Raw genomic sequence first — 288,358 nt, forward strand, 5'->3', positions numbered from 1 at the left:
AGCCCTGGGGTGGTAGGGGGCTCCAAAGTGAGAGGCCAGTCCCCCTCCCAAAGGACTGTGAGATCCATGCAAGTCACAGTCAGCTGCAGAGCGGAATGCCATCGCCATCCATTCATTCAACATGTTTACTTAGCCCCTGAGACGTGTGAGCCCTGCACGAGGCTCTCAGCTGCTCTGAAAAGTGCAAACAAGCATCCTTGGTTGCACAGAGCAGTCATTTTAGTGGGGGAGACCCAATATACAAGGTAAATAAATAGCATGTTCACAGGCAGTGCTAAAGGGAAAATAAAGCAGGGAAAGGGAATGATGAAGGGCTGATTCTAAAAAGCCAAGGTGATGCCTGTGTTAAGACCAGAAGTGAGGACAGCCGTGCACTACTCACGTGCATCTGGGGCAAGGACGTTTCAGGTTGCAGGAAAGGCAGGTGCAAGAGTCTGGAGGCAGGAGCATGGCCGGGCAGCCCAGAACCAGCATGGCCAGTGTGACCGGAGTAAACCGAGAGGAGGGGGAGTTGGAGTACGTTTGGATGAGACTAGAGGGGTGTTCCGACCACGTGGGGAATCAAGAGGAACCTGGCTTATGCTCAGGTGAGACGAGAAGCCAGAGCAGTGAGGTGACTTGACAGATAGAGCCGCCTGGAGGAGGGATCTTTAGACGGACAGCCAAGTGGGCTTTCAAACACCCAACCCAGATATAACCTTGGGTCACCGGCAGCACAAAGCCAGCCCACCATGGCCACTTGGTATCAGAGAACCAAGCAGAACATAGATCCTCTGCAGGCCCAGAGGGAGCAGAGCTGTGCTCAGTGCCTTTCCCCAAACTAGCCTGTTACCAACCACAGGGATCAGGGAGGGGCAGAGAGAGATGAGGGTATTACACTGACTCCCCTCTGCACCCCTCCTCCCCATCGCAAGCAGTTTGGTTATAGAATGGAAGGAAATGAGTCTGGCCAGGTGTCCCATGGTGGAGAAGCTGACCCAGGCAGGGAAGGCCCTGATTATTCCTGTCCCCCCACCAGCCATGAGCTCCCTCTGACAGAAGGAATAACTCTCAGGTCTGCAAAGAAATGTACATTCTGTCATGGGCTTCCCACTTGAAAGAGGGGGAAACTGAGGCAAAGAGAGAGGAAGGGATTGCCTGCAGCCTCAGAGATAAGTGACAGAGCTGAGACTTGAACCCAGGTCAGCCTCACTCCACCCGCCAGTGGCCTTTCCATTCCATACACCCCTGCTGGTAGCCGGGTTACCATTTAGGGTTAGCATTTCAGCCAAGCCAGCACCACTGTCTATATTTGGAAGTTGTGTATGAAAACTTAGGACCTGGAATACTTTTAGTGTTAAAAATAGCAAGGTATGTGTATTTTACCAAATAAAAAATGTAAATAAAACAAAAACAACAAATAATAAGCGTAAAATGGTACTTTATTATCTATACTTGGCAATAAGCATGTGACCCATGGCGGTGGTGGCTAGGACCATGCCAGGCACTCTATGGGTTCCAGCTCCCAGGAGAATATCACCCTCGCATTCCAGCCTTTGAATGTGCAGTGCTCAGCTATTTCTTGGGATAATTTTGAGGACCAGTGATCTCAAAGATCTTTGCCTTCTCTGTGCCTTGCGATCGGGTCTTGAACCGGTCCTTTCCTTGCTAGGCTAACACTTGGGGAAACCCTGCCTTGGGGGTCCTCATGCCTCCCCTTCACTCACTGTGAGGCCCCGCATACGAGTTCCTGGAGCCTCAAGTTCCTTATCGAGAAGGTGAAGGAGAGGTTACTGGTGTCGGGTAGCTGTGAAGTCTAAACATGAGAACCCATATAAAGCCACTGGGTGCTGAGCTGTGCTCAGCCGCTCAGTCATGTCTGATGCTTTGTGACCCCCATCAACTGTAGCCTGCCATGCTCCTCTATCCATGGAATTTTCCAGGCAGGAATACTGGAGAGGATTGCCATTTCCTACTCTAGGGGATCTACCTGGCCCAGGGACTGAACCTGTGTCTCCTGCATCTCCTGAATTGGCAAGGGAATTTTTTACCACTGAGCCACCTGTGAAGCCCCTGGGAGGGCTTCCATAACAAAGCATACGGGAGTCCATAACAAAGGGTAGGGTGGTTACCAGTGGGTGGGAATTGGTCCCTATTCCTGCCAGACTGGGAATAACAGAATGCTGCTTACAGCAGTGGCTTTCAAAATAACATACTGCCTCTCCCTCATGAGGTTTTACTTCTCCAGTAGAGCTGGGGTGGGACCTGAGAATCTGCATTCTAACAAGCTCCCAAGTGATATTGGTGCTGCGGTTCAGGGTCCAGATTTTGAGGACCACTGCTCTGGCTCTGACTTGGGCTGCTCATTGCCACTGACCTGGGAGGACCCTCAGGCCTGGGATGCCCCACCAGAGATTCTGATGTAATTGCTCACAGGTACAGCACTGGGAGTTTTGAAGCCCCTTCTACCACCCAAATGACTCTAAAATGCCGTCAAAATTGAGAACCGCTGCCCAGGAGCAGAAGAAGGATCTGAACAGATGCTGAGTGAGCCGCCTGCCACCCCCACCCAACTGGTAAAAGGGATCAGCCTCAGGGATGCAGAAGGAAGCTAGAGCATGGCTAACAGTAATAAAAATCTAACATTTCTGTGTTGTTGTTGTTTAGTTGTTAAGTTTTATACAACATTTTTGTGACCCTCATGGACTGCAGCCTACAGGTTCCTCTGTCCATAGGATTTCCCAGGCAAGAATACTGGTGTGGGCTGCCATTTCCTTCTCCAGAAGATCTTCCCAGTTCAGGGCTCAAACTCACATCTCCTGCATTGGCAGGCAGATTCTTTACCACTGAGCCACCAGGGCAGCCCCACACATGCCAGGCACTATTCTAAATCCTTTACATCTAATAATTCATTTAATCCCCATAACAACCCCATGAGTGGGGTAATAGCATTATTTGCAATTTACATTTCTGTCTAATTGATACACAAGGAAGTTGGGTCACTTGTTGAGGGTCAAACAGCCAGAAAGTGATAGAGAGGGATTTGAAACTCTCAGGGTCTTCACTCTTAACACTGGGCCACAGAGAATTACTTGTTGTGAAATAAAGATGTCTCTAGTAGGGGAGGAAACCAATTTTGCATCTACTTTACGCCCTGAAAGACTTTCAGGGACACTGGACCAAATGTGACGTGAGGCGGACTTGTAAATATCTGGCATTGGCTTACCTTTCCCAAAGTACATTTGCAGGCTTTCTCTTATTGTGACAGCAGCTCTCACTACCACCCTTTCCCCAAGCCATACTCCAACCAAATAAATTACTTTGCAATTTAATCTAATTAAACCAACATTTATTAAGTGCCTTCCTGTGCCAGTAGCCGGACTACAGCCTGGGGACACAAGGATGCTGAGACTCTGAGGCCCTGAGAAGAAGCACTGTGTCCAAGGGCGATTTCAAGGCAAAGCCAGCAACTCCGTCCACTGCTCTGGCCTTGAGAGGAGCAGGGAGAGGAATGTGGCGATGAGGCTCTGCAATAGTGGGCTTTCCTCCCCCAGAAACCCACAGGCCAGGGGTAAACAGGGCCTCTCAGGGCTCCAGGAGAAGGAACTCTGTTTGGCAGCTCCCCTGGTTGGCAGAACCAGGGGAGAGGTGTGAACATCCAGGCTTAGGGCAAGAAGAAGCTGCTGCTCACACCTGGATTCTGACTCAGTATAGCTCCATCAGTAAAGCCGGCAATACGGGAGACCCAGGTTCAATTCCCGGGTCAGGAAGATCCCCTGGAGAAGGAAATGGCAGCCTACTCCAGTATTCCTGCCTGGAAAATCACATGGACAGAGGAGCCTGGCGGGCTACAGTCCATGGGGTCTCAAGAGCCGGACATGACTTAGTGACTAGACCACCCTACCACCACCTTCCCACCCCCAGCTAGATGTCTTTCCTACTAAAGAAGACAATTGCTCCAGGCAACATGGAAGGCCCTACCAGGGGTCTAACTTTCCAACAAGACCTTGATCTTTTATCTCCAGGTGAGGTCATATATGCAATCCCAGGGTCTTTGTCTGTTCATAATGTTAATTTGTAAATAACTATGGTAATTAACCACCATCTTTGTTACCCTATTTTGGGCACATCTTCCTCTTCTTAAAACCATGTCCAGAAACCTCAAAAAAAGAAGTAGTCCAAGTCTCTCTTCCACTCTGAGAGGCTCTGCAGACAGACTGAAGGACAGTCGCCCAGAGAGGAAGACTGACTTGCCTAAGGTCATGCAGTGAGCCAGTGTCAGAATCCAGACCAGAATTCAGGTCTCTTGACCCCTAGCCAGACCTCTCTGAGTTCTAAAAATCACCCTTACCTGACAAACCTGCTCTTACGTGTGCCAGTCCTTAAGTGGCCTCAGTAGCCACCATCACGCTGGTCACCCTCGCCCAGACCTCTCCACAGACAACCCCACCTGGACATCTCACAAGCACCTCAGGCTCCGTGGCTGCAACTCTACATTAACCACCTTTCCCTTGAAATCGTTCCCCACCTGTGACCCTCTCCTGCCATCTTCAGCCGCTCAAGACAGAAGCAGGGGTGTTGCCCTGGGCACCCCTCTCTCCATCACCCTCACAACCTCTAACGAGCCAGCAAGGCCCATTCATGCTGCCTATCTTCTCCATCTCTTGAACTGACCCAGTTTTCCCATTCCTTTCCCTGCCACACGAACTCCGGTCTCTTCCTTCCACCCCTCATCTATCAGAACAACCTCTCCCGTCCAGGTCGCGCTTTCCTTCAACAAAAGCTGGCGCTGTCATCTGTGCTGGGACTCAGGGACAGATGAGATCCCAGCTGCCAGCGAGACTGTAGGGAACCTACCTCTAACCACGCCTCTCCCTGACCCAGATCCCTTGAGTGGCTCCCCATCAGCCCTGGGGGTCAAATGCAAACTCCCCATCCAGGTTTTCACATTCCTGGACCCTCTACCCTCCACAGAACCATCCAGGCTGATCCCCTGCTCTTCGGCCCCTCCCAAGGTGATCCAAAGAAGCTAGTGTCCATTCTCCCAAATACACCAGCTCAAAAGATATCTTCTCCTGGAAGCTGCCTTGCCTGAGCCCATGAGTTTTGCCCTCCTCCGGAATCCCAGCAAAACCCAAGGTATATATATATCTGCCTCCCAGACTGAGACGTGACTCCTGGAACCCAGGGGACCGAGCCAATGCTGGCGCGGAGCCTGGCACCAAGAGGCACCCATAGGTTGTGTGGATTAGATGGACTAACATGCAAAAGGGTAGAGAAGTCCAACTAGCTTTTTAACTCATTCACTCCAGTGCCTACACACTTGTTTTCTGGAAGCTCCTCCAGTTGTTTAACCTAGTTGTTTAACCTCCAGTTGTTTAACCTAAATCCCCCTGCTGTAATTACTGAAGTTTACGCCTATTCCTTCTCTAAGTCTACCCTCTGGGCCCCTCCTTGCTCTATAGCGCAGAGCCTTCCCCTTGACTGGGTGACTAGTCAGCAAGAACAAAAATCAGTGAGGTACATCAAGGAAAGGCTGGCCTGCGGCCTTACCAACGTCTCAAGACCTGGGCCGGGGCACAGAGCTTTCCAACAGTCTCGGGAAGAATGTGCCTCTGAGACCCGCGAGGCAGGCCTTGCGGTTTGAAGCAGTGAGTCACCTTCTGGCTGCAAGTCAAGGAGCTCTCACTGAGCCCTTGTTTGGAGAAGGCACCCGCCAGCAAGACCGGAGGGAGAGACGGCTGGGGAAGCAGAGATGCTAGGAGACAGGGAGATGCGCTCAGAGTCAGGGACCCCAGGGCAGAGATAGAGGGTGAAGAAGGAGCCACCCAGCCCTAAGGGAGACAGACAGACAGACAGAAGGACCCAGACAACCTGAGACCGGAACGACGCGCAGAGAAAGAGAGCAGAAATTCAGGCGCAGGGCAGAGGGAGAGGAAGAGTGAGCAAAGGCAGAGCGAGGCAAGGAGTAGAAGGCCTAATCGGACGACTGAAGCAGACAGGTCCCAGGGCTCCCCGCGAGCTCTTTCCTCCCCATCTCCTCTCCCACCCGCAGCCCGGCCCGGACGAGGACGAAAGCGGAGCCAATGAGCTGCAAAACCTGGGCATTACGTCACCAGAACCAGCTGCCATTGGTTGGCCCAGCCACCGGGTTGGCTGTTGCTATGACAGCGCAGGCTGGCGCTGGGCAGGAATTCTAGGCTGAGGCTCCGGGTGGGAGAGCCCAATTTCTCAGCTCTTTCGAGCCTATGGTGGGGCGTGGGACTCCCTCATCTCTCCCCCACTCCCCCCTCTCAACCCGAAGGACCTAAACTTCTCCAGAGGCGCTCATTTACACACACACCCCGTTGTCGCCTGGCCTCCTGTCGGGGAATTGAGGCATTCATCCTGCAAATAGCGGTGAGCACCATCCGCCGGCCAGGGGCCGCCTGGGTTCTGCAGATACAGAGATGAGCACACCTCCATTCGTCCCTTACAGAGCCCCCAGTCTGAGCAAGCCAGTGGTTCAGCCGAAAATCACAAGACAGTGTGCTGAGGTCTAAAAGGATGGTGAGTCCTCAACCTGACAGGCTAGGAAGGCTTCCAGGAGAAAGAGATGCCGAGGTGGGACCTGAAGGAGGAAGGGCGGGGAAGGGAATTCCAAGCAGAGGGAACAGCCTGTACAAAGACTGGGAGGCAAGAGAAAGCAAGGAACACTTGGGGTCCTACAGCAGGAAATTAGATGGTTAGGAGAGGGGGATGATTGAAAAGGAAGAGGAGTCAGGGTAAACAGAAGGCTTGCAAGTCATGCTAAGGAATCTTGGACCATATTCCCAGCAGGGTTTGGAGAGGAGAGATTAGGTTAAGTTGCACTGTAGGAAGATCTTCACTCTTGCTTCCATGTGGAGGATGGGCTGGAGGGGGATATTGCAAGGACCTGGGAGATGACTAGGACTCCTGACTGGAGATTGGAAGAACCAAATTCAGGAGGGAGTGTGAAGGAGGTGGCACCACAGGTCCGGTGACTGAATGGATGTCACCACTGCACCTGGAAAGTTGGGAGGGCTTTCCTGCCTTCCAGACAAGACCATCACTCCCCCTTCCATACAACACTGATATCCTGTGTATGTAACTTTTTGAGCCATGCTGCACTGAGAAGATGTCTGTGTTTTTCCATGTCTGCCCCACCATACACACATCTCCAGATGATGGTTCACCTCTGTACTCCCAGCACTGGGCATAGAGCCTCATCTCAAGTACAAGTTCATAATACTGATCCAAAGCCCCATCATCCCCCAACCCATGACCTGACCCTGGCCCCAGCCCCCATCCATCCTCCCCACCTTCCATGTACGTCTTTCTTAACTTAGAGTCAAGCTGTAGCCACCAACTACAAGTGCCCTCCCCTATCACGTCTCTCCCTCCTCTCAGCCCCCAGCACAAAAGAAAAGTCTCCTCTCTCTTAGGTCTAGATTTTCAAAGACTGATGGGGCCTATTTTCTGGTTAGCAGGGTCATTATAGTACAATCATAGGGTTGTTATTGAGAATTAAATAAGGTTTGTTGCCTGGCACATAGTAACTATCCAATCAATCAGGTAGTATCATTACGAAACATTACAGGAGGATGGAAAGGTTAGGACTCTAATATGCCTCAGCTCTGCACTGGGATATGGGTATTTGCTTAGCTCATCATGAAGAGATGTTTTGACTCCTCGTGGGTGTCACGTACTTGCTATACACTCTCTTGGGGAAAACACGAGACAGAATATGATGATGAGACAAGAATTGTGGATTTTTGTCATGATGCCATGTTAATACCATCAGGTCTCACCTACATCCCTAAAAGCATGATTACAGATGATCTCTTCCAAGTAAAACAGGCTAGCAGCTTCTTAAGTGTCAAGAGAATCAATCCAGATCTTACAATCAATGACTTTTCCAGGATGTCAGGGCTCGTAGTGTCTTTAGTTAAAATCCTCTTGTTCAACCTTTGTGGGATTTTGTTGTTGCTGTTGTTTTGCTTTGGTTTTGGTTTTGGCAGGCCACTCTGCTTACAGGATCTTAGTTCCACAACCAGGGATTGAATCTCATGAATATGGTTCTCCCCATCTCCGCTCAGGAGTCCTAGCCAACCCACTGGTCCTTGCAATAGCCCCCTCCAGCCCATCCTCCACACAGCAGCAAGAGGTTCAATCCCTGGCAGGGAAAACATGGAGTACTAACCACTGGAAGGCCAAGGAATTCCCAACCTTTGGTTTTAGATATGAGGAAATTGAGGGCTAGAGAAGAGAAGTGGTTGCCTGGAGTTGTACAGTTGAGTTGTGTGGCAGAATCAGGAGATTTTGTCGGTGTCCCAACTTCTAATCCAGTGCATTTTTACGACTCTTTTCTGACTTGCAGTTGAATGGTGGTTAGAACTTTCTCCAGCACAGGGCACATTTGGGATCTTCACATACATTACTACTTTAGACATTAATGACAATCCTGAAAGGTGGATATGATTAGTCTCATTTGAAAGTCTCAGAGAGATAAAGTGACTCACCCAAGACTACACAACCTTACTGAATCGAACCCAGGTCTGTCAGATTCCAAAGCCCACAGTCTTGGCACTACAGTATGTTGACTCTAGGACCATTCGATAGGGTTTGTTTGGGACTTGTGGGCATCAGAAAGAGTTGCCCACATAATCACTGAAAGAAGAAGAGGCGAACCCCTCTCTGTGATAAAAATAAAAGAGGCCCTAGAAACTTTTACATGTTTGTGTCTTATATCCCCATCCTGTTTTGCAGGAGCACTCCTTAAAATAATCATATGACTCATGAAGTTACATCCCAGCCTGAGGATCTAGCAGGGGACTACCTGAGAGGCTGATCGAAGACTTGAGCACCTTTACACAGCTGAACGAGAGGAGGTTGCCGCGCAGGGCCACAGTGGTTTGCACCTGGGGAAAGGTACCAGCAAGCTGGAAGGTAGAAGGCAAGCAGGGTGGGGTTAGTAGGTTCTGGAATTCCATTAATTGAGTGTTTTGAATTGTTCTTATGGCCCAAGGGGAAAAGGGGTCATCCCTCAATGCCAGGCTTCAGAGCCCCTGTTAGTTGGAAGTGTTTTCATAATCCAGGATCATCGGAACCTGGTAACAGAAGTGACTCGGATGAAGGCTTAGCAAAGTGCTCATAAAGAATAATTGAGAGTTTTTATCCAGGATCTCAAAACTGAATCAAGACAGCACTTATGAAATGGTATATTATTGGGAGGACAGCTAGGAGCAGTGGGCAGGGCTGGGGTCTGTTTTAGAAGCACAGCTGACAGGACTTATTAGTGGATACTCTGCATGTGGACTTGAGGAAAAGAGAGGAATCTTGAATGACCATGACCTTTCAGAAGCAGAGAGCATGGTTTACAAGAACAGCTCTCCCACTGAAAACAAAGATGCTTGATAAAAATTTAAAAGGCTCTCCAAAGCAATGATGAACTTGTGAGATCATAAGAAACAAGCAGGGCAAGTTGGAAGGAAATATAAAAACTCAGAGAGGAAGGTGGTCATGGAAGCCACTTTTGCCCTGAGGACATTGACCAAGAATAAGACAGAGCAGACACAAATAAACAATGTCAAAACTAAAAGGGGGCGGGCCGTTCAGTGAGAATGCGACAGACATCAAAAGAACGGACATGGTGGAAATGTTCCTGCCCAGAAGTTTGAAGTTCTAGGTGAGATGGACAAATCCCTAGAAAAATAGAGCTTCCCCATATAGACTCGAGGAAAAAAAAAAACATGTTACAACCACTTTGGAAAAGACTTTGGCTTTTTCTGGGACAGCCAAAAATAGATACACCCTGTGACCAGCAATAATAGTTCTAGGTACACACCTTAACCAAATTCATGCATTTATGTATCATAAAAATGTATAAGAATATTTTTAGAAGCACAGAAGCACGTTCATACCAGCTAAAAATTGAAAACAACCCAAAGATCCATCAAGAGTAAAATGTGGCATATACATTTTAGTGGAATAATATGCGACAATAAAAATGCATGAACCACAGTTACACACAACGACAAGAAGAGTATTAGAAACATAAGTTTGAAAGGAAGAAAGAAGACATGAAAAACTGTACTCAGGGTGATTCCATCAATATAAAGTTCAAATAGAGGAAAAACTAAAATATAATATAAATACATATATTTTCTTTTTAGTGTTTACTAGAAACTTCTGAGTGCTGGCAGTGTTATTTCTTGGCCAAGATGATAATTTCTTGGGTGTTTATTTGTTAAGTTAGTTTTTTGCATACTTTCTGCTCAAAAGAATGTGGCTAGGCACCTGGATGAATAATGGTGCCAACTTCAGATTTGGAAAGTTTCAGGAGAGGGGATGAAGTGAGAAGATGGAAAATCCATTTTTGCCAAATAAAGGTTGACTTATCCACTAGACATTCAAGAGGTGATCTTGCGTGTGCAATTGATTATAGGATTTCAGAAGAGACCCAACTCTCCACTTTGACTGAATGGAAGAAGATATTTATAATAGGCATATCTGACAAAGAACCCACATCCAGAACTCATAAAGAACTTCAACAAATGAAGGAAAAGATAGACCACCTTCTAGAAGGCAAGAGACTTGAGCACACTAGGTATTAATGTAAGCAGTTACACAATGGGTAGTTTCATGGGAATAGAGTGAAATGCAGTGGCATGGAATCCCCCTTGTTGATCTGAGAGACTGTCACTTCCAGGAAAGGACCTAAGATGCAAGAAATTGAAACCTATAGTTTTGGTTAAGTTCCAGTCCAAAGACAAGAGTTCAGAAAGTCCTGAAGACATGGCCAACAGAACTTTCAATCAAGAAGGAGGCCAACCCATCTGATACCTGAATCGTCCACCATGCTTGGACCTCTACTTGTCTTGAGCATTTTTTACTGGTGTCCCATGGCCCAAACTTCAAGATTTAACCAAATAAAGTCACCCCCCCTCACGTCATAGATCTGGGTCTTCTAGCAAGTAACCTTAGCTTTAATGCAAAATAATAATGTAGTTAATCTTAACTGGGGTGAGAAATTAAGTTAACTCACATGTTTCTTTTAACATAGTAAGGCAATAAAGAAATGAATCATAGTATTAGTACTTTTATAAAGCTGTGTTTACAGTTGTAGTGAATTTTATAATCACTGTTTTGTTTTATGGATGTTCTACTTGGGTTTTTTATGGTGTATGAAATGAATTCTGAGCAACTAATTTTATGTCTGATTAGATTTACAGAAATTGTTTAAGTGCTTAGGAATAATTTGTTCATCATATTTGAAAGTCTCCCTTGTCAGGTGTTTGAAGTGTTTGAATCAGATAAATTGAATTTGCAATTGTAGTTTGAAATATCTAAAGGAATTTGCTAATTAAATGTGTAAATGGTGTTAAAAGTCTATGGGAATTTAGTCTATCAAATGTATGAGTTAATTGAATATGAATCAATGAACAAGTAAATGTGATCTTGCTTTTATACAAAAATTACTAAGTTCATAAGTGAAATATCAAGATCTGTAAGTTGAAAGAGAAAGTTAAAGAAAGGGCTAGGTAGGTTTTAGGATCTATAACTTTAATAAATTGAATTGTGATAGGAATGTAAATGACTGTAATTATCTCACACTAGCTGAATCTTAACATCTAAATGGCTTACCAAAAAAATAGAAAATATGTGGTAATTAATACACATGTGTTCCTCACTGCCAGAGCATTTGCACTGTACACAGGTCCAGGTGGGAAAATGTAGTGTGCCTCCACTCTTCTCCCATAGGGATCAGCATTTTGCCTGATTCTTTTCCATACATTTTCCTTGTTTCTGCCAGATACCTGGGGGCACTCCCAGCCCAAGTCCCATTCAGATGGACTCAAGCATCTTAACCTATCCCTGTATTGGTTATTTACAGAAGGAAATGGCAACCCACTCCAGTATTCTTGCCTGGAGAATCCCCATGGACAGAGGATCCTGGTGGGCTACAGTCCATAGGGTCGCAAAGAGTCAGACATGACTGAGTGACTAAGCACTGGCACATGTTCATTGTGGCACAGAAGGAAAACCACACCCTACACTGTATCTATCAAGATACACAAACCTACTCCTCATTTGTTCACACAGGGTTAAATAATTGGGTAATATTTTAACGACAAAAAGTAGGAAATAATAATTTCTTATTGATTTCAATCTTTTAATGCTTTATTTGAGGAAGACATCCTTGAAAGATTATTATCTATGTGTTTAACAGTGTTTCTGAAATATTTGGGTTAATTGATTGGGAGTTTGGATGAGCCGTGAAACTGTCTAGTCTTCAAAGTGTCACTTTCTTACACATCTTCAGGGTCAGAGTCCGTTTGTGTGATGAGAAACGCTGTACTTCCCGTCCGGGCAGAGAGTCCTTCTCAAAGAGAGGAGGCAGCCTTCACATCTCTCTCGTCACTGGAACGCTTTAGTTTCCCATTTGTTTTTCATCTTTGCACACACACATGCCTGGGGAATCTCTAGGGAGGAGGGCTGGTGTGCCAGGAGGCCTTTTCCATCCCTGGGTCCTTGGCCGAGTCACCATTTTTATACCAGGAGGACCTCACCTAGTGCTCCAACGAGATGTTGATGGATGTCATTACAGACACAGAGAAATGATTCAGCTCTCCCTACACAAAGGACAGGCTTTGGGGCAGCCTTCTGAAGGTCAAGGTTCAGTTCCTAGAATGTTAATATGTGTCCGAGCTGGTGTGAGCATGAGTTGTCATCATCTCTTCAACCCTTGGGTTTTACAGTGCTGGACCTTGAGGGCCAGAGGAGGAAATGAGCTTCCCCAGAGCACCCATTAAGGAGAGTCAGCCCTCAGACGGGCCAGTGCTTGCTTCTCACCGCCTGTGTTGTTTCGTACACCGATTAGATTCTGTCTCATAGGGGCCGTGCTGCGGAGCTTCACACACAGGCTGGGCTGTATGGTTGCCATTTGTCAAATGAGAAAACTGAATACAGACTCAGTGAACAACTTGCCCAAGGATCCCAACCTGGTTCTGGCAATGCCAAAGCCCCTCTTCGTTCCGATACCCAGATCTGAGCATACATGCTCAGTCGCTTCAGTCCTGTCTGACTCTTTGCGACCCTACAGACTGTAGCCTGCCAGGCTCCTCTATCCATGGGATGCTCCAGGCAAGAATACTGGAATGAGTTGCCATGCCCTTCTCCAGAGGATCTTCCCGACCCAGGGATCAAACCTGTGTTTCCTACATCTTCTGCATTGCAGGAGGATTCTCTATCCACTGAGCCACCCAGGAAGCCCCTATCCAGATCTACTTGTAACTATGGGCACATGAGCAGATTACCAAGAAGGGTCCAGCATAATGATGAATGGGGAAGGGCTTGACACTCCAGTTGACAAAAGAGGCTCTGAGGTCCTTTATATCCGAGGGTCAGTGCAGGGAACTTGCTTTTAGACTTTTCTCCACTGTAGTAAAATCACTCAATGAGCTTTCATGCAGACCTTGAGGGTGCAGAACTGATTCTTCCAGGGAGTGTGAACCATTTCCAAGTTGACTTATGAGGCCATGATGCTGGTGAACTTTGCCATCCTCTATCTGGGAGCTATAACCAGGGACAGTGGTGTGATGGGGTCTCCATGTGAATGTGGGGATGCTGAAATATTGAGCAGCCCGGATGCCAGCCTCCTCTGCCTCTGAGGAGACGCCATTCTCTACCCTGAACTGAGAGACAGTTGTCCATACTGAACATTTTCCTTGCCTACTGCTGGAAAAGTCTACAACTGTAAACTGGGGGAAACTGTTCCGAACTCAAGAAAACTCTGAATCCTCAGCTCTGGAAAATTCGATTCCCAGGCCTGAGAAAACTTCTGTCCATGGCTCTGGAAATCCCTCCATCCTTGGATCTGGGAAGCATTGCTTCTTAGGCACAGAAACATACCTCAGTGCAGGCTCTGAAAAACATTGGTCCTCACCCTAGGAATCACTCCATTGCTGGCTCTGGAAAACACACCATCCTAAGCTGTACGGAATACTCCCTTCATGACTGAAAACTACTCTGCCTAGGGCTCTAGAAAACACAGTATCCAAATATCCAGAAAAAATGTTCATTACAAGATCTGGAGCGCTTCCCACTCTAGTCTGGAAGTCTGAGCAGGATGCTGCTAACCTTAGCAATGGGCCCTTGGTGGTACTGTTTGCTGATTTTCATGGCAACTGGAATACTGCCATCATGGCTGATTTCGACTTAGCAGTTTGACATTGCTGAAAGTGGATTTGGGAGGGGACGCTACAGTCACTTCACACAATCACCAGTAAGAGCCAGCTGCCTTATCCTTCGTTTCTCGCCCCGGAGGGTAGAGGGCCATAACTGTAGGGTGTAGAGGACTCTGAGTCACTGGGTGTGGAAGACTTGGAGCCTCAGAGCGGAGAGTACTTGGTCTGGAGTCATCGCAGCTCAGGGGTCTGAAAGACTATCAGGCCCTGGATGAAGAGGACACTAAGCCATGTGTGTAGCTAGTTCCTTGTCACTTGATTTATGGTGTCCCTCTGTCAAGGAACCATTGATCGTTAACCGAAACCACCCGCCTTGGCCAGGCACGATGATAACCACTTGCTTGAGTTGTCTGACAGCAGGAGATCCCAATAAAGAACTCGGTGCTGATGAAAACTAACAAGGAGAATTTGGGAGAGGCCAAAAGGAGGAAAGAGGACAGGATATGTCTTGCCCTAACCTCCCAGAAGCCCTCAGAGCTGGAATCCAGCTTGGCTGCGAGATGCCCCCCCCGACCAGGAAGAACCTTGAGTCACCAGATACAGACCAAGCAAGGCGACTGGCCAGAGACCACCTGGAAACTCATCCCTTTATCATAAAACCTGAGGCAGCGAGCCACGTGGCAGAGCCGTTCTCCTGGGTTCCCTTACCCTGCTGCTGTCCATCAGGCACCCCTCCTCCCCAGCAGTTCCTTGCTTTGTCAGCACGTGTGTCTCCTCGGACAATTCACTTCCAAGTGTTAGACAAGAACCTGCTCTGAAGCTCTGGAAGGGTCCCCCCTTTCTGCCACTTCTCTCTAAACCAATAATTTCAACTCAAAGATTTAAGGGGACATAATACGCAAGAAAGTTCTGAAAAGCGGACATTCCTAATGCTCTGATATGTCCTGCCTGCCATTAATATGTACATATTGAAGATGTCTCCTCCCGTCTGTGAGGTCTGGACTTTGATCATCTGGAAGGTGAGGCCCCTTTCAGGCTGCTGTGTGGATGGAAATGGTTGTTATTACAGGCCCACAGCTCCGTCTGTGTGAGCAGAGAGGTGTGGGACGTGGCATGGTGAGTTGAGGAGGGGCTACCAGTGTGAATTTGGAGGTCCTAAGATGTTACGTTTGCTGATTGCAGCCAGAAAATTAAAAGACGCTTACTCCTTGGAAGGAAAGTTATGACCAACCTAGATAGCATATTAAAAAGCAGAGACATTACTTTGCCAACCAAGGTCCGTCTAGTCAAGATTATGGTTTTTCCAGTGGTCATGTATGGATGTGAGAGTTGGACTATGAAGAAAGCTGATTGGCAAAGAATTGATGCTTTTAAACTGTGGTGCTGGAGAAGACTCTTGAGAGTCCCTTGGACTGCAAGGAGATCCAACCAGTCCATTCTAAAGGAGATCAATCCTGGGTGTTCATTGGAAGGACTGATGCTAAAGCTGAAACTCCAATACTTTGGCCACTTCATGAGACGAGTTGACTCACTGGAAAAGACTCTGATGCTGGGAGGGATTGGGGGTGGGAGGAGAAGGGGACGACAGAGAATGAGATGGCTGGATGGCATCACCGACTCGGTGGACATGAGTTTGAGTGAACTCCGGGAGTTGGTGATGGACAGGGAGGCCTGGCGTGCTGTGATTCATGGGGTCGCAAAGAGTCGGACACGACTGAGCGACTGAACTGAACTGAACTGAACTGAAGATGTTACGTAGACCAGTAACAGGCTCTGTGTATATCGGAGTTGAAGTGTCGGGGGAATGGTTGTTGTTTAGTCGCTCAGTCGTGTCCGACTCTTCGAGACCCCATGGACTGCAACATGCCAGGCTTCCCTGTTCTCCCTGTCATCTTTACCATCAAACTCATGTCCATCGAGTCAATGATGCCATCCAACCATCTAGTACTCTCTTGTCCCCTTCGTCTCCTGCCTTCGATATTTCCCAGCATCAGGGTCTTTTCTAATCAATCGGCTATTCGCATCAGGTGGCCAAAGTATTGGCGTTTCAGTTTCAGCATCAGTCCTTCCATTGAATATTTAGGATTGACTGGTTTGATCTCCTTGCAGTCCAAGGGACTCTCAAGAGTCTTCTCCGATACTACAGTTCAAAAGTATCAATTCTTCGGTGCTCAACCTTCTTTATGGTTTAACTCTCACATCCATACATAACTACTGGAAAAACCATAGCTTTGACTAGACAGACCTTTGTCAGCAAAGTAATGTCTCTGCTTTTTAATATGCTATCTAGATTTGACATAGCTTTTCTTCCAAGGACTAAGCATTTTATAATTTCATGGCTGCAGTCACCATCTGCAGTGAATTTAGAACCCAAGAAAATAAAGTCTGTTACTATTTCCATTGTTTCCCCATCTATTTGCCATGAAGTGATGAGACCGGATGCCATGATCTTTGTTTTTTGAATGTTAAGTTTTAAGCCAGCTTTTTCACTCTCTTCCTTCATCTTTATCAAGAGGCTCTTTCGTTTCTCTTCATTTCCTGCCATAAGGGTAGTGCATATCTGAGGTTATTGATATTTCTCCCTGAAATCTTGATTCCAGCTTGTGCTTCATCCAGCCCAGCATTTCTCATGATGTACTCTGCATGTAAGTTAAGTAAGCAGGGTGACAATATACAGCCTTGACATGTTCCTTTCCCAATTTGGAACCGGTCCATTGTTCCCATTCTAACTGTTGCTTCTTGACCTGCATACAGATTTCACAGGAGGCCAGAAAGGTGGTCTGATATTCCCATCTCTTTCAGAATTTTCCACAGTTTATTGTGTCCACACAGTCAAAGGCTTTGGCATAGTCAATGAAACAGAAGATAATTTTCTGAAATTCTCTGGGTTTGTCTATGATCCAATGGATGTTGGCAATTTGATCTCTGGTTCCTCTGCCTTTTCTAAATCCAACTTGAAGTTCTGGAAGTTCTTGGTTCACATACTATTGAAGCCTAGCTTGGAGAATTTTGAGCATTACTTTGCTAACATGTGAAATAAGTGAAATTTTGTGGTAGTTTGAACATTCTTTGGCATTGCCTTTTTATGGAATTGGAATGAAAACTGACCTTTTCCAGTCCTGTGGCCACTGCTGAGTTTTCTAAATTTACTGGCATATTGCATGCAACACTTTCACAGCATCGTCTTTCAGAATTTGAAAAAGCTCAGCTGGAATTCCATCACCTCCACTAGCTTTGTTCGTAGTGATGCTTCCTAAGGCCCATTTGACTTCGCATTCCAGGATGTCTGGCTCTGGGTGAGTGATCACACCATCGTGGTTATCTGGGTCATGAAGATCTTTTTGGTATAGTTCTTCTGTGTATTCTTGCCACCTCTTCTTAATATCTTCCCATACCAGGGGGAGGAGGGGGCCTGAAAGGGCCACTAAAAGGGAGGAGCCATCTGTATCAAAGATAAATTCACATCTGCTGATCGCACAACCCCTGGAGGGCTGGCCAGAGACATTGTCCAATTCAGCAGAGCAAAGACCTGCCGTGGGGTCCAGATGCCCACTCTGTGCTGAGCACAGCATAGTTCTGTCATGCCTGGTCCAGAAGACACCCTGCCTAGGGACTGTGACACTAGTTCTGCACAATGCCCATCATGAGCTCCAGAAAATGCTCCATCTGTGGCTCTTGAAAGGCCCTGCCCTGTCTCCAGAAAACACTTCCTTTCTTCAGAAGGAACTCTTCACCAACCCTGACCCCAGCGAGCTCCCCACCCCGGCCCTGAGCAAGGCCCGAGAGACAGTCCACCCCTGCCCCCAGAGACCATTTGGTCTCTGACTTTGGAGGGCTCGTCTGACAAACATAGGAAAAAGCACTTTGTAAAACTAAAAGGCTGTGCCTGGCATGCCGCAGATGCTCCATAAATGTGTGTGGAATGAGGGAGTGGTCCTGGGAGATCTTTGCAAACTGCAATGCACAGCACGATCTTCAGATATTATTCTTACTGTGACTAAATAAAGCACTTATCGGAGGTATTATGGGAAACTCCATATTTCTCCCTAACGAGATCTTTTTCCTGTGAGTTCCCACCAGACGGGTTGCACAGGGCCTGGTTCACAGTGGGCATCAATAAACGTTTGATAGATGAATGGACGCATGGATGGATAAATGAGGGATGTAGGGATGGATGAATCGCCGTGTGGATAATGAGTGAATGGCAAGATGGATGGAGTGGCTGACACATTTGCCTGCTCAACAGCCACCTCCCTCTCCCCTTGTCTTCTTTGCTAAATGAATCCCAATTTTATTCAAGTCTCTGGCAGCTGGGGAGGAGACTGGGGCCCCAGGCAGCGCATCTTGTTTAGTTCAAGGCCATCATGATGATATGTTTTCCCTCGCCAGAGGGTTGTTTAGGAATATCCAGGTGATGCAATTCTGACCCAGGAGACACAAGGGGAAGTCTACTGAGGAGCCTCCAGGAAAGTTTTCCTCATTAAAGGAACACAGGTCTCTCTCTGGCCTTTGAACATTGATGAGCGGGGATGAGATGCTGAGAGGTGCTGCGTCCATGAGGAGATCCCACAGCCATGAGATGATAAGATGGAGGAGGGCGAAAGCCTGACATTCTGAGTGCCACAGAGCAAGACGGAGACAGAGCCTGGGGCCTCAAAGCTCCTCACTGAAGCATGAATTAACCTGTGCGTGTGTGGCGGTGGAGGCGGGCGGTGGACGCGGGCGGTGGACAGATGAACTGAGAGTGGATGAACAGGTAGATGGATGGATGGATTGGCTGCTGCACCAGAAGCCTGATGGAAAATGTTCAAGGGAATGGAGATAAGTGAGCAGATGGATAGATGGATGGATGGATGGATAGTTATGTATGCTAAAATATAGAAGACCATCAGTAGTATTACTGTCCCCCCTTGAAGAGCACTCATTCCAAGGGACTCCAGGTCAGAACTGGCTGAAAAGAACTGAGTTTTTTCACATTTTCCTCCAGACCCTCAGGACTGCTCCCTACTTGGTGTGCCTGGGCCCACCTGTCAGGGCCAACATTCACCTTCAGGATCAGTTATTTGTCTGGATGGACTTGTCCCCACCTGACCCTTTTGTGCAGGGTCTTACCCTTGCCAGAGAAATGTTAGGTCTGTTAAGAACCTCAGGTGAGTTTGGAAAGCATCTTGGCACAGTGAACTCGAACAGTCCCAGGTCCAAATGCTGTCCCCACATCTTATGAGCTGTGTGTCCACAGGTCAGCCTCCTAATCCTTCCCTCACTGGCATCAGCCTTTGCATCTCTGACATGGGGAATAACAGCGCTACCACAGGGCTGAGATGTGAAACTGAGATCGTGTATGAAAGCACCCAGCACCACCATGCATAGCCCCCAGCAAGTTCTCAAAAACTGCTGAGCCCTCCTGGTTCTTCCAGCCAACTCAGCTGCAGCTGGGTGCTCGTGGATGGTGCCAGGCAGCGGTCAACACATGAATGCAAAGGAGCCCCAGGCAGGAAGAGCGATCGCTGCCTCTCCATCCATCCTGCTGTGTGAACTGTATTGAGGAATTGCTCCTTGGAGCCAGCACAGGGATTACGGAAGAACCAGAGGAAACTGAGCAAGCCCAGATTACTTCCTCCTTTTCCATGCCACGGGATGTGGCCGGGTGTGTCAGCGCCCCAGAGCCTCAGTAACTTGCAGGTTCAGAGCTGCAGAGAGTCTGGCTGAGCAGACTGGGGCGCAGCCCGTGCAAGGTCGCAACCTCCCATCCAGTCACTTCCGGTACCCCCTCCTGGACAACAAATCACCGCAGCAGGGCCAGTAAGTGTTCCCTCACCCCTGTGCCTCTGCACAGGGTGTTCTCTCTGGTTCATGTCAAGTACTCCAGGAAACTTTTCCTGGTTCATCCCAGATCAAACCACATGTGGGACCCTGAAATTCTGCATTTACTGAATGTGTTGCATTGTCTTTTCCCATCTGTTTTCCCCCTAGCTGGATGTTCTTTAAATTTAGAGATGATGTCTCATGGATGTCTGTATCATGCCAGTGTGTAAAACGGTGCCTGACACGTCATCAGCTTGTCCATCCTTCTGTTTCTGGAGGTTCATGCTCAGGCACCCTAATGCTCCTCTTTCCTGTGGGCACGTGGCCAGGAGTGAGGCTGCCAGCGCCCCAGCTCATCCTCGGTCCTGAACATTTTTCAGGGCACTTGAACTCTCTCGTTGCATTAGTATGAAGCACTCAAACAGATTGATTCCTGATTCTGGGAATTATTAACTCTGTGTCCTCGGGCAAGTTACTGAACCCCCATGAGCTTTAGTTTCCTTATCTGTCATTCATTGACTCAACGAACATTTATGGAGACTCTTCTAGAGGCCTGTCCTAGGTGCTGGAAATGCCAACATGAGTCTAAAGTTATCCTGGCCTTTGCAGAGCTCACAGTCCAGGCAAAGAGATGAACAGTTCAACCCCCAGGACAGTAAAGATCCCACCGAAGTCTGGGAGTCGAGAGATATAGGATCAGCTGGCCTGACCTGAGGCTCCAGGAGGAGGTGACATCTTGGTCAAGTCCTGTTTGGAGGATGAAGTGATATCCCATCTGTGATACCCAGAGGGGCTCTCACAGTGTGGATGAATGACTGGCCACAGCATCAAACACAGAGAGGAATGTGCTGCGTCTCAGCTTCCCTTCCTTCCCCGTGAAATGAGCAAGGCGGAGAGTTGCCTCCACTCTGTTCCACAGGAAGAGGCTGGGATCAGGGGGAGGAAGGGACAGACTCAAAACCCCTTGCAAGCCAGCAGCAGGGCAGGGACCAGACCTCACCCTGCTCATCGCAGGGACCAGGGAGGACCTCCCCAGACACCTATGCACGTTGGTCTTCCCTCCTGTGGTCTCTGGGGTGCCAGTCAGACCCTGGACCATCCCCAACCCCCTCACAGTTCTCCTGAGACACTTCATAATCACACATCATTCTGAGTTTGATAAATAAAGGTAATTGTGGGACAGTTACACTCTCTTCTATTCCAACATCGTAATTGGAGCAAGATGCATGATTCTGTCTTGCACATGTTTTTGCCAGGCGTGTCTGAGGCTTTTTCATCTGGGCCTCTTCCTGCACCGCAGAAGAGTGATGGCCTGGAAGCCAGCAGGCAGTCCCCCCACGGCCCCTGACTAATCATCATGGATGCCTCCTGTCACATGCTGGGAGGGTTCCCAAGATCATGGCCTTGTAACCAGCGCCATCAATCACATGGTCGAGGTGCTTCCCGTGGAGCCTGTGCAAGTGAGAAGCTAAAGATCTTTAGGAAACTAAAGATCCAAGTTCAAATCCTAGTTCCATTACCAATTTGCTGCGTGACCTTGGACAAATCGCTTATCCTCTCTGAGTTTCAGTTGCCCTGAATGGGAGAAGGATCATCCTTAACACTATCAAATGAAGCAACACATGTGCCAATGCTTCCCGAAGGACTGACTAGACATCACCTCTGTGCAACCTCCCCTCGTAACTGGCAATAAAAATCAGACCAAAGACAAGGAAAAGTGAAAGTTGCTCAGTTGTGTCTGACTCTTTGTGACCCCATGGACTATAGCCTGTCAGGCTCCTTTGTCCATGGAATCCTCCAGGCCAGAATACTGGAGTGGGTGGCCTTTCCCTTCTCCAGGGGATCTTCCCAACCCAGAGATCAAACCCAAGGTCTCCCACATGGCAGGCAGGTTCTCTTACCGTCTGAGCCACCAGGGAAGCCCGAAGATAAGGAAGGACAAACATAAAGATGGACAGGCCCTACTCTTACTATGGGCAACTCAAAACTGCCCATAGTCATTCAGGCGCACAAAGGAAAAGGAAACGTAACTTCCTTAGACTTCTCACAAGTGACCACATCTCACACTCCAACAGCCACCCCAGTGATGATGGGAGTTGGGGAAGAAGGGAGGAGCGGTTCTGTTGTTTTTGTCGCACCAGGCTTTAGCTGTGGCGTGTGGAATCTAGTTCCCTGACCAGGGATCAAACCCCGGGCTCCCTGCTTTGGGAGCAAGGAGTCTTAGTCGTGGGCCCACCACGGAAGTCCTGAGAGGGACTCTTAATTGGCAAGTTCATCACCAATTAAATATGACTCTGTCTCTCTCCAGTGTAACATGGTATCTCTTGCATTCTCAGTTGCCTTAAGGTGAATGCTCAGCGTTTCAGAGTTTGCCTTTCCCATCTCACCTTCCAAATAATGGCAGCCAGGTTAAGACAAGCGGGAAAAGTTATAGAACTTCTTGGAGGCAATAGGGTGGGGTCTCCCATCCAGGTGTTGCCCACCTGGTCCACACTGGCACGCATTTGAGGCCCCTCTTCCTGCTTCCCTTGGCACTGGCTGCAGTCCACACTGGTGGTCACTGCTGGTGCCAGCACTGATCCAGCAGACCTGGACCTGAAACAGCCTCCACTGCCATGGCCGAGAGAGGTTCCCCCCAAAAAACTGCACCAGTCATAAGGTGTCTTGACTGCTGGTCTTTTTTTGGGCGGGGGCAGCGCTGTGCTGGGTCTCCACTGCAGCGAGGGCTTCTCTCCAGTTGCAGTGAGCAGCAGCTATTCTCCAGTCACAGTGCGCGGTCTTATTGCAGAGGCTTCTCCTGTTGCTGTTCCCAGGCTCTGGAAAATAGGGTCAGCAGTGGTGACACACAGGCGGAGTTGCTCCTCAGCATGTGGGAGCCTCCTGGACCAGGGATCGAACCCCTGTCTCCTGCATCGGCAGGCAGATTCTTTACCACTGAGCCACCAGGGAAAGCTATCTGCTGGTCCCTTGATCCTGGGGGCATACTGAAATTCTTGACCTCCTGGTCACCCTACTCAGGTCAGGGGGACCCAGCAATGCTAGCTCAGCCTTGTCAAACCAGGCACTCCCTCCCACCAATGTCATGTTCCCAGCTCCACAATCCTACCCCCTTCCCCACACTGGATAAGTGGCATAAAGCATCATCAGCACTGATGTTCTCAGACCCTGGGTTTCTAGTATCTCTGGTTCCATCCTCTCTGTTGGCTGATGCCCAGGAGGGTGGGTCCCTGAGTCTTTCTTTGGGACCCAGGCCCTGTCCCCAGCCCTGACCCTCCTCACCAGGTTCCGTCTTGCCCCCCGCCCCGCCCCCCATGATGGCAGATTCTGACTTCCTCGCCTTGTCTGGCAGGAATTTCCGTCTCTTTATCTCCTCTGTCCTCCCCACACTCCTCTTGTGAGCTCAGAAGCAGCCAGACTGGGCTCTTGATATGCAAAGAGGACTTTGGGGACTTAGAAAGCCTTTCCTCTCTCTCAACAAAGCCTGGCTTTCAAGACCATTATCTGGCTAAGGGCTGCAGGATCCTATTCAGTCAAAAGCTGAACATCAATTCTTCCCTTTTGTGCTCTCCATCCCCAATCCTGTTCCTCTCTAAGACCCTGGAAGCCTCTGGCTGAAAAGGAAGAGAGTCACATAAAAGCAGTGAAGTGACACACGGGTACATTCAAGAAACGATATCATTCCCATTACACCAGACTCCCCAGGTGTCAGAGCAAAACAAGCCCGTGGAGAGAGGTTCTCCTCACTCGCCCTTGAGACCCAGAGAGGGCAAAGACTGGCTTCAGGCCGCACAGTAAAGCCATGACAGGGCAGGAACTGGAAACCATGTCCCGAAGCTGTTCCCAACATGTCTCCTCTAGGGACGGGGGCGCCAGGTCTCTTCCTCTGTTGGACACTTGTCTGCACACTGTTCAGGCACTCTTGGACACAGGGACTGTGTCTGTCTCGCTCACGATACACCCCCAGCCCCCAGCTCAGAACATAGTGACTGGGACTTCTCCTCCCATTCCGTGCCCCTGTCCAGTTATATCACTGCCCCATTCTCCCGCTCTGTCACGATTCATCCCTCCCTCCAGGTACATCTGAAGCTCAACTTTGCTCTCCCTGCGGCACCTGCATTCACAGGGATGCTTGCTGTCTGACACGGAATCATCCTTCCCTGCCAGCCCCTTCCTCCTGGTGAGGTCCAGTGAGGCTTCTTCATCCCACCCTGCTCTTCCCCTCTGCTGTTCTCGGCTGGAGGCAAGCATAGCAGTACTACCCAGAAGTAGTACCCAGTGGTACTACTAACTACTACTACCTACCAGCGGTATGGCCTGGGGTGCCTCAGTTTCCTCATCTGTAAAGTAGGGGTCACCATTGTGTCTACGCTGTAGGGGTGTGAGGACTGGATAAGCTCTTACAGGTAATGTATGCAGCTGAGTCTGAACGAAAGTCAGAGACAAGATCCAATATTACCACAGCAGCTGCTGAGCTTCTGAGAGTCACAGGTCCTGAGTTCTACTCCTGTCTCCCCTGGGAGCTGTGTGTCCTGGGGCAAGTCCCTTCCCCTCTCTGGACCTCAGCAGCCCATCCTATAAAATGGGGCAACTGGATACTATCTGGGGACCCAGCAGCTCTGAGAGTCACTCTCAGAAGCTGCACTGGGCTGTTGATGGTACAAGTCTCTTCCTGGGCTGGGATGGGAGGAGAGGATCAGCTGGTTTCCTGTGGCTGGGGTGGTGACCTGGGCAGCCTAAACTTCCTGTTTCCCAGAGGGAATCCAGGGCCACCCCCTCTCGTCACTGGGGCAACCGTCCCTTCATCACCTCCTGGTGGGGGGAGCCCTGTGGGTGAGGGAGGAGCCAGCCACAATGGTTCTTTGTCTCCTGCCCTGCTGCCTACCCCCGAGATCCTCGGGCCCATCTTCCAGATGAGGAAACTGTGGCATGGAGAGGTGAGGTCACTTATCCAAGGACATGAGGCTGGAGAGAAGGAAGGCTGAGATTAGAACCTGAGTTTTCTGAGACCATGGGCCGGCCTCATCTAGGGCCCTCAGCACCAGCTAGATGCTCCTTCAGACCCACGCCCCTCCCAGACACAGAAAGATCCTGAAGCCCATAGGCCCGATGACCTACAATGTGACTCATAGGGCACTCTCTGAGCACAAGGCTCGGGGTCTCCAGCTGGACCCCCTTGTCTGCCTTTAGTCTGCCCACACTGAGCAGCCCTTTGACCCAGCCCTGGGTACACAAGGACCCATGCCCTGAGCCCTGGGCACAAAGAACCACAAAACAAAGTGATCAGGCCAACATGTCTCTGATCAGGAGCAAGAGTTTTGGAGAAAGGCAGCCCCAGGTTCAGATCTTGACCTTGACACTTGCCAGCTGTGTGCCTTGGGCTGATGACTTAACCTCTCTGAGTTTCAGTTTCCTCATCTGTGAAATGGGGCTGTGTTCATTTCCTACGTCTGCTGTAAATAAATCACCACAAACTTGGTGGCTTCAAGCAATGGATATTTATCATCTCCCAGTTCTGGAGGCCAGAAGTCTGATGTCAAGGTGTCAGCAGAGCTGGTTCCCTCTTGAGGACTCTGAGGGAGAATCTCTTCCATGCCTCTCTCCCAGCTTCAGATTGTCACAGCCCTCCTTGGCCTTCCTTGACCTTTGGCAGCGTAACTCCAGTGGCAGCCTCCACTGTCACATAGCCAGCTTCCCTCTGTGTGTGTATCCAAATTTCCCTCTCTTACAAGTTCACCAATCAGCGGATTAAGGCCCACTCTAATCTAGTCTGACCTCATTGTAATGTGATTACATCTGCAAAGACCCTCTATTCAAATAAGACCACATTCACAGGTAGCAGGGGTTAGGGCTTGAACATGTTTTTCGTGGAGACACGATTCACTCTCCAACAGGGTCCTTGAGAAGATACTTGTGTTGCTGGATTGTGATGCAGATTTTATGAGCAATTCCTACAAAGTGCCCACTCCAAGTCAGACCCATAGAAAGTCCTCAAACAGCATGTGCTATTAGTATCCTTACTTTGGCTCTCCCATCCCAGCCATAAGCTGCAGCTTTGAAACTGTCTGCCTGGAGCCCAGCACCTGTGGGTCTGAAGTCCTGACTTGTACCTGTCAAACGCCCAGAGTCCGCGCTAATAAAGACCACCATCTGTTGTGCATTTACTGTATGTTACATACTGTCTACACACAAAATGAGCATCATATCATTCTATCCTCACAATCATCCTATGAAGTAGCAACTACTTCAATCTCTATTGAAAAAGGCAAACAGGTTCAGAGATGTAAAGTAACTGACCTGAGGTCACCAAAAGGAAGCTAGCCTCAAACCTAGCAAGTCCAACTCACTTACCTACCAGCCTCCCTGCCTCCCTGCCTCCCAAATAGCAGTCCTTGTGCCAAGACCCACCGGCCACCTGCCAACAGCCCATCTGCCTGCCTGGTCCTCCTCTTGTCCTTATGGAAACCTTTCCTGAGCACCTTTCTGGGAGGAGGGGATCTGCCTGAATCTCTGTCCCTGCCCTCCCACTGCTGAGCCAGCCTGGTTCTGGCTACATCATCATGCCAGGCCCAGGGCCAGCCGTGTAGCTGGATCTTGAAGAATAGGCTACATTTTAAGTGTTGTAGCCACAGGAGAGGACCATCCAGGTGGGAAAACAGCAGCAGCAAAAGTGTGGAGTCTGAAAGAAGGGAGCGTGTTGAGATACGGGGTGAAGGCTCAAGAAAGCGCAGTGCGGAGTAAGGTCATGTTGGACCTTGAAAGTCAAACTAAGGTTTCTGGATGGGACCTAGCGGCTGATGGGGCGCCCTGGAGGGTGTGGGAGCAGGGCAGGGCTGGGCTCAGATCAATACTATGGAAACTCTCCCTCCAGCAGTGCAGGCAGGGTGGGGTGGCAGAGAGGGCCAGGAGGCGGGCTCCAGAGAGAAAGTTGTCACCGGTGGTCTGCGGATGAAGGGCGTGTGGGCTGATGTTTCCTGCGGGTGGGCCCTCCACCCCTGCCTGGGCACAGCTCCCCACATGCCGCCTCATCACCAGGATGGGCCCCGCCTGGGTGGTCCTATCTGTCCTCACCAGTCAGGAAGAGAGGGCAGGCATACAGGTGACCTGAGACCGGGGCCACTGCCCCCACTCCTGTCCTGAGCTGAGCCCCTGGAACAGGACGGGTAACAGTAACAGCTAAAAAACAAAACAAAACTTAACTGAGCAGTTATGATGCTCCAGGTGCTGTTTCAAGCCTTCTATTTCAATTAACTTGTTTGTTCTGACAAGCAGCCTTAGGAAGCAGGTGGCACTATTATACCCACTTCACAGATAAGAAAAATTGAGGTGAAGAAACTTGCTAAGTAAGTGTTGAAGATGGACCGGGAACAAACATCCAGGGGATGCTGAGAGTGAGCCAAGCTCGTAGACTAGGAGTTAGGAACAGGGGACAGTGTAGCTGTGACATCTGAGGGCTGATCTCAAAGGCCAAGTAGGCAGGACAGCAACGCAGTCGGGGCCAGTGTGGGGTAATGACAAGCCAGAGGGTAGGCCCTCAGCCCTCCACCTGCCACTGAAAAGTCGTCTGTGCTCTCCCCACTGCAGACACAGCCCCCAGATAGGGGCCCCCAGACGACTGAGATTCTGCTTCTGCTACAATGAAATTGGGGCTCAAAATATAAATCCACGTCAATGATAAAGAGGAAAGTTATAATTCTTATAAGCCAATCTCATGGCCTCATACCTGATATCCAATTATTCAACCCATTGTACAGACAAGGCAACTGAGTCTTAGAAGAAGTAGTGGAGATAGACGTGGAGGACCTCCAGGCCCCTTGGCTTACTGGGGACAATAAGAACTGCCTGAGAACTCACAGTTTGCTCAGTTCTGTCTGAGTAAACTTGAATGAGCGAGACTTGATGCCTAAACTGGGACTCGGGACTCCCACAGTTCCTGGGTTCAATGTCCATCTCTGCCTCTTGGTCGATTCATGACCTTGAACAAATTGCCTTTCTGAACCTCAATTTCCATGTCTGCAAAACAAAACTCATACTCATCTCCTTTGTTATTTTATCCTACATACATTTACTGAGCATCTAGTGTGTGCTAAACACTGTGCTGAGGACTGGGGATCCAGCCACGAATAAACCTTTCGGAATGTGTCAGGATCCAAAAATAAATGATGGCCCATTTCCCCTTCTCCCTCCGCCCGTGTGGGTGTGCCCCACAGCACCTGACCCATGGCCCTGCACCCATACATATAATCCCGCAAACGCCTGTCACAGTGGTTCTGAGCGGCTGTAAGTGGAGACAGGGGTGTGCCAGTTGTGTTCCCTGAGAAGAAAGACAGCTGGGTGAGAATTCCTCTTTCAAAGCCCTATTACCTCTGTGTTTTCCAAAACTGCTGGTCTGCAGAGCCAGTCTGTTGTCCTGATGTCAAAGTGTGGCCATGTGGATGGCCACAGGACCAGCTGGCTCTCAGCCACTGTTTGGGCACAAGAAAACATTCCCATCCTGGGAGGAATCCACTTCACTCAGCCTGCCAGGTGAGGGCTTCCAGCCTTTCTTCTGGAGGGTAACCCCAAGTAAGAGCTAACCCCATGGCTAGCTCTAGTGGAGCCAGCCATGGGCAGGGCCTTAGAGGCCTCCAGACAGACATGTGTGCGTGTGTGTGTGTGTGTGTGTGTGGCTACTGTGTTTCTATATATCTGTGTCTCTGTGTGAGTTCAACTGTGCCTCTGTGTGTGTGTGTGTGTGTGTTTGTATCTGTGCCTCTGTGTGAGTCTCTGAGTGTTTTTGTGCATCTCAAATTTACCAAGCCCCAGAGGAGAGTGGGGCCTCAATGGCAGCTGAAGGCCAGATTCTGCAAGACTGATTTCCAGACCTAGGTTTGCAGGGACATATAGGGCAGGCCTCTACAGAGGAGTAGACTCTCTGGACCACAAGTAGTCCTCCTTGGACTGCAAGGAGATCAAACCAGTCAATCCTAAAGGAAATCAGTCCTGAAGATTTATTGGAAGGACTGATGCTGAAGCTGAACCTCCAATACTTTGGCCACATGATGCAAAGAACTGACTCGTTAGAAAAGACCCTGATGCAGGGAAAGATTGAAGGCAGGAGGAGAAGGAAACAAGAGGATGAGATGGTTGGATGGCATCACCAACTCGATGGACATGAGTTTGAGCAAGTTCCAAGAGTTGGTGATGGACAGGGAGACCTGGTGTGCTGCAGTCCATGGGTTTGCAAAGAGTCAGACACTACTGAGCGACTGAACTGACTGATAGATCAGGCCTGATCTCTGCCCCATTCTAAGGCATCAACACCTTCTCTGGTCTCCGGGATTCCTGTTTCTCTTCCTTCGAAACCATCTTGCACTCTGCAGTCAGACAGATCTTCCAAAAATGCAAATCTGACAGTGTCAAACCCATTCCTCCTACCCCCACCACAACCACGCAGAACTCTGACCAATCTCTGTGCCCTAGGGGATAATAGCCTTTAGCCTGGCTATTAGCTAGGTATAGGTTTAGCTTCTAAAGCAGAGATGCCAAATAACACTGGCTTGAACACAAAAGTTTATTTGTCCCTCATAAAATAATTCATACATAAACAGTCCAGTGGCTGGTTGCTTCTGTCTTGTTGCTCTGTTTTTCCTGGGCTGTTGCCTTGGTTCACATGGTTCAAGGTGAGACAAGTTCACCTTCTGGCCAATGGGAAGGAGAAAAGGTAGAGGAGAGGGCAGACCACTCTCCTTTAAGGGAACAAACCTAAAACTACCTACCATACTACTGCTTTATCCTATTGGCCACGTGAATCACATGGCTCCCCTAGCTGCAAAGGAGGCTGGGAAATGTAGTCTTTATTCCAAGCAGCTATGTCTCATTATTGTGGAAAGAAAGGAGTATGGATATTAGGGGACAGCCAGTCTCTGCTACAGCCTGACATTCGGGGCCTTTCCCAGGAGCTTTATTCTGGGACTTTGTACTTTTGAGCATGCTGTGAACCTTCACCCACCTCCCCTTTCCTGCCTCCAATTTTGGAAAATCTTCCCTGACCACCACCACCCCAGCCTGGATTAAGGGTCTCAGTATCAATTGATCACATGGTGTTGTGTTTAAGGGCCATCTCCCACCCTAGACTGAGAGAAACTCCAGGGCAGGGACCACAGCTGATTTTGTCCCTCTGCCCAACACCAAGCCTGAAAGGGGATGGGCATCAGGGAATAGAGGATAAAGGAATGGAGCAGAAGGTGAACCATCTCAATTAGAAATTTCCAATTGATAAATGATTATTGATTGACTGAATGAATGAGCCCGGAGGGCACCTGTGTGTTGACATGGGGCTGGTTAGGCAGGCGAGGCTTCCGCAGGATCTCAGTTCTACATACGCTCTCCCCTCTGCCAGGAATGCTCCCCACGCCCCTCTGTGACAGCCCAGCTCAGGCTCAGCCTATATTTCTCACCTTGAATGTCACTTCTGGAGACATGTCTTCCCTGACTCATCTCCACTCGGGCATAAGGCAGTCCCTCCATAGGCCGGCCCATTCCCCACCCCACCCCTCTTCCCCTGGCCCACTGGCCTGCCCTTTGGAGTGCTCGGTCCAACTGTAATTTTAAAATATACCCACATTGATTTATCCCCAAGGCTGAAAATTCCATAAGGTGAGTCCATCTCTCTCATTGTGTCCCCAGGGCCTGGCACAGGGCTGGACACACAGCAGCCTGTCAGTGAGAGTGAAACTAGTGCAACTGACCTCGACAAGGATATATAGAGGGGTTGATATTTGGTCCAAAGGAGGGTCAGTATACTGGTTGTCATGTAAGTGAGCTTCAGCTGCTTGGCTGGTGGCACCAAGGATCTGTGCCCAGGACTAAGCCTGCCTGAGGGGCTAGTGGAGACAAGGGACAAGGAGAAAACTGCCCGCCAGCCCCCAGTCACAGAGCCCCATGCTCAGCCTGCTACACAGAGAAAAACACAGCGTTTGGGAACCCCACCTTCGCCTCCACTGCTGGGAAGAGAGGGACCCACTGGGGGCAGAGAACACTGCGGCACGAGTGGCAAGTTACTTGGCTGCTCTGTGCCTCGATTCCCCACCATGGAAGGTGATCACAATGGTACCTTCCTCGTGAGGTCGTTGTGAAGATTAAAAGGTTAATCCACGGACAGTGCCAATCCAGGTAAATCGCTCCTTTGTAAGTGTTTGAGAATCATATAAAGGAGTAATGAAAATACATGTGCTCTGGGCTCAGGCTTGAGAGGACCCCCGTTCACCCTCACGGAGCCTATTTTCTCATCCTAAAGCGATGAATGCCAATACCTGCCCCCCCAGAGGCTTGGAGAGAAGCAGTGAGGTGAGAATGTCACCTGTGGGCTTGGCATCACACGCAGCACCAGGGAGCCCTCTCCTCTCCCCCCAAGACAGAGAGGCACAGGGCAGGGGACGGAGCAGAGAATGCCTGTCTGCCTCACCAGCCGGAGGCAGGAGGCCTGGGGAGAGGGGAGGCCGCCTGGTGAATAATCTCATTAATGGTAATCATCACCCTGATGCTTGTTAATATAATAACACTGGGCTCCCAGCCGCTGCTTGGCTCAGAGCTGGCTCCTCAGCGCCTCTCATCTCTGCCTGGCGGGGGCTCCGTAAACACTCATTACACTCCCGTCCCTGGGGAGGCCGCCAGGAGAAGCAGCTATTCCAGGCATACAGCTCAACTCTGGGGCTGCAAGCTCTCCTTTTAATAAGTATCATCACCCACACTCAGGGACACACACACACACACAGTTTTGCAGCACTTTCCAAGCTCCGTGCTGACCACCAGTAATTGCTCACAACGCTTGAGCTTCTTCCTGTCGCAATGATAGTGGGTACTCATTAAACACTCCCTGCTTGAAGGGCCCTGGGCTAAGTGCTCCACTTGTGTTAACCCACTTAATCTAATGAGCATCCCTGTCATGTCCATTTTGCAGCCGAGGAAACTGAGGTACCTGAAGTAACCTTCAGCCTTGGCGGAGCAACTGACCCGTGAGCAGCAAAGCTGGGGCCTGATGCTGCCTTACAGAGTCTTCGCTCTTTCAGTCCTCCCGGCAATTCGAACCCTCCTTCTCCTCACTGCACTCATGAGGGAATGGGCTCGGAGAAGTGATGTCATCTGCCCAGGAACACACAGCTAGGACCTGAGGGCCATGGGCTGCCTGACTTCAGAGCCTGCCATACTGTTCCCCCAGTGTTGAAAGCAAAGAAGGAAACCCAGAGATTAACGGACTTGTCCTGAATCATACAGGCCTTGCTGCAGAGAGTGAGGGCTAGCTCAAAGCCTGGATTCCTGGCCACCTCTTCTCTGCCTCCCACCCTCAGCCCCACCAAGGAGCCTCTTGCTCCGAGACCCTAACTCAGACACAGAATCAGCTTGCTCCAACACAGGGGAGCTCAGCATCAGAGGGCCCGAGCCCACGAGGGATTCCCTCCAGGCCATGGTCACTCTGTGTCACCACTGACTTCCTAGCTGTGTGCCCCTGGGGATGTTACATCACCTCTCCAGGCCTGAGTTTCCTCAAAATGGAGACATGGCCCTCCCTGAGTCAGCTGACACTTAAGGAGCATTTACAACACTCCGGGACTGGTCTGTGTATTGGCCACGTAATATCTCATTTTATCCCCACTACAACCCTAAAAGGAAGAGTCTATGATTTTTAAGATTCTGTTATCCTCCAGGATTCTATGGTTCCCATAGGGTCTGTTATGAAAGACTCTGCTCCTAAAAAGATTCGAAAAAGATTTCTTTAGTCTAGGATTCTCAGGTGCTAGAAAGTTCCATCCATTTGTCTGTGAATCATAATGTTATAGGATTTTACTAATTAGTGATTCGATGAACCTCAAGGGCAAGAGGCAATTTATCACTCATTGGTCAGCACTGAAGTCTACCCCCTGCCCCTGCCTCCTCCCTCTGCTATGACATCAGGGCCAGCCAAGGCAGAATAACCTGGCTCTATGACAAAACTCAGATCCAAGGCCAGCAAGGACCGTGGAGGCTGCCTGAGTGTCTGGGGGTTGGGGGGTGGCTTGCAGACAAAGGGCTCCATGGACCCGCCTCCGCTGCCCTGGCCCAGCCTCTCACACAATGGAACGACCTTTCAAGGCTTCATGCAGCTCGCCCCCTCCCTCAGCCTAGAGGCACCCAGAAATCTAGCTCTCCATCTCAGAGCAGTCCCTTCCCTTCTCAGAAGGGCCCCAGCAAGGAGGTGGGGAGCAGAGGGACCAGAAAGCCAGTCGTCTCTTCTTCCTTTTAGCCAGTCTGACCTCTCTGCCTTTGTTCGTGCCATTCCCTTGCCTGGCCTGCCCCCTTCCTCTATAAGAATCCTTCAAGGGTCTGCTCAAGTCCCACCTCCTCCAGGAAGACCTGCCTGGTTACTCCCTCTCCAAAGTCCTATCACATGACATTGGATACTAGTGTGGGACTCAGAGATTCCAGAGCCTCCTTTCCTCTCCAGTCCATCCTCCCTGCTACCACAAGAACAATCTTTCAGGGACACATGTGACCTTGTCACTTACTCTCTACAGATCTTGACTACTCTCAAGCATGGCATGAAGACCATTGCTAACTCTGGTCCCAGAGTTTCTGTCTGACTTCATTTCCTGCCCCAGGTTCCCGCACACCAAGGCTTAACCAGGTGACGTGGGCAGATTTTGTGGGTACCCGGGAAGCCCTTCTGAGGCTGGGGCAACTGGGACCCTGCCTTGATCCCAAGAGACAGATGTTGAAGGTCTCCTTCCACACCTCATTCTATATACACACACACCCCCAAGCTGCCACCAGGGAGCCCACTGGGGTTTGCAGCCTTAGAGCTCATATTAGCACCATGGACAGCGCCACGAGCAGGCTATGGGTGCTACTAAAATCCACCAGCGTGCATGGGTGTCCTGGGGCCTGCATGGATTTCATACAGCAGGCACTTACTGAGCACTGGCTACATACCCTACACCTGCTAGGTGTTATGGAAAAATACCAGAGGGAAAGATAATGACTTAATGTTTCACCCTAGAAACTTACAGGCTGGTTGGGGAATTGATTGCCCTGGCACCAACTCTCTCCCTGTAGATTCCCAGAGCCATGGTTACAAATCATAAATCTTATCATATCACTCTCTAAAAAGCTCCATGCATGCACACACACACAATAATGTTTATAGGGTTAATTCCAAGCCATTTAGCATGACATTCAAGGCCCTCTGTGTCCCAGACCCAGATATTCATCTGCCTTTGCCACCCTCTGTAAACCCAACACTTCAGCCTCACTTGATTTCCATCCATCCCCAAACATCCAGGGTGCTTTTCTCACTCTTTTACCCATATGCAAGGAGTTTTTCCCCTCTTCTTTTCACAGAGAACTCCTACATAGCCTTCAAAATTCAAACCAAATATCTCCTCCTCCTAGAAGTCCCAAAGTTAATTGCTCCCTACTCTGTACCTGCATCACCTGGCATCACTGAATTCTAACTTACCGTGCATCCTTCACATCAGACAGAATTTAGCCAAATTTGTCCAGGCCAGTTAGAAGGCATTAGCGGTTACCGGAGTGTTATGACTTTCTAGGAACTGTATGAAATTAACCACGATGCCAGTAATACTTCTATGCAACAACTTCAGATTTACTTGGAAGTCTAAAAATAATGTCAAAGCTGTGCTTTTTGTGTCACATTTTTTGCTCTAGGAATCTGTCTGCCTTGTCTTTGAGAAGAGAGAGCATTATTTATCACAGAGCTCCAATGCCCAATAATTGTTAGTCTGTGATTAAACAAACAGAGCCTCTAATGAAAGGACTTCCCAAAAACTACCTGCCGATGCAGGAGATGTAGGAGACATGGGTTTGATCCCTGGGTCGGGAAGAGGAAATGGCAACCCATTCCAGTATGCTTGCCTGGACAATCCCATGGACAGAGGAGCCTGGAGGGCTCTAGTCCATGGGCTCACAAGAGTTAGCCATTTACTGAGCATGCACACACGTGCACACAGTCTCTAATGAACCTAACACAGAAATGAGGTTAAGCACTACTCCTTTCATATCATCAATATTCTAAGGTATCTGATTCCAAGTCTGTCTTCTCCAGCCTGCCCTGTGAGTTCCCTGAGGGCTAGGACTGTGTGTCTTTCAATTCCGTATCCCTGACACCTAGCACTGTGGCTGGCACAGAGCAACCATCTATCAATATTGGGTGAATGATTAACAAACTAGAATGAATCACATGGGCTTGAGTTAAGATTGCCTAAGTTCAAATCCCCATTCTACCATGTGTTAGCTATGTAACTTTAGACATTTTAAAGAGACCTCAATTTTCTAATCTGTAAAATGGGCATGTTAATAGTATTGACCTCATGGAATTATTACATCTAAATGGAACACCATTTAGATAATGGACCAGGCATAGAGCCTGACCAAAAGTAAGTGCCCAATAATGGTTCATTATTATTATTATCAATGCTGTTGGGTTGAATTGCACGCTTTATACTCAAGTTTATTGGAATTCCGAGGAAAGAGAATACCACGGAGTTATCCAAGATGAGGTTATGAGCTAATATTTATCAAGCGTTTTCTATGTGCCATGTATTAATTAAACCTCAGGACTATTCTAAGAGACGGGTACTATAATACCCCCACTTTATCCCCACAAGGAAACTGAGACACGAGGGGTTAACTTGCTTGAGATTACGGATAGAGAAGTCATTACGTGATGAAAAATAGGGAAGCCTGGCGTTCTGCAGTTCATAGGGTCATAAAGAGTCTGACACAAATGAGCAACTGAACAGCAACAAAAATACAGCAGATAAGTAGAGGAGCCAGGATTCAAACCAGGACAGTGTGGCCTCGGTCTGCTTCTTAACTCATATGTCACACAGCTACCCTCAAGAAAGCTGGAGGCTGAGCTGGGCCTTGGAGAGGAGCCACAGGACAGAGCCATTCATGACAGGAAGAAGGACTCAGAACTTTCCCCTTCACACCTTCCTGACAGCCAACCCACGGACTCTCTTGCAAACCTTCTCTACGATTCTCTTGCTCATCCAACGACCTCCATCAGGTCCTCCTTTCTCTCGATGCTCCACTTTCCCAGGTCTAAACATTTCCCCCTGGCCTCTCTTCCTCCCCTTTTTAGCCCCAAGGACTAACCGTGCCTAGGAGTTCCCAGAGTGGGTAATGTTGGAGTAGGGCTTTGAAGGACCCATAGGAGTTTGCCAAAAGGGTGGGGGGCGGTCAAGGTTCATTGTACTATTTTCTTATTTACATCCTCGGCCTTCTCAGAATCTCCACCTCTGTAGACATGAGAGGATTAAGAGTACCTACTGCCTCTCGGTTATTACGAAGACTAAAGGTACTAGTCTGCTTGGGCTGTCATAACCAAATACAGAAGACTGAGTTTCCTAGCATAAACAAGAGCATATTGCACACCTACTGACCTGGGGGGTTCATCTTTCAGTGTCATATCTTTTTGCCTTTTCATATTTAATAAACGCCTGCATAGTACTTGCTAGGTGCCATTGGCCGCTTTTCTAAATGCCACACGCTTCTAAAAGTGCTTAGGTCATGCCCAGCAAGTGGGAAGTACAATCGACGTGTTCTGTGGTTGTTATTACTGTGAAGACCGTCACTCTTACTTTGTGCACCTACTGTGTGTCAGTCATTGCGCTGAACACTTAGATCTGCCTCCTCTTGGGATCCCCACAAACTCTGCAGGGGCCTTCGCTGTGTCTATTATGCAGAAGAGGAAGCTAAGACTCCAGTACAAGCCAGAAGGGGCTCCCTGAGGCTGACGGAGAACGAACTTCTCTCCAGTCTCTCAGTATTTCCAGCAAGGTATGGTAAATGCTAGACTTGGCCTGAGCCTTGACAATGGGGAGAAGTGACCCAGTCCAAAGTCCTTCAAAGTGGGAGGAGTCATTTCCAACCATCCCACCTCCTGAGACTGGTGTGGACAGTAAGCAAGGCCAAGGATCCCCTGGAAAGTCCTTCATGAGCTATAACACACCACCCAGCAGGAAGGGCCATTTCTGTTAACTCCCTCTGGCAGAAGGCAAGCACCACTGGAGGAAGCCATAGCTGAAGCCACATCTCTCATCACAGTTTCATGCAAATTCCTTCATCACAGTCATTCATGAGAGTTGATTTCCATAAAAGAGGAGGGGGTGGGGCCCCTGAAGGAGCCGGCCATCTGGAAGTGGAGGACATCAGGACAGGGAAAACGTGACATTGCAGGAGTCCAGAGAAGCGATGGGTGAGGGCCAGGGGGCTGGACTTGGAGTCAGAAGAGCCAGCTCTGCATTTCCACGGGGGAGTGTGACCCCTGGCAAGTCATCATGACCCCTGGGAATCAATTCCTTTATTTAATATTTTATTATGAAGAATTTAACATTTAAACTTGGAGTTGACAGAATAATATAGTGAGCCCCCTATGTAGTCTGCTACTCAACTTGTACAATTATCAACTCAAGTCCTGTCTTACATCCTCCGTTCTCTCACCCACTCCTCCCCCATATTTTTTCAGCCAATTCCAGACATCCAATCACTTCATCTGCCAAATTTTAGTCTGTTTAAAGATACAAGAGGACACTAATAGATGGAGAAATATACCGTGTTCGTGGATTGGAAGAATAAATATTGTAAAAATGAGTATACTACCCAAAGTAATTTATACATTCAATGCAATCCCTATCAAGCTACCAACAATATTTTTCACAGAACTAGAACAAATAATCTCACAATTTGTATGGAAATACAAAAAACCTCGAATAGCTAAAGCAATTTTGAGGAAGAAGAATGGAACTGGGGGAATTAACCTGCCAGACTTCAGGCTCTATTACAAAGCCACAGTCATCAAGACAGTATGGTACTGGCATAAAGACAGAAATATAGATCAATGGAACAAAATAGAAAGCCCAGAGATAAACCCACGCTCCTATGGACACCTTATCTTCGACAAAGGAGGCAAGAATATAAAATGGAGAAAAGACAGTCTCTTTAACAAGTGGTGCTGGGAAAACTGGTCAGCCACTTGTAAAAGAATGAAACTAGAACACTTCCTAACACCATACACCAAAATAAACTCAAAATGGATTAAAGATCTAAATGTAAGACCAGAAACTATAAAACTCCTAGAGGAGAACGTAGGCAAAACACTCTCCGACATAAATCACAGCAGGATCCTCCAAGACCCACCTCCCAGAATATTGGAAATAAAAGCAAAAATAAACAAATGGGACCTAATTAAAATCAAAAGCTTCTGCACAGCAAAGGAAACTCTAAGCAAGGTGAAAAGACAGCCTTCAGAATGGGAGAAAATAATAGCAAATGAAGCAACTGATAAAGGATTAATCTCCAAATTATACAAGCAGCTCCTGCAGCTCAATTCCAGAAAACTAAGTGACCCAATCAAAAAATGGGCCAAAGAACTAAACAGACATTTCTCCAAAGAAGACATAAAGATGGCTAACAAACACATGAAAAAATGCTCAACATCCCTCATCATCAGAGAAATGCAAATCAAAACCACAATGAGATACCATTTCACACCAGTCAGAATGGCTGCTATCCAAAAGTCTGCATGCAATAAATGCTGGAGAGGGTGTGGAGAGAAGGGAACCCTCTTACACTGTTGGTGGGAATGCAAACTGGTACAGCCACTATGGAGAACAGTGTGGAGATTCCTCAGAAAACTGGAAATAGAACTGCCATATGATCCAGCGATCGCACTCCTGGGCATACACACCGAGGAAACCAGAATTGAAAGAGACACGTGTACTCCAATGTTCATTGCAGCACTGTTTATAATAGCCAGGACATGGAAGCAACCTAGATGTCCATCTGCAGATGAATGGATAAGAAAGCTTTGGTACATATACACAATGGAGTATTTCTCAGCCATCAAAAAGAATGCATTTGAATCAGTTTTAATGAGGTGGATGAAATTGGAGCCAATTATACAGAGTGAAGTAAGACAGAAAGAAGAACATCAATACCGTATATTAACGCATATATATGGAATTTAGAAAAATGGTAACCTGAACCCTGTATGCTGCTGCTGCTGCTAAGTCACTTCAGTCGTGTCCGACTCTGTGTGACCCCATAGATGGAAGCCCACCAGGCTCCCCCGTCCCTGGGATTCTCCAGGCAAGAACACTGGAGTGGGTTGCCATTTCCTTCTCCAATGTGTGAAAGTGAAAAGTGAAAGTGAAGTCGCTCAGTCGGGTCCAACCCTTAGCGACCCCATGGACTGCAGCCTACCAGGCTGCTCCATCCATGGGATTTTCTAGGCAAGAGTACTGGAGTGGCTTGCCATTGCCTTCTCCGTTAAGAGACTGCAAAAGAGACATAGGCATTTAGAACAGTCTTTGGGACTCTGTGGGAGAGGGTGAAGGTGGAATGATTGGGGAGAATGGAATTGTAGCATGTATATTATCATAAGTGACCAGTCCAGGTTCGACGCATAAATTTTCCTCTGTTCAAAAAAAAAAAAAAAAAATAAAGTGTTAACTCAGTAAAAAAAATAAAATAAAATAAAGACTCTTTTTAAAAAACATAACTACAGGGCCATTATCACTTCTAAGAACACTGACAATGATTCCCTTATAACAAATATTCATTCAATACACAAACTTCCACTTGCCCCATAATTAACTTTTTTTTTTAAATAGAATTTGTTGAATCAAGATCCGAATCAAGTTCCCACACGGTTTGGTTAACGTGCCTTTTAGGCTTATCTATAAAGTCCCTCTCCATCTCTTTCTTTCCCCTTCCTCCCGATTTATTTGTTGAAGAAGCTGGGTCATTTGTCCTATAGAAGTGTCCCACAGTGTGGATTCTACTCACAGGGCCAACGTCTTTATCTGTTAAGCAAGGGGATCATTCTCTCCAAGAACTGAGATTATGTCTGCAAATAGGCTGTGACTCTTGCAAGACACCCACAGTTGTCATGTGTTAATGTATCTTTTGAGCCTTTCAATACCCTGTGCTTCTGTTTTTCTGATGATACAGCTGAGATTCAGAGAAGCTTACTAGCCTGCCCATGCTCACACAGTAAAGGGAGGAAAGGGCGGGTGGGACTTCATGTGGAGACTCAGACTCGAATCCCACTGCACCCTTTAATAGCTTTATGGCCTCAGGTTTCTGTAAACTTGCAGTTTCTTCATTTGCAAAAAAAAAAAACAAAAAACCAGCCAGGAGGCCAGAACTGCATGAGGCTAAAATGAGTTAACATGAGAAAAGCCGGTCTCAGGGTGCCTGGCGGTCGGGCCTCACTCCCTCCCTTCTGCTGTCTGCTCTGGCCCAGCCTCCTCCCTGAGTGTGGGTAAGGCCCCTGTGATAAACCTGGACCCTCGGTCTGCCGCAAGCGCACCCTTAAGCCGGCAGAGACAGGGTGGGCGGCCCTCGGAAGCTGAGCACGCTCTGTTCTTGGGGCAGCTTGGCAAGCAGCTGTGACCTCTTGGGTTTCAGAAACAATCAGCTATTCTTCCTACTTCCCCCTCTGTTTGTTGCTCATCCCTGGACCAGGGGGCCCTGAGAGAAACGCTCCAAGTCTCAGCAACTCCCAGCCCATCTGTACATTCTATGTGGATGATTTCCAGGTGTCAGCCTCAGCTCAAACAAGCCTCAGCCTAAATCATCGTTTACTCCAGAGTTGACACCAATATTTTGACTTCCACCCAGATTCCATGTCATTTATTCATTCAATAGGCAGCAGGCTGGACTCTGCAGATAATGACGATAATAATGACAGCAACAACAACAGTACGAATAATGGCCCACAGTCACACAGCACCTACTGTGTGTCGGGCATGGCTCTGAGCACCATGCCTATGAGGCAGGTACTATTATTGTCCCCATTTTACAGATGAGGAGACTGAGCCCTGTGAGTTTCAATAAGTCGCCCAAGGTCCCGGAGCTAGTCAGTGGCAGAGTTAGCATTTGAATTAAGGTTTGCCTATTAAAGACTGACCGTGCAAAGAGGGACTGAAGTCCCGCAGCTGGCAGCCACATATGGCAGCCGAGCTCCATGATAGCTGCTTTCAATGTTATCTCATTTAGTCCTCACAGGAGTCTCCAAATATCGACCTTATTGTTCACATTTACTCGTGAGGAAACAGGCTCAGAGAGGTAGAGCACTGTGCCCAAGTGCACACAGCTGGGTCCTCTTGACCCCAGGATCAGCCTCTTTGAGAATACAACAGGATGCATGTCACTCAGATTCAAATGAGAAGGTGAGGGGGGCGCCTGCCGGAGGGGAGATAACTCAAGGCTATAGGAACTCAGGGAGGATGGAACCCACTTCCCAAAGCTTCCTGGAGGAGGGACCACATCAGGAGCTGGGACTTGAATGGTGGCAAACCAACCCCCCACATCATAGCGGGCTTCTAACTGGGGCTCAGGCCTCTGTAAGGCTCTCAAGTGATATTGCTGGCTCCTTCACCCCAGTTGACAACCGCGCCGCCCGAGACTGTCAGGGGCCATGTGGTCTGAGGTCCCAAACTGAAGACCGGGCCTTGGAGCTTTGATCCTGAACTGTCTGGCAGTAAGAGGGATGCTTGGCAGGGAGTGGTTGGAGATGGTGACTGAGCAGGAAAGACACTCCCAGACCAGCATCATTACATAGTCATGAGACCCTGGCTATTGGCTCTCTCCCCAGTATGTGTAAGCGCTCCCCACGATGGCACAGGGAGGCACTCAAGGAACTTGAGTGAAGGAGGAAGGTGGGATGGGTAGGATCTTGAACCAAATCCAGGGGCCTCAGCCTCTAACCCACCCCAGAACCATCAGGGCCCTGTGTGAGCATCCCACTGCAAGAGGAGTACATCTCTGGAGGACATGCAGAGGACTCCTTTGGAGGAGGAAAGGATTTGACCCTGACACTCATGCCTGGGGCTATCTCATGGTGAGGGGGCATAGCCCCGTGTGGCTCCAGAGAAAGGAAACACAGGAGATGCCGATTTTGGCTAAAAACAAAAGAAGGACTTCTCAACAGGCAGAGTGACCTGCTGGTCTCCAGCATGCACCAAGCCCCTGTTACAAGAGGTATGCGGGCAGCGGCAGGGAAATCCCCCAAGAGGTGCTGAAGAAAGGATTTCTACACTGAGGAGCCCAGGGCTGGCTCTATCGCCTTCCCAGCTCCATGACCCTGCAACCCCAGGAGTCCATCCGGTCTCCCAGGCCCCAGAACTCCTCCTGGCCCAAGGTTCTGTTCTATTTCAACGCCATTATCCAAGACCCTGTGAGCTGAGGCTGATAGTTCCAGGTCCTCTGCTGAATGTTCCTCCTCTCATAATCCCACTACCTTCCATCTGGGGTGTCGTTAATGCTTATCCCATTTCTCAGGTGAGAACACTGAGGCTCAGGCCAAGCTAAGGCTCAGGCTAAGTCAGAATTAAGAAATGTCACCTGGGTTTGAAACCAGGCCCTACGGAGCTTAAAGACATCTCACCTCAGTCGACTGACTCCAATACCCTGCAGTCCCAGTTTCTCTTCTTGCGGCCTGAAACCAGTTCTTCCCCAGGGGGTGGCCCAGCGCCCCCAGTGCCAGCACGTCCTGGCCCCCGCCCAACCGCAGCCCCCATTCAGCCTGGCCGCAGTCAGTTCGTGGTTTCCTGAACACTCTAAAGCAAGAGCAGCTGTTACCATAATCGTTCCCACGAGGGGTTGTTGGTCAATTTTCTGTGCTTGCGTCTCAATTTCCTTTAAAGGGGGATGTGGCTGAGACCCAAGCAGGGCCACAGACTGCCCCTCCCCAAATGACTTCCATGCTTATCTCACACTCTGACCACAATGCATCATTTCAGCTTAATTTTATTTCCTCTTATAAATGGGCACAGCACGGGAAGTGTTAAAAAAAAAAAAAGAAACAAACAGTTCCTTCACAAGGCTGGGACAGGTGAGCACCCACAGTGGGGCAGGTGCCTTGGTTTCTTTTTCCAGTCTTTTTCCACCGTTTTTTCCTACTGAAAGTTTTGGCCATGAACTCGGGACAGGTATGGTTAATAAACAGGTTAAGGGGAAGAAGGGGCAAGAAGGCCTGGGGGAGGGAAGGACAAATTCCCCCCGCCCCAGGCTGGGTTCTTGGAGGATCTGTACAGGAAAAAGGACATGGCGGGAGGCGGGGGAGGGGGGACACAGTCTTCAGGGGGCTCTCTGGAGCCGCACTGCCTACGAAAAATATTTACATGCATTCACCACGCTGGGGCCACCGCGCTGAGCTGCCTGCTGGGCACCCGGGGGATGCTGGGGCCATGAGCCCTTTGATGGCGACTCTGGGGCCCAGCCTCAGCATCTCCGTAAATCTGTACACAGTTTGTGGGCTTCTATTTACAGGCAGGAGGCCTAAGGAAGCAAGTCCAGGGTGGTGGCTGGCAGGAGAAGGAATTCAGGAGCGCCAAGGAGGTGGTGGCCCTTTCTGCCCTGTGACGCAGAGGTGCATCTGCTCCCTGTGCCCAGGGCCCCAGCCTGGAGGCCTGGACAGATGGCTTTGCCAATCCCAGGTGGGTCTGGCCTGAGCACCCCAAGCCACTGCCCACCGACCTGCCTGGCCTGGGCCCCAGTGATCACCCATCTGCTTCTTATTGACGGGACCGACCCTTCCAGGGAGGTACCCCTCTCGCCCCCTAGGGAGATAGAGCCTGGGCTCTAGCAGTCACAGTTGGGGGTGGGGGGTGACCCCGGCCCACCTTGTCCTCTCTGGCAGCGGAGGCCCAAGAGTGGCTGTCAAGCACACAAGGCCCTCTTCCTTTGGAATCGGCCGTGTTTCCTGGAAACACTAGGCCTCTGCAGGACACCTCCCCTGGAGCACCAGGGTGCCTGGGGACATATTTGGGCAGGCCCTGCACGCATCACACCCTGTGTCCAGGCAGGGTGAGGCCTGCACTCACATCCAGCTCATCCTTTTCACTGCCTGCTCTTGGATCGCCGTGCTGGACTTGGACTGTTTTTAAACTTCATTAAGATAAAGCCTGGACATTTGTCTTGGGGCCAGGGCTCAATGAATGAAGCCCTCAGTCTCTTCTCTCCAACGCTAAGGATGCAGAGAAGAGGCATCGCGGGTGTCGGGTGGCAAAGCCCCAGGCCCCAGGTTAGAGGCTAGCCCACAGAAGGTGAGGAGTCAGGCCTGCTGGGGTCAGGCTGGACCCATGCGGCCCCTCCAAGCCCACTCCAGCTAGCCCAGGCCCTGTGCTCAGCCATCCTGTGCTGGACCCCGCCCCGACCAGGGGCTGTGCAGAGCCCACGCCCACTGCTGGGCCTCCTACCCCGGTCCCAGCATCCCTGGATGGTCCAGATCCTCTCTCCTCCATGCTCCCTGGCTTCTCAGCCTTGGCCTGCCCAGGCCTTCTCACCAGAGCTGCTGCCCCAAGACAACAGCCTGCCTAGGGGCAGGGTAGAGGGAGGGGAGGCTGGGGCTGGCTTTGGTCTCCCTCGTCCCTAGCCCTTCCGCTCCAGGAACGACTGAAGCCAGGTCACCTCCAAAAGACCGTGAGCCTAGGATGCCTCCCCCTGCTCCTGCCCCACAAAGACTCAGACCAGGTGGGTTCCTCACAAGCCTCCAGGCCTTGCCAAGGTGGCCTATAAGTCTGAGAGATGGAGCCTCAGCCTGGGAAGACGGTGGAAAAGACAGGCTGCCGGAGCTCCCTGGAACCACACCCTCACTGCCTCAGGCACCCCCAGCCCTCACCCTGCAGAAGTCTCCTGCCAGCGAGTCTTCAAATGCGAACAGAAATAAAACCCGGCTTTCTGACTTTAACAGGGGTTGTGGGCAAGGGGTGGAGGGGTGAGCCCCAGCCACCCATGACTCAGACCACATCCCTTGGCTCCAAGACCCCTCTCAAAGCACAGCTCACATGGCAGATTTGTGACCCCACGTTTAAAATATCTACAGAAGTGGCCCCATTTGAAGGGTAACAAAGAAGAGGGAGGCAGGCTGGGGCCTGGGATATCCCCAACCTCGCCTGTCCTCAGCCCTCAGCCAGGGACAGTGTCTGGATGGACTGCTTCTAGCTGCAGCCAGCAGAAACATCAGGTTGTCTGGCCAAATGCATGGGCACAGGTCCACCGGAAGGTCCCCAAGAAGGCCCAGGGTTGGGGCTGAGGTGGGCCTGGTGAGGCCAAAGGGAGAGGGTGCAGAGGGCCCAGGCGCCAGGCCCACCCTCACAGGCACTTTGGAGACTTGTGTCCTGGGAGGCAGAGTCGACCCCCTAGCTCATAGCAAGAGGAGGATGGAAGGAGACCAGGAGCCTCACCACATGCTCCCTCCTCACCAGGAGCCTTTGGTCCTGGGAGACCCAAGCCCCCTCTCCAGCCCAAGACTGAATTCCAGGAACCAGCCTGCCTTCCTCAGCAAGTGGGGAACTTGCCCCCCAACCAAGCCCTTTGCAGGCTACAGAGGGGAGGGAGCAGGTAGGGTGAAGACAGGTTTAGCAGGTGTGCAATGCCCTGAGGGAGCTTGTGGCCATGTCCCCCACACTAAATTCCAGGAAAGGCAAGTGTCCAAGCGTGACATCAGGGCTGTGTGGGTATGGGTAAGATTGTACACCCACATGGGATTGCGTCTGACTTGCTGGGGTTTGGTGGCGATGTGGTTGGTAAGGGTCGTGAAGGCTGAGTGTGACAGGGCAACTTGGGGACCCAATATGGGCTGATTGTTTCGGCCTAATTGCACTCTCCCCAGTGAGCCTGAAAGCTGGAGGCAACACGTGTGGTGTCAGAGAGTAAATGGGTGGGCAGGAGTAGAGGTGGCGGGATGGCAGAGAGAGAGGCAGGCCACACTGTTACCAGTAGGTAATGATGATTAGTGACTTGCATTGTTATAAGCATTTTGGGGGTGGGGGGGCACATAAGAAACATATGAGAATAAACATCTTTGGAAGAATGTGTGTGTCTGTGACATATCTGGATTAGCTAGGTGGTCAAGATCGTGTGTGATTTTGTCATTGCGTGCTCTTCTCTTTGTGTGTGACAATACGTGTAACCATGTGAGAGATGGTGCCTGTGCAGAGTCCACTAGGAAGAAGGAGGTGCAAACCCCTCCTCACCAGTGGCTGCCAGAGCACTCTCAGGAGGCTGGGGCAGACCAGGAAGGAAGTGAAGCCTGTGGGTGCATATGCATTGAGCAGAAGTAAGGGAAAATGACCCCACAACCCCAGAGAGGCCAGGATAGAACAGGCTGGTGGGTGAGGGGTACCGTCTCACCCAGGCAGAGAGTGAGCCTAGGACAGGAGCAACAGGGTGCAGTGTCCCAGTGATTTCAAGAGCTGGGCTTGCCAAATGCTTGTCCTGGAAACCAGCCAGAGTGCCTCTCACCTCCAAAATGAAACCTCAGCCAGCCCTGTGGGGCCAGGTTGGGGCTGAAGTCCCACCCCTTCGTCCACCAGCCAATCAGGAGTTCCCTTCCTCCTGTCCATCTGATGTGAGGTCCTAAAGCCCCAAGCTGGTGGTTGGGGGATGAGTATGTGGAACAAGTGATGAGCTCATAAGGGCACAGTCTGGAGCAGACAGCAGTGCCCCCTGTCCCTTGGGGAAGAGCTGCGTGAGGCTGGCAGTCTGGGCAGACCTTGGGAGGGTGGCAGAGATGAAGTGGGGCCAGGATGTCTCCCAGGCCCAGTCCCAGGCCGAGGCTGGGGGTGCCAGGCCAGGGACTGGACGTAGGGGTGGCGCTGAGGCTACAGGGAGGCACTCTGGCTCCGCTAGGCGTAGAACTCCTCTTGCTTGTCAGGCTTCTGGTATGTGACGCTGGCCTGCTTGGGCTCCTCCAGCGTGTAGCTGCCCTCATCCTTCTTCTTCATGCGGTAGATGAGCAGGGTGACCAGGAAGGCAGCAAAGAGGGCGCCTACAACCCCACCCACGATCACAGCTGCGGAGAAAGAGGGCAAAGGTCAAGGCCACAGGAAGGGCAAGACATGATTAGAGCCTGAGGAAAGGGCAGAGGGTCCTTGCAGGTAGAAGCAAGAGTTGGGAGAGAGCTGGGAATCTCAAACCTGAGACCAGAGTCGGAGTGAAGTTTGGAGTCAATGCTAAAACACCAGCACTTGATACTCCTCACCACAGCCTGGCACTGTTCTAATCCTATGAACACGTGGAATCCTCATACAGTGCTACTAGGGAGGTGCTGTGCTAAGGTCCTCATCAGACATAAGATGCCATCAGTAAGGAGACGCTCCAGCATTTTATATACCCTTAGGAAAGAAAACACCCTGCCATCTAAACTAGGACACGTCCCAACTGCCGAACAGTTAACATGAACATACGTGCACTGAGACTGGTTAAGAGCAAAATGATAACCCCCATTTTGTAGGTGAGGAAAAAGCGTGCCTGGAAAGGTGAAGGACCCGTCCAAGGCCATGCTGCTCATAAGTGGGGAACAGGGTTTGGACCACAAAACCAGAGACGCTTCAGGAGAGAAGGCGGAGGGCAGGTCCTTGGGGCTGGTATCAAGGGTGGGAGCAGATCAAGCCAAGGATGGGGCCCTAGATTAGGATCCAGAGGATAAGGTCCAGGAGGGGTAAACCAGCATGGCCCAGGGAGGTCAAGGGCAGAGTCTGAGAAGAGGTCAGAGGGTGCTGAGGAAGGTGCGGGAGGGAGGACAGAGTCAGGGCCAGACTTGGATCAGAAGGGTCAGAAAAGGAACTAGAGGGTGGGTCCTGGGGTCCCCAAACCCCCAGCTTCCCCTTTCTAGAGGACTAGGCTCCTGGGAAACCCATACCCTACCCTCCCTCCTGGTTCCTAGGCAGAAAACTGAGGCCCCACCAGCTGCCCCCTCTGGGCTCCTCCCAGGCCCCAAGTCTCACCTACGAGCACCTCCTTCCGCTCCAGGATGCTCTTCTGGGGCAGCTGAGCCGCCGAGCTGCCCGAGTCGATGGCATTGTCCAGGAGGCCAGGGCCTGGGCGGGCACCCTTGGGCAGCGTCCCGGGCGGAGGCGATGGCTTGGCCACGGCACCACCCACAGCCACCACCTCATTGGCTGTGTCTGGCTGTGTGGTCTCTTCCTCTGACAGCTCAAAGTCCCCACTGGGTCCCCCGCTCACTGGCATCTCTGGCTCATCCCGGATGGTGGTCAGGAAGGACTCTGGAGTTGGGGTCTGTAGGGAGGGTAGCATGAGCCCAGGAGCCAGGCCCAGAACCCCTGCCACAAGGCAGCCATACACACATGCACACTAGCCCACTGCCACCACTCCACTTCCCTGGTAGGGCTAACACTCACTAAGCACTCACCATGGGCCAGGCACTGTGCTAAGCACATCATGGGCCTTTTCACCTCACAATATTCCCATTAAGAAGGTATTATCACCCCTACATTATAGAGTAGGAAATAGGCTCAGAGACGTTAAGTGACTTGCCCAAGGATACACAGCTAGGAAGTGGTAGAAGCAGAACTAAAATCTAGATCTGTCCAACTCCAGAATATGTGTCCCTAACCACTATACTACACTACCTCTGTTCTCATCCTGGCCACATCCTGGTCCCCATCCCATCTCCATCCCTTCCTTCTCCAGCTGTCTTTGTAATAATCCTTAGCAGATTACTGTCAGGGACTGTTGTCTGGGGACAGCTGGGTGCAGACTTTAAATACTTGGGCCTGATCCTTGATCCATGTGCCTGGGGCAAGGGTGAGTCCCTTAGCCTGAAGGTCAGTCCAGTAAGTAAGTGTAAGTTGCTCAGTCATGCCTAACTCTTTGCAACCCCATGGACTATAGCCCACCAGGCTCCTCTGTCCATGAAATTTTCCAGGCAAGGATACTGGAGTGGGTTGCCATTTCCTTCCCCAGAGGATCTTCCCAACCCAGGGATTGAACCCGGGTCTCCTGCACTGCAGGCAGATTCTTTACCAACTGAGCTACAAGGGAAAGCAGAGATCGAACCCAGGTCTCCCACATTGCAGGCAGATTCTTTACCAGCTGAGTCACAAGGGAAGCCCTGAGGTCAGTCCAAGAGCACCACAAATCTCGATGGCTTCCAGCATCTGGAGGCAGGATCCCAACCAGAGCTGGGATCGCAGCAAGGATGGAGCTGCTTCACAGGTGCGCATGGAGAGAGTGGGTCCAGTGTCCAGGCCGAGGACAGGCCGTGCACACGCACAGAGGCTGCACCAGCGACCTGCTCTCAGCGCCCCAGCACTGCGTCCCCAGCCGGCCTGCCCAAGCATCTGTGAAACACCAGGTTCCCAGCTGCTCAGGGGAGCCTAGAGCAGGGCCTGTGTTCTGCTGGGGCTGGCTGGGGAGTCAGACAGGCTGATGCTGACCCAAAGGCAGCTCCACAGCCTGGGGGCGTCCTCCTCCATGAGGCGGATGCAAAGGGCTTTAGTACCCCAGTCAATGTCACTACATCCCCTCCTTGCCCAGCAGCGCCAGCAAGGATCAGGCTACTTCTCCCACTTCCTTGATCCCCTTCCCATCCTGGCATTCCTGGTATCCTCATCCTCTTCCCTGAAACACTGCCCCCATCCGTAACACCCCAAACACACACACACACCATCCATAACACCCTAAACACACACACACACACCATCCGTAACACCCCAAACACACACACACACCCTAGAGCTGACTGCCAGGTTCAAATCCTGACTCTGCCACTGCTGCCTGTGAAGGCTTGGAAAGTGGCCCCAACGTAAAGGAGGAGGGTGGCAATGCCCCGCCTGCCCCCGTGGGGTAGGCATGAGAGGGAGAAGAGATGGTGGCACAGGTAAGTGTCTAGCGCTGAGCCTCCACCCAGGCAGCACTCCATGAACGTGACCTGCAGTATTCCTCTCCCACTGCCCAGCTCTTAATCCCACGCAGATGGATAATAACAACGATGATGATGATGGTGGTGGTGGTGATAACAAGAGTGAAACTTTTTGCTTGTTTAGTATTGCCAGGCACTGCTCTAAGAACCTTAGCTCTGTTAGGAAACTTAATTCTCACAACGGCTGCGATTTGCATTCTATTCTTTTCTCTTTTTCACAGATAAGGAAACAAAGGTATAAAAAGGATCAGTGACTTCCTGAAGTCGCATGGTGCTAGAAGCACCTGGCTGCAGGGCTCCTGAGTCTGTGCTTTTAACCAGAACACACAGGCCCCTGGCCCCTGCCCCTTTTAACACTGCCATTCTCCCAGTTCCTTCCCCGTTAACGTTTTGACCTAACATCTAAAGACCCAGGCCCGGTCCCTCTTCCATCCCCATCCATCTCTACACCTCTGGCCTCATCCCGTGACCCACCCTCAGCCCTGGCCTCACACCTCTCTCACCCTCCCACTCCCTGTCTGGCTCACCTCCAGAACCTCCTGGATCTCACCCCTGTCCAGCTCCATCCTCCTCCCCACAGCCCCAACCCACCCTCCTCGGCTCTGTGACTCCCTGTCCTCTCCACTCTCCACACTGGCTCACCTGAGCCACCTCCGTGGGTCCAGGGGCGGTGGTCCCCAGGGGCAGAGTGCTCTTCTCAGGGATGTCAGGCTTCTGGGTGGTAGCCGGCCTGGGAAGGGCCCTTGGCCTGGAGGTAGCTGTGCTGACCAGCCTGGGTGTTGGGGCTTCTGTGTCCAAGACAGTCACCGTGGTGGGAGGTGAGGGCACCGCTGGGGTGGTGGCCTGGGCTGTGGCCGCTGTGGTCAGTGGCAGAGGCAGAAGCCTCCGTACACCGGTGGTCCTTACGACAGAGGTGGTAGCCGCGGACGGGGGCGCCACAGGGATGCTGGGCGTGGCGCTGGCCACTGTGGCGGGCACTGTGGCCACGGTGGGGGGACCTGTGGTGGTGGCAGTGGTGGTAGCCGTAGGGGTGGACACAGTGGTGGCTCTCTGGCTGGGCTCTTCTGGCACCTCTGTCACCAGTGGGGGGCTGGTGGCTGGCTCCGGAGTGGGGTGCTCAGAGGGGAGCTCTTCAAACGGGGTGCCCACAGGCTGGATGTCCATGGTGGGCAGTACCGCGGGGGTGGTGGAGATTGCCAGGGCGACATCTGGGCTGAACCGCATAGCTGTCTCAATGCCCGACTCCTGCTCAAAGTCTGAGGAGGTGGCGGGGGAGAAGGAGAGAGCTAGGAAGCTGGGTGATTTGAGGGCATGAGGATCCCAGATAAGCAACGGCCATCAAGATGGGAGGCTCCCAACCCTCACCCTTTGCATAATTTTCCCAAGACAAGAGGAGGGAAAGGAGGAAGGCACAATCTGATCAAAGCTTACCAGTTGACTGATGGGGCTAGTGATGCTTCCCAACTCCTCTCTGCCTAGCCAAAAATTCTAAGGGACCATCTCTTCCAGGAAGTCTTCCCTGACTATTCCAGCCTACCCAGTCTGGAGCTTTCCTGGCAGACTGAATCTAGGCAATGGCCAGGCCCTACTGGCTTCAGATCTTGCTGGAGGTTGCAGGCAGGGGAGGGGAGGATGGCTGGAGAATTCTGGGGAGAGTCAGACATGCGTACAAGCTACATGAGCACCCGTGGTGGGCAAACAAGGTTCTCCCAGAGGCACAAGCAGACAGCAAGAAGGAGAACAAGACCCTCCCACAGAGACTGCTTGAGCAGTCTGGACTCCAGACCCAGACAAGTGAAGGAAGGGCCTTGGGAGAAAATAAGGAGAGAGAGATAGAAACCATACCAGCTCCCAGGGGGGACTGAACCAGGCAGAGGAGGGGTGGGGCGGAGCCTGAGAGGTGTGGAAGTAGGGATGTTACCAACCATCAGGATGGATTTGATGAAGATTCTCACAAGATTTATAACTCACAAGATGCTTAAAGGAATGGGCTAAAATGAGGAGACTAGAGGCGAGGGGCTGTAGGTGTCCAGCTCCAAAGCACAAAGACCCCCACCATTCTATTAGACTTAGCCTGCCCCCTCCAGGGCCCCAATCTCAACACACACCCCTTTTTACTACCAGTTGCAGAGCTTCATCTCTGTGCCAGGCCCTGGCGTCTTAAACTGAAGCCTTCCAGAGGCTCGGCGTGTGTGAGCGGGTGCCAAGTCGCTTCAGTCCTGTCTGACTCTTTGCGACCCCGTGGACTGTAGCCTGCCAGGCTCCTCTGCCCATGGGATTCTCCAGGCAAGAATACTGAAATGGGTTGCCGTGCCCTCCTCCAGGGAACCTTCCCCACCCAGGGGTCAAACCAGCCTTTCTTAATGTCTTCTGCATTGGTAGGTAGGTTCTTAACCACTTGCCACCTGGGAAGAGCCCCCAGAGGCTCTGAGAAGAAGGCAAATTTATCACCATTTACAGATAAGAATACAGACTCGGGGGAGGGAAAAACGGCTAAAGACAGCACAGCTATTAGGTAGAGAAACTGGGATTCAACTTAGCGTGCCTCCCTTATCTCAGGCTACTCTGGGGCCTTTCTAGGCGGGACCATGGAACTGGTTTGTCCCAGGCATCACTGGAGGACCCTCCTGTTTTCCTGTCACTGTCCTAACCCCGCCCTTGGCCACCACTGATTGGACAGAAGGGGCCACCTGACCCAAGTTGAGCCAATCAAATGGTCTCTGCTCACTGCACCTGAAAAGTTTACCGCTAAGTTCCTCCACATGGTCATAACAGTATGAAACTTGGGTTACTGAGAAGCGTCTGTGTTCCCTGACAGAGGCTGGAGGTCTGCAGGGAGACCCAAACAGTGCACACAGAGACGCGGAGACAGAGAAACTGGGAGTGCTGGACTCCTTAAGGCCCCGGTTCCACCCCGGGGGAGGACGGCCTGCCCTTTACGTGCTTAAGGTCCAGGAGCTACCCCTGAATGACCTCTCCCTCCCCCACCCCACATTTAAGCGAGCCTATCCTATGAGGGCTCCTCTTCCTTGCCATCAAAGCCTTAGATAGGGCACTGGAGAGAGACTGGTACTGCTGACATGAGATGTAGGAAAAGGGAAGGGGGTACTTACAGCCAGAGCCAGACCCGGAGTAGAGGTCGTCCAGCTCGTCATCGGGGAAGGAGTCATCATCCCCAGAGCCCTCGAGGTCCACGGGCCTCTCGAAGTTCTCACTGCGCCAGCGCTGGGCCTGCGGAAGGCAGAGTTGGGCACAGGGCTCAGCACCTGAGGCCAGCGGCCTGGAAATGCCCAGAGGAGCAACCGACACTCTCCTAGGCCAAGTGACAATGGAGGGACAGCATCAGATGTGGCCTCCAGAGGCAAACAGAGAGCACAGCAGGCCGGATCACCACTTCCTGCCTTGTCAGGTGGCTGCGAGCACGCAGTGCTAGTATGTGCTGAGCGTGCCTCAAAGCAGCAGGTGCTCAGCACAGGGTAGCCCCATCTGCCCCCTTCCACGGCCGAGAAGACTGAGGCCCCACTGCCCTGGGTCACCAGAGAGCACGTGATGTGACGAGATCCAGACTCTGCTAGGGAGGCAGTGCCTGACCCCTCAAAATCCCGAAGGCAGGACCATTCGTCCCATCAGACAGACAGAGGTGTTGGGGAGGGCTGGGGCTCTGGGAGGGAAGAAACTTGGGTAACGGGGGAGGGAGAGAAGGGAGTGGAGTTCCTGGCTCTGGTCTTCCCCAAAACAAAGTCAGCTCCCTCCGTCTATACCTCCCTCCAAAGTATTTCATTGCCCAGAGTCAGCTCAGGGCATGGATGACACGTTTACGTCTGCCAACAAGGATCTCCTGGGGGTCTGCTGGGGTGAGGGGAGTCCAGCCCTCCAGGTCCAAGACTCTTCCCAGAATCAGAACTTGGGAAGGTGGGGCACTGTGGCTCCTGGGCCCAGACCATCCCCCCCACCCCACTGCAACCCCAGCCTGAGAGCCAGCACTAAGGACATCCAAGACAGGAGTGCAAACCTGGATGCAGATTGAGCCTGGCCACAGTCCTTGCATCCACAGAGCTTTCAGAGAAAGATGAGCTGGTGCTCAGCTCTAGAGCGTTATTAGCACCTGGGTCTTAAACAATTGAACTAGAGAGAAAAAAAGAAATAGAGGAAGGCACCTCAAGCAGGGGGACCAGAGTAAGAAGGGCTCCAAGGTGGGGAAGTAGAGCCTGTGCCATCAGAGCTGGGTCTGGGGGCCTCATCCAGGGTCCCTCAGAACCCCTGCAGTCACTGCAGTCCAGTCACCCGGCCCCCCTCTGCTCCTGGAACATGCCTGCCTGGTGCCTCCTGCCTCCTTCACTCATGCTGATCCCTCTACCTGGGACACTCTTCCCTCCCATCCTCTCATCCTCCAACTTCCCACCAGCTAACTCTCACTCCACTCCTTCTTCCGAGAAGCCCTCCTACTTTGAGCTTTCAGAGCATCCATCCGGTGCTTCTGAATTCACATCTCTCACCACGTGTGAGCTGGGCAGGCATGGGTATATACTTCTTCTGTGACTGCGCCCACCCCCAGTACACTATACCTTGATGGAGCAGGACCGTGTCAGACACACAGTGGGTATCAGCAAGTATCTGGTAAGGAATGGGCTTGGTGTTGGAGGATGCAATTCCTGGGCAGTGGGGGGTGGGGCGGGCGCAGGACAGGCCAGAGTTGAGTTTGGGGAAGCCCCATCACAGGCTCTCAGGGTTCGGCTGGCAACTTTTCTCTTGGAAACTGGTCAGGTTTTATTCTGACTGCACGTCAAAATGTTGTAAAAACAGAACTCAGCAGTTTAGAAGGTCTGACGCAGAGTCTGAATACCCCTACTGTTTGACTGGCATGGGGAGCCACGGAAGGTGTGTTAGCAGGAGAGGGGCTAGCTCAGCATCAGGACCTGTACTCAGCCTCTCACACCCCTGCCCCTGACAGCCACCTCCTGGAGCTCCCATGGAGCTAGAGAGATGATCCCGATCCTGGCTTCCGGGCCCCGAGCCTCGACCACCTGCTCTAAAGCCCTACCCAGGCCAGGCAGGGCAGGAGGCCAGGGCGGGGAGCCAGGAGATTCCCCCAGCACACCCGTTACTCCCCCAACACACACACACACACACACAGTCTCAAAGTAATGAATTAATCAGTATTTACTTGCTACCAGTGAGTCATGGAGTGGAACAATTAGAGTAATTGCTCCGTGACTAATTGCCGGGTCTTCCTCCGTTTTAGACATTTCAGGAGCTCAGAGCAGCTACCATCCAACCTTCCCCAGTTGCCATCTCTGCTCCCACTTACCAGAGGAATAAATCCCCGGGACCCAAAGGGAAGGGGCTAGGTGCTCCCCCACCACCAGCCTCTATGACCCCAGCTTAGCTGGGGTCCCTTGGAGATTTTCTGCTCCATTCTTAGGCCAGCAGCCTAAAGCCAGAGACATGCAGCATGATGGGGCCTGAGCAGGGGTGGGGCCCAGACTGTCTCTCCCATGCAGACCATCTTCACTGTCTCTACATCCTTCCAAGCAGCTCAGGGAAGCTGAAAGCCCTTTAGGTGGGAGGAAAGGGCCTAAGAAGTCTGTGGTCTCAGGGGACCCCCAAATTGGGGTAAAGGTGGGGGCCAAAATAAGGAGTCCTCATAATTCCAGTGACCAGCACCACACAGCAGCCCCTAACCACCTGCTCCCAGAAAGGCTCGCACAAATTCAAACCCCCCACCCCTGCAAAGTCACACAGGGCCTTGCAATGACATACCCAGAGACACGCTGACACACTCACCTAAAGGCAGCCAGAGAGAGGCAGCCAGAGAGGGGCACCGTGTGTTGGCATGCCTTTGGGTGCAAACAGGCACATGCATGGGGGGTGGACACTAAATGGGGGCACACGCAGTGCAGCTCTGAGGCTCAGAAACAAGTATGGAACCTCCTGTGAACCCATCAGCCTACACTCAGGTAGCTCTCACCTAGATACTATTCATCCCTAGCTCAGTAGCCATCGACATGACAACCGTTACCATGACGACCATCTCCTCCATGCTAAGGACCAGGAGCTCCAGCTCCCCACAGAGATGCGGGGGGGGGGGGGAGAGGAGGGGGGGAGAGGAGGGGGGGGAAGCAGGAGAGGGAGAGATCCTGGAAGATCAGAGAGAATGACAGGGAGGGGGAGGGCGAGGCCCCGGATGGGGACAGAGACGCAAGGACAGAGGGAAGCCGGGGGTCAGAGGGGCAGGGGCGGGGGTGACAGGGAGGAGGGAGTGGAGGGAGGGCTGGGTGTGTGAGAGAAAGAGAGAGAAGGCAAGAGTGGGAGGCGGAGGGAGAGAATTCTCTCACATCTTAATTTAGCCTCACGCTCATCAGATACAAAGCTGGGGAAGGGGCCACCTCAGTGATTTTCCAAACCAGCATCCAAGAGAACATTCTTGCCAAATAATGAGCAGCCCCCAGATGCGGTAGAGGGGGTGACGGCCAACAACCAGGCACCCCTGAGTTCACCCCGGGAAACTTAACCCTGGGACGACACCTGAGACCTGCGGGGTGGGGGTGGGGTGCAGGATTCCATCCTGCCCTCACACCCCCCATGCCTGAGCTCCAGCTGTACCCCTCCCTGGGGGACCAGCACTCACAGGGCCCTCCCAGGAACGCTATAGGGGTGCTGGTGGCGGCTGAAGCTGCCAGGGCAACAGAGAGGAGGGGGTTGGGGAACAGAACCCAGGAGACAGCAGGGAAAGCCTGAAATCACAAGGACCAGAGGGGGTGATGGCAAACAGCCTTTGATCCCCAAGCGACCTCTCTATTTGCATAATTCCATGCATAATTAGCATAATAATCTGTACTAATTCCCTTAAAAGAGCACCCAAGTCAAATGCCGGCCTCCCCCAACCCTCACTGCGTCCCTTCCAGGTAAACCACACACCCTTCCAGGCCTGATAAACATATCCCAAACAAGAGTGCCTGTGTGTGTGCACGCACACACACACACATCCAGCACAGATGCGCACACACAGTCGTGATCCACATTTACCGACCCCAACCTGTGTACCCACAGCTCACAGACAACAGCCTAGCACATTCCACTACGGGCTCACCCATTTGCTGCCCCCCAGCTGCACACACACAGACATACAGTTGCACCCCTCTCCTCACCTAACACACCCCACACAACCTCGGCAAGACCCCACAACCACACGGGTGGCGAGCACAGACCCTCCCCGCGACCAAGCACTGCTGTTCATATTCCCCTTGGACTCTGAGCAAACCTCACGACTTGTAAACAACCTTTTTTCGCGCTTGCATCCTCACACCCCCACACACACAGCCCACTGCGGAAGCCCCTGCATCTTCTGCTTCCTGCCACCACCTGTCCGGGCCAAGACACCCCCCCCAGAGGCTCCCCCAGCAGCGGGGAAAACTCTGAGCTAGCCAGGGGAGCTACTGAGGGTCCTCAGGGGGCTCTAGAGACCAGTGCCCACCCTTGTGGAGGCCCCACCCCAGGTCAGGTGCTGGAAGCACTCTAACCTGTGCCACTGGCTTCAACCAGCACTGCCTCCCACAACTTCATTATACTCACTTCGCAGAGGTAGGCACTGAGCCTGGGGTTTAGAATTGAGACATGATCGTGGGTCCTCAGCCTCTGGGTCCTTCCTCCAAACCTTCCAGGTCGCCCCCAATCTGCTGCTCATCGAGAGTTTCTAAACCTGTGGCCCACAGCCCCTGGACAACCTCAGCTCAGAACTACCGCCCGCCCACACCATACACACGCTGGCACATGGCAAACACCCCAGGTGCTCCCAAATACCCACTGCCCACAAGCTCCATGCATGTGTCCCTGTAAAGGCATCCATGACAGCACACACACGCCCCCCCACTCAGCCAGCTACAGGTCCCTGACAGCTGCCTCCCCCCCGGCTCCACACACGCGCACCGTGCACACACCATGCCCACTTTCCCTCCAGGGAACACGCAAGCACACACACAACGCCAGGGTGAGACGCGGCACCTTCCCAATGGACACACCCCCTGCCATTTTTCCTCACCTCCCCCTGTCACCACAGTAGTTCATGCTGACCCACAGCCCTGACCCAAAGAAGGAACTCAGGCTCCCTGCCCTGATGGGACCTGCAGTGACGCGAGCTGCCAGCCACTGGCCCTCCTCCACGCCTACCTGACCCTCTCCATAGGGTTTTAGAGCCACTGGGTTGGGTAACTTCCACCACCGTCCCTCTCTAGTGGGGTTGGGAGAAGGGGATGTGTTCAGGCAGAAAGGCAAGGCATCTCCTTCCTCTGGTCCCCAGCCTCCTTCCAAGCCTTCCTTGGAGACCAGAAGTCTAGGATCTCTCATGCCCAGCACTCCCCCACCAGCTGCCCCTCCACCTCATCATGAGCCCGCCCAGAGAAACAGGATAACACAGAGGTTACACCAGAATGAATCAGCTCCTCTCCTCACTACCCATCGAACATCAGGCAAGCCACCGAATCTCTCGGCACCTCAGTTTTTTCATCTGTAAAATGGGGATGACAATTGCAGTATGTGACTCACAGGGGTGCTGTGAGGATCAAAGAAGATCATGCATGTAATAGGCTTAAGAACAGGACCCAACACTGGGAGCTGAATAAAGAAATGTAGCTGGGATTATTGCTAGGTGTATGTTAATATTTCCACTATGAATTCTTAAGATTTTATCTCATGTAAGCCTTACTGAACTCCTGAGGGGAGTAGAATCAAGACAGCTACACCCAGGCTGCAGATGTGACTATTCATGCCCAGAGAGCCTAAGTGGGCTTGCCAAAGCCACACAGCAGGGGAGGGCACAGAGAGAGAGAGAAAAGGAGATGCTGGGTGAGGCGGGAGGAAGGGCGAGTTACAGAAACAGACACACAAATCAGGTCAGCTGGCAGGGGGCCAGGAGCCCAGCACCCTGTGCAATGCTAATCATGCTGCAAAAACTAAGAATAAAATCAAGTATAATCAATTCTGCCCGCGCTTCCTTCCCCACATTAGCCAGACTTGGGCTGCCCTCTCCTGTGACTAGAGGGCATGTGAGCAATAGTTGGGGGCCCAACTTTGGGTTCTTGTCCAGCTCTGCTTACTTGCTGGGTGACCCTGGGCAAGTTACTCAACCTCTCTGAGCCTCTGTTTGGTTAAATAATAATATATTTTTCATGGAGATGTTGTGAGAATCAAGTAAGATAATGCACCAAAAGCACTCTTGTTGCTCAGCACACAGCTGGCACTTAATAACCATTTGTTACTATTACCGTGGTACATTCCCCACCACCACCCCACCCCACCCCGCCCAGACCTCACCTTCAGGCCTAAGTGATCACTAAGTTCAACTCTCCCTTCTTACAGAGGTGGACACAGAGGCTCAGAAAGGGGATAAGAGAGGGTAGCGGGGAATTAGCCTATGATGCAGCATTCAGAGAAGTGAAGCCATCTGTCCAGTGACACACAGTGATGGGGCTTCACACCCGCTCCCGGAAGCAGGGTGGTCTCAGCAGAGCCCTCTAGATCCCCAGAGGCTCCAACCCCACCAGCCCCCAACACCATCCCCGTCCCCAAAAGGCCCTCAGTCCTGTGAGAACTCAATGCCCCTCACGCTCACCAGCTCCAGCCTGGAGACCCGGAGCGTCACCACAGGAATGTGGGTCGGGGCCAGGCTCCGGGCGGCAGGACAGCCAAGGGGGCAACACAATGGAGTGTCCAGACACGGGAAGGGGGATGCCTCGGTCTCCACCCCCACCGTCCACAGCTGCTCTGGCTGGAGACCCAGCAGCCGCCACATTTACTGGCTGCCGGAGGGGTGCGGGGCACAGAAGCTGCATCGGTGGGAAGGGGCCATGGACCCCAAGTCCTGGGGATCAGAGGAGCCTGGAGGAGGAGCAGGGGCTGAGAAGGCCCCTCTACAAACAACCAGCACAGCCCGGTCCCCCACACATCCCCCCACCGCCCTTATTCCAAACACTCGCCCCCAAATCTCCCACAAGGGTAGCCTGCTGCTGCTGCTGCTGCTAAGTCACTTCAGTCGTGTCCGACTCTGTGTGACCCCATAGACGGAAGCCCACCAGGCTCCCCCTTCCCTGGGATTCTCCAGGCAAGAACACTGGAGTGGGTTGCCATTTCCTTCTCCAATGTGTGAAAGTGAAAAGTGAAAGTGAAGTCGCTCGGTCAGCCAACCAGGCTCCTCCATCCATGGGATTTTCTAGGCAATAGTACTGGAGTGGCTAATCATGCCCTCTCAGCCAACTGCTCTGCAAAGAGACATCCTGACAGCAGAGCCTCCCCACACCATAACCGCATTCCATCAGCTCCATCACCTTCTCCACTACCCACCCCTGCGCTCCCAACCATCCTCCCCAGAACCCCCTCCCCACAGTGGCAATATTCCTCATCTACACTGGACCAGAGAGCGGGCAGCATCCTGGCTCAGGTGACCACAACCTCCCAGACCCAGACAAGCCACCCCCACCCCCCTAACCCCCTACCCCTGTCTCTGCATTTCTGATGTCTCATTTGGAAACGAACCAGAGCTTGGAGCTCTAAGCCAGCTTTCTGATTCGGACACTCTGGGTGCCCAAGAATTCAGCCCTTGGGTCAAAGAGAGCCAGGGCAGTGTTATTTATAAGAGAGAAAGTGGGGAAATAACCCACTTTCCCAACATCATGGGACTAGTTGAAGAACGTAGGGAACAACCATGATGTGGAATATTATGCAGCTATCGATAACTGTTTTCACAAATCCACACTGTCCAATCAGGTCGTTAAAAGGCACAAATGCATAACAAAAGGGATTTTTAAAAAACTCATTTCAAAGAATATGCACGGACATGGGGAAATGCACACTCTGGTTGTCAGGAGCAATGCGGCATGACTGTTGACAGGATCATACAAACGGTTCTGTCTCTCAATACCTGGGTGACCTTGGACGGGGACTTTACTCTGTCAGCCTGGTTTTCCCACACAAAGATAATAACCACCTCGTGGGGTTCACTGTAACAGACTTAGGGTGCCCACACATTAATGAATTACTCAATAAATGTTTGCCTTTAGTACTACGATCATCATTAAGTTTAAAAAATAGGTTAAAGAAAAAATACCTACAACTTGATCCTGGTAATGAACATTACCAAAAGTTCATTTGGTAATGAACTCAATACCAAAGTGTATTTCTAAACACTGAATTCTACTAAAGGTTCCCAGGGGGCTCTCTATGGGTGTTGGGATTACAAGTAGTTTTTCATTTCTCACTCAGGATCTATTTGTATTTTCCAAATTTTCTACAATAAACTCAGAGTACTTTTGTTATTAGAAATAGCATGCTCTGAGTTGCCCTGTCTGCTGTTCCCTGGTTCTCTGAAACTCCTTGGCCCCCTGTCATTCTGCCGAGACCCCTGTTGGGGCTGGTCATGAGTTACCAGCAAACAGAGGAACCAGCAGAAAGGAAATGAACACAAAAGCCTCCGAGGGAGCTGGCAGGCCTCTGTAGGCCCAATGCCTACAGCGCTGCGTCTCACTGCAGACTGGCTGGCTTGGCAGGGCCCAGCTCCCTCCCCCGGCATTGCCCGGCTGGCAGCCACGGTTGGCGTACAGCGATCAGACATCTCGACCGCAGGCCGCCCGCCAGCTTCTTCCAACAGCCTAGTTCCCACCTGCCAGCCCCAGGCCCTGACCATCGTCACCTACACCTGGACAGAGGGCAACTGCACAACCCTGGGAAGAGCAGCCTCCTCAACCCAGGGCTGGGACGCCCCTGTCACCGCTCCACCCATCAAGCCGCCCGCCCGCTAGCGTCACCCTCTCGCCACCCTGACTTGCCCTGCTCAATTATTCCTGTCCCCAAGCTTGTGTCTGAGAGCAGGACCACCCACTGAGGCCCCCAGCTGCCCAGCCCGCATGCTCCTCCCACAGCAAATCCTTTGTGGATTCCCTCCAGGCCTTGCACGTGCTATTCCTGCTTCCTGGAACACTCTTCCACAGCTCTGCCCAGCCAGTCAGGACAAGCAGTACTTTTTATGAAGCACCTCGTGGGTACCAGGCACTATTATAGACACCCAGGTTTCTGCGAGTCACAGGACAGGGACATGCTCAGCAAGCTCTGGCAGCTCAAATACTGCCTCCCCTTCGAGGCCACCTCCTGCCAACCACCTGCCTGTTCTGAAGTGGGAAGTCCCTTCTTGGGGATCTACCTCTTCTGCGTTGTCATTTCCGGGGGCAAGGGGCCACAACCGTCTCCCATCACTACAGTGGGCCCCTTCTATCAGACCTCATGGAACCCACTAGGGCACCCTGGAAAGCAGATTCTACTGTTCCCATCTACAGATGAGGAGACTGAGGCTGTTAAGCCACCAGTAGGGACATGTATGGATGTGAGAGCTGGACTATGAAGAAAGCTGATCGCTGAAGAATTGATGCTTTTGAACTGTGGTGTTGGAGAAGACTCTTGAGAGTCCCTTGTACTGCAAGGAGATCCAACCAGTCCATTCTAAGGGAGATCGATCCTGGGTGTTCATTGGAAGGACTGATGCTGAAGCTGAAACTGCAATACTTTGGCCACCTCATGCGACGAGTTGACTCACTGGAAAAGACTGATGCTGGGAAAGGTTGGGGGCGGGAGGAGAAGGGGACGACAGAGAATGAGATGGCTGGATGGCATCACCGACTCTGTAGACATGAGTTTGAGTGAACTCTGGGAGTTGGTGATGGACAAGGAGGCCTGGCGTGCTGTGATTCATGGGGTCGCGGAGAGCCGGACACGACTGAGCAACTGAACTGAATTGAACTGAGGGACACAATTTACCCCCTTGACCATGAGCAACAGTTATAGCTCCCACAGAGGGTACACGGACTTAATATATGCACCTGGCCTCATTTCTCTTCACGAACCTCTTACCAGTAGGGATTATTAGCCCCATTTCACAGATGGGCAAACCAAAGTTCAGAGAGGTGAAGCAACGAGCCCGAAGTCAGACAGCAACTGGGGCCAAATATGAACCCTGGATTAGTTGAACCTGCACACCTGCTTCCACCCCTCATCAGGAAGTTCCTCAAGGTTGGGGGGGTGGTGGTGGAGGAAAGCTTCAGAGTCTACACACCACCCCGCCACATCCAGCCCAGCACCCTGCACAAAGACAGGCAGACTAGGAATGAGAAGAAACGGAAAGGTAAGTCCTGTTCCCATGACAGGTGACCCAGCTCAGGTGAGCAGCCCCACCCACCACCCCACGACTCACCACAGGTGCCCCTGGGATTAGGTCTCCAGGCTCTGCAACTGACCCTGCCAACAGACTCGGCCCTGGCAAACATCTCCTGGACTGACCGACAAGAACCCATCCTGACTTCCAGAGAGCCCTGGTCAGGTTCCATCACCTCACTGGGCCTCAGTTTGCCTTCCCACAAAATGGGATGATGATACCCAATGTACCAAGACTCCAGTTGTGACATACTGAGCAGTTACCAGGCAACTAGTAAGTATTGGGGCGTGACTCGGTGTCCCTGCTCAAAGCTCACCTCCTCAGAGTGGCCCTCCCTGACCCTAGTTCCATCCACAAAAACCTCCCCACACATTATCACTGTCAACACCAGGCTTACTTCTCACAGCCCACCACAGACTGAAATTTGCTTGTTTGTTTATTGACCTCCTTGTCTAATGCCTAGCTCCCCCTCGAAGAGCTTCTGGGGCAGTGACTGGGACACAGTTGGCCTCCATCAATAGTCATTCACTGAATACTATGAATGGGATCACCCCTACAGACCCACTTCACCCACTTTTCTAATTACTATAGGTAGGGCCCTCTCCTCTGGCCTCCGTCTCCTCATCCATAAAACCAGATGAGTGGACAAAGTTCTCTCCAATCCCTCCCAAAAGCCAACCAGGGCTCCAACTCATCTGGGAGGAGGTAAGAGAGACTGAGAACTGATCCCAGTTGTTTGCCATAAAATGAATATGCAAATCATATGCAAAACATGCAGGAGAGTAGATTCCCAGTGGAGCCTGCAGTTCTGATCCCTTTACAACCAGGAGTGGGCTGGGAGGGCTGGAGCACTTACTGAGCACCCACTAAGTGCCAGGCCCCTTACGGACGGGGCCAGGTACAATGGGTCTCCTTACTCCGTAGACTCAAGCCAGTCGACCTGCCGGAAGTAACAGAGGCCTCAGCTGGCAAAGTCAGGCTGGAGTTGAGGGGAGCAAGGCAGGTGAGATGTGGGGGGCTGGCAGTGGGGGAGGGACTGGGAAAGCAGAGAGAGACCCCGGTGCAGTGTGTATGGTCCTCACCCCACAGAATGAGACCTCAAGAAGTGCAAGCCCACAGGGTGCTTCTGCCCCGTCTTAGGGGCCACCTGAGCCAGAGGCGGAGGTCGCAGGGACTTGGCCAGCCCTGGGGATCCTCTGGGACTCCAGAAAACCAGACAGACCCTGCTGGAGTCGGTCAGAGGCACGGCCAGTGCTCCCAGCCGTGCTGGACACTGTACAGCTCTGCCATCCCTCTCAGAGCCTCCCCAGGCACAGGCTAGGCACACACCACACACACACGAAATGTGCCCATCTGGGAGAGAGTGTGCAGCCTCCTGAGGAGTCTGGCTGTGGTCTCCTTCATCCTTGCATTTGCCAGGGTATTTAGAACCAGCACAAACTCACAGTGGAGACGTAACCCCCTACCCCCAGCCCAGGATGACTCCCCTGGCTTATGAGCGGCTCCATGGGACAGAACAAGCTAGGCTCCATATGAGTCATGGGGACCTCAGGGGCCCCCAACACCATTGCCTAGACAAGAAACTAAGGCACAGAGCAAGGAGTCAGGAAAAAAACTGGAGGAGGCCTGCCTAGGGCCACATTTGCTGCCGGGGCCACTGTCAGCCCAAGATGACATGCTGTGAGATTCACCCCAGCCCTCACCCTTGTCTCCTGGGTCCTAGGAGACAGGTGGGCCCTCACCTCACAGTAAGCTTTGAAGCTAGACTGCCTGGATCCAAACCCCAGCACTGGCCCTCAGCAGCTGTGTGACCCTAGGCTCAGAAAGTCCACCTCTCTGAGCCTCATTCTCTTCCACAAAATAAGCAAAATGATAGTACCAATCTCAAAGGGTTGGAAAGCTTAAATGTAGTGATCCAAACAGACCCTCAGGCCAAATCCTAGCTACCTCTCGGCTGGGTGACCTTAGGGCAAGGTGCATGGCCGGAGCCTCAGTTTTCCCATCTGCAAAAGGGCCAACAGGATAGCCCAGAAGGTCATGAGAACTGAAGCAAAGGTTCTGACACAGAGTCTGCGGTCAGAACACAAAGATTTCTTTCTCTTTTCCTCTGTTCTCAGAGGCCCCGTGATTCCTAACGACCCTCAGCTTCTCCCCTTGATAATCGTGATCTCCTGTCACTAAGCGCACGGAGGTTTTAACAGCTATGGTGCTATTAAATCTTCTAAACAACTCAAGGGATAAATTTTCTTCTCAGTTTTGCAGTGAGCACCCTGACTTGTCAAATACAGGGGTTCTATAAATACCTGAGGCATGAATGGATGCAAGAATAATGTGATCAGAAAGTCAGAAAATAACAAGTGGTGGTGAGGATGTGGACATGAACCCTCATGTACCAAGGGTGGCAATGGAAAACGGTTCAGTCACTCTCGAACACTGGCAGTTCCTCAAAAGGTTAAACATAGAGTTACCACCATATGGCCCAATAATTCGACCCCTAGGACATATGTTAATACATCCAAGGGAAGTGAAAACATATGTCCACACGTTTTAAAAATATCAGCATTATTCATAACAGCTAAAATGCAGAAATAACCCAAATATCTGTCAACTGACAGAAGAAAAAAAAGGTGATGTGTCCATATAATGGCATATTATTCAATTAAAAAAGAAGTGAGGTCTTGCTACACGCTACCACATGGATGAACCTTGAAAATATTATGCTGAGAGAAAGAAGCCAGTCACAGAGACCACAAGCTGTATGACTCCACTAATATTAAACGTCCAGGATAGGCAAATCCATAGAGACAGAAAGTAGGTTAGCGACTGCTCAGGACTGGGAGACTGGGGGGAAACAGGAAGTGACTGTTAATAGTATAGGGCTTCTTTTCAGTCAGTTCAGTTCAGTTCAGTCGCTCAGTCGTGTCTGACTCTCTGCGACCCCATGAATCACAGCACGCCAGGCCTCCCTGTCCATCACCAACTCCCGGAGTTCACTCAAACTCATGTCCACAGAGTCGGTGATGCCATCCAGCCATCTCATTCTCCGTTGTCCCCTTCTCCTCCCGCCCCCAACCTTTCCCAGCATCAGAGTCTTTTCCAGTGAGTTTTAGGGGGTAATAAAAATGAATAATATTGGGGGTGGTTGCAAACTGTATATATACGAAAACCCCTTTAATTATATGTTTTAAATGGGTGGATCATACAGAATATGAGTTAAATCATAATAAAGCTGTTGTTTAGAAGATAAAAATGAATGTAGGATTGCCATTCAGAGAGGGTGAGATACTTGCCCGGGGTCACACAGCAGAGCTTCAATTCAAACGCTCAGATGGCAGAGGAGGTGAGCCTTATCCTGGTTCACCTCCTCGCTTTGTTTAGTAACTGCTAACTAAGCCCAGGTTAGCGTCCCCAGCCCCGACCTCCAAAGGGCAAACACTGATTCTGCAGACCACAAGTGGGAAAGGCCCAGCACAGCAACTGCCTCCCTCACCTGTGCTTGTCAAAGGCTATTTTGTCAGGTGGGGCCACTGGCAGGGGCAGGGGCAGGCTCAGCCAAGAGTGATCCCGGAGAAGGGAGATGGCTCCAAACTCAGGCTGGAGGCCACCTGCATTGCTAGATCCCAGCGTCCCCAGCTCCAGCCTTCAGTAGTGCCCGGGATGTCCCCACTTGGACCCTCTGAGCATGTGGCTGGCCCCTGGCTGCCCTCAGGAAGAGACCTGAGGATACGTCCCTGCAAGGGAAGGGGTTAGGAGGACAGAGGGCTCCAGCGGTGACATGCAGGTGAGTCTGAAGACGCGTCCCTCTGCCCCTGCCCCTGCGTGTCTGTCTAGGACTGTGTAAGGACAGACAGGTCACGGGGCCCACCCCCATGCCCCGCCCTGCCCTGTCTGCACGGGCTCCCAGACACCCACCTCTCCCCAGCCCAGCTGGCAGCCACGGAGCCCCAGGCTGCTTTCCACCCCCTATTTGCTGAGCAGAGGCCCGTCTGTCCCGAGGGCTGGGCCTCTGACAGGTGTTCAGCATCCCAAACCCCAACCAGGCTGAATCCAAGTTTGAAGCCTGTGCCGCCTGAGTTCCCAGCCTCCAGTTCACCACCTCGCCATCCCTGTTCCCTGTCTGGTCACTGAGGGGAGGAAGGCCCCTCAGAGCTCAGGCTGCAGGGCAGGGGGCCACAACAGACCCGGAGGGTGGGGGAAGCCAGGACTGCCCCCTTAGCCCTCCGTCTCAGCTATGGGCGGAGGGAACCAGAGAAAACCTCAGCATTCTCCTGTCATCGCCTCAGCATCCTCACCAGTTTCCTACCAGTCCAGGGCACCCTGATGTCCAGCCAGCCCATCCCCAGGCCCCGCCATAGGCTCTGCCCCCCTCCTGAGTTCAGATGAAGTCCAAACACCCACAGGATTTTAGGGACCCTGAGTCCCGGCCCTCATGGGCCCCAGGGTCCAAGGGGGGACACATCCTCCTCTTCTCACTTGAACGTGACTCCCAGACCAAAAACTCCTTCAGCTGACCCATCAACCTGACCCTCTGCAGGCAGGCCCGGAGGCCCTGTTCCTGGGCGTCTGCCATCAGGGCCCCAATTATACCAACTTGGTCCCCCTCTGCACAGCGGGGGCTCCACCATGACCAGCCCCACACCAGAGCAAGACACCAGAGACATCCAGATGAACGCGCCCAAATGGTCCAGCCCTGGAGCTAGAGCAGACAGAGCCTGTGGGAGAAAGGACTGGACTGGAAAAGCCAGGCTCAAAGATGGACACATGGCAAAGGGCTGTTTCCAGGACCAGCTCGCTCCCCAAAGCCCAGGTGGCTGTCACCTCTGCAGGGACAGAGGCCTCTCATGACCACTGCCCCCACGATGACCGCTACTGGCTGCCAGCTCTGGGGTCAACAACATGCTGGCTGGACTCTGAGCCAAGGAAACCCACATTCTCAAAACCACCCCACAGCTGCCCAAGGTCACCCAGCAGACAAGCAGCGGTCAGAGTCCAAAACCAGAACCACCCTCTTTCCACCATTATCACAGCCACCCCTTATAGACACACACACACACACATCCAAGTGGCGAGACCAGGCAAGGAGGAATCCACGTACACAACCTCGGTGCCACTCTATGGCGCCTTGGGCAGTATGCATGGCTGTCCCTCCCGCAGCGCACTGGGCAGAGTCTCACTTCTGAGCTGTGGACCATGCTGACCCCTCCCAGGCTGCATGACCTGACAGCAGTTCTCAACAGGAGCACTGCGGACGCCGGGGTGGGACAGCTCTCCCAGCCCAGGAGTACTTGGCAGCCCTGACCCCTACCCAGTAAACACCACCAGCAGCATCCCCAGTCCCATGATGACCCGACGTGTCCTCGTGCGTTTCCAGTGCCCCAGGTGCAGATGCCTCCGATGCCAGCTCAGCCCCTACTCCCTCCCCACCCCACCCTTGTCTCAGTGACCACCTTCCTCCCCACTCAGGACCCCAAATTCAGCATCTCCTGGTGGGGCCTCATTTTCCCACTTGGTCCAGAAGCGCTCCAGCCAGAAACAGGGTTCCCATAGGTCAGAATGCCCAGAAGGCTTCCCACTGAGGCCCCAGCAGGCAGGTGGTTAAGTAAAGGGTCCGCCTCCCCTGGCCTGACGCAGCTGTCACTCTCCTTGGAGACACACCAGCCACACCCCTGGCTGGCCTCCCCAGCAGGTCTGCACCCCAGGGTTGGTAAATTCCATGTAACCAAGTCTCAGATGGAACCCAAGCTCTGAGCTCTGTGGCATCTCTGGAGGTCAGGCAGAAGACACAGCTCTGCGTCCCCTGCACCCGCCCCCGCCCATGCCTTAATCACCTCTAAGGAGGCCAGCTGACCAGCTGCCCCTTTGGCCTGGGCTCCCTGGACTCTGGGATTAAGAGCTGGGATTAAGGACGGACACATTCCTGGTAGTTTACAAGCCCAGCAACCCATGTATATACATGTGTGTGCACACACGCGTGTGCATGCAGTCATGTGGAGGCACGCAGGTGGCACTTGGAGGGGCATTTCTGGGCAGGCATGCAGCTGCATTTGTGCCCGCACCCCTTCAGGTTGTCTGAGGTGGGCTGAGATGCCTGAGACATGGGCCTGGGTGTGCTCGTGTGAGCACAGGGGCTGTCTCCCTGTGAGTGGCTCACGTGCACTGGGGGAATGTGTATCCCTGTCTCTGAGTGCCTGTGTGTGTCCACATACAAGGGTCTGTGTCTCCACACGTGTGCGCAGGACAGGTGTGTGCTCTTTGACACACACAAACGGGCCTGCACATGCTCGCGCTTCTACCCGTGCCTCAATCCCCCCACCCTGAGGTGGGAGAGTGTCTCCTAACTCCTGCTGTCCTCCTGATAATACCCATGGCCACTCCAGGTGTTGGAAGCACGCCCCCTTACAGCCAAGAAAGGGGGTTCCTGATTCCCCCAGCCTCACATCAGAGCCACCAAAACAGCTGATGGCAAAGGAGCAGCCACAAACCTCCTTCCTACCCACAGGGACCCCTGGGCCCCTAGTGCACCAGCGTAGACACACAGCACCACACACACACCCACAAACCCAGCCCTTCACCCGAACCGAAACAGAAATGTGGTGATAAAGGATCACCCTGGGCGCAACCACAGCCTTGCAGGCAGCCCTCCAGACACAGACTAGATATGAGATTTGTCCCCAACGAGTGTTCCAGCTCCCCGTCTCATGGGACCACAGGACTCAGCCAAGCCAGGGCTCAGCTCCCAGGAGGAGACATTCTGCCTCTCACTACTGGGAATCCTGAACATCCAAGCTCCGTCTTTGGGCACCACATCCTCATCCAAACAGTGCAACTAGGGGCTCACCTCCTATGGGCCTTTGTCCAGAAAACTACGCTTCTGGAGGGGAGGATGAAGGGAACGGGTGGGGGTGTGGGGCTCCTGGGCCCAGAGGGTGAGGAGTAGAGTCGGCCCTCTAGCCCTGACCCTAAACACCCCTCGGCCCCCAAAGACTCCTGTCCCCCCTTCAGGTCCTACCCACCCTGGGTCACAGTCAGAGAGATGGGAGGTTCCAGGGAGGGCATGAGGCAGAGTCCTCTGGGGAACCAGGGCAGGAAGAGGGAGACAGCAAAGGATGGAGGGAAGGGGAGGCGCGGACAGTGGACAGACGGAGAGACGGAGGCGGCGGTGGGCAGGAGATGGCCGGGGCCGGGAGACGGAGGACAGAGGGGGAAGGGCGCTCGTAACCAAGCCCAAGTCTTGGGTAGTGAGGCAGCAAGCGCCCTCTGCGCCCCACTGCCAGCCTCCGCTCGCCTCTTCTCCAGGCTTGGGGATCACAGGAGCAGGGCGCCGGGGAGAAAGGAGGAGGTGTGACAGCAGGGGAGAGCCAGAAGTAAAGCAGTCTGAGGAGGTGCGAGAGAAGAGGGGGGAACGGTGCAGCAATGTCCGAACTGAGGGAAATGAAACAAACTAAGAAGTGTGAGGCTGGCCGGGGAGATGATGTAACGGAGGGGCGGCTGCTGCAACAGTGGATCCAGGTGAGGGCTCCAGGGAGGTAAGGATGGAACCCTGTGGGGAGTCAGACACTGTGAAGCTCATGTCACACAACTGGGCTCAGCAGTGAATCCTAGCGCTTGGAGAAGAGCGGTGCCTGGGACTCTAGAATGGGGAGGCAGGAGGGAAGGGGCTGAGGAAGGGCTCACTGTGCTTGGGAGCTGGGAGGAGAGGTTGGTAAGTGATCCCCAGAGAAGGGGACATCTGTGCTGGGTTTTGAAAGATGAGTAGGAGTTTGCTGGAGAATAACAGTCTGTGGAGAGTGAAGAGCATGTGGGTAGACAGGAAAGCAAAAGAGATAACCTTGTCCTCTGTACTCAGGGGATAGCCAGGAGTCTCGGGTGGTAGTGGGGTGTGGGGCAAAAGGATGAGGCTAGCAAAGCACCCTGAGAGCGCTGAATGGAATCAGTTTGGCACAGGGGCTTCCCTGGTGGCTCAGAGGGTAAAGCCTCCGCCTGCAGTGAGGGACACCCGGGTTCGATTCCTGGGTCGGGAAGATCCCCCGGAGAAGGAAATGGCAACCCACTCCAGTACCCTTGCCTAGAAAATCCCATGGACGGAGAAACCTTGTAGGCTACAGGCCATGGGGTTGCAAAGAGCTGGACATGACTGAGCGACTTCAGTTTCAGTTTCTTGAAGAGGTTAGGAAAGGCTTCCTGGGAGAGGTCAATGGGAGCTGGGCATGCAGTCTTTGCACAAAGAGATAGGTAAAGAGAAGAAGCACAGTACAGGGGATGCTGTCCTGCCTAGGAGTCAAGAGACATAGTTCTTAGTCCCAGCTCAGCCACAACCTCGCTGTGTTACTTCAAGCAAGTCATTGTACCTCTCTGAACCTCAATTTCCTTGTAGGTTAAACAAAAAGGTTGAACTGTGCTGTGCTTAGTTTCTCAGTGTGTCCAACTCTGCGACCCCATGGACTGTAAGCCCACCAGGCTCCTCTGTCCATGGGGATTCTCCAGGCAACAATACGGGAGTGGGTTGCCATGCCCTCCTCCAAAAAGGATGAACTACTAGATCTCAAAAGACCTTCTCAAAAGACCCAAGGGAATGAGGTCATTCCTTTGGCCTCCGTTTCCCCTTCAGGACCATGAAAAAGTTGGACAACAGTGTTTCCAAGGCCCTTCCTGAGCAAATCATCTTTAGTCCTCTGATCTTCCCCCAGTCTGGGCTGGTCTCAGCCCACAGCCCAACCTGAACAGAAAACATGCAACAGAGAAGCCCCGTATGGAAGCCAAGAACCCAAAGTCTGGGTCAGGGCTCCCCCACAGCAACCCCACAGGCTCACCCAGCAAGACCTGACTAGCCTTAAATTCATTCTCTCAGGGCACCACCCTTTACAGTTTGTAGCACACAAAGTAGCCTGAGCAGCGCTTATGTACCAGATAGACACTGACACTAGACTGGTGGTGTGGCTTAGTCGCTAAATCGTGTCCGACTCTTGCAACCTCAGGGAGACTGCTTGGGTTCAAATTCTAGTAAGTGTGCCACTTACTGGCTCTGTGATCTTGGACATATTTTTTTAACCTCTCTGTGCCCCAATTCCCTCTTTTGTAGAATCAAGGTAATAACGGTGTCTCCTTCATAAGCTTGTAAGGATTAAATGAACTTTTATACATAAGACATTTGGCAGAGTATGTCATACATGGCAGGCCCTCAACAGGCATCATTCAATATTAATACGATCACACCCATGCTCCTGTTGGCATCACATGCCAGCCCCCCCAGGGCAGGATGGGGCTGCACCCATTTTACAGACCAATGTCCTCTCCTTGAGGATGGAACCCAATACCTTGCTTTGGCCTCAAAGCCCACCTTGAGACCAACTGGGGTCTCCCACGCCAAGGCACTATTGTGTTCAACTGTTCAGCCCCAAAACATCCTGTGGTACAGGGCCAGGCACCCAGGAGGTGCCCAGTGAATGTCTGTTAAATGCAAGAAGCAACACACTCTCATTAGAAACAGCACGCCCTCCAGCAATGGCTCCTCCCCCCACCCAAGGGAAATATGTTCCCACTTTCACATATGGCTCCCTTCCCCCAGCTGGGAGTTGCTGCCTTTAACCACATTTCAGTTCCCTATTATACCATGACCTTTCCCACCTCTGAGCCTTTGTCCATCTTGATTCCTCTGCCTATCAATCTGCTGCCATCCTTCAAGGCCTGAAACAAAGGACACCTCCTCCAGGGAGCCTTCCCTGATTCCCTAGAGCCAAAAACCACCTTCCCTTTCCCCTTCACTTCCTCAGCCCTCACCTAACTGGAAGCTTCATGAGATCAGGGACCAGGCTGAGCCCCCGCAGGGTTCCTAGTGCTCAGCACAGGTCAGACGTAGAAGGGACATCAGTAAACAGTGGCTAAAAGTGACTGGCAGGTCAGCGGCAGAGTATGGACAAGACCTCAGGCACTGGACTCCTTGCCCAGGAAACTCTCTGCCCAGGAAACCAGACTTGCAGCCCAGCTTCCAACTGGCCTGGATCATGTCCCAGAGGCTGGGACGGAAGACGGTGCTCAGCATGATGGGCAAGGAAAGGGCACCTCCTACCCTGTCCCAGGAGAAACAATAGACAGGCCACCTGTCCTCTGCCCCAGCCCAGCCGGCCTGCCCTCCCTTCCCAGCTGGGCTACCCCAGGTCAGCTCCTGCCCTCTCTGGCTTCTGGTCTTTCTGAGAGTTCCTCAAATGTGAAGACTGGAAGAGCCACTGGGTCACCCAGCCCAGTTTCCCCACTTCACAGATGTGAAAGTAGATGCTGGGGATGGGGGTGGGAGGTGGGAAGCTGCCCCATAGCCACAGGACAAGCCTGAAGCAGGTTCACTCTGAGACACAACAATCTTAGGGAAAGTATAACCATTAAAACAAGTAATATACAAGTAACTATTCAGCAGCAGCTTCCTTTTAACTACCTGCTAACTCATTAACTAGCTGCCCCTCCCGCAGCACTGCTCCTCATCCCAGCCTAGTGAACCAGACTTTACTGGCCCAGGTGACAGAGGAGGAGAAAAGACGAACTCCAGGAGTCGCGTGCCCAGGTTCACGAAGCTTCTGTGGCAGAGCTGGGATTCGAACCCGCCGGGGAGGGAAGCAGGGCCTCCTCCCTGCTTCTCTTCAATGCCTGCCCTCACAGGGACACAAACCCACCAAACAAGGCTCACCGACAAGAGGCAGAACACACACAAGATACTCCTGCACGCCCACAGCCCCCAGCACAGGGCCAGGCATACAGCAAGTGCTCAATTCACGTTTGCAGAATGAACAGAGTAGTCCATCAAGAGACAGGCCCCAAGCCTCCTCGGCCTACCCTACCAAACAACAGGGCATATCAGGAAGCACACTCCAGCCGCGTGTTAACTGTCTCACCTGCAACACACTGCCTAAGCTCTTGGGCCTCTGTGTCACCATCTGTAAAATGGGGTAACAATATCTACCGTGTAGTGTCATGGTAAGAACTAAGATAAAGCGTGTTAGGCACCTGGAACTATGTCTGGTACATCGCACGCACTCTGCAAAGACTGGCCACTATCGCTGTCACCACTGCACCTGACTCCCCAACAGCGGAGCAACTTGAGGGCAGGAACCAGGTAAAACTCGGCAGTGGACACCTCCACCCCACCCTCGATGGCAGCCTGGCCATGAGGAGTCTCGGTAAACACATGGTGGGTGAGCAAACGGTGCAGACAGACATGGGCACCTGCTCTAGCCATGGACCCTGGAGAGGGCGGCAGTATGTGGGTTCTGCCAGGCACCCCAAGAAGTAAGAATAGCCTTCCCTTGCTCCCAATATAACTGCCACCCCCACCTTTCCTGGAGCCTTGCCTGCTCAGTCCCCACACGGCCCCCCAAACCCCAGCCCAGGGAGGGAAGACAGGCCTAATGAGCCACCTGTAGCCCCCTGGTGCCCGCAGTCGAATTGGCAATCAGCTTGTTGCAATTAGATTTCTGAGATCCTGCTGGTGATTGATTCTAAATTACCCTTATTAAAGTCTGGGCTGGTGAGCAGAGATTGGGGGGTGGGGAAAGGGATGGGGGGGTGGGACCTGGCTGGCAGCACAGGGGTGCTGTTTCTGGGAGGGCTTGGGTTGAGGCTGACCCCAGAGGGAAGTAAGCCCATGGCCCATCCCAGAAGTAGGATATAGGCCCTAATCGGTATTATCCCCCACCCCCAACTCCCACCCCTCAGGTTTCTCCCCAGCACCCCAAACCCCCAACCCTCATCGCTCATCTCAGAAAACCTTGCTCCTGAAGGAGTGTGATGACCAAGTTGGCAACAGGACAGACAGAATCCAGAGTAGGCTGAAAAGCAACCAAACATCCAGCTTCACCAGCACCCAGGCACGTAAGCCCCGGCAGGTGGCATGACATCACCAAGCCTTCTTCTAAAGGAATGGCATGCCACCAGCATCAGAAGGCTCAAGGAGACCACAGGCTGGAGGATCAGCCCCAATCCTTGGGCAAGGCCCCAGGCCATCTCCAAGCCTGAGGACTCCCATCTGTGAGCCTAGAAGGCGGCCAGGCTGCGAGTCTCTTTAGGGCTCTTTCATCCCTGAGGTCCTCTGTAAACATCAACAGTCAGCGACTCTGGACCATGATGTGTGTGATAAATGCAACGCAGCTGAGGGGCTCCCCAGCTGGGAGGAAAGAGAGAGGGTCCAGTGTTACCATGTTCTGGGTGATACCTCCAACAGCAAGGTCTCTCTGGGGTTCCAGGACTGATAGGGCCTGAAAAGTCATCAAGTCTGATCTACTACCTCCAGACTGGACCACAGGCTGCCAACAACAACTCCGAAGAACCAAAATCCCGGTGAACTCAGTACCACAAGTCACCGGAAAGTGCTTCCTCTAATCTGGCCCCAACCCTGACTGTTGCAATGGGGAGTTCTGGCCCAAGTTCTCTCTCCTAGGGCAGCCCCCACCCCCAGGGTTCTACTTTGGGTCATCCATGATCCTTCAAACTTGGTTCCCACACTCTCCAAGAGAAAACCTTATCTCCACCCCCGCAAAACAATTCCTCAGTGAGACCAAGAAAGGCACAGGAAAAGAGCAAGACCAAAGCAGGTAAGTGGAAGAGATGGCTGTTTGTAGGAGAAGCCCACTTCTTACCAGGCACTTTATTGTTCTGGATTCTCCTTCTCAAAGAACTCGGAGGCAGAGGTACTACTCTTCACTCCTTTTAAAGAGGAGGCAGCTGAAGCTCAGAGGGGTTATGTGAACTTGCCAAGATCACACAGCCAGAAACTGGCAAAAGCAGGATCTCAACCCTGGTCCAGTGGGCTCTGGGGCTCCTGTTTCTCTCACTACTTCAAGCTGCACCCTCAGGTTTGGAGACACCCCCCCCCCCAACAAAGAGACATCATCAAGGCCCAGGTGGGGACCCAGGGATGGGAAGAAGGCAGACCTCAGGCAGCTGGGGCATGAAGAACACTCTCCACCAGGTATAAAAGGCTGCCACAGGCACTCCCTGCCCTCCACCCTCTGCAGCCAGGTAGGGAAGGGGCCAGATCACTTGACAGGGGCCACCCTCACCCCATCCCCCCGCCGGGCTCTCAGCCATTGCTGCTCAGACTCCCCCTGTAATCACAGCTTCCTGTTTGGCGCTGAGACTAGGCCTGGTCAGTGGGGGGAGGGGAGAGGACGCCCCTCTGGCCAGGGCCTGCTCTGGAGGGAAGGGGGGCCGGAAGAGAGTCTGACCCAGCCTCCTGGAATCTTGGGAGGCTGGGAGCCAAGGCGGGGGTGGGGGTGGGGGTCAGTCAACAAATGTTTACTGGGCGGGCACTGGCCTGATCTTCCCAGGATGCGGTGGAATGTTAGGGGGACAGCAAGACTCACCAGGTGGTCCAGCCCAGACCCTGTTCTCTGCTTCAGGGGGCAGTTGAGGGACGAGCAAGGGCCTGGACCCAGGGATGGCTCCTGGCTCCAGCCACCCCGCCTCCCCACCCCATCCCCGACACAAAATCACAGGGCTCCAAGCAGCTGGGCTGGAGCCCAGAACCACAAGGCCTCCGTCCCACCCAGATGCGGTGGCCACGCCTCGGTGCTCAGACCACAGGCCCCCGGCCCCCCGTGGCCCCCTGGCGCCTCCTGGCCCACAGGCACACGCCTGGACCCTGCAGGACTCTGCCAGCCTCAAGGCCCCTCAGTGTTTCACCCCAACTCACCTCCACAGGAGACATCACAAGGCCCCAGTCTGGGCTCCAAAGTTCACAGTGCTGGCTTCCTTCCTTCCTTCCCTCATTCACGCAAACCATTCCATTCTGGGCCAGGCACAGTGCTGGCCATGGGGGTACAGCAAAGAGCAAGGTAGCCAGAGAGCCCCCCCAAGGTGCTCACGGTCTTCCCAGAAAGTGTCAGACCCTTCTCCAGACTGCTGTGTGACCTCCAAGTCACTCCCTCCCTCTGAGCCTCCGTCACTCAGGCCAGAGGGACCCGCAGGTGTAAGAGGGCCAGGACTCAGGGATGGGGTGACGCGGACATAGATCGGGACTCCACATAACTTTCTAAGAGTCAGAGGGGATTAAAGGCAGGTCTGGTCATCTGTGCAGAGAATCAGCCCCAACACTGGGGGCATCCAGAGGGTGTCCAGGGGGCATGTTAACTTTTAGACCCTTCTCATCCTGACGTTCTAAACATTCCCCTCGCCTGGGCCATGGTCACATGACTCAGACACAAGCCTCTCCCCCCAACCCCCGCACCTTGTTGACTGCCTGCAGTTTATAAAGCTCTCCCTTGATTCAGCCCCCAAGACCCTCAGAAGAGCTCACTGACAGATCATGGAGGCTTGAGAGGCAGTGCGGGAGCAAGGGCTCCAGAGCCAGACCCCTCCCCCACCTACCACATGTGTAGCATCACCCACTGCCAAGGCTACAGTGAGAATTAAAAGAAAAAAGACAGGGGACGTGCCTGGCCCAGAGCCTGGCAAGGAACAGGCATTCATGAAGCAGGTAATGCAGGCATAATTTGGGAGTTCGTTCATTCGTTCGGTCGCTCAGTCGTGTCCGACTCTTTGCGACCCCGTGGACTGTAGCCTACCAGGCTTCTCCATCCATGGGATTCTCCAGGCAAGAATACTGGAGTGGGTTACCGTTCCCTGGGTCGGGAAGATCCCCTGGAGAAGGAAATTTGGGAGTAGGGATGGCTAAAAGAGAAGTAAGAACCTTGCCCAGGATCACATGGCAAGAGACACTGAAATGAGGACTGCAACCCAGTTCTATTAGCCTGCCAGGCCCTGGCTCAATCCTGCTCTGCCACTTTCCAACTGTGTGACATTGAGCAAGCTGCTTAACCTCTCTGCGCCTCAGTTTTCCGCATCTGTAAAATGGGGGTTCTAACAACTCCTACCTCCAAAGATTATCATGATTAAATGAGCCAATATATACCAAGTGCTCAATGGGAAGGGCTCCCAGTGAGCATTAGCTGCTTTTTGTATTATTAAGCCCTCCAAGGTGTGGATGCTGCCATCCAAATCAGGGCCTCGGCCCCTGTTCAGCTCACCACCTCCCACCCACAGCTGCCTCCCTCTGCTCCAGCCTGAAGGAATCCTACCACAGCCCTCTCTGGAATGACCCATCCCTCTCCCTCCCCTTCAGCAGCTCTGGGGGACAGTCCCAGCTCCGATGGGAGGGGCAGGAGGGAGGCCTGCACTCAGGAGGACCTGTGGCTTGGGGGTGAGGGGAGCTCTGTTTCTACCTTCTCCCCCCCATCATGCCCCTCTCACCCACCTCACCACTGCCCCAGCATTTTCCAGGTCTCAAGTCCAAAGCTGCCCCTGCCCCAGCGCTGCCCTGGGGCCTCCCAGGACCCTACGGGATCCAGTCCATGGGATGGGACAGTCATTTGTTTTCAAAGACACCCCATGCCAAACCCTAGTGTGAGGGAACAAGAAACACACTGAATTCACAGCTGGGGCGCATTGTGCTGCTCCCCAGGAAGCAGAAGGCACCAAGTTCCAATCCCAACTCGGCCAGGAGAATGATATGACTCTCCCCCCTCCACACTCCCTAATAGCAGTTCTATGCATCAAGTATTGGTCCCCAGTTGATAAGTGAGAAAACTGAGGGTCAGGACAGGCTACAGCTTGCTCAGTGCCATATGGCACATAGCTTAGCTTAAAACCTCCTCCTCCAAGAAGCCCTCCCTAAGCTCCCTCCTAGAAAGGTCCCATCTCTTGAGACCCAACAGACAGTGCTGGGTCTAGCCAAGGAGCTCGTTTTCTCATCACAACATCCCTGTGAGGCTGGCACTGTCATGGTCCCTATTTGACAGGTAAGAATGTTGAAACGGAGAAATCCCTTACTCAAAATCTCTGTCCCCAAGTCCCTGCCATCTTGGGGGCTAACAGTTACAGATCCCTAAGGTATCCCTGTTGTCAGGGCCTGGCCTGGAACCGCCCAGGGGTCCCCCACCATTTAAGTTTTACAGTGAGGACAGTCTCGCCCTGGCAACTCAGTGTTCACAGCCAACCAGAGCAGCTGAGGGGAGCAGAGTAGGGAACTCCTGGATGCTTGAAATCATGGGGGTGGGGAGTGAGCAGGAACCACCAGAGCTGGGGGCTTCAGAAGAACTGCCTGGGCAATTCCCTGGTAGTCCAGGGTTAGGAACCCACCCGCCAAGGCAGGGGGTACAGGTTCCATCCCTGATCCAGGAAGATCCCACATGCCACGAGGCAACTAAGCCTGTGCACCCCAAAGCCTATGTTCCACAACAAGAAAAGCCACGGCAATAACAAGTCCGCACACAACTAGAGGGTAGCCCCTGCTCGCTCTAAGTAGAGAGAGCCTGCATGAAGCAATGAAAACCCAGTGTGGCCAAAAATAAACAAATAAACAAAAGAATTCCCTGAGTGATTTCCTCTTCTCATGGTCCCCCACCGTTCCACTCCCCACACCTACCAGGTTCCCAATCACAGAATGACAACCTTGTCAAAGAACAAGAAAAGACCATTTGCTGAGTGTTTACTATGTGCCAGGCACCACGCTAAGAGCTTTACATATTAAGCCCATTTGTTCTATCCTTCCCAGTTTTCACAGGTGAAAATGAAAGCGCAGAGAGGTTAAATTGCTTTCTCAAGATCACAAAGCCATGAACTCCCACCACTGGGAATTCAAACAAGACTAAGTGATTATCTAAGTCCCCTTTCAGCCCTGATCATCCAAAGAACGCAATTTAAAGCTAAAATTTCCAGGATGTCCACACTCTAGGTCTTTCTGGGTAGACTTAAGTATAATTCAACAACCAAAGTGACCCTGAAGGCTGACGTCCCTCAGTCATAGACAGCTGGTTTCTCAGAGAGAGGACGCCAGGACACACACACACACTCTCCAACTCAACGCGTGCAGCATGAATGAGACCTGTTACCCCTACTGAGGCCATCCAAGAATCTGCCCTGTACACACACACACACAGACACACACACACAGACACACACACACACAGACACACACACAGACACACACACAGACACACACACACACACACACACACACACACACACACACACACACACACACACACACACACTCCTCCAACTCAACGCGTGCAGCATGAATGAGACCTGTTACCCCTACTGAGGCCATCCAAGAATCTGCCCTGTACACACACACACACAGACACACACACACAGACACACACACACACAGACACACACACAGACACACACACACACACACACACACACACACACACACACACACACACACACACTCCCTTTCAAGCTGGTGAGCACCTTGGTATCACCCTTCCTGAGTCCTTCCCCTGCCCCGAGTCAGCCACTAACCACCCCAGGGATGCCCTTGGGGGTCCCCACCATGGAGACCACTCCTGAAGCCATCCTGATTGGGGCTCTTCTGATCTAACTTCAGTCCCTCCTGATGCAGGCATCACCCTCTTCCTCTGGTGCCGTGCCCCTAGCCCCTGGGCACCACCCATTAACCCTTTGGCTCCCAGGTCAGATGAGTCAACATCCCTCCTCCTGGAAAGGTGGGAAGCCTGGAGAAGACGGGGGTGGGGGACCCTCTGCCACCTCATCTGGAGCCCCGCCCTTCCTCTCCTCCATGTCCAGCCCCCCCACCTAAGCCTCCAGACCCAGACCCTGGGGGTTGGCTTTATCTGCCACCCAGCGCTGGTCGAAGCCACGCCCACTCCACCTGCCTCACAGAGACCTTTCACTTCACGGTGTGCTCACTTCATTCCTTCCACCGCCTCGCGGCGCACAGACCGTGAACCTGGTTTTATGGATGAGGAAAAGTTCTATGAGGGGCATGAGCTGCCCAGGGCTCACCCAGCTTGGGGTCCCCGCTGGGCTGCCGAGTCTAAAGCATGGCATCGGCACCCCTTTTCATTCTTCTAGACATCAAACATTCACCGAGCTCCTTCTGTGGGCCAGCACACACGGCAACTCATTTAATCTCTCAGGAGGGTGTTACTAGCCCCATTCTGCAGAGGGGAAAAATGGAAGCTCAGACATGAGAGACAAGTTGTCCAAGGTCACATTACGAATCAGGGTTGAGAGCAGGATTGGAACCCAAGGCTGTACGACTTCCAAGTCTGATTCCTAAGGTGGTCTTCCAGAAGTGTAGCTGAGAAAGGGACCCAGTTACCAGGATGGGTTGGATCTCTGTCCCTCCCAGGGACCTCTTTTCCTCACTCCATGTGGGGGAGACCTGGGGACGAGGCACCCAGCCCACCAGCCCCGGTACTCAGCCTGGCATTCAACACTTCCCCACCCCACCCCAGCCAGCTGAAAGCCCTCAGACAGAAGGGGAGGACTGAGGAATAGCATGTCTGTCCGAGATGCCCCTGCCACCCTCCTCCTATTTCACAGACTGGCCAACTGAGGCCCAAAGAGACTTATAGGGGCAGAGCAGGCACCTGGGGGGTTGCCTGAGAGGCCTGGGTTCCTCTCACCCTGGGGAATGGGGGGGCTAGGCATAACTCCTAGAACCAACCAAGGGAACTAGAAGTCTCCCCAGTTCATGGCGGGGCCAGGCTCCAGACACGTGCCCACGGGGAACTCACTTGGGACCTGGGTCCCGCAGGGAGGAGGAGGTGGCCTTTCTTCCTGCTGCCCCTGATGGAGCCGGGACTGAGCTCAACCCCACGCCTGCTGCGGTCAATCAAAGAGATACTGAGGGGTCAGGTCATACATGCTCACCGCTACCCGCATACCCGCGGCCCCCCTAAGAGGTGCGTGCTCCATGCACCGGCTCAACCACACACCTGCCTGCACACGCTTGCACACATACACACACCACAGAGGTCTCCCCCCACCACAGTCACCCTCTGCAAGCACACTCACATGGCCCACGGTCTCCAGCACAGCCCGGGGAGCACACCACACACAATGGGTCACCCTGACACGACCACACGCAGGTGGGGCGCGGGGCCCCCATCACGGGGACGGGCTCGTCCTCACGCCTCATCCTGCACGCGTGCACACCCCACGGGTCACAGCACCCTCCACGGAGCTGGCCACACACGCGGTCATCTTCACTCGCCCCCTCAGGTCACCTTCACACAAGTCACCCTCCACCCCTCCTCCACCCCTCCCCCTCCCCGGGCAGCCCGCCCCCCCAGACACCGCCCCCGGCCCTCCTGCAACGACCCTCGGAGGAAAGAACCGAAAGCACACCCTTCCCCCCGCAGGGGGAGGCGACCCCGTTCCCTAAAAGTGGCCGCGGTACGGGCACACCCACGAAGCACCGAGCCACGTCCGCTCAGAGCCGAGACACGCCCAGCGCGGCCCCGCGCCCGGACCCCAGCCGGGACCCCAGGCCGCCCTCGGGGAAGGGGCCCCCCCGCCGAGGGCAAACGAGCCCCTGGGAGGCAAGGGCGGCCAGGCACGGGCCCCCCGCAGGCCGGCGCGGGGCGCGGGAACGGGAGGCACTCACCCCCGCGGCGCGCCCCGCCAGCAGCAGCAGCAGCAGCGGAGGCAGGAGCAGCCCGCGGGCCCCGGGCCCGGCCGCGGCCCCGGCCCCGGCGCCTGCCCCGTGGGCGGCCCCGGCGCGGTGCGGCGGCCCCGGCTTCATGGCGGCGGCGGCGGCGGCGGCGGGCGCCTTTGTTCCCGAGGCGGCGGCGGCGGCGGCGGCGGCGGCGCGGCCCGGCGGCTGGCCCGGCGCGCTCTCGGTCGGGGCTCCGGCTCGGCGGCCCGGCTCCGCCCGGCAGCTCCGCGCCCACGGCCGCCGCGCCCGCAGGAAGCGTGCGCTGCCGCCGGGCCGCCCCCAGCGCGGGGGGCGGGGCGCCGAGGGGCGGGGCCGGGCCGAGCGCCCCCGCCGCCGGGGTCCCCGCGCGCCCCGCGCTCCGCACGCGCCCGGCCGCCGCGGGGTGGGGGTGCCGAGAAAAATGTGCGCCCGGGGACTGGCGGCCGGCCTCGCGAACCTCGCTCTGGGGACCGGGACCCGCAGCGCGCGCCTCCCCGGGCCGTCGCGGGGCTTGGAGCGGGAAGGACCCCGCGTGGAGGTGCGGGGTACGACCTGGCTCGCCAGAGAATCCGGGTAGATGGGTTTCATCTGCTTGCCCGTGGGTACCCTCCCGCTAAGGGTTCACTGACTCTCCCAGGATCCAGCACCCCCTCTAGCCTGTCCACAAGGGGGGACCACAGGTCATCTGAGTTCACTGGGCTTTGATGTCTCCAGGACACAGGTGGGCAGCAGGACCACAGAGCAGGCCTCAGTCTCCGCTCTGCGCCAGCGCGTGTTGACCTCCGGGCCCTGTCACTGCGTGGACAGACCTGGCCAGGTGCTTCTTTCCCCGCAGCTATGTGACCTCAGGCAGGCGCTGCCAGCTCTCCCAGACTCGGAGTCTTCACTGTAGGCTGCAGACCCCTCTGCTCCCAGCGCAGGTGGTTTGAAAAGTATGTCCCAGATGGGGGGTGTCCTGCACCGTGGTCTTGTCCCCTTGGGTGCTTATCGTGGGTTTCTCTGTGGCTTTTATCTCCGCCTGAAATATGATGCCCTTCGCTTACCCACTGGGGTCTCCCACCGCTAGCACTGGAGTCCCAGGAGGGCAGCGGCTTGGTTCCTCTTGTTCACTGCTCTGTCCCCAGCACTGCTCTGATGCAAAACAGTGGTTCAGTGCCAGTTCGCTGGATCAGTGAATGTGTTTTCCGCTCACTCCCATCCACCTGTTTTGAAGGAAGAAGGGTATATTTACTAAGCCCCTGATCCATGCCAAGTACTTAACATGAGTGACCCCATAAGGTAGGTGCTGTCAATATCTCCACTTCCTAGATGGGAAACCGAGGCCTGGAGAGAGATTATTTGCTGGCCCTGGCAAGCTGAAAGTCTCTGCCCCCAACCTCCCTTTCCCCAGACCCAGTTCAGGGCCTGCCATCAGCAAAGGGGAAATCATTGAGCTGAAACTGGAACAATTCACCTCAAGGAAGAGGAATCTGAAAGCAGGACTGATGGAGCCAGCAGGGGAGAGTGCCAGGTGTAGACCCGAGGAACAGACCCTGGCACCAGCCATGGTTTGGAGTGTGGGATGAATCTGGACTGGTCCTTCCAGGGGCTTAAGAGGAGGGTCAAAGGACAAAGGTCAGCTCAGCATCAGGTGGAGTTTCATTAGGCGTTCCCTGCAAGGAAGCTCACGAGAGCCTTATCCAGATGCCCTTGGGCAGAGATCTGAAGAGGAAGGCAGGACAACTTCAACACTCTGAGATTCAAAAATCCCTAGGAGTTCTGAGCTCCCAGCCTCTGGGAATCCCATTGCCAAACCTTTAGGGACTGCCATAGGCCCCTTGGGAAGATGGCTGGAGAGGGGCTGATGGGGCCCAGTAGGTGGGGAGCTGGTTCCAGCTGAGGCAGTAACTGCTTGGAGTTAAAGAGCTCTGACTCAACTGGGCAAACACCTGGGTTCAGACCTCCATTCTGTCAATTGTGAGCTGGGTGATTCTAGATGAGTGAGTTTACCCCTCTGAGCCTCAGTTTCCCAACTGTAATGTGGAAAACATGACCACATGGTCACTCACTCATTCATCATCCAAAGATAAAGTGAGTGCCGTGTGTGCCAGGCCCAGGGCTACATGCCAGGTTGTAAAGATTTTTTTTTTTTTTTAATGAGGGATCCATGTAGTTTATTTATTTTTTATTGATCTTTATTTTTTTTTTATTTTACAATATTATATTGGTTGGTTTTGCCATACATTGACATGAATTCGCCCCAGGTGTACATGAGTTCCCCCTCCTGAACCCCCCTCTCACCTCCCTCCTCCCTTTATCCTCCCTCTTGGTCATCCCCAGGTTGTAAAGATTAAATGAGCTCTTCTGGCCATTGAACTGGGGTTCAGTAAAAGTGGCTCAGTCATGTCCAACTCTGCGATCCAATGGACTGTAGCCCGCTAGTCTCCTCTGTCCATGGGATTCTCCAGGCAAGAATACTGGAGTGGGTAGCCATTCCCTTCTCCAGGGGATCTTCCTGACCCCATGATCAAACCCTGGTCTCCTGCATTGCAGATGGATTCTTTACCATCTGAGCCACCAGGGTGGCTGAGATGATGCTTGTTAAGTAAGGGGCCCAGATATAAGGATAGTTACTTTCCAGAGGGGCTGCCACAGGCCCAGGGAATAGGCTGGGTCTGAGGAGCCCCAAAAGGGCAGACTTGGGGCCAACAGGGTCAGGGTAGGGCATTTGAGATGCCAATGTCCGCTCTGTGTAAGGAGGGACTTTGGAACAGCTGGAACTGGCCACAGATGGCACTGACTACTCTGAGCACACTGTCTGGGCAAGTAGACGAGGCTCAGAAAACTAGCCATCAGGGAGGACATTAAGACAGTCCCCATGCACAGAATGGGCATGGCCCACCTTCAGAGGTCCCTACATGGCCCACCTTCAGAGGTCCCTGCCAGTTCTAAGACTTCTGGAAGCTGTGGCCCTCTTCCCTGACGTCCCAGGGAGGGGGGAGACTCTTTGGGCTGGGCAGGCCCGGAGCGCCCCCTGCCGCACCTCAAGAGACACTGGTCCCAGCCTGAGCTAAACTGGGTCTGAGCCCTGAGGGTCTCGTTCTGCCCCTCCCCCTCCCCCATCCCACTCTCCTTGGTGTTCACAGCTGCACACACAGCGTTCCAGCTCCTGACTTTCCATGCCGTCAACAACCCCTCCCTATAGCTACCTGTGCACTGCAGCCGCACCCCAGCTTTTCAGGGTCTCCCTTACCTGCGATCACCATCCACACAAGCATCTGCTCTGCCCCACTCCTGTGAGAACACAACTCCTGTGGCCCGCTTGGCCCCTCGGGGGAGCCTTCCTGACTCCCTCAGGTGGGGCTTAACCTCCACCCATCCCACCCACCCCCAAGCTAGCACCCTGGACAAGACCCAAGCTTGCCCTCCCAGCTCTTTCAGTCTCTACTGTCTGTCACCCCCCCCACTCCCACCCCCCACCCACCCTAAGTGGGAGACCTCAGTACCCCCAAAGGACAATGGAGCAGAGCTGACTGGACGCCAGGTATGGCTTAAAACTGCACATCACCTGTGGAGTGGCTTTATCCCCACTTTACAAGGGATGAACCACAGCCCAGAGAAGTTAGGAGACGTGTCCGGGGTCACCCAGCTGGTGAGGGAGAGCTAAGCTCTTGACCCAGGTTCTCAACAGTAACACTGCAGTGCCAGGTCCAGAGTCTGTCGAGGGAGGCATTTGATGAGGGAGGTTAAGAGTAGGTGAGGCAATTCTCACCATCACATGGACACAACCAACTTGTGGATGCACTCAGAGGAGCCTGGAGACCAGATGACCCCACTACAGGCGCGCCAAATAGCCAGGCCTCACCATCCACCCCATTCAGACCTTTCTCTGCCCCAGCCAGGCAGCAAAAGGGAAGTGGAGGCCTCTGCTGGAATCTCTGAGCTCCAGGCCTGTGTTGCATTTCCAGGTCTGGAACACAGGAGCTGCTCAGAAATCGTTGCCTGACTCCACCTGCTCCCAGAGGTTTGGCTAAACAGACCGGCTCTTTGGAACTCACATTGCTGTGAAGTGATGAGAGCCAGGACCTCCTGAGGGCTTGCCCTTCGCCAAACACCATCCAGGGTGCCTGCCAACAACGCCCTCTCTACTCCTCTTGCGGCCCAGGATTCGTGTGCCACAAACACACTCACCTCCTAGCGTCGTTGCCAAGAGGAGTCTACCAGCAAAGCCTGGCACACGAGGAGCAGGGTGCATGGGTTTGTGCCTTCCTTGGTCACCAGTTTCTAGTTGGGAAAGCTGGGACCCTGAGAGGCTTAGGTGACTGGCCCGGGGTTGCACAGCCAGGAAGTTAGGGGGCTGACAGAGCTCCACTGTGCTCTTCCCTGTGGCTACACAGGGGTCTTTATGATCCTCACCGGCCCTCCAGCTCAAGGCAGTCACAGACGTGGGAAAAGCAGTCTTTGCCTCGCCTCGGCTTCCCCTGACTCCCCCTGCTGCTCCGCACCTACCTTCTCCCATCATAACTTCCTGTCTTGCCCAAGACTCATGATGGAGCCAGAGCCCGGATTTGCTTCCAAGAAAAGCCCAAATGACAGAAGTCTTAAGATGTCATTGACCCCAAAATCAGGAAGCGAAAGAGGATTCTGGCAAGAAGTCTCCGGCTGGAGCCCACAGAGGGAACTTGGGAAGGCTCGGGCTGTCTGCTGAACCAGCAAGTAGAAGTGTCACGGGATAAGCTGAGTGGCTGCTGGGAGAGAGCCTGCAGGGCCTGGGTGGGAGCAGGAGGGCTTGGCCCCCATCTGGGGAAGCCCCCTGCCCGCCAAGGGGCCTGCTTGCGTGAGGGTCTCAGAAGACAATCCTCAGGCTTTTCCTGAGCCCCCCATGTGCCAGGGACTCCTCAAGATGAAGAGTGGGTGATGCCCCTGGGCACACAGCTGCCAGACATGGGGCTAGGATTCGAACCCAGGTCTTTCCTGGGTCTGTGAGCTGGGAGTTTGCAAACTAAGGACCCACAGGGTTCCTGGGAGGCCCTTTGGGCAGGTATGGAGGAGGAAGAGGGGGAGAGAGGAAGTCCGTTTTTGTTTGAGATGAGTGACCTGGGAGCCAGAGAGCAGGCCTGGGCTGGTCACCCAAGAGGGGAGAGCGGAGGTCACAGAGACCCCAAGTGGGGTAGGTGGATGCGGAAACCTCGTCTCTGGGTCCACCTGGCTCAGGTGCCAGACCGACCCGCCCAGGGGGAGGTGGAAGGGGAGGAGAAATTGCCTGAAACAACTGTTCCAGGAGAGACGCTCTGGCCTCAGGCTGGGTGGGGTGAAAACAGGGGTGGACCCAACTCTGTGGGGCCCGAGTTTATATGATTTGAGGGGATCATGAATACAAAATTAGGGACTGGCTTTGGAAGGGGGTTGTGCCAGTGAGGGTCCCCAAAGCTTAAGCTTCACTTGTTTTACATTCATCTGAACAGAAGCCCACAGCCCAGCCAGGTACCATCGACTGAGTCCAGCAGAGTCAGCAGAGGAGCCTGGGCAGGGAGGGGTTAACCCTGCTCTGAGGGCTCGGTATCCTGGGGGGAATATAGGAAGACTTCATGATGGTGGTGGCACCTCCACTGAACCATGGTGGGCCCCCCTCCGAGAGTGGGTGCTCTGAAGTGGTCGCACTTGAGGCTCTGCCCCCCCGAGAGGAGGGCTCCTAAAGTCTTGAGCTCGAGCTGGAGGCTTCCAATGTTATATGTGTGGGTGAGGCCGAGAAGATTCTGGAGTTTGCTCGCTGCGACCTAGAATGACAGCATGTAGGGTCTTGAGTTGCTCTCCTCACTCCCCGCCCCTTCATCTGCCTGTTTCACAGGTAAGAAAACTGAGGCCCGAAAAAGCGGAAGTGACTGACACACAGTCAGCCTGTGGCAGAACCCGGGTGGCTTCACCACCAGCCCTGGGCTTTGCTTTACCCACCCGCCTCTTGCTCCGTGGTTTGCAAAAACTCGAGGTAGGACCAACCCCACAACAAAGGCCTCATTCATGTCCAAGACTCTACCCATACTGGCCCCTTCCGGCCAGTCCAGGGCCACAGGGCTCAGAAGCGGCTGTTGGGGCAGGGGCAGCACACACCTGCCCTCTTCCCTTTGAGTGGGGAGGGGAGGGAAGATGGGGAAGGGGCAGCAGGATGAGAGGAGGAGCCCACAGGAGACGAGGGCTCTGCCGTACCAGAAGCCATTTCACTCACACGCCCCCATTCCTGGGAACAAATTGCACATTTAGAGTCATTTTCCTGGAAGAAAAAAAAAAAAGCCTCTCTAAAAATATATTTTCTTTCTCACCTCATCCTGGGGCTGGAGCAGCCCAGCTGGGCAACAACTGAAAAAGCCGGTGGAGGAGAGTGACCTGGAATTGGGAAAGGGCTGGGTGTGAGGGGAGAGCGAGAAGGATCGAGGGGGCCGGAGACCCTCCCGACCCCAGGCTGATGGAAGGGGAGACAGCTCCACCGTCACCACGACATGTCGCGCATCTTGTGGGGCTTTCCTCTTTGAGACTCACCGAGGCCAGTGAAGCTCACCCTCAGGTTCCTGAACCCTGCCGAGGGCCCAGTAGGCACAGATCTAGCTGCTGAGGGAGCTGCCATCCTAGGGCTGGAGGTGGGCAAGGAGCAAGGACAGTCAGCCCTCCACATTCATGGATTCAGCCCACCTCAGATGGAAAATATTCAGGAAAAACAAATTCCAGAAAGTTCCAAAAAAAAAAAAAAACACCAGACCTGAATTTGCTGCATGCTGGCAACTATTTACCTAGCATTTAAATTGCATTAGTATCGTGTTAGTCACTCAGTCATGCCTGACTCTTTGAGAACCCCATGGACTGCAGCCCACCAGGCTCCTGTGTCCATGAGATTTTCCAGGCAAGGACACTGGAGTGAGTTGCCATTTCCTTCTCCAGAGGATCTTTCCAACCCAGGGATCGAACCCAGGTCTCCTGTACTACAGGCATATTCTTTACCGACTGAGCTACAAGGGAAGCCCATAAGAAATCTAGAGATGATTTAAGTAAAGTTTGTGCATGGAAGCATGGAACTATGCAAATATTTATGCTGTTTCATATAAGGGACTTGAGCCTCGGTGGATTTAGGTATCCACAGGAGTCCTGGAACCCATCCCCCAAGGATGCAGAGGGGTGACTGTAGCTGCATTCCCATGGGACACATGGCTCCCTGCTGCGTTCCTCACCTTCTGTGTGCCCCGAGCAGATCACTCCCCTCACCCTGGATCTCAGTCTTTTCATCTATAAATGGATCAGATCTGGGAACACCAAACTTAATTCCCAGCTCCCAGTGTGGGGCCCTGGGATGGGGCATGTCGGAGGGCAGAAGCGGGGAGGGTCTTGGGCCCCTGGGCTCTGAGGAGAGGAACTCTGGGTCCAATCCCAGCTCTGCTACTTCCTGGCCAGTGACCTGAGACCACTGTCTTCCCATGGAAGTTGAAGTAACTGCTTCTTCCTCCCAGAGTCGGAGGCAGATGAACAGGTAACACAGGGCAGCACCCTGCTCAGGGCATTGGCCAATACTGGCCATAATTTTCCAGTCATTCCCGGCTTGGTCAACTCCAGGCCCAAGGGGTGTGGGCCGGGGAACCCTCCTGAGCCTGAGAGACAGAGGCTGACCTAGCCCTGGCACAGGACAGCTGTGGTCTCTGGGGAGCCCCTGTTGCAGCCGCACCCCAAGACACATCTCCACCCGGGGCTCTGAGGGGCATCGGGAAGTTTCCTGGAGTCCTGGCAAGGGGGCAGCTGGTAGGGGTGGCGTGGTCAAGCTCTCCAAGGCCAAGACAGAGCAGGGTAGCATGTGCCTCACAGGAGAAATGAGAGAAATGGGCCTTCTGATTTGCCCAGAACCATCCTGGCCTACACCAGTTTCCGTGCTGTGTATTAGTCACCCACAGCTGTGTAACGAATGACCCTCAACACAGCCGCTTAAAGCAGCGATACGCACTGACGGCCTCACCCAGTTTCTGTGGGTCAGGAGTTCAGAGGCGGCTGAATAGGTGGTTCTGGTTTGGGGTCTCCCGTGAGACTGCATTCAGGATGTCATGGAAGGCTTGAAGAGGGCTGGAGGCTCTGCTTGCAAGTTGGCAAGTGTGACTGGTGTGTTAACCCTGGTCAACGGCAGGGGCCCTCAAGTCCCTGTTACCAGCCTTGCCGCAGAGCGTCCTACAGACTGTCCCAGAGAGAGCCAGCTGGAGCTAGTGTCTTGTGTGGGGGAAGTCACACCCTACCCTTTGCACAATGTCCTATTGTTTGCAGGCAGCCCTCTTCCACGCAGAACACATGAGGATAAGAACATCAGGAAGTGGGGCCACCTGGGAGGCTGTCTCCCCATGAGGTAATAATTCAACGCAACCACTTTCATGCTTAAAACTGTCCCAGTTTAGAGGATAAATTAGTCACCCTTAGTGAAAATTCTAAGGTCTCCAACACAGCAGGAAAAAATAGGACAATAATAATAATAGTAACAACTTTCATGTGTGGCTTGCTATGTGCCCAGCTCTGTGTCAAGTGTTTCCAGGGTGCCCTAGGAGATAGAAGGACTATTATCCTCTTGTGTAAGAGGATAAATGACTCACAACAGTCCCAGAGGGCTGGTAGAGCTGGGATGTGAAGCTAGGCACCTGTGGGTCATAAAAAGACTCGGAAGTTTTCATTGTATGAAAGCTTTGATGCATAAGCCAGAGATGTAGCCCCTAAAGAGGCACTAGGGCCCCAGGTCACATTAAGAGAGGCTTGGGGCCACCCTTTGTTTTTGGGGACTCCAAAATCACTGCAGATGGTGATTGCAACCATGAAATTAAAAGACACTTACTCCTTGGAAGGAAAGTTATGACCAACCTAGATAGCATTTTAAAAAGCAGAGACATTACTTTGCCAACAAATGTCCGTCTAGTCAAGGCTATGGTTTTTCCCGTGGTCATGTATGGATGTGAGAGCTGGACTGTGAAGAAAGCTGATTGCCGAAGAATTGATGCTTTTGAACTGTGGTGTTGGAGAAGACTCTTGAGAGTCCCTTGTACTGCAAGGAGATCCAACCAGTCCATCCTAAAGGAAAGCAGTTCTGGGTGTTCATTGGAAAGACTAAATGTTGAAGCTGAAACTCCAATACTTTGGCCACCTGATGCGAAGAACTGACTCATTTGAAAAGACCCTGATGCTGGGAAAGATTGAGGGCAGGAGGAGAAGGGGACGGCAGAGGATGAGATGGTTGGATGGCATCACCGACTCAATGGACGTGAATTTGGATAGGCTCCAGGAGTTGGTGATGGACAGGGAGGCCTGGCGTGCTGCAGTCCGTGGGGTCACAAAGAGTCGGACACGACTAAGCGACTGAACTCAACTGAACTGGGGCCACCCTGCTCACAGGACCAGCTCTCTGACCTCATACCAACCCTGTGGGAGTGGCAGGGCTGGGCTACCATGCCAGGTGACAGTTGGGGAAACAGACTTGCCAGAGGTTACACATGAGTCCAAGGCAAAGCGAGGGTCTGTGAGCCAGATACCCTGCCGTCCCAAGACAGAGTGAGGAACTAGCCATCTGCCCAGCAGAAGCTGGGGAGGGTGGGAAGTGGAAAGCTTCGTCTTAGGGCACATGCCAGACCTCAGGTCTGTGGATGGGACTCTTCACTCCTGAGCCCCTCAAGCCAGGGAAAAGTCATCCCAGCCCTCACCTTGGACCCTTGAGCCCTTAGGCTTCTATAAGGCTTTCTTTAGGCAGCAGCACCCTCGTGTGGCTATTGCTCGTAACTACATGAAGCCGCAGGTTTCCTCCCTGTAAAAGGCTTCACTCTCTAGCGCCTCCTGCCTGCACGCTAAGTCCCTTCAGCCCTGTCTGACTGCCACTCCGTGGACTACTGTAGCCCACCAGGCTCCTGTCTAGTGCCTCACGCTTCTCCAAAAACTCAACTAGAAAAGAGAGACCAGCTATCCCTGGAGCTGATGGAAGGTGGCAAGAGCAAAATGGCATGGACAGAGCACTGAACTTGGTTTCAGAAAACTTCAGATAAAATCCTTACTAGGTTATTGACTCACTGTGTGGTTTGGGTCTCAATTGCCTCACCTGAAAAATGGGCTGATAACGTCTACCTTATTGCCTGACTTCCCTGGTGGATCAGATGGTAAAGCATCTGCCTACAATGCAGGAGACCCAGGCTCAATCCCTGAGTCAGGAAGATCTCCTGGAGAAAGAAAGAAAGAGAAGTCACTCCGTCGTGTCCGACTCTTTGCAACCCCATGGACTGTAGCCCACCAGGCTCCACCATCCATGGGATTTTCCAGGCAAGAGTACTAGAGCGGGTTGCCATTTCCTTCTCCAGGGTATATTCCCGACCCAGGGATCAAACCCAGGTCTCCTGCATCGCAGGCATATGCTTTACTCTCTAGGCCACCAGGAAGAGTAGTCTCCTGGAGAAGGAAATGGCAACCCACTCCAGTACTTTTGCCTGGAAAATCCCATGGATGGAGGAGCCTGGTAGGCTACAGTCCATGGGTTCGCAAAGAGTTGGACACGACTGAGCGACTTTCACTTTATCTTATTGCCTAAGGCTTTCAAGAGGATCAAAGGCATCCAAACATGAATGTGCTCTGTAACCTGTAAAGCCCTGTGATCCGGTAAAGGATTATTATACAAAGCATGATGGAAGGACTCTGTTGTCATCAAAGTGCAATGGAGGGAAATGTTGGAGGGACTCATGATGGAGGTCTCTTGTAAGAGACCAAGAATGTCAGGCTCCATATGGTTGGCAGCCCAGGACCTCACATCCTTGGACGGACTTGTTAGCAGCTGGTACTGGCAGTCAATCAAGTAAGGAGGTTCAGCCTGCACCCTGAAATGCAATCCTGCAGAGGGAGGGGTCCATCCCAGCCCCAATCCCTCCGAGATGCCAAGGGAAAAAGCTTCAGGCCAAGCATTGGTTTGACCCAAAGACTTGCATCAGAACCCAGAACTCATTTCCATATCTACAAGGTGAGAACCACATTCCTCGCAGGACTCTTGTGAGAAATGAGGGATCATGTAAAAACTATCTCTTGGGTGCCTGGCCCAGAGTTAGTTCATGACGAATCACTTTACGTCCCCAGTGGCTCACCCAGTAAAGAATCTGCCTGCGGTGGGAAACCCAGTTTTGATTTCTGGGTCAGGAAGATCCCCTGGAGAAGGGAATGGCTATCCACTCCAGTATTCTTGCCTGGAGAATTCCATGAGCAGGAATTTTGACTCCATGGAGTCAAAAAGATTCAGACACGACTGAGCAACTAACTCTTTTAAACTTCTTTACACAATGGACAAGGATTGTTTGGTTCACCAAAACCTGTGCACAAACATTTGGAGGAGTGCTATTAAAAGGTAAAAAATGATAAATATCATTTATTGCACCAAAGTGCCGGGCACTCTGCTAGGCTACGTAGTTCAGTTCATCCTCACAGCCAACCTTGGACATGAAGTACTGTTTTCCCCAATTTCACAGAGAAGAAAATTTGGACTCAGAGAGATAACCCAGGTAATAAAGGGCAATTGGGATGAAAACCTGTATTTTTCTGACCACAAAGGCCTCAAAGACACAGGGTTGAAGTTAAGATGGTGGAAGTATCCCATTTCCAACCTAGCACCTTGCTCTCTTACCACTAAAAACACAAAACATTTCTCTAAATGCTGAGTAAAAGGAGGGGCAGGGGAGTACAAAATCTTAAGTATAAACAGTCCAGGTAGAAGAGAAAACGTACATGAGTAGCTCTTAAGTTGTAGGCACTTGACGTTTTATTTTTTGCCTGAGTCCTAGCTGCAACACGAGGGGTCCAATCACCCAACCAGGGATCGAACCCAGGTACCCTGCATTGGGAGCATAAAGTCTTAACCACCAGACCACCAAGGAAGTCCCTTGACATATTTATTAACAATGCCATCTTACTTTAGCTTCATGAGGTATTACCTCAATCTTAGAGAAAAGGAAACTGAGGATCAGAGAGACAAAATTACCACCTCAAGGTCAGACTGTAGACTCATGGGTGAGAAAGAAATCCAAGCCTCTTATTTCGCCTGCTTTGTTCACGGCCTCTGCAAAGGTCCAGTAAAACTGTAACCGTCTAAAAGCTGTTAATGTTCCATGATCTAAGAACCACTTCACATACATGCAACTGATGGCCTTCCATCCATTTTCAGCAAGGAATTCGGTTAAAGATCAGGTAAAGGGACTACCCTGGTGGTCCAGTGGTTAAGAATCTGCTTCTCAAGGCAGGGGGCAGGGGTTCGATCCCTGGCTGAGGATCTAAGATCCCACAGGCCACAGGGCAACAAAGCCCGCACACCTCAACTACTGACCCCTTGTGCTGCAACTAGAGAAGTCCATGTGCCCCACGAGAGCATCTGCGTACTGCAACTAAGACCCGACACAGCCAAACAAATATACAAATACTTAAAAAGACCAGGTTAGGGTTAGGGAGCCATATTTGAACCCTGGTCTGATTGCAGAGCCACGCTCCTCAAAGAGTTGCATACACCTCCAGCAGGCTATCTCTATGGCCTCAGAAGAGGGTTCGGGAAGGACTCCATTACAGCTGCTAAGGCAAAACCAGGTTCTGGACTTGAACCCTCCACTGTCTCAGCTCGTTTCTTCTCAGACCACAGGAGCTGCTAGCGACCGTCCCTCACCCTTGGGAGGGGACCCTGGGAAGTTCCTTTTCCATCTACCCTGAGGCTCCACTTCCAGGGCCCCTGGCTGAGCCCATCCTGTCGTTGCCAACCAAGTTTCAGCGGTGGTTTTCTGCCAAAGCTGCTCCTGGAGCAGATGGTTACAAAGTGGAGGGGCATCTTCAGGCACAGACGGTGGGGAGGGCCTCCTGAACTCACTGCTGGAAGAGGTCCCCAGTGTGATGCTAAGAAGAGTGAGCTAGGGACAGCAGGCCAGCCTGGGCCAACCTTGGTGTGAGGACACAGAAGGGTGGGGTGCAGACAGAAGCAGCCCAGCAGGTGAAAGGAAAGGGGACCTCAGGCAGGGAGGCCTTCCCTACCACCCTGCCTCAGAAAATGAGGAGGAGACATTTATAACCTGTTGGATTCTAATGCAGGCCCACTGGGCTCGCAACAGGTGCAGAGCCCAGAGAGTGCAAACAAAGAGAGCCAGGCAGACAGCGGGGGCCAGGCCTTTTGAGGATGCTCCCTGTCATGGGCACCCAGGGAGGTGGATTTTCTGATTTTTCAAAAGAAGTTGGACATCACGATGCGTGTGGATGTCTCTGATAAACCCTCTCACAAGACAAAAACAAAACAGAAAGAAAGAGACACAAACAAGGAAAGGGTTGTCTGCTCTGGGGCACTATATTGGAAAAAAAAATAATAATGATAAAGCACAAACTCAGATTCCAAAGTTCTGTATTTTTCAAAATAAAGATCACACATTGTTTAGAGACAATCTACACAAGAGTTACAAAAAATAGTTGCCCAGGCATAAGCATACACAGGTTTGTTAATTATACACATATGGTTACAAGTGTGCTTGCAAAAAAGTTCATTGGAAATATACACAAGGCTCTGGAAATGTACACCGTGTAGTGTTACAATTCTATATTCAAACAAGGAAAATTGACAGTATGTTACATTCACTTACAAGTAGACAAAATGCAAAATACAGTTCATCTTCTGTACAAAAAGGAAGGGCAATTCACACTTTACAAGGTGAGAGGGGCTCTGATTGTAAGGAAAGTCAGGGCAGGGTTGAACTTTGCACGTCCTTTTGACTGTCACAAAATAAGCAAAACATTACTTTTTTAGGATTAAAAAAAAAAACCACTAGTGTGAACTGAATCATCTTGAGTAACATTTAGAAAGGATCTCGCTACTATCTGACTAGGTGACAAATAAAACCAAGCTTTTTTTTTTTTTTCTTTTTAAAAGTTAACTAGGCTGTATAAAGAACATTTATTCCTTCAAAAGAAAAAAAAATTTACTTCTGGTTGAAATTACAATTTACAATATACAACACTATATGCTACGACCATAAAAGGTGTGAATATACACTGAATGCACAGGGCTGGCTAATTTTCTTTTCTTACCAAAAAACGTGTTTATGTTGATTCAAACTTCTCCACATTTACATTACAGGTATACAAATGTACAATTGTACAATCAAAAGTATGTTCGACTACTAGGGTACATTATAGATACAGATTAGACATCAAAACAAGAAAATACTACAAATTTGTATATATGCAAAGTCTACACCAAGTATACACTATATATTTATAGAAGCAAGACCAAAAGCAGAGTTGGATTTTTTTTTTTTCTCATGCTAAATAATCAGATTTTTGCCTCTCAGTGTTAACAGAAAAAAACCCAGCAGGCAGTAAACACTCAGACCCGCCCGGCCTTGAAGGACATTCTGGGTGCTCACATCTCCTCACAAAACGGACTGCACTATTTTCTTCAGCATAATAGTCTCCAAAAAAGGCAATTTTCAGAAGTTTCACAAACTTAATGTTAATCATAAACTGAGGCTTTTGCAACTCTGAAATGATTTTCATTATATATATATATATTTATATATATATATTTTTATAAACATTGTTAAATGCCAGTTTGGGGTCATTTAACTAAAATTCAGACTTCTCAGGGTTTTTTTTTGTTTGTTTTTCTTTTTTACTAAAATGAGGAAGTGGGGAAGAGCTATTTGCAAAACTTGCCAGTGAGGCAAATGAGTTAAAAACCTTTTTTCTTTTTTTTTTTTTTAACTTTTTTGTTAAACCAACCACCCTGAAAGTTTCCACACGTGGAATATAGATACAACATTGAACAAAATATGTGGCCTCCCATGTACACTGGTTACCTATGTACAAGTATCCTATACACCAGTAAAACAACAGGGTCAATTAGTCAATTAAAAAAAATAATTAGTACATGTTATGTGTAATAAAATTAAACAAATTTACAAAGGCTTTTCCACTTGTGGATTTGATTCCTTTTTTTGGGAGGAGAGGGTAATCCTGGAGCAACCATTTACCCATTTTTGGATTCTACACTGGAACATTTCTGGTTGCTGGTTAGATTCACCAGTGGGCCAGTGAGGTCAGTGGGAATGAGGGCATGGGGTGACACTGCCTCAGATAATACCATTAGGGGGGCCACAGATGGGCCCTAAGTCAACGCCATTCTTCATGTAGTATTTCTCCAGCTTGGCCAGGATGTGCTTGCCATAAGTGTACTTGCGAAGAGTCGCGATGTGGGGTCGGATCTGCGGAGAAAGCACAGTCAGTGTTACTCTGGCCTGGCACAGGCTTGGGGTGCTCCAGGGTAACTTGCTCCTGGACACCATGAGGTGCCCACAGGTACAAATACCCAACAAGCAACATCTTCCACTAGCTCAGCCTGAGCACCTCAATTCACGAGCTATACTGACCCAGCAGATGAGAGCGGCTCCTGTTCTGAGTGCTGATGCAGGATGTGAGGGCTCTGGAGGTCGGACAACCACAGACCACTCCCAGGACAGCGTGTGGAGACTGCGCATCCCGAGACATGACCACACCGTTCACCACCAGACGGTAGCCCCTGAGGGAGCCTCTCAGCCCCACAGCTCTCCTGAGCAGCAGGGGCTGCTAGCTGGGGACCACGAACCCTTGCCCTCATCACCTGACCCTGCTCTCCAGTTCACAGCGAATGACAGAAAGCTACTAACGATAACAATAAAAATGATGAACACGAGCCAAGAACCGTCCATCCTGAAGCCTTGTAAGAGAGCTGTGATTATCCTCGTTTCACTGATGAAAACATGGAGGCACAGTGGTTAAGTCACTCATCTAAAGTCAAACAGCCCCCCAAGGCCTGGCTACTCCTCTCACAGCTCTGCTCCAGCCTCACCCTTCACCTCTCCAAGACACTTAGCCCTACGAGCATCTCTTCTGTTCCCCCCCGCCCCCCACCGTGCGGCAGACCCACATCCGCAAGTCCTGGACATCCCACACAACTCGGGAGGTGCTTCCTCTCTGGAACCACCTTTCCTTGTCGGTGACCTCACAGAGCCTTCCACATACCTCAGCTACAACACATTGCGTTCAGAACCATTTGTGGAACCACCAACATGCCACAAAGACAGTGAAGACCCACAACACTGACCTGCTTCCCCACCACAGCTCCCCAGTTACTTACTCAACACAGGACAACATGCCAGGGAAGATGGGCACTCTCAAGCCTGAATGTTCCATGCAGACTGGTTTGTCTGTTTAGTTGTGCCCTCAAAGCAAGGAAGGATCAGGTGGCTCCAGAAACCACTTCTGTAACCCACACAGGACACAGACCCGTATTAGCTTTACACTCTCACCTAGGAGCCAGCCTGGGAAACTATACACAGTCCGTGGCTCGAACTCTGAGCTGTGGCACCCAGACCATTTGCCTAACCTTCCTAAATAAACTCACTTGCAGAAAGGACACCACACTTGCCTTTGGGTTGCAATCATGACTACATACATGGCTGATGCTTTGGTCCTTAGTACTCGAGGCTCCAAACCCCTTGCTTTTGGCAGCTCTCCTTTTAGAAACTAAGTGAAATTCAATTCCTTCAACTGTCTGTCCCCAGGACTGGCTCACTGATGAGTCCAGCCACTTAACCTTTACATCTGTCCTCTTCTAGACAAAACACCAACAATGTGCACTGCTGAACTCCATCTTCCACTTATTTAGAGGGAAACGGAAAGCAACCTGTTCCCCTCTCAATACTCCCTCTTCCTAAAGTGGGTATGCTGAGCTGTGAAGGAGCAGAAGTCTTAGGCTTTCCAGATTCCTAGGACTCCCCGTCCTCTCCCAACTCCCTCCGTCAAATCAGCCATGAAGCCCCATTCTGTCCACTTATCTTCAATCTCAAAACTGCCACTCATCTCTTGGGTTAACTATTTCAACAATCCCCTGTCCAGCCCTCAACTGCCTCCTTTCCTCCTAGTTACTCATCGGCCAGGACCATTATTTGAAATGTAACTGTGATTCTGGCACCACAGTCCTGTCCCACTGGCCTTGCTGTACTTCTCCATTTAAATACACTGTCTTATCTCCTGCTTCCAAGCCTTCACACACTAGGTTCCCTCCACCTGGAAAGGTTCAGGGCTTTTTTCAAATATCGTTCTTGTAGGGAGCCTTCTACAGAAGAGGCACCCTTCCACACTCTCACAGCCCTCCCCAGTATTCCCCCAGCATCGGTGTAACTGCCTACATAGTGCCCTGGGAAAGGAGAGCGCGTGTGCTTGTGGGTATTTGGTAACTGAATGAACTCCCAACCTGCTGTGTGTCTTCAACATTCCCTCCGCCCTCACCAGCATCTTGACAGGCCCATCTGAGTCTCACAGCTTAAGGGCTCTGGACTCCCCAGACTTCAACTGCCATCGCCAACACCAGCATGGTGTTTTGTTTTCAACTGGAGGTGGTGGGTGCCTCGTCTGGCTCAGAACTTGAGTCCAGAGTAAAGATTCTCATTACCGAACTCTGTTCTCAGAGAGGGCAAGTGGCTCATCATGGCCAGACCACAGTCACCCGCCTCCATCGAGAAGAGCTGGGTGAATTCAGAGCCCAAAGGCTGAGGGTTCAGATGGGCAGCACCCGAGGCTCGAGCTACTGCCTCCTGCAGACACAGTGCGGCCTGCGCACCTGCCTGGGGGCTGGTTGGGCTTCCCCGGTCCCGTGGTCTGTGTGGGGCCGGCTGGACCTCCTCCATGACAGCTCTGAGGCCGTGAGCCTCTTCAGGTGCTTTCTGTGTCAGTTCCCACTCACAGCACACAACACCTCAGATTTCTGTCCCATTTTTTCTTGTCTACCTCCTCTGTAGCCTGGACTTCTCCTCCTACAAAGCCGCCCCTCAAAGGCGTGAGCACAGGCGCTCCCGTCACCCTTCCCCACATGTGCTCTGTGGGCAGTGCTCAGTCTCGGCCATCTCTGTGCTGGCGGCTGGCACACAGTGGGCACCAGATCAGTGTGCCAGACCAGGTGCTGCCTTAGGCGGGAGCTTGTTCAGTAAACGGTGGTGGAATGAATTATGAGAGGGAGGAAAGGAAATAAGGTAAGGAGGATGATCTGTTACACTGAGAGGCTGGTCTCCTGGGAGCCAACAGGTAGAAGCATGGCCTGAAGAACCGGGAGGGGACTCCCCACAAAGACGGAGTTTAACATTCACACCAGGGAGTTACGGATGGAGGGGCAGCAAACACAGGGACAGTGGCCACTCCAAATAAAAGGAAAAAGAAGTCAAAATCCAGTGGCAAACTGTGCAAGAAGAAGCAAGATGCCCAATTGAGACCTGCACAAACTGGCCTACCTTGTGCATGACAATCTTCCTCTGGGCTGGCTCTGCCACATCGATCATCTTCTGGACCACGTAGTTGGCGTACTGGTCCTTCATCATGGTGTATAAGGCACTGTGGGGACCGTCGTTCATGGTGCACACCTCGTCGATAAGCACAGCGCGCTCTGTACGGGAGGCGTGAGTGACACACTTCTCCACAACATTGCTGTAAGGAGACAAATCCAGGGCCAAACCTTAGAGGGACCTTGTTCGGCTGTGCTTATCTGGCCTGGGCTCTAACCTCAAGGTCAGCAGCAAATGAGGCTTCTTGGAAGATTAATTCCTCATCTGTTTGGCTCTATGAGACCCTATCTTTGCCATCTGTGATGTCCAGCGTCGACAATGGCCAAGCACAGGTCATGGAGGGTACCAGACCCAACCATCTAACAGGGGAGGGGAAACCCAGGTAAGTAAAGGTTCACACAGGTAAGTTCAGTTCACAAACCGGAACTGAAAATGGGTACTGAACATAATTTCAACAGGCATCAACATCTATCAATTCTCTCCTCACCTCTGTGAGCTTAATGGGGCCAAGAACAAGTCTCTCTCCCATCTAGATCCCTAGCGCCAAGCACAGAGCTGGGCACTTAAGAGAGGCCCTAGAGACTTGCTGAGTGGAGGCAGACACAAGGAGAAACCACAGTCGTCAGCCAACTACTTCACACTGTCTCTTAAGAACAAGAAGGACCCCCAGGTGTGTCCGCATTTCTAAACACTTCACAGATGTCTCAACCTCGGAAAGGAAAAAAAAAGAAATGCGGTTACTTTAAATCAGAGTTCCTCTACAATCCAGAGGGACTGACTGCAGAGGCTGATTAAATCACACCCAGCCATGCTAAAGGGCGCTCCTCACCCATGAGTGACTGATTACTCATAAATGTTTGCTTCTGTACGTCAGCAGTCCTCTGCTTCTGTGCCTCTGTGGGTATGAGGAAGTTCTGTGATGTCTAAGAACAAGAACAATACTTATTCTTTGTATTTGTATTACTGGAGCCAATACTTGGCAGAGAGAACATTTGGTAAGTGGGCGGCTGAACACTCTGCACAATTTCATGACTGGGGGAAGAGATGCTCTGGATCACAGAACACTCAAGTAGAAAAGGAACTTTCAAATCTAACTAATGCAGAAACCTCTTTTCTGACCATTCTGAAAGATGCCCATTTAACCTCTGCATGAGAATTTCCAATGATTTGGAAGCGATTCTGGGGCAACCGACCATGCGAGTGGCTGGTTCTCTTTTTAAACATTCTTTATTTACTAAAATAAAATGTGCTTCCCTGAAATTTCACCCATTTGTCTTAATTTTGCCTACAGGTAGGGCTGAAAAAAGGATGTCTATACCTATTCTAGGAACCCCAGGAGGCAAGAGATAGTGTCTCACTCCTTCTTTCAAAGGCCAGCCCTATATAACTGAACAGTCATCACAAATAACCACCACCAAGTCCCTACTTCGATTTTTAAATCAAAAGAGAGGATGCTGGTACCACATCAGTCTGAAAGGACCCTCGCCATATTATCTGGTTTAGCATACTGAGCCTTTATTATTTTATTTAGAAAACAAAACTCTCAAGCTAAAATGTTCAAGAACTACTACCATCCTATCAGATATTTCGTCAATCTTTCTTAAGACAGTAAATCAAATCTGATAATCACGTTTAGGACCACAAACAGCCTCTCCCTTCTGATACAGCAGCAGTATGTGAAAGCTTTTCCCCTCACGTTCCTACCACAACACTATGCAATTCTAGCATGAGCTGAAGGTGTGGCGTGTGAAAGTGAATCTCCTAATAGACACTGGCTTCTCCCTTAGCAGAAAAGGGAGTTAGGACATTACTAAGCCAGTCACGATATCCAAATGTTCAAGCAAAGAATCATCACTTTTTATAACTACCAGGCTGAGTTGCCCCTTCATCCACCCAAGACCAGAGCGGTCAGATTTAGAACAGAATTTTCTACTAAGCTAGGCTGGCAACAGGACACTCATTCTTCTGGGTGGAAGACTGACTCCTTGACAGTAACCTGTCTTTCAAGAAGGTAATCAGGGTCACCTATCACACTTGATAGGATCACTCACTGATCAGGATCCTACCTGGCCAAAGCCTCCCTGCCACCTTAACACACAATCCATATTGTTCCAGTCTTTAAAGTTCATTCTAGTATTTCTGAAACTGTGGTTCTTAAACTGATTGTGGGTGATAAAATCAACTTAGTGATTTGAGACTAGCTTTTTTCGTTTGTTTTTAATGAAACAGAGTAGTCAGGATCAATTAATTATGCGCAATCTTCAGTTATGTGTGCATGCATGTGCCTGTGCACTCCACGTTGATGGAAGCTTGTGCATTCTGGGCTACCATCAAAAATGTCATACGGTCACTAACTTGCTTAACTGGTTTGTTTCTATCCAATTTTCAAATTTACTGGCTCTTTTGTTATCTTTAATTTACTGTTAAAGATATATAGTCCATTGTATTTCAGATGTTATACTTTTCCACTCTAGAACATCCCTGTTATTCTTTCTGCACTAAAGCTTCTAATTCTCTACTGACATTCATTGTTTCAGTTCACTATATGCACATTTTCCTTTACATTTTTGAGTATAATATAAATACTTTATAATACTTTAAGTACCTTAAAATATAGTATTTTAAAATACTAATTATTTATATAAAATTTGTAAAATGTATAATTTATAAAATCATAAAATTTATACTTTTATATAATTATACTTTTTCATAATTTTAGTACAAATTTTTATTAATTTTAATTTTTAAAATAATAGTTTTTATATAATTATAAAATTATATACTTTATAAAATGCTTTATAATCCTTCTCTGCTAATTCCAACATCTGGGTGGTATGAAACTATATTCACTGGGGATTTTTCCATTTTCACTTTTTCTTCTTGAGTATAGGTCACATTTTCCTGTTATCTAGACATGACAAATGATGCACGGTATACCCTGAGTTCTGTCATATTCCTAAGAGTATTACTCTCCTAACCCCCTTTTTGGGCATGCAGTATCTTTACTGAGAGCAAACTGCAAACCTCTCCCATGCAGTAAGCAGCAGACGACATTTCCACTAAATTCTTTCAGCCTTGGTAGGGTTGCCTCGAGTTCATGCTATGCAGTGTAATTCACGAGTGAACCAGATTCTTAGAAAGTTTAAATTTAGGCTTCCCTCTCCTCCCTGGTTCTCTTCCTTTCCAGAATTTCTCCCCTGTCACTCTGCCACTGCCTTCTAGGAACACTAGTGATTTTCTATCCCAACTTAGCCTACAGACTAAAACTTTCCTAGTAATAGTCAACAACACCTTTTATAAATTTCAAAGTTACTACTAACAGACTAGATCTTTAATGGTTCTCAACACAAAAATGATAATTATGTGACATGGTAACAGCTAAAGTTACTGTAGGAATATTACAACATATAAATGTATCAAACCAACAGGTTGTACACTTAAAACTTGCACAATGTTGCGTGTCAATTATGTATCTCCCCTACTCTCCCAAAAAAGGCAGTGGGGGGGCGGGGGGGAGATTTTCCCAATGCAGTGAGCCTTCTTTCAAGGACCAACAACCTCCTCCGCTCACTCTGGTTATCTCTGTGCCCTGGTCACTATCTAATGTCTGCAGGTGGTTTCTGGCATTCTGTCAACAATTTATTAGTTGTTATACATGAAAGGGTTGGGCCCAAAATAGCTACTCACTCAGCATCAGACCACAACTGTAATACTTAACACTATACAAGGGTGAGACATTAAATACACTCAACAAGATAGTAAATACGACTGTGACCCCAAACAGAGACCTAAGAGGTTCTGTCTTCTATTTTCCTGATCCTAGCAAAAGTCCATAAAAACCCCAATACAAGGTCTAGGAGATGATCCTAATGTGGTTAGGCTGTTGAGACACTGGATCTGGGGTGCTTTTATTTCTTGTCTCTATTTTCCAAGCTGTAATAAGTTTTCACAAATTAAAAGTGAACAATTTAAAAACATCAAGGCTGTGTGAGTCACACCTGCCCTGCAATTTACTTTAAAAACAAGAGAAGAAAAATATCCCCAAAATTACAGAGAACTATGTTATGTGTAAGATAAGATACACAGACTCTACTCAGAAGATCATATCATTAACCCACTAGAGGGCCATCAATTTCTTCCTCAATCTCTGCTACTTACAAGTTACCTAAAACATCTTTCACAACCTGGGAATAACTAATACATTTAATTATTGAGCTGGTATGATATTAAGACCTGAAAAGAGATTTTGAAGAATATGAAGGCCTTATACAAAGATATGGTTACCTTCCTTTTAACTCCAGTATCAATGAGGAAACTAAGTAAAGAGCATTTCACAATTCCAAAAAAGTAAATTCATGAAATACCCAGTTTACCAAAGTACAAAATGTATGTGCTTTAGAAACAAATTCCCCAGATTTCAAAGTGGCTCACTCTAGGGGAGTAAGGAGCCCACTAAGAGACGGCTTATGTTTCATATTTTGCAGTAGAACTCAATAGCTATGTATTACTTTAAAGAAAATAAACATTAAAAAGAAGAAGAAGAAGAAAAAAGCAGGACAATTTCTCTAGAGCTGAACTACTATTTAATCGTTTCTTCTGGAAAACAGTCTGTGTAATTCAAAGCACATACCTTGCAAATTTGTGCTGACTCAACACAAGTACGTTGCCTCGAATTTCTGCTACAATTTTACTTTTATCCTCAGGACGACCATGCTCCAATACATGCTGGATTACATAATTTCCATACTGATCCTGTTTCAAAAACAACAGAAAATTTTAAATTTATACAGACAAGCTCTATGCTACCTAAATTCTGACATTAATCAACATCTATCTTCTTTTAACACCATGATGGCTTACCTGAATACTAAAGAACACATACGGAATTTTTAAATGGATAGGTAGTGACAATTTTTCCCTATCATTACAAAACAGGAACACATCATTACTAGACAATGGAATGTTTCTCTATATATTTACGCCGAAAGGTCCTAGTCAGGGATTTCAAATAAAGAGCCATTTTTCTAACAAATGTACAAATGGGTCTCTGCACCTGTCTTTAACAAAGAAAAGCTGGAAACACTGGCAACACCCAATTAAATAGCACCACAAGCACACAATGGAGATACTCGTCTAAAGTGAAAGATGTGTTTAAAGAATAAGTGTGTGAGCAAGGAATTCCAAAGGCACAAATATTTATTTGTAAGATTTAAAAACTTAAGGGCATACAAAGAATACTTTTCTTAAAAAGTGCCTATGCCTAATGTGTCTGCTTCTGGACAGTGGGATTATGGAACATTTCTTGTGTTCTGCTGCTCCTTTCTGCACTTTCAATTTTTTCTACAATGAATACTAATACATTTATAATCTCACATCTCTCAGCAAAACAAGCAAGAAGCACCACTCCAAAAATTGCTTTAAGACAAGATACTACACGAAGGAAGTGTTCAAACAGTATGATATGGGAGAAAATTTTAGTAGAAGCAAATTTAAAAAACTACAGAAATGAACGAATCCATTTAGTTCATTTGCAAAGATGAAACTGACAGACTGCATGGCCTGCCTAAGTGGCCACAGCTAGCTTACACCATGACAGGGCTCTGGCTTTTGACAGCTCCTGGCAGATCTCTTGATGACTCAAGAGCAGATCTCAGCTCCAAGGGCAGGGTTCTACTCATCACCCATATTCATAAAAGATGACCCAGGCCGGTATAAATGGACACTTGCCCAGAGCGTCAGTGGGCATTGTAAACACACGAGCCCCTCCTGGAAGGAAAGCTGTGCTGAGAAGCCGCGCCCCACCCCACCCCCAGCAGCTCCGTACCTGGACGAGCTGTTCCGTGTGCTGGTGAAGCTCCTCGAGAATTGGGAGCGTCTGCTCAGGCAGGCAGTGCTCCAGGATCCGCTGAATCACTCGGCAGCCGTAGGGATGCGTGGACAGGGCAAACACCTAGGGCACACCAACACACATAAGGAAGCCAAAAACAGCAGGTGCCACCTTCAATACTTCAGTATTATTTACACACATTTTCCCATTAACATTCCCAGTGACCTCGCGAGACAGTCATGATTATTCTTGGTATACAGATGAGAAAACCAAAGTGCCTAAGTTTACATAATGTGCCTAAAGTCTTACAGACAGGATTTTATTTCCTATTCTGACTCCAAGTGCAAATTATTAAGTATGGCATTTAAGTTCTCTCTGCAAATAATAAGGTGTGTATGGACAAATGAGGATAAATTCTAATTTCTTAAACCCATTCCAGGAATTCATAGATTTATATAAACTCAAAACTAAGAAGGACCTTCCCAAAAAGTTTATTTAGAAAGGAACAGAGAATTAATTAAGGTCATAGAAAACACAGTTAAAGAGTCCACAGAGTCAAATGATGGCTTTAAAAACAGAAAAAGGGTTTGGACCAAAGCCTGAATGCTTTCGCATAACCAATGGATAATGTTCTGAATTGAGCTGGGGTGTTTTCCAGGAAGAAGCAAGAAAGGGTTCCTCTTCTGTTGAGTCTGGAACAAGCGGAACACACAGACTTCAGATCCAGAGGACCCAGTCTCAACTCAGCCCTTCCTAGCTCAATGACCTGGGGCACCTGCACCTCAGATTTATTGTCAAGAATAGTGATAGTAACGATGAGAACACTTAATACGCTCCCTAGTGGCTCAGATGGTAAAGTATCTGTCTGCCATGCAGGAGACCCAGGTTTGATCCCTGGGTTGGGAAGATCCCCAGAAGGAAATGGTTATCCACTCCAGTATTCTTGCCTGGAGAACCCCATGGACAGAGGAGCCTGGAGGGCTGCAGTCCATGGGGTCTTAGATGTTTACCGAGCATCGGTCACAGTACCTGGTGTTTTATTCACAGCTTCATGTGCATAACTGTACACTCGACACACTGTACTGCTCTGCTCAATTGTAGCTTTATGAAAATGGTAAACACGCAGTCTAGAACAACTTATTTCACTCAGCACAGTGATTCAAATATTTATTTATAATACTATGAGCTTCTATCATTTATTCTGTTTATCCATCTGTTTAGCATAAAGTTGAGAAATATTTTTTTTGGGGGGTCTGATCCTCTCCTGATAGACATCCAGCTTATTTAGTCTTTTCTTTTATTTTATTGGAGGCAAATTATTTTACAGTATTATATTGGTTGGTTTTGCCATACATTGACATGAATTCGCCCTGGGTTTACATAAGTTCCCCCTCCTGAACCCCCCTCCCACCTCCCTCCTCCCTTATCCTCCCTCTGGGTCATCCCCGCACGCCAGCCCCGAGCATCCTATAACATGCATCGACCCTGAACTAGTGATTCGTTTCACATATGACAACATACGTGTTTCAATGCCATTCTCCCAAATCATCCCACCCTCACCCTCTCCCACAGAGTCCCAAAGACTGTGCTATACATCTGTGTCTCTTTTGCTGTCTGATATACAGGGTTATCATTTGCATCTTTCTAAATTCCATATATATGCGTTAGTATACTGTATTGGTGTTTTTCTTTCTGGCTTATTTCACTCTGTATATATTTAGTCTTTTCCTATTAAGAGACTAATGCTGCTTTAAACATGTCTAAACATATCTTGTGGTATACATGACCAAATATTTCATCAGGTATATACCTACACCGGGAATGCTGAACTTCAAAAGAGTTTGATCCCTGGTTGAGGAACTAAGATTCCACATGTCACGTGGCGTGGTCAAAAAAACAAAGAAAATGATCTACTATTTGTGGTCTTATTTTGCATTTTCATGATTACTAATGGGATTTCTTTTTCATATGTTTCTTCTGTCCAGGCTTTCAGCCCATTTCTGAATTAACTTGTATTATTCTCTCTGATTTTAAGAGTTCTTTATATATGCTGGTTATCAATTCATTGGCATTTTCCATCTTGAAAATATTCCCTCCCATTTGGTGGCTTAATCCGTTTACTTTTTTGTATATTTCAAGTAGACACAAAAAAAGGTCTTAAAAAGAGGTACTCTTTTTTTTTAATTAACTCAGAAAATCCCAAATAATCCTCAGTTACTGTTTGGGCTTCCCTTGTGGCTCAGCTGGTAAAGAATCTGCCTGCAACGCAGGAGACCTGGGTCTGATCCCTGGGTTGGGAAGGGAAAGGCAACCCACTCCAGTATTCTGGCCTGGAGAATTCCATGGCCTATATAGTCCATGGGGTCACAAAGAGTCAGACTCGACTGAGCGACTTTCACTTTCAGTGTCTGTACTCTACTTAACCATCGCTGTAACTGAGCAAACTGCAGAACCTAAACAACTCTAAAATCCCACTTTGATAGAGGCTTCAGCAGTTCACATGACTATTCCTGAAAATTTACCTGATATTTCCAATCTCCCCTCCTTTTCAGAAACAACAACAACAAAAGCTGTGGTCTGACAAAATATCAACTCTGCCTGGAAGTTGGTGGTAAAAGCACACTGGTTCTCATGACACACAATAAACAGGGAAAGGAGAAGCTAGTTCTGGTTGTGCGCCACTTAACAGAGTTCAAACCAACCTGATCATTGCCCCATCCAACGCCCCAAAATTAAGAAGCACCTCGGTGTTTCCTTAAGAGTGGGGCAGGGGCGCGGTGCGGGGGGAGGTGGACATGTAGGACCTCCGTCAACCCCTGCATTAGAAATGCAGAGTCTTCACCGCTGGACCACCAGGGAAGTCCCACACCTTATTAAAGATATACATATAGTCATACATAACCTGTAAGACTGGTTTTGTAAATCACCTAAACTTTAAAACATGATAAAAACTTTTAACTATCAAGATAATTAGTACTTATCCAAATGAAAAAACTTAACTCTTCAAATATAAGACTTAACAACTCTGATGATACTATGTCATCTTGACATGATCGGACATCTGCTTTAATGATGGAGAGAAGATCCATGGACAACTAAGGGAAGAGCTGGAGGTGCACAGAGCTAGTACCTAGTAACACTGAAGAGGACTGCCATTTCCTGCAGTCTCAGACACACTAGAAGCCCCTGAGAACACTCCCGTCGTGTTCTCTGCTCACAGTGGAAACACCCAGCAACTTGTCTCCCTCATTTCTTTACTAAGTCACTTACCTGCCCCTTAAATGCATCGATGATGAACTGCAGAGACTGGGGCTGCACACACTCGATGCACTTCTGCACCACGTGATTGCCGTTCTGGTCTTTCACACACTTCAGGACGTGGCCATCCAGTTCCCGAACCATTTCATTCTAGTTGAGACACGGAAAGAAAGCACCACCAGAATCACAGAGAGCAAACACCTGGACAGTGTACATTCTCCTGGCCAAACACAAATGAACGGAGCAGGGAATCCAGACAATGAGAGTGGGACAACTCAGCTGTGGCACTCAGACAACCTTTGCTAACAAACGAGGACTGGAGTTTTTCCACATGACAGCAAATTTCCTGTAACAATAACCAGTCTTAAGAAAAGTTCTCTAACTTGCAAAAGACCTCTTGAAGTTCCAAAAAAATGCAGTCAACTTCAAATAGAAAGGAGCCGGTATCAAATCAACTATACTGTATTAGAGACTATCACATATAATTCACCATTTGTCACCATGACAACCCTGTAAAGTACCTATCACTAAAAATGACAGTAGTTAATCTACAGCTGACTCTAGATAGGCAGACCTCTAAGTGTTTAACATGATCTGACTCATGAATCTGCCTGACAATCCTCTGCAGTGGCCACTATTACAGATAAGGAAATCAAGGCACAGAAAAGTTAGCTGATTTGTTAAAAATTTTAGCCCTGGACTCGCCCCATTTCAAACCCAAGTAATCTGACTCCTGTGTGTGGTGATAAAGATCATGTCAGCAAATGATAGTCAATTAAATACTATCCTGCACGCTCTCCTCCACCCATATATATGAATATATGAACATACTGAGTCTGAGAAGGGTTAAAACTATAGACAGTGACTGAATCAGAACTCTAGCCTGAGTCTATGACTCCAACATGATCTTTCCACCAGGCCAGTCTGACTGCGTAATCAGCTGGAACAGTACTCTCAGTTAATGAAAAGTGTCCAAAGTCAGGGAAAAATACAGGACAAGACCAGACATTATGTGGTGTGTATGTGTGTGGGGGTGATAGGGGTACCAAAAAAGAGCCACTGGGATTTTTACTGGATCCCCTCCCCAGACTCGCTGACTCAGGTCTCCTTAAGCTGAACAGCTGAACAACAGCTGGGCCCTTGCACTTTCTGCCCAATTTCTGTGCTTTATACAATGTCTATATATTAGCTACATGGTGCTGACTCTATATTTATGGTATGGGAGAAGACAGCAAACCAGTTTAAGATGATGACATTTATGAATACAATTGTCTTAAATCCTTCAGATGTTAAGCATGTAAAAGCACTAAAAGATTTTCTAATTAAAGAAATTCAAGACTACATTGCCAGGAACTAAACAAGCAATAGATTCAGGACAGTTCGTTGAAGCAATTAATCAAATGTCAGAAAAGAATAACTTACAGAAACATAATTATGAGAATGATAAATAAAGAAGGATGCCTATATAAAGATAAAACACTAGGAACAGTTCTAATAATCAAAACGAAGGGGAAGTGGCTTCCCTGAATATTTTCTTGAGCCCAAAGAGGTAAAAACTCCACTGGAGATCAATTTATTTCACCTAAAATACACTTACATCTGAAAAACATCAGTAAGTTATTTGTATTGGGAAAGGTAGTTTAGACCCAGAACAGGAATCACAGAGAAACCAGATCAGGAAAAGATACTCAGGAATATTTTACAGGGTAGAAAGAACAATGTTGGGGGGAGGGGGGCACAGGGAAGAAGAGGGAGACAAAAACTACTACAATGTAGCCACTGGATCAGAAAACAAAAAAATACAGTAAAATATTTTAAAAAATCAACAATGTATCATATTCGTGGGAGAGGGCAAAGATGTGGAAAATACCTGGGAAATCAAAATTTCCTGCTTGATTTCAGTAAGTGGGCATTATGGTCAAGAGAGGGGGAAAAGTTTCATGTTCAAAAGAAACAAGAGAAAGAAAAAAGTAAAAAAAAAAAAAGAAAGAAAAAAATTAACAAGGAAAGATTCAGTCATCACATTTTCATCCTGGAACATCCCAGGGAAAATTAAAACTGATAACAATCTGAACATTAGGAGAAAACAAACTAGTAGCCTCACCGGTGCTTCTAATCACTTATACACAACATCCTCTTCTTACCGCTGTACCTCCGGTGCTGGGCACTGAATGGAAAGAACTCCCAACCTGCTGTGTGTCTTCAACATTCCCTCCGCCCTCACCAGCATCTTGACAGGCCCATCTGAGTCTCACAGCTTAAGGGCTCTGGACTCCCCAGACTTCAACTGCCATCGCCAACACCAGCATGGTGTTTTGTTTTCAACTGGAGGTGGTGGGTGCCTCGTCTGGCTCAGAACTTGAGTCCAGAGTAAAGATTCTCATTACCGAACTCTGTTCTCAGAGAGGGCAAGTGGCTCATCATGGCCAGACCACGGTCACCCGCCTCCATCGAGAAGAGCTGGGTGAATTCAGAGCCCAAAGGCTGAGGGTTCAGATGGGCAGCACCCGAGGCTCGAGCTACTGCCTCCTGCAGACACAGTGCGGCCTGCGCACCTGCCTGGGGGCTGGTTGGGCTTCCCTGGTCCCGTGGTCTGTGTGGGGCCGGCTGGACCTCCTCCATGACAGCTCTGAGGCCGTGAGCCTCTTCAGGTGCTTTCTGTGTCAGTTCCCACTCACAGCACACAACACCTCAGATTTCTGTCCCATTTTTTCTTGTCTATCTCCTCTGTAGCCTGGACTTCTCCTCCTACAAAGCCGCCCCTCAAAGGCGTGAGCACAGGCGCTCCCGTCACCCTTCCCCACATGTGCTCTGTGGGCAGTGCTCAGTCTCGGCCATCTCTGTGCTGGTGGCTGGCACACAGTGGGCACCAGATCAGTGTGCCAGACCAGGTGCTGCCTTAGGCAAGAGCTCATTCAATAAATGGTGGGATGAATGAGTAAGAGGGTCCAAGTGAAGAAAACTAGAAGGTTTAAGTTGGAAAAAGTTTTGTTTGTTGGGGTCATGTCAGGTACAAGAAATTGACAACTTTACTTTCTTCACCTTTTGCCAAACGAAAAACCCACCTCTAAAATTACACCTACTAAAGACTCTACTCTGGTCAAAGGGAAGAGTGTTTGAAACCACTGGTTTTAACACAAGACACTTGATTCACTATAAATTTACAAAATTAACTGCACAATTCATGCTTGCCATGCACAGAAGGCAGCCACAAGCACCAAAGAAAAACTGAGAAAACTAAAGACTGACAAATTTACAAGGTTCACCACACGTACCATGAAGAAACACCAAACACCAAGAGAGAAGTTAAAGGGGAAACTTACAATTACCTGCTGGTCTGAGGGAATAAACTCAAGAGCTTTCTGGATAACACGGCAGCCATACATCTGCAGTGCCAATGACAGGACGTGGCCTCGAATCCGTTCAGCCAAAGCCAGCTTCTGTTCAAGGCTGCCAAACTAGACATAATGTGTGGGTGAACACCATTACTTAGGTAGAAAGAAAGAAACCAGAGAAAGCAAAGCATTCATTATTCTGTATCAACCACTGGCATACCTCTTTTAGCCCTGTCATCTGTGATTAACTAAACCTTTTGTTTATAAAGCCTTTGTTTCTTCAAGGCAGAACTTATCAGAATCTGATTAAGAGGAACTCTTTTTAATGTTAAAAACACTTCTCAGATAGCCAACTGTAGTAGTTTCTGCTAAACAAATATGCAATTCCTCAGATGCCCTTAACTCATCAATACTATTAAATATACCTATATACCATTAATTACAAGAGCATTTACATTTATTCTAAAAACAACAGTACATATGGAAGACACTGTTTATTATTAAGGCTTCAGACAATGTCTGAGGGATATTTAAGGATTTCTTGCAGCAAACCTACATCACTTTAGGTGTCTGAGTCTGTAAGTTGGAAGAACCGAAGTTCCTTCATTTTTGTGAAGTTTAAGCCAAAGCACACATGCACACTCTCTTCTGAATAGTATATACTGTTCTACACTACTATAAGAAATGATAATGTCTGTTTATACAAGTCAACAGGATCAGGGGGAAAGTTAGTAAAATCGAGGGGTATGTCTGCACAATCTTAAGTCTTCCTAGAATGTTTCTCCATCCTTGGTTTTTTGGTTTCATTTGAATAGCATATGAGACCAATAGAGACTTTATGAATAAGGAAACCCAACCCACTCATTTTCCATACAAGGGGAACTCAAGTCCAGGGACATTCTCTAAGTCAGAGAAGTTCAATTCAGAGTCAAAGAACTTAGATCTTGATGAGAAAAGTTGGGAAGATAAAGACTGTGAGTAAGCCATTTTTTTAAAAAAATCTTCATACAAACCAATAAAATAAGATGTAAGAAGATTACAAATTTCTCTTGTTGAGGGACAGGTAATGTGCAGAGTTGCTGCATTTTACCCCTGTACCAGATGCTTCATCTCAATGTTTCACTCTTTTCTGGATTTATAATAGGGTTATGGATACCACGGCTGTGTAGTACATCACAGCTACAATGGTCAGTTTAAAAAAAAAGAAATCTGTGCCTTTCTGACATTTTAGTTTAGAAGAGGAAATAGACATTAATCCAACAATCTCACTGATCCTTTCCAAAGACAATGATAACAGGAGTAGACATTATCCACATTAACAGAGGAATAATAAGGAACCGAGGCTGAAGGATCACCCATGTATCAATCCTCACGACTGTGGTTTATGATGAAAAACACTAGAGTTGGTGTTCAAAGATAATTCTCCAGGAAACCATTTGTTAAATTTCTTTTTCAGAACTTTATTGTGGCCCTGCTAAAATTATCTGACACAATTTTTTTCCTCCAAACATGACACTTTCAGTGAAACTATTTTGGCAATCAGACATATTGTGCTGGATCCTAAATGAAGACAGTGGTTCTACAAACACGTTTCTCAAATACACTAGCATTATCTGCTTGGGTATTTAAACGATGCACTTCTGCTAACCAACTGGAGAAACATTTAATCATGCTTTAAAAAGACCTCTCACACTTCATTTTAAGGACTGGAATGAAATTGCAATTCTAAAAACAGCTAATGAAAATCAAAACGCCATGGAGATTCTCTAAAGGCAAAAGACAGAAAGAACAAAGGCTTACTTCAAAGAACTTCTGAATGACATAATTTCCAAATACATCCACCATCAGCTGGTAAGCGGCCTGCAGGATTTCATTGAAGACAAGCTGGCGTTCGGCTGGTGTGGCACGCTCAAGTTTCAGCTGAATGAATCTGAAGTACAAAGTAAAAAGAGCAATCACAGCATTTTAGGAAGACTTGGAAAATATCTAAAGACTAGCTCAATTTATGTAATTTTTCAGTTCTGAAGCTATATGTATTTGTGTGCATATGCATATATGCACACACACAACTGTTACTTAAATAAATCACTTGAGCTCACTGACTTGAAGAATTACTAAAAAGAAAAAAACAAGTTATACTGTGAAGTATCCCCTATTTTAACCAAGCTTTTAAAAGTTTCAGTATATGTCACTACAACAGGACATGTACTTCCATGTGGGATGGAAGGAGAGCTGAAAAGGGGGGCAGAAACAGAGAGAAGGTGAAGGCAAGAGGCACAACACCAGGAGAACGTGGCCAGACGTTTCTTCTTAGAAACCAGTCCCAGACCAAGAAACTTAAAAGCCCATGGTCCCTGTTTCAGTCTTCAACACACATTCATATGAAGTACATACTCATGAATGATGTGGAACAGGAGTCATCTATGTGCAGTACCTTTCTAAAGTAGTAGCTACTCAGTTAGCTCAGGAGACTGTATGAAAAAAAACATGTTTTTCTCTTAATCTGGACTTTAGGATTTAAATATGAAAAATCCTTCCCCAGTAGCAAGCTGGTAGAATTTAAAGAGGAGGCAAGTTCTCTGGGAGTTTAGTGGAATCATCTAAAGAAAGGAACAGGGAGAAAGGAACGGGGAGAGAGAAGGCTGGATGATGTCATCATAACTCTGCCTTTTCCTGAGGACCAAGGTCCCTTTCTGTGAAGCCCACTGGATCAGGGAGCAGTAACCAAAGTTAAATAAGAGCATTTTCTAACCTCTGTGCAGACTCTTACTTCTACAGAAGGGAACAACAAAGGAAAGTGGTGGCAACAGTCCAAGGATTCAAATTTGCATTTGAACAGTGTCTCTTTGAGAGAAAGATTCTTAACAGTGATTAAAGTAGCAAGTATTGTACACAAGTCTTTGTGTTAGTATTTCTGCTTTTCTTGAACTGCAGCCATTCTGTGAGGTTCTCATGAACAAAGGAACACCAGGCTAATCTTTCAGAAAGGTAAAAAGGTTTGTTTCAGCATGTGATCCAGATCATTGTTGTTCAGTTGCTCAATCATGTCCAACACTTTGAGACCCCATGGACTGCAGCATGCCAGGCTTCCCTATCCTTCACCATCTCCAGAGCTTGCTCTAACTCATGTCCATCAAGTCAGTGATGCCATCCAACCACCTCATCCTCTGTCATCCCCTTCTCCTCCTGCCTTTAATCTTTCCCAGCATCAGCGTCTTTTCTAAAAAGTGTTTTCGTATCAGGTGGTCAATGTATTGGAACTTCAGTTTCAGCATCAGTCTTTTTAATGAATATTCAGGATTGATTTCCTTTAGGATTGACAGGTTTGATCTCCTTGCAGTCCAAGAGAAGGACTCTCAAGGGTCTTCTCCAACACCATAGTTCAAAACCATCAATTCTTTGGCATTCAACTTTCTTTATGGTCCATCTCTCACGGACATGACTACTGGAAAAACCATAGCTGTGACTATAGGGACCTTTGTTAGCAAAGGAATGTCTCTGCTTTTAAATATGCTATCTAGGTTTGCCACAGTTTTTCTTCCAAGGAGCAAGCATCTTTTAATTTCATGGCTGCAGCTGCCATCTGCAAGTGATTTTGGAGCCCCCAAAAATAAAGTCTGTCACTGCTCCCATTGTTTCCCCATCTATTTGCCATGAAGTGATGGGACTGGATGCTATGATCTTCATTTTTTGAATGCTGAGTTCTAAGCCAGCTTTTTCACTTTCTTCTTTCACTTTCATCAAGAGGGTCTTTAGTTCCTCTTTGCTTTCTGCCTTAAGGGTGGTGTCATCTACATATCTGAGGTTGCTGATATTTCTCCCAGCAATCCTGATTCTAGCTTGTGCTTCATCCAGCCTGGCATTTCGTGTGATGTACTCTGCATCTAAGTTAAGTAAGCAGGGTGACAATATACAGCCTTGACAGGCTCCTTTCCCAATTTTGAACCAGTCTGCTGCTCCATGTCCGGTTCTAGCTGTTGCTTCTTGACCTGCATACAGGCTTCACAGGAGGCAGGTAAGGTAGTCTGGTATTCCCATCTCTTTAAGAACTTTCCACAGTTCGTTGTGATCCAGACTACTAAATGGCTATTGTCAATCACTTTGTATCTGATGGCTCTCACAGCCTCTAAAATAAATAATAGGAAGTATACCAAAAGGCAAATTTTGTTTCATTAATTTTATAGCAATTTCCTTAGTGTAAACCTTATCTGAGGCATGGAATTTAAGGCATTAAGATTTTGGTTACCTTAAGTGCCAAAGCCAAGTCCTCACCTGGAACCATGCTGGTCTTGGGAAAACTCCATTATGTGCCCAGCAATCTCCCGCAATTGTAAATTGGGATATCGGTTATTTCGAAAATCTTCCAAAAGCCTGCTCCTGCCAGAGGGCATGACATCAGACATTCCGTATCGCAAACGGGAGGAGGAAAAAAGGGTGCTGCTGGGGCTGAAGAGGCTGGAGGCACTGCTTGCGCTGCGGTACTTGGCTTCAGCGCCTGGAGCAGCAGAGATGTATCTTCCACTGCCATTTGTGAGTCCTCCTGTTGGTTACAGAACAGGAGAACTCAAGACTCATTCTTAAGGAACTCTGTTCAAGAGAAGAAAAAGCATCCCATACATGAAATCTTGCATCACCTCTGATTTCTTTTCAAATCTGTTGCTTTTGTGTTAAGACTCAATTCTGTTAGTGCCATGATTTTTATAAGGCCAACGCACCAAGTTGGAAGAAAACTTTTGCACAAAAATTGAGAGGAGAATGCTATTAAACACTGATAGGAGACTGCTAGCAGTAATGGAGCAAGGGTTAGTGAGTCCCTTCGCAATAAATGAAATGAGGAAGAACGTTCCTGCTGTGTGAACCAGGACCAGAGAAGACAAACTGCACAGGGACGAGAGTGGTTTTTCACTCTCGTCTCTGTGGAGATTCCTGCCATCAGTGAATAATTCCCACTCCCATCTGAAACCCCTCCTTTAAAAAAAAAAGGGGTACCCAGGTTAGTCTGTTTTATACAGTAGGTCCCCCAAAAAGTTTTGAAGGCATGGTTTTGCCAGTAAATACAAGTATGAAAATCACTAAGGCAATGCAGGCCAACGATCAGACACAGGGATAGAAAAAAAAAGATATATGCTTTGAAACGGAAGGCTTTCAAGTTCTTCATCAGGAATGGGCAGCATCTAACTCCTACTGGAAGAGAGCCTGAAGTAATTGGAGTAGCTACAACTTTCAGGCCACTAACACTGCCATCTTGACTGCTGACAAGAGAATAATCACTGTGAATCCCCAGACAGAAAAAACAAAGGGAAGACTGAAAACTCTATCAAAAGGTAAAACAGAATTTTAAAAATTATGAGTATCTATTTTCTTTTTTTAAGATACTTTTTTTTTTTTAAACTTTAGATTGTACTATAAAAAGGATGTGAAGCCTTTTTTTTTTTTGGTTCTTCCCCCATTCCTACATTGCAAAGTAGGTAAGAAATACCATTCAAACCACAAAGACAGCAGATGAATAACAATCCAGGAACCATGACAGAAGTCACCCAAATGAACTGCCTGTTAACTACAGAGTTTTAATGACAGTTTGGTCTGGAGTTCAGTGGTAGCTACAAAAGTATACTCAGCTTGGATTTCTCCACAGAACTCTAGGGCCCAGTTTCAAAGGTCTGGGTCTCAATGAAAACTGTGGAACCAAAAGGAAATGGCTCACATTTTTAAATAATTAAATAAAAACTACTTACTGAGCATTTGTCCTATGCCAGCCTCTATGCTAGCAATATTTCATATCCACTTTCTATCAAATTCTTACTGGCATTACGGAAAAGGGAGTTTTAAAAATCCCATGTAAGTAAATAAGAAAATTAAGGCCCAAAGATATGAAATGCCTCTCTAAAGATACAAAACTCAAATTCACCATGGCCAGAATTTATCACAGAACTCTTAACTCCAGAGTTACAGCTTTACAAAAACCACATGATACTCCTTTTCAGATACAATTATACAGTTTTCATTTTCTAAAGGACATTGTTGTTCTTGTCAAAATTCCATAATATTTCTTAATCCAAAAGGAAAACATTTCTTTCAGCAAAGGAAGACAGGAGGCTTGTAAGAAAAAAGAACAGCAGCCATATGCCTGCTTTTTATTCCATTTCAAAAATAATTCTTTTTTCCCCAGTCTGAGAGAGGAGACAAACAGGCAAAGAGGAAGTAATCAGACGGTCAGCAGTACTGGATGAGTGTGATAATACCAAGTAAGGTGGTGAAGAAGAAGGGATGGTATGAATACACAAGGTCTTGAAACAACTCAAAGGTATTTTAAGAACTTGCTCACTAACAAAGGCACTTAGTGAAAAGTAACAAATCAACAAAAAAGCAACCAAACTCCTAAAAGGCCTGAGAAACATCCAAATTAACATGGAAGGAAGCCATATCCTTGGTTTCAAGGCTGAACTGCAGGAACCAACCCTGAGCACTGCCCTACTTCTCTACTTCAGTTACACAAGCCAACAAACGCACTTATTGTTTAAGCCATTATCAGCTGGACTTTCTGTTACTGTGGCTAAGAGCACACTGACTAATCCATAACATAAAGGGTTGGAGTGAATAACGGGCAGATTTACACATCTGCCCTGAAGTTTTGATTTGGGGCTCTGGTATCCTTGGATGCCAGACAGGATACACAAGCACACACATATATACACAGAGCTGTTATTATTGAGAAAGGAAGTACACAAATCTGAAAAAAAGTTTCTCCAGGTACTATATTATAAATGGCAAACTAACAGTTAATAGGAATATTCTACTCAGGCAAAATAATTTTCTTTAAACATTAAGCCAATGGTTAAAATTTCTGCTTAAAAAATGTGGCTTCCTGTTGTTTTTGAAAAGGTACCTGGCAAAGAGTAGACCATCATTACTTGTTGACTGTAGTTTCTTTATAGATATATAAAGGTATTTTCTAGTTCACTATAGTTTACACACCTACATGTACTTATGCCCAAACTTTCATCCCTTGGAGGTGGCCTCTCAGAGTGTTTAACACCTGTTTTAAAAAGAACATTTCATTCAGGCCCTCTAAGGGAGCCTCCTAACGATTCCACAAAGTTTTCAGTAATATTTTGACGGTGGTAGATTTCATAGAGCTATGTCCTATGACATTTCCACAGAGATCAACAGCTTAATGTTTTGTGTATATGTAGGCTTCCTGCTTCACATGTAAGGAATGTGGAAGTCACCACTTCACCCTAACAACAAGCAAAAAACTAAACAGTCTGAAAAATCAAAAATTCTTCTTGGATCCATAAAAGAGGTGAAAATAGAGAAAACCATCACCGCCAAGATCAGAGAGACAGACATAAAGGTCATCACGGCTAACCTGACCACAGACTCAAATAGACACACTGCCCAAACCAGACTAGGAAATATTGAACTGTAACCAACAAACTATCAAGTGTTGACAACCCTGAAACACACAACTTTACGACTGAGCGACTGAACTGAACTGAACTGAACTGAGCCTACTCAAACTATCCTGTCTCAATAAAGGGAGAAAGAAAAATACTAAGAAACATTTGTGAAGTTGATGGTCCAGAGACATAGGATCACTAACACAGTGAGACCTAATCTTAAGTGTATAGAACACTCCCTTCCTTCACACTTCACCATCACATTACTAAAAACCTACTTATGGCATTTCCTTTTGCTTGCTATATCAGGCAGGGCTATCAAGGCACAGCAAAAGGCAGAAAAAAATTAAAATCTGAAGAGTAAGGGCACACATCAGAAACATGTATGACAGGGATACTGAAAATTTCAGAATGGGAATTTAAAACAATTACGATTAATATGCTAAGGGCCCTAAAACATACAGCAGGCAGGAAGAGATGGGAAATGTAAGCAGAGAGATGGAAATCTTAGGAAAGAACCAAAAAGAAATGCTAGAGATAAAAAATACTGTAACCAAAATGAAGAACACCTTTGATGGGTTTATTAGCAGACTGAATACAGATGAGGAAAAGAATCTCTAAGCTAGAGGATCTATCAATAGAATCCTCAAAAATCAAAATGGAAAGAGAACAAAGATTCAAACAGAACAGAATATCCAAGGATTGTGGGGCAACTACAAAAACTGGAACACACACACAGTGGGAATATCAGAAGGAGAAGAAAGAGAGAAAGGAACAGAGGGAATATCTGAAACAATAATGACTAAGGATTATCTAAATCAATGTCAGACACCAAACTGCAGATCCAGGAAGCACAGGGAACACCAAGCAGGAAAAGAAAGCAAAAAATTATACCTCCCAACTATCATTTTCAAATTACATAAAATCAAAGATAAATAAAAAAATACTGAAAGAAGCCACAGGAGGAAAAATGTCTTACTTACAGAGGAGCAAAGGTAAGAATTACATCTGACTTCTCCTCAAAAAGCATGCAAGCAATAAGAGAGAAGAGCGTAAGTTTTGAAGGAAAGAAACCCACCAACCTAGAATTCTGTATCCTGCAAAAGTATCCTTCGTAAGTGAAGGAGAAAAAAAGACTTTCTCAGCAAACAAAAATTGATGGAATTTGTTGCCAACAGATGTGCCTTGCAAAAAATGTCAAAAGCTTTCTTCAGAAAGAAGCATAAATAACACAGGCCACAAACTGATCCATATAAAGAAAGGAAGAACCTCAAAAAAAGAATAAGTTAAAGAGAAAATTTTCTCTTATTCTTAATTGATCTGACAGACAATAGTTTGCTCCAATAGCAACAATGTATTCAATTATGCATGCTTATATCTATATCATATACATACATACACACACACACACATGCTTTTTATACAGCTGAAATAAATGACAGTAATTACACAAGGGATAGCATATAAAGGTTAAGATTATTCCGTGATTATAAAGTCCTTTTATGGCCTTATTTGAAAGTGGACCTCAGTGAACTATAAATGTATAGTGATCCTAGTCAAACCACTGAAAAAGTTGGGAAAAAAAAGGAAGTAGTCTAACTGATAGGCTATGAAAGGAAATAAAATGGAATCATAAAAAATGCTCAATTAAAACCACAAGAGGCAGGGACTTCCTGGTGGTCCAGTGGCTAAGATTCCACACTCCCAATGCAGGGTGCTTGGGTTTGACCCCTAGTCAGGGAACTAGATCCCACATGCCACAACTAAAGATTCCATGCAGCCAAATAAATAATTTTTTTTAGAAAACCCACAAATGGCAGAAAAAGAATGAAAGACAAACACAGAAATAAAACATACAAAACAACAAATATGGTAAACATTAATCCAACTATATCAATAATCACATTGTCAATGGTCTAAATATACCAATTAAAGAGACTGTCAGAGTGGGTCAAAACATGTAATTCAACATATGCTGTCTACAAGAAACTAACTTTAAAAATATACACATACAGATTAAAAGTATCACGCTAAATTAAGAAGCACTTCAGTTACTTTATCCAAAGGTGTTTCTAGTATTCCAGCCATCTAGGATCCCATCCTCTTGCTACGTGGAATGTTTTCATTCATCTGGTTTTGTGTTCTGTACTCAGAGATTTAGTAGATGACTAATGGGCAAAACCCTGCTTTCTTTGCCTTTTAAAGAAAACTTTCCAAGGCGCTCAACATCTGGTTCTGAATTTAACACAGGCAGAGGCAGTGCTGCTCACAAAAATGTTTATAAAGTAAGTTCTCCCCAAACCACTCCATAACCAAGCAACCCTTCATGAAAGTAAGCCTAAGAATAACTGTCTTTAGTGCAAAGTGCTGAATCCAAACTATGTTAACTTTCACTCGGTTACTTTCACAGAATGACAAGTCACTTTCGGAGAACCAGGTAATCAATCACAAAATGCTACATTTCCATTAGAACAGAGAAGTGCCTGAAGGCGCACACATGACTAGCAAACAACCTGAGATTACTATAGGTTCAGCTCAGTTCAGTTGCTCAGTCGTGTCTGACTCTTTGCGACCCCATGAATTGCAGCACGCCAGGCCTCCCTGTCCATCACCAATTCCGGGAGTTCACCCAAACTCATGTGCATCAAGTCGGTGATGCCATCCAGCCTCTGTCGTCCCCTTCTCCGACTGCCCCCAATCCATCCACGCATCAGGGTCTTTTCCAGTGAGTCAACTCATCGCATGAGGTGGCCAAAGTATTGGGAGTTTCAGCTTTAGCATTAGTCCTTCCAATGAACACCCAGGACTGATCTCCTTTAGAATGGACTGGTTGGATCTCCTTGCAGTCCAAGGGACTCTCAAGAGTCTTCTCCAACACCATTACTACAGGTTACTGAACAATAAATTGGAAACATAACTGCAATTCAGGCAGGGACAGGGAAAATTATTTTGTTTGATCTCTGTTTTTCTTAAAGGATTAGGAATTCTACCATGATAATAAAACTAAATGCTTGCAAGCAATGGACAATCCAAAATAAAACTAGAATTCTATTCACAATAGCATTAAAAAAATAAAATATACTAGATCTAGTTTAACAAAAAGCATGTAAAGACCTGCACACTAAAAATTTCAAAACTTTGCTGGGGAAAAACGGTGCACACAAAAAGATGAACGATCACCGACCTCAATACACAAAATTAACTCAAAACGGACCAAAGACTTTTAGAGCTAAAAAAACAAAAATTTTAGAACAAAACATAGGAGAACATCTTTAAGACCCTGAGTTAGGCAAAGATTTCTATACTATAAAGCATGATAAACTGGACCTCATCGAAATTAAAACTGTTTTTTAAAAAATTAAAGTTATTGCACTTCAAAAACAACCATTTAAAAAGAAAAAGACAAGCAAAAGATCAGAAACTATGTATATGCAAAACACATATACATAAAGTCTGATAAAGGACTTGATTCCAAAATACAGGGCTTCTCAGATGGTGCAGTGGTGAAGAATCTGCCTGCCAATGCAGGAGACCTAAGAGATGTGTGTTCAATCCCTGGGTTGGAGAGATCACCTGAAGCAGGGCAACACAACCCACTCCAGTATTCTTGCGTGGAAAATCCCATGGACAGAAAAGCCTAGTGGGTCCATAGTGTCACAAAGAGTTGGACACAACTGAAGCAACTTATTAACACGCACCCAGAATATATAAAGAACTCTTACAATTCCATGGAATAAGACAAACAATGCACATCCAAAACTGGGCCCAAAAAATGAGTGAACATTTCACCAAAGATACACGAATGGTAATAAGCACATAAAAAGATGCTATACATTACTGTCATTCAGTTCAGTTCAGTAGCTCAGTCGTGTCCGACTCTTTGCGACCCCATGAATCACAGCACGCCAGGCCTCCCTGTCCATCAACAACTCCCGGAGTTCACTCAAACTCATGTCCATCGAGTCCGTGATGCCATCCAGCCATCTCATTCTCTGTCGTCCCCTTCTCCTCCTGCCCCCAATCCCTCCCAGCAACAGAGTCTTTTCCAGTGAGTCAACTCATCACGTGAGGTGGCCAAAGTATTGGAGTTTCAGCTTTAGCATCAGTCCTTCCAATGAACACCCAGGATTGATCTCCTTTAGAATGGACTGGTTGGCATTAGGGAAATGCAAATTAAAACCACAATGACATAACTATTTCATGCCCACTAGAATGGCGATGTTATGTAAGAAAAATAAGAACAAATGTTGGCAAGGATGTAGAGAAATTCCTCATACACTGCTGGTGGGAATGTAAATGATGAAACTGGCAAAGTTTGCATTTCTCCAAAGTTTAACATAAACCTTCTACATTCAGCAATTCTACTTCTAGAGAAGTGAAAGCATGTTTCCACAGGAAAACATCTAATAGCCAAAAACTATAAACAACAAACATCCTTCAACTGTGAAAAGTCAGACAAAATGTGGCATTATCCAGAAAAGAGGATAATTCAGCCAAAAAAAAAAAGGAGTAAACTACTGACACATATTATACCATGAATAAAATCTCAAAAACCTCTGAAGAAAAAAAAAAAGAATCAAAAGAGGTCATGTACTGTATGGTTTCATTTATATCAAATGTTCAGAAAAGGCAAATTTAAAAACAGGAAATAGGAAATTCCCTGGCAGTCCAGTGGTTAGGGCTCTGCACTTTCACTGTAGAGAGAACTGGGTTCCATTCCAGGCAGGGTAACTAAGAATCCGTAAGGCTTAAAGCACACACATCTCCACCCCGACATGCAAAAAAAGAACACAAACAGAAAGTACATCAGTGTTTGACTGGGGTTAAGGGTGTGAATGGGCTTCCCTGCTGTCTCAGCAGTGAAAGTTGGATCCTTAGGTCGAGAAAATCCCCTGGAAGAGGCACAGCAAACCACTCCAGTATTCCTGCCTAGAGAATCCCATGAACAGAGGAGCCTGGTGGGCTAAAATAGGGTCGCAAAAAGTCAGAAATGACTGAAGTGGCTTAGCGTACACGCAGGCACATACACAAGGGTGTGAATGGGGATTAACGTAAATGACTAACAAAAATCTTACAGAAGGGATGAAAATATTACCAAACTGATCTATGCTAAAGATTGCACAATATAGAAAGTTACTAAAAATAACTGAATTGTACGCTTGAAAGGAGTGGATTTCAAAATATGCAACATACAACTCAATAAAGCTGCTTTTTTGGGACTACCCTGGTGGGACAGTGGCTAAGACTCCACGATCCCAATTGCAGGGGACATCAGGAAACTAGATCCTACATGCCACATCAAAGATTGGAGATCCTGCGTGCCACAACTAAAATCCAGAACAGCCAAATAAACAAACAGATTGATTTTTTTAAATAAATTGTTTTTAAAATTAGAAATCTGATCTTTAAAACAGGTGTGGAAAAAAAACACTGAAGTATCTATAGTAAGTACTCGACACGGGAATGCTGAATAAATAAGGAGGAATATAATTACTGCAGGCAGTGATTTTTTTTCAGAGTATCGTAACACATGTTTGTCTACTGGGAGGAAGTGTGAAAATATACGGTAACATTGAGAAAAGATCCACACTGGGATAACAGAGATACAAGCTGGAGTGTTCATTCAAACACTTATAGCTATGGGGTATCACAAAAGTCATTAAACCATGCTGAGTTTAAGTTTCCCTGTATAGAGTCATCTGAGTCCTTAACACAATGAATGAATGCTTACTTACTATGGTAAGTAAGTATGTAAGTACATATGTATGTAAGTATGTATGTATGGTTGTTAAGTGACCTGAAAACTGATAGTCGGTGGCAGCAGTATAGTATTAATAGTAAAAACTACATTAGGAATGGCCCAATATATATTTGGTAAAAAAATGCTACATTTCCTTGGTGACAGATGGTAAACAGACTTATTGTGGTGATCATTTTGTAATGGTTAAAACTAAAGCATACAAGAAGAACCTTTTTCTCAAGGAAACAGACTGAGGTGAGGCAAAGCACCACCAATCAAGAGACAAAATTCCTCAAGAGTAGCACGTATGATTAAACATCACACATGCAACAAAGGCAGTCCAATGGAAACACATACATCTAAAATGCTTACACAAAGTAAAAAATTTTTAAAGGGAAGGTATGTCAAAAATAAAACTAGGCAGACAGCAAGAGTCATTAAAATAAGAAATAACTCACACCAACAGTTCGTTCCTTCTTCACAGGGGAATCATAAATTAAGGAGAAGGATGTATTTTATTAAACTGCTGATATATTGGAAAGAGGAAAGGCACCACGCATGCAAGTAATGTTTCCAGCTCCATTTTCAAACACCTAGAGCCATACTATTTAGTTCAGAGGCTGATACAGTCCACAGGACAAATCTGGCCTGCCATCTATTTTTGTAAATGAAGTTTTATTGAAAGATAGCTGCACGTGTATTTACATGTTGTCTGTGGCTGCTTCTGTGCTTCTATAGCAGGGTTGAATACTGACTACAGAGACTGACAGACAAGCCTAAGATATCTACTATCTGTTTACAAAAAAATCTGTTTTGTAGATTTCATTTGTTTACTGTTAAGTATATGCTGATACAGTTTAAATGTTTAAACCAAGGAATTAAAGGATGAGAGTTCTGACCCTGATAACACACTGGTTTAAAAGATATTCTGGGCACATTACATGATAGGATATACCCTGAGGCTGCTTTGGAGTCTGTTCAGAATCGAGAAGACCTAAGCAAAATTTAAGTCAGTTTCCTCACATCTGTATCATAGGCATAATACCATATCTTCCAGAATGGTATGTATAGCACCCAAAACTGTTAAATGTAGCTGGTAATAACTATTCATTAAATGTTAGTACCTTCCATCTACATACTAAGCTGGGGCTTTCATCTCCTCCTTGTAAGTTTGCATTAACCCTCATTCTTTAAAGCCAGGCCTCCTGTCACAAAGAGACACAGCTGTGCAATATACCCTATTCCTTATTTATCCAATATGGACCTAGCAATCTGTAATGTCCCTAAAACTTTTCTAAAGTAATGTCCATATATAACATGAGACAGTTTCATAATTATAATTATCATGTAAAATCTCAGGATACACACACACACTCTCACATGTCTATGTACATACATCCAGTTTTGCCTTAGAACTCATTTCGCAGACTCAGAGAGCACTCTTAGTTCTAGAATAATAACTATATTATCCTATCCCCTTCAAGACTTTTGATTTTTATAATCAGTTTTCAGTCTTTGTCTTTCCAAATAAAAAAGGACTAATCGCTTTTAATCAGTCCTCATTTCTGAATCCATAATCTTTCTGGTCAAAAACAAAGAAACAAACAAACAAAAAGATCCATGTAAACTATGGACTATGGATGATAACAATAGGTCAATGTAGGTCCATCAACTGTAACAAAGGTACCACTCTGGTGGGGGACGGTGACAATAAGAGAAGCTATGAATGTGCAGGTCAGAGAGTACAAGGGAAATCTCTATGCTCTCCCCTCAATTTTATTATGAGCCTAAAACTGCTCTAAAAAATAAAGCTTTAACTTAAAACAATAATAAATAAAATAAAATAAAAATCAGAATCCTCTAGCAAAGTGATATTTCCCAGGACAGTCCTGATTCAGGCTGGTCATCACAAATGATTATTAACAACACCCCCAGTAGCTCCCCTTAAGTGTCCTGGGTTGCAGGATGAAATTATATGGTCACCACACCACACTCCTATGCCTCAACTTTCTCTAAAATCAGCACTTCAAAATACAAACTTGATAAATAACTAGAGGAAGGGAATGTATGTACCATCTTCCATCTTGAAAGATTTAAAACTGTGCCACCCAAACTGTTAAAATAAGTTTCTCTTCATTCTTAAAGCTGGCTGTTTAGGAACCTCTTTTCCCTCGTCATTTTCCAGGATCCAGATGGTAACATTTTTTAAACCCCATATGCAAAATAAGCTAAACATATAATCGGGAAGGATCTATACTCATTAGCATCCTGTGTAGTTTAAGAATGTATACAGAAATATTTTTTAAAGAATCTGACAAAATTTTTAAAACAAAATGCTTTATGTGAGAAAGTAAGATATTAAACGTATACATGGGGAAGGGAAGGGAATCTGAAAAACAAGGCTAAATATTAACTGTGGTGCTATTTCAGTAGTGTTACTAGGTTAATACACTCTTTATCTCTATTTTCCAGCTTAATTAAAAGGAATCTGTCCTGTTTATACTGGCAGATTCTCACATGCAGCCAAAGAACAGCCAAAGATGTTCATACTAAAACTGAAGTGAATATACATGGGATGCACCCAAACTTGGATAAATTCCAAACTGCTGTGCTACCTAGGTACAGCCTAAATAACATGAGGCACTTTAGGAAGGCACAGAACACCCAGGACACCTCTAGGATAAAGGGATCGTCCTTTGCTTATGCAAAGTACTTCTAATGTCATCAGTGGCAAGAGATTTCTAGAGTTCAAGGTGGTGTAGAGTAATGGTTCTTACCCAGGTTTAAGCTTGAAGAGGATCCATGTGAAGAGAGGGAAGGAGGTGGTGTCTGTGAATGTCCTGGTCCCTGACTAGGGAGAGGCATGCCCACGGGTCCAGGAGAGGAGGAAAAGCTAAGGCCGTTATAAAAACTGTGTCCAATGGGGGTCAAGCTGCTCGATGTCCTCTTATAAAGGTCACTGCTGCCAGTCAGGGAGTCACGGCGGGAGCCACTGCCAGTGTTGGAGTTTGCAACTAAAATGGAATTAAAACAATGCAGATAAGAACAGGCCTGTTCTTCGAAGAACAAGCCCAGTGACCTGTTCCTAACACTTTGATCCAGACTCCTTACCACCGCAAATTTGTCAGCAGAGACAGCCTAACTGTTCATGTGGCAGTTCTAGGGGCAGGTAAAGTAATAAAGAGGACATGGCTCAGGTTAACATGAAACGTTTTTTTCAAACCATCACACGTATGTTAAAGTCTCCTTCCTTTTGTGTCTCATATTATGGGGGTAGGGGTGGGTTAAAATCCTCTGATGGCCACACAAGTTATGGGAAAGGTGAAAGAAAATGGGCTAGAAAGAATGCCTTTCATCAACCCAAAGGTTCTGGTAGAAAAATGGAGTAGAAAAAAGATTTGTGAAGGGGGTACTGCCCCACTACACAAGACTTACATGTAAAAGCCTGGTTTCTCAAAGGGTTCAATCAACAGATACTACTAGCCCCCAATTCCAATTTAAGATACTGTCTCTCAAATAAACCCTTCTGTTTTGATCACATTGTCTTACAAACACCACAATTATTCCATCATTTTCCTTACTACTTTCCCGCTTTTTTTCTCCCATTAAAACATTTAAAATATCTTAAGTCTAATTTCCTTCCTCCCACTTTTCCATAATATCCACCTTAATTCTTCTCAAGACTAGAGAAAACTCATGACTCCTTAAGGCTTGCAGGTTGTGGAGTATACCACCCTAAGATTTTTGGTAAGTCCTCCTCCCTCGGTTTTTCATATCCACATCTGTATACTTCCCTCCACATTCTCCCCAATGCCTGCAGAAATCTCCCCAGATTTTCTTATCCTTAAAAAAAACGGACTCTGAGAGTATAAATAAGTAGCAATGTGCGTGTAAACCTGAAATAGGCCCCAAATGTATAACTTGATTTGAACAGTCCATTATCTCAAAGACGTGTGGAACAGCTGGGTTCCCACGGGACTCGGTCCAGATCTGCCTGTGGTATCTGTCCAGGGTTCCATGCACTGCCAGTAATTCCATAAAGATTGTAAAAAATAATTAAAATTTAGTTTCAGCACATCAGTCTGATTTCTACCTGCTGTTCCAAACCCTCCAAGGGCTGATCCCAGGGTGGCGCCGAGAGAACTGCTACTTCCAAATCCCAAGGATGTGTTGGCAGGCTGGGCGGAGCCCTGGGAGAAGAGGGAGCTGCTCTGTGAATTACTGCTCAGAGAGTTGTTGCCGTAGAAAGAGCTGGATGCCAGGTTGTTACTGGGCTGCTGCTGAGGCTGGGGCTGGGGCTGCTGAGTTCCTAAAGGGCGAAATGGTCCATTTGTTGTTCCAGCAAGACCACCGGCTGCTCCATTTGCTGAAGCTGCGGCCGCTGCAACAGCTATGTAGAAGAAAGCAAACCATATGGCTATGAAAGAGACTGGCCACATTTCCAAACTGCATTGTTACCCTTTTGAAAACCTTTTAATGCTGCCATATCTTTTCAAAGCAGACACAAACCTTATAAGGCTATACAAATCTGTCTTTGATCCCGTCACCTGAAGCTCCTATTAATATTTTTCTACTTCTACTCTCAATTCAAAGTCAAAATACCACTGGAGCCAAGTTCACTATGTGGGCAGATTATAAAGAGTCTATAATTTAAGATAGCTATGGGTATCAAAAGTACTCATTTCAAATACAAATACTTCCTAAAGTTTCAAGTTCTACAATTACCTACATTAAGGACATTTTCTCCAGAATCACATACTGAAGCCCGGCAATTCTTAGGACACTTAAGCATACTTCTCTGCCCTAGATACTCCCACTTTTGTTCCCAAATTTATAATATATATAATAATGCAATATATATATATGACATATATACATATAAAGACTTAAAATAAAAATCTATTGCTGCCCTCCCCCACCATAAGAAACAAAAACAAAACAAATAACAATGCATCTTAAAATAACCATATGAATTTCTGTGAAATTAGCCCTGGACTTCTGCCAACAGTGCTATTTTATGTGAGTAACCCAACTTCCTATGCTCACAGTAGAGCAGGTCCTTGATGCTATCCAGCTGTTACACCCTTGTCAACAGAATCAGTATCTATCAAGGTCACTTGCCACTTCTGACTCTTTCTCTTTGAAAAATTACAGGATAGAATTCTTACTCTGAGAATTGTCAAATAAAGTATATTTCAACATAGTTTAAGAATATCATCCTTCTCCCTTTTAAACCTGAGTGAGTCCACTAGGACATAAGCTCACCTGCTTGTGCCGCTGAGGAACTAATGATGACTGGGGCGGGAGCAACCAGTCGAACAGGAGCTCCAAGACCATTTCTCGCTCCTGCATTCACCACAAGCGCACCGGTTTGGTCATAGTAAGCAGCGGGAGCCAAGACTGGGTAACCTGAGAATATTAAGATGACAGATAAGTATATATGAAACTAACAAATGTTTCCTGGACACCAGCATACTGTAAATAGTTACAAACTCAGCACTAGGGACAGAAACACCTAGGTTTATATCCTGGCTCGACCACTTAAGATAGCAGCATAACCCTGAGTGTCTGGGTAGTATCCTCATAAGGTTAATAATAATACCTGACTCACAAAGTTCTTGTGAAGATTAAAAAATGAGTGTAAAAGATGTAGCATGCTACATGGCACAGTAGGGGGTAGTGTAATTTATTACACACCAAGTGTTAGAAAGGGAATTCAGTGGGACAGGGAACAACTGTTCTCTTTCAAAGTGCTAACCATGGTTATCACCAGCAACCATACACTGACAACTATTTTATGTTTTCTGGACTATACAATTCGTATCACATAATCTAAACGCAAATATACTGACTGCAAGTTATCAGGGAAACTCTAGACAAGCTTCCATTAACAGGTTCTTTCAATACTTTGAGACAGAATCTTCAAATGCTATTGAGCCATAAGATTAATTACAGTTGACTTCATAATAAAACATAAATGCTTAGTAACTAACAACACGCATGATCTAAGTTCAAGTTACTCAGTGAATTCATAAATAGATAAGCTGATCTAGCTATATGCCAGGGTCAGTAAGAATCCATAAACTTATACTGAGGTCTGAGAAGGACTTGTTTAAAAGGCAAAACCTCAAACTATAGGCAATCCATGCAAAGAATAAGACCAGGAGACAGTAAGCTAAGAATAACACGTGTTCAGCATACATATCAATCACAGGTAGACAGCTACAAAGCACCCCTACCGCTGGTTTGGGAGAAATTCTAGAAATGTAAGGAGAACATGATCAAAGAATACTAGGAATGTCTTCCTAATAATAATGTTCACAAGTATCAGCCTTGGAGCGATGTTGATGCAACCTGGCCACTCCTTTCATTCTTCACACTGAGGGAGAAAACCTACTCCACCAAAGGAAAACAAGATAATCCAAGCTGTGTGCGGAGGTTTACATATTTCCAACATGTAAGATTATGACTGGCTCAGAATACCAGGTGCTCTCATCAATGAACTATAGTCTAAGTGAGGGCAAGTGTATGTCATCCTCGCCAGTCCCCAAATGATGACAAGCCTAAGCAAGCCCAAAGTACTGCCATTCTCCTCTGAACCTCCAACCAATAAGCAGACTTTTTCCCCCTCAAGTGATGAGGGACAACAATGCAGCCTCACCTGGCATGCCTGCAGCCAGTCCTTGTCCAAATGCAAGGGCAGAATTAACTGCTGCAGCTGCCACTAGTGGATCAGCTTGCTGTCCCTGCTGGTTCTGATTTGGGGTCAAAGGACGCTGGCTGGCTCCTCCACGGAGAACCTGGGAGACAGAAATAAATCAACGTTTTATTCACTGGAAACATCTAAGACCCAACACATGCTTAAGTTAAATCAACTTTAAAAACTGATGGTTGTAAACCATTTTTCCAATAATGTTTTTATGCGACATGAATGTTAGGATTAAAAACAAAAAATCAATTAACAGCATTTCATATAGTGAAATTTCATTCTACCACTTTTAGTTTAAGAAACATATTACCTTATAAGAGTTAAAACCATTTAAAAGTTATAATTCAGTCATTAATCAAATACTTAATGCCTAACATCTGGCAGGTATTGGGGATAAAGCAATGAGCAAGACACACAAAGCTCCGGTCTTCTTAGAGTTTTTATTCCAGCGAATGGGAGCTAGACAGTAACCCTATAATAATCAAAAGAGGGTGAAAAAAATTATGCTAGAGTGGATGAGAGGTTCAGATATGATAAACAAGTAATCTACCCACATCACCAAGTTATAATATCTGTTTTAAAAAAATTAAAAACCAAACACACAAAAAAGGTTGTATTTTCTTTATGGAATATGAGAACATTTTCTCTACCCTATAACGTTATTCCCATTCATCAGAGGCCAAACAGCCCCAAACGAAATCAACAGATTTGATTGTAGAAGGTGTCTGACCTATTTCTATTTTTCCTCATAATTCACAGAGAGCAATCTACATCTATTTAAGTATCAGTCCAGAACATTGACATTTCAGTGCAGAATACCTGTTCTGCCACTGTGATAAAGGATCTTTTTCTTTAATTAATGAAAGATAAGATGCTGATAACCATTGTTAAGAATCTATTCCAAAAGATCTATATATGACAGTAAGTAAAAATGCAAAACCCAATAACAAGGCTAAAATTACCAAAGTTTATACATTTTGCAACGTTTTCAAAGGTAAAGTTCTTATCAGATCATTTTCATTATCACTTTACTATTTGTTACACATGTAACCAAGAGCCCATGTACAGAGAAACACTACTATCAAATATTTATTAAATGAGTATTTAAGGTGAAAGACACTGTCCATACTGGCAAAAAGAGACGTACAGACACTAAATCCACTGAAAGTTTCTCATTTTCTTATCCACAGAAGTAGTGAGAGTAACAGCTGATCATGCAAATTTGTAGGAAGTATTAATGTCTGCAAGGCACTAAACCTAATAACCAGGAAACAGTCAATAACCAATAGTTAATTCCTATCAAAATATTAGGCAATTCATCTATCTGTGACCGAAAGAATTCTAATGGACTTTACAAGAGAAGGAATGCTTCAATCTATACAGATAGAAGACTCAAGAGAAGTTGCACAGGTGAGAGTTTGGGCCAAGACTAAGATGCCTCACCAACAATCCAGAAGAGCTCTGACTCAAGGGAAAGTAAGCAGCATTTACAGAGATATGGCAAATACTAATAGTTCAAAAAATTTTTTAATTTTAAAAGAAGAAAAATCAATGAAAACATCCTTTTCACAGGGCATATCAATTAGGCTTATGTTTTGTTAGAAGTTGGGTATCAAGTCAGAGGACAGGGAAATGGACAAGGTGTCAGAAGAAAGGGGTAGTCCAGACCACTGAGTTCTGTTTTACAATGAAGACAGCAATGTGTATCCTTTTAGTCAACTCTCTAGAAATCGATGCGGTACCCTTGATGATAAACCAAAGTTTGTAAGTCAGCTCCCAATATTCATATTTTAATTTCATAAAGAAATGTCAAGACCGGAAAACAAACATGTAAAATTTCACAAGTAACAGTTTACACATCGAATAAAATCAACAAAAATGACTGAATATCTATTTGTAAAACGCTATCCTACAAGTCAGTTTACTATTTTCATGATGCAGAAAGTATTAAATTCTATTTTCTTTTCAAAGGTAGTGATTTTAAAAGCAGCATTAAAATTTAATAAGCAAGCAGATGCTCAACGGAGATATTTTAACAATCATTCATCCTTCTATAGTTCACCATACTTGGTAGAATCATCATCTATATAGTCTCCCCTCATCCAGAGGCTTCAGAAGCCATTCTGAACTTTCCTCTCATGATACAACACCCTGCATCAAGCCACCACCAAGATTGCCACCATGCCTGAGTTCACCTAATAGCCAGAATTTTTTCTTCACCATTTTGAAATTAAAAAAAAAAAAAACATTTTCATCAGGTGTCAAAGGAATCTTCAAAAACAATGAAAAAGGAATCAGAAAAAAGATGGAGTGGCCAAGAGGTCAACCCTAGCAATTAGATTTGGAAAAGAGCATATTTAGAAGGTAACAAATGCTTTCTGATAAAAGGCAAAGGCCAAAAAGGTCAAAAGTTTTAAAAGGACCTCTCATTTAAATGACTATAACCAAAGAAGTTCACCAGGAAAATCATATTTTTCCTAAAACATCTGAAGTCAGAAATTGGCAAAAATGACACTGGAATGAAAAAATTGATACTTGTCAAAAGATAATTTGAATAACAACTTTTTCACAGTAGAGTCTGTTATTGTTGGTGACAGAAAACTCGGAAATAATGCACCTGTCACGCTCAATTTATAGCTAAGGATATATTCAGAGATGTCATGCAACTTGCCTTAGTTGCAACCAGTTAGTGGCAGAACAAAGACGAGATCTCAGGTTTTCTATCACTCTAGATGTCACAATATGGTCAGAAGACAGCACAAACTGTGAACTTACACACTTGTGTTCAAGTCTTAACAATTTAATACATGTGTGACCCTGGGCACAGAAATTCCATTCCCTCAATCTTATGCTGGGAAGTCATGTAATCTACTTATTAGAATTAGAAATCAAAGAAACAATATGTAAAGCACTTAGCTTTAAACAAAAAGCCTTCAGTAAGATGTACTTATTACTATTTTTCTTATTCGGTCTATTAGAGCTGATGTGAAAACACGGCGATTACTTCAGTCTTCCAAATCCATGATCTGGCAGCCATTTAAAACACAGAGACCACCACCTGGTAAGTATCAACTTTCCACAAAGAGTAGCTATTAAGAACTTTATTAATAGAGGTCACTCTTCTATCAACAAATTATCTGCTGAATCCCCTCTGCACGTACTAGAATTGTACCTACTGTAAAGAAAACCACACATTAACTTCCAAAAAGTCATCTAACTGAAAAAATACTGAGCCAGACAAAACTAGCTAGAATTTCAAGACCTGGTTTTTCTATAAACCTGTGAAATCTAAGAAATTAAACATACACTTTATTAGTGAGAATGATAAAAAGCAAATGATTCTTGTTTGGCTCATTAACATATGTACATATATAAGCATGGTGTTTTTCCTCAAAACGAAAAAAAAAAAAAAGCTTTAATTTGATGATGCTTATCGAAAGCCTAAATGCTCGTTTTATTTACTCAAAAAAATTTTCCATTATTTCCATTATACCATGGAAATAATCAAAGATTTATGCAAAGGATATTAAGCTTATTTATAACACCAAAATATTGCTAAGTTATAGCAGCAGTTACATAAATACAACAAATAATAATGGACTGGTCAAAATAAAGAATGAGGCACTCTTCTACGGATTTAAAAATAATAAATAACACGGAAGAGTATGATAATAAGATGCAAAGCTGTGTGGACAGCATAATCCCAATTTTATAAGCAATTAATTAAATAGTAAGACTAGAATGACAGATACCAAACATTTATACTGGTTTTTTTCTGACACAAGGATTTAAGGGATTTATTTTTCCCTTCAAGTAATTCAACTCACCACAACTTTCAGAAATAAATAGGTATTATTCTGGCAAGCAAGAGAAAATAGCCTAATATAAAAAGACATTCAGTTTTGCAATTAACTATTCCTTTTCTCATCTTGGTTAAAAAGCTTACTCTAAGTTAAAAAAGATATAAATAGGTTTAAGGTTTATGTCCAATTCAATAGATGTTACTACACATAAAATAGACAAACAAGGACCTCCTGATAACACAGGGAACTATATTCAATATCTTCTAATAACTTATAATGAGAAAGAATTTGAGAAAGAATGTATAAATATATATGTATATGTGTGTATATGTATGTATAACTGAATCACTTTGATGTATACCTGAAACTAACACAACACGGTAAAACAACTATACTTCAATTTTTTTTTTATAAAACTGATGCCATAAATAAGCAATCTGAAGAACTAGTACCTCCCCTTTGGTAGCAAACTACTTAAAGAGAAAGCCAGAAGTGATCCTAGAAGGTGCTTAGAAAGTAACCAAAGTATCAATGCAAGAAAACTTGACCATCACTAAACTGGAAAATCCTCTTAAGCAGTATCACATGGTATGTCATACCATGATCTCACTTCGGCACGCTGACCAAAGAACAGATATATAAAAGGCATTCAGGAAAGCACAGGCGAGTCTGTCTGAACTCATATACTACACAAGGGAACTCACTCATTCACCATGCACCCTTTAATTATACACAATAACTAATATTCACACTAAGGTGGGGTAAATTTTGTTGACATTTACCTGCTGCTGCCCTTGCTGAGCCTGTGGGGTGGTCTGCTGATTAGCAGAATTTGTTGCTGCAGCAGCGGCGGCGGCTTGCTGCTGGAAAAGACTGGCAGGGTAGACTCCCCAGGGAGTAACTCCGTAATACTGGGGAGGGACCACAGCCGGGCCTAAAAATAGCAAGAGAAAGGTAAGAAAAATTTAGATTATTAACAATCAGAGTTTCCAAAGACTATACTTGATTCAGCAGACACTGCTGTAAAATATTAATATATTGATTCATTCTAGCTAATCATGAATTCTATTTTTTAAAAACAGAAAATATGATTTCCACACCAAAGTATTCTAAAGACAGCAATATACTCCAGGCCTAGAGAAAGGAGCTGGGGAAGGAAAAAGCATTGGAGATACTGAAAGGAAGTACAACTGATAGAAGTTGGAAGAAACTAAGAACAGATGGAAGAATTGGCCTTGGTCAAGAAGAAGGCAAAGGTGTGTTTTTTCCCTGAGAAAGAAAAATATATATATAGGATAGATATAGACAAAGATAGCTGTTAAAAGGGAAATGGAAAGTCTGTATGCTTAAAGTGATGGAACACAGCAAAAGATGAAGCTGCACCCTGCTTTCAGTCTAAGGATGGCACCTGAAGTGACTGATGGGGACAGGGATCTTGGTGCTTCATTAACTCCAGAAGCATGAAAATCCATCAGCTGTCTGACAACAAGGCCCAGACACGCCACTGAACCTCCATGGCTCAAATTTAAAGAGGCTTGTTTTTCCCATCTCTGTTTTTAATGTAACAAAAATCATTCAACACAACTACATTTAGATATCGGAATGTGAAATTTTAAACTGAAGTCAAAGCTGAAAACAAACGGAAATGGAAAAAAAAAAACACAACACCTCGACTTCTCACAGATCTGAGTGTTCTATACAAAACTGAGTATTCTGTTTTAACCTCTTTGGCAACAAGCTACCACTGCAGTCTCTGCCAAACAGAACAAGCAAGAGAGAAGTTAACAGAGCTATGCGGACAACAACCTAGGTGGGGCAAAAATCTAAACCACAGAATCCTCAGAAGCTGGTGGCAAGAAACATCAAGGCTCATTTGCCAACCAAGACAAGGGCACAAAGCCAGTGTCTCACACATGCGGGAACACATATCTAACGAGGATTTTCCTAGTTAAAGCACAGTTTCAAATATTTGCAACTTGATTAAATAATAACTGCACTTTTCAGTGAAATTCCATAGACTTGTTTCAAATACATCCATTCTGACATAGTAGCCAGTCCTGTAGAAATATGTACTTCATTAAGTCAAAATAAACTGGTTCATGTTTTTGCTTCTCCATTAAATTCTAAAACACAAATAAGTCAAATTACGTTACTGTCCAATATTACTATAACATTTCTTTTCTTTTTAACTCTCACATTTCTAATTTGGCATTTTCTGTATATGAAGTCTTAGACAAGATCAAGAATCTGTTTATAAAGGTGCCCACAGTCAAAAACAGTGCAAAATGGTGCAAAATGAAGGTGCTGCTTAGGAACGCTATGTTACAGTGTGAGTTATTTTTTAATAATAAGCAAATGAGTTAAAAAATTTTAAACATGTGGGCATGTTAGGCTCAGGGTGCATCATTAATTGAGCTTGATTCCCTCAGGATGCCTGTTTCAATTTCTGCGGATTAACATTCCACAAGAATATGCAGTTTTAGTTTATAACAGTTAACATTTCTGCCCTGTGTGAAAGCACTTAATTCATTTTCAGTTTGGCTCAGATACGAAGTACAAAAGCAAGGTTCTCATCATCAAACTATGATCTCACTGAGGACAACTTTTGTCATCTCTAAGACTGGTTCTTTTTTTCAAATAACATACGGTAAGTTAGTAAAGGAAAGAAAGTACAGAAAAGATAATTCAAGACAACATGGACACTATATGACAGTGAAGTACATGCATAGGCTTTGAGCTAGATTTGACTTAAATCTCAACTCTGTAACATTTAAATTATGTGACCTCTACTACCCAAAGCAATCTACAGAATTAATGTCATTTATATCAAATTATCCATGACATTTTTCACAGACCTGGAACAAATAACCCTAAAATTTATATAGAACTAGAAAAGACCCAAAATTGCCAAAACAATTCTGAGAAAAAGAACCAAGCAGGAGGCATAATCCTACCAGATTTCAGACAATACTACAAGGCTACAGTAATCAAAACTGCACGGTACTGGCACAAAAACAGACATACAGACACCAGTGGAACAGAAGGGAGAACCTAGGAATAAACCCACACACCTACGGTCAATTAGTCTTCAACAAAGGAGGCAAAAATATACAATGGAAAAAGGACAGTCTCTTCACCAAACAATGCCGGGAAAAGCTGAACAGCGACATGAAAATAAATGAATTTAGAACACATTCTCTGACTGTACAAAATGTCTTAAAGACTTAAGATATGACACCATTAAACTTCTAGAAGAGAACATAGGCAAAACATTCTGACATAAATCATACCTATGTTTTTTTAGGTCAGTCTCCCAAAGCAATAGAAACAAAAATAAAAATAAAAAAAGGGACACTGTCATGTTTACATACACAAGCAAATAAATACAAAGTGATAAGAAAAAGAGTAAGGACAGGTTAACAAAGGAAGCTTTCTAGAGGTATACCAGCTAAGAAGCTTCCCAGACAAAGTATGGGAAAAGAGTTTACTCTAGAGGATTAAGGAGACCATAAGGTCCAAAGACACAGAGGCCTAAATCAGTGTGGTGTGTGTAGCAAACCAAAATCAATTTAATACTGCTAGAATGTATGGTATGAGACCAGCGAGGGGGAACACATGTGGAGATGCTCGTATAGTCATGGAAAGACTGCTATATATGGTGGATCCCAATCCTCACTAATCCTCAGAATGTCATGGGAGCTCCTTTCAAGTACTAATTTCAAGGAACAATCCACCATCACCACCAAAGTAATTTGGAATGACCAGCCATGCTGACGTTAACTGCAGTATACTATATTAGGTAGGTAAGACAGAAGTCAATAAAGGATTTAAGTAGAAGGGTGACATAGTAAGATCTGTGTTTGAGACTGTTTTCTCAAACAATCTAGGTGGGTGAATGAGGGAGAAAAGGAAGAAAGCTGGTAAAATATAAGAGAGAACAGCTGTAAAAGTCTAGGTAAAGATGAAAGGATCTGCCATAGTAGGAAGATATAAGCAAGGGGAGAAATTCCCAAAATATATATGAGCAACTGGTGACTCAGTGGAGCAAAAGTATCTAGACAGTAACACAACACTGTAAATGAACAACTTAACGTAAAGGAAGCGGCCTAAAGCAGAGACCCCCCAGCTCCCAGCCTGCAGCCTGTCAGGCACCAGGCCACACAGCAGGAGGTGAGCAGCAGGCAAGTGAGCCAAGCTTCATCTGCCAGTCACCATCGCTTGCATTTCAGCCTAAACCACTCACCCCATCACCCAGCCCCTACCCCCCACCATCTATGAAAAAACTGTCTTCCATGAAACTGGTCCTCATGCCAAAAATGTTGGAGACAAGTGGCCTAAAGGCATCTGCACCAAACCAAAGAAAAAAGACAGGAGGTAGCTGATTGACCTCATTTTAAATATGTTCAAGTCTGAGGTTATAGGTGGGCAGAGATATTCAGCTGGCAGATAGACAGTCTTGGAAATCAGGAGAGAAATATCCAGTGGAAACACGGATTTGTAAAACAGTATAAAAAAACAAATGCCCATCAAAAGGACTTTTGTTAGCAGGTGAGAAAATTCCTCATGTGGCAAAACGTCTCACCTAGCGTCGCTGCTGCGGCCAATCCAGCTGTGTAGGGGTCCGTCCCCGGGGGCGCAGCACTGATGATATATGGGTTGGGGACGAACGCAGCGGGAGCTAAACCTGCTGAAAACACACCTGTCAGTAAAAACAAACTTGACTAAAACAAACCTACCAAACTCCTACACAGTCTGGCTAACCATTCCGTGGGGAGGAGAAAAAAGAGAAGCTACAACAGGTTGAGAGTGAAATGGACTTTCAAAAAGATAATACCTATACTAAAGATTATGGTGACATCCATCTATCGTCTTTTTTAATAACCTCTGCTAAAGATTACAATTAAAACTACTAAGCAGTTTTAAATTCAGCACAATTTCTAAAAGACTAATGAAATTATAATGGGTTAAAATAAAGTGATTTAAAACAATTTGTAATGGAATGGAGGGAAGTATTTATTCCCATTTAAACAATTTTCCAGTTCTCCTCAAAGAAAATGTATGCCTATTTATAAAGACTACTATCTGTAAGTACAAATTTAAATCAGACCCAGGCAAAGGTTTTTATGTCTAGACTTAATACAGGTGACCCTTTGACAACACAGGGGATAGGGGTACCAACACCTACACAGCCAAAAATTCATGTATAACTTTAAAATCAGCCCTCCATAGCCACACTTCAGCAGCAATGATTCAACCAAGGATCAAGTAGTACTGTAGACCACATTTATTGAAAAAAATTCATATATAAGTGGACCTGCACAGTTTAATCCCATGTTGTTCAAGGGCCACCTGTATAACTAGGCTAGAAGCAAGTCTTTTCTTCCACAGCATTTCACAATCCATGATGGGTGATTTTCTATCTATTCAATCATGTCATTTTAACCACCCCCCTTTATAAAATTTCTACTTGTATAGCACTATTTCGAAGAGACCCCCAAAAAGCTGTGGGGGGAGGGGCAGTGTCAGCAATAAGACAAAAATATGTTCCATAAGATAAAAAATATGTTAATATCAAGACATTAACAAGTACAACAGGTACAGAGCAACTTCAAAAACCAGTGATTATGACAAAACTTTTTAAATTTTTCAACACATGCTACTTGGAAAATACGTTTACAGGTACTACTTGCCACTTAATAAGATGTGAAGTTGAGACATCCATAGTCTATACATGCCCAACAAGCACAAAATTGTTGTTTAAATTCATCCAAACCTACCAACAGAGCTGATGCTAGTCACTACTACAGGAAAGACTTTAAATCCTGAAACAGCTGGCAGACCAGTAACTGGATACTAAGAAATCTTATGAGTTAGGTCTAGAAAAAAAAGAAGGTGACTAAACACAACTGGACGAGAGTTAGAGGCCGTTTACTCTGAGATCTGTCAGGACTTTCACAGTCAGTCCATACTAGCTGGGTTCCACAGCAGCCACTGTCCTAAGATGCAGCCACCCCTACAAGGGAGCTTTTGGCTTAAGGACTTACCGATGTGGGGCTGATGTGCAGCTGCTAGTGCATACTGCTGCTGCTGAGCAGCTGTCAACTGCTGGACAGCAAGCGCATTGGGTCTTTGGAACAGCTGAGGGAAGAAAAGGGCATGATGAGGTTAGAGAACTGGTCTCATGAAGGAATTTTACAGCCTCTCTGAATAAAAACTTCTATAAACTCTTGTTTAGACACGATACTTTTAACACAAATGTTCTCATGCTCTACTCCATCCCCTTGGTATCTATGATGCTTCATAGTTCTGCTTTCCCTCTACTGCTCTGGCTCAATTTGGTGAGCCCAGTTCCCATGTGCTGACTACTTACTTCACAGGTTATCTGTCCCCTGAACCATAAGCATAGATACAAATGCCCTAACAGTTGTTTCAGGTCTGAGGGCGCTGCCTGATCCAGAGCAAGCCAGAACTAAACAAATGTACTGCAAATGACTTACCTCACTGCAGAGTGCTGTTATCTCCCTTCAGTTCTTTTGAGAACTCCACAAACACTCTGAAATAATTCTCACCTACTCACATTTTAGACAGGAAAATGGAAAGTTTTCATTTCATCCCCTGGCTGTCTCTTCTCGGGAAAATACTGAATACCTCCCTCAACTAGTGGTTTATAAAAACAGGTAAACTGGACAATGTGCAACCTTCAGGGGCTCCCAAATTCCCTAGAATACCAATCCTTTTACATGTGAGAAATAAAACAATAGAAGTATAGCTGCTACTAACAAAACTTGGATTATGAGCTTAGTTTCCAAGAAAAGGAAAGGAGTTCAAAGGTCTTGACAATAAGAATATCCTAAGATTCTCTCTTATTACAAAGTCAATCATTCATTTTACAATTATTTTTGAATCAAAACCTGATAGGCACTGTGCAAGGAACTAAGTTTACAACACTAAATAAAATGTTCATACAGTTTAATATGAATAATACTGTAACAAAGAAAGGGGATACCTGATTTTGGATTGCCCTGATATGCCTCCTTCCAAGGAGTTATATACTGAAGACTTCTTTATTTACTGAAATCAGACTGGGAGAATTTACTGATGGGACTTCCCTACAAAGGACCTTCAACCTACCTATTCTTTCTACAGGACTTTTCAGTGGTTAAGCTAACATCACTGGATGATATACAACACATACCATGGATCTTGAACTACGGATGTCTTCATAAAGAAACCTGTTTTGGACAGTAGGTGATAATGTCATTCTGACAACTCAGCTTAATTACTGTCACAACTGAACTTTGATTCAGTTGTGGTGAACCTGATTGTTATGATTTGGTTACTTCTGTGCCTCAAGTATAAAAACAGACTGATTTAAAAAAATTTTTAAGGTGAATATTCTGAACATACTGACCAACTTCACCTGTACCTCTCTCTCTATATATTTATCTTTCTAAAAACCAGAGTAAAATAAGTCTCTGCTTTCACAGTATGAATGTCAAAAGTAATCATGTAGTACAGGTTTCAAAAATGCTTTATATAGTTTATTTTCAAAAGTTAAAGAAAAGAAAAACTTCATTATAATGCTGGTAAAAGAACAGCTCTACTTCATAAGCACTGATTAAATGTCAAGCATTCAAAAGAAATACAGGACTCTACTGGCAAATATATCAAAACAACTGTTCACTCCAGGAAGGGAGCCAACCAGTACTATTTGGTAACTACAACCTTGTGATCATCGCCAAGTTGGTTTGGTTTCACCTGAAGGATAGTGCCTCGTACTCCTCCTACCAACAGCTTTCCCCAAACCCCTCCCTGCGAGAGGAGCATCCAGGAGGCAGAAAACAAGTAAAATAGTAGAAACTTGTTTAAAATTTTTTCCAAGACTATAAAAACACCTAGTTCCACTAGGTATCTACTATCTATTTAATGGGTCTCTGGAATTTTCCTAGCCTAAAACCTTTTGAAATATTTAACATCTCAGACAATGCTCATGCTAGCCTCTTCCCTCTACCTTTCTTGGCCCTGCTGCATATCAAATAACTCATTTCACTCAACAAATATTTTTGGGGGCACTTATTAGATAGGCTCTGTGACATGAAGCTAGGAGAATAAGGATACTGTGTTCAGAATATAACTCTTGAGGTTATCTTGACTTACTAACCAAAAACAGTACTTTAACACCATCCCATTATGATTTAACCTCACTTCATATGTTTTTAATATTTTTTAACATTTCACGTAACATTACATGCATGTACTCTATCTGTAAATATACATATATATATATATACACACACACACACACACACAGTGTATGAATAAAAGTAACCACTCCACATAACATTAGTTTGTGGTTCTCACTACTGTGTTACCACACTGAACACTGGGACTAATAATTTTAACTAGAAACATATAGGCCCTATAACTGCTCCCATATATAGTTGATTAATATGTCCATGATTGTGACAGAAAAGGAATTATTTTGAGTGCATTCTGCAGTAAACAATTAAACATAAGTAAACTATAAATCAACAGCAGACAGATTTGATCATAGCATAAATTATAGCAATTCTGGCACACTGTCTCATATAAACGGTCCAATATTAACTGGAAATATAGGTTATTAAAAAACAAAACTGGGTAACTGGCAAGTGATAGGTTCCAGCAGATCCTGAACAACACATACAGATGCCATCTACTGGGCAAAGTGCTCAACTCTGTCCCTTTCTCACCTCAAAATAAAATGCACTGCCAGGCCTGACTTCTTAAGTCAGTTTAAGACAATATGCCTGGTGGAGAGCAGTTAAAAGCACAGACTCTGGGGCCAGAAAACCTGGACTGCTGTCTCGGCTCCACCACCGACACTGTGTGCGGGACACTGGGGAGGAAAGTCCCTGCGCGCCTCACTCTCTTCCTCTCTCTGAAGATCTGTCTAACTCACACGGCTGTTTGCTAACTATTAAAATCAATACACATAGACGTCCTCTCTCTGTGCTCCTGTTTCTGATGAATGAGGAGAGCACCCCCAAACACAGACACAGCCCTTCTGTGGGCCACCTCTTATAGCGCGTCATGTAGAAAGGCAGTCCGGGAAGGGACAAAGAACGCAGAAGGCAAGACTCTTCCGAGTCAGGTGGCACTGACATATATACACTATCACTTGTAAAACAGATGACTAGCGGGAAGCTGCTGTATAACACAGGGAGCCCAGGCTGGTGCTTTGTGACAACCAAGAGGGGTGGAATGGCGGCGGGGGTGCTCAACAGGGAGGGGAGATCTATAATTATGACCGATCTGTGATGATATACGGCAGACACCACAGCATCTTAAAATGCTAATAGCATACACAATAAACTAACAAAAGTGATAAAAAGGATGAAAGCAGGAGTGGGAGGAAGAATAAGAATTGTGTATCTTTTCACATTATTTTGAACCATGTGAATGGTACTACCTACTCAAAAATTAAATGTTAAAAAGTATATAAAATAAGACACACACACAAAAAACCAAACTTGTGAGCAGTGTTAAAGTCAAAGTCCTGCTGAGTTCATGAGCACCACCTGCTCTAGGTCACAAAGAGGAAAGAAGAACCTTTTTTGTTTTTGTTGTTGGTAAGTAATTTTAAAACATATACCATGCTAAAAAAAAGTTATGAATGCAGTTAAGTCTGAAGGTGAGACAGCTCCACACAAAGAGTTTTATGTTTCTAGAACCAGGCCCAAAGCAAAGCGTTAGGAGCTAGAAACTGAAACAAAGAGGTCTGCATAGCAGGGCTTTAAGATCTTCAGTAAGTCTCTGAGCTTCACAATGTCTTAATTTTCTTATCTATAAAAGTAGCTGCCCTACCTGACAAGGCTATTGCCAGGATTCACGGAGAAAAGTCTTTTAAACACTAAGAGTATTACATCAATAGTGGGGCTATAAATTTTAAAGAAAAAAATATATTCTGGAGCTAGTCCTCAGTATATGAAATTTTTGAAAATATGTTACCATCTATAGCCTCTAGATCAAAGTTCTTTTTTGATCAGGTTATCTGAACAGCTGCAATAGTTAACATATAATTACAATGATTTTTTACTGTAACAGGTACATACAAACTATATTTTTTAAAACAAAAATTCATATTTCTTTAGCAGATGAAGAATCTGATTTCAAAATAAATGACTTCTAAATAAGTGAAGAAAACAAAATACAGCCTTCCATCAAGCAAATTATTATCTTTAGAGAAAAATTATATCCTAAAATTTTATTAAAGTCAAAAGAACAATAAAGGTATGTTTCAAATGACCTAACTGCTAGCTAAAGTCAGCATTTCAACAGTGACTATACACACGATACTGACAGAATAATCTTCCTCTCATTTATAAACTGAATAGAAAGCCAAGAATTTTAAATACCTATATTAAAACTATGCAAACTCAGTCTCACAAGAATGACATTTAAAATCACTACCACACATTAAGAAGCAATGCATGCCAACTTCCTCTGCCATCTAAGGCTTTCAGAGTATTTCTTCTTTGTTAAAAATTCATGCTTAACAGATTAGAGTTTCAGTACATCAGTATGCAATTTTGTAAAGCATGCCACATTATTAGGCTATTCTTACACTAACTGAACCCTAAAATAAAGAACATCAACAATTAACCAGATTAACCCACCTGATTATCAACTTAATCTTGACTGTGGTTTCTGTTACACGATTGCAATATAATGAAACCTAGCAATAATTTTCCAAAATATATTTAGATGAACAGAGATAACTTCATGGCTATTTACTATGCAAGCATCATAACTCAAAACAGTATGAACACATTACATATGAACTGTTCACTGTGTTTTCCAGGATTAAAGAGAAGACAATGGGGAGAAAGTAAGGAGAGTGGTATCAATGAGCATTTCAAACCACCCTAAATTGAAGGTCCCTAACCCCAGACCTTTGTACCTGAGGCAGGTAAAATTACTGTCATGAAACTTAGCATGTCCTTCATAGGACAACAAACCACATTAAATTTAGCCACACTTCTGTGATTCGATCACAAACAGAAATCATGTATTTTCATGTTACTTTACAACTGCTAGACATCTCACAATCTTGTTTATGCTCACCATCATGGCCAGTAAAAACTACCTCTATCTCACGCATCATACGAAAAAGAAGCAAACACCAATCATTCAATTTGCTGTTAAATACTGTTATAGCTATTTTTACATAATTGGCTTCTTTTGTAATCCAGACTTACACTATACATTTTAAGACAGTATTCTAAGAATTCATTCTGAGATCTTACCTAACTGCCAAGGGGTTCATGGCACCATAAAAGGAATCCCTGCTATAAATACATCTTAGGTTAAGATGATGGTTCACAGTGCTCAGATAAGTAGCTTAGCTATCCAAAACCAAAGTATCCCTAAAGATAATGAATGAACTAAATGAAAAATACCTTCCCTGTATTTTCAGGATGTTCTATATTATGTATCTAAATACAGGCTGATACTAACAGTCTTAGGAAACCAACTTATTACCCCAAATGAAATGAAATAGGATACAAGAAGGATTTATTTTGTCAATTATCGAACCAGATCCACTTATAAAATCATCAACATACCCTACCAATCATAGCAAATAACTCCAAAACTCCACACTTAAAAGATGCCCATTTAAGAAAGCCATGATAAAAGAGCAAAATGTACAGAAAAATACGTTCTACACTAGATGTTCAGTTCAATCCTCACAATCATTAATATTGCCTGCACTCAGTCTTGGCTCTCAATGCCTGTAACCAAATGCATCTATTTCTGTTTTCCTTTTATGTGTACCTTCTACTCTTACTAACCTATAATCACACCATCATCATTTCCATCTCCATAACTCTGTTTTCTTAACTGCAGGAATACACATTGCATCTCTCACTCAAGTTAGGTCTATACAAACTTGATTCTCAATGAGCTTTCCCCTGGTCTGATAGGATTCTTGACCAACCAATTTAACATTTAGTCCCTCAACTGTTCCTTAACTGTTTTATATACTGTAAGACAGTCTTTTTATGAACATTGCTGCTAAGTCGCTTCAGTCATGTCCAACTCTGTGCGACCCCATAGACGGCAGCCTACCAGACTCCCCCGTCCCTGGGCTTCTCCAGGCAAGAACACTGGAGTGGGTCGCCAGTGCCTTCTCTGATTATGAACATTAACTCTGTTCATTACGGACAAAACCTAAAGTTCCTGCAAGGACACAACAGTCAATAGTTAACTGACTAATGTGGACAAAAGAACGTCTAAAACTGCTTCTAAGCTAATTCTCTGTACAAAAAAACTAAATCATGTTAAAATGCCTTGTTAATTCCTGTATGACAGCACAGCGAAGTCGGTAAGACTCACAACACTATCTATGTAACCTCACAAGTCACTTTTTTTCAACTTCAACTACCATCCATGGTGACTATTTCTATATTATCTATTGAACACGTATGTTAATGTCTAATTTTAAGCTCTTAGCTTACTATTTTCTCCACTGGAGTTTTCCTGGTATAAGTAAGTCTTGCACAGCTCAAGACCATCTCTTCTGTAAGTCCTCCCTTGCCCAGCAAACAGTATGCTCTCCCTAGGATGTGGGCATAAACAATCTCATCACTTGTCATGAAGTATTTCCTTACACTATCTAAATGACCAAATGAGCCACAATAACTAAACTGAGAACCATGGGGTTGGGAGAAGTCTGTTCCATTCATGAGAGATATGCCTGACTACAGGTAACAACAAAAAATAAGAACAGAAGGCTATAATCTGCAATCCACAGAATCTCCCTCAAGTTATGCACAAAACTGAGTCTCAAAAGAATCACGTATGTTTTTTTGATGTGAGGACGATGGCTTTTAATCAGATTGCAAAAGAGGGCTGTGACACTAAAAGGGTTAAATACTGATTCAGGAAATAAATTTCCTGGCTATTAGAAAGATCCCATTATCCGTCTATGATAAACAATCTAGTGGGCTAGACCTAAAGGACTCACATATTAGAATACATGCAAGATCTCAAAGAGTGGTCCCCAGACCTCTCCCAAGGCTAGCTTTCAATCTTAGTTTGGTGAAGTATATTAAATACAGGGAATGTTCTGAGATAATGTAACAGGGGTGTGGAAAAGGTTCCCTGAAAACTTGGTCCATCAAAGCAAAAGCAGAGGACACAGAGAGATCAGGACACCATCTTACCCTCTAGGCGATTAAAATCTAGCAAAGGATTATCAGACAAGGAGACACCATGACTCTTTTTCTTAGAGGAAGCACAAGGCGCTACAGACACAGCAATGACTACTTTTTGATCTAGAGATCAAGAAAGGTAACCAAAATATAGCACTGGACCTTGAAGAATGAGAACCATTTTAATTATTAGAAATGGAAAGAGGAATAAAATCTAATGAAAAGCAAAAAGGTAAAAAGGGATTAGAAGGATAAAGTATAGGAACAGACACCAATTTCCAGGAGAGAAAGGGTTCTTCCATCTTAATAACTACTGGCTTTTATGCAGCAGCCTTTGGGAAGTTAAGGGTCCTGAAGAGTCTTGGGTCAATGATTTCCAGGCACGCTATCAGTATACCCAGTCTAAGAATGTGTACAGCCATCTACTTAAGATAGCAAGAATTATGAGCCCATGGGACAAAATAACAATAATCACATCCTTTGATGATGGTGTAAATGTGTAACAATGACCCTATATTGCAGCAACCAAGATGTGCATGGGAAGTCAGAATTCAACAACAGCTTAACTTGCAAAATAATGGCATTCGCTTCCAAAAACTGCTGAAATGTGATCCGTGGTGAAGGCACGCCAGGTTTTATAAATCTGAGCAGGTGGTGTCTTTGATGTAATTGTGTGAACTATTTGTGGGCATTCAAAAGTACATTTCTGTTCAAGTTCTAATAATTTCCAGCCTCCTCAAAAATTGGTAGAATTACTCTGAGACCCAAGTTCAATAAATCAAAAGTGAATCCCAACTCTAATTATGAGATAACAATTAAATGACAGAGAATCAGATTGTCATTCATAAGAGGTTGGAGACAAACACTTCTTAAATAACAAGCAAAGAGTCAGACTGGGTTAGATTGGGAATGGAAGCTAAGAACTAAAAATGGCTGCAGGTCTAACAGTTGCCAGGGGACGTTCGATGAGACAATAAAAGAAAGAATTCAGATAAAATTTTTTGAGATAACTAGGTTACAGGAACTTGATTAGAAACAGCCTACACTTAACATACCTCAATTTTGATAGAGAAATTACTACACTAATATTCTAAACCGGACAAGTTGAAGTCTCAACAGTAATAGTGTGTCCCTATGTTTGCTGATGTGCCACAAAATATCTTTAAGTCGAGTATTTCCTTAGCATCTGAAGTAATTTCTGACTTCATTCAACACTACTATTTTAAGGATTCATTGTGGAAAAAATGCAAAATTAAATAAATAAATAAGACAAAAAGTCCAGAAAGTCAAATTTCCATGGAAAAGTGAGTGTATCTATAGGGGACTACAAGGAGAACAGTGTACACTGTTAGTCCACACTCTCTAGAAAAACTTTGCTAATTATACCTAGTATATCCAACTGATATGAACACAGAGTGCATGCACAACACACCACCCCTTAAAAGGGCTTGTTTCTGTAAACTTCACATGGTTAACTGTACTATCCAGCTATCTATCAAGCAAAATTCACTTAAATTCAGCCATTTATGACAACTAAAGGGACAGTGTGGTAAAATTTGATCTACAAAGACCATAAGCCAACTTTCCCCATTGATACATAATTTCTAAACTACAAAATGAGATTTTAACTTTTCAAACCTAGAAATTTATATGTATGCTCCAGACTAAAATTAAGGAGTATCAGAAACTGATGGCCCATCAAATTGCTTGAGGCCACAAAGGAGAACTTGTGGAATTTAACATGAACAGGAAGTTACCTGCCCCCTTCTCATTAATTTGGCTAATTTTCCTTTAAAAAAGAAAAAAAATTAAAAAGAAGAATCTGTAAACTCTAGAGAGAGTCATACAGTGCCTTCAAAACCAGAGGCACACATAAAATATACTCCAAGGACTTATAAATAAAAGAAGAGCCAAATAATTTCACTGCAGATTTTATTTTGAGTGATTTGTGTTTTTCCCCTAATCACATTCTAACTCTTTTGAAAGGTATGACATATGTCTTATCTGTAGTAACTCACTTAATCAAAAGACAAGACTAATAAGACATCTGGCACTGTACTCCTGACAGTGGCAGACAACAGAGTTTACTATTTTTAAAACAAAAACCAACAGCATTATAATCACATTAATCTTCAGTGAGATTAACATTCAAGAGATTGTGTTACAGGAGGTAACACCACCACACCCCCTCCCCAGGCCCTGATAAAAGAGGAGCCAAAGGAATTACACAGAGCAGGGTGGTCTCTTGCCAACAAACCTCAGCATGGGAATCGTGCTGGAGGGGAAGATGTAAAGGCTTTATAATCCACATCATTGCTGGGTAAATAAGGACTGGCCATCAAAAGCCTAATATATTGCCACCCTCCTCCCAGCCCCCCATTCTCAGTTACTGGAATAATGCTGCTGCCTGGAGGGAGAGCACAGAGAGTGACAGAGACACACACAGTACCTGTTGTTGAGAATTGTAGTCAAAAAGTCCCACAGTTGCTGCTGCGGAGTCCACAGGTACCTGCGTGCCTGAATAATCAAACTGAAGAGGCTCCATGCCCACATGTTCCATGGGGTCCAAGGGGACACTCTGGGACTCCATGTTGGAGAAATCCTCCACAGGCTTGGCACCATTGGTGCTGGTCAGCTGGGCTAAACCCTCAGAACCATTCTGGTTTGGACCCAGAAGATCCACTTCATTAGCAGAGTTCTGGCAATTACCAGGGGTACGGCTAAACAGAGAAAGTAAAGGGCATTAAACCTTATTTTAAGTGGGGAGGGACACTACACCAACCTAAGTTTAAGGACAATGTCCTTGACACAGCTTATTACCAACAGTATTTAAAACTATTTTGAAAAAATGACCAGAGACCCTTTATGGTTGCTTACACGTTACATCCTATAAAACGACTCTTCTATTGCTTGCCTTCCCACCACAACCCACCCCGTAAATTTACATTAACTGCTATTAATTTACCATCTCTTTTACCAAGGGGCCCAGATGTGAGGAACACTAGATGACCTGGGGGGAAAAATCACTCTGTGGTATTCATGAAAGCAGGGATCCCAAAAAACAGGTAGTAAAACATGCCCCCCAAAAGCAACATCCTACTCTTTAAACAGTCAATAGACAAAGTAGTTTTCAGGGAAAGTTCCACATCTGAGAATAATTCTATTCAAAAAAAAATTTTTAATAGGTGAAAATTTTTGTTTGTATTTCCTAGGTACCACTGGCCAACAATAAAACTGACTCCCCTTTTCCTTTCAAAGAAACCAGAATCAAACCATTACAAAACAGTACAAAATAAATTCACTTTTTAGGATAAGCTCCTGCTAAGGAGTCAACTCTAACAATTAAAAGTAATATTAGGATGCAATTTATCATCCAAACCAGGACACTCCTAAGAGCAAAAAAGGGCAGTATTAATAAATATGTTGGGACAGAGGTATAAACAAAGACTGTCTTGGGCAATCCAGGACACATGATCACCCTATGCAAAAAGAGAGCAGAACTATCTAATTCTAATTCAGATTAATATTGAATAATAATATATTCTAGTCAGGGAAATATAGCCTGTGACTACATTCTTAGCCTAAAAAAAATCCTATAGCTGACACAAATTAAAGCTCTTAGTTCCTTAACATACACACACACACACACCCTACTACTACCATCTGCCCTGGAGTCAAATACCACAAAACAAGATTCAGGATGGAGCAGATACCCAAACTCATCTGAAAGACCTGAAGTAAGTGTTTATTCTGTGACTCAAATTTCTTACAAAGACTAATTCTTTACACCCATGAGATGCAAAAATTAGTTTAGGAAGACTAAACAAATTAAACATTGTTCTAAAAGGAATGACACCCCCCCCACACACACAATATTTTAATTTTGGCTTTGCAGTTTATTAGGATAAGGGATGTTGTATGTGTGTTTAGACACACATTAGCTTTAGACTAAAATTATTAAAAATTAAATTCTCTACTGGACATCAGTGACTGAGGATAAAACTCCTTAGTCAAAATTTAAAAAAAAATTAAAACTCATATACCATCATGTAACAAAGAATACTTGCCAAATGTGGAAGACAAACATGGCATCATTAATACTATGCATATTAAAATTAAAGGGTAAAACCTGCAAATCAATTATGACCAGAGATGCAATGAGAGGCCTCCATGGAAGGAATATGATTAAGAACAAGTAACTTGAGCTGTATCTCTGGCTCTTCAAAATTAAGAAAACGATACATGCCTACCTCAAAGGGAGCTTATGAGTCTCAAGTGAAATAACACTTTAACTGATCTCAACTGTTTCTCACTCTTCCTTAATATGCCACAGTAGTATGACACACTTCCGTTAGTCACCATGATTTCTCCCAAGATAATGATTTGGGAGAAATCCCAAGGTGCTCATTCAGGTGATTTTGAAATTTGAGAATCAATGAACTGATCTTTATGAAATCATTCTGCAAATTATATAGAGCTCCATACAAATGGAAAGTCTATTGTTTTGGCAAAACATCAGGTATAGACAGATCTTAAAAAGTTTCACCTTAACAGGTCATACAATTCTTGTGGTATGGCTACACTAGTCCCAGTTCCTTAAAAAGACACGTAGGGAGGGAAAAAGAAAACTAAAATCAAAATAAAACTAAATCAAAACAAAAACCCATAGCCCCCACTCAAAAATCAGAAGTGTAAAACATACAAACCTAAAATCTTTGACGTCTGCGTCAATCCCATTCTGCACTGGTAAACCATTGGTCTTGTCCATCACATCACCCTCCTCCTTCAAATCTCCTAGCTTATCTCCATCAAACGTACCCTTGTTCTTCTTTTCACCTTTGTCGTTTTCATCACTGTCTGCATCCCTTGGGCCCTGTTTAAAAAATAGCTTCAGCTTCACTAATCATCATCAACTAATAATAGCGGGCAACCACCGTGGACACCAGACTACACTAGATGCTAATTAGAACAGGATAGTGTCCGTGACCTTTCAAGACATTACAATCTAATTAACAGACAACACAGAGGCAGGAACACCGCAGAAAGTCTTGCCAAATGGGGGAGACAGACATACATTTATGTTACAGAGTTTAGGACAGTCTTATCACGCCCAATGTCCCACCACCCCATTTTTTTTGTCCGTTCTACCCAAAGCCCAACCACAACTTTGTATTTCTTAGTTCCATTTCTCTAGTCTAAAATCTAACTCTCTAGAAAAGCATGGCTCCTAATAATCCCCAGGAATTATAGCTAATATTACACTTGGGAAGTATTAAGCCTACAAAATGAATTTCCTACTTCCACTGCCTATGTAAACTCCTCCCTTACTTCTGAACATTGAATTAAGTGTGGTCTAACATCATTCTAATTCAATTACTCTATACACTTCACGTTGGGATATGTCCTACCAATTTGAACCATCACCACCTCAATTCCACCCAATGCCTCACCGCTTACTAAAACAATAAATCATTAATCATCCTTAACTTGAATTTTTTTAAACCTTCAAAACATGTTAAATCTAACTAAAATTCTTCCACAAAGAGTACTCTAAGTGTTTAATTGTCATCCACTGCATGTCCATAATCTGCCTGTCCATACATACCAAGGACTACATGGGAGCATATTAAGGCAAATCATTGATACAACAGAGTTTATCTCTGAAGTACTTCAAACTAAAAAGACTGAAAGACTGGACCTAAATGGACTGATGCGGTGCCAAGCACACCAATGTCCTGTTTTTTAAAGAAATTAAGTCTGTCTCCTCTTACCAACAATCTAAGTTAAGACATGGACTTTTAAAGCAAATGTGTCTTGATTTTCAGAATTAAAAGAAGGTCTGGTATAGTGGACATGGTATAGCAAGCTTTGCAAAACCTTACCCAAGGGTTAAATAATTTTTGCTTTTATAAAACGAGAGGTAATCTTGCCTGTCTCCATCATTGACTTCTGATTTAAAAAAGAAATAAACAGACCTAGATCAAAAGAAAGCTCCTGGTAAAAGGTAAGATCCAGTCAAAAGATGATGAGAACTACTGCTCAGCATCTCCAGTCACCACAACAAATTTCAATGGGGAGGGTGGGGACCACAAATGGAAGATAAAGCAGCAGACACAGCTGTGAATGGGTAGGCCTGCAAATGCAAAATAAAAAGATGCTCTCAAAGTAGTTCTTAGCCACCCTGACACAGAAAGACCAGACACAGGGACCCTGATAATCTCAGACCTTTCAACAACCAGTTCAAAGCCCATTTTGCTTTTAAAACCACCCTCTGCTCAAAAGTAACAGAGAAAAAGAAAGACTTCATGACTAATAGGAATAAAGGAACATATACCAGAAGGAATTTAGAAAGGATACACCACTTAGTTTCATGTAGCAGTAAGATGGTAAACTATAGTTTTGGCAGCAAATGAGATGTAACTTTCACATCTTCAAAGTATAACATTGATATTGGTTCAAAGAGTAAATGAGAGCCAATTAAGCATGACACTGAGATCCCAAGCCAGACAAAGTATGGCAGGATTCTAAAGACAGAAAGAGCTTTCAAAATGTCCAGAAGTAAAAGCCCCCTCTTCCTGCAAAGGTAAAACTGACAGAAGCTATGTAGTAATTTTCATATCCCCAGCACTGAATACACTGCAGGACAGAAGTTCAAAAAATAAGATAAAGAAAACAAAGAAAAAAGTCCTGCAAAACTGAACTGCTAAAATAGAGGTGGTAATGAACAAGTCCAAATGAATTAGATACCACTAACGTCAATAATTTTTAAAAGTATTTTAGGATCATCCCACCAACACACTTAAATAATCTTCCACAAATCTACAAATCAAGTCACTGGCTCAGGAGCAGCAGGCAGTTCAGCTCCAATTTCTCACAAGGAGTTCAAACAGTCTACAGGAAAAAATGCTAAGGAAATGCAATAAAGCAGCAGTAGGAATTTTCACCAAGCAAATAATCTGGATACAGAAGAGGGTCACTCACCAAATCAACATTTTTCATGATCTTTCCTCAGTGACCCTTCACAAGGGATTGCTGAGAAGCTGCTCCCCCTGTAAGCCAACTGCCCTGACTTGAACACTTAGTCACCAATACTTACTTTCTCAATTATACTGCCAAGGGCTAGATTTTCACAGATGTCCCTAGGATGGACTGATTTTTGTCCATGTTATACAGTCTATTTACATAAAATAGTTACCTAGTTTTCTATTCTGACTAGGCTATTAATGCCTCAGCAAAACACAGAACAGGTAGGATGACTTCCATTCCTGATTTGGATGGGTTATAGGGGATATTTCCATTAGGCAGAAAGTCATGAAGATGAACATTTATGACATGTAAACTTTTCTGTACATGGGTCATAAAAAGTTTTAACAAACTCAAATCAACAAAAGCACTAAATTAAAACAGCTGACATGAAGTCTCATTTATGAATGACACCAAGAGCACAAGTGGGAAGCTATCCTTTCAAAAGCCTGCTGTTAAAAGAGAATATAGAATACAGAGTCGGGGATCATAAAAATGGTCTCTTAGAAATCCAAGGACCCTAGTGAGAGAGAATAAGGGTATATTTGGGCTGCTCTGTTTTATGGAGTTGTAAAGTTTTTTTTTAATGTTTAAGGTAAGATATTCTTTTAGGAAAATACTAACCCAGATTGCACAGAACCTACGGTTTATCTCAACTGCTAACACTTACTGGACTTTGGACAGGCCATTAAACCTGAGTCTGAGTTGTCTTATCTATAAAACAGGGATCATTTTGTTTAAAACAGAGTAGTTGTAAAGATCAATGAAATGATTCATATGTAAAAGTTTATTATAAAGTAAAAAACACTGTACACAAGTATGACACTAGTAAAAACTATGCACTGGGAGAGTATTTCTTATGTAACAATGTGACATTACATTAAAAATGAAGGCTCCCATTAAGCGGTTTAACTCAAATAAAAGTGTAGCCAATCTGGCCCTCCCAGATATACTGTCCTTTAAAACATCACAATCTTTTAAAAATTTGCAAGTGACTGGGCTTTCTCGAGAGATTCTAATTTAACTGGTCTGCAGAAGCTCCCACAAACCTAAGTTTCTCTTCCAATAAGCACTCACAGTTGAGAACCACTATGTGTGTGTTAAGTCGCTTCAGTTGTGGCCGACTCTTTGCGACCCTATGGACTGTAGCCCACCAGGCTCCTCTGTTCATGGGGTTCTCCAGGCAAGAATACTGGAGTGGGTTGCCATGCCCTCCGCCAGGGGATCTTCCCTACCCAGGGATCAAAACCCAAGTTTCTTTTGTCTCCTGCACTGGCAAGTGGGTTCTTCACCACCAGCGCCACCTAGGTAGCCCAAGAACCACTAAAATTAAGTCCAAATAAGCATCCTAAAGACAGGAGTTACATTTTCCTTTTTGTCACATATTACCCAGCGCAAATTAATACTAAAAAGCCTATTAACTAAATGAAATAAAAAACAAAGATGGATTAATAGCATCCTCCTGTTCTAGGTTCTCTTTAGATGAATTTCAATTCAAAATTGTAACCCAAATATAGCCCTCAGAGAGTGCTCAAAATGCAAGAAGCCAGGCCCACTCAAAATCCCTAGAGTGGGGCCAAGGAGTGTTCTTGAGAGATCAGATCACAGATATATACATTAGAATATGTTCTGTTGCCTCATACCACAGAACTGAGAGAAGAGCAAAAAACTATGTACTATGGAGATCAGAGTCATTCAGTCTAGCTCACCTTTCTCAAAAGTTTCATCTTTCTCAAAAGCGGAATGAATATATCAGGGAATATTAATTCGGAATGAAGTCAGAGAAATGAGAATTTAATTTTTCCCATTACTGCAGAGATTTTACCTCAAAGCTCCATGTGGCACAAGTCACAGTCAATAAGATTAGTAATTTTTCTTTTTTCTCAAAGGACTATTTGTATATTTGCTTAATCAGTTCAGTTCAGTTCAGTCGTTCAGTCATGTCCGACTCTCTGCGACCCCATGAATCACAGCACGCCAGGCCTCCCTGTCCATCACCAACTCCCGGAGTTCACTCAAACTCATGTCCAGAGAGTCAGTGATGCCATCCAGCCATCTCATTCTCTGTCATCCCCTTCTCCTCCCGCCCCCAACCTTTCCCAGCATCAGAGTCTTTTCCAGTGAGTCAACTCATCGCGTGAGGTGGCCAAAGTATTGGAGTTTCAGCTTTAGCATCAGTCCTTCCAATGAACACCCAGGATTGATCTCCTTTAGAATGGACTGGTTGGATCTCCTTGCAGTACAAGGGACTCTCAAGAGTCTTCTCCAACAACACAGTTCAAAAGCATCAATTCTTCGGCGATCAGCTTTCTTCACAGTCCAACTCTCACATCCATACATGACCACGGGAAAAACCATAGCCTTGACTAGATGGACCTTTGTTGGCAAAGTAATGTCTCTGCTTTTTAATATACTATCTAGGTTGGTCATAACTTTCCTTCCAAGCCATAACATTAACTAAAATATTGGTTTCCCTGTGTACACTTCTCAATTTTTCACGAAATGCCACCCAAAACCAAAATGTCAACTTTCCTTAAAGTTCAGCAGTATTAGCTTCACTGGTAATAAAGAAATTTCAAATATCTTACAAAATGAGTAAAAGTTTGAAATTACAAGTCATGAATTATTTTTAAATTAATATATTAAATATGATATACTGTGAGAAACTAACAAACAAGCTAGTGGAGCACACACTATGGCTCACAGATGTGAAATCAGAACACTGAATTCAGCTTCCACCACTTCCCTTCTAAACCCCATTCTCCTCGCTGATAAACATCTACTTCAAAGGGTGGTTTCAGGTATTAAACAAGGCAATTCATGACTGTGCAATTCCTTTTAAAAGATTCTTTAACATATTTTATCCAATCTTCACATTTTGCCCACCACCTTTCTCAGACACAACCAGTCTCACTCACCTCCACTACCCCTAAAGCTTCAAACTTGCTTGACAGCTTATGTTTCCCTGCTGGAAAGACTACGGTTTTCATCATTAACCCCTCTGTCCCAGTAACTTTTCTGAAATATCTATACGCAATCGAGCCACCAACTATTGTGTGTGTGTGTGTGTGGTCAGTTCCTCAGTCATCTCTGATCTTCACAACCATAGGAAAAGCAGAACATCAGTCTCCTCTGTCCATGGGATTTCCCAGGTAAGAATACTGGAGCAGGTTGCCATTTCCTCCTTCAAGAGATTTTCCCAACCCAGGGATCGAACCCATGTCTCCTGTGTTGACAGGCAGATTCTTTAACGTTGAGCCACCAGAGAAGCTCCACCACCTATTATTACATTTCATCGAAACTGAGGCACCAACAATTTATAAGACATACCATCATCTTATGTGCTGCTAAAAAGGAAGCACTGGCAATTAAAACATATCCAATTTCAAAATGAACAGAAGTTGGGAGGTATGCACGTTAAAAACAGTGGAGCATGGAATATACCATGCTCTGTGTATATTGATCACCCAAATTCCTGGTGTGTAAAAAAAAATAAGAAAAGTGTTCCTCTCTGTTGTACTACCACCAAATCCAGCAGGAAAAAGAGATGAAAACCATAAAAGGTTCTCTGAAAGTTGCATGGCTTTTTTTTAACTTTTTATTTAGTCAGTGTCTAAAAGTTTGACATTGCAAAGCAGAGCACAAAGATTTCTTGTTCAAGGGAAGCTCAAGTCTGAAGGGGCTCCATCCTGAGATAAAAGTTTCTGAATTGAAATCTTCCAATAAAACTATATTATCAGTATTTATGATACTTTAATTGTATATAAATCATCTGTGGGTCATATCAAACTGCAGACTTTGATTCAATAGTCTGGAGTCGAATCTGAGAGTTGTCAGTTCCAATAAGCTCCCAGATGCCGGTAATGCTACTGGCCCAAGGACTACATGGCCGAAGATTTTATAATACTTACAAAGTATTTTCATATATTATATACTACATAGCCATACGAATTAGACTTTCTGCAAATGAAGAAATCAAGGTCCAGTTAAGACTCATGTCCCTGCATTAAATTACATGAAGTTTTTAAACAAAATCTACTGAAACAACACTGACTGCCTGAAACAAATGCACTAGAAACTAGAAAAGCAAGTTATCATGTTTTGTGACCTAAGTGAATTGCTATGAGTGTGCATGTAACCTCCAGGTCAGAAAGCAGCCAGTCTCTACAAACAAGCAGAAAGGTCTTCCCAATGTTTTTTTCCTAAAAATCTTTTCACCCAATGGCCTAAAAACATAATAAATACATATGACTTTATAACCATCCAAAACCATGCTTTATTTTGGGGTGTTTGAGCAGGTGGGTAAGGGGATGTCTTTACCCAGGAATAAAGCAAATAAATCAAATTTAAAAACCTGACTCTGACTTAACTGATATTCTGAATTTTCCCATTATTCTAAAAACTGCTACCCTGAAGTTTCTGATTCCAAAATTTCCAGTGGGTGCTGAGAACAAAACACTGCTGTCAGATTCTTATCATCAGCCTGCAAGCACTCTTACCACAAAAGCCAAAATGACTGAGTCCATTTTTACATTTGAAATGAACTTAAGAAAGGCTCAGGAATGCTAAACAGGGTTAAATACCTTCATTCAAGCTTTAACCATAAAACAACTTTACTGAAAATGGAAAACCAATGTAATTACTTTAGTTCTAAACCCCTTTAACTGAACAGTTCATCAGAGTCTGGCTTATCTGTTGTCAGTTATCTGAGAATAATCCCTTAGGACTTGATTTGAGGTGTACATTCATTATGCCATTAGGGATGATGTTTTTAGCTCTTGGGGGTTTAAACTGGAGCTCCTCTGAGGATAACCAAAAGAAATGCTGTATGACCACCTAAAAAGAAAAACATCTGAATGCTCTAATCCGTAAACCACCAATGACTACTCTTTAGAACAACTACCGACTGGAAGCAGATATTCTGTCTTCCCTGGTGTCTGAACTCAGCACTCTAAAAGACAAAATAGATTTTTTTTATTAAAAATTAAAAAAGGCTCATCTCTTTCCAGACGTATGCATACCATGACAACCAAAAAGTGATTCAGGTTTCCATGACCAGAGCTGTGGTCAAATGTCACCTTAACCAACAGACAGCAAAACCAAGAGAAGCACAAGATCAGCAGGAAACAACCAAATAGCTGATAAAGCAGGTCACTGATCCCAGTTCTCCATCCACCGTAAGACTGGACTGACGCCAAAGTAATGGACTGATGCCAAAGTGATGGACTGACGCCACTGGTCAGTCTTCCTGTATCACCATTTAGGTGCAACTCCAGTCAAAATACAGGATAACATTTCATTACACACAACCTTCCTTCTGAGAAACTGGAATACAGATTTGGAGAATTTTCATTTATCTTTATGCAAACTTCAGAAACTCAGTAAAGCTGATGCTTTTTAGAAAATTCAATTTTCTGACCTCTATCCTGAGGTCTTAACTTCCCCTGGTAACAATACTACAAAAGAGCTAGAAATCACCAATCTCTCAAGACAAGTAAGGATAGAAGCCACCTTTACAAAATCAAATAAAGATACGGAATACAAAAGACACAGCTTCATCACAGATTAAGTAATGAAATAATTGTTTAAAAAGGAAAAAAATAAAAATAAATAAATAAATCAACCACAGTGTTTTATCTTTCTCCTACTTCTAATTATTTTTCTGCTTCCTACAAACCTCACGGCTTCCCTCATAGCTCAGCTGGTAAAGAATCCACCTGCAATGCAGGAGACCCGGTTTGACTCCTGGGTCAGGAAGATCTGCTGGAGAAGGGATAGGCTTCCACCGGATAGTGGATACCCACTCCAGTATTCTTGGGCTTCCCTTGTGGCTCAGTTGGTAAAGAATCCACCTGCAATGCGGGAGACCTGGGTTCAATCCCTGGGTTGAGAAGGGAAAAGCTACCCACTCCAGCATTCTTGCCTGGAGAATTCCATGCACTGTATAGTCCATGGGGTTGCAAAGAGTTGAAGACAACTGAGTGACTTTCACTTTCACAAACTTCACAGTAACCCAGGCACATGTCTGGTGGCTAATGCCCAAGACGTAGAAGCTGGCCACACACGAACTCATGGCAAGAATCCAGTTCACCACAGTAATGACTTAGCTGTGACTTTTCTCCTACAGTAAATAACTAAAAAGTTATAGGCAGAAGTTGTGCTTCCCTGATGGCTCAGTGGTAAAGAACCCACCTGTCAATGCAAGAGACCTGCAGGAGATGTGGGTTCAATCCCTGGGTCAGAAAGACCCCCTGGAGAAGGAAATGGCAACCCATGCCAATATTCTTGCCTGGAAAATCCCATGGACAGAGAAGCCTGGCGGGCTACAGTCCATGGGTTGAAGAAGAGTCAGATACAACATACCGACTAAACCACAACATAGGCAGAAGTTAGAAGGCAGCACTTCCTCTAAGCAAAGTGCACTCAAGATGAGCAAAGTGTGAGAGGTAAAAAAAAAGAGGTGAGCTGGGGATAAGTTGAAAGAAGAGAAGTAACAACCTTCTTCCCATGAGACAACATGCAAATGATCATTTTACCTGATCCCATTCCTCACATCCAAAGGGTAGATCTTGTTCTTCCCAAAAAGCCTCTTGGGAAGGTTCAAATACAAGCAGTATTTTCCAATCTGACCTATGAGCCACTGAACCTATGTCTCTGCAGGGTCAAAAGACCCAGAAGTTAATCAGGTCAACTTTGGAACAGCTAGTATGCAAGAATCAAGACAAAAGCCCCAGTTTGGTACCTTGCTCTTCCTAAATGTTTTTATAAAAATGAATGATCCTGTTCTGGCTTAATTCCTCAAACCAAACTTCTAGGTGTAGAGCTGGGAGAAACCCAAACCAGCCTCTTAAATAAGCTCATTTCACTTCCCCTGCCCCACTCTTTTTTTTTTTTTGGTAGAATCAAAAGCTCCAGCCACATGTCAAATGTCAATGTCCACTAAAGCATTACCTTTGACATGAGTAGAATAAAGTTAACTCCAGGTGGATTCTGGTTACCTTGGATGCCACCTGTTATTTTCCTGATGACCAAGTCAACAATCGTTCATTTAGTGTCCACTAACATGTTAAAGAATTGATGCTTTTGAACTGTGGTGTTGGAGAAGACTCTTGAGAGTCCCTTGTACTGCAAGGAGATCCAACCAGTCCATTCTAAAGGAGATCAATCCTGGGTGTTCATTGGAAGGACTGATGCTAAAGCTGAAACTCCAATACTTTGGCCACCTCACGCGACGAGTTGACTCACTGGAAAAGACTCTGATGCTGGGAAAGGTTGAAGGCGGGAGGAGAAGGGGATGACAGAGAATGAGATGGCTGGATGGCATCACCGACTCTGTGGACATGAGTTTGAGTGAACTCCGGGAGTTGGTGATGGACAGGGAAGCCTGGCGTGCTATGATTCATGGGGTCGCAGAGTCGGACACGACTGAGCGACTGAACTGAACTGAACTGATCGTGTTAAAGAACTGAATTTGACCCTTGAGAAAGCTGCACTAAATTAGTTTCAAGCAGAACTGGGAAAATAGAACTAAGCCTCGGATACCTAGCAACAGATGTTTAATGATAAAAATACTAACAATAAATGCTATTAAGATAATAAAATGTAAGACAGTTATAAAGGTAAAATTATTAATATGATTTGAGGGAAAGAAGGTCTCTTAAAATGACTGCCAACAGAAGTATTAGCCCAAAAAAGACTTCAGGGAGACAGTGCTTTGAAAAGGTACAAAACATGTTTAGTCAAGAGAAAAATAAGGAAGATAGAGTTAGGGTGCCTTCTGTGATCTTCCTAGCTATGACTTGGAATATAAAACCAGTCAAATAACACAAAATGAGGAAGAGTCAAACAGAAATGCATCTTAAGACTTTTAGATCTATAAAGTCAATGGTATAAGAAAGAACTAGTCTTTAGAAAGGCTATTGAAGATGCTTGAGGAAGACTACTTAAGACTTAAAAAGGGAAGAGGCTACAGAAATGCCACTTTGGCTAGAACTTAGCATCAGAGAAGTCAATGGTGATGAATCTGAAAAAATTTGCAACACAGAATTAACAGAACTTCTGCTGAGTATAAGAAGAAAAGTTATTCAAAAAGGGCCAATGGTCATTCCATAATTAAAGCTCAGCTAGCAAAAACAAGAACGAACCCACGTTATCTGATCCACTTTAAGGACCCTCAGGTATTGACAAATCACTGCTCTCAGATCTATTCCCTATTGATATCCGCCTTCAGCTTTGTGTTAATTTCTTCTCTTTTTGTGTGTTTTCTGGAGGACCGATGAACTGAGACCTAGATTTCAATTCTTACCTCACACTACTATAAGTGAGTCCCAAAAAACATCATTTCTCTATTTTTAAAAAGTTTAGTAATATCTCCTGCTGTGTTTGCTGAGATCTAATTGCAATAAAAGTGTTCTTAAAAACTCTGCAATTAGTGCTGTGAATATCTAAGGAAACTAAACAGGCATGTTTTTCTTTAGGGGGAAGGGGAAAGAGAGAGAGAGATAGGAACAAGTTCCTCAAGCCAACTTACAAATCCTCCTTTTCTTAGACAGGAATCGCCCGGGGATGAGCTCAATACATACTCCACCATGCTAACGCCTAGTCCCCCACTCTCCGACCGTGGGGACAGTACAGAATTGACCTCACTGTTCACATGGAAACTCTGACCAGGTCTTCTCTGCACCATGATTGGCTGGGAAACTGAATGATCTACAAAAAAGATACACAAGCATGATACAGTGCAGCCAGAGGCTCAAACAAATTACGAGCGATGTCTCATGGATAAACCAATGACTGGGAATCAGGAAACCTGTCATGGTAAATTGAGCCAAAATGTCCTATTGTGTTTTCCCTAAGTATAATATTCTACATAAGCTAATGAAACAGAACACACCCTTCATATATCCAGGACAGCAATACAGTAGTTCACATAACTGGTTTATCTAGCTAAGTGGACAAATTAATGTTTACCTCTTTTAAGTAGCAGAATTCCTTTTTAATATATTTTATTGGTAATGTCACTAAAAGAGAAATGTGATTTTACTGCCCTTTTTAAAATAACAACATAATCTGATCTTTTCTGATGACCACTGTCATCTGAGGTTCCATTCTTACATTGCGCTGTAACACAGCACATCGGCTTTTGAAAGTTCTGACTCCTTCCTCCCCATCATCTGTCATTTCTTTCTGCTGTCAGTGTGGCTGCCTCTACAAGTTCTCCCGTCTCTTTTCAGGGGTAGTCAGTCAGAAATGGATCCATGCCCAGTGACTTATTTGGCCCCAACCACATTTTTAGATAGATCACCCCATACACAGTACACAGGGGCAATGGGAGGAGAAAGAAACATGAACTTCAAATGGCAGGCATGGATTTTCTAATTCCAAGTATGCTGACAGCAGTACAGAACAAGAAGTTGTAGCTGAAATTACAGTCATTTCAACTAAGACCATTCCCCTGTGGCTAGCACTTCAGCAAAAATATTGAAGATTTGATTTTGCATTAATTATGTTTTAATAAATTACATCATATAAGCTCCTTCATGGCAATTATACTACAGGACAGGACACTGCTTGACATGCTTATGTCACTGATGTAAAATTCATGACTTGCCAATTGCTGAGGAAAGGAGCTCTAAGACAGGCATAAATCACAGTACAGATGCTAGATCTAGATTACCTGATGTTCCCCAGGCACTGTCTCGCCATTGATCACCCAGGAATATTCCTTTTGGTCCATCTTTGCTGGATTCATCTGTTTCCCAAAACTTTTTACCTGGCAAGAGCTGCTGCAAATTAAAAATAATAGATGCTTTTAAAGAATTCATAAAGGATGAAAGTACAGCAGTCAACACTTTCTTTTAGACAAGGGTACTGAAGATGCTCACGTGCCCTGAAGGTCTTTAATTACAGTGTTCTGACTCTGCAGACTGTCCTCAGAGCACTACTTTATCTTTGGTAAAAGTCACAAAGAGGCCTAATGCAAGCAGGGCTACAGATCAACCCATCACAATAGAGGCTCAGCTAAAACATCTGGAATTATTCACTTAATCTATGCCAAGGTTTTTAAGGGGGGAGGGAAGGGGACTCTCATTAGACCTATCAGCTAACTGCTCACTAACAAGATTCTTACTGAAAAAGAAAAGTACCTACAACTATTGAAAAGGCTACTTCTGCCTCCATTTACACTAACTGACCCTACAAAGTTACTCAAGCTTGAGCATGAACTCAGACGCCAGCTATGGAACACTAGAGGCAAAATTTACCTCCTTCATACAGAGATTCTGTTTAAGCAAAACATTTTCAATAACACAAAGAAAAAATTAAAACAAAAATCAACAAAAAAAAAACCACTTCCTAACCACAACATTAACCTATTCCGAGATTTTGGAAAGACAGATCAGTTATTCCCCCATTACTGGAAGGGAAATTAAAATCTCCTAACCTCAGTTAATCTTAAGAATACTTAGTAATGCCATTAAAGTGACTTCACAAAACATTTCATACTTCTTAGAAATGCAGGCATCACTAGCTTTAAATTAGCTTCAACCAAAGAAATGCAAACCACCCTTCAAGCAAAACACAGTACAGTTCTGCACATGATCAAAGCATTAGTGACCCAAGCTACAAAGTAAATTTCCATTCAGTTCAGTTCAGTTCAGTCGCTCAGTCGTGTCCGACTCTCCGCGACCCCATGAATCACAGCACGCCAGGCCTCCCTGTCCATCACCAACTCCCGGAGTACACTCAAACTCATGTCCACAGAGTCGGTGATGCCATCCAGCCATCTCATTCTCCGTCGTCCCCTTCTCCTCCCGCCCCCAACCTTTTTTCATCAGCTTTACTCACTAATAAAACGTCCCTCTTATTTATTCTGTTTTCACTTCAGCTACTAGTCAGACAAGAAACTCAGAAGTTTGAGATAATACTTCATCACTGCTCTTGAGCATAAAAGAACACACCTGAAGAGTTGAACTTCTCAGAGGAAGAGAACAGAAAAGCAGAGAGTACAAAACATTTGCTCTCCTCCTTGATAATTAAGGTTTACCTTTCCTATTTATAACCTATAACCCAATGATAAGGAGAAACATCTCAACTCTGCTCTCACTAATACACATCTCAGCTTTCCGATCCAATTTCTGGGTTTCTCAGCATCAATTTATTGGAGTTCTATGAAACTATATGATAGACATGAGTTACTACCTGAACCAAAGCAGTTTCCCACTTATTTTTCAGGCCCTAACATTGTTTCCTGGTCCAACAAGGTCATGAGAAAGAGACCTATTTTGGTCTGACATCATTTAACTGCACAGATGCACTGGTTTACTTGATGATGAGCAGTTTTAAGCAGTCAATTCCTAGTGTGCCTCTAGGGTTCATTCTCTCAAAGAAACAAGGACAATGAGGACAGGTGGGAGCAAGAGCCCAGACCCCAGCTAAGCAACGGAGTCAGGAAGCCCCAGACTAAGCGACTCTGACGTGCCCTCGGGCAGAACGCAGGACTGCCCTGGGCCTCATTCTCTTTGTGCTAATGGATGCTGTGATGGTTACAGAGACTGCAGATGTGTGCCGAACACAAAGTCCACCACAAAGGAGGTTCTCAATAAATGTATTCAGTGGCATTACACCAAGGCAAAACAGCTGTAAACCGCAGAAGGGACAGTGAAAACTAACGTGCACTACTCATGTACAACTCAAGAATTCTTGTTTTTAAACTTCTTTTTCTTCTCTTAATTTCAAAAATGCCCTCTCATAAGACTACAAATAGTCCCTGTTGGTAGATCTTTCTCCTGTATTCCGTACAGAGTGCAAGCAAACAAGAAATTGCATCAATTTCTCTGTGCACCAGAAGAATGTCAGCACAAGGGACACTTCACCAGTCAGTTAACTTCAGTCTCACATATTGGAAAGAGAGCAAAGGTAATGAAATACATTCATTATACTGCTCATCCCTCTCGACACAAATTTGGAAATCTTTACTCAAAACTCAAGCTTCTTGAAGCACCAGCTTCCATGTGCAAACATAGTCTGTCCATAATTTGTCAAATTGCTTATTGAAAGCAGCAGCCTTTGAACTCAAGGCTTCAAAAATGACTTCTAAGACCCTGCCATCTTTCACTGCAGCTTGCCAGGTTGTTATAACATGCAAAGCCAGTAAAAGGAGGTCCATATAAAACGTGCCATTTTCAGGTCAACTTCTCTCAAAAGGAAACAATAATACAAGAAACATACAGAAAGGTACTAAAAAGTGGAGACTGTATTTCAAAGTGGTAATAGATGCAACAAATCTCAAAGGGATACAGTTGCCCCTTGGTATTCATGCAGGATTGGTTCCAGGAGCCTCCTTGGATACCGAAATTCTCAAGTCCTTTATATAAAATGATGTAGTACAATGCACACAATGTGTACATATTAAAAAATTCAAGACTCCAGTCAGATACTAAGAGGAAATGGTGTCTCCCACCATGAACAGTATCTATAAATATAAATCCTGAAGAGGTGCTAGGAGAAGTCCCAAAAGTACTAAAACCCCGTATGATCTGGCAAAGTAGCCAAGAAGCTCAATTAACTATTACTAATAAAGATGGCAGGGAATGAAAAGGAAAGTCTGTTAGAGAAAAAGAAAGCAGCAGCAGAAGGCGATAACAGTCAATTCTCCTAAAGTCTCTGCCTCTAGGTCATCAGTCCCTCATGTAACTACCCCTCTTCCTTTGACTGTGGGCTGAACCTAGTGACTTGCTCCTAAGGAACAACACAAAGCAAAAATGACGGGAGTGTTGCTTTCAAGACTTAAAATACTGACTTCCATTTTGTTTCTGTTCCATTCTCACCCTTGCTCCTTCTGACTTTAATAAAACTAGCTGCTATGTTGTGAGCTGCCCAATAGAGAGACACATATGGCAAGGAACCAAGAGAGGTCACTGGACATCAATTTGTTAGGAACTGAGGTCCTCAGTCTAATAACCTGCAAGGAACTTAATCCTGATATCAATCACGTGAGTGAGCTTGGAAGCAGTTCCTTCCCCAATTGGGACTTTGAGATGACTGTAGCCCAAGCTGGGGCTGAAATATTGACTGCAGTTTGTCAGGGACCCTGAAATGGAGAATCGTGCAAAGTCATAACTGGGATCCTGTTTGAGCCACTAAATTTTGGGGTAATTTGGTAAGCAGCAATAGGTAACTAATATAGCTGTGAATATACACAAGGGTTTTCTTACATTTAAAATATCTTTAAGATTTTGTTTTCAAGAAGCAAGTCTTGTTCTACTTCTAATATTTTTTAATTTTGAAAAATTTTCATCTGTTTCACTTTGTCTTATAGCCCTTCTGTAATAAAAAGAAAAAAATACTTGTTTTCTTAAATTCTGCAAAATTAAATGGACTTAGACACGTTAAGCTTACTGAGAATTAGTAGCAATCACAAAACCAGGAGTAATCCAAAGCAAAGACACTGTTTGAACCTGATCATACTAAAAGGAGCTGTAATCTACTGAATATAAAACAAAGTGATGATGAGTATTCAATTATTTCAAATTAAGATTCAAGCCCTCTAAAGGTTAACATCATCCATAGCACAGGCTAAAGCATCCAGGTTCGCCAATCTGCAAACCTTCACTTCTTGCTGCCGTAGTCATTCAGCCACTAAGTTGTATCCTTTGAGACCTCATGGATTGAAGCATGCCAGGCTGTCCTCCCAGTTTGCTCAGATTTATATCCATTGAGTTTAATTCATGTCCATTAAAGCTTCACGTAAGCCACACCTAAATTCAATCACCAAACATTCAAATGCAACTAGTCAATGAAAAAGATGGTTACTGTTTACCCCATCAAGAACTTGAAAATAAAGACTGCTCTCTGACAGGAACAAAGAACAGATCACAGCAAAAGTTTACAAAATTCAATTTAAAGAAAGATTAAGCAATAAGAGGATTAAAAGATTTGACAATTCTAAAGGAAGATAAGGGAATTAGGAATTGGTCCAACAAAAGAAAAGGAGAGCCAGGGAGTCAGATGAAGAAGGCAGTATTGTCCAGTATCCAAGTTTAGGGAGAGCCAATAGGATGCACAAACAAGTCTGTCCTTATGAAAGCAATTACTGCATCAGACTAGACAGCAGCGTGGGTACAGTAGCCACTAAAAACATCCAAGTTCCCTAGCTCAGACTGCTTACCAAGCAAACTTAAGAGAACTTTGTTTCCGCCTACAGCCAAACATGCTGATCCACTTGAGAATTGCTATCTCTCTTTATAAATTAGTAAACAGCATTTTAGTTTCCATACACTCATCTCTAGTTAGTACAGGTTAGTTCTATAATCCAATCAGCTCTAAATTAGTACATCCCCTTTAAGACATACAAATTGAGAACCAGGGCTTGGGAGAGCCTACCATCTGACACAGCAATACAACAGACCTTGTACTCTTCCTTGTACTGTCCCATTACGTGGGATTCCTAACTGCCCCTCCAATAGTATCTGTTCTTCAATCTTAAGAAGAAAAACACATACACTATTTAATCCCAGCTTGAACTACAGGTTTGTAAAAGAAAAGACTTAAGGACAGTAAAGAAATCAGTAAGCTTATCCATGAGGCTTCTCGAGAAAAAAGTAGAAACCAAGCACCACTGGTTTATAAGCAATGTCAGCCACTTGGGAAGCCTCTATAAATTTTGTTTGGAAACGCTTTTTTTAAAAAAAAAGTCAATACACAAAGCCACACTTGCACAATCAACCATCACATTAACCCCTACCACCAACAGGTCTTTAAACAAAAGTGTTCTAAAAGGCTAAGAACATCAAAAACCTCCAGGCTTATTTTAAGAAGTAATATAGTGGGTAAAGCACACATAACTACTCTGAAATCATTTTTAAAACCAGACAAACAAAAATGACTTCATGTTCCAACTGTGTTGAATTTATTCATCTAGGTCTCAGTTTTCTCACTGATTTAAAATGAACTGTTACAACATTGAATATTATAGCATGTAATAACACAAAACTCAAGAGTAACCAGTCAAAGAGTTAGCTGTTAATATTATTTAATAACAAAACAGTAACCAATAGACTTCACACTACTAATGGCAAAGCCAGTGAGATGCTCCTGTGTATACAACTCACAAATGTGAGCACATCACCCAGCCCACTTCAGTGTAAATCCTGTAAAATTAAGAGCCCTAACAAAAACACTGCAAGAAGAACCATGATTACAGCTTTGCAGAAACTAAGAGGCAAGCTGATTATTAAGGACTGGATGTGTTTGACCATACCACCGCTAATAACTGAACAGATGGAAACTTCATTAAGTATGCTGTACTCAAGAGGAATAAAATAGGTAACTACTTACACACTCAAGCTACACAGAGCTATCTCTCCTCAAAGCAGAAATCTGGCTTCTTAAAGAGTACAAGGATGCTACAGCCCCAAAGGCATGACCAGGTTTGATCATCTCATGTGGCAATGCAAACTTCCCACACAAGCTTAGTTTCACTGGAATGTAGCCAATACAGGAATCAAATACCTGATATTAACCAGCTGCTAAGATATAGCCCCCTCCAAAATCTTTTAATTTCTTGGTAAATATCCTCATTACATTAAAAAAATTTGACATCAACTCAGAGAAAGGACCACTCAGCACTAATGACAGTAAAGAAGTACTACTGGTAAACCAATAGCTCTGTGATAACTGTGTAATTTTCAGAAAACCATTCTCAAAAATATTAATGCCCTAAGGGGCTTCCTGGCCCTCCATACCACAGAGGGTTGTTGGGAAATGTAGTGAGATAGTTCATAATACTTTGTATTATACACACAAAGCTTTATTACTGAAGTTTTAACACAAAACAGCTTACATATAAAAAAATAAATCAATATCTTTCACAAGCCATAAAGAAAAAGCCTTGTACCTAGATCCATTCACTGTTAGGCCAATTCTTTTGGAAAGGATTGTATATTAGGAGTCATGTTCACCTCCTACATTGTTGGTGGAAATACAAATTGATGCAGCCACTATGGAAAACAGTATGGAGCTTTCTTTAAAAACTAGAGTTGCCATATGACCCAGCAATTCCACTCCTGGGCATATATCTAAACAAAACGGGGCATAATCCAAAAAGATACGTGCACCCCTATGTTCATAGGCACCACTATCTACAATAGCCAAGACATGGAAACAACCTAAATGTCCATAAAGAAGATGTGATATATACATTCAATGAAAAGAGTAAACTACCTGCAGCAACATGGATGGGCCTAGAGATAATCATACTAAATGAAGTCAGAAAAAGAAAGATAAATACCATATATGTTATCATTTATATGTTCAGATTCCACATATCTATCAAACAAACAGACTTACTGATATGGAGAACAGATGTGTGGTTGCCAAAAACTGAGGTGAAGGTGGGAAAGTAAAGGGCTGGGAGTTTGGGATCAGCAACTGCAAACTATCACATACAGAGGATGGATAAACAACAAGGTCCTGCTGTATAGCACAGGGAACTATGTTCAACATCCTGTGATAAACCATAACGGAAAAGAACACAAAAAAGAACATGGGTACATGTGCAACTGAATCAGTTTGCTGTTCAGCAGAAATTAACACAACACTGTAAATCAACTACACTTTTTTTTAAAAATAATAAAAAAGTTTAAAGCTAAGTTAAAAAGAAGTCATATTCATTCCTGAGTTTATCAACATTAAATAATTCAAAGCGGGGGGAAGCTTCACATTCAAAGTATAAGAGAAAAAAAGCTGGGAGCAACTAAATGTTCAATAAGGTACAGCTGTATGCAACAATATACACTCAGCCAAAATAGTTATCATGACTATATATAGTATTTATAAAATAACATTAAATTTTAAAAGCAAAATACAAAATCGTACATGTAAAGATTGCTTCTCTTCATGGACCTCTCCCTTTTGGATCAAGATTGGAAAGAAAAATAAAAGCTGAAATAGGTATTTGTTGATGTAGTGGGATCATGGATGACTTGTTATTAATATACAATTTTATTATGATATAGAACTGATTTTTAATAAAAACTGAGATAGTGGTACAGAATTCACTACAAATAAGGCATTTTCTCTTTGCAGATACATTTCGCTACAACATAATTTCAAAGTGACCAAAGTTAGTGGGAATTTTAAGAGAGCTCACACCGCATGCTTCAAATATTTTTAAGCAAGCAGATAGTAACTTCCAGTCCACTTTGAAAACTGTAGCTTAAATAAGGAATGTTGAAAATGTTCAATGGTTTAATCACAGGTTTAATCTTTAGTTTAAAAAACCAAAGAATATGGTGGTTTTGCTTTCAAGTTTAAGGAATATGATCCTCTAAATTCTCACTTCTCACTTATATATCTACTAATTAAGGAAGTGTCCTGCATCAGTTATTCAATACTTCTATGCCAAGATTTTTTTAAATGTTTATAAACATTTTTGCAGTTTCCTTTTATTCAAGTCATAAAAAATTGTTGAAAATCAATATTTACCATAACTTTTTCTCACATTTCACTACTAGGCAGCATCATAATCTGACATCTAGCAATTACTACTTAAAATTTTTAGCCTATATGGCAAGATGACTACTAGCGAAAACAAATTTCCATAGTAATGGTCTCACAACTAAACATCTTTTGGTTAAAACCTAATATATTCCTTTTAAGAAAAAAAAGTTTAATTTTTTGCATAATTATAACTGCAGTATATAAAATTAACAGATTTTTTTTTAAATATTTTCCAGGGTTATTAAACACTTATAATAAGCACTGCTAATAGCTGTATCTAATGTCCTTTAATAACACTTCCATAACTAATGATGAAGTTACACAAATCACTAAGGCCTGGCCAATAAGTGGTAATTTGAACTTCTCTCTCGTATCTGGAAAACCAGTACTGCTTTTCTGACTGCTGAAAAAAATAAAAGATTTCAAAAAGTAAACTATTACTTGAACTTACATGGAAATGCACAACCCAAAGAAGCCACTATTGGAAGTAACAAAAATAGTAAAATAAATAAATAACAAAAAGTCTTTGCCTTGAATGAAAGATTACAAACCTACCAGGAATCAAAGTGATACAGTTACAAAGCATTTCAAAGTAAGCACACTAACTAGGTGATTCAGACTGTTAAACTTCACAACCTACAGAGATGAAGAAAGAACAGTACCCTTAAAGGAGGGAGGAGTAGAAAGCGGAAAGGACTTTCCATAAGAGCAAAGGTAGAAATGAAAGCAAGTGGGGCAGGCTGCTGTTGTTCAGCAGCTAAGCTGTGTCTGACTCTGTGCGACCCCAAGAATCACAGCATGCCAGGCTTCTCAGACCTGGTGCCCACCAATAAAAAAGAAACCTGGCTGCCAACTAGAGGAGCAGTAAGGAGAGGGTGACAAAAGAACAACTAGTCTAGCTGCCAGTGAGGCTTAGTGGAGCACTGAGGAGCTGGGTTCTAATCCAACAGGCAGCAACAGAGACTCAAATCATAAAAATTCACTTTAAAAGATTAACTTAACATCCTTTGATTAAATGGAGTGCGGGAAAGCAAACAGATGCTGGGACGCCAAGCAAAAAGGTGACGTCAGTAATCTAGCCATAAAATGTTTGTAAAAGAAGGGATTTATGGAAATGGGAGCAGGGAAGGTAATACAAACTGCTGCTTAAATGCCTCGCTCCACTTTCAAAGCATTTTAAATTACTTAATTTCAAAACGGAAGATTCATATCCCATGATGATGATCAAGAATGAAGTCACTAAGTATACATAAATTAGCCAGTCCACCACTGAAGTTGTCTTAATCAGAAACCTATTCCACAGTTAGCCGAGTGCAAAGACCAGAAGACAACAGGATCCAACTATGTAAGAAAATGGTGTCACAAGTTTAAATCTACAACTCCAAAGTGTAAAGTTTTAAGGCTGTCCTGAGGATTCACTGTGAGTTGCTGGGGAACAATAAGAGCAAAAACAGCAATCAACTAAAGATAATAAGAATTTGGTAGCTTTGAAATTTTAGGACCACCACAAAATAGACTGAATTGCAAACGGTTCTTCAATTGAGGACAATTGTTAACTTAAAAATGTACTCTGGGGATTTCCCTGGCAGTCCAGGGGTTAAGACTCAAGGAACACCGCACAGCTGGGTCAAAAATAAATAAATAAATACACTGTCTTCAACGAAGCACAAAGTTTTCCCAATGTTCTTTACCACACAAAAAATACAACCACTGTTAACAACTTTATCCTTGAAACTAATCACACAAAAGACATTGGCTGCTCTCATAAAGTATGCCCTTTAAAAAAAAAATCAGAGATACTGTTAGTACCTCAAGCTCCACAATATTTTGTGGTAAATTAACTTGGGGCAAGTTCCACACTAATTCTTTCTCCACTGCACATTCCTTCCTGAAGCCACTGAAAATAAAGTTTTCTTTATACCATCCCACTTCAAGTTACTGGAATAGAGCCAAAAGAAAATTCTTTTCTCTGATTAACTTCATGAACAGCAAATTATGTTCAGAAAATGAAGAAATGCCCAAGGTGAACAAAAAACTTCCAGATGTTCAAGCTGGATTTAGAAAAGGCAGAGGAACCAGAGATCAAATTGCCAACATCCACTGGATCACAGAAAAAGCAAGAGAGTTCCAGAAAAACATCTACTTCTGCTTTATTGACTATGACAGAGCCTTTGACTGTGTGGATCACAGCAAACTCTGGAAGATTCTGAAAGAGATGGGAATATCAGGTGGTCTGACCTGCCTCCTGAGAAATCTTTATGCAGGTCAAGAAGCAACAGTTAGAACCAGACATGGAACAACGGACTGGTTCCAAATTGGGAAAGGAGTACGTCAAGGCTGTATACTGTCACCCTGCTTATTTAACTTAGATGTAGAGCACATCATGAGAAATGCTGGGCTGGATGAAGCCCAAGCTGGAATCAAGATTGCCGGGAGAAATATCAATAACCTTAGATATGCAGGCTACACTACCCTTATGGAAGAAAGCAAAGAGGAACTAAAGAGCCTTTTGATGAAATTGAAAGAGGAGAGTGAAAAAGCTGGTTTAAGACTCAACATTCAAAAAATTAAGATCATGGAATCTGTTCCCATCACTTGATGGCAAATAAAGGGGGAAACAATGGAAACAGTGAGAGTTTATTTTCCTGGGCTCTAAAATCACTGCAGATGGTGACTGCAGCCATGAAATTAAAAGACGCTTGGCTCCTTGAAAGAAAAGCTATGACAAACCTAGAGAGCATATTAAAAAACAGAAACATTACTTTGCTGACAAAGGTCCATCTAGTCAAAGCTATGGTTTTTCCATAGCCATGTATGGATGTTAAGAGTTGGACCATAAAGAAAACTGAGTGCCAAAAAACTGATGCTTTTGAACTGTGGTGTGAGAGAATACTCTTGGGAGTCCCTTGGACAGCAAGGAGATCAAACCTAAGTCAATCTTAAAGGAAATCCGTCCTGAATATTCATTGGAAGGACTGATGCTGAAGCTGAAGCTCCAATACTTTGGCCACCTGATGCGAAAAACTGACTCACTGGAAAAGACCCTGAGGCTGGGAAAGATTGAGGGCAGGAGAAGGGGACGACAGAGGACAAGATGGTTGGATGGCATCACTGACTCGATGGACATGAGTTTGAGCAAGCTCCAGGAACTGGTGCTGGACAGGGAAGCATGGTGTGCTGCAGTCCATGGGGTCGCAAAGAGTCAGACACAACTGAGCGACTGAACTGAACTGAACCAGGTTTTTCTGCACAATATAAGGAAAAGCATGTAAGGAAACAAAAGACAATGTTATTATCCTGGCCACCTTTAAGTTATCTATAAATAAAGTCATTTGTTTTTATCTAAGTATAAATTACATGGTTTGATCTACAACATAATCATATTAAAGTTATACTAGGTCTAGATTTTAAATAATTATATAAATGATTACTTGCAATAGTACCTGGGAGCTGAGTGTGCAAAAGACAAGCTTCCAGGTCACTTAGGAAATCTGTAATGTGCATGAATAAAACCATGAAAACATCTAGTTTGCTTCATGACCTCATATTCCACAAGCAGGAAGCAAACAGCTCAATTAAAACAGGATAGAGTCCTCTTCCTCAAGATGGGACCAAACACTCAGTTTGGGACCCACAACTAAGATATGACCCACACAGCCAGTCATCCTCGGGCTAATTTTAACTATTAAATTGACAAGAGAAGTGTCTCAGTATGCCAGTTATGGACAAGTTCCCTCTTTTATATGTTCCAAGAATGGAAAATGTCATAGATGTGCACGTAACACAGAAAATAAACTATTTCTTTTATACATTTTGCTAAAATGAGGATTTCAGAATGCATTAATCAATTAAGTGACAATGAATTAATCTTCGTCTTCTGGGTCCTCATCAGCAAAACAGAAGTAAACAAGAAAGAATTACACACAACATAGTTTAATAGAAGACTGAACAAGAAATATAACAAGAGCAATTCCAATGTTTTAAACACCATTACGTCTGGTTGTATATGTAATGAGGGTATTTCCATGCCCCAGCAGATGGCCCAGAGAATGCGCTTACAGCTACATTAAACAAAAGATCCTTTATAATAAATGTCTTTTATATATGATTCAACTTGGATAATAACAGCATTGCTGATATGCTATTCATCTTATGTACTCTGGTAAAATAATTATTGAATAGTTTGAAACTATAAAGATTTGCAGAACAGATTAATACTTTTCAGTTTTACCTGTTCCTAATCCTTCCCCTCTACAGAACCCCACACCCCTGAGGATGAGAAAGTAATATGAATACAGAACACAATCAATATTTACTGAATTGAACTGAGGTCTCTTGAGGTTCCCTGGGGGAACTTCTGAAGTAAAAGGGAAAATAAAGAGGAATTCATACTTAGAAAAAAAAAATTTACTGGTAAACAATTCATTCAACACAATATTAGGCAGCCACTGTTAGCTAAGTGCGTACTAGCTGAAGCCTCTGCCCTCAACAAACTTATGTGCAAGGAAATAGAAAATATTTACACAAATCACATATATATAATAAATCAGGGCCATAGAAACAATATAAACAAATAATTTGCTACTTGAATTTCCTCTGTAGCTTCTGGTTGGTGAAAGCAAGAAACCTTTCATAGAAGAGCTGATAAGTGAAGCTGGATTTATGAGTACTGGGTAGGCTCTGGACATGCAAAATAACAGTAGGAAAGCTCAGGATCTACAGTAATAGAAGCCAGGTTTAAACAGTTGGCCCGTGATCATGTTAACCTCTGTAATCCAGGTTTGTCCAGACGTCATCATATTGCAGGACCACTGTGAAAACTGTTAATGTGTATGAAGTGATTTAATAAAGTACCTGGAAAATGGTATATGTGCTGCTGCTGCTAAGTCACTCCAGTCATGTCCGACTCTGTGCGACTCCATAGACGGAAGCCCACCAGGCTCCCCCATCCCTGGGATTCTCCAGGCAAGAACACTGGAGTGCATTGCCATTTCCTTCTTCAATGTGTGAAAGTGAAAAGTGAAAGTGAAGTCGCTCAGTCGTGTCCAACCCTTAGCGACCCCACGGACTGCAGCCTGTCAGGCTCCTCCATCCATGGTCTGCCCATTCTCCCCAGTGCAGGACAGAAGGAAGATACTGGAATGACCACACAGGTCTCAAAGTCACAGGACAGAACTGGGCACAAGGTTTCAAATGTCACATGCACCCACATTCACAGGGTTAGAAGACACCTTCTTAATCTTCTTTCTCAAAATGCCCAATCCTCATCCCAAAACTATTAAGAGATCCCAGAAACTTCCAAAACAAGACTCATATAAAAGTCACTTCTCCTCTAACACAATCATTAACAGAATACAAGATAGTTATTAACTTCCTCCAGGTCACTTGGCCTGCCTGGCTATGTTTTCTCTAAAGTAACCATTTCATTTTAATAACAAGATGTCAAAAATGCCCAACAATCAAATGGTATTAATACAAAGTGAACAGAACTAGGAACCTTTTACCATTCCTCTGCATACTCAAAAGTTGCGTTTTGTGGGGGAAAGGTGTGTTACATTGCTGGGTTGATATTTTTATATTAAGGCACCACAGGCTCTATTTATTTTTCCCTCCTGCAAAAAAGGATGCATGATCTTGCTGCTGCCGCTGCTGCTGCTAAGTCACATCAGTCATGCCCGACTCTTTGCGACCCCATAGACGGCAGCCCAGCAGGCTCCGCCATCCCTGGGATTCTCCAGGCAAGAATACTGGAGTGGGTTGCCATTTCCTAGCAGACAACATATTCCTTTCCAAAATTCAATTCAGTTTAGAGTCAACTGAGTTACTTTTATGGGACTCTACCTGCAAAGAATTTACAGTGTGAGGTTAGCCCCTCTAGGGCTGTGGATCATAAAAGTACTTTTAGCTACCCCAAAGCCTCCAGTTCTGTGAGCTGTCATGCCATGATGAAAGATGTGGACCTGGTGTCCACATTAGGCTCCTACCTGTCCCAATTCCCGAATTACCACCCTATGAGCCCTGATGGACAAACACTTTCAGTATCTTATGGTGAATGAGTCAGAGACCCCAATGAAAAGCTACAGAATCACTACATCACAGTCTAAACACATCTTTAAGATACCCTCTGGCATATCCTAGAAAAAGCAAAACTATTCCTATGTTCTGTCTTTTCAAAGACAGAAATCAGGACAAACTTCAAGGATCTTAAGAAACTATCTGGGAAACCTGGGAAACTATCTAGTCCAGCATCTGTGTGTTACACACAGGAAAAAAAGCAAAGTCCCAAGAATATGAGGGTCTGAGGCAAGGCCAGAAGCAGTGATATAAGGGTTCTTTTTGTCCGGTGAGCTGCCATCTCACAAAGCTATACCTTTCTTTGGGTTAAGAGCACTTCAAATCATTGTCAAACTCCTTACTCTACAAGCCATTCTGCTTTCTCACATTTACGGGCAGAATTCCTACGTAATGCCTAATGAGAACCTACACTTATGTTTTAAGTATATCTCACCTTATTCTACTTCCAGGGAACATGGTAGGATTCATTATTACTCCACATACAGAAGCACTTTCCAGATTTCATTCCTCTTGTTTACAAACTTGTCTATTACCAAGGGTAAGTTTTTCTATGCTTCAGTTTTCTAAAACAAAGATGAAGGGCTACATATCTAAATATATTCCATTTATTCCAGAAATAATCACTACTATTAATGTCCCTGAACACTGTCAAGTAAACTATATGTAAAACATTAAGGAAACTTAAAAAGAAAAAAGTTCCTTGGTTTTTAAAAGGGAGAAAACCAGTTACTCAGAATAAAGTGTCTTTTCTGTCAAAGACTCGAAGTACTTTCAAATGAGAACCGCTAACCTCTGCAAATCCATCCCTTCCAGGACATAAAGGGTAATAATGCTGCCCTCCTATATGTAGAGTAAATAAGTCATGCAAGATCATAAGCCAAATAACCATGGTAGAAACAGAGTCCAGAAACATCAGGGCAATGAGCCTTCCTCAGTACTACAAAGATACACTCTTGAATACTCATCTACCAGAAATAATCTATGCCTTTAAACTTTTCAGAACTGAACTTAAAGTTGAATGAAAGGGGCTGCTAGCAAGGATAGTAGATGAAATATCTGCATATAATTTGTAGCCCTAAGCCTAACAGATTTTCTTACCTTCCTTTTTATGTGTACATTTTAGAATAGGAGGCAAGTAAAGCATTTTGTACTGCGTCCTTCAGCTATGAACATGTATTTCAGACAACCAGCAAGGTGTGAAGGTGAAGTTTTAAATAGTCACTTCTGAGCAAGATTTCTAAGAAACACTCTAAAAGCAGCAAAGTGACTCTAGGAGTCTATCGAACACTGGCTTTGACGAGGGGAAAAAAAAATAACAAGAGCCAGGCAGCGCTAACTTTACCAGAAATCAATTACTTTGAAAGAAGCCAATTCTCTGAATTCCAAAGATTCAAACATTCTTGAACAGAGGTATTATTTGCCCTAAGGAGGACTCTCACACAAGCACACAGACACATACACATACAAATAAAATAACTGTAGCAAAAAATACTGTGCTTGGCTTATGCAATTTACTTGAAATTTTAGTGTTTATGTGGGTAAAGACTACATTTACACACATTCCCTCCCAGAGAAGCTTTATTCTTTAAAGAGAAGGAAATTCAATGACATTAAACTAATTAGAAACTTTTTTATTACAAAAACTTATTTTCTTCCTTTCTCTTCTGCGTCCATCTCCCTTTTATCTCTACAAAAACATTCTCCCAACCTACCCCTATATGAATCCAAACTAATCTACAGGACATTTCTCAAGTCCTAATCCTCCTCCATATTCAAGTAATCACAAACTAGTCTTGCCAGTACTGATCACTAAGCTTCTCAGAACACGAACCATACAAAGAAAAACAGTGCATACTTGCCATCATCATGTATATTCATTCCATGCTCAACTAGCTAAACAGAGTTCCTCGAATTCAAAAACTTCACTCCATACTTAGTTTGTTCCCTTTGTGCCTGGACACTGGGTTATGCTTTCAAAAACTAACTTCAGTTAAGTATCCATATTTTGGGAGGGAAGTATATTAAGCATTTTTAAAAATCCTCCCCCGAATACCTATTGTTATAAAGCTTACTAAAATGATATTTTTGCCATCAATTCTAAGTACTGGCTTTATTCACTCTCCTGCTTTGGAGAGGTAGCCAGATCAGAGTCCCAGCTCCATCACTTTCTAGATTTATGACCCTGAGCAATTTAATTCATCTCTCTCGGCCTTTTTCTTTATCTGAATAAAAGAACAGTCCTGAGTTATTGATGAGATAATGCACGCAAACCTCTTACCATCTGCCTAATAGGTGGTCAACAAATACTAGTTATTACTACTTTGTTAATAACAAGGGAAGAAGAAAGAAGAGTGACACTGCATTACTGTTGGAATGTAGATTTTCTTTAGTTATTTACATATGCCTACATAGAGGTCTGAGGAATTACATACAAACATCAAAAAATGACATTTCTAACAAAAGTAAGGAGGGTGCAGTCTGGAGACCTTCGGAGGAAGGGACATTTTGGGAAGAAAAAAAAAATGATTTTTTAAAAATATTTTTGTTGTTAATTTAAATAAAATTCATTTTTTGTTCATTGTTCTTTGATTAGAGCTAAGTCTTTACAGATTTTGAAGTGCTGCTTACAAAACAGTAACAGGGTATTATTTTTATTTTGTGTAATTAATTTTAAGACTGGGATTAAGATTTTTGGTAGAGTAAACCAGGTTACCATCACAGGAATGGGGAAGCAGAGAAATGCTGTTTCCCTACCTATACTTAGTATCAGATACATTTGTTAACTTTCTGTTCAAATTCTGCTCCAGAAATACAGTGAGAAAATCTTTTACTTAATAACCAAACAGGGTTTATTAATGTGTACTGTTTCAAGAATATTAGGCAAGCACCGGAAAACGTTAAGAACACCTACCAATCAGATCTGCAAACTCTACAGGAAAAACAAAAACAGGCTACAAACCCACAAAGCCAAGATGATAGGACTTTGACCACAAGATGACTCGGAAAAGTTAGAAACAAAATCTTATAACCAAGATAGCAAGAATCTTAGGATCAAAGCACCAAGACTTTAACTAATGCTCAGTCACAACGGTAGTCAATAAATATTTGTTATAAATCAGGAAAGAAAATTATCTTAATTCTGAGTCCTCAGAACCTAGCACAGTGCCTGGATCAAAGAATACTGGCTAAATCATTAAGAACAAATGTATTTAGTGAATGGTATAAAAGAGAATCCAGCATATGCCTATTTTCCCTCCTTTAAAGCATTAAAATAGACATGGGAGCTTTTAAATATTAGATATACAAAAAATAAAACAGGAAAAAAAAACCTAAGGCTACTCTCCAGAAAAAAAGAATCACAACCAAATGTCTAGTTTGTGAACCTTGACATCTTCAGCAATTAATGCAAACTGTATGTTTTGCCTATCACCAGAACACTTACTGTCAACATATAGAAGCACCAGAAATCAGCTGTCCTTGATCTATATACCTCTTTTAGAATTATGGCAATCTTCACTATCAATATAACAGATGATAGTAAATATTATTTTCTGCAAATTTTAAACATTACAAACAAACCAAAATCCTTTTTTCTAAATTCTATCTATGTAATGGGTGACCAGCTCAGGCCTCAATCTTCTGGAATTATTTACCAAAATACTCTATTCCTTCTTCACAGTGGAACTGCAAACAACATCCTCAAAAGCTGCAACATCCTCTAAAAATAGGTTATCAACACACTGACTAGCAGCCAATCTAAAATCTCTTTCGCTGCAAAAGAACCTAATGACTGAAAAATGAAGCAAAGGTAAGGACATTTGATGCATATAAAGCTAAGTTATTTTGTAAAATTTTAACACCTCAATTTCCAACTGACTATTAATTTGTGCTTATATTTTGGTTTTATTTTTAACATATTAGGCTAAAGTTAACATTCTCCTTATAATGAGACTGTTTTGGCAAAATTCTGCAATATCCCACTCCTATCATGAGGATGGCAACAAGGAAAAGCAAGCACATACTTCTGGAGACTAGATTCGGACACATTTGATGAGAGACAGCTCCAACCTTCCCTTAAAAACAGACCCACATTTCTGACACACCAATTTACTTACCTCTCCCATCGCTCTTCCCTCCAGAGCAAGTGCTTGAAAATCATGATTCAGTTCATCCATAGAACGTACCTAATGTTTAGAATAGAGGAGGGAAAAGTTTCACGTTAGCACCTTGAATTTTACATACACATTAAATACAACTGAAAAGCTTTTCGATGTTTACTTTCACAAATTGACAAGGAAAATAACAATAATCAAGTGACTAAGATTAAACATTCACTTACCTTTAACCATCAGGTTCAGCAATGACCCCTGCACTTTCTCCCCTCCCAATCCCTTTTGCTTTCAAACATGAAAAACACAGAATCCAGAAAAAGAAAAAGGAAACTGCATCACACGAGAATTATGATAGCTACTGTTCATATGTTTTAACTTAGTAAGTAAACATCAACATGTTGAAGGGCAATAATGTATGCAGATGATTATGCCCTAAACCTTGCTACTGGCTCAAAGACCACAGTGCTTGTTCACAACTGTGAACAGTTAGGCACAAATTAGGGGACTCTTTTGATCCAAGCTAGTATGTCTTTCACAAACATCAGCGAAAAGCACTACAAACTACATAACTGAGAGCCCTCGACATTTCTCCAAATTGGAAGATCTCTGGAAGCGCCTAGAATCTCAAAACCAGGAGGAAAAAAACAGCAAGTATCACAAGAATCCCTTCAAACTTTACCTAATTAAATATACTACCCACATCATAACAATCTTTCTAGACTTCAATTAACTCATCTTCAAGGTCATTGCTGCTGCTGCTGCTAAGTCACTTCAGTCGTTAGTAATATTTAAGAGCAAGAATGAAGTGTGGATTAGATTACACAAAACAGTCATAATTCAAAAACCCTTTCTTGTCCAATAGTCTACTGGGCCTCTCAATTATAAGCAAGAAGCCACCTTTGCTAAGGCTAGAGTACATCCCTCGTTTATTAAAACGGAAGGCTTTCCAGCCTACCTAAGAAAGATGGCTGACTGCCTGAAGTGGAACATTCCCAAACCCCGTCATCTAATCATCACTACCTCCAAATGTATGTGTACAACGTCTAGCACTGGGTGAATGCAAAGAGCCAAACTAAAGCCAGGGAGGGAGAGGGTAGAGTATGGAACGTGAACTGGAATACAGCTGGAGGGATCAATTTAAGAATTTTATCAGCATGCTGCCTGTATACCACCCTATAATCCTAATTCTACCGAGGTGACAGCACATAAAAATACAGTCACATTGTTCTGAATTATACATTTTCAAGACCCAATGCTACAAATGATACACTGTGTCACTAAGATGTAACAGCTTTGGGATGCTTGTCAAAAACATAAATTTATAAAATTCAAAATACACTCAATTTAAGCCATATAAGAACAAAGAGACATAGAGATAAGACTTGTTACTGTAATAAACAGTTTCAAAGGGCCTTGAAACAGAAGCTAGGGTCACAGCACAAGCCATTTACACTATTCAGGTAAGCACATTGAATAAACTCCTAAACTTCAGGTGGTAAAAATAAGGAGGGGAGATGAGGACAGCATCTTTGCTAGAAACTCTACAAACAATAAATAAAATCAATTTGAACCTTCAGGACAAATTAACATTTACAAAGCATGTAATTTAAACACATATAAAGTTCTAGTCTATTAGGAGCTCTTCCTATGGAATCTATAAACATGCTTTTAACTAGATGCTAGGAGTTTCCCGAAAACCCAAAACCTACAAATAGTTTTAATTCCAACATTGGAATTAAATTGGAATTCTATTTACATTTCCCAAGAAAAAAGAAGGACTGGCTACAAAAATGAAAAAAGGGCTTCCCTGGTGGTCCAGTGGTTAAAAATCCACCTGCCAACGCAGGGACATGGGTTCAATCCCTGGTCCAGGAAGGTCGCAAATGCTGCGGGGCAACTGAGCCTGTGAAACACTACTACTGAAGCCCATGCACCTAGAGCCTGTGCTCTGCAGCAAGAGAAGCCACCGCAATGGGATGCCCTTGCGCTGCAACTAGAGAGTAGCCCCCAGCCGCTGCAACTAGAAAATGAGAGAAAGCCTGAGTGCAGCAATGAAGACAGCACAGTCAAAAAAAATTTGGTAATTAATTAAAAAATGAAAAAAGAAAGTGGGAATGGTAAGGAAGGTAGAGAACATGCAATGAGCATATTTATGTTATCATAACAACAATCTCACAGTAATTATTCCTATTTAAGAGATCAGAATTGAGCCTCAGAGAAACTGTTCAGTCAGTTCAGCCATTCAGTCATGTCCAACTCTTCGCGAGCCCATGGACTACAGCATGCCAGGCCTCCCTGTCCATCACTAACTCCCGGAGCTTACTCAAACTTACGTCCATCGAGTCGGTGATATCATCCAACCATCTCATCCTCTGTCGTCCCCTTCTCCTCCCAAGAACAGTTTCTCTGTCAACCACTGTTAAGCAGGGAAATGCACTTGGATGGCATTTCCAGGATCTAAATCCAGGTGTTCCAATTTCTATGTCACCAAGCTACATCCAGGGCAACCACAGGAAGACGCCACCCCCAGACAGAAGTGCCTTCACAGATTTTGCTAAGGGCTTTGACAAGTGTGTTCTCTTGGTATTCTTGCCTTTCCTTTCCAACTGTCTCTTCCCCCTACCTTCAAAATTTGCCCATCCTGCCCTCACAGCAATTTCCATCCCATTCTGTACCACCTTCCACCCACTCTTCATTCTCTTTTCTGCTGCTAAGTCACTTCAGTCGTGTCCGACTCTGTGTGACCCCATAGATGGAAGCCCACCAGGCTCCCCCGTCCCTGGGATTCTCCAGGCAAGAACACTGGAGTAGGTTGCCATTTCCTTCTCTTTTCTACCACATTTTATTTGCTGGCTCGCTCACTCTCTCGGCTCTCCTGTCTCCCTCTTTAGCTCTCTGTTCACCTCAAGCTCTTCCTCTTTCGGAGAGTCTGTCTCTGTCTCACATACAAGGTAAACCACTTCCTACCTCCTTGAGACAATGAGGGAACTCAATTTCTGAAGTATGCTTTGCTAGGACTGAAACCATTTGCCCACAGTTGAGTCGACAAGATAAACCAAGTCACTCTCAAAAGTGTTTTTAACAAGTCAGATATTTATTGTTTATAATGGGAGCTATACTTGGTATGATCATCAACATGAGGCAGACTCCATAAAACTCCTCCCAGAAAACAAAACTAATAATCAGAAAAAGATGCTCAGGAATCATGAGAAATCAAGTGATGAAAACTCAGACTACTGTAAGAAACTATGAAGGAGAAAAGCTAGCTGTAAACTATAATCAGAGAAAACGCTCCCATCAGGACAGAACTGTAAGTTCTTGTACAGCTACACTTCCCCCCTTTCTCTAGTATTCAATCTGAGTGATGAGTTAATGTTGATATTTCTTTAATTAAAAGTTTACCAATTTGTGGCTCAGCTGGTAAAGAATCCGCCTGCAATGCAGGAGACCTGGGTTTGATCCCTGGGGTGGGGAGATCCCCTGGAGAAGGGAAAGGCTACCTACTCCCGTATTCTGGCCTGGAGAATTCCATGGACTTTACAATACAGCCCATGGGGTCGCGAAGAGTCGGACACGACTGAGACTTTCACTTTCAATTGCATCTTCACTTTTGCTGAATGTCTATAAGACTTCCTAAATAATCTATTCCCTTTGGTTTCCCAAAACTACTTCCTATTTTTGTCTTTGGGCTACTGGCAAGTTACTCATCTTACACCCATCCAGTTTCTCTACTGCTGCCCCTCCCCATAAAGAAATCTCTTACTCCCTTTTACTGAAGCCACAAAGTAAGATAACCACCTTAGGGTCTGACCTACCTCATATCCCTCATCCCACCCAAGAAGGATCACCTGTATAAATGACAGAGTTTCTGAGTTTCCTTTCCATTTCCCAGATCCCAGAACTTTCTTTTGTCAGCCTTCTGTTTCTAACAAGGATCTTGTCCTAACCAAAATCATAATTTCGAAAATTAAGTTGGTGTTTTGCCAACATAGGAAGTTATAAAATCAAAATAGATAAACCCAGAACTATACATCACATTTCAAAAATGAAAAACTAAGCAAATGCATCACTTCACAAATCTTTAAGAATGATATTCAAAACTGCATTCCTTGAGAAGCCCTACTTATCATACCCAACATCCCATACCCTTATCAGAATCAATGAATGATACACACTTCACTATTTCCATCTGTAAAACTGAGGTAGCACTGACTACTTGACACACTTCCTATAAAGATTAAATGAAATATGTCCAATACTTACTAGGCAAGCATTCACCTACATCCACTTCACAGTTTCTTCTCTTTAAGTTACTGAAACGTCTCCACACGTCCATCTTTTTTTTCCCTATCCTCAGTTATGGCCATTCCGGGGAGGGGAGCCTCTCTCTCTACAGGTCAGCATTGTCATAATCAATATTAGAAGCACCTAGATCACACATACATCTAACTTACTTTCTAAAACTTAGCATTTCAAAGTACAACCATTTTTCTCTTCTTGATTCTCAGCCAAATCATCAATTCAGAGAAATTTCCATTCTCCATTCTAATCAGTACAGAAACTTCTAAAAATAAAAAATCATCACGAGTTAAACCTCAGGTTCTTTCTGTTCTCATTAAAAAAAAAACCTCAGTAGTCACCTTCTCAAACTCCTTCATTACTTGATTTCCATACCACTATCATCTCCTGGTTCTCCTCCTACTCTGCTTCTCTGTTTAGATTTCTGATTTCTGTCTTTCTTTTGGCCAGACAAGATTACAGTCAAAGAAAACAAAACCTGAAACTTAGACTTGGGCACAAAGTAATACAAATGTAAGAAATTAATTATCCAAATATGTAACGAATTAGCTTGTAAGATTTTTAAGCAGATCTGTATTATAAACATTAAATCTCAAAGAACAAAGCAGTTATTACCATGGTGGCCAATGCAGTCCAGAATAAAACCTAAAAAAGAAGCAACTATTGACAGCATTCTGGTTCAGTTCTTGGCCTTATTTCAGTTCAGTTCAGTCACTCAGTCGTGTCCAACTCTTTGCGACCCCATGAACCACAGCATGCCAGGCTTCCCTGTCCATCACCAACTCCCAGAGTTTACCCAAACTCATGTTCATTGAGTCAGTGATGCCATCCAACCATCTCATCCTCTGTCATCCCCTTCTCCTCCTGTCCTCAATCTTTCCCAGTATCAGGGTCTTTTCAAATGAGTCAGTTCTTTGCATCAAGTGACCAAAGTACTGGAGTTTCAGTTTCAACATCAGTCCTTTCAATGAACATTCAGGACTAATTTTCTTTAGGATGGACTGGTTGGAGCTCCGTGCAGTTCAAGGGACTCTCAATAGTCTACTCCAACACCACAGTTCAAAAGCATCCATTCTTTGGCACTCAGCTCTCTTTATAGTCCAACTCTCACATCCAGTTGAGTTGGTTTTTCCACGTGACTACTGGAAAAACCATAGCCTCAACTAGACGGACCTTTGTTGACAAAGTAATGTCTCTGCTTTTTAATATGATGTCTAGGTTGGTCATAACTTTCCTTCCAAGGAGTAAACATCTTTTAATTTCACGGCTGCAGTTGCCATCTGCAGTGATTTTTGAAACCAACAAAATAAAGTCAGCCACTGTTTCTACTGTTTCCCCATCTATTTGCCATGAAGTGATGGGACCAGATGCCATGATCTTCGTTTTCTGAATGTTGAGCTTCAAGCCAACTTTTTCACTCTCCTCTTTCACTTTCATCAGGAGGCTCTTTAGTTCTTCTTCACTTTCTGCCATAAGGGTGGTGTCATCTGCATATCTGAGGTTATTGATATTTTTCCCAGCAATCTTGATTCCAGCTTGTGCTTCTTCCAGCCCAGCATTTCTCATGATGTACTTTGCATATAAGTTAAATAAGCAGGGTGACAATATACAGCCTTGACGTACTCCTTTCCCTATTTGGAACTAGTCTGTTGTTCCATGTCCAGTTCTAACTGTTGCTTCCTATCCTGCATAGAGGTTTAAGAGGCAGGTCAGGTGGTCTAGTATTCCCATCTCTTTCAGAATCTTCCACAGTTTATTGTGATCCACACAGTCAAAGGCTTTGGCATAGTCAATAAAGCAGAAATAGATGTTTTTCTGCAACTCTCTTGCTTTTTCAATGATCCAGCGGTTATTGGCAATTTGATCTCTGGTTCCTCTGCCTTTTCTAAAACCAGCTGAAGGTCACAGTTCATGTATTGCTGAAGCCTGGCTTGGAGAATTTCGAGCATGACTTTACTAGTGTGTGAGATGAGTACAATTGTGTGGTAGTTTGAGCATTCTTTGGCACTGCCTTTCTTATTTACTAGCATTTATTTACTGGCCTTATTTATTTACTAGCTTTTCTGTCCTTGGATTACTGTCCCTTAACTGCTTGGGGTGTCTTTACAACGAATGTCCCTTTACTTAAGCCAGTTTGACCAGTTCTCAGCTGCTTTCAAACAAGAACCAAACTGTAACACAAGTATCACTGAGTTGGTTATTAACAAAATCACACTGGAAGTTTCTATTTTAAAACAGCAATTCAGAGCTATGTACTGCACTTGGAAAAATTAAGTTCCCAACAAATAAACACTTTTCAAAATATTTTCTGTAAGAGACATGTATTAAGACACCTTCCTAGAAAGGGCAACTTCATGATTCCTACCACTTCTGGCCACAAATAACTATATCAAAAGTATTCTTCTAAATGGCCAAACTCCTAGTATCAATCTGAAGAGAAATGATATACTAATCAGATTCCTCTTAGCATTTGGGCCAGAAAGTTATGGATAAAGTGAAATTCGCTAAAGATCTGGCAGTTGGAGCTGTCACTTTGGGTCAAGTATAACCTGGTGAATAAGCAGATGGTCAACATAAAGAAGAGAAAGAATGTCCAGGAAAAAAAAAATCAGAGACAAGCGACTATAGAACCCTATGGAAACAGCCCTCCTGGTGCCCCTGAGGCCCATGTATATACATTTCCTGCTCTGGGGTTCGAAGAGAATCCCTGGTGTTCTTTAACACCCTGAAATTTTGCTACCTAGAACAGACACCTATAACTTGAGACTAAAACTGCCCTTCCGTTCCGTTCCGTTCTGTCGCTCAGTCGTGTCCGCGAATATTTATTTCCTCAACCACTGCATCTCAGTTATCAGGCACTTTTCTCCTCCACACCTACCTTTGTTCTCCTAGAGGATTTTTGCAAAGGCAAGCCTAGATCACAATGGCTCAATTTCACTAACACAGATCCAGAACAATACAAGCAGAAGATCTGGTGCCAAATCCATTACAGGAAGGAGATACCAGTGAGAAAAGGCCAAGCAAATGCAGGAGAAACTTGAGCAATGAGAAGAAATGGAATGTGAGAATTAACCTAATTTGAAATTAATCATTAAGGGAAAAGGGCTTCCCTGGTGGCTCAGACAGTAAAGAATCTGCCTGCAATGCAGGAGACCTGGGTTCAATCCCTGGGTTGGGAAGATCCCCTGGAGAAAGAAATGGCAATTAACTCCAGTATTCTTGCCTTGGAGAATCTCCATGGACAGAGGAGCCTGGTGGGCTACAGTCCATGGGGTCACAAGGAGTCAGACATGACTGAGCGACTAAGCACAAAGCACATTAAGGGAAAAACACTTGATAAGTCTGTTCCACACCATCTTCTGGTCTATTATATCTGTATTATAAACAATAAAACAATAAATATTTACTGAGACTTACATTGTGACAGGCCCTGTCCTATAAAAATCCTTTTATGCTGTACGATCTCTTTAATTGTCATAACAATCTGAAAATGCAAGTACTCTTATCCCCATTTTGTTAAGAAAAACAAAAAGTTATTACATTCCTCTACTTATACATAACTAGATCAACAGTATTCTTGATTACTGGGAAAAACCAGAAACAAAAAACTCTTTTAGCTAGGGAGAATGCAAACCCTACTACGTGATGCTCTTTATTCACTGTCAATAACAACACTAAATACCAGTATATTTACTGAGTTTTCAAGGCACTGGACTGCAAAACTATTTCAGTTTATAGATGAGGTGTAATCTGTCCAAAGTCACAGAGCAGAAAGATCAAAAGTGGAATTCAAATTCAGATCTCTAACTCTTTTACTACCAGTTCTATCTTTTCTCATTAAAGACAAGCACAAAGGACCCAGAACACCTGGCTTAAACAACTGTTGTTCCAGAAACTGATTACTACACTATTTTTATAGTCCCTTCCATGATACACAGCAGGGTAGGGCAGGAATGCAGTCACCACAGCAGCCAGAATTAGGTCAAAGTTCTGGTTTTTTACTATTATTTATCATTTCAAAACTGCTACTACCTTTGGCAATTAAATACCATTGAAGTTATAGATCATCTAATGTGTTGAGAGTATTCAGACTGGATGGTTAACCAACCAAAAAGATAAAACTATCCATTTATCAAATCAAATCAGTTATCAAAACTGATTTGCTACCGTACTACCATAATATATACCTCATGTAAATGTCAGCACTTCCTAAACATAAATATTTCAGAAGCAGTTAATGAGCCCTATGATACTAGTGACCTTTAAATATAAAAACCTCACAATTTCTGGTTCTCTTTCTTAATTTTACCAATCATGATCAAGTTGAAATCGGTAATGAGAGCAGGCCACTTTAATTAAAGAGAGAAACTAATTAATATGATGAAAGAACCCAATCTAAAAAGTATAAAACTAAATTCAATGTTAAATCTTTATCTCTGCGTGTCTGGAAACCACCACCCATAGTGATCTATCTGAATGGTATACAGCTGGCTTCCAAAAGAAAGAAATTTGACAATATGCATCAGGTTTTATAAATGTTCATGCCCTTTGATCCAGTGGTTCTACTTCTAGGAATTCATCTGAAGCAAATAACCAGAAATTTGGGCAAAGATTTGTTAACAAAGAACCTTCAACATGGCTTTGTGTTGGGAAAAGTGATTTAAAAAAAAAGTTTAAATAGAGCAGGAATTATTAAATTCTTCAGATATTCATTTACAGAATTTTATGAAGCTACTTAAAACAGTTTTGAAATTCTTAGAAGAGAATATGTTTATGTGTAAAGATTCTATAATAGGCTACAAATCTGTATATATAAAAAGAGTATGTATTTCCATAGAGACATGCACAAAATAAGAAAGTAATATATTCAAAAGTTAATTTGTAACTTCTTCAGTAGTGTCTACATTTTCTATAATGCCAATGAAACAACTCAGAAAGAATCTTCTGAAAATAAACAACATTCATGAAGTATTTTATATTAATATCTTTCAAACTAATAATCCTATTCTAGAAACATCTTAACTAAAAGGAATGAGAGGAAAAAAATAACAGTGAGCAAAGGTGCTCATTGTGCATTTATTTTTAACAATACTCTCAGTAAATAATAAGGTTATGGTATACTCAGAAGCTGTTTCTACAGACAGGATTCTCCTCCTATGCCATACAAAATAACTGTTATCACAGCTAGTATTTATTGACTGTGTACTAGGTAGCAAAGCGTTTTCATTCTCAAACTATGAAATAATTCCTAATTATCCTCCATTACTCATTTTTTTAATACAGGAGGAAACTGAGGCAGAAAAAGGTTAAATAACTTTTCCAGAGTTACACAGACAAGTTGATTCCAGAGTCTGACTCTGAACCAGTGTCCTGTATTAGGGATCAAAATGTTTTGGGGGTACTGCAACTGTTTAGGCAACGAAGTTGCACTAGATGAAAGCCTGCTGAAAACCCAAAAATGGAAAAAGAGATGACTAGATTACCCTGTCACCCAGCTCAAAATCTGAAAATATAACAACCCATACAGCCCATCTCTGGCTAAAACTTGAGGATTTCTCTTTGTTAATACAAGGATAATCAAAAGGAGACAAGGAGTCATGCGACTCCAGGGAAAAAACTACTTAACCAAGGAAAGGAAATCTCAAGATATAAAAGAGAAGACTAAAAATGATCTATCTGCTGAAGGAGAGAATAAATAACAGGTATATAGACAAAAATTCATAGCAAAATTAACATTCACAAAGCAGAAAAGAGTAGTAAGCAGAATAATTAATGACTCAAACAAAACTGAGAAGAATTCAATCTGGAGGAAAAGGACACAGATTCAAATAGAAGATAATTGAAAAAAAAAACCATCAAACGTCCATCGATTGATGAATGTATAAACAAAAAATAATATACATTGTACAAAGGAATATTATTCAGCCATAAAAAAGAAATGGAGTACAGGGAATTTCCTGGCAATTCAGTGGTTAGGACTTCGCATTTCCATTGCAGAGGGCACAAGTTCCATCCCTGTTTGGAGACTAAGATCCCACAAGCCATGCTTGCACAGCAAAAAGAAAAAGAAAGAAGAGAATGAAGTACTGATACCTGATACAATATCCATGAACCTTAAAAATATGCTAAATGAAAGAAGCCAGACACAAAAGGCCACATATTTATTACATGATCTCACTAATAGGAAATATCCATAATAAATGAGACTAGGATAGGTTTGTGCTTGCCAGGGACTTAGGAAAGGGGGAAATAGACAATCCCTACTAATGAGTACAGGGATTCTTTTGGGAGTGCTAAGTGTTCCAGTGTTAGAAGAATGATGGTTGCTTAGTACTGTAAACATACTAAAACCCACCAAACTGTAAATTTAAGGGTAAATTTTATGATATGTGAATACCTTATGACAATAACACTGTTATTAAAAAATAAGAGATGGCAAACACTTTCTATAACAGATCAAGAAATAAATAATACAAGCTTTCTCGGCTACATCGCTTCCCCAATGGCTCAGCAGTAAAGAATCCATCTGCAATGTAGGACACACAAGAGACGCAAGGTTAGATCCCTGGGTCTGGACAATTCCCTTGAGAAGGAAATGGCAACCCATTCCAGTGTTTCTTGCCTGAACAATCCCATGGATAGAGGAGTGTGCCAGGCTACCATTGCAAAAAAGTTGCAAATAGTTGGACACAAATAGGCACCTGAGCACATAACACTGTGGGCTACACAGGGTCTTTGTCATATATTCTTTGTTTTTCAGTTTCATACAGGCATGCATGCCAAGTTGCTTCAGTCATGTCCAACTCTGTGCAACCCTATGGAATGCAACCTGCCAGGCTCCTCTGTCCATGGGATTCTCCAGGCAAGAACACTGGAGTGGGTTGCCACGCCCTCCTCCAGGGGATCTTTTCGACCAAGGGATTGAATCCACGTCTCTTATGTCTCCTGCGCTGGCAGCAGGTTCTTTATCATCAGGGCCACCTGAAAAGCCCTTTTACTTTCAACTACAAACTTGAAAATGTAAAAACTATTGTTAGCTCAAAGGCAGCAAGCTAGATTTGGCAGAAGCTATAGTTTGCCAAATTTGGTTTAAAAATAAGTCATTCCTTTTATGTTTACAAGTAATGTGTGCTAAGTTAAAATGATCCACAAACTAAGCAAAGATCTCTTATCAAACTTATAAATGTAACTTCCACAAATGTTACTGGATAAAGGGAACATACAGAAACTAGCAATCAGAACTTAGTACTTTTATTAAAAATTAAGATTACATAAAACTAAGAATTAAACACCACATTAAAAAATAAAGATAGCTGCTCACATGAAAATATATTGAACACCATTAGTCATCAGGTAAATACAGATTAAAATCACAGTGAAAGATCATTACATATATATCAGAATAGCTAAAATAAAAACCAGTAATACCACCAAATGCTAGTAGGGTACAGAAAAATTGGGTTATTCCAACATTACTGATAGAGAAAACAACTTGGCAGCTTTTTAAGACTAAACATGGAACTACCATATTACCCAGCAAGTGGACTTCATCCTGATGTTTACACAAAAATTTGTACATGAATGTTCACAGATTTATAATAATTAAAAAATGGAATCAACCCTCATGTCTTTCAACAGGTTAAAAAACTACATCTAAAGTGCATCTACACCATGCACACTATGCAGCAACAAAAAGGAATGGTCTACTACAGACAACAACTTGGATGAGACTTCAGAAAAGTATGCAGAGCAATAAAGGTTAGCCCTCAAAGGCTGTATATAGTATGACTCCATTTCTATGACGTTTTTGAAATGACAAAATTGTGGAAATGGAAAACTGAATACATCAGTGGTTAGGGGGAGGCCCCTACACCCCTGCAAAGGGAAGGTGGGTATATTTTAAAAGGGCTACTCAAGGGTTCCTTGTTTAAGAGCTACTTAGTACTTTGTGGTGGTAAGTACACGAACCTAGCAGATCGTAAAATTATATAGAACTTCATACATATACATACACATGCACCCAAATGAGTACAAGTAACCCTGGAGAAATGTGACTAGGACTGGATGGATTTTATCAACATCAATAAACTAATGTGATGCTATAGTACACAATGTTACCTGCAAAGGTTATACTGTAAAATGTTACCACTAAGGGAAACAGAAAAAAGTATACAAATGATCTCTCTGTATTATTTCTTACAACTACAGGAATCAACAAATAACTAAGTCAAAATTTTAAATTAAAAAAAGATGACTGCTATGAAGAAATAATGAAGACACAACTTAAAATAATTCCCAAGGAAAAATCTAAAATAATCAAACATATAACCAAAGGAACCTTCCTCAAGCTATAAAACTATGCAGATCAAAAGGTCTCACCCACAGAGTACACAAAAATCAAATCCTGACCAAACTATCCTAAAGTTGGAGAATTCTGTAAGTATCAGAGCAGGGGGAAAAAACAGAATTTACTCTTGGTACACTATCTGCCAAAGTCAGTAAGATCTACTATCTACAGTTCAAAGATTTTATGTCTTGACACAATTGTCTTTCATGTATAAAGGCTACAGGAACACAATATACAAAAAAGGTAATAATACGCCAACCACATGCCATCTTTCAAGCAATTATATACCAAGCACTCCAGTCAACCGAGCACATAAAATGGATAAACTGCCATATAACTATTTAATGATATTGTTGTTTGTTGTTGTTTCAGTCACTAAAGCATGTCCAACTCTTGCAACCTCATGAACTGTAACCCGCTCGGCTCCTCTGTCCCTGGGGTTTCCCAGGCAAGAATACTGTAGTGGGTGGCAATTTCCTTCTGCAGGGGATCTTCCCAACCCAGGGGAACCCATGTCTCCCGCACGAGCAAGTGGATTCTTTACCACTGAGTCACCATGGAAGCCTATTTAATGGTACACTACTAGTTAAAAGGCTCCATTTATGTAGTATGCTAAGTGAAAGAATATTTACTTGGGCTTTCCTAGTGGCTCAGCTGGTAAAGAATCCACCTGCAATGCAGGAGACCTGGGTTCAATTCCTGGATTGGGAAGATCCCCTGGACAAGGGAATGCCTACCCTCTCCAGTATTTTGGCCTGGAGAATTCCATGGACTGTGTAGTCCATGGGGTCTCAAGAGTCAGACACAACTGAGCAACTTTCTTTTTTAAGTGAAAGAAACCAGATTCAAGAGCTACATACATTTACAGTACATATATGACATTTTGGGAAAGGCAAAACCACAGGGACAGAAAACAGTTGCTGGGAATGGAAGTACAAGCTGACTATGAAGAGGCTCCAGGGAGACAACGAAAAAAAAACTACAACTCTGCAGCCTTGGGAATGAAAATCACAGTCATAGAAAGTTAACATGAAAAGGCAGAGGATCATGTCCTAGATGAAGGAACAAGATAAAGCCCCAGAAAAACAGCTAAATAGAGATAGGCAACATACCAGAGAAAGAATTTCAGAATAATGATAGTGAAGATGATCCAGCATCCTGGAAAAAGAATGGAGAAGATGCAAGAAGTTTACCGAGGACCTAGAAGAACTAAAGAACAAACAGAGATGAACAATACAATAACTAAAACGAAAAACACACCAGGAGGAATCAGTAACGAATAACTGAGGCAGAAGAATGGATAAATGACCTGGAAGACAGAATGGTGAAAATCACTGCTGTGGAATGGAACAGAGGAAAAGAAATGAAGACACCCTAAGAGAACTCTGGGACATTAAATGCACCAACATTCCCACTGTAAGGATCCAGAAAGAGGAGAGAAAGGACCCAAGAAAATATCTGAAGAGATATTCCCTAACATGGGAAGGGAACAGTTAACCAAATCTAGGAAGTTCAGAGTCCCAAGCAGAATTAACCCAAGGATGGGACTTCCCTGGTGGTCCAGTGGTTAAAATCTGATTGCCAATGCAGGGGACACAGGTTCAATCCCTGCTGCTGCTGCTGAGTCACTTCAGTCATGTCCGACTCTGTGTGACCCCATAGACGGAAGCCCACCAGGGATATTCCACATGCCACAGAGTAACTAAGCCTATGCACAAGTACTAAGCCCATGCACAAGTACTGAGCCCATGCCCTAGAACCGGAGAGCCACAACTACTAAAGCCTTTAAGCTCTAAAGCCCAAGACCTGCAACAAGAGAAGTCAGCAAAATGAGAAGCCTGTGCACTTCAACAAAGACCCAGTGCACCCAAAAAGAAACAGACAATAAGGGGATTCCTTGGTGGTCCAGTGGTTAAGAATCCACCTTGGGGAATCAGATTTGATCCCTGATGAAGGGCTAAGATCCTATTGTGGAGCAACTAAGCCCAGGCGCTGGCACTACTGACTCTGCATGCCAAAATGAAGACCTGACGCAGCCGAATAAGTAAAAAAATTTTAAAGAAACAATTATCCTTGATATTAGACAAAAGAAATGATTAACATTTTTTAGGTTTTGAATAAAAAAACTAGATGGACATATTACAAAAGATTCTTAGGGCTGAATTACAGATGAGGGTCGGTTGGTTTTTGGTTTGATACTTGGGTGTTTTTATTTTCATGATTTCATAACTATACTTTCTGAAATATTTACAATGATCATTTATTGATTTTTAGAACTCAAAAATACCTACAAGTCATTCTTTTTAATGGGAGGGGAAATTTTTGATTTTTAAATCACTGTTCATTAGAATATGGAGAATGAAATTAGGCCACGGAAAGAGTCCTTAGTTCACTTATAATACTGAGAAACAAAATTACAATCATCACCAAAAGAAATGACTCGTTTTAACATATCTGCAAAGTTGGTTGATATATTTTTAGATGCACGGGGGAATAAACTCTAGTGTGATAACAAAGGCATTCTATATTATTAATCAAACATTTCTCAGAGAAACAGTTTCTCAAGTTTGAACAGTTCATTATTACTGTTACAATACAAATAGCTGGCACAGGAAATAAGAGCTCCCTATCTAAAAGGTCTTCAGCCAGGGAGCCTAGAAAACGTCTTCCTCCATTCAGCAGTCGTGTCGCTAACCCTCACTCCTCCTGTGTTTCAACATCCTATTGTTTGTAGCACATGAGGGAATAGGAATTCTCAGTGAGTAAGTCTATCCAGATACACCACAGCAACAGCATTAAAGAGGGCAGCTACCAAGCACATCGAACAGCTCATTCTGGACTTCATGATCCTAAGGGAAAACATAATACATAAATCCAAAACTGCATTTGTGGGAGAAAAATTTTAATAGACTTCTACCTCCTCTGGATTAAAAAAAAAAAGAAAGTAGGATATACTAATGAAAATATCAGTGATTCTTAACCAAGAGACAGAATACAAACGAGGAGACATAACTTAATAATCTTTTTAATACATACACTGGTATGTATTTTGTATGGGTTGTTTGTTTACAGAATTCTTCCTAATGTTATACAAAGAGGAAACCTTCATCTGCTCCTTTTTCAGAACAACTACTACCTGTAGTTTCTTACCCTGTAATTTGCATTACTGTGAGGTCATGAACCATGTAAGTTTTCCCTCTCAGAGTTGAGAGGGACTTTGAAAACGAAAGTGAAGTCACTCAGTTGTCTCCAACTGTTAGTGACCCCATGGACTGTAGCCTACCACACTTCTCTGTCCATGGGATTTTCCAGGCAAGAGTACTGGAGTGGGTTGCCACTTCCTTCCCCAGAGGATCTTCCCAACCCAGGGATTGAACCTGGGTCTCCCGCACTGTAGGCAGACGCTTTACCATCTCAGCCACCAGGGAAGTCACGAGAGGGACTTTAGATATAACAAATTTATTAGGTTTTAACCTTGGAGACTGTAGGTGCCCTAGAGTAACGTTTGAGATTGGGTTTTAAAAAATCAGAACACATGTTTTGTTTTCTATACTAAAAATGATGGCTTTTAGGAAATTCTGAACTATAAAAACAGTAAATACTTAACAATTTGGAAAGTAGGGATAGCAAATTACAAAATGGGGGATTACACTACTGAGAAAATGAAAGCAGGGAAGGGAGACAGTTACAGTTTAAATAATGTTCACAAAAAGCTTCACTGAGAAGTTAACTTAAACCAAGGACTGGAAGAAGGTGTATGAGCAACTTTCATAGACATCAGAGACAGGAGCACTCAATCAAATGGAACTGCAAGTCAAAACTCTGGGAGATGGGCTATGAGGGTGATTCTAGAAATAACAAAAATTGCTTTAATGTCATTCCAAATCCCACTAAAATACAACAGATAGAAGCCTTAGTTCAGTTCAGTCGCTCAGTCATGTCCGACTCTTTGCGACCCCATGAATCGCAGCATGCCAGGCCTCCCTGTCCATCACCAACTCCTGGAGTTCACCCAAACTCATGTGCATCGAGTCGGTGATGCCATCCAGCCATCTCACCCTCTGTCGTCCCCTTCTCCTCCTGCCCCCAATCCCTCCCAGCATCAGGGTCTGTTCCATTGAGTCAACTCTTAGTATGAGGTGGCCAAAGTATTGGAGTTTCAGCTTTAGCCTCAGTCCTTCCAATGAACACCCAGGATTGATCTCCTTTAGGATGGCTGGATGGATCTTCTTGCAGTCCAAGGGACTCTCAAGAGTCTTCTCCAACACCACAGTTCAAAAGCATCAATTCTTCGGTGCTCAGCTTTCTTCACAGTCCAACTCTCACATCCACACATGATGTGAGTCTTGACTAGACAGACCTTTGTTAGCAAAGTAATATCTCTAGACTTAAGCAAAAAGCAGATCATTGGTTGCTGCTGAGATGAACTACAAAGGGCCAACAAAACTTTTGGAGAAGATGGGAACTGTCATTATCTTAATTGTAGTGAAGGTTTCACAGCTGAATACTTTGACATTTCAAAACAAATTATACATTGTAAATGTGTGCATTTTATGTCAGCTATACCTCAATGGCAGCCCACTCCAGTCCTCTTGCCTGGAAACTCCCACGGACGGAGGAGCCTGGTAGGCTGCAGTCCATGGGGTCACGAAGAGTCGGACACGACTGAGCGACCTCACTTTCACTTTTCACTTTCACACATTGGAGAAGGACATGGCAACCCACTCCAGTGTTCTTGCCTGGAGAATCCCAGGGACGGCGGAGCCTGGTGGGCTGCCGTCTATGGGGTCACACAGAGTCGGACACGACTGAAGTGACTTAGCAATAGCAATACCTCAATAAAGATTTTTTCAAAAATAAAAACTAGCCCTACAGTAAGAAAAAACATATCAATAAAACAAATCAAAACAGATGCATATATGGGAAGAGAATTTATTATAAAGGAGGTCTTTCAAACCAATAAATGGTGCTAGAATTAGTAATTAACAACTTGAGGCAAAGTAAAATTACATCACTATTTCCTGCCTACACAATACAGACACTCCAGATTAATTAAAGATGAAAATATAAAACTATACTAAAATATTACAAGAAACACAGGAGACTGGGTGAGGGATGATCTAAGTGTATACAGATAATGAAACCAGAGAGGACAAGAAACACAGTTGGTGTTAGTCACTCAGTCGTACCCTATTCTTTGCAACCCCATGGACCATTGCCCACCAGGCTCCTCTGTCCATGGAATTCTACAGGAGAGAATACTGGAATGGGTTGCCATTTCCTTATCCAGGGGATCTTCCCGACCCAGGGATCGAACCCAGGTCTTCTGCATTGCAGGCAGATTTTTTTCTGTCCGAGCCACCAGGGAAGTCCCAAAACACAGTTAAAAGACATATAAAAACAGTTTTATAAATTTAAGAAATTACTACCAAAAAAAAAGTGGACAAAGAATACTCATAAGGTGTTCGCAGAATTTTAAATTGCTACAGTCCATCTGGAAAACAATTTAGAAATATGTATCAAAATATTAAATGCATTCTTCTGTTTGATCTGTCACTTTCACATCTCTGAATATATTCTAAAGAAGTGACTCTGGAAAACAAAAATATAACTGCAGTACTGTTTACTATAGCATTATTTAGAATGCCAAAAGTCAAAAACAACCTAAAATCAAAACTGGGATAAAACAGGCCAATTACTGTACTTCAGTACACACAGGGGTAAAGAATCTGCCTGTCAATTCAGGAGATACAAGAGACAGGGGTTCAATCCCTGGGCCAAGAAGACAGGAAATGGCAACCCACTCCAGTATTCTTGAGCACAGTCGTGTCTTGACTCTTTGGGACCCTTAAAAAAGAAGTAGAGGTATTTACTGACCTGAAAGGATGACTACAATGTATTAAGGGGAAAAAGACTATCATGCAGTGTATGGTGCCTGGACACACAAATGTATGCAATATATTTAGAGAGAGCAACTGATCCCATTTGGTTTAAAACTACAATGTATTCACTTATCTGTTTATATATGTGCAGAAAAAGTTTGGAAGGAAATAACCAAACTGTTAAAAGTAGTTAACTCTGAAAAACAGATTATTGACATTTTTTAAAACAAACCTATACTACCAAAAAGTTTTCATTTTAGACAAAGTAGTTTAGTGATTGCCTAGGTATGTGGGTGAGGAAGGTGGAAAGTGACTGGTAATAGGTACAGGTTTTCTTTTGTGGGTGATGAAAACATTCACTTTGATTGTAGTGACAGTTGTACAACTCTGAATATACTGAAAACCACTGATCAGTATATTTTAAATGGGTGAAATGTATGGTACGTGAATTACATCTCAATAAATCTATTCTACTTTAGAACAAAATTTATAACCAAAACATAAAAAAATAATTCGCAATTTAATATTCAACTGCACTTTATACTTAATTTGTCAATAGAAACCTTAAAAACCCAAACAGCAACTCTTGAAACCTTCAAACAAGAAAAATGAGTCACTAGCTTCCCTGGTGGCTCAGAGAAAAAGAATCCACCTCCAAATGCAGGAGATACAGGTTCCAACCTGTATCCTCTTGAGAAGAAAATGGCAACCCATTCCAGTGTACTCCAGAGTTCTTGCCTACAACAGAGGACCCTGGCAGGGCTACAGTTACAGTCTATGGGGTTGCAAAAGAACTGGATACAACTTAGCAACTAAACAACAACAGAAAGTGTTAAGAGCAGTTAACCACCAACAATACAGGGATAAATTACAACCTTCATTCTAGCTTCATAAAGATACTATTCTTCTCAAACAATAACAGAAAATATTCACTTATGAGAACAGGAATGAACTATGAAAATACATTAGGTTGAAACAGTATGGTACCATTTCCCAATATGTGATGTTGACGATGAACAAAAAGTTTCAGTGTTTAACAAATTAAGCAAAGTAAAACTTGTTTCTAAAGCCTCCTGTTTGCCTAGCTCTGACGTGGTTTTAAAACCTCCCCTCCACTCCCCCCAAAAAAGCATAAAACCAGAGTTGATAGGAATTACTTTAAGAGCTCTTTAATGAAACTCTGCAATAAATGCTTACTGACTCCGTAGCTTCATGCCAAAAAGCCTCTCAAGTATCCAAGACCCTACATTCTGTTACACCTTATCAATTCAAAATGGTATCGTAATACTCTTCAAAATAAAACTCTCGTCAGTCTGTCTCTTCAATAAGCCCTGTTGACATAATATATTTATTGATCATTTATGAGATACATGCTATTTGCCAGAGGCTGGAGATATAAGGCTGAGAGATTCTTCAAGAAGAACCATCACAATGGTTCTTAACCAAGCTGTACATAAAGATAACCAGGGAGTGCTTTTTTAAAAATATATAAACTCCATCTCACCACTGGATATTTCGATTCAGTGGGTCTGGATTTAAGCCCAAGCATCTGTTCTGAAACGGATTACTAGCACCCAGTGATGATGGAAAAAGTAAATATTCAACTCCAATTGAATATTTGGAGCTGAATGCTTTAATAAGACGTGTACCAAATGATGACAGCACCAAAAGGGGACACAACCTATAAGAAAACAGATAAGGGGAAGGTTTATCAGAGATAAAAATAGTTGAAGATGAGAAAAGTGGCTAGGTGGATGAGGAAGGAAGGGGATTCCAAGCAGAGGAAACCACATCAATAAAAATAGCACAACTATGTTGAGCAATTGCACAAACTATAAAAATAGCATGTATGTTCAGAAAGTTATAGTACTTCAGTAAAGCTGGAATGTCAATAAAGCCTGGAGAGGTAAATTAGCTCAAAACACAAAGGGTGTACAGTGTGCCATCCTGAGAAGCTTGAAAGTTAATTAGCCTAAAAGCAACTGGAAAAGCCAAAAACAAAATTTAGGTAAGGAAGCATGCGTGCCTGCTGAGTCACTTCAATCATGTCTGACTCTTTGCCACCCCGTGGACTGTAGCCCCCCAGGCTCCTCTGTCCATAGGATTCTCCAGGCAAGAACACTGGGGTGGGCTGCCATGCCCTCCTCCAGGTAGCTTTCCCACCCAGGGATCAACCCCAAGTCTCCTGGATTAGTAGATGGGTTCTTTACCACTAGCGCCACCTGGGAAGTCCTGGCAAGGAAGAGACAAAAGCAGATTTGTGTCTTCAGAAATAACAATTTGGCAGCAACAAAGAAAATAACCAGAAGGAAGAAAAAAGGGAGAAGGGTGCAGAAAACCAGTCAGAAGACTACTATAAATGTCCAGGCAAGAAATATGAGAAGATCAAACAGACGACTATAATCCTGGAATCGACTGAGGCAGGAGGCAACAATCTAAGGTTCTTAGGTGGCCTGTAATGGAGATACCATACAGAAACAAGATACAGGGAATGAAATCACCTGAGTTCAGTTCTGAACGTCGTCTGTTTGAACAGGCCATTCACTGAGCACCCGAAGTGAAAAGTGAAAGTGAAAGTCACACAGTCCCATCTCACTCTTTGCGACCCCATGGACTGCATAGTCCATGGAATTCTCCAGGCCATAATACTGGAGTGGGTAGCCTTTCCCTTCTCCAGGGGATCTTCCCAACCCAGGGATCAAACCCAGGTCTCCCACACTGCAGACAGATTCTTTACCAGCTAAGCTACAAGGGAAGCCCAAGAATACTGGAGTAAGTAACCTATCCCTTCTCCAGGGGATCCTCCAGACAAAGGAATCGAACTGGGGTCTCCTGCATTGCAGGAGGATTCTTTACCAACAGAGCTATCAGAGAAGCCCACTGAGCACCTATTATGCATCAAGCAGTAGGCTCCAATAATTAAACATGTAAACTAAATTTGTACTGGTGTCCCTAAATTATAAGTATGTGAGCAACAAGTAGGGCTTAAAATGTGTGAAAATGTGTCAAAAAGGTGTGTGTGCATGTGTGTGTGTGAGAGATGGATAAGCTGACCACTCAATCCATGATGCACAACAGTAGGGTCTCCAAACAGACTGATGTAGTGGAAAGAGCATGAGCTAATCACCTTAAATATATGTCTTCTATGAGACCTTAAAAAATCACAACTTATTTTTCTGACCCTGAATTTCCTCATCCATAAAACAGAAATAATAAAAAACGACACAGAGTTACGGGGGCTTCACATCATATGTAAATAGACTAGAATGGTTCTGGCACACAGCGTATGGAGACATGTCAATAAAACTTATGGTACAGAAAGGTACTCAATACCAAAATAAAACTACCTCTGGATCTCACTGGATACACTCCATTTATCCGAACAACCTCAGCACAACACACTAACTTCTTTTTAATTAAAACAAAGACAACGTAAAGGAAACCACTGCACTGATGGGGAAAAAAGTTAAATGGTTTCTAAGATCTTTTCCAACACCAAAATTCCACTGGAAATGTATCAGTGCACCAATTTGGCTTTCAGTCAGTATGGTAAACCAAACTCTTAACAAAAGGTTTGAAATTTGTCCTTTTTCTCCTTTTAAAATATAAAAATTTCAGGGTCTAAGTTCCCTGGCAGCCCAGTGGTTAGGACTAGGCACTTTTACAGCTGTGGGCCTAGGTTCAATCCTTGGTTGGGGACCTAAGATCCTACAATCCACAGAGCAAGGCCAAAAAAAAAAAAAAATTCAGAGTTCGAGATTTGCGAAAATTAAGAATGTATAAGACGAAACCAAATTACCTATAATCGCCCCACCCACATAAATAAAATTAGTATTTTCCCATACTTCCTCCCAGTCCTTTTTCCACGTATGTCACTCTTAATGAATATATACAACTTAAGGCCTATTTTCTAGATAATAAGTTAGTAAGTGAAGGAACCGTATCTACAAAATTATTCTCACCTGGTTTGTTTTTGTCACCCAAACACCCAACAGCCCGATCTTAACACTCATTTCAATATAGACACCAACAGTTCCTTCCTCCCTTCCTTCCTCCCCTTCATTCTCTGAAGAAAGAATGATATATTAATTTCACTGTTTTGTACTTTACTATAAGGCTTCTGACCTGTATAAGTAGTATCTTCCTAATGTGTCCAATTGTGGGAAAAATGAACAATATGAATCAATAAATTCTTAGTAAATTATAAAAAACATTTTTTAATTAACAACAGATCTGGTGCTTCCTCCCTTCATGAAACTATAAATTTCTCTGCTGCTGCTAAGTCGCTTCAGTCGTGTCCGACTCTGTGCGACCCCATAGACAGCAGCCCACCAGGCTACTCCGTCTCTGGGATTCTCTAGGCAAGAACACTGGAGTGGGTTGCCATTTCCTTCTCCAATCCATGAAAGTAAAAAGTGAAAGTGAAGTCGCTCAGTTGTGTCCGACTCTTAGCAACCCCATGGACTGTAGCCTACCAGGCTCCTCCATCCATGGGATTTCCCAGGCAAGAGTACTGGAGTGGGGTGCCATTGCCTTCTCTGAAGAAAGAGAAATTCCTTCCTCCCTTCATGAAACTATAAATTTCTCTGGAGAAAGAATGATACATTAATTTCACTGTTTTGTTTTTTACTATAAGGCTTCTGACCTATATAAGTAGCATCTTCCTAATGTGTTCAATTGTGGGGAAAACGAACAATCTGAATCAATAAATTATTAGCAAATTATAAAGATCATTTTTTAAATTAACAACAGATACAGTGCTTTTAAACACATACAATAACCAGAATTAAGTTAATGAACCATTCCCTTATTAAAAGGCCTTAGGGTAACTTTCTTTAATAGAGAAAAATTATTTGTCATTAGCAGATCAATTAACTGTATATTAATAACATCTAGAGAGCAGAGCTCCCTAAAAACACCTGCTCTTTCTAATTTAAGCATTCCGCTTCCCAGGGTTGTAAACAAGTTTATTTATCCTGTTAACCTGAAAATACTTTCTTCACAGATAAAGAAGTAAGTTGTCATTAACTCCAGTAAAACTTGTCACTTGGAAAAATTCCAAATCCATGGCATAAAGTTGTAGATAAACTAACCTCCAAACTCTATTTCTAAAAAGCACTGGCATCAGTGAAGACACTTTCATTACTTCTGTCTGTATATTAGACTTATATGCCTTTAAAACTTATTAGGTACCCAAAAGAACTGAAAGCATATATCGACAGAAACCTGTACACGAATGTTAGAAGCAGGACTGTTTCTAACAGCCAAAATGTAGAAACCCAAAGGTCTGTCAACTGATAAATGGATAAACAAAATATGGTATATATCTATAATATAACAGACTATTATTCAGCAGTAAAAATGAGGTACTGATCCATACTACAAGATAGATGAACCTTTAAAACATTATGCGGGCAGTCCAGCAGTTAAAGCTCTGCACTCCTAATGCAGGGGGCACAGGTTCGAACCTTGGTCAGGGAACTAAGATCCTGAGTGCCACACAGAGCAGCCACAAAAAAATTTACAAAAAAAAAAAAAAAATCACTTAACAATTACGTTAAGTGCTAAATTATGCTAAGCCAGTCACAAAGGACCACATATCGGATGACTCCATTTACTGTATGAATGTCCAGAAGAAACAAATGCATAGGCACAGAAAGTAGACTGGTGTGTGCTTAAGGCTAGAGTGCCTGCTACTGGTACAGACTGTGAGGGATAATAAAAATGTTCTAAAACTGACTGTGGTGATGGCTGCACAACTCTGTGAACATACTAAAAATGACTGAATTGCACAGTTTAAATGGGTGAATTATATACCAATAAAGCAATTATAAAAAATGGTTCGGGCCCCCAAATTCCACAAATCTAAAAATTTTCCTAATGTGATTTTCAAAAACACTAAGAAACTGTAACCATAAAAGAACACTTACTGAAGAAGAAAAAAAAAAGACAAATTTGAATGTGCTGAATCTTCTGAAATTATTAATATGGCAACTGAAAGACAATTCTCAAAAAGTATTACAGAAAAAAATGTGAACATTCCTCTTCAACTTCAGGTTTTATCACCAATGCCATGTATACCCTTTAGCCTAAGTTCTTCAATCAAACTCCCAAATATTAAATTCACCCAGCCTATTGCCAATCACTGACCACCACTTGTCACAATATTCACTGTAAGAAGCAAAAAGGTAGAGGCATTCTCCTAAGCTGAAACCACACTCCCATTTACAGCTCTTTACCTACATCTAGAAGATACAGAACGTGAGTATGAAAATTAGGGAAGAAGGGGTCAGAAATACCTCAACAACAACAAAAACTCTTACCCTGGGAGGGAGGGGACATGGGTGTACCTACTGCTGATTCTTGTTGATGTATGACAGAAAACCACAGAATTCTGTAAAGCAAATATCCTTCGATCAAAAAAATAAAGTGGCAAAAAAAGAAACCTCTTACCCTATCCTCAGCACTTACTTTATTGGCATTGTCCTATGAGTGTTTAGCCATTTCCCAAACATGAATAGATTCCAAGCAAGAGCTAGAATTTTTTAAGTATTCTTTCCAAAATATCAGAAGCATAATTCTGTACTCAGGCTCAGCCTATATACAAAGTATTAAGCAAATGCTGTTGCCCAAGAGAAAATGGATACATGCACAAAAGATGTGTGTCTTCTCCAAATACAGAGAGGTGCAAGGAAAAACAATATCATTATTGTATCACTTCATGGTTTACAAAGCACTTCAACCACAACCAAACTGAAATCTGAAACACAGCTCTTCCTAAGTAACTGTTTTTCTCTTACTAAGAATCTCCTGATTCATCCCATTTCCCTCTTTTCTTTGACCACAAGAGCACCCAGAGCAAATTCTGTAACCCACCACTTTGATGTGTATTTCTAAATTCTACATTTACCTCCTTCATCTTCCTAACATAACCCTATTTTCCCACTGCTTCATCTCATATACCTAGTCAAGTACAGATATGAGTTGGACCATTAAGAAGGCTGAATGCCAACTAACTGATGCCTTCAAACTGGTGCTAGGGAAGACTCTTGAGAGTCCCCTGGACTGCAAGGAGATCAAACCAATCAATCTTAAAGGAAATCAATCCTGAATATTCACTGGAAGGACTGATGCTGAAAGTGAACCTCCAATACTTTGGCCACCTGATGCAAAGAGCTGACTTACTGGAAAAGACCCTGATGCTGGGAAAGACTGAAGGCAGAAGAAGAAGAGGACGACAGACGATGAGATGGCTGGATGGCATCACTGACTCAATGGACATAAGTTTGAGTAAACTCCACGAGATAGTGAAGGACAGAGGCCTGGCGTGCTGCAGTCCATGGGGTTGCAAAGAGTCAGACACCACTAAGCAACTGAACAACAACAATGTCTCATTACCACCTATCCTATTTTTCCCCCCGAATTCCACACAAAAACCTTTTGAAACAAACAAAGATATAAACTTCTACAAGGTGCCACCTTGGAGGCACGTACAATCAAGTACCACACAGCATTAGAGAAGGGAATCTGAATGTATACTTTTTGTACACTGGAATCTAATCCTTAAGGCTGGAAAATAATTCTTGAAGTTACAGTCAAAGAAAGCCCACTGATGATCCTTTCGACCAAATATAAAATGTTTTAAGTCTCTGTGAACTCCAAATATAATAAAAAAGGCTCCAAGAGTACAAGTGAAAGAGAAAACACTGAAAAATATGAAAGGAACTTTAACACACGGTAACTAAGTGCCACCGGCCCAAATGCTGAGGCATCTAAGCCATCTACCCAGAAAGACAAGAGACGCGTGGTCTAACAAAGTCAAAGAGCAGGGACAACAGAAAAGGATATGCAGATAATGAGGAGACTCCCAGTATGAGAATGCTTGGGCTCCCTCCCAATTTAACATAACATTTATTAACTATATAGTGTAAGGATTAACTCACAGCCACTGGAGATTAATGGGGTGGATTTCATGATACAACTAGAAAATGGCAATACCAAGTGAAAAAAAAAGTGGGGGGAGTTGGTACAGAGTCAACGAGAAGATTTATCCACTCAATTCTGCCTGGCTATCTAGAATTATCTCCCACAAGATTCAGCCACTGAATTCTGTTTGGCTATCAAGAATTATCTCCCACGGCTGTCAATCTATGGTGGGTGGATACTGACACAACCCAGTGCCAAAAGACTACTAACAAAAGCAAGAAAACTTGAGTTGTCCTCTAAATTTCCCTTCTCAAAAAGCAGAGCTTTCTACCTATCCCTGCCCCCTTAAAATCCAGTACAGAGGCCACAGTTCAACTGACTGACCTTAAAAATTGTTTCCCTATTTCATCAGCCACTTTATCACACAAAAGTTTACAGAAAAAACAGATTTCATAATGAGAGAATAAAACAATTACAAAAAGTCAAAGATGGGAGGCTGGGCTTTGAATGATGAAACCTTTAATACTATTCAGGAAAGAAAGATCTGGTTATAAAAATTATTATTAAAATAAGTATGCAAATTTTTGTAGGCAACATTTTTAAATAGGATTATTTACTTAGTGAGATGTGTTCTCATGGGATTTTTTTTTGTTTTGTTGGCAACGCCCAGGCAGCTTGCAGGATCTTAGTTCCCCAACCAGGAACTGAACCTTGGCCCCTGACACTGAAAGTGCCAAGTCCTAACCAGTGGACCATCAGGGAATTCTCTCTAGTATTTTATAATATCTTGATCCATACCCACTGTCTTGTTTACTATGAGTAAATTTTATAGGTCAAAAAAGAAAAAAAAAATTCATGGTACTTCTTTCCCTCATTCCCCTCCGAAGACCTCAATCAGACCCAAAAATGAGGGCTTTGAAGTTTCTAACTATACCAAATACAATAATATTATGTATTAAAATAAGGGATACTCGGGACTTCCCTGGTGGTCCAGTAATTAAGAATCTGCCCTGCAACGCAGGGAAGGCGAGTTTGATACCAGTTCGGGGAACTGCGATCCCACATACTGTAGGGCAACTGAGCCCATGCACCACAAGGAAGATCCAGTGCAGCCAAAATTTAAAAATCAGAAATAAATGTCAAAAAACAAGTGATATTTACTATGTTTATATTCTTAAGAAAAAAGACAAATACAGAAAGAACATAAAGAGTCTGCACACTACAACTTTTTAAAATAAACACATAAACAAATCTGAACACCATTCTTCATCTCAAAATACTATAGTTCCTAAATTTAATTTTAAATATCTCAGCCTGCAAGATTTTTAAAGTACTCCATATTACCTTAATACAAGTTCTCAAGCTGCTAAGGTTTTAAACTTTTATTTAAAGGGGCGTCAAGCTAACAATCAAGTTTCACAGAAACCAAAACTTAAATATTTTTTTAAAAAGTCACATGTATTTAGGCACAAGCTAAAGAGGGCATTACAAAAAGATGGAACTAGGGAATTCCCTGGTGGTCCAGTGGTTAGGACTCTGTGGTTCCACTGCAAGGGACACAGGTTTGACCCCTGGTCAGGGAACTAAGATCCCACATGCCAAGTGGCATGGCCAAAAAAAAAGAAAAAAAAAAAGATGGACCCCAGACACTAAGAGAATTTTTACATAAGGCAAAAAAATCCTAATTTCAAAGTTTAAAAAAAAATTAAGTATACAAAGTGACTGCTCATAAATGGAAGTAATAATAAGAGAACTGGATATAAAATAAAATCCCTGGCCCAATACCTGGCACTTCCCTCCAATACTGCTGGCTGGCATCACAGTCTGTGATATTCTTTACTTCACCAGCTCAGTGATGAAAGCATTCTGCAAATCTGATCTTAAACTTTGTTCCGTTATGCAAAAAGTCTTTAAAAAAAAAAAGAAGGGGAAATAGGCCCTTAAACAGTAATGGCCCACTGGAATGGCAGAATGTGCTAGCAGCAGAATCACTTTATATTGAGTCACTCTGTCTCAACAGAGACTTTCCTTCAATTTCTACATAGAATACACATTTGTAAGTAGCTTTTTAAAAAAAAAAGTACTTTAGCATTACTGATGGGGGGAGGGGAGGGAAGCCAACATTATTTGTATTCATCTCCTTGTTATCAAATTTATCTCTAAAAATTCAAATAAATTATGGCCAAGTAATTCTTTGATCTTAGAACGTGTTACTCTGGTTTGGTTTAGGTTCTAGCCCAGGGAGGCAGAAATACAGAAAGAGCAAGGGCATTAGGACCACAGAGACCTGACTTCAAAACTAGAGTCTGCCTGGGAACTAGGCTTCAGTTTCTCACTTCTCAATAAAGGACTTTACCTCCTTCATAATACTGTTCTGAGGATTAAATATAGGAAATATTTAGTTCAGTGCCTAAACCATAAGATTCTCAACTTCTTTCTCAGTTCTACCTGACAGATCAGACACGAGGGCAGCGCTTCTCTGCAACAGAGCTACGCCTCAACTCTTCGATTATATTACACTCATCACTGCTTCCTGTCCAGGTGGTCACTGTCTACTGCCATGTGCTTCCAGCAGAACAGCTAAGCTCTGAGACTCACCGCTTTACTTCACGGTCGTCCCTCACTCAGTCAACACCAAAACCACCAAGTTATAATAACTCTCGTGACTACAGGAGAGGCAATGTGTGGGTGGTCCACACTGCAACACAGCAACTACCTAATGCAGTTTCCCAATGCCGTTCATTATACCACGTATCCAGACCAACAGAATTGTGGATGATAAATGCCAAGTCCAAGTTGAGTCACTGGTTTAGGACCCCCTAGGTGTGGAATAGGTTTTGCCATTTAACATTAACACTGATTTGCTAACTGACCTGGATAAAACTGGTCAGAAAGTCAGATGTGATTCCATACGATAGGGCTCAGCACTAGAGTCCAGAGTATGTCTTCACAGCACAGCACAAGTAGGGTTTCCCCCTACCCCCCACAGCCAGATTTTAGATCTTGAAGCTCTGCCAAGGGCTGACCCACAGTTTGACTTGCCTACCTAGCAAAGTACAAACCAAGCACCTTGATTCTTCTTTCAGTTTTTATCCATCAGTCCATCGTTAGGAAAGTCAACACAAGATTTTACAGATCTATAATATAAATTATAATATATACTTTAAAAACCAATGGTCATGATTTTTAAATAATATTTAACCAAACAAGGCAAAAATTACAGGCATTCCACCTTTGCTCCCTAGACAGATACCAAATTAACCACCTCCAGTACCTTGGTTTCACCCTACACACACAGTTACGTACATCTCAAATTCAACATGTGTTCTACAGAACTTAATTACCTTGTCCCCAAACCAGATTTCCCTCTATATACCTTTTCCTCTATTACTCCATTTTCCCAGGGACCTAAACTTTCAAATTCAATCACCAAATTCTATGCATTTCTCAGTCCTATCCCATCTTTTCCACTGCTCACACCAGGGCTATCAGAGTAGTAATCTAGTCTCAACTCTTACCCACTCCAATCTCTTACTGCCAACTCAACCTTCCCAAAATACCGCTGGATAAAAACCACTCCATACAAACACGCTAAAAACCCTGCTGCCTACTGAATTAAATCTTAGCCTGGCACTCGAGGTCCTTATCTTTGTGTCAATGTCCTTTTCCCCCCAGCTTTATCTTAAGGCCACAGGATTAGGGCCTTATGCATTTAAGAACTTTCTTCTGAAACTCTATCATATGCCAAATTCTAGAACTAGGAACTAGGATATTGAGATGAATAAAATTTGATCTCCACCTCCAAGACTTTAAGCAAACAGGAAAGTACCTTAATAGAGACATAATAAAAAAATCTCCGAAGTGCCCAAGAAGCCCCCTACACCTCATATTTCTTAGTACTGCTACCTACACATAATAGATGCTAATGAAGTAGCACTGATGCTGATGACTGTTCCAATAAACCAAAGACCTGCCATCAATATGCTAATAGTCTGTTAACTAACAAGATTCCACCTCCTCATTTCTACTATGGTAAAGAACTGTGGTACACCGGCTGTCTGGAAAGGTCAAGGGGAAGCACAACTGAGTGTGCTTGTGCCTGATTTATTTCTGAAGAACAGAAGCACGAGAACCCCTCACGAGAGATGTCAATTCTTTCTGCTAGTCAGTACTCAGATATTGGCAAAATAAAATAAAACTTTTGCAAATTCAACCTATACCCTATTCCAAAGAATAACCAGATGAAAACATTCTAACCCTTTCATCACTAAGAAGAAGTTAGGAAATACGAATCAGGCTAAACTCTCTTCTCAGTAAAATATGCTGTGATTCCAGCTATAGTTTTGGATTAGTAAAAGCAAGCACGTTAAAATGAAACAAGTATTTACAAGAGGACAAAAATGGTTAAAACCTAAAAGCTGCAACCACTCCTTTCTAACACAAAACATAAGATATATCAGTTCCACGTCAAATTTCACTTGAGCAGCTGATTTTTTTTTATCAACTTCCTTCTACACTCAACTATAACATTTTAAACACAAAAGTCACCAATACCCAACAGAAATGGCTTTAAAATATGTATTTAGCCTATAAACAGCTCAAATAGATCTTAAAAGATTATGTTAAGATGAAAAAAGTATTCTTTGTTTAAAAAGTATACTCAGAAAAGGAATGTGCACATTAGAACAAGCTTAAGTCTTTATTTTCTTTTTTAATGAATTGGTCATTTGCTCTTTAGTACCACCAGAATGATAAATGACTCAGTGACAACATTACAACAATCATCCTTTAAAACAAGTGACTACTTAGTTTAGACCAAATGAAATCATTAGCAATTTAGGCTTTTTTAAAGACATTCACTGGAAGCAGATATCCTAAGTGGACAGTGATTATAAAAAGAGTTTCAAAGCTGAAATAGTGAACTTTTTTTTACCTGATGTTCTGCATGAATGTTATCCCCAGTAGGCCATCGATGTTTGCTATTATTATAGCCGCCTCCACCACTTCCTCCTCCCCCAAGCTGCTCACCATGCTGCCTCTGAAAGAAGTAGTCCACCATAGCGTCGTCCTGGGAACGGCCTGCAACTCCTATGGATCCTGGGACAGGGCTGGAGTGTGTCCCAGCTGCAAGAGCCTGATTTGCAGCTGGTTGTGGCTGCGCTTGCGACCCTGTTCCAGATGTCAAAACAACAGGCATGTTGGGATTAGCTGGTTCTTGAGGGTGATGTTTCAGGTGGGGGCTGAAAGAGTCCTGCCAAAGCACTGCTTTTCTCTTCAAGACACATGCAACGCTCATTCCACCAACACCTAAGGACAAACAGGTTACAGATGTTTACAATTTGCATTTCTTAAAATATAACTTGATATATGCACCAAGATAAAAATGTGAGCCCCCTGGCTTTTGCGATCTATCATCCAAAATAATTTCTACCAAGCAGCTAAATGGTTCATGAAATATACACAATTTTCTAAATTGAAACCTCTATTTTGAAGTTGCTGAGTGTTTGTGTATGGAAATAACTGTAGTTGGTGACAGGTACTCTGACAAGAAATTGAGATCAGGACTCAATATGGCAACTTCAGGGAAACTTATGTTGGTACCAAAGGTTAACAGTATGGAATTAGACTGTAATTAACAACTCCTCTATCCAACTTATTTACACCTTAAGCCAACTGTAGCAGATACTTTTTAAATGAATAAGAGTTTTACAAAATATCCCTTTACAGCTGGAGCAGTCATACACTAATAAACCAAACAAAAATCCAAACCCCATATATAATTAGCAATGACTCAGAATGTCGAAACTTGAAAGGATCCTTTAAAATGTCCGATGTATTCGTAGGATGCTCTCTGAAAAAAACAATAAGGCCCCCTGACTAAGTAAGGACAGCAACAGAATAATGTTCTTAGCCTGAAACATTTTAGCTGGTGCACACGGGAAAGATAAACTCTAAATTTTTACCAATAAATTACAATTATAACTGTAATCACATCATCTTTCTCCTGATATTCTGACTCCTACAGAGTCAGAGACAAACTAAATTCACTCCCCTTGTGTAGAAAGTCTCACTGTAAAAAAAAAAAAATGCTTCAAAACAATAATAACACTATGGCAAATATACTGCAGACATTTCCTAGTCATTCCTGTTTTACAGATAAAAACACTAAGGGGTAGAGGAAGTTATGTGATGTGCCCAAGGCCATTCATCTACTGAGCTGTAGAAAAGGGATTCAAATCCAAATCTGTACACATCCAAAACAACTACAAACCCCTTGCTACCGCACCCCAGTAAACCAAAACAGGGACTACTTCTCACTTGCATCTGCTATCCTTCTCTAGAAGGATCAACCAAAAACCTCCAAAATGTATATAAAACACCACTTTCAAGTTTTCTTAACATCAAAAATTACATTTGTACAAAACATACAAGTTGTCAGCCTACAGGTGCTTAAAAAAAAAAAGTGCTTCAAAATAATTATCAGTTACTAACTAGAACACACCTGTCCACAGCCACTAGAATCCAATTTCAAAGGCTATCAATCTAACAGTCCATTACAAATGCCATAACTCCCTTTAGCCCTACTGTGACAATTCATAAATTGTCACATAAATCACAAGATTTACAAGAAATCTTTCAAATTATTTCTTTATAGAATAAACATCCTGATAAAGCATTTGCTTTAAATTAATTTAAAACTAATTCACATTTTAAAAGACACAACAGAATTTAAAAAATTTTTCAAAGCCGAATTTGGAAATGCATAGTTTCAATTAACAATTCCAATCCATCAGAACCTTAACTGCTTTCTAGACTGCAGTTTCTGCTTTCATCAACAGTCATGTTCATGCTTAAACACGAAAATCAGAGTCATAGTTTACAACATCAGTACTAGCACAGTCCTAACCACCCTAATGCCTTTCTGTTTGATTTTCAAAAGAACTCCCTGCCCTCTCATTACCAACAGTAGCCAATCCCATTCTATTCCACAAGTGACTACCAGCCTAATAGTCTGTGTTGTAGAGCTAACCAGCAGTCCCAAAACTAAAATTTTACCGCTAAACTACAACTTCCCTGAGCCTGTTTCCTCATCTAGAAAATGGAAGAAATCCTTCATGACTCACAAATGCTTTTTAATCAAAATAATACATATAAAAGTTTTTAGTAAATTTAAAGTCACATGCTGAGGCCCTGGGAATTCAGTCACCAGAAGTTAAAGCAATGGAGCTCCAGTCCCTAAGAGGATTCCTAAAATAGCAAATACAGTCTTTTCTGAAATAAGATTTGCCATAATACTTATCTAACGAAGAACTTACATATGAAAAGGTATTCACCATTGAAATACACAGACCACAACTTCATTCTATCAAGGCAATGGTATGGGGGGAAGCGGGAGAGTTCCTATGAAATTGTTCAAACAAAACAATTGGCTTTTCTAAAGCTATCTGTATGCCCTGAGACTTCCTGCTTTACCTAATGAGGCAAGGCAGTTTCTCAAACAACAGAAAACCTGGCAGAAGGGACATTTTGAAAGTGAGCAAATACCTAAGTAATTAACAAGTGTCTTGGGTAGTTTTGAAATACCCTGGCAACTATCAGCATAAAAATTAAGAAATCAGTCACTTAAATATTAAAAAACATTTAAATTGCTGATACCTTTTAAAGAACTCTCAAACTCACTAAAAAGTTATGTGAAGCACTTGAAATGTGACTTTTTCCCAAAATGATACATTATAAAAATAAGTATTTTTAAGCAACTAAAAAAGTGCTGAATTCTAGTTACTCTTCCACAGTTTTCAAACTGTTTCACCAAAGTTGTTATTTTTCTTTAGTCTTGTTTTTCATATCACTAACAGGTTTTATTTCAAACAAAGGAACATGATCTAATCTATCCACCGCTCACCTTTTATTTACAAAATGCTTTGTGGTTTAAAAGGTGTTTATTTTTACCACACTGGGAAAAAAAAAAATTCTGTGGTCATAAATTTATTTTTGAGCAGTTCATCTCAACCCAAACTAAACTTCAAACACAGCTTCAAAAAGCCGTGGCCTTGAACAAAACGAATCCATTTAGGCTTAAGGCAAAAGGAAGAGTTCAAAATCCAGTGTATATTTCCCAAAAATCCAGATAAAGACTCAAGGGCCCCCAAGAGTGTTTCTTGTAAAGTTAAAACTAGCAATAGGTCAAAATGTTTATTTTGCTTACTAAACTGCATTGGGAGCCACCTCTGTTTCGGTGAGTCTTGATGTGCTTTTCATAAAACAAACAAAAGGCTAAAACCACAAGCCTACGGTTTCAGAAGTAACAGACTTTAAAAACAGAACCCCCAAAAAGCTTCATAAAACCCCATTCTTAATCTCTGGCAGAGTAGGAAGTGAACGAATTGTTACAGACAACTAAGAACAATGTTTTCTCAAGTGGACAACCAAGAGTAACAACCTATCAAGTTATGGGAAGGATAAAACCTTTCCTGGTAATGTTGTGGGGGAAGGGGCATATAGTGGAAGGGGTAGTTACGCGAGCGTATTCCTCACTAGACGTGGGAGTGGTACTGACAAGGATTAACAAACGATTTTTGTTTACCAAGAACGTCCGTGAGGACTAAATCTATCTAGTATCGTGTATCTGTTCATCTACTATAGATGCACGAACCCCTCTTTGAGTTAAGACAGACACGCACCAATACACACAGGCTCAAAGAGGAAGAACCCACCAAAAACAAGCTCTCACGGAAACAAAAGGCCACAAGTACTCAGAAGCCTAAAAAGCGATCTGAAACTTCCTGATCGCCTACTTCTCCACATTTAAGGCTCGCAAAGTTCCCCCATGGTGGATTTCGCCTGCAGACAAGGGCCACGGCTGCTTCTAAAGCGATTTATTGTTCCTCCTGCTTCGGCGCAGGCACGGAAGCTCAAGAAGTCGAAGAAATCCAGGGTGGTACAGAATTACACTTCATGGCCACACACAAGACTCAGGCTTCGCAAACCCATCAAAAAAGCAACCCGAATGGCAACATCAATCTTCAGGGGCCCCAACGGGGCCAAGCAGAAATGTAGAGGCACGTCCATGCCCAGAGTCCGGGCCTAAACCCCCGGCATTTTCCTCGCTTCACCCCGCTCCCCACCCCCTCCCTCCTTTGATAACAATAGGGGCCTTGCTGCTGACTCCAAAACATGTACGAGGAACGGCGAGTGAGAAGCCTCAGCCAGGGCCCCGGCGGCTTTTCCAAAGCCCTTCTCACCCCCGCAACTGCTCTCAAACACCAATACAAAGGGACAGTCTGCTCGCTGGGGGTCCGGAGCAGCGTTTGGGGCTAGCGGGGTGCGGATACTCACGGGCGGAGCGGTAGGATGAAGATGGATTTCAGCCCCCCGATCTTCTCTCTCCGGCGCTCTCGCTCCCCCTTACCTTTCACTCCGACAACATGGCGGCCCACTGGGGACTGGGCTGGCGCGGTGCATCATGGGATAGGCTCGGGCCCCGGCTCCGGCGGTGGCAGCTGCATGTGCGGAGAAGGCAGGCTGCTCTGGAACAGGTTGCCTGGTTGCCATGCCAACCCGGGGCCTGTGTGAACTTGGGAAACTCGCTGGCAATACAACCGCTGCGCGCGCGAGTTCCCTACCGCAAGACAAGCGTGCGTCGCCGCGGCGGACAGAAGGCGGAGTCCCGCGGGCAGGCACTGGAGAGCCCAGGGTGCGCGGATCTTGGCCCAGCACCGCACGGACCTGGGCACGCAGGGTCAGAGCAGTGACCGCAGCCGCGGCGCCATCCGCCCCGGCGCCCTCCCAACTTCACCTCCAGATTATAACGGCCTCCAGGGTGAATGGACGCTTACCCCAAGACTCTGGCCCGAGAGGTGCTGGGTTCAAACTCCGTTGCCGCAGCTTTCTGGCATTATTTAATCTTCCTGCCTACGTTGCCCCATTTGAAAAATTCAGAGAAAAATGAAAATTGCTACTTAACAGCATTGCCCTGAGGATTAGTGAATAATATGGTTTAGTAGTCCATTTAATAATGTGAAATGCTTAGTACAGTGCCTGAGACTGGTAAACAGGCCCGATACAGAATTTGCGGGAGTTTGGGAAAGACCCTAATGCCAGGAAAGATTGAAGGCAAAAGGGGAAGAGGGCGGCAGAGGATGAGATGGTTAGATAGCATCATCCACTCGATGGACCTCAATTTGAGCAAACTCTGGGAGATAGTGGAGGACAGAGTGCTAGTGTGTACAATCCATGGAGTCTCAGAGTCGGACTCAGCCTCTGAACAGCATCAACAAGCTCAAGGTGAAAATGCAGGACCCCTTGCTCAAAATTGTTAATAAATTTCAAGACAGAGATAGCAGAACATTAACATAGACCAAAGATGCAAAGCCGACTTTGTAAGCACTGATTCAGTGTTAGCTGATGTTGTTCTGTCCAGTTCGGAAAATACAAATTTGGGCATTTGATCAAAGTGATTTTTCAAAATCAGTATTTGATAAAGGGTTAGTCGTTCAGTGGTGGCTGACTCTTTGCAACCCCATACACTGTAACCCACCAGGCTCCTCTTTCCATGGGATTCTCCAGGCAGGAATACTGGAGTGGGTTGTGATTTCCTTCTCCAGGTATTTGATAAGATATAGCTATTATAATTCAAACAACCCGAGATGAATCGAAAACATAGACAAACCACAACCCTGTAAAAGATCAGAAGCGATTATAGGGGGAGAAAGCTTTTAAATAGAAAGGCAGAATGTTGATAAGGAATCAAAATAAATCTCTTTAGAAATTGAAAGAAATTTAAACGTCTATATAGGAAGAGTGCCACCATCAATGCATAAATGAGAAATAGCTTTAAAGTATTATAATACTAGTGGTAGACAAATGGTTGTGAAAATGAAAGTTGCTCAGTCCTGCCCGACTCTTTGTGACCCCATGGACTGTAGTCCATGGAATTCTCTAGGCCAGAATACAGGAGTGGGTAGCCTTTCCCTTCTCCAGGGAATCTTCCAACCCAGGGATCGAACCCAGGTTTCCCATATTGCAGGCGCATTCTTTACCAGCTGAGCCACAATGGTTAATCTTCATGATAAATACTGAAATTCTCTAATCAAGTAAAAAAAAGAGCATTCTGAAAAAAGAGAGAGCACAATCCAGACATAGGAAAACAAATTTACAGCTACCAAAGGGGAACTGGGAAAGGGATAAATTAGGGGTGTGGGATTAACAGATAGATATTATTGTACATAAAACAGATAATCAACAAGGACCTACTGTATAGCACAGAGAACTATGCTTAATATTTTGTAATAACCTATAGGGGAAAAGAATATATATATATAACTGAATCACTGTACTGCACATCTGAAAGTAACACAACACTGTAAATCAACTATACCTCAGTTTAGAAAATAAAGAAAGGGAGCAATCCAAAACAGACCTGAAACCACTAAAGGCTAATAAACACAGAAAAGATAACCTGGGACTGACGAGTTGGGGGGTGGGTAGGGATGAGAGGGGACTGCTAGTAGGTATGGGTTTCTTTTGGGGGTATTGACAAAAGTTGAAACTGTAATGGTGGTTGCACAACTATGAGAATACACTAAAAACCATTGAACTGTGTGTATATTAAAAGATAAAGTTTATAGTATGTGAAATGTATCTCAATAAAGCTGTAAAAATGAGAATAAGTAATAAAAAGTGCAACTTTAAAATGTAATATTTCATCTATTAAATAAACTGGCAAAAATTTAAATAATCACTAAATCCTGTTTTGGCAGGTTGTGAGAAAATCAGCACTCAAATTGTTTACATTATTTAAGGAGATATTACTTTTAATGTTATTTTTAAAGATAAAAGAGTGAGAATTTTATTTCTGAAAAAGAAGGTAAGACTTGGAAGTTAAAGATCAGAGCTCTGCTACTCCGCAGCTGTGTGACCTTGGGTGTATTCCTGGTGTTAGTGCCCTCATTTGCAAAATAAGGGTTTCCATACTTTGGACGGCAAGGAGATCCAGTCAGTCAGTCCGCCCTAAAGGAAATCAGTCCTGAATATTCATTGGAAGGACTGATGCTGAAGCTGAAGCTCCAATACTTTGGCCACCTGATGCAAAAAACTGACTCATTGGAAAAGACCCTGATGCTGGGAAAGACTGAAGGAGGGAGGAGAAGGGGATGACAGAGGATGAGATGGTTGGATGGCATCACCGATTCAACGGACATGAGTTTGAGTAAATTCAGGGAGTTGGTGATGGACAGGGAGGCATGGTGTGCTGCAGTCCATGGGTTCACAAAGAGTCAGACACAACTGAGCGACTGAACTGAACTGAACTGATACACACAGGACAATTACAAGAGTTAAATAAACTAATACATATAAAGTACCTGACATAGAATTAGCATTCACTAAATATAGCTGTTTTATTGTGGTTGTAGATTCATTTCTGAATCCCCAGAGAGCAACTTAGTTCAAAGCACAGGGACATTGTTCATTAAGCATTTGTTAAATGAATGAATTCAACAGCCATTTAGAGTGACGGCTCTCAAATCCAACAATCCTAAAAACTAATATGTTGTATTCAGAGATCCAACTCTTTAGCCAGGCCAGAAGTTACTTACTTACTTACTCTTAGCCTCTGTTTTTCTCCCATGGAACATAAGGTTAATATAACATCACTAAGTGCAATTTTTTGTGAGTGTAATAAAGCAGATAAAGCATTTAGCCCTATGGGTCCAGGACTATGGAATGTGCTGAGTAGCCAAATTAGAAAAATATTTAAGAGGAGAAAACTTAAGTGACATGAGAAAATTACAAAATTTCCAGAACTTTACCAGGCTCTGTGCTCTGTGATTATATTCTGAGATCCGTGATTAACTCAGTTTTAAGCTTTAGCTTTCATTACTCAGAGATTCCATTATCAGTTTGGCCACAGTCATGCAGAACCATACCCCATTTCAGGCCTCTCCTCCATCAAAAGCTATACTCCCAACAGAAAACCAGTCATCCATCCTTGTTTTCCCTTAAGAAACTATTCTCAAAGGACCTGAGGTACCCAATATAACTTGAGGTCCCACAAATAACTCTATCAGAACATCACCAGAAGCAGCCTCATAAGACATCTTATTATCAAATGCTTACCTATGTGCCATGCACTGCAAAACTTTCACATACAGTATTTCATTTAAAAGTCTCCGCATACCTATGACATGGACAACATTATTCCCATTTAAAAATGAGAAAACTGAGACTTGGAATGTTATGGAAACAGATTAGTATTTATCCAAGCAAGTTATCTAAGGTTATTTGCTGAGAGTTGTCTGGTCAGAAGTCTCTTGTTGTTTAGTTGCTCAGTTGTGTTCAACTCTTTTGTGACCCCATGGACTGTAGCCCACCAGGCTCCTCCATCCATGGGATTTCCCAGGCAAGAATACTGGAGTGGTTTGCCATTTTCTTCTCCAGGGGATCTTCTCTATCCAGGGATTGAACCTGGGTCTCCTGCATTGCAGGCAGATTCTTTACCATCTGAGTCATCAGGGAAGCCCAGAAGCTTGTCTTAATCATTTCTAGATCTTGAAATCTTTACAATTCAGCCAATTAAACCCACATATAACAGATAATGTAATTTTCAAATTTTTCAAAAACTAAAAATCTAATCAAACTGACCTGGTTGAGGATTAGGGTGGATTTGGGACGTGTTTTAATTTAATCAGTAAAAACCTAATCCAGTCCATTGTAACCTAATCAGACAAAGAGAGATATCAGACAGAAATATTTAGTGAAGGCCATTCAAGGACCCCTGGTTCAAGAATTTCAAATGTTACCTCTTTGTTCATATGGAAGCAGTTGTCAAGCTGTGATCTGAAGCTCACTGGTAAGTCAGCAAACCTGGACCATGATGACAGCTGAGAAAAACTCCTGGAGTGAACAAATGCTGTTCAGTTCCACAAACTTTCATTCTTTCTTACAGCCAATGCTATCGGATGATAAATGTTACAATAATGTGGTGTTTGTACACTGAATGTAAAGCACTCTCAAGCAACTTTGGAACACCTCCAACTTTCTGGAAGGATGTTCTGTTATCAGTGCTGATTTGTGTTGCTTTTTCAACTGTGTTACGTTTGAGTTTTTGTGTATTTGTAGACTTTCCCTTGGGTGGCACTTCCGCTCATTGTTTTGGTGCTACACTGTTACACTGTTAGCATTTCCATTGTAATTTTGTTTCTTAGCAAATCTTGGTTATTAGAGTGCTTTTCCCATAGGAAGGTAGGAGGGAAGGTTTGGGCTGTTCCAGCATTGGTGACTAAGCAATTCCAACCAACTCTCCCACTGAGGAAATCTAGTAAAACTGGAAAAATCTGAAAATCTCCTCTTGAAATCATCAAAAAGTTAATAAGTTAGTGAAGAATTAACTGAGCCAGGATCTGGGAAAGGAGAGAAACTGAGGAATGTAAGCCATACAAAAAGTCCCAGTCTTTCTGCAATGGCAAGCCACTCCAGTACTCTTGCCTAGAAAATCCCATGGATGGAGGAGCCTGGTAGACTGCAGTCCGTGGGGTCACTAAGGGTCGGACACGACTGAGCTACTTCACTTTCACTTTTCACTTTCACACATTGGGGAAGGAAATGGCAACCCACTCCAGTGTTCTTGCCTGGAGAATCCCAGGGATGGGGGAGCCTGGTGGGCTTCCGTCTATGGGATCACACAGAGTCGGACACGACTGAAGTAACTTAGCAGCAGCAGCAGCAGTCTTTCTGAGGTGTAGTTAAGAGCCTACCTTGGGTACTTCCCAGAACAAAGATCGGAGTCCAGAACCTACTAAGAGAGAAAGCACCTAGTAAACAGCTCTCACTTGAGACTGGGATCCTAAAGGACTATACCCTAAAAGCAAATGTACATAGAATAGACAAGGTCTTACAGATTGAAACTCAGCTTCAAAATATCTGAAACCTTGAAATTGTCTGATCCCAGCATGCCAATGCCCAAATACTTGGCAGAAAACAAAGTGAATCCTCTGGAACTTGAATTATTTCTATGAACAATTATGCAAATGTATTTATTTCACAAACAAAAATAATTAGGTATACTGGAAGACAAGATAACATGAACAAAAAACAGCACAACAGTGACACAACTGAAAGGCATGCCAAAGTACCTCATATTGTAGTCATCACATTGTTTATTGTGTTCAAGAAGATAAATGGAAGATTTATAATTCTGGCAGTAAAGTGTAAAGTATACACCATAACCGATTCTATGACTGACCCGAGGATGGAATCGCCTCCATTGGCAGGCTAGTTCTTTACCACTGGAGCCACCTGGGAAGCCCACATAACTCTATGCATATGTTCAAATTTAACAGACTGTACACTTCATATATATGTTATATATATGCACTCCTTTATATCTCTCACTGATTAAAATAAAAGTCAAGAAACCGTTTTTTAAAAAATCAATTCTTCAGTTCATTAGCCTAATGTATTTGAGTTAACCATTTTCTTACAGGTTGCTTAGAAAGAAAAGGGAGCTAACTCCATCTTTTTTTTGTATTTATTTGAAAATTTTAGATGTATTATTAAACTGTCAAGATTAAAAAGAGATTTGAAATATATTTAAGGGAAACACAATCTAACTTCCTTTTCTGTTTTATTTTGTTGGAATGTATGAGTAACTTAACTGGAGAGGGAAAAAATTCCTCTTGCAGCTATGTTGTCAAAACATTTAAAGTGAGTTCCCATTTCCCATTTAGGATGAAATGATGTAATGTCTGGGATCTGATTCAAAATAATCAGGAGTGGGGGAAGTAAAAGAGGGTATAAATGAGGCAAGATAGTACAGGAATTGATAATTGTTAGAGTTGAATGATGACTATATGGGAGTTTTATAATACAGTACGAATAAAAGACCAAAAACAGACATGATTTTTTAAAATCTTCTTTACTGTAGAAAATTTCAAATACATACAATAAGTTTAAAAATAAAATTTAGTCTTAACTACTCTTGGTCTTCTGTTCGTATAAATACATTTCAGAATCAGCTGATCAATCTAATACTATCTGATTTTGATTTAAAATCTATTGAGGAATTTCTCTGGAGGTCCAGTGGTTAAAACCTTGTTCCTCCAATTGCAGGAGGCCTGGGTTTGACCCCTGGTCAGGGAACTAGATTTCACATGGCTCAACTAAAATATCCTCTGTGACACCACTAAGACCGAACACAGCAAAATAAATCAAAAATAAATAAAAAATGTTGAATTTATAGGTCAATTTATACAGAAGTGTTTTTCTGATACTAAGCCTTCCTACTCTAAATACGGGATATGTCTAACTTTTTAAGGTCTTCTTTGGTATTTGGCGGGGGCTTCCCTGGTGACTCATAGAGTAGAGTCTGCCTACAATGCAGGAGACTGGGGTTCGATTGCTGGATCTGGAAGATCCCTTGGAAAAGGAAATGGTAACCCACTCCAGTATCCTTGTCTGAGAAATCCCACGGACAGAGGAGCCTGGTGGGCTACAGTCCATGGGGTTGCGAAGAGTTGGACAGAACTGAGCGACTAACACACACTTGGTATTTTTTAGTACAGTTTCATAATTTTGTATATAAAGATCTTATACCTTTTTCATTAGACTTATTCCTCTGTCATAGTTTTGTTGCTATCTTAATGTTTTATTTGTATAATTACATCATATAAACTTGCTGGTCTATAGAATAGTGAATGCCTATTTTGTATTCGTTTTGTGTTCAGTCCCTCAATTGTGTCCCTCTCTTTGCGACCTCATGGACTGCAGCACACCAGGCTTCCCTGTCCTTCACCATCTCCCAGAGCTTGCTCAAACTCATGTTCATTGAGTCAGTGATGCCATCCAATCATCTCATCCCCTATCATTCCCTTCTCCTGCCTTCAATCTTTCCCAGCATCAGGGTCTTTTCTAATAATTTGGCTCTTTGCATCAGGTAGCCAAAGTATTGGAGCTTCAGCTTCAGCATCAGTCCGTCTTATGAATATTGAAGATTGATTTCCTTTAGGATTGACAGGTTTGATCTCCAAACTCTTTGGTTATTTTGTATACAGACCCTATAATCAACTACCTTGCAATATTCTTCTATTACTCCAATAACTTGTCTATAGGTTATTGCTTTTTTTAGTTAAAATAATCATGCCATCTGAAGATAATGACAATTTTATTTCTTCCTTTTCAATAGTTATGCCCTGAATTTATTTATTTATGTATTTATTTATTTGTGGCTGCACTGGATCTTCTTTATTGTCTGAGAGTTTTCTCTAGTTGTGATGAGTGGGGGCCACTCTTCATTTTGGTGTTCGGGATTCTCTTGTTGCAGCGCACAGGCTTTAGTTGTACCAGCTTCAGTAGTTGTGGCACGTGGGCTCAGTAGTAGTGACTGGTAGGCTCTGGAGCATGGGCTTAGTACTTGTGGCACATGGGCTTAGTTGTTCTGCAGTATGTGGAATAGTCTCTAACCAAAGATCAAACCCATGTCCTCTGCATTCACAGGTAGCTTCTCATCCACTGTACCACCAGGAAACTCCACCATGAATTTCTTATATTTTTACTGCACTGGCTAGAGCTTCTATCACATTGTTGAGGAGAAAGAGTGATAGTTGGCATGCATATCATGTGTATAACTTTAAAAGGAATGCTTTTTAAGTTTCTACATTTATGATAACATTTGTTGTGAGTTTTTTTTATAGATACTTTCTTTTGGTTCAGTCCAGTTCAGTCACTAAGTCGTGTCCAACTCTTTGTGATCCCACAGACTGCAGCACGCCAGGCTTCCCTGTCCATCACCAACTCCCAGAGACAACTCAAGCTCATGTCCATTGAATCAGTGATGCCATCCAACCATCTCATCCTCTGTCATCCCCTTCTCCTCCTGCCTTCAATCTTTCCCAGCATCAGGGTCTTTTCCAATGAGTCAGTTCTTTGCATCAGGTGGCCAAAGTATTGGAGTTTCAGCTTCAGCATCAGTCCTTCCAGTGAATATTCAGGACTGATTTTTTTATTATGTTCAATTTTGTCAAATAATTTTCCTGCATTTATTGAAATGTTCATATGGATGTTTTTCTCCTTAATCTGTTATAACAGTGACAGCTCTAGATAGTCTAACATATATATATTTATTCCTGTGATAACTACAACCTAGTCATTGTATGTTTCTTTTATTCATTATTGGATATTACTCATTAATATTTTGTTTAAAATCTTTGCAGCTATATTCACAAGTAAAATGGATTTGTAATACCTTTTCCATTTTAACTTTATCTGAAATTAGTATCAGGTTATAAACAGTGGCCACAAGACTGGAAAAGGTCAGTCTTCATTCCAATCCCAAAGAAAGGCAATGCCAAAGAATGCTCAAACTACCACACAATTGCACTCATCTCACACGCTAGTAAAGTCATGCTCAAAATTCTCCAAGCCAGGCTTCAGCCATATGTGAACTGTGAACTTCCAGATGTTCAATCAGGTTTTAGAAAAGGCAGAGGCACCAGAGATCAAATTGCCAACATCCGCTGGATCATGGAGTTGGCTGTATGGATCACAATAAACTGTGGAAAATTCTGAAAGAGATGGGAATACCAAACCACCTGACCTGCCTCTTGAGAAACCTGGATGCAGGTCAGGAAGCAACAGTTAGAACTGGACATGGAACAACAGACTGGTTCCAAATAGGAAAAGGAGTACGTCAAGGTTGTATATTGTCACCCTGCTTATTTAACTTATATGCAGAGTACATCATGAGGAATGCTGGGCTGGAAGAAGCACAAGCTGGAATCAAGATTGCCGGGAGAAATATCGATAACCTCAGATATGCAGATGACACCACCCTTATGGCAGAAAGTGAAGAGGAACTACAAAGCCTCTTGATGAAAGTGAAAGAGGAGAGTGAAAAGGTTGGCTTGAAGCTCAACATTCAGAAAACAAAGATCATGGCATCTGGTCCCATTACTTCATGGGAAATAGATGGGGAAACAGTGGAAACAGTGTCAGACTTTACTTTTTTGGGCTCCAAAATCACTGTGGATGCTGACTGCAGCCATGAAATTAAAAGATGCTTACTCCTTGGAAAGAAAGTTGTGACCAACCTAGATAGCATATTAAAAAGCAGAGACATCACTTTGCCAACAAAGGTCCGTCTAGTCAAGGCTATGGTTTATCCAGTGGTCATGTATGGATGTGAGAGTTGGACTGTGAAGAAAGCTGATCGCCAAAGAATTGATGCTTTTGAACTGTGGTGCTGGAGAAGACTCTTGAGAGTCCCTTGGACTGCAAGGAGATCCAACCAGTCTATTCTAAAGGAGATCAGTCCTGGGTGTTCATTGGAAGGACTGAGGCTAAAGCTGAAACTCCAATACTTTGGCCACCTCATGCGAAGAGTTGACTCACTGGAAAAGAGTCTGATGTTGGGAGGGATTGGAAGCGGGAGGAGAAGGGGATGACAGAGAATGAGATGGCTGGATGGCATCACGGACTCGATGGACATGAATTTGAGTGAACTCCGGGAGTTGGTGATGGACAGAGAGGCCTGGCATGCTGTGATTCATGGGGTTGCAAAGAGTCGGACACGACTGCGCGACTGAACTGAACTGAACTGATATTGGCTTCATGGATTTGGCAGAAGGTGTCTATTCCCTCTTTCTATATGCTCTGGAAGAAGCTGTATAAGATGATCTGGGTATAAGAATAATCTGTGGCTTGAAAATTGACAGAATTTGCCTGTAAAACCATCATGGCCTGGTGATTTCTTTGTTGGAAGCTACTTACTGCTCCAATGTTTAAAAACCTTTCATTATGAAACACTGACAGATTCACAGGAAGTTGCAAAAAAAAGTGTTCCAGAAGATCCTCTTTACCCTTCACCCAGTTTTCCCCCATGGTAACATCTTGCATAACTATAGTACAATATCAAAATCAGAAGACTGACCATGGAGAACTCACATGACTTATTCAGATTTCACCAGTTTTACTTGCACTCATTTCTGCATGTGTGGGTGTATACTTTTATGAAATGTGATCACATGTGTGGATTGGTATAACCACCAACCACCACAATCAAGAGGCACAGTTATTTCATCTCCACAAGGATCCTTCTACTCCCCCTTTGTTAATCACTCCTCTCCCCTCCATTTCTTCTTTAAAAATTATTTATTTATTTGGCTGCATCAGGTCCTAGTTGTGGCATATGGGATCCGTAGTTGTGACGTTTGAACTCTTAGCTGAGGCATGTGGGAGCTAGTTCCCTGACCAGGGATCAAACCCAGCAGCTCTGCACTGTGCACTGTGAGTGTGGAATCTTAACCATTGAACCACCAGGAAAATCCCCTGCCCCCCCATTTCTAACTTAGGCTGCCACTAATCTATTCTTCATCTCTATAATTTTATCTCAAGAATGTTATATTAGTGGAATCATTCAGTACGTAACCTTTCAAGGCTGGCTTTTTTCACTCAGTATAATTCCCTTGAGTTCTATCCATGTTGTTGCATGTACTAATGTTCTTTTTTCATTGCTGAATTAAGTAGTATTCAGTGATACAGTTGAACCATTGATTTCAACCTTCGAAGGACATTTTGCCTGCCTCCAGTTTTTTACTATTACAAGCCAACTGCTATGAACTATCACGTACAGATGTTTTGTTTTGTTTTTTGAACATAATTTTCATTTCTCTGAGATAAATGCTCCAGAGTACGATTTGAATCTCTACAAGGTTACTTGTCTTTGGGTTTCTCTTGAGTCAGTTTTAGTTGTTACATTTTCTAGGAAGTTATTCATTTCATGTCAATTTGGAAATTTATTGGCATAAGTTTACAATAGTCTTCTCTTACCACCTTTTAAAAAATATTTTATTTATTTGTTTTTGGCTCCAGTAGGTCTTTGTTTCTGCCCACAGGCTTTCTCTAGGCATGGCAAGCAGGAGCTACTTTCTGGTAGCGATGCGCAGGCTTCTTTGTGTGATGCCTTCTCTTGTTGTAGAGCATGGGCTCCGAGGCACAGGCCTCATTGCCCTGGAGGCATGTAGGCTCTTCTCAGTTCAAGGATCAAACCTGCGTCCCCTGCATTGGCAGGTGGCTTCTTAATCACTGGGCTACCGTGGAAGTGCTCTTGTTATCTTTTAAATCTATGTCTTCCCTGTAGTTATAGCCCCTTTATTATTTATGCTTGGTGCATGCATAGTCCCTTCACTTGTGTCCCACTCTTTGCAACCTTATGGACTGTAGCCCACCAGGCTCCTCTGTCCATGGGATTCTCCAAAAAAGAATACTGGAGTGGGTTTCCATGCCCTCCTCCAGGGGATCTTTCTGACCCAGGGGTAGAAATTGTGTCTCCTGCATTACAGGTGGATTCTTTACCCACTGAGCCACCTAGAAAGCCCTTTAATATTTATATGATTTATTTGTGCTTTTCTTTTTATTCTTATTCTGGAGAAGGAAATGGTAACCCACTACAATATTCTTGCCTGGAAAATTCCGTAGATTGAGGAGCCTGGTGGGCTACAGTCCACGGGGTCGCAAAGGGTCGGACACGACTGAGCGACTTCGCTTTTTATTCTCATTAAACTTCACTCTATTAGTTTTTGGAAAAGAAAAACATTTTTTTCTTCCTCTTTTCCATCTGGAATCATGGAGGGTGCAGAAAAGGAGAAAAAGATTCCTGCTGTATCACAAGCCTTTAAGAGTGAAGGAGTTTTACAGAGCTGCATCTAAGAAAGAAGTTCACAGATCAAGCATCTAAAAGAAGTTTGCCCAAAAAAATGCTTTGGAAGGCAAAGAGGAAGCTTACCTACAAAAAAGTTAATCACTATTACAAGGAATATAGGCAGATATATAGACTGAGACTTGAATGGTTAGGATGACAGGAAAGTTGGCAACCTCTATCTACCTGTGAAACCCAAATTGGCATTTGTCATCAGAATCAGCAATATCAGTGGTGAGCTCAAAGGGCTGGAAGGAGTTGCAGGTTCTTTGCCTTTGCCAGCTCTTTGATAGCACAATCTTTGAGCTCAACAAGGATTATGGAAACAAGTATTGCCTGAGGGTACCAGAACTTGAAGTCATTAAAGAATTGATCCACAAATGTGTGCTATGGCAAAATCTACAAGAAGTAGGGGCTTTCCTGGAAGTCCAGTGGTTAAGACTCCACACTCCCAATGAAAAGGGCCTGGGTTCGATCCCTGGTCAGGAAACTAGATCCTACATGCCACAAGAGCTCACATGCTACAACGAAGACCTGGCTCAGCCAAATAAAAAGATAGATAAATATTTTTTTTAATCTAAAAACAATAAATGCTGGAGAGGGTGTGGAGAAAAGGGAACCCTCCTACACTGTTGGTGGGAAAGTAAATTGGTACAGCTAGTATGGAGAACAGTTATGGAGATTCCTTAAACAACTAAAAATAGAGCTAATATATGTTCCAGCAACCCCACTCCTGGGCATATATCAAAAGAAAATCACAATTCAAAAGGATACATGTTCAAAAGGATCAATGTTCATTGCAGCACTATTTACAATAGCCAGAACATGAATGCAACCTAAATGTCCATTGATGGAGGAATAGATAAACAAGATATGGTACATATATACAACAAAATATTACTCAGTTATAAAAAAGAATGAAATAATGCCTTTTACAGCAACATGGATGGACTTAAAAATTGTCATACTGAATAAAGACAAAGACAAATATCATATGATACTGCTTATATGTGGAATCTTACCCCCAAAAATGGTATAAATGAACCTATTTACAAATCAGCAATTGAGTCCTAGATGTAGAAAACAAACTTACAGGAAATTCCCTGGGAGCCCAGTGGTTAAGAATCTATGCTTCAAATGCAAGGGGTGCAGCTTCTATCCCTGGTCTAAGTACTAAGATCCCATATGCTTCAGGGCACAGCCCTCTCAAAAAAAAAAAAACACTTATTATTACCATGGGATAAAGAGGAAGTGGGAGGGATAGACTGGGAGATTGGGTTTGACATATACGCGCCAAAAGTGAAAGTGTTAGTTGTTCAGTCCTGTCTAACTCTTTGTAACCCCATGGACTGTGGCCCTCAAGGCTCCTCTTTCCATGGAATTATCCAGGCAAAAATAGTAGAGTGACTTGCCATTCCCTTCTCCAGGGGATAGTCCCAACTCAGGGAATGAATCTGGACCTTCTGCATTGCAAGCAGATTTTTTACCACCTGAATGACCAGTGAAGCCCCATATATATCTACTTTATATATATATATATATGACTAACAGTTAGTCATAGATGACTAAGATGACTAACAAGAACATACTGCATAGCACAGGGAATTCTATTTAATACTCTGTAATGACCTATATGGGAATAAAATCTAAAAAAGAGTGGATATATGTATAGTTGAATCACTTTTGTGTACAGAAGAAACTAACAAAACATGGTAAATCAACTGTACTCCAATTTTAAAATTTAATTAAGAAAATAAATACAATCCCATTCTCACAAATTAAAGTCAAACACTAAAAGTTACTATTTTAAAAATATTATTGAAATTTACAATAATACTTAATTATAATCTCAAAGATTAATTAAATGGTTGTCCATGAAGAAAGAGGAAGGAAAATGAGGTTGGAAATGAGGGAAGGAGAGATGTTATTCTGGCAGCAGTGGGAGTTGTTGTTCAGTTACTTTGTTGTGTCTGATTCTTTGAGACCCCATGGACTGCAGCACGCCAGGCTTCCCTGTCCTCAACACCTCCCAGAATTTGCTGAAACTCATGTCCATTGAGTTGATGATGCCATCCAACCAACTCATCCTCTGTCTCCCCCTTCTCTTCCTGCCCTCAATCTTTCCCAGCATCAGGGTATTTTCCAAAGAATGTGCTCTTCATGTCAGGTGGCCAAAGTATTAGAGCTTCCGCATCAATCCTTCTAATGAATATTCAGGGTTCATTTCCCTTAGGATTGAGTAGTTTGATCTCCTTGCTGTCCAAGGGACTCTCAAAAGTCTTCTCTAGCATCACAGTTCGAAAACATCAATTCTTTGGTGCTCAGCCATCTTTACAGCCCAACTCTCACATCTGTACATGACTACTGGAAAAACCATAGCTTAACTTTACAGACCTTTGTCAGCAAGTGATATTTCTGTTTGTTAATATGCTGTCTAGGTTCAGTTCAGTTCAGTTCAGTTCAGTCGCTCAGTCGTGTCTGACTCTCCGCGACCCCATGAATCACAGCATGCCAGGCCTCCCTATCCATCACCAACTCCCTGAGTTCACTCAAACTCATGTCCACAGAGTCGGTGATACCATCCAGCCATCTCATTCTCAGTCGTCCCCTTCTCCTCCTGCCCCCAACCTTTCCCAGCATCAGAGTCTTTTCCAGTGAGTCAACTCGTCGCATGAGGTGGCCAAAGTATTGCAGCTTCAGCTTTAGCATCAGTCCTTCCAATGAACACCCAGGATCGATCTCCCTTAGAATGGACTGGTTGGATCTCCTTGCGGTACAAGGGACTCTCAAGAGTCTTCTCCACGTCATAGATTTTCTTCCAAGGAGCAAGTGTCTTTTAATTTCATGGCTTCAGTCACCATCTGCAGTGATTTTGGAGCCCCCCAAAATAAAGTCTGTCACTGTTTCCATTTTTCCACATCTATTTGCCATGAAGTGATGGGACCAGATGCCATGATCTTCATTTTCTGAATGTTAACTCAGCTTTTTCACTCTCCTCTCTCACCTTCATCACAAAGTTCTTTAGTTCCCCTTCACTTTCTGGCATTAGAGTGGTGTCATCTGCATATCTGAAGTTACTGATATTTTCCCTGCAATGTTGATTCCAGCTTGAGTTTCATTCAGCCCAATGTTTTGCATAACGTACTCTTCATATAAGTTAAATAAGCAGAGAGACAATAAACAGCCTTGCCATACTCCTTTCCCAATTTTGAACCAGTCCATTGTTCCATGTCTGGCTCTAACTGTTGCTTCTTGACCTGCATACAGGTTTCTCAGATGGCAGGTAAGGTGGTATGGTATTCCCATCACTTTAAGAATTTTCCACAGTGTGTTGTGATCCACACAGTCAAAGGCTTTAGCATAGTCAATGAAGCAAAAGTTTCCCTGGAATTCCCTTGCTTTTTCTATGGTCCAGCAGATGTTGGCAACTTGATCTCTGGTTCCTTTGCCTTTTCTAAACCCAGATTGTACATGTGGAGGTTCTCAGTTCACTTCCCTGGTAGCGGTAAAGAATCTGCCCTCAATGCAGGAGACCCCGGTTTGATTCCTGGGTCAGGAAGATTCCCTGGAGAAGGGATAGACTACCCACTCCAGTATTCTTGGGCTTCCCTGGTGGATCAGCTGGTGAAGAATCTGCCTTCAATGTGAGAGACCTGGGTTGGGAAGATCCTCTGGAGAAGGGAAAGGCTACCCCCTCCAGTATTCTGGCCTGGAGAATTCCATGGACTATACAGTCCATGGGGTCACAAAGAGTCAGACATAACTGAGCAACTTTCACTTTCAGAGAGAAAAGTGATAAAAATAAAGGAAAAATAAAACACAGATTAAGAGGAAAATTCTTAAAGAGATGGGAATACCAGACCACCTAACCTGCCTCCTGAGAAATCTGTTTGCAGGTCAAGAAGCAATAGTTAGAACTACACATGGAACAACAGACTGGTTCCAAATCTGGAAAGGAGTATGTCAAGGCTGTTTATTGTCACCCTGCTTATTTAACTTATATGCAGAGTACCTCATGAGAAATGCTGGACTAGAAAAAGCACAAGCTGGAATCAAGATTGCCAGAAGAAATATTAATAACCTCAGATATGCAGATGACACCACCCTTATAGCAGAAAGTGAAGAAAAACTAAAGAGCCTCTTGAAAGTGAAAGAGCAGAGTGAAAAAGTTGGTTTAAAACTCAACATTCAGAAAACTAAGATCATGGCATCTGGTTCCATCACTTCATGGCAAATAGATGGGAAAACAATGGAAACAGTGTGACACTTTATTTTGTTGGGCTCCAAAATCACTGCAGATGGTGACTACAGCCATGAAATAAAAAGATGCTTGCTTCTTGGAAGAAAAGCTATGACCAACCCAGACAGCATATTAAAAAGCAGAGACATTACTTTGCCAAGAAAGATCAGTCTAGTCAAACCTATGGTTTTTCCAGAGGTCATGTATGAATGTGAGAGTTGGACTATAAAGAAAGCTGAGTGTCAAAGAATTGATGCTCTTGAACTGTGGTGCTGGAGAAGACTCTTGAGAGTCCCTTAGACTGCAAGGAGATCCAACCAGTCCATCCTAAAGGAGATCAACCCTGAATATTCACTGGAAGGACTGATGCTGAAGCTGAAACTCCAATACTTTGGCCACCTGATGCGAAGAGCTGACTCATTTGAAAAGACCCTGATGCTGGGAAAGATCGAAGGCAGGAGGAGAAGGGGATGACAGAGGATGAGATGGTTGGATGGCATCACTCACTCGATGGACACAAGTTTCAGCAAGCTCCGGGAGTTGGTGATGGATGGGGAAGCCTGGCATGCTGCGGTCCATGGGGTTGCAAAGAGTCGGACGTGACTGAGCGACTGAGCGACTGAACTGAACTGAAGATAAGAGCACTCAAGTATGCTGGGGGTTGGGGGCGGGCCCAGACTTAGGAATTTTAAAAGTGTCCTCAGGGCAGGTAAGCCAGGTTGAGAAGGTAACATGTGAAAAAACACTTGAGGGATATCTAGGAGATATCCCACAAACAGAGAAGAGATGGGAGGTAGATGATGTAGAGCCCTGGAAACCAAGAGAAATAAGTGTTTTGAGGAGGAGGAGGGAATTTAACAAAATGAAGGTCATTGATGACCTTGGCCAAGCAGTTTCATTGGAATTGTGAGGTCAAAAACTAGATTGGAGTAGGATTAAAAGAGAATAAAGGGGAGTTCCCTGGTGTTCCAGAGGTTAAGAATCCGTCTACCAATGGAGAGGACATGGTCCAATCTCTGGTTAGGGAGCTAAGATCCCACATGCCACAGGGCAATTAAGCCCATTAGTCGCAACTACTGAACCCATTGGCCACAACTAGAGAGAAGCCTGCACGCCGCAATGAAGCTCAACCAAAGATACTGCATGCTGCAAGGAAGATCCTACATGCCGCAACTCAGACTTGACATAGCCAAATAAATAAATATTTAAAAAATAAAATAAACAAGTTCTGCTTTTTTTGACTCCATTGTTGACCAGTAATTGTTTGAAAAAAAAGAAAGAAAGGAAAGTATCCTATTGGTGTCAGTGGCCTGGCCAAATGTGATATGTTTTACAATACAGTTCACACCATCTGATACTATGTTTCTGTATTGTGAGGTTATTGTTGAGTTTCCAACTAAATTTACTAGTACTTTCATAAAATGACACAAATTATTATGTAATAACTAGCATGAATCCACCATGAAAAATCTACAAAGCATTACACAGATAAAATTAAAGATTATTATAAAATGACTTGCTAATTATATCAATTGTTTATGAGCTGCCCTAGAATTTCATCACTACAAATATTATACACTGTTAATGTTTATTAGTACATAACATTGATAATAAAGTGTTATTTGGCTTCCCAGGTGGCCCTAACGGTAAAGAACCCCAAAACCACCCAAAACTAAGAATGCATTAAACTAAATATACTTTCTGCCTATCAGGTACCTGACCACAGAACTTACCATGTTAAACAGGCAACTGTGGTTGAAATGACCTATCTTGGGTAAGAAATGTTGTTTCTAGAGAACAACACTGGTAGAAAGTTTTGGAAACTTAATATTCCCAATTCTTCTAGAAAAAAATCACTAAATCCTGATTTAAAAAAAAAATTTTTTTTAACCACGTTGCGAGTTTTGTGGGCTCTTAGTTCACTGACCGGGGATTGAACCCACACCTTCTGCCTTGAAAGCTTGCGGTCTTAACCACTGGACTTCCAGGGAAGTCCCCTACCTGAAAGGATTCTCTATTATGTCTACATTGTAAAGTCTTTGGGGATGGGGATGGGGGAGAATCAACACTAGAATGAGATTGAAAGCAAAGGTTGGCAGCATTTACTGCATATTCCTAATAAACATGAAAAAAGTTAAATGTACACCAACCAAACTGAAATCTGATTCCAAAAATATATCCACGTGAAAAATGAAAAAAAAAATGGATGCTGTTTTGAACATGTGATACCTTTGATTCACTTTTTGATGAGGGAATATCCAAGCTCATCCAAGAAAGTTAATGAGCGTGATAATGGGAAATCTTCTTAATTTGGCAGGAATCATAGCAGAATTTGATACAATTATGTCCGAATATTTATGCAAACTATAAACATTGACACAAAGTAATACAGTGCATTGTTTAGGGAATAAAAGACAAAGTAAAATAATTAAATACATAAAAATGTAGATTCAATGAATAAAAACAAGTTGAATAGAGTAAGAAATGTTAGACATTACTCAATTATTTTAAATACAACTCCAGGAACAAGTTATGTAGAATACATAACAATTACTTTAGATCTGTTGATTTCCAAAATACAAAAAAATGCCTATATGTGAACATCTTGGGGGATTTTAGCAGATGAATTGATTAGAGAAGGATTTTGCATTCTCAGCAGATCACTTACAAAAACTGGATACAGGCAAAAATAACCCATGAGGCCAGGAATACGACAATGCAACAAAAATGCATGGAAAATCATAATAGATTATAACAGAAAATTCTTGAAAAACAATTCTGGGAAATCTGCTTTCTTTGTTTTCTGTATTCTTTAAACTTGATAGTGAATGATGTGGTAAAAAATTCTTTTGATGTCAGTGAGTTTTTAAGTATTGTATGGGAACAATTCAGAAAAATTTCAGTTATGATGCAGTGCTGAAGTGTTTTGAACATGTATTCTCAAACACAAGTGTCATTTTCTGACACTGAATGTCAATGTTGAATCCACAATGAGAAAGTTAGTTGAATGCAATTATGTCACTAAAAACTCAAGATGCAAGCTGCAAAGCCCTTTTTAGGAACCATTGATTATATTATTACAAATATAATAATAGATTTTAGAATACAATGTATATTCTAGTTAATTTCAACTTTTAAATGCATTTGCTCAGGGCTAATATGGTGTTTGGGAGAAGGAAATGGTAACCCACTCCAGTAGTCTTGCCTGGAGAATCCCATGGACAGAGAAGCCTGGTAGGCTACAGTCCACGGGGTCGCAGAGTCGGACACGACTGAGCAACGGAATGGAACAGAATATGGTGTTTAGGGAAAATATTTTAAATAGAGTACACAGGAACCAAACTTTACTATAAATAATGGCCTTGAAAGCACTGAAAAAAAATTAAGATGTTCTTTGTCTAAAACAGGAAGCAAGATTTGTGAAAAATGAGTTATTGATGCCAAATTACAGAATTTCAACATTGCTGCCATTACCCATGTAGTAGAAAATGCTAAGAAAAAGAAGGAAGACTCATTTTATTGTGATTGCCAAGAACCAAAATTAAGTTTCAAATTATTTCAACTTATTTTGCTATACTCAACCCACTAATAACATCCTTAAAAGAAAGATTTATGATACTGAAAGAATATCATGACCTTTTCAAAATGTTTCAATCCAGATAACATATATAACTTGAAACACATGATAAATGTGGGCTAGTGCAACTCTGTAAAAATTATAATTGAAATCAACTTTATACATAAAAGAAGACTTTGATGGGACATTAGTGTGTTAGGAACCAAACATCCTAGACTTCCCTGGAGGTATAGCGGATAAGAAATCCGCCCGTCAATGCAGGGGACATGGGTTTGATCCCTGGTCCGAGAAGATTCCACATGCCTTGGGCAACTAAACCCAGGGTGGCCACAACTACTGAAGTCCACAAGCCTAGAGCCTGTGCTCCACATCAAGAGAAGCCACCGCAATGAAGAGTAGCCCTGCTCTCCGCAACTAGAGAAAGCCTGCACACAGCAAAGAAGACTCAGTGCAGCTAAAAATAAATAAATACTTTTTTTAAAGAGTTGAATTAGTGTCATGCAAAACAAAAAAATCAAGAGTATGGGGAGGGTTAAATTAGGAGTTTGGGATTAGCAGATATAATCTACTATACATTAAAAAGACAAAAAGCAAGGTCCTAGAGACTTCCCTGGTGGTCCAGTAGTTAAGACTTGGTACTTTCAATGGAGGGAGCATGAGTTCAGCCCATGGTCAGAGAACTAAGATTCCACATGCCAAGTGGCCAAAAAAGAAAAATCAAAAAGTATTAATAAAAATAAAGAAAAAGCAAGGTTCTAATGGGAACTACTGTGCTCCCTATAGCGCAGGGAACATATTCAACATACTGCAATAAACCATAATTAAAAAGAATATGGAAAAGAATATATATGTGTATGTACCTATGTGTATACATATGTATTTTGGGAAAGATTGAAGGCAAAAGGAGAAGAATATATGCATTGTACACCAGACACTAAAACAGCATTGTAAATCAATTATGGTTCAATTAAAAAATAAAATAAATCAGAGCTTTGTTTGGCATTTCCAAATAACAGTGCTGTTATAATACATAATATTCTTTTTTTTAATGGGGGTTCTGCTGCTTTCCCTTCCTTTTCCTTTCCCACCTCTTTCCCCTCCATTCCTGGGGCATCCTCACAGAGTCCCTTATTTTTTCCCTTGTCTTTCAGGCTAAGAGTTCTTGGAAGTCCAGGACCTCAGCTACCCCACCCGCCCCCGCGGCGGCTTGGGGGATGGGGGCGGGAAGTGGGGAACGGACTGGGAGGGCTCTGGTTAATGTTAAATGAGAGTCTTAAAGGGAGAGAGAAAGGAAAGAAGGAGCTACCCTCTGCCCTCTGGGACCCTTTCCGCGGAGTCAGGGAGCCCAGATGGAGTCTCTGGTCCTCTTATCGTTCATAGAACACTTTCCCCACAGTTGCAGAGGCACCACACCCGACACCACTCCCTGCCCGGAGCGCCATTCCAGCCCCGGCTTCCTGGTAAACCTCTCCCAGCGCAGCGCCCTCGACTCCGTTCTCCGCGCGGAAGTGGGGCAGGGAGTGAGCGGTCCAAGTCTTCAGGGACCCAGGTGCGCGGTGACAGGTGTGTGTGTGTCGGGGGGGGGACTGTGTCCCAGCCCGGGGTGGGGGTGTAAATAAACGTTACAGATGTCCTGTAACCCAAAGAGAAGAAACAAACTGTTAACAGAAAGGTTCGCTAGCACCTGGTGCCGGGGACGCGCTTTATTTTCATGTTTGCCATTCCGCGCTGTCTACAACATGTATTACCTTTTACAAGGAAAAACAAAGCCAGGATAAATATTGCTTTCCAAGGTGTCTTTTTGTGGTTGTGTTTTGATTTTGTAGTTTACTATTCTTCATTTCGGAGAAGGCAATGGCAAGCCACTCCAGTACTCTTGCCTGGAAAGTCTCATGGACAGAGGAGCCTGGTAGGCTGCAGTCCACGGGGTCGCTACTAGTCGGACAGGACTGAGCGACTTCACTTTCACTTTTCACTTTCACACATTGGAGAAGGAAATGGCAACCCACTCCAGTGTTCTTGCCTGGAGAATCCGAGGGACGGCGGAGCCTGGTCGGCTGCCGTCCATGGGGTCGCACAGAGTCGGACACGACTGAAGCGACTTAGCAGCAGCATTCTTCATTTTCAGTTGGGTGAAGCCAGGCTCCTTTCCCCAGGGCACACAGACTCTGCACACAAACCCCAAGAATTGAAATTATAAGTGGGTGAAAGGGACTGGGAGGGGAGCCAGGCCCTGGAGTGGGCCAGGGGTGGAAAGGCCTTTGAGTATGAACAGGGGCCGATCCTTACACTATTAGGTGCCCTCTGGACTGCTGCCCCGGTGCAGGCTCTGTGCCCCCTTCCATACCCCTCAGCTTGGCCACACTAGTGGGGTGAGATGGGGGAAGGGGAACACAGGTGCGGGGAACACAGGTGCAGGGCAGCCCAGAGGAAGCCTTGGGTTTTTACCACATTCCCTCTGTGACCTCTCTTCTTAAAAAAGAACAATGTCACATCTGCTTTTTTTCTGTAAACATCTTTTAAAATTTTGAAAAGCCAAACAGTTAAAATATTTTTAAAATGTGATTTTCAAAGCAACTTTTGGGGTGGAGCTATCTCTTACTTCTTTCACCCTTTGGCTGCTGGCACTGTAGGGTTTCTGGGAGTGGAAGTGTTGCAGGAAGGGGGACCCCCTTCCAGGGCCCGAAACTGGGGTCTTGTCTAACACTCAGAAATGGAATTGTCCGAGGAGACATATGTGCTGACAAAGCAAGAGATTTTACTGGGAAAGGGTGCCCGGGTGGTGGGCAATAGAGTAAGGGAACCCAGGAGAACAGCTCTGTCACATGGCTTGCAGTCTCAGGTTTTATGGTGATGGGCTTAGTTTCCGGGTTGTCTTCAGCCAATCATTCTGACTCAGAGTCCTTCCTGGCGGTACACGCCTTGTTCAGCCAAGATGGATGCCAGCAAGAAGGGTTCTGGGAGGTGGTGGAACATGTGGTGTCTCCTTTTGACCTTTCCCGAACTCTTCTGGTTGGTGGTGGCTTATTAGTTCTATTTTCCTTACCAGGACCTCCTGTCGTAAAACAACTCATGCTAATGGTTACTGTGGGGCCTGGCCAGGGTGGGTGGTTTCAGTCTGTGTGCTTCCCCTGACAGAGGAGGAATAGGTCCCGGCCTGACCCTTGGAGTTCCCGCCAGGCCTGCCTCCCTCCACTGGAGTCTAAGAGAAAAGCGTTCCCTCAGGCCAAGAAGGAAGTAAGTCCCCACAAGACAACTGACCCCTCAAGACCCTCCCAGGGACTTGCACAAATTCCTTTCACAACCAGCATAAAAATTCTGGGGATTTTGGAGTGGTAAGAGCTTTCCTTCTGGTTTTCCTGAGGCTGTTTCCTGCTTAAGAAAACCACAGCTGTCCTCCACAGCTGAAGAAACACGGGGAAGAGCTAGAAACGGACTTCTCCCAACTCCACCTCTCCATGCAGCCTCAGAGCCCAAGTGAGAGCTTGGCTCCCCAAATAGGGCTGACTGGAAGGACCAGCAGGCTGGTAAACACTTCGACTGTAAAGCCAGGCCATCAGAGATAGGCTAGAATCCTTGATGGCGCACCTCAGTTTCTTCACCCAGGCCTTGCACTACAGGCTTGATACATGTTAATTCAGGTCATCCTCACCACAACCCTGTGAGATGCTATTAATATTATTACTGTATTGTATGCTGTGCTAAGTCATTGCTACCCTAGGGACTATAGCCTACTGGGCTCCTCTGTCCATGGGATTTTCTAGGCTAGAACACTGGAATGGATTGCCATGCCCTTCTCTAGGGCATCTTCCTGAACCAGGGATCAAACCCGTGTCTTTTGCCTCTCCTGCATGGCAAGCAGGTTCTTTACCACTAGCACCACCATTTGAAAAAATATTTATTATTTATTTGACTGTGTGGAGTCTTAGTTGTAGCATGGGAACTCTTAGTTGCAGCATGGGAACTGTTAATTGCAGCATGTGAGAGCTAGTTCCCTGGCCAAGGGTTGAACCCAGCCGTCCTGTGTTGGGAGCTCAGAATCTTAGCCACTGGACCCCCAAAAAAGTCCCAGCTATTATCTTAATTTTAAGGAGAAACCCACAGTGGAGAAAGTTGCTAAGACCACACAGTGAGAAGACAGCATAGCTGGAGCTTGAACCCAGTCAGTTTGGAATCACTAAACTCCACAGCAGCTCTTTGTGGATCTTTATCTCAGAGAATCTCTTTAAGGAGGCAGGAATGTAAAATGGTTCCCTGAGACTTCATGAACTCTCAGTCAACACTCCATCACCAACACTTCCCTGGTGGTCCAGTGGCTAAGACTCCATGCTCCCAATCCTGGGCGGCCTGGGTTCAATCACTGGTCAGGGAACTAGATCCCTCATGCTGCAACTAAGACTCCATGAAGCCAAAAAAAAAAAAAAAAACAGCCTATCATCATGGATTGTCTTATCCAGTCCATTCGGAGGCAGTCACAGCCTTGGTCTTGTCTCTATACACAAATGTGGCAAAGTCCTTATGTACTTAAAAAAAAAAAATACTGAATTTAAAAGAAGGAAAAGGAAGAGGAGGGGAAGGAAGAGAAAAAGGAGAAGGAAAGAAGGTAAAAGAGGGGGGAAAACAACCAGACTCTGGTGATTTAGGCAGACTACTGAATTTCTCTTCAGTGCTTTTGCTTTAAAAGAGCAAATACTTTTAAATACTTTGGCCAGCTGATGAGAAGAGCCAACTCATTAGAAAAGAGCCTGATGATGGGAAAGATTGAAGGCAGGAGGAGAAGGGGATGATAGAGGACAAGATGGTTGTATGACATCATCAACTCAATGGACATGAGTTTGAGCAAGCTCCAGGAGATGGTGAAGGACAGGGAAGCCTGGCTTGCTGCAGTCCATGGGGGCGCAAAGAATCAGACACGATTGAGCAACTGAACAGCAACAAAAAGGGTCTTCCCAGGTGGCTCAGTGGTAAAGAATCCACCTGCCAATGCAGGAGACCCAGATTCAATCCCTAGGTTGGAAAGATCCCCTGGAGAAGGAAATGGTAATCCATGCCAGTATTCTTGCCTGGAGAATCCCATGGACAGAAGAGCCTGGAGGCCTACAGTTTCTGGGTTCGCAAAAAGTAGGATCATGACTGAGCACTCAAAATGAAAAATAAATAAATAAAAGAGCACTTGTATTCATTAATTTTTCCTTATTGTTCTAAAGGTTATACTTGTCATATGCACTCATTACAAACATTTCAGACAAAACCCAAGAAGTCATAGCCATTATGGAAGATGCTACAGAGATTCCACAAAAAATTTAAAAATGGAACTCGGACATGGAGCAACGGACTGGTTCAAAATTGGGAAAGGAGTATGTCAAGGTTGTTTATTGTCGCCCTGCTTATTTAACTTATATGCAGAATACATTCTGTGAAATGCCAGGCTGGGTGAAGCCCAAGCTGGAATCAAGATTGCTGGGAGAAATATCAATAACCTCAGATATGCAGATGACACCACCCTAATGGCAGAAATTGAGGAGAAACTAAAGAGCTTCTTGATGAAGGTGAAAGAGGAGAGTGAAAAAGCCGGCTTAAAACTCAACATTCAAAAAACTAAGATCATGGCATCTGGTCCCATCACTTCATGGCAAATAGATGGGGGAACAACAACAGAAACAGTGACAGATTTTATTTTCTTGGGCTCCAAAGTCACTCACTACAGACAGTGACTGCAGCCATGAAATTAAAGACACTTGCTCGTTGGAAGAAAAGCTATGACAAACCTAGACAGCATATTAAAAATCAGGGACATCACTTTGCCAACAAAGGTCTGTATAGTCAAAGCTATGGTTTTTCCAGTAGTCATGTGGGAGGTAGACCATAAAGAAGGCTAAGCACCGAAGAATTAGTGCTTTCAAACTATGGTGCCAGAGAAGACTCTTGAGAATCCCTTGACCAGCAAGGAGATTAAACCAGTCAATCCTAAAGAAAATCAACCCTGAATACTTACTGGAAGGACTGATGGTGAAGCTGAAGCCCTACTACTCTGGCCACCTGATACGAAGAGCTGACTCACTGGAAGAGACCCTGAGGCTGGGAAAGATTGAAGGCAGGAGGAGAAGGGGACGACAGAGGATGAGATGGTTGGATGGCACCATGGACTCAATGGATATGAGTTTGAGCAAGATAGTGAAGGACAGGGAAGCCTCGTGCTGTCCTTCATGGGGTTGCAAAGAGGTGAACACGACTGAGCAACTGAACAACAACAAAACCCTATGATCCAGCAATCCCACTCCTGAATATATGTTAGAAGGAAATGAAATCAGAATCTTGAAGAGATATCTATACTCTCAAGTTCACTGCAGTCTTATTTTCAACAGCCAAAATATGGAAGGACCCCGAGAGTTCAATGATGAATGGATAAAGAAGATGTTGTATATATACAAAGGAATCTTACTCAGCAATGAGAATGAAAGAAATCCTGCCATTTGCTACAGTGTGGATAAAGCTGGAAGATATTATGCTTAGTGAAACAAGTCAGACAGGGAAAGATAAATACTGTATCATCTCACTTATATATGGACTTTTTTAAAAAAAGTGGGACTCATAGAAGCAGAATGGTGGTCTCCATGGGCTGGAGGGATGAGTGAATTGGGGAGAGGTTGGCAAAAGGGTACACCGTTGCATTATGTAGAATGATGACCACAACTTAATACTACTGTATTGAGCCCTGGCAATTCACTGAAAGTAAGCTCCAGGTGTCCCCATCACACATATGAAAAAGATAACTGTGTGAGGAGATGATATATTAATTAGCTTGACTTGTGTCGGAGAAGGCAATAGCAAGCCACTCCAGTACTCTTGCCTAGAAAATCCCATGGATGGAGGAGCCTGGTAGGCTGCAGTCCGTGGGGTCGCTAAGGGTCGGACACGACTGAGCGACTTCACTTTCACTTTTCTCTTTCACACATTGGAGAAGGAAATGGCAAGCCACTCCAGTGTTCTTGCCTGGAGAATCTCAGGGACGGGGGAGCCTGGTGGGCTTCTGTCTAAGGGGTCACACAGAGTCGGACACGACTGAAGTGACTTAGCAGCAGCAGCAGCAGCACGTATGTGTAGTCATCATTTCACTACATATGTCAATCACCACACTGTATGCCTTAAATATATTTGTGTATAACTTTTAATTTAAAATTAATAGATGAAAAAGAAAACCCACAAAATCAAACATGGACATCCTCTCTGCTCATATCTGTTGCTGTACAACTCATTTTTCTTCCTCAATGAAATATCATGAACAATACATTCAACTGTACTGCATTTTTTTACCAGCTACATAATATTTCATAGTATAATTTTTTTTTCAAATGGATCCTTTCTTACTCAGTTTAGTTCAGTCGCTCAGTCATGTCTGACTCTTTGCAACCCCGTGGACTGCAGCATGCCAGGCTTCCCTGTCCATGACCAACTCCCAGAGCTTGCTCAAACTCATGTCCGTTGAGTTGGTGATGCCATCCAACCATCTTATCCTCTCTCATTCCCTTCTCCTCCTGCCCTCAATCTTTCCCAGCATCAGGGTCTTTTCCAGTGAGTCAGCTCTTTGCATCACGTGGCCAAAGTATTGGAGTTTCAGCTTCAGCATCAGTCCTTCCAATGAACACCCAGGACTGATCTCCTTTAGGATGGACTGGTTGGATCTCCTTGCTGTCCAAGAGACTCTCAAGAGTCTTCTCCAGCACCACAGTTCAAGAGCATCAATTCTTTGGCACTCAACTTTCTTTATAGTCCAACTCTCACATCCGTACATGACTTCTGGAAAAACCATAGCTTTGACTAGACTGATCTTCCTTAGCAAAGTAATGTCTCTGCTTTTTAATATGCTGTCTAGGTTGGTCATAGCTTTTCTTCCAAGAAGCAAGCATCTTTTTATTTCATGGCTTCAGTCACCATCTGCAGTGATTTTGGAGCCCAACAAAATAAAGTCTCACACTGTTTCCATTGTTTACCCATCTACTTGCCATGAAGTGATGGGACCAGATGCCATGATCTTAATTTTCTGAATGTTGAGCTTTAAGCCAGCTTTTTCACTCTCCTCTTTCACTTTCATCAAGAGGCTCTTTAGTTCTTCTTCACTTTCTGCCACAAAAGTGGTGTCATCTGCATATCTGAGGTTATTGATATTTCTCCCGGGAACTTTGATTCCAGCTTGTGCTTCATCCAGCCCAGCATTTCTCATGATGTACTCTTCATATAAGTTAAATAAGCTGGGTGACAATATACAACCTTGACATACTCCTTTCCATATTTGGAACCAGTCTGTTGTTCCATGTCCTTTCTTATTGGTGAACAGTTATTCTGTATGCAATTTTCTTTTCACTATTTCATATAATCTTCAATAAATATTTTTATAGAAATATCTTTGTCTTTTTATGAAAGTATTGTTCAATAGATTTCCAGAATAGGATTTCTGCACCTAGACAAATATGAATGCATAATACGTGCTTTTGGCCTTCCCTTGTAGCTCAGTTGGTAAAGAATCTGCTGCAATGCAGGAGACCTGGGTTTGACCCCTTGGTTGGGAAGATTCCCTAGAGAAGGAAATGGCAACCCACTCCAGTATCCTTGCCTGGAGAATCACATGGACAGAGAATCCTGGCAGGCTGCAATTCATGGGCTCACAAAGAGTCGGACATGACTTAGCAACTAAACCACCAACCAATTCATGCTTTTCTTGAGTGATTTATCAAAGGCTTATTATGCCATATACTCTTTCTGGTGCTGGGAACACAACAGTGGGTAGGACAAATGAGGTCTTTGCCATCAAAAAGCTTACATTTTGGGGGGTGAGGGGAGGAAGGCAAGAAAGCAAATAATTCAAATTTTAAGACCCAAATCTTCAAAATGATTGTCTAATTTCAAAATCCATTAGTAAAATATAAGGGTACACAGATGCACACAAACACTTCATCACTAACACAGGCTATCAAGAAACTTTTAAAATTTTGTCATTCTGATAGATGAAACAATCATATTCTTTTGTTACTTTGTATAGGAGGGATTCCAAAGCTGTTTTAATGTTTCAGCCCTTTCTCTTGTGAATTGCCTATGTGTATTATTTATTTTTCTATTAAATTGTCTATTTATAGGTGTTCTATGCTTACAGTATGTTTACCAGTTATATATGTTATAAATATTTTCTCCCAATCTGCCATTTGTATTTTAACTTATTTTTGGATTCTTACGAACTACATAACTTCAGATTTTTTTTCTAATCAAATTCATCACTTTTTTATATCATGATTTCTGGGGTTTTTTTGACCATTTGGAAAACCTTTTTCAACCTTATGTTATAAACGCATTGTTGTTCGGTCGCTCAGTCGTGTCTCACACTCTGACCCCATGGACTGTAGCACACCAGGCTCTTCTGTCCTCCACTATGTTACAGACTTACCTATTTTTTTTTTTTTTTTTGCCCTGAGCTTTAACAGTTTTAGGTTTAATATTTAAATCTTCAAGGGCACTGGACTCCATTTGAGAATCCAGCAGCTATCTGAGAACTGTCCTCCTCAATCATGAATGACCTGGTGGGTCTTTAAATCTGATGGCCCTGAGTTCTCGTCTACAGTTCAGTTCAGTCGCTCAGTCGTGTCCGACTGTTTGCGACCCCATGAATCACAGCACGCCAGGCCTCCCTGTCCATCACCAACTCCCGGAGTTCACTCAAACTCATGTCCATCGAGTCGGTGATGCCATCCAGCCATCTCATTCTCTGTTGTCCCCTTCTCCTCCCGCCCCCAATCCCTCCCAGCATCAGAGTCTTTTCCAGTGAGTCAACTTGTCACATGACGTGGCCAAAGTATTGGAGCTTCAGCTTTAGCCTCAGTCCTTCCAATGAACACCCAGGACTGATCTTCTTTCGAATGGACTGGTTGGATCTCCTCGCAGTCCAAGGGACTCTCGCTACAGAAGTTGACACATACTGAGCCATCCTTAAACAAAAAACTCTTTTCCATATAGTCCTGCAAAAAAATCACTGTGAACTGTGGGAAAGTACCTTCCCAGTCTGCACTCCAGCAAGCTCTACTAATCCATAAAACCTACCCTTTGTTCTGGATACTGGCTTCTCCCAGTGTCTCCATCACCCTTAACTGGCAATTAGAAGAAGTTCACACTCCCTGCCTGGCCTGTCACCTGCACACAGCACTCCGTTACACTACAGCCAATGCCTCCCACCCTAATTCAGTGAATCCCACTGGGAACTTCGTAGAACTCCAATCCCACAAGCCCTAACAGGCTCCCTAAATATTTGTTGAATAATTATGTATACAAACAAGTGCCTGTTGTGTCCTTACAACCTGCACTTAGCTTAAATATATATGCCTTGTTCATTCCTATGTACTTTTCTACTTACAAAACGACACAGGATTATTATAAAATATTTGCAGTCATAGAAGTCTACAAAATATGCATGTCCTACAAAACATAATCCTGTCCCTTAGTGATAACTAATACAAGTATTATTTTTAATTCTTACAACAGCTGTGCAAAATAGGTTTTATGGTCCCCATTTTCCAGATGAAAAAAGGGAAGCCCAGAGAGGTGAAGCAAGTTAACCAGGGTCACAGAGCTGGTAAATTGGTAGGTTGAGTCAGGATTGACAAGAGCAGCAGTCTGGCCCCAGAGCATTTGCTGCTTTTACTGAGACCTATTCTTCTACCCACAGATTAGCAAATGAAGATCCCGGAGCCTTTTACGGAATCAAATGGAATAATGGATGCCAAGCAGCCAGCAATTCCTGGGAACCACAGGACTACTAGAAGTAGCAGGGGCTCCTGATAGTTTCTCATGGACTTGCCATTTAAAAAAATTTTTTTAATTAATTAATTTATTCATATGACTGTTCTGGGTCTTAGTTGAGGCATGTAAACTCTTAGCTGCTTCCTGGGGGATCTAGTTCTCTGACTACGGATCGAATCCAGAACCCCTGCACGCTCAAACTACTGCACAATCGCACTCATCTCACACGCTAGTAAAGTCATGCTCAAAATTCTCCAAGCCAGGCTTCAGCAGTACGTCAACCATGAACTTCCAGATGTTCAAGCAGGTTTTAGAAAAGGCAGAGGCACCAGAGATAAATTGCCAACATCCACTGGATCATGGAGAAAGCAAGAGAGTTCCAGAAAAACATCTATTTCTGCTTCATTGACTATGCCAAAGCCTTTGACTGTGTGGATCACAATCAACTGTGGAAAATTCTGAAAGAGATGGGAATCCCAGACCACCTGACCTGCCTCTTGAGAAACCTGTATGCAGGTCAGGAAGCAACAGTTAGAACTGGACATGGAACGACAGACTGGTTCCAAATAGGAAAGGGAGTACGTCAAGGTTGTATATTGTCACCCTGCTTATTTAACTTATATGCAGAGTACATCATGAGGAACGCTGGGGTGGAAGAATCACAAGCTGGAATCAAGATTGCCGGGAGAAATAGCGATAACCTCAGATACGCAGATGATACCACCCTTATGGCAGAAAGTGAAGAGGAACTCAAAAGCCTCTTGATGAAAGTGAAAGAGGAGAGTGAAAAAGTTGGCTTGAAGCTCAACATTCAGAAAACAAAGATCGTGGCATCTGGTCCCATCACTTCATGGGAAAGAGATGGGGAAACAGTGGAAACAGTGTCAGACTTTAATTTTGGGGTTCCAAAATCACTGCAGATGCTGATTGCAGCCATGGAATTAAAAGACACTTACTCCTTGGAAGGAAAGTTATGACCAACCTAGATAGCATATTAAAAAGCAGAGACATTACTTTGCCAACCAAGGTCCGTCTAGTCAAGACTATGATTTTTCCAGTGGTCATGTATGGATGTGAGAGTTGGACTGTAAAGAAAGCTGATCGCCGAAGAATTGATGCTTTTGAACTGTGATGCTGGAGAAGACTCTTGAGAGTCCCTTGGACTGCAAGGAGATCCAACCAGTCCATTCTAAAGGAGATCGATCCTAGGTGTTCATTGGAAGGACTGATGCTACAGCTGAAACTCCAATACTTTGGCCACCTCATGCGAAGAGTTGACTCACTGGAAAAGAGTCTGATGCTGGGAGGGATTGGGGGCGGGAGGAGAAGGGGACGACAGAGAATGAGATGGCTGGATGGCATCACCAACTTGATGGACATGAGTTTGAGTGAACTCCGGGAGTTGGTGATGGACAGGGAGGCCTGGCGCATGGGGTCGCAAAGATTCGGTTACAACTGAGCGACTGAACTGAACTGAACTGAACTGAGCATTAGCCATTGTACCTCTAGGGAAGTCCCTGGACTTGCCACTTTTGATCTCCCAGGAATTCTAATGTTCTGGGATTTGGTGCATCCAAAACCCAGGATCACACATGGTATTCTCTGGAAGAACCAGGTCCTGGATACCTATTCACCAGAAGAGAGTTAATAGCCATGGACTACTGTGTGAGAATGGAAAGCATCCTAGACAAGGTTCAGGAGACTCAAGTCCTAATCCTGGCTCTGCCACACACTTGCTATGTGACTTTAGGCGAGTTACTTCATCTCTCTGAGTTTCTGAGTTTGTTTTTTCTAATTGGAGATAATTAAATTTACCATCACTGAGTCACAGAGTTATCGGGAGGTGGTAGGCATAGGGGACGCAGAGGTAAAGAATCTACCTGCCAATGCAGGAGACACAAGAGACACAGGTTCGATCCCTGGTTCAGGAAGATCTCCTTGAAGAGGAAATGGCCCACCACAGTATTCTTGCCTGGAAAGTTCCATGGACAGAGGAGCCTGGTGTGATAGAGTCCACAGGGTTCCAAAGACATGACTGAGCAACTGACCACGCACTCTACAAGGAGCATGAAACTGGGAGTTTCGGAGGACCTCCTACCCTTAAAGCCCCTTGTGTTTCCCTCTGTCTGTACTTATCATTCTGTATTGGAAATACCTTTTTGCCAGTCTGGCATCTCTGAGAGGAAAAAGGGAATCAATCACATGTGAATGCTGCTGCTGCTGCTGCTGCTAAGTCACTTCAGTCGTGTCCGACTCTGTGTGACCCCATAGACGGAAGCCCACCAGGCTCCCCCGTCCCTGGGATTCTCCAGGCAAGAACACTGGAGTGGGTTGCCATTTCCTTCTCCAATGTGTGAAAGTGGAAAGTGAAAAGTGAAAGTGAAGTTGCTCAGTCGTGTCCGACCCTTATGTCAAGTCCTATGTGTATGGTTTGCTGTACAACAATGTGGTTAAGCTTGCAAACTCTGGAAATGGATTGCCTTGAACCACATTCCAGTTCCACTACTTAACAATTGTGTGAATCAGGCCAATTACTTTACCCCTCTAGAGTTCTCTTGGTGCCCTGGTACACACACACACACAAAAAAAAAGGATAAATATAGCACATAACTCATCCTTAAACAACTCATCCTATTGGTGTGAAGATTAATTGAGCCATTATGTGAAATGTTTTGAGAAGAGGTCAGCCAACTACAACTCACAGGTTACCTCTTTTTACAAAATTCACTAGCTTAAAGTGGTTTTTACATTTAAAAAATTTTATTGGAATATAGGTGATTTACAAGGTTATATTAGTTTCCGCTGTATAACAAAGTGAATCACTTATACATATACCTATATCCACTGTCTTTTAGTTTCTTTTTCCATACATGTCATTACAGAGGTTTTTCCATTTTTAATTTCATAAAAAATTAGTGGAAATTTGTTTTCTGTCTTGTTACATACATCCCTATGTGATAGTGTTAATTTTGGCTCTTTACCCGAAAATCTTAAAATGTTTAGTATCTGGAACTTAACAGAAAAAGTTTGCCAGTGTCTGGTTCAGTCTAATTCCTGACCCCTAGAGAGTTCTATGTTCTTGCCTGGAGAATCCCAGGGACGGGGGAGCCTGGTGGGCTGCCGTCTAGGGGGTCGCACAGAGTTGGACACAATTGAGGCGAATTAGCAGCAGCAGCAAGAGTTCAGTGACTGATAAGTATTTAATACAATGGGAAGAGATAAGTACTTTTGTATCCCTTTTCACAGATGGTGAAATTGAAGTTTAGAGATGGAAGTGACCCTGGCCACTTCAATGAATCTTGCAACATTGCTCTGGGATGTGTGGAGCTACCCATATTGGTACCTCCTTAGTCATTGGGAATCATGTTGGAAAAGACAAGGAGATTTCCTGGCCTCAGAACAGGAGGTGAGGCACAAATTCCCTTAACTTGTAGATTTCTCCTCAAACTGGGGATTCTAGCAACCCAGCATCATCTGCCCACCATACATTCATAAAATAAGTATTGATGAGAACCTCTGGGCTTCTCTTTCCCTGCTGGGTCTGCAGGTGGAACAGGTAGGCACTGGTGGGTTCCTGTCCACGGCCTCAGACTGCACAAAACTGTGTTGGAGGGTAACGGAGGGTGAGCTGAGAACAGCTATAGAGACAGAAGATCTGGATGCATGCTGACCCCAAAAAGAGGTTTGTGTGCCCATGAAATTGAAGGCTGTTTCCCAGTGAACTGGGCATCGCAAATCTGCACACTGGTTTGAGTTCAGGGTTTGGAGTCAGGCTGACCCGGATTTGAATCCCAGCTTCAGCTATTATCTATGTGGCCTTTAGCCAACCACTTCCTCCGCCTGGGCTTGGAGGCAGAAGTGACCTTAACAATCATTCACACTGAATCCTTCAGTTTGCAGCTGAGAAACTATGTCCCCCTAAAATTCATATGTTGAAGTCAACCCAGAGTACCTCAAAATGTGGCCTTATTTAGACATCAGGCCTTTGCCGAGATAATCACGTTAAATGAGGTCATTTGTATGGGCTCCAACCCAATACGGTGAAAGGATGAAATTTGGAAGCAGACATGCACTCTAGAAAACACTATATGAAGATGAAGGAAGAAATTGGGTGATGATTCTACATGCCAAATTCCACCAGAGATTGTCTGCAAACCACTAGAAGCTGGGGGAAGTAAAGTGAAAGTCTCTCAGTCGTGTACGCCTCTTTGCAACCCCATGGACTAGACAGCCCATAGAATTCTCTAGACCAGAATACGGAGTGGGTAGCCTTTCCCTTCTTCAGGGGATCTTCTCAACCCAGGGATTGAAACTAGGTCTCCCACTTAAGCCCAGAAGCTGGGGGACAGGCATGAAACAGATTCTTCCTTAGAGTCCCAAGAAGGAACCGACTCTGTGGGCATTTTGATCTTAGACTTCTAGCCTCCAAAACTGTGAGAAAATAAATATCTGCTGTTTAAATCAATTGGTCTGGGACTTCCCTGGTGGTTCAGGGGTTAAGACTCCATGCTTCCAGTGCAAGGGGGTGCAGGTTTAATCCCTGTTTGGAGAACTAAGATCCCGCGTGCCATTTGGTGTGGCCAAAAAAGAATAATAATATTGATAAATAAATAAAATAAATGAATCAACTGGTCTGTGTTGCTTTGTCATAGTAGCCCTAGTAAACTACTACACAAACTGAAGCCAGGAGACCTGTATTCTGTAGACCTGTAGAATTAGCTGTGTAGCAACACTTAATCCTATCTTAAGATCAATTTCCTAATTTACAAATTGAGATCAGGATTCTACCAATTCAACAAATATTTTGGTCTCCTCTTGTGTTCCAGGCTCTGGGAACTCAGAAGTAAATAAAACCCTGTTCCTGCCCTTGGAGAAATCACAATGGGGGCACAGGAGTGCAAATTTGTTGCAGTTTATAGTGTAGAAAAAGATCATCAGCAGGTTGATAGAAACAAGTGTAGAGTACAGTGGGAGTGGAGAAGGAAATGTTATTCCTCCCTGGGAGGTACACATGCTCTGGGTATTGAAAGGCAGGTTGGTGTTCAGCAGGCTGACAAGGCAAGGCGGGAGTCATGGGTGAGGCATTCTAGGCAGAAGGAACAGCTTGGGCAGAAAGCCAAAGGCATGAAAACAACAAGATGAGTTTGGGAACTCTAAGTCATTCAGTAGGGTCAGTGCTCCAGCAAAGTAGAAAGACGGGAAGTGAGGCTGCCCCTGAGTCAATGGCGTAGACCTGGAGTCACATTGCCTCCTGCCAGGCATCCAGTGTGATCTTGGGCAGGTTAATTAACTACCCTGGATCTCAGTTTACTCATTTATTCATTTATCTGACTGTGACACACCTGCTCTGTGCTGAGCACTGTGAGCAGATGCTCATGTTACAACAGCAAACAGGGCAATCCAGCTGATGGGTTCTTGCATTAATGGAGCTTAAAACCAACTGGGAAAGAGAGTATAAAACAGATAGCATGTGTATGTGTTTTTTCCCCCTTTGAGGTTAAATTTTTTTAACTGAAGTATAGTTGATTCACAATGTCATGTTAGTTTCAGGTGTCCAGCACAATGATTCAATTATATATATTCTTTTTTTTTTCAATTATACATATTCTTTTTCCTTATAGGTTATCACACTATATTGAGTATACCTCCTTGTGCTATACAGTAGATCCTTGTTTGTCACCTAAAAACAACCAATGTTTATTAGGATTAGGTTTAGCTATAAAGGCAACTAAGCCCAAACTGTGTCTGGGTGGTGGTTCAGGATTCGTATGTCATTCTATTGTCAAGACATAGGTTTTTTCCTATTTTTGTGGCTCCACCATGCTGAGTCTATAATCTCAAGGTGCAAGGAAGCCAAATCTAGGGACTTCCCTGGTGGTCCAGTAGGCAGTGGGCCCGGGATTTGATTCCTGGTGAGGGAACCAGATACCACACAAGGACTTAGTTCTTGTGAACTAAGAATTCACAAGCCACAACTAAGATCCAGTGCAGCCAAGTAAATAAAAATAAATATTAGAAAAAAAAAAAAAAAGCCAGAGCTACACTCCAGGACAGAGAAGGCAACAGCAACCCACTCCAGTACTCTTGCCTGGGGAATCCCATGGACGGAGGAGCCTGGTAGGCTGCAGTCCATGGGGTCGCTAAGAGTCGGACACGACTGAGCAACTTCATTTTCACTACACTCCAGGAAGGAATTAAAAATAAATGAAAGGAGCCTGAGCATCACACAGAGTTCCTTAATAAGAGTTATACTTAGGGCTCTTAAGAATAGAGTACTTCCACCTCTATCCCATTGGCCAGAGCTCTGTTATATGGCCATAATGCTGCTGCTGCTGCTGCTGCTGAGTCGCTTCAGTCGTGTCCGATAGCCATACTAGATAGATGCAAATAATTTTGGGAAATGCAGTCTTTATTCTGTGGTTTTTGTGCCCAGTTGAATGCTCAGAATTCAATTATCACAGAAGGAGAGAATACAGGCTCTGCCATGCAAGTGTAACAGGAAATTGTGTGGAAAATTTTCTGTTGGACTAGATTTGGAGATTTGACCCCAAAGTGGGACAAAGGTGCTAAGTGCCTCAAATTCTAAAAAGAACCACAGTAACTAGGGAACCTCCAGATAGGGCTAACTTCCGGTGTATGAACTCTGCAATCTCAGAGGGCCTTGTCCTTCCAAGGGCCCCAGGCTTGGTTAATACTCTGCTGTCATCATCCTGACATTCTTAATCATTCCATCTTTGAATGTGTGTTTTGCATGAGAAACCTGAGGGGAAGACAGAGCATGCACAGGAGAGGAATAGATAGGCACATGTGTCTGGCATTCCTCACCGCCCCCATTTACAAATTGTGTTCACAAGGCCCCATGAGCACAGCTGACCAATGGACCTGTGATATACGGGAATTCAGTGGCACTCAGCCAGTGCAAGGTAATCGGGTTACCTCTATGGCTGAGTAAGCTGGAACTCTCCTACTCCTGACAAGCCAAGGCTCCTGTTCCAACCAGAACTTGCTTGGACTAAAGAAATGAGGTAATGGCTTTCTAAGAAACACAGATGATCAGGGCACCCTACCATATCCTTTCTTATCCATGTTACTTCCCTTCATTAGCCAGTTATCCTGAAAATGACAAGAAGGAGAGGGAAAAGACAGGCAACTCATAGTTTATTTTCATTCCTTATTCGTCAGTATTTCATATGATTAGCTTTTAGTAGTACTACTTCTTATTCAGATTAATATTATTATTATATATAATATATATTATTTTTCTATTTCATTTCCTCCATTATTCATCAGTAAACCAAAGGTAGACAGTGTTGATAGAATACATACACATCCAGAAGTGAAACAAAAGCAAGTTAGTTAGTTCAATATAGTGTTTCCATTATTCTGGTAAAATCAAAATACATATGTATCTACAAACTATAAAATGCAAATTGTGCAAATTTGATGAGTTTGCATGAGTTAAATTGCTCTTATATTTGCATTTAAAAGCAGAATTTAACAGAAAATGTAAAAATATAAGATATATAAGTATATAAAATAAAAAGAATTAAAATTCATGCTAACAACTTATCATTTTAATTTTTTACTTAAATGACATTAAATAGCAAATGAAAAACACCTTGATGAGTCAAGAGAAAGACCACACGTTATTAGCATTATGCTTTCAAGGTTCATTTATGCTGTATTCTCTATCAGTACTTCGTTCTGATAGCTTACCATGTGAAAGATGTCAGATTCATGAGCTCCAAAGATTTAGCTTCAGGACCAGGGACCAGGCTTGATCACTCAAGAGCTTTTGTGCAGTAGAGTTTTATTAAAGTACAGAAAGGGGCAGAGAAAGCTTCTGACATAGACATCAGAAGGGGGACAGAGGGTGCCCCCTTACCAAGGGACTCTTAGCAAGGGAGCTATATACTTTTTCAATTGGTTATTACAGTAAATCAAAAGAATGTTTCACGGTTGTAAGGATCTTACCAGACCCACTCCTACATATACATTTTAAGATAGCAGTATTAGAACTAACAATAGAAAGATCTTACCAGACCCACTCCTACAGTACACAATTTAAGGTAACAGGATTAGTCAGAAGATTCTTAAGGAGAAACATGTCAAGCAGGATACGTAAGTGAAAGTGAAGGCGCTCAGTTGTGTCCAATTTTTTGCAGCCCCATGGACTGTAGCCCACCAGGCCCCTCTGTCCATGGAATTTTTCACGCAAGAGTACTGGAGTGGGTTGCCATTTCCTTCTCCAGGGGATCTTCCCGACCCAGGGATCAAACCTGGGTCTCCTGCATTGTGGGCAAATGCCTTACCATCTGAGCCACCATGGAAGCCCCAAAGCAGGATACATAGTTGTTATGTACAGAGTTGTTTTGTTGTGCAATCATCAGCTCTGGTCTTAAAGAAAAAAATGTTTTATGTGATTAAGATGAAGGAATGGAGAAAAGAAGTCTGCCCTTTTCTCCTTCTCAAGAGCCCCAGACCCCTTTCTCCTCCTCGGGGACCCTGGACTTCTCATCAACCTATCTAAGAAGTAACTCTCTCAGTTCCGTTTTATTGCAGAATAAAATTTCATCATGTGGATACTTATCAGTTGATGGAGTTTGGGGTTGTTTCCACTTTTGGGAAGTCAGGAATAAGCATTAGTATGTATATGTATAAACATTTGTGCACAACTTTTTGGGTAGACATATATTATCAATTTTTTTGAATATATACCTAGGAGTGGCATTGCTGGGTCATATGGTAACTCTAACAGTTTGAGGAACTGCCAAGCTCTCTTCCAAAGCAGTTGCACCATTTCACATCCCTTTAGCAATGTATGAGAGTCCTAATTTTTGCTCATCCTAGCCAACACTTGTCATTATTGTTTATTCTTATGATTACCACCGTCCTAGTGGTGTTGGCTAATCTTTTCTATAGAGGTCAGGCAGTTACTCAGATCTGATGATGTAGTATAAAAGCAGCCATAGACAATACAGAATGAATGATGTGACTATTTAAAAAAAAACAACTTTATTTACAAAGACAGAGATTTGGCCCAGAGGCTATAGTTTGCTGATCCCTGCTGAAAATTATTGTATCATGTCAAACTGGACACATATTTAATATCTGACAGTGACTGAGAATTTGTGGACTCTGACCTATCTGTCATATTATTAAGGACTTTATTAATAGTTGGGGGTAAAGATGGAAGAAATAATGAATTGTCATATTTGTTACACCAATAATAACAATGAAATGACATAAATGCTATGGAAACTCACCATATAAGTGCCTAACCTAATTCAGGATAAGGATGAAATTATGGGAATGGGGCAAGTGATCTGGAGGCCAAAGCCTGAAGAGTGAAGGACAGGTGGTTACAGGAAGAGGAAAGTGAAAGTGAAAGTCACTTAGTCATGTCTGACTCTTTGCATAACCACTCCCTTCTCCAGGGGATCTTCCCAACCCAGGGATCAAGCCCAGGTCTTCCACACTGCAGGCAGATTCTTTACCAGCTGAGCCACCAGGGAAAGTAGAAGACTAATCAGGTAGAGAAAACCCAGTAGCAAGATTAGTTAAGTTTGAAGGAAAAGAGAAAATTTCAGAGTTGCTTGAACCCAGTGTGCAAGGCAAAATGAGAGAGACATAGGGGGCTGGGTGTTAAAGTCCCTTATAAACTAAGCTAAGGAAACTTTAAAAAAGTAAAAATAAATAAACTAAGGAAACTTGAGTGAAAAGGTTGGCTTGAAGCTCAACATTCAGAAAACAAAGATCATGACATCTTGTCCCATCACTTCATGGGAAATAGATGGGGAAAAACAGTGGAAACGGTGTCAGACTTTGTTTTTTTGGGCTCCAAAATCACTGCAGATGCTGATTGCAGCCATGAAATTAAAAGACACTTACTCCTTGGAAGGAAAGTTATGACCAACCTAGATAGCATATTAAAAAGCAGAGACATTACTTTGCCAACCAAGGTCCGTCTAGTCAAGGCTATGGTTTTTCCCGTGGTCATGTATGGATGTGAGAGTTGGACTGTGAAGAAAGCTAATCACCGAAGAAGTGATGCTTTTGAACTATGGTGCTGGAGAAGACTCCTGCAAGTCCCTTGGACTGCAAGGAGATCCAACCAGTCCATTCTAAAGGAGATCAATCCTGGGTGTTCATTGGAAGGACTGAGGCTAAAGCTGAAACTCCAATACTTTGGCCACCTCATGCGACGAGTTGACTCACTGGAAAAGACTCTGATGCTGGGACGGATTGAGGGTGGGAGGATAAGGGGACGACAGAGAATGAGATGGCTGGATGGCATCACGGACTCAATGGACATGAGTTTGAGTGAACTCTGGGAGTTGGTGATGGACAGGGAGGCCTGGCGTGTTGTGATTCATGGGGTTGCAAAGAGTCGGACACAACTGAGCGACTGAACTGAACTGAAGGAAACTTGAGTTTGAGGGTAACAGGAAGCCATTAAAAGATTTAAGATTTAAGAGCTATATTTCAAAAAGTCTTGCTGTACACTTTCAGCTATAAAATGGAAAAGTTAATACCTACTTCCTAGTGTTGCTGTGGCAATGAAATGCAATTATGCTCATAAACTGCTTAGCACAATGCCTAATAGGAAATACACAGTAAAATTGTCATCAGTAGCAGGAATAATAAAAGCGACACATAAATCAGACATGATTAGATACCTTAGGGAGAAAATGAGAAGTAGCAAACGTGGCCTTAGAGCATGTTTTCTTTTGCCAGAATGGTATTTTAAATGTTCAACATTTAGTTGCTAACATTTTTTAAAATTTTATTTATTGTTGGCCACAGTGGGTCTTCATCGCTACTCAAGGGCTGCTCTCCAGTTGCAGTGGGCAGGCTTCTCATTGTGATTGCGGAGCACAAGCTACAGGGCATGTGGGCCTCAGTGGTTGTGGTGCGAGGGCTCAGTAGTTTTGGCAACTGGACTTAGCTACCCCTTGGCATGTGGAATATTCTCAGACCAAAGATTGAGCCTGTACTCCCTGAATTGACAGGCAGGTTCTTAACCAATGGATAAAAAATCTGGATTTTTTACATACATTTTAGAGTTCCAGTTTCTCTTGACTATCAGAATACCTGGCAACAATATCCAGACGGCAGAGATCTGAGGAGCTGCCTGGTGGCAGCTGTCCGGCTAAGAGGCACAAACTCTCAAATTTCCCCAGTCCCCACCTGGCCCACTTCATCCATTGATGATATCTGCCTAAATCCTCCAGGCATTTGAATCTGAGGATCAGGGAATAAATTAACCGTGTGACGGAGGATTTTAAAAACAACCAAAACTCTGATGCCAGGTAACTGGGGGTGATCTCAAGCATCAAGCTCATCAGTTGCATTATAGTCTATTTGCAAAAAGGCTTAAGGAATGGTGGGGGGCCTAAGCCTAGAGCAGAGAGATACAAATTGACTATGTCCTTCTATTTTAGAAATGTTTTGGTTATTGGTAATGGAGGCAAATTTCAGTTAGCTGAAATAGTAAAGGGAATTCTGTGAAAAGGTGCTGAGAGAGGCTATGGTTCAAGATGGCAGCATGACCCTTGCATTATGTTCTGTCTGGAAACCCAGTTAAAATAGAAAATATTTAGAAATTATATATCAGCATCTTAAAAAAAAATAAAGGAGATTCATTCAGTAGTGAACTGGAAGTTTCAACAAATTTCAGGATGATGGCCTATGGATGGCAAAGAGTTGACAGAGGACGTATATCCCAGAAAGCAGCAAATCAGAAAATGCGGAGAGAGGGTTGCAGGACAAGAGAGAATCAATATTCCTGGCAGAATTCTAGAAGGGTTCCTGACTGGGAGATGAGAATTGAGATAAAATTTAGCATCCAGAAATGGGCTGTAAATGTAGGTACTAGTTGAATGTCCCACCCAAAGACTCTTCCACCACCCAGAATGAAAGGCTATAATGGAGGGCTCCTCTCTAAAGCAACAGAATTGTCTCTGGAGACCATAAAGACAGCTGGAGAGGTAGCTGCTGCCCCAATAAATCTCTCCTCCAGGGGTCCTCCAGTGCCATGATGGCCCCTCCCACTCCTCCAGAAAGGAGGCTTCAGTCAGAAAGCCTCAGGCAAGTTCCAGCAAGTCCCTTCCTGTCCATTGCCTTTTTCTTAGAAGTGCAAATGAGCCAGAGCTGCCAGGCATTTGACGAAAGCCTGCTGAATGCAAACGTGAAAGAGGAAGGCCAAGATAAAAACACACGGGAAAGAAAGATCACAGAGGTAGCGAAGATAATTTAGGGACCGTAGTTAGTATCCTTGGAAAACTTTGATGTTATTGTGAGCCATTAAACAGCAACAGCATGCTTTTTAAAAATAAACAGAATAAGACTACTTGGAATTAATAATACGGTTAAGCTTCAAAAAACAAGGCAGCTGAAGAATTTTAAATAAAACGTCTCAGAATGTAGAACTGAGAAGACAGGTGGAACATTTGAGAATGGACCCAATAATAAACAGAAAACCTGAATCACTAATCGTCAAGAAGAGATCAAGAAGTGACTAAAGCTCTACTTTACTTTTTAAAGGTATGAGGTCAGATGTTTTATGAGGAACAGGTTATTTAAGTGATCTCAAAGTAATGTTCTGTAAATATTTACTAATTTCGAAGAAAAAATTTAATAACTTTGCAGTGAATAAACTTGGAGGACACCAACTTAATCAAATCCTCAAAGTTAGCATCAGCATGATTGGGACAACTGAGTTTATCAGGGTGCGATGCCTGAGAAAGACACAGTTGGGACTTCCCTGGTGGTCCGGTGGTTAAGAATCCGCCGTGCAATACAGGGGACTCAAGTTCTATCCCTTGTCGGGGAACTAAGATCTCACAGGCTGCAGAGCAGCTAAGTCCGTGAGCCACAACTACTGAGCCTGGGCACTCTGGAGCCCACAGGCTGAAACTAGAGAGCCCATGGGTCGGTTGCAAGGAAAAATCCTGCAGGATGCAATGAGATCCCGTTTACTGCAACTAAGGCCCGATGCAGTCAAATAAATAATAAGATAATAAATAAATATTAAAACAGAGCACAGTTCACTTTTGTAGTATTCCTGCTAAAAAAGCATAACTTGAAGCCAGTCATGAGGAAGCATCAGACAAAACCATCTGAAGGATATTCTACAAGATAACTGGCCTGGACTTTTCCAAAATGCCAAGGTCAACATAATAAAGGAAGTTTTAATCTGAAAACATAATATTTCAGATTGAGTTCAGTTCAGTTCAGTCGCTCATTCGTGTCCGACTCTTTGCAACCCCATGAATCACAGCACGCCAGGCCTCTCTGTCCATCACCAACTCCCAGAGTTCACTCAAACTCACCTCCATCGAGTCGGTGATGCCATCCAGCTATCTCATTCTCTGTCGTCCCCTTCTCTTCCTGCCCCCAAACCCTCCCAGCATCAGAGTTTTTTCCAGTGAGTCAACTCTTCACATGAGGTGGCCAAAGTATTGGAGTTTCAGCTTTAGCATGAGTCCTTCCAATGAACACCCAGGACTGATCTCCTTTAGGATGGACTGGTTGGATCTCCTTGCAGTCCAAGGGACTCTCAAGAGTCTTCTCCAACACCACAGTTCAAAAGCATCAGTTCTTCAGCGATAAAAGCAACTCATGCTCTTGGATTAGATCTTGGTCCTGAGGAAAAAATAGCTCTGAGGGCAAAAATGGAAACAGTGACAGACTTTATTTTCTTGAGCTCCAAAATCACTGTGGACAGTGACTGCAGCCATGAAATTAAAAGACGCTTGCTCCTTGGAAGAAAGGTTATGACAAACCTAGACAGAATATTAAAAAGCAGAGACATCACTTTGCTGACAAAAGTCTGTATAGTCAAAGCTATGGTTTTTCCAGTTGTCATGTATGGATATGAAGTGGTTTAGTTGCTAAATTGTGTCTGGCTCTTGTGACCCCATGGACTGTAGCCTCCCATGTTCTTCTGTACATGGGACTCTCCAGGCAAGAATACTGGAGTGGGTTGCTCTTTCTTTGTCCAGGGTATCTTCCTGACCCGGGAATCAAACCCAGGTTTCCTGCATTGCAGAAAGATTTTTTACCAACTGAGCTACAGATATGAGAGTTGGACCATAAAGAAGGCTGAACCCTGAAGAATTGATGCTTTCGAAGTGTGGTACTGGAGAACTCTTGAGAGTCCCTTGGCCAGCAAGGAAATCAAACCAGTCAATCCTAGAGGAAATCAGTCCTGAATATTCAATGGAAGGACTGATGCTGAAGCAGAAGCTCAACTACTTTGGCCACCTGATGCGAAGAGCCAACTCATTGGTAAAGACTCTGATGCGGAAAGATTGAGGGCAGGAGGAGAAAGGGGCAACCGAGGATGAGATGGTTGGATGGCATCATCAACCCAATGGACAGGAGTTTGAGCAAACTCCAGGAGATAGTGAAGGACAGGGAAGTCTGGGGTGCTGTAGTCCATGGGGTTGCAAAGAGTTGGACATGACTGAGCGACTGGACGAAAATAACCAAGTGTATTATTGCAACAATTGATAAAATTTGAATGTGGATTATGTATTAGGTAATAGATATGCACTAATATTAAATTTCCTGATTTTTATAATTGTACAGTGGTTATACAAGAGAATGTCATTATTTTACATGTGAGAATATAAGAAAGAGAGAGAAAGGATGAGAGTACTTTGTAGGGTAAAATGTAAACAATTATTGAATATGAAATTCCTTGTTTTCTTGATTTTTGCTAAGTATAAGATTATATCAAAATAAATTTAAAATCACATAAGAAGATGTCAGATTATTTCATAGCTGAGTTCTCTCTAATCATTAAAAATCAAGTGTATCTAAGGTTATCTTTTTTGGGCTCCAAAATCACTGCAGATGGTGACTGCAGCCATGAAATTAAAAGACGTTTACTCCTTTTGAGTAAGGAAGGAAAGTTATGACCAACTTAGATAGTATATTAAAAAGCAGAGACATTACTTTGCCAACCAAGGTCCGTCTAGTTAAGGCTATGGTTTTTCCCGTGGTCATGTATGGATGTGAGAGTTGGACTGTGAGGAAAGCTGAGTGCCGAAGAATTGATGCTTTTGAACTGTGATGCTGGAGAAAACTCTTGAGAGTCCCTTGGACTGCAAGGAGATCCAACCAGTCCATCCTAAAGGAGATCAATCCTGGGTGTTCATTGGTAGGACTGATGCTGAGACTGAAACTCCAATACTTTGGACACCTCATGTGAAGAGTTGACTCACTGGAAAAGACTACTCATGCTGGGAGGGATTGGGGGCAGGAGGAGAAGGGGGCGCATCACTGACTTAACGGACATGAGTTTGAGCAACTCCAGGAGTTGGTGATGGACAGGGAGGCCTGGCATGCTGCGATTCATGGGGTTGCGAAGAGTCAGACACGACTGAGCGGCGGAACTGAACTGAAGGTTATTTTAGATCACAAAATTGAATGCTTTGCAATTTATTTACATGAAAATAGAATAACTTTACTATATCAACTTGATTTGAAGCATGCAAAACTGCATACCAAATCACATTATATAGATGTAAAATTTCTTAATAAAACTTTGGAAATTCAAATTCAGCAGCATACTAAGAGAATAATGCACTATGGCCAAATAGACTTAATTCTGAGTATATGAATGCATTAACTATGGGGAACTATATTGATATAAGTTAAAGAAGAAAACCCATATGATTATATGAATTGATGCTGAAAAGGCATTAGCACTCACTCCTAATAAAAACTCTTAAGCAAAATATGAGGAAATGAAATGACAGTAGCAGTTCTACTTCCCTTGTGAAGCCACAAGGGCTTCCCTTGTGGCTCAGTCGGTAAAGAATCTGCCTGCAATGGGTTGGGAAGATTCCCTGGAGAAGGGAAAGGCTATCCACTTCCAGGGTTGCAAAGAGACATGACTGAGCGATTTTCACTTCCTTTTCAGTTTTACTTATAATAGCCAAATATTCATCAATGGGAGATCTGCAAAATAAATATTTGGGGCTTCCCTGGTGGCTCCGTGGTAAAGAACCCAGCTGCCAGTGCAGGAGATGCAAGAGACTCCTCTTCAATCCCTGGGTCGGGAAGTTCCCCTGGGGAAGGAAATGGTAACCCACCTCAGCATTCTTGCCTGAGCAGTCACAACATAGAGCAATGAAAAAGGAAGTGAAAGTCGCTCAGTTGTGTCTGACTATTTGTGACCCTGTGGACTATACAGTCCATGGAATTCTCCAGGCCAGAATACTGGAGTGGGGAGCCTTTCCCTTCTCCAGGGCATCTTCCCAACCCAGGGATCAAACCCAGGTCTCCCACACTGCAGGCGGATTCTTTACCAGCTGGGCCATAAAGGAAGCCTGAGAATACTGGAGTGGGTAGCCTATCCCTTCTCCAGGGTATCTTCCCAATCGAACCGGGGTCTCCTGCATCACAGATGGATTCTTTACCAACTGAGCTATGAGGGAAGCCCAGTGAAAAAGAATCAGCTCTCATTGTACACAATAACATAGGTGAACTTCATGGATACAATATTGAGGGAAAGAAGCCAGATGTCAGAGTACATACTCTTGGGTACATTCATATGAAATTTAAAAATAGGCAATGGGACTTCCCTGGAAGTTCTGTGGTGAAGACTCCACACTCCCAATGCAGGCGGCCAGGGTTCAGTTCCTGGTCAGAAAACTAGATCCTACATGACATAATTAAGAGTTTGTATGCTGCAACGAAAAATCAAAGATCCTGAGTGCTGCAGCACAACCAGACAGAAGAATAAATAAATAAATAAATAAAATATTTTTAAAAAATAGACAAAATTGCTCTATCATGATGGAAAGAGGGATATTGCCAGGAGGGGCAAGAGAGAAGCTTCTAGGGTGCTGGAAATGTTCTCTAAGTTTGATCTAAGAGATGGTTACATGGGTATGTTCATTACTAAAATTTACGGAGATATACATTTAAGATTTGTGGGGCTTCCCTGGTGGCTCAGAGGTTAAAGCATTTGCCTCCAATGCGGGAGACCCGGGTTCGATCCCTGGGTCGGGAAGATCCCCTGGAGAAGGAAACAGTGACCCACTCCAGTATTCTTGCCTGGAGAATCTCATGGACAGAGAAGCCTGGTAGGCTACAGTCCACGGGGTCGCAAAGAGTCGGACACGACTGAGCGACGGAACGGAACGGATCTATGTTATACCTCATTAATTCCTTTAAATATCGATAATTAAAAAGACTTTGGGCTCCCCTGGTAGTCCAGTGTTCAAGAATCCACCTTGCAATGCAAGAGACAACAGTTCCATCCTTACTCCAGAAAGACCCCACCTGCCGCGGAGCAACTAAGCCTGTGTGCCACCACTGCTAAGCCTACTCGCTGCAACTCCTGAAATCTGCACGCCTAGGGTCAGTACTCTAGCAACAAAAGAAGCCACCGCAATAAGAAGCCTGTGCACAGCAAGGAAGGGTGACCCTTCCTTGCCGCAACTAGAGAAAGCCCGGGCAGCAACAAAGACCCACCACAGCCAAAAGATAAATTAATCTTTTATTTTCTTTAGAAAACTACTTAAGTATGATTTTTTAAAAGCTCAGCAATTCATTTACCAAACATCAATAGCAAACATCATTCTAAATGGTTGAACTCTAAAACCATTTTCACCAAAATTGGGAAAAGATTGAGATATCTGCTTGCATTTTATAACTCAACAATGTATTCAGAGGTTTTATCAAATTAGACAAGAAAATGAAGTACCCAGTATAAATATTGGAAAAGAAAGTATGAAATTGTTATTTTCAGATTCCTTGAAGCCTCCACCCCACCCTTTTGGTTCCCTTCATGCAAAATATCTCTAAATAATTATCTAATCTTACTGCCTCCACTGTTTCTCCCATTTTCTCTTAAATGTACTAGTCAGGCTTTTGTCCGCATTCCTCCACTGAAACAAGGTCACTTTTGATCTTCACGTTGCCAAAGCTCACATCAGATCTCAGCCCCTTTACCTGCCAGATAAATGGCTCTGACTCCGTCATCACTTTGTCCTCCCGGGAGCCCTTCCTTCATTTGGTTATTGGAGCACCATGCCCCTGGTCCTCCTACAGCTCTGCCTTCTCCGTCTCTGTATTTTTGGCTGAATCTTCTTCCCTTTTCCAACCTCTGCATGTTGGCATCCCCCAGGATACGGTCCTTGTACCCCGTCATCTATGCAACGTGTTCCTTTCTGGCTGTGCTGGGTCTTCGCGGCTCTGCGAGCTTTCCCTAGCCGCGGCTTTCTGGGGTCACTCTTCCTTGGGCTTCCCTTGTGGCACACAGGACTCTAGGCACTTGGGCGCAGTAGTTGTGGTGTACAGGCTCAGCTGCTCCTCAGTATGTGGGATCTTCCCGGGCCAGGGATCGAACCTGTGTCTCCTGCATCGGCAGGTGGACCATTCCAATGGTCCTTAACCACTGGACCAGCAGGGAAGTCTGAGAATGTGAATTTTAAGTTTAAAATTGCCATTTACACAAACTCTTCTGTCCACCTGTCAATGCATCCAACAGAAATACAGGCACAATTAAAGGACCGATACACAAAAATGTGAATTACAATATTCTTCGTAAAGTCAAAAACAAAACAAACACAATAAAACCTGAAAACAACCTGCATTCCATTGACAGGGGATTGTTTGAATAAGTTGTGGAGTATTACCAGCCTGGAATATTTCGCAGCTATTAAAAGAAAAAATGAGTTAATTCTATTTGTTGACAAGCAAGATCTCCATGTTGAATTGTCAGGTTGCAAAGAAAGAAGTTGAATGGAAATGTACATAATATGATCCTACTGTTGATATGAAAGTTACAAAAAACATAAATATGCAAAATAACTGTGTGAGGATATACATGAATATATCCATCTATGTATTTCCTCATGCTCACACAATGTTCAGAATGTTACAATTGATTATCTTTGACAGGAGAGGGGGAGAGAAGAGGCAGGAAAAACATTTTAACTGGTCAAACAAGGACAATAATGTCACTGTTCTTGAACAGGTATGAGAAATACATTCATAACAAAAATGAAGGAACAATCTAATTGTTGGCATCAGGGCTTTGGTTAAATTAATAATGGAATGGAAAGCCCTCCAGAAAAATAATGATAGCTATTAATATTAGGAACAATGCTGTACATGTATATTTACATGCCGAACGTGCCAAGTGAAAATAAGTCTACGTAGAGCACACACACAGTCAGATCTCTTCCGTTCATGTATTTGTGAGTAAATGAAAAGCAACCTGAACGAATCAGGGCAAGGTCTCCGCACGCCTGACTTAATTTCATTTACTTGTATTTTCTAATTTTTCTAAATAAAACTTCAAATCTAAGAGGAAAAAGAGAGGTGAGTTCAGAAGGATGAACAGTATCTCACTTACTAGGGATTCCAGAAAGAGAAGAGAGAAGATATGTTTGTCCTTCAGACATGGTCTAGTAAAACTGACCCTGGAAGAGAGAGGTCAGTGTTTTTAATCTGATCATTCCTGAATTGCAAATTTCCTCTCCTCCTCCTGTCTCCATCCAGACAACAAATTGGAGAGGCAGCCCCTGTTAGGCCACAAAGGGTACTACCTTCACACACACACACACACACACGCACACAAATACATGACTAATAAAGGTCACTCCTGGAATTCTTCCCTGGACAGCTCAGTTCCTAGGGGACTGTCTGTGTTCTTCCAGGCTGAGAAGCACGCAGCAACTTTAAAACAGCAGCTTCTCTTGCTAAACCAAAAATTAAGATCTATTTCACCATGCAGGCTTCTACATTATTAACAACTAACAGACCATTAAAGCCTGCCTGGTCCTGTCCTTCCCTGACCCCTTCCCAGGCCTAGAAGAATCAGGAGGCCTGAGCTGGATATGCTATCAGGACCCTAATTTCATGTGCCAGGGCTTGCTGCTCCCCTTATTTACAGAGGATCAACCTAAATCTCCAGTCTGAGCAGCAAGTTCAAGGTAGCTCATTTCAGGGGCTCCAAAACTCAGATCAGACCTTGTCTCCTGTGCCTTTTCTACTCCACTAGTATTTTAAAAAGCTTCTGTGAGAATTCCCTGGTGATTCAGTGGTTAGGACTCTGCCCTTCCACTGCAGGGGGCTTGAGTTCAAACCCTGGTCAAGGAACTAAGATCCCAAAAGCCACAAGGAGCCTCCAAAATAAAAGGAAAGAAAGAAAGAAAAGAAAAAAAGACTTACGTGACCTTGGATAATTCTCCACAGAGAAAGGTGGCCAGTGTGATGGATGTCCCCAGTGATGTGCTGGTCAGTGCACAACAGTAAGCTCTCTGGGGAGAAAAGACAGCTCTAATTTATAACATTTGCCGATTTCCTTGGCATAAATCCTCTCACTATGGCTGATTTTGCCATCCGCCTGAAAACTGAAGAGCTCTTGGATGCCACTATATCACAATAAACTCAGGCCTCTGCCCAGGGGACCTAGAGACCTAGGGTTCTGACACCTTCTAGGTCACGTCTTTCTCTATCTCACCTCCTCATGGTCCTGTTGTTTTCTTTTTTAAAATTCATTTATAAGGATTAATGTTGAGGCAACGTGGTCAGAAGAGGACAGAAACTTGGGAGTCCAGTAGCTTTAGTTTCCTGTCAATTAAGCAGCCTCACCTCACTTGACCTCCAGTTGCCTCACCTGTAAAATCAAGATAATGATACTTGACAAATTTGTTGTGAAAAATGAATGAGATAATACTCATGAACTACTTGACAGTCAATATGACTTTTTTCTATACATTACCACAAACAACTGTTCATGACAATTTCTGCTACATGCAGAAATCAGAACAGCAAACTCCTCATAGTCTTTATTATCATGGATGCGCTGGTTGCACGGGATGAGGGTGGGGAGATTAACAGAGAAACCCAGGAGGAACCTTTATAGGTGGTGAAAATATTCTTTACCCTGAGAAGCCTGTGTGCTACAGTGGTATATTCCTTTGTCAAACCTCATCTAACTGTACATTTCTATGGAAATTATACCTCTATTAAAAAATGAAAAAAATAGGAAAGGGGACATGATTATAGATACTAAGTGACTTTATTTTTTAAATATTATTTATTTAATTTTTGGCTGCGTTGGGTCTTCATTGCTATGCGAGGGCTTTCTCTAACTGCGGCAAGTAGGGGCTAGTCTCTAGTTGCGGTGCGCAGGCTTCTCATTTTAACGACTTCTCTTGTTTAGGAGCACAGGCTCTAGGATGCATGGGTTAGTAGTTGTGGTGCCTGAACTTGGTTGCTTCACGGCATGGGGGATCTTCCCAGACCAGGGATTGAACCCATGTCCCCTGCACTGGCAGATGGATTCTTAACCACTGAACCACCGGGGAAGTCCCCAGATGACATCAAAAAGCATTTAAATCAGCAAATGGATGAGAAAGAGTCAGGTGAAAAGGCTTATTTATCAGGACAGGCCAAAATCCCCCACCTGTCTCAGCCTAGACATGGCCTGAACTCTCTCTCCAGCATGGAGGCAGCTACTAATCACAGAGACAATAGGGATTTTGGCCTTAGGGAAGGGTATTATGTGTCAGGAATTGTCACACACCAGCTAACATATTTCCAGCAAGGCACTGCTCAACCCAGGCAACATGACTCAGCTGAAAAATCTCACCCGGCCAGAGTTGGCTGTTGGACCAAGTTTATTGGACTGACACAGTAATTGACCCGAGCATGCCTTTGAAGACTATGAAGCAACACCCTCCTGCTTCCTAGATTCCTACAGCCATTGCCTGTTGTAATGTGCTGAATTCAATCCTCCCTAACCCATTGCCATCTGTGATCTGCCTGGAGACCACTGCCAAGAAACCAAGGCTTAGCAAGCCCAAAGGAAACCTGTCTCTCAATATTAACAAAAAAAAAGGAAGAAGAAAGATGTGGGGAACATTCTCTCAAACAGAAGCCAGTAAGATCTGATCTATTTGTACTTTTTCCTTAAAAAGAAAAAAGAGAGCGAGAAAAGAAAAAGTGCCACAGTAAGCCGGACAACTGCAGTTACTCAAATGTGTAAGCAATAAGACAACAGAACTTCCCCGTTCTGTCATTCAGAAGATAGATGCTTGGCCTGAGACGCTAGCAGATACAAATCCTTCATGCTGTGCTCCCATTTCATGTCCACTGATTTTAATCTGGATATCAAAAGATGTGCAAAAGAGTTCAATTTCAGATTCAGCTTTTACAGCACTATTTACAATAGCCAAGACATGGAAGCAACCTAAGTGTTCATCAACAGACAAATGGATAAAGATGTGGTATATATACAATACAATACTATTCAGCCATTAAAAAAAAAACAAACCCTGAAATATTGCTGTTTGCAGTAACATGGACGGACTTAGAGGTTATCATACTAAGTGAAATAAGACAGACAGAGAAAAACACATTTTACATGCCATCACTTATATGTGACCCCTATAAAAATGATACAATAAGCTTATTTACAAAACAAAAACAGACTCACTGACATAGAAAACAAACTTACAGTTACCAAAGGAGAAAGGAAGGAGGAGGGGTAAGTTAGGAGCTTGGGATTAATGGATACATAGTACTATATATAAAACAGAAAATAACAACGATTAACTGTATGGCACAGGGATTAATATTCAATATCTTGTTATAGCCTATAATGGGAAAGAATCTGAAAAATATATGTATATATAACTGAATCGCTTTGCTGTATACCAGAAACTAACATTGTAAATCAACCATACTTCAATTTAAAATAAAATTCAGCTTTTACAGTCTAAGTGTCCATCACAGATAAAGAAGATATGGTGGTATCTTCTTTACCAATGGAATACTTCTTGGTCATAAAAAAGAAGGAAATTTTGCCATTTGCAGCAACATGGATGGACCCAGAGGGTATTATGCTAAGTGAAACAAGTCACTCAGAGAAAGACAAATACTAGATGATATCAGTTATATGTGGAATCTAAAAAACACAGCAAACTAGTGAATATGACAAAAAAGAATTAGACTCACAGATGTAGAAGAACAAACCAGAGGTTACCAGTGGGAAAGGGAAGCGGAAGGGACAATATAAGGGGTAGGAGATTAAGGAGTACAAATTATTATGTGTAAAACAAGCTACAGGGATATATTGTACACACAGGGAATATACCCAATATTTTATAATAACTATGAGTGGGGTATAACATTTAAAAATTGTAAGCCACTATATGGTACCCTGAAACTTATACAATATTGTACATCAACTGTATTTTCAATTTTTAAGAAAGAAGCAAAAAAGATTCAGCTTTTAAAACAGTAATGTGAAAAAAAAAGAGTAATGTGGTTTGCTTAGTTTTCTCCTCTGAGTGGCCTATTAATACAGAAGTATCTAAACATTTCAATATACTGAATGCAAAATAATTTTTACAATAAAGAATAAAGACGGGGACTTCCCTGGTGGTCCAGGGGCTGAGACTGCACTTCCAATGCAAGGGGCCTGGGTTTGGTCCCTGGTCAGGGAATTAGCGGAGAAGGCAATGGCAAGCCACTCCAGTACTCTTGCCTAGAAAATCCCATGGATGGAGGAGCCTGGTAGGCTGCAGTCCGTGGGGTCGCTATGGGTCGGACACGACTGAGCGACTTCACTTTCACTTTTCACTTTCACACATTGGAGAAGGAAATGGCAACCCACTCCAGTGTTCTTGCCTGGAGAATCCCAGGGACGGGGGAGCCTGGTGGGCTGCCGTCTATGGGGTCACACAGAGTCGGACACGACTGAAGTGACTTAGCAGCAGCAGCAGCAGGGAATTAGATCTCACATGGCACAACTAACAGCAAAGAACCCAATGCCATAACTAAGATCAGGTGCAGCCAAATAAGTAAATAAGTCTCCAAAAAAAGAGAAAAGAATAAAGGAGCAATTGATTGCTATCTCTTTTTATCCATAAGAGTAACATGTTTATAGTGTTTCCCTGTTTTTCTGGGAAAATAATTTTTTAATTATATAATATTAATTAAATTACATAACATTAATCTTGGGGGAAGTATCTCAACAGGGGTTTTTGTGTGGACTGATGTCCCCCCCAAACGCCTACATTTTTCACTCTGCGACACAGTTTCTATAGCTGTAAAATGAAACTCTGAATAAAAACAATTTAACAAATTAGGTATCACAGAATTTCCTTCTCCAGGGGATCTTCCCGACCCAGGGATCAAACCCAAGTCTCCTACATTGCAGGCAGATGCTTTAACCTCTGAGCCACCAGGGAAGCCCATATTAATACACAACTACCTTTAAAATAAGACACTTGTAAACAAGTTGGCTACATATACTGAATTTATTTTGTTGGTGAATATATTTCAGTTTATCTATTTAAAAAATAACCCATAAAGAATTTTCAATGAAAGTGAAAGTGTTACTCGCTTAGTCTTGTCCTACTCTTTACGACCTCATGGACTATAGCCCGCCAGGCTCCTCTGTCCATGGGATTCTCCAGACAAGAATACTGGAGTGGGTTGCCGTGTCCTTCTCCGGGGGATCTTCCCAACCCAGGGAATCTTCCCAACCCAGGGATTGAACCCAGGTTTCCCGCATTGCAGGCAGATTCTTTACCATTTGAGCTACCCAGGAACCCCAGAATTTTCAATAGTCAATCTTGATAGAAAAATCCATCAAGTAACATTGAGGAAAATATTTGTAAATAACTTGCTTTTATTTTTCTTTTGAAAGAACGTGTGTGTGAGAGTTATGATTTCCCTTAGAAACTGACACCATAATGTGAATGCTTGAATAAACACCAGAGTTGCTTGACTTTTCTCCAGAGGCGAAATTCAAATATATCTTGTGTTATCAGAGGTTGCTCAGCTAAAGAAATGTGTGTGTTGCAATCCACTTCTCAGTTTTTCTTTCTGCCCAAATATGCCTTAATGAGTAACAAACCAAAGTACAATGAAAGGAACCAAACACAACCCATGACACTGTGAAGAGCATTTTCTGTCACTGGGAAACAGAAATACATCAAGCATACCTGGAAAAAAAATCTCTGGAACCAAATGGCAGTCATAATTAGTAAACAGGAACAGCAATAAAAAGCCTTTACATGGTTAGGGTCACAGGTTAAGGGTGTCTTGGAAAGTAATTTACTTTGATGAAGGAGGATCTTTGTTCCTGGTGAAAGCAGTTGGTACTGGCTAGCTCTCAGGGCCCTCTGACCTCAGAGCTATTGAGTGTAATCTGAGCCATCTTGTCATCATTATGGTACTGGATTCCTAAGTGAGGCAAAGGGGTTGTCTGTTTATGCAGAGTGGCCAGGCATGTGGTGGGGCGAGAGGGGAGCCTCGGAGGCTGAGGGGTTAACTTCCCTATGTACAAAATGGCCCATCTTACCCTTACTTCGCTTGGGCTAAATCAAAAGAACATTCACAAGCTGATTGTTAATCCTTTGCCTTGGAAAAATTGTTCTGCTTCCTAATATATTACAAACATTATCAATGGTTAGAATACAAATGCTAGAAAAAATTGTTTACATTTTATTTATTTTGCCTGTGCCAGATCTTAGGTGTGGCATGTGGGATATGCCATCTGCGGGGGATCTTTAGTTGTGGCATGTGACTCTTAGCTGCAGCACGTGGGATCTAGGTCCCTGAACAGGGATCGAACCCCAGCCCTCTGTATTGGGAACATGGAATCTTAGCCACTGGATCACCAGGGAAGTCCCGCAAATGGTTTTTGTAATTTTTTGGTGTGAAGCATTTTATGTCCATACTTTCAAAAATTTAATTCACTCTCAGTTTTTCAAAATGGACAAGACTTTTAAAAGGATTGCAACTGCATTTTTCTTTAGCATTTGTTTCTTTAGGAAGCTCTCTATATCGCCACGTTCTAATATGAATATCATATTCTTTCCAAAATTTTGTAGACTATATGAACTGTTACTAGATTCCGAAGCAGTCTTCATTGCTCTGTGATAACACAATCAAATTTCAGGAAAACAATTAAAGATAATATTAAGAAGTTGACCCAGAGAAAAGAGATGAAGGAAAACAAAGAGAAATAAGAGAGATGGAGGCCAGATTGAAAGCATCTAACAGGCAATCCAGGGGTTCAGAACAAGGTGGATGGCAAAGAGGCAATACTGGAAGAAATAGGGCTGAGGATTTTTTCCAGAAAAGGAAAATGACATGAGTCTTCATGTTGGAAATGCTCAAATACTGAGCAGCTTCAAACAAAATAAGCCAGCCAACTGATAGTGGTTACCTCTGAAAGGGTTGGGATTGGCATGAGGCTTGAAGCAGATTTTAGCCTTAGCTATAATGCATGCATTTTTCATAAGGAGACGGCATCTGTGTATTTCGTATGCAGCCGGGAACTATTTTTAAAAAACCTAGCCAGACTGAAATGGTGAGTTTCTCACTGGGAGGCCAATCAGTGGGAAGTTAGGGAGAGGAGTCTTGAGTGAGCCGCCCCACCTGGGGTGTCTGCCCTGGAGATGCTAATGCCTAGGGGAGGAGACAGAGGCACGGAAAAGTACTCTGTGGAAACTCTCAAAATAGATGGAGACATCAATGGCTGGCAGCAGCAGCTCCTGTTCACGGTATGCGGATGGTGATGCCAGGTGGTTAACAAGCAGTAACTGATCCGAATCTCACTCCACTCCAGCAAGACTGGGCTATCATGATTTCATGTTAGAGATAAGGAACCTAAGGCTTCAAAAGATTAAGGTGCTTGCTTGAGAATAAGGTTATACGTTAGCATTCACCAGAGCCAACACTTACTGAATGCTCACTACAAAGCATGTGCTAAGAACTTGTTATATGCATGTATTAATTCATTTAATCCGAACAACAACTCAGTAAGGCAGTGCTAGTCTATTCCACTTAACAGATGAAAAAATGAAGCCCAGATGTGTTAAGACCCTTATCGAAGCAAGTAGGTGGTAGAACTGAGATTTGAACTTCCTCTGCACAAAGCCTATGCTGTTAATTTCATAATATTTTACATAGGTGCTGAGGACACAGAGGAGGCTAAGAAATAATCTACACTTTTCAATCCCTAGGTTGGGAAGATCCCCTGGAGAAGGGAATAGCTACCCACTCCAGTATTCTAGCCTGGAGAATTCCGTGAACTGTATCGTCCATGGGGTTGCAAACGGTCGGACAGGACTAAGCGACTTTCACTTTCACTTTAAGGACGAGGGGTTCAGGATGGAGCAAGGAAGGACACTTTTGAGTGGGTCTTAAAGGGTAAATATAATAGGATTTTGCCCGCAAGTCACATGGCATAGCCAAAAAAAAAAAAAGTATATCCTTGGGAAACAAGAGGGAAGGGGACAGGGTACAACCTTTAAAAGAATGACATAGCTGTTGAAGACGCACCGTAAACAGGTTAGTACCAACTAGGGCCAAGATAGTGGACGAGTCAACTTCCCCTAGACCTTGAGCCTCAGTATATGCTCATTGTAACACATCAGCAAGCTAAATGACACCCCCACTGGCACCGTGACAGTTCCAGGGCTGACCATAGAAGGCCAAAAAGTGGGCAGTGGCCCAATTCCTGGAAATCCCCACCATGAAATAGTTGGAATAATCCTCCTATTCATTAGCCTATGAAATTACCCGGCCCATAAACGCTAACCACCCTGTATTTGGGGCCTCTCACCTTCTGAGATGGCCCACACTCTGTCTGTGGAGTTTCTTCCAAGGCTGCTCTCATTTTTTGAGATGGACCCCATGCCCTGTCACCACTCTCCCCTTTAGAGGCAGATTGGGTTCTGTCTGTGGAATGTGTATCTCTCTAAATACATCCACGTTTTACTGATCACTTTGTCTCTCACTAAATTCTTTCTGCAGTGAGACAGAGAAACAGCTTTAAGTTCTGAGGTGCATGATTTCAATTAAAAGACAGTAGGTTCAGGAATTCCCTGGCAGTCCAGTGGCTGGGACTTGGCACTTTCACTAAGGTTGAGGGTGGGGGAGCCTGGCTTCAGTCCCTGGTTGGAGAAGGGACTAAGATCCTGCACTGTTGCTGTTGTTTAGTCGCTAAGTCATGCTCAACCCTTTGCGACCCCATGGACTGTAGCCCACCAGACCCCTCTGTCCATGGGATTTCCCAGGCAAGAATCCTGGAGTGGGTTGCCACTTCCTTCTCCAGCGGATCTTCCCGACTCAGGCATCAAACCCGTGTCTCTTCCAAGTCTCCTTGTTTGGCAGGTGGATTCTTTACCACTGAGCCACCAGGGAAGCCCAAGATCCCACAAGCTCTTCCCCCCAAAAAAAGTGGGTTCAAGTCTCAATTTTGGTTCTGTCCCAGGTCTGATCTGAGTCCTATAAATTCAAGCCCCAATCTGAGTTGTACAGTTTCACTTGTGTGTCATGCTTTTTACATAGTAACAAAGTCAGTATCCTTTGCTTAACAAGATCTAACACCACAATCAGACTGTGTCTGTGCATGCATGTGGAAAACTTGTTTTTCTCTCTGAAAGCTTGTAACATCATCTTTCCCCCTATTGTTCTGAAATTTCCTGCCAATGTAACATGGCATGGACTAATTTTTATCTAATTTTCTGGGAACTCAATGGACCTCACTACGGCAACTAGTTCTTCAGAGTTCCTGAATTGTTTCTTTGAGGATTTCCTTTCCTCTGATTTCCTCTTTTCTTTCTGGAACTCTTGAAACTCAGATATTAGACCTTCTAGACTGGCCCTCTAACTTTCTGATAATTTCTTCTGTTCTATTTTCCATCTTTCTGTCATTTAGCTCTACTTTTTGTGACATTCCCATAATGTTCTTTCCACCTCTTCTGTTCTAATTTTCATTGGTATTGTCATTATTTTCATTTCAAGAGCTGTTTTACATGTGTGAACAAGATCATTTGACATACACACACACACGCACAAAAACGTTTGAATTTTTAAGAGCATCTCTGCATGCAAAGTAAAGAGCAAAATTCTTTTTATGAGATTGGTTTCATAGTATCAGGTCCAACTTAAAAGGCAGTTTCAACTTCACACAATTAATGGCTGAAACCAAGATGCCTTTATCTTCCCCAGTGGCTCAGCAGGGAAGAATCCGCCTGCAATGCAGGAGACATGGGATCCAACCCTGGGTCACCAAGATCCCCTGGAGAAAAAAATGGCAACCCACTCCAGTATTCTCGCCTGGGAAACCCCATGGATGGAGGAACCTGATGGGCTACAGTCCATGGAGTCACAAAGAGTCGGAAACAATTGAGTGTCTAAACAACAAGAAGAAGATGCCTTTATGCAATGGCCCAAGTGCTAATTTTACTGGCTTGCATGGAATTAGTGAAAACTGCATTTTAGATCAAAGGAAACACCACATTTGGAAGCAAAAGGAAATGGGAAAGGTGTCACTTTAGACTAATACTACGCCATTAATTGGCACACTGACAATATGTCAGATGATTTAGTATTTATACAGAAAAATGTTAAATACAATAAAGCTTTCATTGTAGACTGAGGATCCTACAGACTGTAGTAATTGTTGTATTTATGTAGTACCAGTTAGAATCCACAAAGAGAAAAGTCTGGTAGAACCTCTGAGGTTTCAAGACAATTTGCTGGAAATGAAATTCAACGTGGTAATAAATACTTTGAAAGACATGAGTTATTTTGGAAACACTGGGTGAATCTGAGTGCTGATGGTCAGGCAGGAAACCCGCAGTTCTGCATCAGGAATTCCTTCTGGGAAACCTGCAAGTCAGGTAATACTTGTCTTATCTGTAAAAAAGCTTTCCTGTATGAGCTTATAGAACTTTGCCTATAGATCTGAATTCCATGTTAAATGAGGTTAGCGGAAATGATGAATATAATTAACATAAACTGCTATAAACTCTTCCGTTTAGGAGCAGAATACCACTTCTGAGATTTCATATCAAAATACACGATTTCCAGGGACAAGTTTATAGCTCAAAGAAAGACTTCTTTTGTGAATAATTCTCAATTTTCAGATTTATCAAGGGTTATTCTAATCTTTGTAGAAGGTTTTTATTCATTTCACTTTTTTGATATTCTGGTTGCCTTTAATTAAAAATTGCAAAGATGGCTTCAAGCTAGTTAACCAGCATTGGTGAAAATGTTCATAAAGTCAAGGCAAAATTCACCTTTGGGAAACTGAGATTGAAAGTGATATATAGGTGGTATGTGAAATAGGAGAAGGATCTGAGAGTCTAACTCTTCTCAAACAGAATTTCAACAAGTCTCTAGTTCCCAGCCCTGCAATCAGTCCTGAGCCAGAGCCATCTGCTTCTACATCTCCTGAGTTTCAAGAGGATGCCGCAGTGAAATTAGGTGACTTCTTAGTTGTGCCCTGGCTGGTTTAGAGTCAGCTCAATCGCCTTTCTTCTCACTTTAGTTAGAGGAAACGCATGTTAAAGTGTGTGTACAGTCTGCCATATTTAACTGGAAATAGTGATTTTCAGACTTAAAAAACTGATTGATGATTGATTGATTTAGCTGCAGCGGGCCTTTGTGGCCATGCCAGTGCTGCCCTCCAATTGTGGTACCTGGGCTTGGCTGCTTCAGGGCTTGTGGGATCTTAGTTCCCTGACCAGGGGTTAAACCCGCGTCCCCTGAATTGGAAGGTGGATTGTTAACCACCGGACCACCAGAAAAGTCCCTCAAAATATTTCTTAAACCAGAGGATTTTTTTTTCCCCCAGAGAGAAATCACATCAGAGTCCAACTTACGAAGGAGAAAAAGTGGAGTTCCTTTGCTTGGAGTAGGAACAAAGCTGTTTCCACATGGGATTTTTTTGTATTTCTGAGTTCCTTACTCCCCAGACCAAGGTTTCACTGGATTCAATTACTCAGTGGAAATAATGTGATTTTTCTGAGCCAGGCCGTGCTAATTCCAGGGGATACAGATGCAGCACTCATGTGGGTCTTGTCACCCTTGCAGTTGTCTTTTTTTTGGCCACACTATGCAGCTTGCAGGATCTTAGCAAGGATTGAATGCAGTCCCCAGCAGTGAAACAGTGAAAGGGTAAGTGCTGTTATGACATTCCTCTGCTCTCAAATTCCCAGTGGCTTTTCTCATTCACAAGGTCCTACCGATGTGGCCCCGATGGCTTCTCTGGCTTGCTCCCACCCTGGAGCCTCTGCCTGGATTGTTCTTCTCCCAGGGACCACTGTCTTCTTTCAGAGCTTTGCTCCAACATCACTTTCTCTCTTTTTAAAAAGAGTTTATTTTTTATTTTATTTGGCTGCGACGGTTCTTAGTTGTGGCATGTGGGATCTAGGTCCCCAGTCAGGGATTAAACTGGGCCCCCTGCATTGGGAGCTCAGAGTCTAGCCACTGAACAACCAGGGATGACCCCAACATCACCTTCTTGGTGAAGACTTTCCTGGATGCCTTAACCAGCATTTCAATTCTTGCCCTGACAGTTCCCACTTCCCAGCTTTATTAATTTTTTCTTCTTACCTCTGAGGATCATCTAATTTTTATTTTTCTTATTCATTTGGCTTACTATCTCTCCCCCACTAAAATGTACCCTCCAAGAGAGCATGGAGTTTTACTTTCATGGTTCACTGATATACATCTAGCACAGGGAATCATGCCTGATACATTGTGTTGCTCAATAAATATTTATCAGATCAAAAAGTCTGGTCCCTCTTTACTCTCAGTAGCTGGTCTTCTCCCCTGTCAACTCTTTTTCTTCCTCCTTCTCTTCTTCCATCTTGCTTCTGGAGGTAAACTGCTGGGTTCTTTCTGGAGCTCTGTGATAAATTTCAGCCCAAGGACTCGGCCTGACCCAGTGTGGGTCAGCTGTTGAGCCATGGACCAATTAGCTATGGTTAAGGAGGTAGGATCATGTTCACTTCCTTCTCTGTGGTAGGGGTCAGTTCCCAGAAAATCAGGGCTGGACACATGGCCCAAAATGTCTCTGTTAATGGGAAGAAGCAACAGAAAATTTATCTAGAAAGCAGAAGCTGCCATACCCAATTTTTTCTTTTTTTAAAGCAGAGAAATAAAAACTAAAAAAACACCAAAAATCAACTTTGTGTTTTTGGATTCCTTTTATAGTTGTGGCGAAAATGCCAGTCAGGTTTTCTGCCACACTGAACTTCCCTGCTGACTTCAGCTGCCCTGGTTCTCACAGTCTTTCTGCTGCTGTCTCAGCCAAAGAGGAATGGCGGGGATGGATCTTCGGTCCAAGAGAAAACAATTCTTCTGTTGTGTTGAACCAAGGGAGACGCTTTGCTAGCAACTTGAGCAGAGAGACCCACAAGCCATGATCAGCTGGTGGTGGGCTCCAGGGTAGAAAGGCCGTGACGTGTAGTCACATTCTTGGTGGGTCCAGGGCCTCCTGGAGTGTGGTGGTGAAGGGGGGAGCCTGAAGGGATGGGAGGGCAGCAACTCCCTGTGAGTGGTTGTCGCTGGTCTGTGGAGAGGAGTGGCCCGGGGTGGGGGTTAAGAACAAAGCAGAGACAAGAAACAGCTTTGCCTCAGAGAGAAGGAGACGGAGAGAAGCTGTCTGCGGGCATCCAGTTCCTCTTCTCCCTCACTTGGCAATCACTCGTGAAGCATCTCTTCCTGGCCAGGTCTGTGCTAGTCACTGGGGCTGTGAGTGAACAAGACAGAAGGGGCCTGCCCTGTGGAGCTTGCACTTTTGTGGGGCAGAAAAACATGAAACAGAGACTCGTGTGGATAATCAATTCATTAATCAGAAGCATAATCACTGATGTGAATTACTGGCAAGACAAACTACTTATGAGTGCCCCAAGGGTAAAACACAGAGTGTTATGGGATGTCACTCAGCCTGGGGCCCTGCGGAGGGCTTTTCTGTTGGGACCTCACAGATAAGTAGGAGTTAGCTAGGCAAAGAGGGAAGGGGAAGAATAGTCTAGAAAGAAGAGATGGGCTGTGCAAAGGCCCTGAGGCAGTAAAGAGCATGGCACATTCTAGCAACAGAGGGGAGTCTGTTGTGACTGGAGTGTCATGCATGAGGGGAAGAGAGTATGAGATGAGACGGAAGTGGTAGGCAAGGCCGGATCAGGTCACCCCTGTAGCCAAGGACAGAGTTTGGATTTTATTCCTCCATGTGCAGTGGGAAGCATTACTTCAAGGGCTCTAAGCAGGGCTCATGTCACAGGCAGTTCAGGAAGGTCACCCTGGAGTCTAGATGTGCTGACATGGATAAACATTCAAGACAGACCTCTAAAGAAAAAAGGAAGGTTGCCAAATGCAAACACAGAGTGATCCCATTTACGAAAAAACAAGCAAACAAAATAGTCTGAGTGAAAACACACAGTCGAAGGTCTGAAACGACACCCGTATCCTCAACAGCACCATTTGCCCTCTCAGGGAGCAATGGACTAGGGACTTAATGAAATTAATCCTTGCTCTGTGCCCAGTTTTGTTTGAATTTTACAGTGATGGTAAAGTAAGTGTCTGTATTTCTTGTTTAATTCAATAAATGAATGAATGAATGTCTTGTTTTAATAAAAGCAAAGAAACAGGTGAGCTTTTCTAGAAGCAGATTCTGAGATGAAGATTCTTTGACAAGTGATTCATTACCAGAAGAAACTGGTTAAGGGAGCAAAGGAACTGGCCAGGGAAGGGGAAGAGGACAAACAAGGATGTGATTTCAGACAGCATTTTGAAGGGGGAGAAGCATCTGCCTGGGTCGGGCGGGAACTGTGGACTGAAAGTACAGCCTCTGAGTTGCCTGGACCAGAGGCAAGGGAGCCAGGCGGCCACTCCCATTCTGGTCAGCCATGTCCAAAGGGTAAAGCTGTGGGGTATGGAGTCAGGGCTGGAATTTAAAATCCCAGATACTTCTAGCTCTGGAGGGCAAAGCAGCTCCAGAAGCTATGTCCAGTTTCCCAAAGAAGGCCCTCCGGCATGGGCCATTGAAAACTCTTATCACCAGCACCCAAGCCAGGGGAGACGGACACAGAAGAGGATCTATGGGAATCTGGACTAAACATCAACAGTGTCCACTGCAACATTTTAAAAACTGTGCCTTTGTGTGTGTTTTAAAATATTAATGTATTCTTTTGGCTTCTCCAGGTCTTAGTTGTGGCACGTGGGATCTAGTTCCCTGACCAGGGATCAAACTGAGGCCCCCTGCTCTGGGAGCACAGTCTTAGCTACTCCCTCAAAATTGCTTTTTAGTAGCCAATATGTGCATGAAGTATTTTCGCAGAACTATTCTGTACATGTACAAGCTCATATACATGTATGTATTTCCTATCCTCCTTAAAAAAAAAAACAAATAGTAGCGTATTTGCAGTTTTGTTATAGTAAAGTAGCATATTCTGTATATTGTTTACTTTCCTAATTTCACATCTTGGAGATGGCATGATGCCAGTACATTTTAGACACACCTCATTCATTTTGGGCTTCCTGTCACTGCAGAAAATTCAGGAAACATGAGTTTGATCCCTGGGTTGGGAAGATCCCCTGGAGAAGGAAATGGCAACCCACTCCACTATTCTTGCCTGGAGAATCCCATGGAGAGAGGAGCCTGGCGGGTTGTAGTCCATGGGGTCGAGAAGAGTCAGTGCAACTGAGTGACTGAACACATTTATAGCAGTGACTTATAGTATTACATGTGTGCAGACTTTAAGGACATTTAGATTATACCTGGGTCTTTACTATAACAAAACTGCAATGCATATTCTTTATATATGTCTCCATGTACATACAGATCTGTCAGTGAGATTTGTAGATATAGAATTGTCTGATCCAGAGTTATATGTAGTTAAATTTCTAAAATATATATTAGCAAATTGCCTTCCATAGGCTTGATACTCAGTTACACTCTCACACATTATGAAAATTCTCACAGGTCATTTATCTCTTTTTCTTGAAGTTGCTAAGCTAAATCTTGGGCTGCTGGAGGTCTTCATACTTCCCACCTAGAGATTCTATAAGATAAGAGGAATGGAAGGTATCATTTGAGCTCCTTATCCAGCCATACCTGGAACTAATAATGTTATATTTTGAATCTAATCTCACTTTTCTTCAGTTTATTTGATCTAAGTTTCATCCCCTTTCAAAGAGTCCTATCTTATTTCACAGCCTCTAATACTGACACACATGCTCCTTGAGTCTCACATATACGAAGATACTTTCACGTGTAACTCAGGGTCAATGACAAAGCTTTGACAAACCTAGACAGCATATTTAAAAAGCAGAGACATTACTTTGCTGACAAAGGTCCATCTAGTCAAAGCTATGGTTTTTCCACTAGTCATGTATGGATGTGAGATTTGGACTATAAAGAAAGCTGAGCACTGAAGAATTGATGCTTTTGAACTGTGGTGTTGGAGAAGACTCTTGAGAGTCCCTTGGACAGCAAGAAAATCCAACCAGTCCATTCTAAGGGAGATCAATCCTGGGTGTTCTTGGAAGGACTGATGCTAAAGCTGAAACTCCAATACTTTGGCCACCTCATGTGACGAGTTGACTCAGTGGAAAAGAGTCTGATGCTGGGAAGGATTGGGGGCGGGAGGAGAAGGGGACAACAGAGAATGAGATGGTTGGATGGCATCACCAACTTGATGGACATGAGTTTGAGCAAGCTCTAAGAGTTGGTGATGGACAGGAAAGCCTGGCATGTTGCAGTGCATGGGGTCACAAAAAGTTGGACATGACTGAGTGACTGAACTGAACTGAACAGAGTCAATACTAAGAACTTGCTTGAGAACACTGGTATGTCATTTATTTTGCATAGGTAAGTTGGTGATGGACAGGGAGGCCTGGCGTGCTGTGATTCATGGGGTCGCAAAGAGTTGGACGTGACTGAGCGACTGAACTGAACTAAACTTTTGGGAGTCATGTAAATAGGTGAATGGGATTCTGACCCCTTGAGGATGCCTTTGGAGTATGAGGCCTCCCCCTGAATCATGGAACTAAAAGGCCTTGAATCCTCCTTTAAGATAGAGCAAAAGAAACTGAGTGCCAGTCAGGAAGGTGATATTAGGCAGAGGGGAGGGGAAGGGCAGAGTTTATAATCAGTGTCCTATAGAGTTAATTGCACAAGCTTCAGAGTTAGTGACTCTGTATAAATCCTGAAAAACAAGAGATCTCTTCAAGAAGATTAGAGATTCCAAGGGAACTTTTCATGCAAAGATGGGCTCGATAAAGGACAGAAATGGTATGGACCTAACAGAAGCAGAAGATATTCAGAAGAGGTGGCAAGAATACACAGAAGAACTGTACAAAAAAGATCTTCACAACGAAGACAATCACGATGGCGTGATCACTCACCTGGAACCAGACATCTTGGAATGTGAAGTCAAGTGGGCCTTAGAAAGCATCACGACGAACAAAGCTAGTGGAGGTGATGGAATTCCAGTTGAGCTATTTCAAATCCTGAAAGATGATGCTGTGAAAGTGCTGCACTCAATATGCCAGCAGATTTGGAAAACTCAGCAGTGGCCACAGGACTGGAAAAGGTCAGTCTTCATTCCAATCTCAAAGAAAGGCAATGCCAAAGAATGCTCAAACTACCGCACAATTGCACTCATCTCACATGCTAGTAAAGTCATGCTCAAAATTCTCCAAGCCAGGCTTCAGCAATATGTGAACCATGAACTCCCAGATGTTCAAACAGGTTTTAGAAAAGGCAGAGGCACCAGAGATCAAATTGGCAACATCCGCTGGATCATGGAGAAAGCAAGAGAGTTCCAGAAAAACATCTATTTCTGCTTCATTGACTATGCCAAAGCCTTTGACTGTGTGGATCACAATCAACTGTGGAAAATTCTGAAAGAGATGGGAATACCAGACCACCTGACCTGCCTCTTGAGAAACCTGTTTGCAGGTCAGGAAGCAACAGTCAGAACTGTACATGGAACAACAGACTGTTTCCAAATAGGAAAAGGAGTACGTCAAGGCTGTATATTGTCACCTTGCTTATTTAACTTATATGCAGAGTGCATTATGAGGAACGCTGGGGTGGAAGAAGCACAAGCTGGAATCAAGCTTGCTGGGAGAAATATCAATAATCTCAGATATGCAGATGACACTACCCTTATGGCAGAAAGTGAAGAGGAACT

At 44.1% G+C, this 288,358-nt stretch overlaps 2 protein-coding genes and 4 non-coding genes across 20 annotated transcripts; all 6 read right to left on the reverse strand.

Annotated features, from left to right (window-relative positions):
- Positions 1 to 42,748: 42,748 nt before the first annotated feature.
- On the reverse strand, positions 42,749 to 82,895 carry SDC3 (syndecan 3). Its single transcript, XM_055398811.2, has 5 exons — positions 82,278 to 82,895; positions 52,797 to 52,914; positions 50,326 to 50,939; positions 47,747 to 48,038; positions 42,749 to 46,812 (listed from the first exon to the last, which is right to left on the reverse strand). Exons 1-5 carry the CDS (start codon positions 82,893 to 82,895, stop codon positions 46,646 to 46,648), a joined length of 1,809 nt encoding a protein of 602 aa, XP_055254786.2. The 3' UTR covers positions 42,749 to 46,645.
- Positions 82,896 to 95,668: 12,773 nt separating this feature from the next.
- PUM1 (pumilio RNA binding family member 1) lies at positions 95,669 to 220,539 on the reverse strand. Of its 15 annotated transcripts, none has more exons than XM_088844423.1 (22): positions 220,419 to 220,539; positions 216,016 to 216,389; positions 184,632 to 184,700; positions 166,619 to 166,724; positions 165,473 to 165,651; positions 154,626 to 154,792; positions 152,369 to 152,639; positions 142,768 to 142,861; positions 141,306 to 141,422; positions 137,506 to 137,657; positions 132,873 to 133,011; positions 131,477 to 131,620; positions 130,305 to 130,601; positions 128,989 to 129,225; positions 117,344 to 117,611; positions 114,872 to 115,001; positions 113,060 to 113,194; positions 109,749 to 109,886; positions 106,476 to 106,601; positions 105,282 to 105,403; positions 100,601 to 100,793; positions 95,669 to 97,540 (listed from the first exon to the last, which is right to left on the reverse strand). In XM_088844423.1, the coding sequence occupies exons 2-22, from the start codon at positions 216,376 to 216,378 to the stop codon at positions 97,409 to 97,411; spliced, it is 3,579 nt and encodes a 1,192-aa protein (XP_088700549.1). In that variant the 5' UTR covers positions 216,379 to 216,389; positions 220,419 to 220,539; the 3' UTR covers positions 95,669 to 97,408. The 15 variants fall into 15 exon arrangements, with proteins under 15 accessions (XP_088700549.1, XP_088700558.1, XP_088700555.1 ...); XM_088844432.1 differs by having other exon boundaries at positions 113,066 to 113,194; positions 141,306 to 141,407; positions 166,619 to 166,727; XM_088844429.1 differs by having other exon boundaries at positions 141,306 to 141,407; positions 166,619 to 166,727.
- On the reverse strand, positions 99,728 to 99,812 carry LOC129538743 (small nucleolar RNA SNORD103/SNORD85). The gene has a single exon (XR_008682286.1). It is a non-coding gene; the product is annotated as a small nucleolar RNA SNORD103/SNORD85 (small nucleolar RNA).
- LOC129538742 (small nucleolar RNA SNORD103/SNORD85) lies at positions 112,083 to 112,167 on the reverse strand. Its single transcript, XR_008682285.1, has one exon. It is a non-coding gene; the product is annotated as a small nucleolar RNA SNORD103/SNORD85 (small nucleolar RNA).
- On the reverse strand, positions 132,680 to 132,756 carry LOC129538744 (small nucleolar RNA SNORD103/SNORD85). The gene has a single exon (XR_008682287.1). It is a non-coding gene; the product is annotated as a small nucleolar RNA SNORD103/SNORD85 (small nucleolar RNA).
- TRNAC-ACA (transfer RNA cysteine (anticodon ACA)) lies at positions 200,631 to 200,702 on the reverse strand. Its single transcript has one exon. It is a non-coding gene; the product is annotated as a tRNA-Cys (tRNA).
- Positions 220,540 to 288,358: the final 67,819 nt, after the last annotated feature.

The sequence above is a fragment of the Moschus berezovskii genome, chromosome 2 (assembly GCF_049115385.1).
Source record: "Moschus berezovskii isolate FMDL1 chromosome 2, NW_MosBer_1.0, whole genome shotgun sequence".
NCBI lineage: Eukaryota > Metazoa > Chordata > Mammalia > Artiodactyla > Moschidae > Moschus > Moschus berezovskii.

What these genes read in the sequence shown, in the direction of transcription:
- SDC3 (XM_055398811.2), bottom strand. Translation starts at nt 82,895, where the DNA reads ATGAAACCCATCTACCCGGATTCTCTGGCGAGCCAGGTCGTACCCCGC. An exon ending in TGGCGGGGCGCGCCGCGGGG is followed by an intron (nt 52,915 to 82,277) that starts GTGAGTGCCTCC and finishes TGCCTTCCGCAG; the next exon opens with GCCCAGCGCTGGCGCAGTGA. An exon ending in GACCCACGGAGGTGGCTCAG is followed by an intron (nt 48,039 to 50,325) that starts GTGAGCCAGTGT and finishes CCCTCCCTACAG; the next exon opens with ACCCCAACTCCAGAGTCCTT.
- PUM1 (XM_088844422.1), bottom strand. Translation starts at nt 216,378, where the DNA reads ATGAGCGTTGCATGTGTCTTGAAGAGAAAAGCAGTGCTTTGGCAGGAC. An exon ending in TCGATGCATTTAAGGGGCAG is followed by an intron (nt 106,602 to 109,748) that starts GTAAGTGACTTA and finishes GGTGTGCCCTAG; the next exon opens with GTGTTTGCCCTGTCCACGCA. An exon ending in ACACGGAACAGCTCGTCCAG is followed by an intron (nt 105,404 to 106,475) that starts GTACGGAGCTGC and finishes TTTTTGAAACAG; the next exon opens with GATCAGTATGGAAATTATGT.